Here is a 202560-nt window from a genome sequence, read left to right as displayed (position 1 = left end):
TCGAATCACACACCGTCAATGATTGAAAGGCGCCACCGCGGTGCCATGGCTGTATGAAGGGTAGGGACCTTTTCGAGCCCAAAGAGACTGCGGTCCCGGGCAGCAGGCTTGTGTTCCACCGTTCGTTAGGGTGAAAACGCGTAAGACGGTCTCTCACAGAAGGGCTGCAAGGGTCAGTAACCAACGTCCGCCGCGGATATTTTTAGAGGGAGACAGAGATGTGCCGTGAGCGGCAGGGGTTGACGAACCAACATAGTCCCGAGAACGCTAATAACTGACGCTACCCGCGTCTATCTTTAGACAAGTAATCGGGTCAATGATGTAGTGTTCGAGAGAGTGGGCCGGCAGAGATTGATTGAACCAATCACACCCATCGACGAACGCTAATAATGTAATCGCTACCTGCGTTGCACCTTTAGACAAGTAATCATGGTCAAGTGATGTAGGTGTTCGAGGATATTGGGCCAGGGAGCCCAAGAGGTGCTAGGAAGAGCACACACGATTCCAATGTTGGAATGGGGCGCGATAAGTCGTTGTGGAGGTAAGAGTAACTTAGATGAAATTCACACTAATCACGGAGTCTATTGACAAATGCGTTTATTGTCCCTGATATGTACCGCTGGAGGATTAGAAACAATTGCTGGGAAGGACGAGAGGTCGACGCGGATCAAAAATTTATGTAGTGGGATGAGAGAGGTATGACAAAGAAGTGAGTCTGAGGGAGATTGAGGTATTCGTCATATAGTGTAAGGACCAGCGGGAGATCTAATCTCAGCATTGAGGCGACATTAAATGGGGATGTACTCGATTATCTTTGGGATGATAGGCATTAGAAAGGGAGAAATGGTGGGTAGCTATCAGGTATCAGATGGTGGCTTCAGGTTATGTCCTCAAGGGGCATCAAAAATTATATGCTTGGGGAGACTCCGTGTCCTAAATTCCTTATGAGACAGATACCATCCTAGCAGCCGAAACTATATGTTGACAAGCGACAAGCCAGCCTCATTATAATATTGTTTGTGACGAGCCCCAGGCGCAAGGACGGTGGCGGAAAGGAATCGGTCAGCTTGAAACCACGGACCGATCAGCAATTGGAAATGGGTTGTATTACGTTGACAAGAGAGAAATCAAACAGCAAGAAATCAACTCATTAATCAACCCTTGAGGATCTACCACCGAAACACTCACCTGAAGTTGTTCCAGAGGATGGCGCAGGTCGGCAACCATCTCGGAAAGAAACAACCCCGATGGACGAAAATTTATTAAACAATAATTTTTTTAAAACATACTCCCCACCGCTTCCGGACCCCCAGGGGGCAACATCACATTCGTGGCGCCCAACGTGGGGCAATGGCTTTGTTGCATGCAACAGAAATCAGCAGAGTTGCACATACCCGAACCCAAAGAAAAAATTCAAGTTCGAAGACTGGAGGTTATGGAAGCAACACGTTGTATCCACTAGCTATGAAGACGGGATATAATCCAGCATCCTGAGGATTACAGTCCAGAGGAGTTGCAGTCCAGTTGCATGCAACATGCAATCAGCAGAGTTGCGCATACCAGAGCCCAGAAGAAAATAAGATCGCCGACTGGAGGAGCTGCGAAGAAGAGACACGTTGTATCCACTGGCTATGAAACCAGAATGCCATCAACAGCCCAGGGAGAGTTGCAGCCCAGTTGCATGCAATATGCAATCAGCGAGTTGCACATACCCGAACCCAAGAAAAATCAAACCGAAGACTGAACGAGCAATAGAGAAGAAACAGGTTGTACTCACTGACAGGACAGGACATCATCAAACAGTCCGAGGAAGAGGAGTTGCAGTCCAGTTGCATGCAACATGCAATCAGCAGAGTTGCGCATACCAGAGCCCAAAGAAAAATACGATCGACGAACTGGAGGAGCTACGGAGAAGAGACACGTGTATCCACTGGCTATGAAAACAGGATGTCATCAACAGCCCAGAGGAGTTGCAGCTCAGTTGCATGCAACATACAATCAGCCGAGTTGCACATATCCGAGCCCGAGAAAAACAGGATCGAAGACCGGAGGAGCTACGGAGAAGAACCACGTATCAACTGAGGTCATGGCTATGAACACAGGATATAACCCAACAGTACAGAGAAGTTGCAATCCGGTTGCACACAACATGAAAATCAGCCATGTTGCACATACAGGCCAATAAGAACGAAACCAAACGCTAGAAATCAGGAGGATACCAAGCTACATTCAAGAACACTATTCAAGGAGGTGATAGTCAAGATGTCCGAAAGTACTTCAGCTGTTTCGAGGCGTTGCAAGTTCCGTTGCATGCAACACAATTTAGCAATGGCACATACCCGAAGCCAGAAAACAGGACCGAAGACAGAAGAAATTCAAAAAATACTTCATAACATCCAAGAAGGTTGAGGTTAAGAGGACACAATTGAATCCGGCTATCGAGAAAGGTTGCAGTTCTGTTGCATGCAATCAGAAAGTTACGCATATCCAAACCCAGAAGAACGAGGTCAAAACTTGAAAATTTAAGGAGGAACATAACAATTACGGAGTTAGTGGTCAAGGAGACAGAAGCAGTCCAGCTGTTCAGAGACATTGCAATGCGGTGCATGCAACCGGACCAGCAATGTTGCACAAATCCAAATCCAGAATAACGACCGAAGACCGGAGAAGTAAAAAGAAGTATTGGCGTTGGGTCCAAGAAATCTGCGGGCAAGAAGGAAAGACGGATCCAGTCGTACGGTGGCGTTGCAGTTCTATTGCATGCAACAGCAACATGGACTCAGCAATGTTGCACAAAATCCAACTCAAGGAAAGCGAAATCTAAGACGGGTAAAATTAAGAAAAACATTGACGTTGCGTTCCAGGCATTGATAATCAAGAATGAAGAATCGTACCCAGCTGTTCAGATGCGTTTCAGTTATGTTGCACGGAACCTACAATCAACAGTGCTTCACCTAACCGAGCCAGGAAGGGAGAAAGAAGACTGAAGAAGATGAAGAACCATCATGACATCTCAAGAAGTTTGCGATCAAAGGGACAAATTTGAACCCAGTTATTCAAAGGGAACTGCAGTCACAAAATGCAACATGCAATCATCAGAGTCGCACCTATCGAGAAGCCGCCCAGAAAGAAACAAGATCGCGGTAAAGGAGATTAGAGGAGACACTGCACTACGAAGAAACAAACAAGATACTCTAGAGTTCGAGAGGACAGCATTGATCACAAGGATCCAACTCGTACATGCGCAAGCATATGTTACTGGTTTAGCCCAGATCACAACAAGATCAAGATCAAGAGTGCATGAAATGCAAGACATTTGACAATAAGTGAAATGGCAGATGAAGAAGAAGCAGTGGGAGCCATCCACCGGGAGGGAGTCCTGAGCTGCTACACAAGAAGTCCCGAATCCGCCTCAACAGTAGTCGGAAAGATCGTGGCAGTTTTTCCAAACGCGGGAGGAGGAACCTGAGAAAAGCCTGCGCCGTCGGGACGACTGGAACGCGAAGAGCAAAGCCTGCCTCCGCGAGCAACGGGAAAATCTGAGGGGAGATCAAGAGGAGCGGGAGGAAACACACCATCCATGCTACGCTAATCTTGCGGTTCCAAACTCCACAACAAAAACTGACCTGGCGTTGAGTACGGTAAAAGGGAGAAGTCTAACTGCCAGAGCAAGTCGATCAGAGCAAAGCCAAGCAATCGGACAGGAATGGCGACGTACCGGACCTCAAGACCGCAGGGGTTCAACAATACGAACAACCAAGCCAGCGAGAGAGGGACTTACTCTGAATATTTGCTACAATTACCACCACCCGCGGCACCGAGCTTTCGAATGCCTCCCGGAGATCACAGCATCATGGAAACTGACATCATCGTTCGCATGGGGATCAGCGTGACGAATGGACGCAACTTTCCTTCAACTTCCACAGGAAACAACACCAGGATCTACGGAATCTCAATCAGAGATGATCGAAGACAGCCTGAGAGAAAACAGCTAACCGGTCACGAAAGCCCACCACCTCGCTACAACATCACATCATGAGACCATGGACCGACGTATAAAGTGTTCCGTCGAAAGGAGGTCCAAGGAAACCAGCACTGATTTTTTGCGTCACTCGTCAGACATCATCAACAGCAAGCCTCCCAATCGCGGACGTGGGCTCTTCGTCCGCCTCAGGTCATGCGATAACCGTTACCTGAAAACCGCAGTAAAATTCCAGTTAGGAGTGAGTACAGAAGAATACATGACGCCTCCCCCCACGCCGAATTTCACCGTGACGTCCATCATCGGAGTTAGTTTCGTCCGAAAAAAAACAGCATCATCGTCGAGCGGTCAAAAGAAAAGCTTTGAATCTCTGTTAGCCAACAAAATCATCCTGGAGAACGGAAGGAGGCGACACCTCTAAAAGAAAGCGGCGGCCTCTACCTAACCGGTGTCGGAGAAGGAAGACCATAGGATTATTCCAGGAGGAAACATCACTCCGAGAAGTGGAGAAGTCGACCAAGCAGTAACGAAGGAATATCCAACCGAGCCTGAAGAGAAAAACCAGCCGATCAGCAACGCCATCAGCATCTGAGTCGAGACAAGCCGTGGAAAAAGTCACCCACCAGCAGAAGACTCCCCTAAACTACCCACCGCCCAAGGAGGAGACGCCGAAGACCAAATATCAAGACCACCAACTGTTACGAAGTCAAGAAGTCGTGGTGTCAGCGAACAAAACACTCAGATGTCTGGCTAAGCGGGAAAGAGGATGAAGAAAATATGGATCCGAAGATTCTGGGTACCAAGACGCTCGATTCGGATCAGAAGAAACAGCTGCAATACACATCGATGAACATCAAGAGCGCCTTCATGGACCTGAGGACGTGATGTCATTGAACCATCGAACATCGTGTTGAGCTGACCTGCAACAAACCAATTCGAAGACCGGTATAAGTCGCACTAACACCGAAAGGAATTCATGGAAACCAGAAGTTCGAGGCATGCGGGGCAGCTGAGTGAGTCGAACGAATGGGAACGCACAGAGCAGCTGGTGAAACAGGAACAGGCCGCCCAGATAACTGCAATACAGAAACAAAGGCATGGTCACCAAGGAGAGGTACGGAGAGTTGATGTGCTCCATGGAGGACGAACAACAAACCCCAGTAACACCAATCCTGCTCAACAACCATCCCAAACCCCATCCTACCCACTCCAAGGGTCATGTCCAACCGCCTTATACTTTCCTTCTTCCCCCCTTCGACCAAAGAAGCACCCTCCCCCTTCTCTTTTGTTCCAGGTACCAGAGCAAGCAACGTTACCACTGTGGCGTTGAGGCGTGCAGCTCCAGAGCACCCTTGCGGGTTACCGCCACCGGACTTCACGACAACAGCGCCCAACCATGGCAGAGCCAGATCGATCAGGGCGTTGGCAGAGGCGTTGCTCAAAGACGCCCAATGCCCTGGCGCCAACAAACCGGACTTCACGACAACAGCGCCCAACCATGGAGGGAACCAGATCGACCAAGGCGTTGGCAGAGGCGCTGCTCTAAAAGCGCCCGATGCCCTGGCGCCAACAAAGCGGACTACACGACTACGACGACCGACCCCGGCCTGGACACGAGCAACCAAGGGGGTCACGCCAGGCGGCGGTCAGGGGGAAGGCCCAAAACATCTCGTCCAAGTGGCTACCAGAGGGTCACAACGGGCCGTCGTACCAACATGGAGCGACGTATGTACCGATGCGACAATATGCGCGCGGTGTGTCATTAGGTTTTATGTAGGGGTAGATGTCCGATGGTGTGTAGTACTTAAAACAGATGTGTTGTGCTTACTCGTTACCGGGCTTGTCAGGCAACCACCTTACGAATGTTGGGGGAAAACGATTAGGACATGACCTGCTGTAATTAACTCGGGGGATGGAATACCGAAAGGGGGAAGTGTCACTAATGGGATGGTTAGGGTGTAAGCTAGGTTAGGGCAAATGGTGGCAAGGGGACTGACCTCGGGGGGATGGCGGCACCACAACCAGCTGTCGGAGGATCGAGGAGACGTTACCTATGGATTCCAGAAACAGCACCCTCGCATCGCAGGGAGGCAGAGGACGTCAACGTCCTAGCCAAGGCAGACGAAGAAGGCCAGCCGACTACCATGCAGAACAAGCCCATCCTTAATTGTGGGGGCACAATTAAAAGAAGAAGCCTGAAAATGTAACAGCTGGAAGCTGTGACATTTTTTTTCTCCGTACATCAAAAAGGACATCTCTCACACTCTATACGTAAGGACGATCGCACTGCCTGCCGCGGCGCTGAGCCGGCGTGGGGAGGGGGTCGACCAAACGATCCCCGACTCGTCGGCCGGTCACCATTAAGCGAAGATCAAAGGCTCGCCGAAGGATGGAGTACAAACACACCCATCCGGGCCGGCGCAGTGGCCGCCGACAAACGCAACGCAGCCGGAAACAGCTGCTCCCGGTGCTGGACCAGCCTCCCGACGCCTGGCGCCACGCACATCCTGCCGACGCAGCTGACAGGAAGGTGGGAGGATGTCGTTGCGGTCAGCCGTCCGGCACAGGCAGGGACCGACATCCGGCGAAAATCGAGTGTGAAAACGTCATCCGGCAGGAGACAGCTGAGACGGATGAGCCGAGCAAGTGAGGATGACGTCACGTTCCGGCGGAATGGAGGAGGAGGGCGACGGTCTCGACTCCGGATGCGAGACGGGATGTCGCCAATTTTCTGCCCCGGTCAGCGAGGCCCGGCGACGCCCGGAACCTCCGGCCCGGAAATCACAGGAGAACAAAAACTCAATGCAGAAGGAGAAGAGATTCAGACAGACCCGAGACCGACCACCGGAGGCTGACCACCAGAGACAGAACGCCTCGGGACTCGGCGCGGGACACCGCCCCGCCCGGCTTCGGCCGGAGCGGCCTCTCTGCTGATCGGATCATCACTGCACCGGACCTCAGCTGGAGTGGACAGCAATCATCAAACACTGTCAAGTGAGTCATCTCATCTGTCCGCCTCATCAAGACTGCCTCCCCGTCATGGACAATTCACCTCCCATTTACCCATCGGATGTCTCTGATCTGGATTACAAATGCCACTCCCTGGGGTCTAACCTGAGCCACCATTAGAGGGTAATGGATTTAACATCGTGGGAGTGTTATTCGGCAGGGAAGGGAGGGCAGATGGTCGCTACATTCCGCTCCCGACCGAGCAGCGCGGCAGTGGGGCGTCTGTTTGTAAAGACGGGGAGGGGCTAATGGGCCTGACTGGTCCGGCCTTGTCTATGGGATAGACAGAGGGGTTAGAGGGACAGCCGGGGCGGGTTAGTAATGGTCAGTGTAGGCTAATGGCTCACCATTACATTGGTATTGGGGTGGCACTATCTGTCGGCCATCACGCGCGCGGTCCGGCCGCAGTGGGGTGTGGGATTCGAGGGGAGGGGAACAGGTCAGGTGGTATCATTTTTGGGGCGCTGGTCACCATTGACGCGTCAAACTACGTCAGATGACGTCATGACAGTTCAATTGGCGATGTTTGTAATTAATCTTTTTTTTGCGGTGAGGGAGCTAGGATTAGGTTTAAGGCTAAGTTTGTATCGAGAATGGCGAGTTGACTATCTCGATCGCAATGCACCGTTTAGGACTTGAGCTTGACCACTGCTGTATCGCCCGTTTGTAAATATAGCGTGAAAATTTAACAATCTGTCTGGGAAAAAAAAAGAAGGGAGGGTTACTCCAGATATGTTGCTGATTCGGATTCACAGAGACCGCTAATGTAATTATCATTGAGTCGTCATCGTCGATCACACGGCCTCACGCCGGCCTCACACCACAGGTTCACCGGAGTTAAATGGGACTACGCCACGGCCGTCTGATCATCAATCAACGGAAATGCAATGATCACCCCTCACGACGCGACCATCACAGATACATTTTTTTTTTTTGAAGCTAGCAGGTCAGTATAAGTTGTTTCATAATCTAACTAGTTTGAACTCGGTAGGCCAGCGTATCAATCCATTGTCAATCTAGTGTTAATTCCAAGTCTGTCAATCGATTCTCAATTCTTACAAGTGCTATTCGAGATAAATCGACGGTCAGCGTAGGATCGCCACATTCCTGGGACAGATTCACCATTTGGATAAGGTTTGATACGAAGGCGGCCCAAGAAGTCGTGACGTGTTCAGTTACATTCGGATAAGGAGAGTAAACATAAACATCAAACATTATTCTGCTCCTTCGGCAGCTCAGCGCCAGAACAAGAACGCTGGGGGTCTGAATCGCCTTCCGGGTTGTTATTAAATCAGCATTGAGTCGTTTCGTGATTCGCGTTCATATAACCGATACAAATCTGAATCACCTTTTCAATCGTTATAAATTTATCGCTGTTCGTAACCTGTCAATCAATCCCCCTTTCTCTCCTAGCATTATCAGTACCTAACGGATATTGATGCCAGCTCCCCCTTCGAGGTATATCAAAGAATAACGTGGAAATGTTACGGTTGCTAAATTGATGCATCATTTGAGACAATGGATCATAAACATCAAGCGAGTTACCGTTCAATGTGACGTGATTATGTCAAAAATGTCACCCTGCTTGCACACGCCTAGAGTTGGTTACGGAGGGAAGCGAGAAATTACCGCAGCTCATGTCCTTCATGTAGAATAAAGAATTTGTTCTATTCAGGTCAGATTGTCCCCAGGCCACCTTACTGAACGAGATGCAGATCCTAATTAGCTGATGTTGGACCTGTGAGCTTTTCTCTAAACTGAGCGATTGTAGTCCGCGCGAAATGAAAAATGTATGACCTTGACCTTAAACATGACCTTAAACAATTAACAGGTCAATTGACGCACCAACGGTAGCACCACTAGCGCCACCTACAAGATCCATTGCCTTCGGCACAAACTCCGACAGCGCTCAGATGCAGCTGACAGTACTAGCAGTGCCGCCTAGCGTGAAATAGACCAAGCTGGTTCCCTAAACTGCCGCAAGAGGTCCCTCGTGTCGGCACGCAATTGCGTGTGACTGACTGAAATGAGTGGGTGAGTGAGAGGGCGAATGTGAATGATCATAGTGAGAGAGAGAGAGAGTGAGCGAGAGAGAGAGAGAGAGAGAGAGAGAGAGGGAGAGAGAGAGAGAGAGAGAGAGAGAGAGAGAGAGAGAGAGAGAGAGAGAGAGAGAGAGAGAGAGAGCGAGAAGGTGAGTGAGCGAGAGAGTGAGTAAGCGAGAAGGTGAGTGAGCGAGAGAGTGAGTAAGCGAGAGAGTGAGTGAGCGAGAGAGAGAGAGAGAGAGAGAGAGAGAGAGAGAGAGAGAGGGAGAGAGAGAGAGAGAAAGAGGGAGGAGGATGTCGAAGCAAAACGTTTTAATTCAGTCTTTACCAAGATCGACCCCATAAATGAAAGCTTTTGGTACGAATGAGATGCGTGACACTCTACTGCCACCTAGCCCGTGTAACCTACAACTACATCCACTAGGCGGCGCCAAAAGCGTCGATGAGTCGACGCTCGATGAGTCGATGAGTCGAGAATGGTCGCCGGTCAGGTGTGGAACAAGGTCATATCCCCGCTAAGCTCATAATTACAAGCATTTAAAAATGGTTATCATCTAACTCTCTGCGTTGGCTTAAATTACAGATATCGTATAGATTCGATGAAATATCTTTTGTTTAAAGGACTCAGAGCAATAACAAACCAAAGGTCTGAGTTTCAACTTCGTTTCAACATCTAACATATGAGGGAATCAAACAAGATAGCTTTTGATCACAGGGCACATTCTCAAATGATCTAAATAACATTTAGTGATCATTGCATTGAAATTACACTTAATTTATCGTAAACATCCGAGTAGGGTATGATACTTCATTGCAAATCAGTAGGCAAGGTGTGAATTGCTAATGTAGACCAGAGGAAGCCAAGGGCGTGGGCAGTAGATCTCACATCCAGTCCCGTCGGATTGGAGAGCGCTGGCCCAGCAAGCCCTCAGCTCAGCGGAATCGCGAACAATGCACAAACATGGACCTGCTGAGAGAAACAAATTATCTGGTAAGACAGCTGGACGAACCCCTCTTTCAACGATTGACCCACGCTGACCTCAGTAGGAAGGCGGACAAATTTGCGGGTGGTCAAAAAAGGGGGAGAAATTGACAGCAGTCACATACGACCAAAATTTTAGTAAATCTTGGTGAACAACTCTACGGTCTAATTCTGGGAGAAACAGGTTACCTTCGTCAGTCGAAACCAAACTCTACATCGCGAGTCAGGTTAACATTAGATTAGCAGACAGTTATAGGCTAAAACAGGAATGGGGAAATTAATTGTGTTATGATTGAGCGCGCATCACTAAAACTTTGACATTGCCACCCCAAGCCTAGGAGAACAGTCATCTCATGTCAAGCGTGGTGTGAAAAGCTACTGACAACTGTACTTATACGAAGTTTTGGAGGGACACGCTGAAATTTATGAATTCAGATGATAAATCAGTAACATGCAACAATTCAAGTCATATTATTCCCAGTAACATCCGTTAGTTGATCTCTTTCTATTGACATGATCTATTGAACATGGAATTTCAATGTCAATGACCATTGACCCCTCAGGTCACACTAATCTCATATCTGGCCTTGGATGCTAGCAAAACAGTTTCAGACCAGTGCGGTTTCACTTAAAAGGGATATCCTGGAATTGAAATTTATAAGGCATCATTGAACATGACAAACTTTGTCAGATGGCGGAACAGATACAACGAAGGGCTGTCTATCGGATTGTCCTCTATCCTGGACAGCTACCTTGACTGAGATTATAATAGCAGGTTTGCCAGCAAAAGTACCCACTAGGTAAATAACTCAAATTACCATTAACACTGGAGAAATGGCAATGAGCGTACTATTGATTACACCAGTCTTTGCCGAGCCACCAATTTAGTTTAAAATTTAGTTTTGGAGGGAGGCGGACAAAGCGCTGAGGACAAGCATCATTCTCCAATGGTCAGTTCCCCATTAGCTTATTGCAATTTACTGCTCCTGTCTCTGATTTGATATAGCCATTTCCCATTGCTGATGTCCCCCATTTGAATAATTGGATACCAAATTTGCCAAATCTGTATACCTTCAACACCATAGCAATCGGTAAACCGAGCTACCTTAAAATTAGAACATCACAAGTTGATTGTCCATTGCAAATTAAATAAATCATCTGGACCAGTATGTCAAAAAAAAAAAAATCTGCATTATGAAATTGATTCTAAAAATCGGTTCAGTGGCATAACATGAAATCACATGATTTGGATTGTCTTTAAACCGAAATGCCAAATTGAGACTAATCCGGCGCACTACCTTAGAGTTCCCTTGATGCAAATACTTACGACCCCAGAGAAATTTGCGACAGCGAGGCGAGGGACGCCAGACAACAATCCACATAAAAAAATATTCATGATCACAAATGATTGGGCACTACCGAGGATTGCTTCAATCTTCATTGAAACCACGGGGAACACTCAAGAGAGTCAAGTTGAAATTCCGACCAAAAAGTGGCGTGTCCAAGGTTAGACGATGAGAAGTCAGGATGAACCAACCCGCCGACGACACAATCTTATGACGTCATTACTGATCAACAAGTGTAAACACAGTCTGTTTCCTGGAATATGACGTCATTGAGTGAATATAGCAAGCTACGGCGGAGACGTTTCGGCTGATAGGCGTAAATATCGTGTAGATGAAAGGAGTAGTAGATGGTCTGAGTATTTGGCGGCGCAGATTTCTCTATCCGATGATTTTTTTTTGTTCATGTCGCGGGTAACAATTGATTCGTACCGCGCAGCGGTGCGCACATGGACTGAAGGGATTCTACGGATCAGACAGGTAAGGAGATACAGAAGGAGTGACTTTGAAGTGGTCGATAGATATTGAAACCGGAATTACATAAGGAGGAAAGATCTAAGGATGGATGCTAGCCGAAGAGGAGGTATGTTGCAACACTTTCATGTGTTTTTGACTCTGCTGATACGTCTAAGTCTACTAGGATTGGAACTGTCTCACGTTACGGAGGAAGTAAGTAAACATGTTAGGCAGATATCAGAATAAAGAACGCCATAAGACGCCCAAGCGGAGAGGTGAGTCAGAAAGAGACAGAGACAGGACGAGGGAGCACACTGCCGAAGGTGAGTGACAAATACGAAAATGATAGAGAATTGGGCGAAGGATTAATACCGCCGAGATGAGGTAAGTGATTAAGCCCATCGTTGGAAGGCCACAGCATGTATCACTCATGAAGCTAACGCGCGTGAACACACATCTGTAGGACAAACTTCCGCGACTTCGGATAAAATTGAAGGTTAGATAAGTCATGGAGTCTTTCGAATCACACCGGTCAATGATTGAAAGGCGCCACTCGCGGGTGCCATGGCTGTATGAGAGGGTAGGGACCTGTTCGAGCCCAAAGAGACTGCGGTCGCCGGGGCAGCAGGCTTGTGTCCACCGGTTCGTTAGGTGAAAACGCGTAAGACGGTCTCTCACAGAAGGGCTGCAAGGGTCAGTAACCAACGTCCGGCCGCGGATATTTTTAGTAGGGAGACAGAGATGTGCCGTGAGCGGCAGGGGTTGACGAACCAATCATAGTCACCGAGGAACGCTAATAACTGACGCTACCCGCGTCATATCTTTAGACAAGTAATCGGGGTCAATGATGTAGGTGTTCGAAGAGAGTGGGCCGGCAGAGATTGATTGAACCAATCACACCCATCGACGAACGCTAATAATGTAATCGCTACCTGCGTTGCACCTTTAGACAAGTAATCAGGGTCAAGTGATGTAGGTGTTCGAGGATATTGGGCCAGGGAGCCCAAGAGGTGCTAGGAAGAGCACACACGATTCCAATGTTGGAATGGGGCGCGATAAGTCGTTGGGAGGTAAGAGTAAGCTTAGATGAAATTCACACTAATCACGGAGTCTATTGAACAAATTGCGTTTATTGTCCCTGATATGTACCGCTGGAGGGAGTTAGAACAATTGCTGGGAAGGACTGAGAGGTCGACGCGGGATCAAAAAATTTATTGTAGTGGGATGAGAGAGGTATGACAAAGAGAGTGAGTCTGAGGGAGATTGAGGTATGCGTCATATAGTGTAAGGACCAGCGGGAGATCTAATCTCAGCATTGAGGGCGACATTAAATGGGGATGTACTCGATTATCTTTGGGATGATAGGCATTAGAAAGGGAGAGAATGGTGGGTAGCTATCAGGTATCAGATGGTGGCTTCAGGTTATGTCCTCAAGGGAGGCATCAAAAATTATATGCTTTGGGGAGACATCCGTGTCCTAAATTCCTTATGAGACAGATACCATCCTAGGCAGTGAAGACTATATGTTGACAAGCGACAAGCCAGCCTCATTATAAATATTGTTTGTGACGAGCCCCAGGCGCAAGGAACGGTGGCGGAAAGGAATCGGTCAGCTTGAAACCAACGGACCGATCAGCAATTGGAAATGGGTGTGTAATTACGTTGAACAAGAGAGAAATCAAACAGCAAGAAAATCAACTCATTAATCAACCCTTTGAGGATCTACCAGCCGAAAACACTCACCTGAAGTTGTTCCAGAGGATGGCGCAGGTCGGCAACCATCTCGGAAAGAAAAACAACCCCGATGGACGAAAATTTATTAAACAATAATTTTTTTTAAACATACTCCCCACCGCTTCCGGACCCCCAGGGGGCAACATCACAAACGCATACAAGTCCTGTTTTGTGCCAGACTGTTGCAGTAGCACTTATGAAACTCCGAAAACGATCTTCGTTCATGCCCCGAACAACATTACCCTGAGGAGATGATCGTCTGCAATAGCAAGAAGAGCTGATGCAAGTACTTTGAAATCCACTATCAAGTCGGTGATATTGTTGTAATGATCACTGTGAGGTGAGATATTTTGTGCACAAGGGCTGAGTAATGCCCAGGAGATGACCTCCATTCGCCCCCTGACCGGTCAGGGCTATACAATTTGAGTGGATGGCGGTCCGTTTGGGGTTCAGATGTCAATTGTATTTTGTTACTGTTAAACAATACATGTTATGCTGGCAGCGAATGTGTGTAACGTCGGTTTTCGAACAGAAGTTAGAACTGTAACGGCAGAGTGCTTGCTGGTCTCATCGTAAGTATTGTAACAGTATTGTAAGCATTGTCAATATTGTAAGTATTGCGAACATTGATGTATGGTAGATATCACCTCACATGATCTCGCCCTCAGATAACCCTCTCCGGTGTCCCTGTCAGTAAATGGCACCTGGATCATTACAGATAAGATAATTTGTCATAATTTATAAAGGATTGGGTGGTTTTGACTCGTTTGCTCGAGGCAGGTCGCATTTCAATATTTTTCCATAGGCTTGCAATGTAAAGGTCACGACTCTGACCTAACCTCAGGTCACAGATAAAAAAGTCTGAGATATACAAACGACACATACTGCAGGTACTGTTTTGAAGACTTAATGAGAGGAAATAACTTCGTGAAAAACTCAAGCTCTGACGTGATTGCAAACTTTTCTGAGGTGGGGTCAACAAACCCGCTCTGGTTACCTGATCTGACCTGACCCGGCCTTCTTTTGCTGAGATGTGCGCAATGAGTATTTAGGAAAAGTCAGCAAATATGAGCTGAATGTCTCGCGGCGTTTGACAATTGTACAAGAAAATCCTGAAAGGCCTTCCCCGTCCGAAATAGGGTTAATGTGTATATGAAGAGTTGCAGATGCCAAACATACCTAGATCTAAGACTGCAGTTCCCAGCGCCGCTGCAACGTTTTTAAAACAAACATACATACATATAACATACAAACATGTTTAATTGCATCTGTTTTGGATAATAGCAACTCATGGCGCCATCACCCGCGATAACTGTTAGGATTTGAAATATATTTTTATTTAGGCCATTAGTTTGGCTGTAATGTTTATTAATATTAGTTGGGCGGAGTTTGGTAGTTTTGTTCAAACCTTTCAAATGTAAGGACCTTATTGAACTCAACCCTACCCCTACACTACCCTACATACGACTGGACGCTTTCCAAGCCCACAAGCATCACGACGCCGAGATGGAATGTAACCGGGAAATCACCCTCGCCATCTGCTCTAGAGCTAATCAGTGTGGGGCGGCGTGTGGGGCGCCGCTTAGCCTATGGGGGTGCACTTTGACTTGATGGGGGTGCACCTGCACCCTTTTCATATGGAAAGTTACTTCCCTGATTACAGCTCCCCGTATTGCACCTTATCAGGGAACGGCCAGCAAACGAAGGAACTATTTCTGGATGACAGGCGAATGGGTGCTCACGCAAGGAGCGGAGCTCGGCCCCGTCCAAAGTGGCCAACAAAGCAGAGACAGAGGCAGCATCACATCTTCCATCAAAGAACTGGTTTCTGGCTTGGAAGATGAGCTCCATCTTTGCATCCGAGTCGGTGCTGTCAGGAATCAGCTGGTCTAATGGAGTGAGACGACTAGCCATCGTATCAGAGCTGCCTGGTCCTCGTAGCATTTGCACCGATTCTTCTCGATCGGACTCTGAATTCTGTCACTCCTGCGTATTACTTGAGGCATTGCTATGTAGCTAACTTTGGCACAGTTTCATTATCCATGCTTTGCAAACAGTGCCATAACAACACAGTTAATTAATCACCAAGCTTCTTTGCAAGTTCCAATCATAGAGATCTTATATACATAGAGATGACACGCCTATGTTAAAGCACTTGATTTCGTGGCGATTCAGTGGGTCTTTTTAAGCAAGGTTTTCTGCGGTGCCATTGCCCGTGACTTGCATTTTGTAAGGATTCGGTCAAGGAGATTGTGTTCACATCCGCTTATTTTTAAGTACAGCTTTTCTTTTTTGTCTAGCTGTGACGCTTTCGAGCGTTATTATTGAAATGAAATTAGGCATGTTTTAACCTTATGCTTGTATCAGGTACTACATGTATCAGTAACCCTCGCCGGCCGACGGGGGGGGGGGGGGCCGGTGCCGCACCCCCTAATAGGGTTTTTTCACGATAACTACGAACACGCCGGCGATAGAGAGCTGAAACTTGGCATACCTGATCTTTGATCCAAGCCGCATCTTGTGACACCAACCGCATTTTCAGGTCAGGTCAGGTCACTGACCTGTCAAATCGCACGCGATTTGAGTACAAAAATCAAGGGAAGTGCCAACTTGTTCCCGTAAAATATTTTGAATATTGACCTAAAAAATGAGTAATTGCTAGATAAAATAACAGCGAAATCAGTTTTCGCTTGCCAATAAAACTCACAAATATTGAAACTCCACTATTAAAGGAACATTTTAGTATATGTTATTCTTGATAAAATTTCTTTGCCACGCAATACCAGCCAGAGGCGGATCCAGCTCAGAGTTTTTTTTTTTGGGGGGGGGGGGGCAAACCATAACAATTTATCGATTCTTTCCATGCCTCGTCCATAGGCGTAATGTTAAAATTATGCCGTTTGGGAGGGGCAAATGCCCACATTTGCCCCCCCCTGGATCCGCCACTGATACCAGCGCAAAATAAGGAGACACTGAAAAAACGACCAATCACTCCGATTTACCAAAAGTAAATACATAGAAAATATAGGTATGTCTCAACTGCGCCAAATATTCAGACAGTTATATACCTACATGTGACGTCATGATTAGTCCGACCAATCAGAAGCAAGTTGTTTTCAGTCACAAATAATCAATTTCTGAGCTAACTAGTCATTTTTTAATGATTTAAATTGAATCATGAAAAATTCTCAGCTTTCTTATTTTACCAAAACATACAGAGTGTGGAGATAGGTCCCAACCCTATTGCCCCTACATCATGTGGTTTACTGGCGCATATCTCGAAAAGTTGCAGGGAAAAGCAGCAAAGCACCTATATGGAACAAAAAATAAGTAATCAGAGGCTAGTATAAAATGTTCATTTTCAGCCGCTCGAAAGGACGTTTTATAAAAGTCTATTTAAAAATAAAATTTAGATATGATTTTTATTTAGGTCTTGGCTGCTGCTGCTTGCAAAAAGCTAGCTTATCTTGCAGAAAAGCGATGCAATATGTAAGAATGTTGTTGGCACAGTGAACAACAGTACCATGAACTAGTCTGAAAGAAAATTGCGTTCAAAACAACAGCTGGTCAACTAATAAATATCCACTAAACATTATATTAGCATTAAAATCGGCAAATGTGGTGCCCACTAGCGAGTCTAAATAGTCTTGTGTTTGGTGACAACTGACCACCTCAATTTAAACCTTAGGACAAAAATGGCATCAGAATCGTGTATTCTATGATCAATTTTTCGCAGCCTAGCGTGCTAGCCGGTGCGAAGTTCTGTTCGATGGCACTGTCACCTAGCGGGGGAAGGAAAAGTTCAACTGTAATCAGAGGACGCTTCGGTCGAGCACAGCGGTGAAATAGTCGATCCGATAGGCAAAACCGAGTAGGACAACCATCAGGAATGCGACGCGAATGCGACTGACCGGTGAGCGGGGCCGTGTTTCTCGGCACGCCACTACAGCGCGCTACAGCGTTGCGGGATTTTTTTTTTCTCAAATATCATTTTATTATTATTTCGCCACCACATCACACATGCACCCACACACAGTAACAAGAAGCACAATGCACATCACAATGGCACCCAGCAACATCTCTCATAAAACATATACACCCATTACGTAAGCCGCATCTTGGATCATCAATACGCAATAAAGCGGTGCCAGCCGTAATAAGGCGCGAAATATACGCTGTAAGTCGTCACGTCGTCATCATAGGGCAAGGACGCGGTAAGACGCGAATAACCGCAGGTGATCGGATAGAGATACCGTAAGTCACGATTATACGCCGGTTATCGGGGGACGATACCGTAAGACGCGAATTATACGCTGTAAGTCGTCACTTAGTCGTTATAGGGCAAGGACGCTGTAAGACGCGAGTTATACGCCGTAAGTCGTCGGTAGATGCAGTAAGACGCGAGATAATACGTAGTAAGACGTGCTTTGTGATCCCAAATGTAGACCATCGATGAGTAGAAAGGGCCCATTAGGCGAAACGTGTAGAATTAATTGATGTGTTTCGATTAACTCCGATAGGCAGAGTGGAAGTTCAAAGGTTCCAAGGGTACTCCAGAGCCGAGGTAATTTAGGACGTAGGATCGACTGCAGGGATAGGAAAAGGGGGAGGGAAGCGAGACGTCGCAGTTTGGTAATACGGACAAGTTTGAGTCAGATGAGTGAAAGTGTGTGAGACTGGATGAGTGTCTGCGGGAGCAATTGCGCTTAGGTTAATCAGTTCGACCACCTAGCACCCTTTTATTATTCTCAGGGATGGACCATGCCCGAGGGATCCAGAACAAACGCTTAACTGCCCCCCTGTGTTTTTTTTGTGGCGGTGAAACCCAATGATGCAGTGCCTGTGTGTTCGCCAAAGACTGACTTGCCTCAAATGGCCTCGCTAAATGCACTCCTCACCGAGGGCGGACGGCAGAGGTCAAAGTCCGCACAGAGCCGACCTGCTACCGGGGCGAACCAAACAGAGCCCAGGACGAATGAGGAGAGAGGCCCCCCTACATAGTAATTGGGTTGTGCGAGCCAGCGACAGTGATCTGAGGAAGCGAGACTGTTCCCCTGGGACGATTGCCCTGTCGGGACGGTCCAGCCGTCTCCCAAACAGTCACCCGAAGAGGATTATGTGTCCTGGAATGGATCCGACATCAACTACTGGTTGACTGGTGGGGTGACCTCCAGTCCAGAGAGGGAAGCATGAAGACTAGGGGCGATGCGGATTGGTTTTTCTTGAGGATAGCGAAGAAGGAAGGAATCTATGTAGCATCCTTGAACCTTCTTTATACTGAATGTATCTCAAGCTGTTAAATCTCCTAAGCGTTTTTTCTCGACATCGTCACGGTGTCATTAACAAAAATATGAAATCCGGGGGATAAATTAAATATAGAAATTGTGGCCAACAGAACATTACCAGTTGCGTTCAACATACTCGTAAGCATGTTCACACACCCAGCTTACATATGAGCCATGTAATAATTATTTTTGATAGACATGCTGAAGTTATGAAATCATCTGAAGAGTTAATAAAGTTCCACGATACGGATCTAATATCTTGCTATGCATTATGACCATTTCTGGTCAGGTCATGTCTTTGAACATAGGCCAAATTTTTCAAATGACCTTTAAAGATCAACTTTTGATTCATTCGAAGCGTTTTGATAAGAGGAACACGAGGCTGGTAAAATTAATTTCATGCAAGTTTTAAGCTAAAAACTTTTAAGTATTTGTGGAAAAGCAATTGGTTTTCTCATAATACCGATGGTGGCAGTTGTTATTTACTTTACTTTTTATTTACTTTACTTTACATTTTTTTTACAGTTGTTGTTAATTACATGCTAAGCCGTTAACCTTAATTAAATCTGACAATATTATTCAGACATAGCGGTAAACGAGCTGCTTGTTGTGTTAGGTTAGGCTCTTTCGGTCAATTTCAGAGTGGGAAGGATGACAGGAATTAGGGGGAGACAGGGGGCCTGGGCGGGAGTCCTGGACCTCATGCTCCGCTGGGGCCGAGCCCATCACGTGGGTTGGATTGCCCTGACACATGGATAGCCCTGGGCGGTGTTTCACGGCCCCGCGCTGCAGCACGTTGCGCTGCGCTGCTGCATTGTTGCGGCGGTTGATATGAATTCGGCTCCACGCTAGCGTTGCGAGCTTCCGAGTCTGTTGATGTTTCCATGGAAATTGGAAACCCAATGCACCGGTGCGCGCAACGCACCCTGTCTAAGCAAAATTTTACCATCGATGACCTCTAGTGACATGACCTCTGGCTGTGACCCGATCCAAAATTGGCTGAAGTATTTTTTCTTTTTGCTTCTTTTGACGCTACTTCGAATACCAGTTAAATGCCCAAAGCTGAGTTAAAAGAATGATGCTCAATCCCCATTTCCCCTCCAACAGGGCGTGAGAGTCTAGGCATTCCTGTGGGGCACGGGCTAACAATGACTATCTCATAATCATTGTGGCCATGAACATCTACTGCCATTCTTTAACACCGGTTTCGCTGCGCTGAGCGGTGGCCGTCCCGTTTGTTGGATTCTACAGCTGGCTGGCGGAAAGCGTTACCGGCCGCCCGTCCACCGCCCGCGGGCCGGACCGAGCGGTCCCGCTGACCCTACCTGACCTGAGCCCGGCGCGATATGGGACAGGCAGACGGGGGTTCGGCTCAGCGAATGCAGCGCCCACTGGTGCTGGGGACTTTTTTAATAGACCTACTGTACAATGGAACAACCAATCATGCGGACTGTTCTGTCTGAACAAGGTGTATGTCAAAGCGATAGCGCGAGAGTAACAGCGCATGAAAAATGAAATGTGTTACATTCATGAAAAAGCATAGAAATGTAGAACTTTTGGAAAGGAATTTGAAATTTGGCTCAAAACTTGGTTCATTATGGTATTGTAATTGTTTTGGCTCGACGAATGAATGAAATGTTTGCTTGCATTTCCGTTTTTTCTTGATTGGAAAGATCCGGCACTTTTGTGTTGCAGACACAACACGGACCATTCACTTAAATGTTTTGGGAAATCTTTTGCCTTATTTCATTCATTACGGTGTGCTTCGTAAGCTAGCAAGCCTGTCTCAAATAGCCCCACCGATTTTCGGTATATCTGTTTTCACGTCATACAAAAACTTTCTTTCAAAATTTTACTGTCGTTGACTTTAAAATAGTCCTTGATGATGATCCTGTCATTTTGAAAGTTTAGGTTCACATCATATTATGATAACCTTAGCATAAAGTGATGCAATTTTATAACCTACCGAAATGAAGTGTTCTACGAAAAAGGATAAGGTTGAATATAAAGGACATGTAACAGTCTTTGCAAAACTATTTTTTGCGACAGTGATCAAAATTTAATTTCCAGTTGTATGGCGTTTAAAAAATTATCTCTAGCGTGACCGATTTTCTTCACTTTCTTTGCAACTAAACCTGTCTCAAATAGCCCCACCCTATGGGGCTATTTGAGACAGGCTTTAGCTAAACAAATAGCCTTAAGCATTATTACTAGCTGAACCAAAATGCACCTATGTATATGAAAGAGTTCACAGAGAACTACATTTTTGCAATTTACATGCTATAAGAAATATGAACGGTCTTAAAGGGAGAGGTCAAAAACTGATCGCTGTATCACTATAGCACTTCGTCACTATCGCTAGCCATGGCAGGCATTGAGGCTTTAGGAGGTGAGGTCGCTGGACGTGACCTGATGACCTGACCTGGAGTGGCCTTGAGCTAAATTTTTCATAGCATGCGCGAAAAAAGTATGATGAGATGTGCCAAAAGGCAAAAGAAAGGAATGGCACATTTCTAATACTGTTTATAAAAGTGCCGTTTGGCTTGTCGTTGTGTTACCCTCGACGATTCCCGGATGAAAAGTCAAAACGTTAAAAGTAAACGGATAAAAAGTCAAAGGACATTAAGTCAACAGACAGAAAGTCAACATCGCAAGAAGTCAAAGGACAAAATGTCAAATGAACAAAAAGTCAACCTGCCAAAAAGTCAACACGCTAAAAGTCAACACGCATAAAGTCAACACGCAAAATGTCAACGCGCAAAAAGTCAACACGCAAAAAGTCAAGACGCTAAAAGTCAACACGCCTAAAGGCTAAAAGTCAACACGCTAAAAGTCAACACGCGAAAGGTCAACATGCTAAAAGTCGTTTTAAAGTCATTTTTCCCAGGAAATTAGTTATGTATGGTCACTTTTCGGATTATTCTCTGGGATAATAATATCTAACTCACAAGTCCATATATTTCGGATGATATTGCTCACCCTTGGTCACTGGACAAAATAAAAACAATTACATGTATGAAAAACCACACACCAAAATTATTCCCTAGACGGGTGACATTTTATTTTTAAGTATAGGTATACACATTTTTAAGTATAGGTAGTAGGTATCCATAGGTATATGTAGAACTTAGAAGATTGGTTGCACTACTTGTTATGTAGAGGAACATGCAAGCTAAAAGACCGTGTCAGTTTTTTGGCAAGTGATATATTTTTTGAAAAATGTCACCCGTCTAGGGAATAATTTTGGTGTGTGGTTTTTCATACATGTAATTGTTTTTATTTTGTCCAGTGACCAAGGGTGAGCAATATCATCCGAAATATATGGACTTGTGAGTTAGATATTATTATCCCAGAGAATAATCCGAAAAGTGACCATACATGCTAAAAGTCAACACGCTAAAAGTCAACTTGCTTAAAAGTCAACACGCTAAAAAAAAACACAAAAAGTCAACAAGCAAAAAGTTAATAGGTGCGCGAAAAAATGATGCGCAAAATGTAGTCAACAGCAAAAAGTAGTCTTTAACAGCAGTCGTTAACTAAGTCGGTACAAGTACGCCGCAGCCCGCGTCTCCTCCGGTCGGCGACTGACCCGCGCCGGGCCACCTGATCCCCGGCCGCCGCCCGCTGGGCGCCGGCTGCACCGCATAGTGCGTCTCGGCGCGTCCCCGTGCGTGCCCCGACACTACCGATAAGAACGCTCCTACCTATTTTAACTTTGCTTTAAAAAGTATATTGGGAATGTGAACTTATCTATATAAAGTTGGCGTACTGTGCCTGCTGATGGCGGGGGGGGGGGGGGGGGCAGTTCCGATAAGGAGACGTAGGGCGGAGGCGAAGATGAAGGAGAGGGACAGTAACTGGTGGCCACAATGCGCTATACATACTTGTCACCTCTCTTTGGACGTCACAGCTCCGAGGTCCTAAAAATTGTGTTTTTAGCAATTGCATCTCGATAACTTAATTGACCTATACATTTCGATGAAAATTGGTCACCTTAATTGTATGCAGTCCGTGAATATTAACAGGTTGTTGTCTGTTGATGCTGATGTGAGCGTTCCTTTCAAGGCAGGACAATCCGACAATCACACAATTGCCTCTCGTTCCAACTTCCACCTATCTAAAAGAAACGACGCGCTTTACTATTGTACCAATTGTACCATACAATACGCTTGAACTATAATAAAAGTGTGAAATCGCTAATAGAACACGTGACGGAATCAATTGATGAGAAACGTCTCCCTACACAATATAGGAAATTTGAACAAGCGAACCTTTCGTATCGATAACATTCCGGGTTACTATATTTGTTGAAATAATTGCAGTAAACTGCGCCTGGGACAGCCAGTTGTCTCGAAGGATCATGTAACGCTGCCTCATGACAACCTTACGATGCGAGCGAGCTCCCACCTCACCTAGCACGTGTCAACGGATGTGTGTCAGATTTCAGCCAAGCATGCCCGTGTGACCAGCTGAGTCGCGGTTGCGGGCCATGGGAATCCCCATCAGTTGCGCAATGGAGGCAGTCTCGCTTCAATGTCCAATGATGCATGCTTGTGCAGCATCCTGCTTAATTGTGTAGAGCTGTTTGTTAACCCGCGCGGGGCTGGGGTCTCCAGCCGAACGCGCGGGGCTGGGGGGGGGGGGTAAATTTTACCCCCCCCCCCCCTGTTATCTCCCGAACTAATGGTCCGATTTGGAAAATTCGAACGCCAATCGAAAGATCTCATCACGAACAACTAAAAACATGTACTTAATTTTAAGTTTGAGGTCAAGGTCAAGGTCAGGTCAAGGGTACAAATTGAAAGTTTCTACAGTATCGGCCTTGCACCGTAGTTGCCGAAGAATGGAGTCATGGACTGAGACTGATTGCCCAAAACGTGTTTTTAGGCTACCAAGACAATGTTCGTTGCATACAATATCATTCAGAGGTCAAGGTCAAGGTCAGGTCAGGTCAGGTCAGGTCACCAAAAACAAAATATAGAAAAGGGCATGTGCGACACATGTTTTATGGGTCATTTTACTCATAGAATTCAATAGGCACACTCAATAAGTGATATGGACCACCTCTGGATGAATTTCAGGTCGAGGTCAGGTCAAGGTCAGGTCAAGTGAGGTCAAATTTTGAAGTTGGTTGTTAAGGCCTAAAAAGGTGTCTATCTGATGCAGCTTTTCACGGCGAATCGAATGGTGCTATTTTTGTTTCCGTACGAGGTCTAGAACTTCCAAAAAAAATTATTTTTCAATTTTTTTTGTGTGTCGTGACGTCATAAAATTTGGAATAACTCCCACATTCTTGAACCGATTCTTCTAAAAATTGGTATGTAGGTGCACATAAACCACTTCTCTGACATATATTCCGGTTTTTTCGATACACTCAAAATTTTGGATTTAATAACTATTTTCCCAAAAAAGTCAGTTTATTGAAAAAATTTGGGCCAAAATCCAAAATTTTCAAAAAACTGAGATAGCCATTTGATAGACAAAGTAGAAAGGCGTATAACCTTTTTTGTTACGTCTTGATTCCTTTAAAAATGAAGATGTTAGCGGCGTTTGAAATTTTGCCGTTTTTTAGGCGAAAATGGCGAACATGACGTCACTAAAACGTCAATTTCTCAAAAATTTTCCGACGGATTTCGCTCAAATTTTCAGGGAAGGTGTCAAATTGATGCAAGAAAAGGTACTGAAGCGCCGCCGTTTTTGAGATATTGCCAAAATTCGCGAGGGGGGTAAAATTTACCCCCCCCCCCCCCCAGCCCCGCGCGGGTTAATGTTATCTCATGTATGTAATGACTGGTGATCCAGGTGTCATTGACTTTGTCTCTTTGACTTGTCCTTTTGAATTTTTGGATTTTGGCTTTATTTCCTTTGGATTTTTCGTAATTTGACTTTATGTCCTGTTGACTTTTCGTCTTTTGACCTTTGTCCTCTTCACTTTTTGTCCTTTTGACTTTTTGGACTTTGACTTTATGTGACTTTTTGACCTTTTGACTTTTTATTTTGACTTCATGCCCGGTTGACTTGTTGTTTTTTTACTTTTTGTCCTTTTGACTTTCTGTCCTTTTGGTTTCTTGGATTTTGAATTTATGTCCTGTTCACTTTTTGTCTTTCGACTTTTGTCCTTTTTACTTTTTGGCAATTTGACTTTTTGCCGTTTTTACTTTTTGTCTTTTGACCTTATGTCCATTTGACTTTTTGTCTTTTGACTTCTATGCTAGTTGACTTTTTGTTCATTGACTTTTTGGCAAGTTCACTTTTTATCTTTTGACGTTTTATCCTTTTTGACTTTTTGACTTTTGACTTTCCTCTTTGTTGACCTTTTACCTGTTGACTTTTAAGATTTTTGACTTCTTGCTTTTGACGTAATGTCTGTTGACTAATCATCCTTTTACCTTTTATCATTTGACTTTTTGTCCGGAACCCTGGCTAGACACCCGCCGATCACTGCCAGTCGAGTAGGGTGGAAATGAGCAGCAGCAGGACACGGCCGTGGCCACTGAGTGGCCGCACGGTGCCGGGCCTGTGTGAGTGACGTGTCTCGGGTGGCGGTGTCGGCAGGCGGCCGGGAGCTCGTCCGTTCAGTACCTGGTCTCGTCGCTGGCCGTTCAGACCGCCGACGGCAAGCTGCACCCGCTGAGTCTGGCAGCGTCGGCTCCGGCGCCGGCGTCAGCGGCGGCGGCCGTCACCACACCGGCCACCATTCTGGTGACGTCATCGTCGGCCAGCGCCGGCCCGCGGCCGGCGCGGTAAGCAGCACGACCACTACCGATATCCAGCTCCCAGAGTCAGGGGCGGATCCAGGAGTTTTTGCAAAAAAAAAAACTGAGGGGGGAGCATGTCAACGTACCCCAGCACGGCGCGGGTTTCACGACTCTCGATTTTGACGACGGTTTGACGCCACTTCGTATGAAGCGCCCCCGGATTGCCAGGTCGCCCCTATTTTGAGTTGCCGCCCCCTCCCCCTCCCGTCCCCCCCCCCCAGCACGGCGCGGGTTAACCCTCGCATGTGTGCGGTGTTTGCCAGCTTCTAATGTGTAGGGGGGGGGGGGGGTCGGTTGGACCCCCCCTTGCCGTTTGGCCCCTGATCGAGCTAGAGCTTCGCGGAAAAAACGAGCGTGTTGCCCGTGACGAGAGGAAGCCGATGATACACAATTTTAAGGTCCTAGGTCATTGGTTGACCTTCCAGGTCAGGTCAATGACCCAAAGTCGGGAAAATCGGGACCTGTTAGAAAGTCGTAAAGTGTGGCTGCTAAGGGGTTTTTCGGGGTGCTGATCACGAATATCGTGTTAGTTTTGATCACAGATGATGTCCTTAAGCATTTACACCAGGTCGGGTCAGGTCAGGTCAGGTCAACCAGTAGGCGTCGTGACGGGTATTCGTAGTACGTGTCAACAGCCTCTGACAGCTTCGTAACATGTTACGAAGGCACCAAAACTACTTCGTAAATGTTCAAATGGTTGCTAAATTCGAATTCAGCTCCAAAAACTTGCCTAGAAACATGTACAGCTCGAAAAAGTGAACCGAGGTCACCCGAGGTCACCAAAGGTCAATGACCTGACCTGACCTTCAGGTGACCTTGACACCCACCCTAATGCATGGAAGCAACATCAAATCACATGTTTGAACGTTTGAAACCACGAAAAGCTTGCAAACGCGCGGCTAATGCGAGCCGACATACGCCGTCGCAGAATCGCGATTCCGGCCAAACATGGTCTCGGAAAAGAGGTCACAGGTCAAAGGTCATTTGGGTCAGGGTCATGAAATTTTCAGGGTAGGTGTAAAATTGATCAATGTGAGGGTACTGAAAGTTTCGTTGCGATCGGCCGCTTTTTACGCGAGTTATTCGCGAAAAACTATGGGGGGGTCCATCCGACCCCCCCTACACATGTGAGGGTTAAAAGAGCTATCGAATGCGCTTTTCCGCGGCGCTGTAGCTCTATTGGTTCCCGAGATAGCCGTCGGGAGTTGAAAATCGTTGAAATCGACAAAATTTGACCTTTAATGAACTCGGGTGACCTGACCTTTGTCCTGACCTTAAAATGACCGAGTGTTTTCCTCCTTATTTTTGACGCTCTTTGGATTGCCGCTTACCGCGTGTCGCTACGTGGCCCCGGAGCCGAGTTAGGCGGAGGGGCGTGAAACGCCCCCCCCCCCCCCAGCACTCGACGGAAAGCTCATGCCACCAACACGGCGCGGGTTAATTGTTATGTTAGCTAGTCCCTGTGGCCCGTTGTAAGTTGTTGAGTCGTGGACCTCATCTTGAAGGAATAGGCCTAACATTTTCATAGCAAACGTTAAAAAAAAATGTTTAATAGGTTATGCAAAAAATAGCATCTTTTGATGAAATATTTGCGAAACCCTCAACATCATCCCCATTAGTGCCGAGCTCCCGACGACGACCATAAATACGTCCCCATCCCGTCAGCGTGGGTTTATCCAGGGGGGCGACACGGCTATTCGCGCAATGTATTAATTTATGGGCCGCGCGGGGCCTCGCGATGACGCGGCTGGAGGCAACTGCTCAGCGCGCTAGGATACTTCTGGCGGGGCGGGGCGCTGAACGGTGTGCAATGAATGGGTTATGGTCGGGCCGACAGAGATGAGGTATTGAATTTGAATTGACATCAGCAATCGGGTGGGGAAGGAGAACGTTCCTAATCGAGCTTGGGTTGGGGAAAGCCGAAAATATCGCGATCGGCTCATAGCTCAGACAGGGCCGGGTGCCGTACCATGTGTTGTATACATATTTAGGCGGGCAGACAGAGATGAGTTATTGGATTTAAATTCACCTTACCATTGGTTTCTGGTGGGGTTTGAAAATGGTTTTAGTCAAGCTCGGAGTGGGGCAACCCACTGGCGGATCCAGGGGAAGGCATTTGGGGCAAATGTCTTCCCCCACATTGGCAGCGCCCGAAATCGCTTTTCGAGAATCAAAGAAAACTTCACAACTTTTCTGAGGAAATGCTGGTTAATCACACTGCACAGCAGTGCGCAAGGAATCGAAATCAGAGGTTTTTTTAATTAATTCCAAGAAATCTTTTTGGGGTAAGCCTCCGCAGTGTCCAAGACCGCTTCCTGGATCCGCCAGTTGTGGATAAGTCACGGTCGATACCGAGCTTCGGCGGGACCAGGCGCTGTATACGTTGTTCTTTCAATGAAGAGGTGGACAGACACCTAGCCCCACATCCTACTGCTATGCCCGTGCTTCTGTGGGTGAAGCACTAAAGCATCACGGAATCCCACAGGACCTGCGAGTCGACGAGGTGGGCCGCTTTGGCCGCCGGGTACTGCAGCTCCCTGGAGTTGCCTGGGACCGATGGCATAACAACAGCTCCGGCGGTGCCCCTATGGGCCGTAGTAATTAGCGAATTCCTGTAATGTAGAGATCATATCCTCAATAATCTCCATTACCATTTTATATTCCTAAACAGTATGACAGAACAATTATGCTTGCCTACGTTCAGGCATTACCTCTGATGGTCATACGTCCAGTACGACATGTGTTGTCTGTCAAACAACAATCGACGACGGGATCTCTTCTCATTATCTCTTAAGCCATCGGTTGTCAATTCACCCACCCCGTTTCCCTAAAAATAGACGGTCAGATTCGGCCTGGGTCCTTACGACCCCTCTAGATTCGCCAGAGACGGGATCGGATCGCCGTTATTGCACCCGTCTTAGTGTCTTTAATACTATGACAGCTTCGACCACGGACTTCGGACGGGGTGATCGTTCCACGAATGTACGAACCATCCAAGCCTAGAGTGCATCGAGGTTTAAAAGAATGCAGTCTGTAGATCAATAAACATAACAATGGTGGTATACAACCACATTAAAATATCTCCCCGGCTCCCGCAACGTTCCAACGCCCCTCCGTTATGCATTCGCCTTGTGTGTCCGCCGAGCCGGCTTGCCTCCAATGACGTCATCGGCCGGCCGGCGGCGTTCAAGGTCAAACGGCTGGTGTCCTTACCTGGAGTTCTATAGCCTTGGGTTTATCATAAGGATGCTAAGATTGAAGTTCCAATCCGAAGCTGAAATCATGGAAAGCAAATTTACATTTTACACGCGAAACAAGCTGACAACTAAATATTTCCTCTCTCGCTCCATCTCACTGTTTTGCCCATTACCCTCTTTCTCATTTTACCCTCTCTGGTTTTCCTTTTCTGTCTCTCTTTTCTCTCCTCTCGTCCTTATCCCTCCCCTCCACTCTCTCTCTCTCTCTCTCTCTCTCTCTCTCTCTCTCTCTCTCTCTCTCTCTCTCTCTCTCTCTCTCTCTCTCTCCTCTCTCTCTCTCTCTCTCTCTCTCTCTCTCTCTCTCTCTCTCTCTCTCTCTCTCTCTCTCTCTCTCTCTCTCTCTCTCTCTCTCTCTCTCTCTCTCTCTCTCTCTCTCTCTCTCTCTCTCTCCCTCCTCCCTGTCTGACTCTTCCTCCCCTGTCTCTCCCTGTCTCTCTCTTACTCTTTCTCTCTCTTTCTCTCTCTCCCTCTCTGTCTCTCCTCTCTCTCTCCCTCTCTCTCTCTTTGTCTGTCTCTCTTTCTCTCTCTCTTTCTCTCTCTTTCTCTCTCCCTCTCTCTCTCTCTCTCTCTCTCTCTCTCTCTTTCCTCACAATACTCTCGACTGCCACAGCGTTGTAGGACTTGTTTCAGACAGGTCCTGGCGCTCCCCGCTCCGCAGGCCCCAGCCCACACGGCCCAACCGCTCAAACACCCTCCGGCGGGTGACCTCTGACCTCGGCGACCTGACCCCAGCCGACCGATCGCGTCCCTCTCCCACGCCTCCGCCCCGCTTCCCCCACTACAGCTGCGTAGTAATTGTAGCGTGTGCAAAGGTCACATGACATTATTTACTTCTGCGGTTTGTTCGGCTGAGAAGAGATGGCACTAGTGGTCTGTGGATCAGAGGCGGGGCTAGGTTCTACGACTTCTTGGGGCACACTTAAGGGCAGAAAAGAGGTTTTTTGGCTCCCCATCCCAAAGTGCTTCGAAAATACAAAAACAACTTAGATACTCGAAAATCGGAGGACCAAACGGATCGTTTGACGTATCTTGCTCGACTGAGAATTGATCGGTCTTCAAACTACTGAACAAAAACGAGGTGATTAGTAGCAAGTGCTGGTGACTGTACCTACCAGGCTGCGTTGGATCCAGATGCTCCAACCCTGCATGCCACGCACAGCTTTCTATCGCGATGGATCGATACAGCCTCTCATCCCAGTTGTTCCAGTGAGCGCCTTCACTTTGAATACAATGTTACAAACACTCCTTAGATATATAATCTCAACCACCCTTCCACAATAATCTGAATCGCCACTAACACCAGTCGAAACACAACAAAGCGGTGGCACACGAGGCCAAAGAACACGACGTATTTTGCTCTGTCACACGTACCACGGTATCCATACCCATTTGTTGCTTTAACATGGTGTGACACGAGAAATATGCGAGTTTTTGCGTACTCCAGCTCAGAATACAAATAATAGCGCAGATAAGACAGTACCAATGTGTTCTGTCAGCAGCATAAGATGCTAGCGTTTCTGGGTAGCCAATAAACGGCAAGCATTTCAAAAGCGTATGTGCGTGTGACAGTTTAAGAGCTGCAGAATTTGAAGACCAGCACCTGATAGACAAGCAGAAGGTAATGCAATTTGGGAGTTTTTTCTCTCTGAACCACTACAGACTGCTCTCTTCTGTCACATATCCTGATATGCAAGTATGTCACTTTTTGCACCTCTGATTACGTCATTTGTGGGATAATTGACCATGACAACTCGGCCGTCCCAGCATGGTGACCCTGAGCGCACCAGCCAAGTTGCCACGCCAGTCCCGAGTTAACCCGCGCATCACTTATAGAACCCCCTCCCGTTTTTCGGCAATATCTTCTAAACCCTTTGACGGATCAGCACGAAACTTGCGGTACTCTCAGCGTCATCAATTTGACACCTTGTGTTTAAATTTCAACTTTATAGCTACCATAGTTTGGCCGGAAATGACGTCAGAGTGACGTCATGTCGGCCGATTTTGATGCAATATATGGCATTACGGCAACGTTCTCAAGAGCTCAGTTTTAAAGTGACCATCCCACCTTAACATTAGTTTTGAGTTGAGATAGCCAAATTGGTGGCCATGGCCTGCAAATACCGGTTTGGACACTCACAACATCGAAAAATGCTTTAATTCGGAGATATAGAATTTCAAACTTGCAGTTTTCGGATTCTAAGGGGCTAATGCAATGGAATACCCCCTTAGAATTTGTGACGTCAGCGGTGATCTAACGATTTTAAAACCTTATGCTTACATCTTTGTGAAGCAGTGGTGGTATATGCTATTTGCGCGCAACATCTGCCGCAAACGCCGCACTTCCAAAATGAAGTCGCTAGGAACAGCGGAGATCTCAAAAAAGTAAACAAAAGTAAAAGTCTCATATCTTGAAAACTGGTGAATATTTTTCGGTGAAATTTGGTAGATATTCGTTTTTGCTCTTTGTGAACCGAGTGACATCAATTTCATGCCAATTCATTAACTTTTTTTGAAGGTGGGAGGGTCCCTTTAACCCTATTATTAGTGGGGGGGGGGGGGCGATTCGGCCCCCACCTGTAGTTTTCTTGCTCTCGACGGAATATGACTTAAGGTAGGGGAGTTTCTAGCTTGCGCAGAGGTGTCTCCACTTCTAGGATGTATTTCTCGGGGGTAGTTTTGGCCCAGATTTCACTGTTTCGACATTTGCCGCTAAGCAGCGACTTACTCAGGTTTATACCTACTGGTGACCAGTGGCACCACCCGTCATATGTATGCGCCTAAAGACTATATGACGTCATTTTACAATGAAAATATTGGAATAGGCGGATCCAGGTACCTGAGAAAAGGGGGGTAATATCAATCTACTGCCCCCTGTCTTAGCGTGCCTGAATCCGCCTATGCGTAACGAAAACGTGTGTTTTGTGCTCACGTTCCATATTTTACATGATATATGACACATTATGTCATAAGACACATGATATGCCAAGACAAAAACTCAAAACATCATCCCAAGTTAGCTTCCCTGAATCCGCCTATGATTTTTTGAAATATCCAAAAGTACCGGAATATATATGAAGGCCCAGTTCATGAAGAAGGGTTCCCTGAAGTTTCATCAATATCGGTCAAAAAGAAAGAAGTTATAGCATACGTGTGTTTGCTATAACTTCCAGAGAAAAGAGGAAGATGAGACTTCCAGAGAAAGAGGAAGATGAGGATGTCTTGCGACATTTTCACCGTACTGCGTGCAGTCGCCTGCCAGATGGGCATTATGAAACACGCGGGCCCTGGAAGGAAGAGGAGCAGAAACAGCTACCAGTTAACGAACGCCACGCACTCACCCAGCTGGAAACTTGCCAAGCATCCCGCAAAGGAAACAAGCGACTGAAAGAATACGACGAGACAATCCAAGATTACATTGAGCTGGGCCACGCTGAGAAGGCCCCTGATGTACCGGACGGGGCCGTTCGCATACTACCGCATCACACCGTGTACAAGGAACCTGCGAGACTTCCAGAGCGCCAAGCGAACTAACGAAGCGAGTGTCGTCGATATGGTCCTCATCGAGGGCGACCGGTCCCGGAACAGGCTGCTGTGGAAAACCGGTATCTTCACACACTACACCCGGGCCGAGACGGGAGAGCACGGGCGGCGGCTCTGCGCACAGTAGATTTACACCTGAAGTACACTAAATTTTCGAGGTGCAAAACCTACCGCTAAAACCCGCGAGACCGTACAATCTAGGTTCAATCTAGGATCGTTTTCCACCCCAGTCATTTTCTTTTTCCCCTGGTTCCACACATTCCGTATCAAAACTAAGGCTTCAAAAATACAACGCTCGCGATTTGAAGCATGACTAAAGGAAATCGGTCTTCCATTTTATAATCTGCAATACCCTCCCCCGGGTGACCTGCAGCGCTCTCAACTATTTGATTCTGCACAGGTTAAGTCTCTGAACGGGGCACTGCAGGTCACAATCTAAATCTGCTGTGCGCAGAGCCGCCGCCCGTGCTCTCCCGTCTCGGCCCGGGTGTAGTGCTGTGAAGATACCGGTTTTCCACAGCAGCCTGTTCCGGGACCGGTCGCCCTCGATGAGGACCATATCGACGACACTCGCTTCGGTAGTTCGCTTGGCGCTCTGGAAGTCTCGCAGGTTCCTTGTACGCGGTGTGATCATGCGGTAGTATGCGAACGGCCCCGTCCGGTACATCAGGGGCCTTCTCAGCGTGGCCCAGCTCAATGTAATCTTGAATTGTCTCGTCGTATTCTTTCAGTCGCTTGTTTCCTTTGCGGGATGCTTGGCAAGTTTCCAGCTGGGTGAGTGCGTGGCGTTCGTTAACTGGTAGCTGTTTCTGCTCCTCTTCCTTCCAGGGCCCGCGTGTTTCATAATGCCCATCTGGTAGGTGGACTGCACGCAGTACGGTGAAAATGTCGCAAGACATCCTCATCTTCCTCTTTCTCTGGAAGTCTCATCTTCCTCTTTTCTCTGGAAGTTATAGCAAACACACGTATGCTATAACTTCTTTCTTTTTTGACCGATATTGATGAAACTTCAGGGAATCCTTCTTCATGAACTGGGCCTTCATATATATTCCGGTATTTTGGATATTTCAAAAATTCATAGGCGGATTCAGGGAAGCTAACTTGGGATGATGGTTTGAGTTTTTGTCATGGCATAGGTGGCCTATCATGTGTCTTATGACATGATGTGTCATATATCATGTAAAATATGCAACGTGAGCACAAAACACACGTTTTCGTTACGCATAGGCGGATTCAGGCACGCTAAGACGGGGGGCAGTACATTGATATTACCCACCCCCTTTCTCAGGTACCTGGATCCGCCTATTCCAATATTTTCATTGTAAAATGACGTCATATAGTCTTTAGGCGCATACATATGACGGGTGGTGCCACTGGTCACCAGCATAAACCTAAGTAAGTCGCTGCTTAGCGGCAAATGTCGAAACAGTGAAATCTGGGCCAAAACTACCCCCGAGAAATTCATTCTGGAGACACCTCTGCGCAAGCTAGAAACTTCCCTAGCTTAAGTCGTTTTCCTTCGAGAGCAAAAAAAAAAAAACTACAGGTGGGGGCCGATCCGGCCCCCCGCCAGTAATAGGGGGGGGGGGGGCATTCCACGATAGATCGTACCACTTTTTTCCAAGTTGACACCCTCATCTCTCGGAATTTGACGAGAATTGGTCTCAGGGGTAATCAGGGGCTCTGAATCCACCTGTAACAATTTTAGGCTTATCAGATAAGTATTTTTTTGAGTTATGGTGTATAACATTTTTTGGATCTTGCTTTGCAGCGCTAAGTTTGGCGGGCTGTAACACTAAGACGGATTATTCAAATGCCAAATGTTATATAACATTGAACTTGCAATGAAACAGAGATTAATATGTATTTTTGAAATTTCGAAAAATATGCTATTTTTGATATATGACATATCGAGTTTTCTTTCATTTGTATTTTTTGGACTTTGGGACCAAATTTTTTTGAATTTTTATTTCTTTAAAAAAATATTTGGCTCATTGTTAAGAAGCATGCAAAAAATTAGGAAGGTGTTCTTTCTATAAATGTATTTATTTTACGTCACGATAACGGTTTCGAATAGTGATTTCGGGAGGGCAGCTTACAAATGGCGTGGTAAAGCTGCCTAGTGACATCACGGGTTACTGAAATTTCAATTCAAGTCTGAGTCATCTGAAAAAAGTGAAAAGAGTGAAAAGTGATTCAACCCTCTTTCCTATAAGCGCGAGGGTGAAAAAGGTTGTTTGGTTCTGACATTGTTTTGGACGCCAATGACCATAGCTGTCCGAGATGAAAGTTACAGGACGCATACATGGTGTCCTCCAGAGGTCTCACAACTTGTATATCTGGGAATTTTTCAAGGTTACATGAGGTCAGGTCGGTCACGTGACATCACTGTTATAAATCAATGGGGAAATATAAAAACTGTTATTTTGGCGCCGAGAATGATCTAAAACTATCCCACGTAAATGGTATCGTGATTTCATGCACTCCTTGCAAAGTCCAATGCTTTACTTTTGCATTGTTAACCTTGCGTGACGTCATTTATGACGTCACTAGGGTCGTACGAGTTTTTCGTCAATAACTCCCGATCAAATCGAGCTAGAGAGTCGGGAAAGCCACCAATGGACTCGGGACGACCTTCCGAATCGAATGCTATGCCATATGATACCCTTTGCCCAGCTTCGTGACCTGAGGGGCTCTGACCTGACCTTGACCCGAGGTCAACTACTTTAAGTTGACCTCACCCTAGCAAAAAGTATACCATTCGATGCACCTGAGCTAGGCGAACACAATGATGCCAAAATCGCGGCTCTGCGGCCATTTTTTGCGAAGTTATTTATTAAAAACCGAACCCGTAACTTCAGTCACGTGACCTGACCTCAGACGCTACCGGTTAACCTGAGACCTTAAAATTGGGTACCAATCACTGCGACTTGTAACGGCACACACGCTTGTTTTTTCCGCGAGGCTCTAGCTCTATTAGAAGCGAAACCGCGTGCTGGGGTCGTATCAACCCCTCCGAAGCCCATTTTGTTTGCGGGAAAATGAGGATTTTATAGAAAGAACACCTTTCTAATTTTTTGCATGTTGATTTGCAATGACATGAAGATTATTTTGAAAAAATAAAAATGTGAAAAATTTTGGTCCCAAAAGTCATTAGAGATAAATGAAAAAAGATTAAGGTTTTTGCTCAAAAATGAAATTTTTTCTTTGGAATTTCTTAATAGTAATATTAATTTTAGATTCATTGCAAGCTTAGTGTTGTTTACTTTTTGTTGGTTGCTTAACCCGTTCTTGAGTTATAGGCCATCAAACTCACCGTTACATACCGAAGTTAAAAAAATGTAATGCAATATAACTCAAAAAGTTTTGATCTGAGAAGTCTGATATTTTGCCAGGCGTCTTTGGGGCCTATGATTACCCCTAGGACCGATTTTCATTAAAATCTGAGAGATGAGGGTGACGGGCCTGGTACGATCTATCGTGGAATGCCCCAGGGTTAACCCGCGCACCGACGGGGGTCTGCGCCAACTTCGCACCGACGGAGGGGGGGGGGGCGGATGACCGCCCCCCCCCCCCCGAGATCTCGAGAACGAAGCAAGATAGCGACAAGCGGTAAACGGCATCGGATACGCACGGTCAAGATCTACAATTTTTACTAAGGTCATTTTCAGGTCAGGTCAAAGATGACGTCACAGGGGTCGAAAAAGTCAAAATGGCGGCGCTGGATATGGAGTTTTTCTCGAATAACTTTCGAATTAGTCAAGATAGGAACAAACTAAGGGCAGCATCGTGATTCTCTCGTCAATCCGCATCGAATGATATATATGTTGACCTCGAAGGGTCAAGGTCAAAGATTGACCTCAGGTCACGTGACCTCGAGGTCATCATGTATATCATTCGATGCGTCTTGACGAGCTGAACACAATGAGACCATCCACGCGTCTGTATCTTGTTCCTGTACGGAGTTATTGGCCAAAAACCTTTGGTGACCTTTGATGACGTCACATGACCTCACAGCTGCCCAGCAGCAAAACAGACCTCAAGGTAGTGAAGGTTGATCGTATATGAAGTCATGTATGGTATATGGGGCCATTCCGACCCGTTTTAGTGGTAAAAACAGGGAGTTGATTTTTCCCCCATTGACTTATAATGGGGAGGTCGCGAAATTGACCTGACCTTAGGTCACCGATATCGAAATTCCGAGATATACAAATTGTAGTTACTAATGCCCTAATAACATCCTGCGACTTTCAAAGGCCTCCGACATCTACTGTAGCTCTGGCACGGTGACAAAGTTGCAAAAAAGTGACTTGAGGTTGGGTCATTCAAAGTGACCTGGTGACCTGACCTTGAAAGGTAGGAGGTTCAAACTTGCACACCATGTGTAAAATTGATGAGGGAATAGGCATACCAAATTTCGCGGCGCTACGCGGCGCGGTTTTTACGCTATTCGCGAAAAACCTCAGGGGGGGCGGATATCCGCCCCCCCCCCGTCGGTGCGCGGGTTAAAGGGACCCTCCCACCTTCAAAAAAGTTAATGAATTGGCATGAAAGTGATGTCGCTCGGTTCAGAAAGGGCAAAAACGAATATCTACCAAATTTCACCGAAACATAGTCGCCGGTTTTCAAGGTGAGGTGACTTTTACTTTTGTTTACCTTTTTGGGATCTCCGCTGTTCCTAGCGACTTCATTTTGGAAGTGCGGCGTTTGCGGCAGATGTTGCGCGCAAATAGCATATACCACCACTGCTTCACAAAGATGTTAGTATAAGGTTTTAAAATCGTTAGATCACCGCTGACGTCACAAATTCTAAGGGGGCATTCCATTGCATTAGCCCCTTAGGCTGGGGGGATCCATGTGATCGCAAGGCACCTCGCAGTTGCGATCAAACGTAAGTTGAATCGGAACAGATATTGGAGGGATCCATCACGTCGTAGGCTAAGTAGATACGCAAGTTGTATCGCAAATGGTGAAGATACGAACTAACTTTACGAATCTTCTCGGTCGATCGGAAGGCCGATCGTAGCGAAGCTTTACCTCTTTCTCAAGAGAAAAATATTCGAAATTTTCAAAATTTTCACAAAACCGAAATATATGTTAAACAAATATGGTTGATGAACACGTGTGCAAAATTTGAAGTCGATTTCTTCAAAAATGGCTGCGCTAGAGCGTTTTAAATTTACACGTTGAAAACGGTCACTTTCACGTCATTTTTGTAATTATTTTTTTTTTTCAATTTTGAAATTTAAAAAATGTTTTGGGCAATTTTTCGCGTTAATTGCGAAAATCTGACCAAAACATGTATCGCACCATCAATGATCCGATACGCCATCAGAGGCCGCGCCGCGGACAGGTGGGCGCGGCGATACCTGGGCCGCGTGGGGGTTACACTGGTGTTCGGGAAGGGCTATGTCAACGCGAGGCAGGCCGCGGGGGAGCCGGTTGCGGCGCCGGTCCGTATTTGTCGGCGCCTAGCAGTGCAGCGGTGCGTTTATGGCAGAGGGAGGGGAAGCGGTGTAGTGTCGGCAAGGCCACACACAGGAGAGGGCACACGGACCTCCCCCCCATTCGAGTTGGGGCCCCTAATCTTTAGACCGCCGAAGACCATGTAAAATGAACTGAAATAATGATTAAAAAGACCGGGAGGGCCCATCTCGTTCCCCAGCAGGCCCATACGAGTCCATAAATGCCCAGTAGCGCAGCCAGGGGTATTGTGGTGAAGTTTCAATGGCCCTCAAAAGACCTCAAAGGGCCCACAGATGGGTTCACCGGGTCCTCAGATGGTCTCGAAGGGCCCTCGGTTAGCGTCAAATGGCCCTCATCTGGTGTCAAAGGGCCCTCAGATGGCCAAATGAAGGGCCACAAGATGGCCTCAAAGGGCCCTCAGATGGGTTCAAAGGGCTCTCAGCCAACGTTAAACCTACCTCAGAAGACCTTAAAGGGCGTCAAAGGGCCCTAAACCTGCGTCAGAGGGCCCTGAGCTCGCGTCAAACGACCCTCCGAAGGCCTTAAAGAGTCCTTAGCTTGTGTCAGAGGGCCCCCAGCTGGTGTCAGTGAGCCCTCCTCAGCTGGCGCCAAAAGTCCATCTGAAGGCCTCAAACGGTCGTCAGCTGGAGTACAACGGTCCTCAGATGCCTCAAGGAGCCCTTATAAGGTCTCAAAGGGCCCTCATTTGGCCTCAAAAGGCCCTCTGCTAGCGTTAACCGGACTTCAGAAGGCCTTAAAGGGCCCTTATCTGGTGTCAGAGGGCCCCCAGCTAGTGTCAGAGGGCCCTCAGTTGGCGCAAAATGGTCATCAGAAGGCCTCAAACGGTCCGTAACTGGAGTCCAACCGCAACGGTCCTCAGGTGGCGTCAAGCGGCCCTCAAAAAGCCTTAAAGGCCGCTTAGAAGGCAGCAAAGGGCCCTCATATGACCCCAAAGGGTCCTCTGCTGGCGTCAAACGGACCTCAGAAGGTCTCAAAGGGCGTCAAAGGGCCCTGTGCTCGTGTCAAATATAAAAGCGCCCTTAGCTGGTGTCAGGAGGCCCCCAGTTGGTGTCAGCATGCCCTCAGCTGGTGTCAGAGAGCCCTCAGTTGGCATCTACTGGCCATCAGAAGGCCCCGAACGGTCCTCAGATGGCGTCCAACGGTCCTCAGCTGACGTTAAGAGGCCCTCAAAAAGGCCTCAAAGACCCCTCGGCTGCTGAAGAGGCCCTTAGCCTCAAAGGAAACTCAAGAGACGTTAAACGGCCCTAAAAAGGCTTGAAAGGGCCCTCTGCTGGTGGCAAAGGGCTCGCATATGACATCAATAACAGCTTTGTCAAAAACGGACCTGAGAGACCTTGCCGGTCCCTGGTTATCAGGGACTCCTATCTCTTGCAGTAACCTGAGTGGCCCACGTTTACTGAGGGGCCCCTGGTTATTGAAGGAGTCCCTGGTTACTGGAAGGACCCCTGGTTATCAGAGGGTTCCCTGGTCACCTGGTGGGTCCCTGATCAATTGAAACCTCTCGATCATCTGAGCGCCCCCTGAGTGCCTTGGTCTTGGCGTTGGCGTACAGTTTAAAGTCGTCGGCACACTGCGGCCTCCTCTTTCTCAACAAGTCCCTCTATTTCTTCTGCAGCGAGGGCGATTTCGTCAAAATACTCCTCCATCGCGAAGCCTCGTGCGCAGACGCAGTCTTCGGGGCGCTCGCTGCGCCAACTCTTGACGCCAACTGACGGGCTCCAAATGGAACAGATGGACTCCGAAACGAACGTGGGAATGCCGACACATGATCCCTCCAAATTTACAGAGGAGGAGATGTCCCTGACAGCCCATTTGCAATAGGGGTCACTTTTACACTATAGACGTATGGGGAATTCGACCTTATCGACATGGTACTACGAGGTCAGCTGATCTGCTTGGCATTTAAATCGTAGTAAAACTGGCATTTAAACGCTGCGAAACAACTTACGTACAACGTAGCTCCGATTTGCCGCTCTTTCTTTTTCATCCCTCCGATTTTCTTCCGATCAAGAGAAGTTTCGTACCGAGAGAAGTTTCGCAGCCACGTCCGATATAACTTACGATAGCACGGATCCCCCCAGCTTAGAATCCGAAAACTGCTAGTTTGAAATTCCATATCTCCGAATTATAGCATTTTTCGATGTTGTGAGTGCCCAAACCGGTATTTGCAGGCCACGGCCACCAATTTGGCTATCTAAACTCAAAACTAATGTTAAGGTGGGATGATCACTTTAAAACTGAGCTCTTGAGAACGTTTGCCGTAATTCCATATTTTGCATCAAAATCGGCCGACATGACGTTACTCTGACGTCATTTCCGGCCAAACTATGGTAGCTATAAAGTTGAAATTTTAGCACAAGGTGTCAAATGGATGACGCTGAGAGCCTGAGAGTAACCGCAGGTTGTTTGAAAAGACAAACACTATTCGTTAGAATTGTGTTTTTCTTACCGCAAGTTTCGTGCTGATCCGTCAAAGGGTTTAGAAGATAACTATTGCCGAAAAACGGGAGGGGGGCTCTGTAAGTGCCACCCCCCCCCCCCCCAGTCATGCGCGGTGTTGTGGCCATCTAACTGTGATTTGCCAGGAATTGAATCAGCAAAATTCATGCTTAAAATCTTCCTTTGTATTCAGCTGACTCATCGTTCAGCGGCTCATCGACCAGTTCTCTTGACATATCGTCAGCCAATCGGTTACTGCGAAAGTAACATGCAATTACCAAATCTGATATATGCACGGACATGTTTGGGTGGGGGAAAGCATCCATTAGATCCAATGCCTGACCTTCACAAAACACATAGAAAGTTTCTACATGACTGATAGTCTGATAGTGACATTTCATGACATACGAGGGTAACTAAACATGACATCAGTGCAATACAGTCACTCACCAAATCTTGCCCGTCAATTTGGCCACAAAAATGTCGACAAAAAAGGACCCAGCTCGGTCTCTCAAAACTGTGCCACGCCGTGTCGATCAGCTGTCGCCCAGGTGATCCAGCTGACCTAGTGGTGGCGGCCTTTTCGTGACACATCAGCACGCAACAACAATTACAAACAAGCAAACTTAACCCGCGCCCGGCTGGGGGTCCTGGATTTCCACGCCCTGCTGGGGGGGCGTTTGAACACCCCTCCTTGTAACTCGGCTCCTGGGCCACGTAGCGATACGCGGAAGGCGGCGTTCGAAAGAGCGTCAAAAATAATGACGAAATCACTTCGGTCAATTTTTGGTCAGGTCAAAGGTCAGGTCACCAGAGGTCATTGAAGGCAAAATTTCGCCGATTTCCACGTCGAATGTCGAAAATTTCCAAGAAGCCAACGCATAACTCGAGAACCAATAGAGCTACAGCGCCGCGGAAAAGCGCATTCGATAGCCCTATTAAAGCCCTTTCTGAATAATTCTCTCAGATTTGACCTAACGTCAACGGTTTTGCCTGCAGGGGGCAAAAACTGCAAAAATAGCAGATTTTTTCGGAAACAGTTTTTCTGCAATAACTTTTGACCCAAGCCTTGTACGAGCTTACTTTTACCGGCATTGTGTTCCTCTCGTCAAGACGCATCGAATGAACTATAAGTTGACCTTGAAAGGTCAACTTGAAAATTTGACCTCAGGTCAAGGTCATGACCTGACCGGAAAGGGTCATGTTGCATATCAGTCGATCCGTATCGTCGAGCTGAACACATCTAAGGCGTTTTCATCGCTCTAGCATGCCTCTATCAAAAGTTATTTGCGAAAAACTGTTAGATACCATTTGTGACCTAAGATGACCTCAGGGCATAAACAAGGGTCACGGACACCATTTTCATGTTCAGTGTGTCTAAACCACTTGTAATTCGGTGTTTGGGAGTGTTTATAATGTCTTTCGTCCATGTAGTGTATTGCACCACCCACGCGATATATACAGTCCGGTTTAAAGGAAGAACTCAAAACGCGCACGGCACAGACCGTCACCATCCGTGACCACCGTCGCCAACCGACTGCCCCGCCGGCCGGCCTACGGACACGTCACTCGCCCTCAGCGCCACCCCCACAACCTGCAGTTAACAGAACTGCCGCTAGGTGACACTGGCACACTCGTACGGTACGGAACGAAAGAGGGACACCAGTCCGTAACAGAACACCACATTCTTCCCCCCTGGAAAAAGTTAGAGTCTATTTGGCGCACGTCTCGTACGCTGGGACCTCCTCACCGGCTGCGTCCCGGAGTTCACTCTCGCGCCCGGCTGGAGAGCAGGTTCGACCGCCACCAGCCCGGCACCGCTCGCTGCTTCGCGCGGCGACAGCAGTACGCCAGCGTCTTGTTGCTCTGCCTGCCGCTCCGTCGCCGGAGGTGGTGACGCCTCCCGCTCCCGAACGTCCTCTGCGTCTTCCGGTGACACAGCCACGCCGTCCTCCGCGGGACCCCGGCTGGCCTCGGTGTGCCGCCGGTCGACCCCCAGTGATACAGCCTGTCCGTCCTCCAGTGGCACGCCGTCCTCCGCGTGCCGCCAGTCGTCGGCCTCCAGCCGCTCCCCGCGGCGAGGCACAGACGTCGGAGACACCGCACTCCGCTGACCAGCCCCCGGCTGGCCGCTCTGATCCACGTGCAGCTCAGCCTGAGACTGCTGCGGCGCCCGAGCTGTCGTCAGCCGCTCTGCGTGGATTCGGGAGCCGTCATCTAGCCTGTAGCTGACTGGTCCCAGGCGAGACTCCACCCGTCTCGGCTCGGAGTACCGTGGCCGTCCCTTCTTGGGACGCGGCACCAGCCGGCACCGGACCCAGTCGCCGACCTGGAACCGTGGTGTCTCAGCTGCACGCCGCTCGTCAGCGTACCTCTTCTGCTTCTTCTGCCTCTTCTGCACTCTGTCTCGCAGCTCACGATCTTGCGGTTCTTCCGTGGGAAGAGCCGCCGCGTGCAGACGTGTCCTCAGCTTCCGTCCGTGCAGAAGCTCGGCTGGACTCAGCCCCGTCGTGGCGTGAGGCGTGCTCCTGTACGTCTGCAGAAACTTCTGCAGATAACACGCTCGATCTTCGCCGCTCCGGTCCGCCGCCTGGAGAGCACTTTTCACTGTGCGATTCGCACGCTCCACCGCACCTGACCCGGCAGGGTGGTACGGCGTGACCCGGATGTGGCGCGTGCCGACACTCCTCAGGTAGTCTGCGAACGCTGTTGAGGTGAAGTGTGTCCCGTTGTCGGACACCAGCTCCTTCGGGTAACCTTCTCGAGATGCTAGCGTCTCCAGAAACTGCACCACCGCCTCCGTGCTGGGTTCTGTGCAGAAGCCGACTTCTATCCATTTGGAAAAGTAGTCTACCAGCACTACCGCGTATCGGTGCTGGCGGCGCACTTCCATTGGGCCGATAAAATCCACGCCCACCTTTTCCCATGCCGCTCCTGGCAGCGGCACAGGGTGTAGCGGCGCACTGCGAGTCCGAGCCGACTTGTCCACGTCAGCACACACGTCGCAGTTTCTAACCGCCTCTTCTATGTCCGTGTCCATCTTGGGCCACCAGTAGATGTCACGAGCCCGCTGCTTAGTTCGGACGATCCCTTGATGTCCTTCGTGGGCCAGGGACACCATCCTCGTCCGCAGCGCCGCCGGCACGATCACCCGCTGACCGCGGACGACCAGGTCTCCCACTAGGCTGAGCTCCTCTCGGCAGTTGTAGAAGGGCTGCAGCTCTGCCGGGCAGTCGCGGCGCCGTCGCGGCCACCGCCGTGGGATCTGCTGCACCAGCTGGCACATCACTGGGTCAGTCTGTGTCGCTTCCAGCAGCTCGTCCCGCTGCACTGCTCCGAGCTGGGCAGTCACCGCCGCCCTCACGGCGTACGGTAGAGGTCTCAGCCGCAGCTGTACTGGGTTGGCCTCCGTCTTCAGTTTCACGCTGTGCACGAGCCCAGTGAGACTCGGCAGCTCCTCTGGCATCTGCTCCTGGATAGCACACACAGTCGCCCCGTGAATCACGGACAACTTCAGCTTCTCCTGCAGATCTCTGCCCAGCAGGGGCACGCCAGCGTCTACCACGTACAGTGAAACTTGGGAGCTGTTGCCGTTCTCTGCCTGCACTGTCACCTGCACCACCCCCTGCACCAGCAGCGATGACCCTCCGTAGGCCTCCAGGCGCACTGCAGTGGGCAGGAGGGGCAGATGGCGGAACTGCTTCCTGTAGACGGACAACGGTAGGATGCTCACGGCCGAGCCAGTGTCAGCCAGCATCCGCAGTGGCTGCTGGCCCACCCGCAGCTCGGTCCACAGGTTCTTCCGGTCGTCATCCGTCACGGCCAGCACTTCAACAGTCCTCACTGGCTTCCTCTTGGTCTGCTTCGTCTTCTGAGGTGGTTCCTTGCAGAATCTGGCGTAGTGGCCCTTCTGCTGGCAGTTGTGACACCTTCTCCAACGAGCTGGACAGCAGGGATCAGCAGCCCGGTGGGGACCGCCACAGCTGGAGCACGGCGAGACCCCCTTCCTGGGAGCAGTCACTGCGGCTATCTCCAGCTGAGCCGGGGAAGAGGTTGGTGCCCGCGTAGCTCCACCTCCACCCACCAGCCGCTGTCGCTCAGCAGCCACCTCCAGCTCCTCAGCCACCTCGAGGATGCGCGACACAGTCAGAGCTGGCTCCCGACACAGCCGCTCTCTCAACCTGTCATCCCTGCAGCCCTCGATGAACTGCTCACAGATCAGCTGCTCCTGGAGTTCGCCGAAGGCGCATCTGGAACTCAGGTCCTGCAGCTCAGTAAGGTACACCGCTGGAGACCTGTCCAGCTGGTAACACCGCCGGAACAGCATTCTCTCCGAATGAGTCGCTCGTGTCTCCGGAAACAGCCGCTGAAACACTGCAGAGATCGCAGCCACCGGGTCGACTGCTGCAGTCGGTTGTCCTTCCTCCTTGACACCAGCTTCCTCCTGCGCCGGAATCGCCGCCTCCTGCGCTCCCGGTGCCACGCCCTGCGCCGGTTTCGCCGCCGCGAAATAGAGACGCCGCGCCTCCTGTCCCACACAGTGTAATAGGAGGGCCTCTCGTCGCTGCACAGTCCACTCGTCCCAACCACTCGCCACGGCGAAAATCCTGAACTCGCCCAGCCACTGGGACCAGGGCGTGGTCGGCCGTCCTGGCGCCACTAGAAATAGCGCTGGCGCACGCAAACAGTCCATCGCGGCGATCACTGTTATCACTTAGCGCAGAAGGATCTCATCCTTGTCGCCACTGTAGTGTATTGCACCACCCACGCGATATATACAGTCCGGTTTAAAGGAAGAACTCAAAACGCGCACGGCACAGACCGTCACCATCCGTGACCACCGTCGCCAACCGACTGCCCCGCCGGCCGGCCTACGGATACGTCACTCGCCCTCAGCGCCACCCCCACAACCTGCAGTTAACAGAACTGCCGCTAGGTGACACTGGCACACTCGTACGGTACGGAACGAAAGAGGGACACCAGTCCGTAACAGAACACCACAGTCCAAAAGAGGCGCATTTCAATTTTCTCCCATTGACTTATAATGGGGAGGTCGCAAAATTGACCTGACCTTAGGTCATCGATAGCAAAATTCTGAGGTATACATTTTGTACATGCTATTGCTCTTAGCAATCGCTTAAAGTTTCAAAACGATCGGTCACTCCGTGTAGCTATGACAGACATTGAAACTTTTTATGAGGTGAGGTCACTTCAAGTGACCTGGTGACCTGACCTTGAATGACCTTGGTCTGAAATTTTCACAACATGTGTAGAATTGATGTATGATAAGGTGTACCAAAAACGGCGGCGCTCCGCGCCGCCGTTTTTGAGATATTCCCGAAAAACCACAGGGGGGGTGGGTGTTCAAACACCCCCCCCCCCAGCAGGGCGCGGGTTAAATCGCATTTGCATCAAATTCGAAAAACTCGTAGAGCAATTGGCTAGAGCAAATAGTTGGTTGAAGATGATACAAAAACGGTAAGGAAAATGGGATAAGACCGAAGAGAGATTCAGCTCTAACGCATAACTGAGGTAAGGCGTACTTCTGTTTCGTAGACGTCTGCATAGATGGCGCAGGTGACGAGCGCCTGAAGTTAGGCTGTCCCGCAATAACCGAACTTGTATCGCCGTCAACAGATGGCGGTAGTTGTACACGCCCGACGCAATACTGTGTGCAGGGGTTCAGCTCTAACACGCGGGTAACTCGGGACTGGCGGGGCAACTTGGCCGGTGCGCTCAGGGACGGCCGAGTTGTCATGGTCAATTATCCCACAAATGACGTAAATTCAGAGGTGCAAAAGTGACATGCTTGCATACCAGGATATGTGACAGAAGAAAGCAGTCTGTAGTTCTTCTGAATGCTTGAGACGAGGTGTTAGTATCACTGATGTTAGTTGTCGGACTCTCGTCCCCGTCTTGAGTTGAGATGTTAGTTTCACAACGTTTCGGCCAGTTACGACGGGCTATCCGGCGAATGCACCTGATTTGACCAAATCTGCACCTAATTTCTTTTACAGCAAATATCTTCATTTTATGAATTTATTTCAGTGTTTTAATCGATGATGCTCTCTGATAATATGACAAAGCAGGCATATAAGAAATTAGTGCAACCCTAGCTGATAGCTGCTAAGAGACACACTGAACCTGATTTGACCAAATATGCACCTAATCTGTACCAGATGTGCACCAAATGTGTACCAGATGGCCGTCGTGAAAACGGCTAATATCAACCATCCTTCCACAATAATTTGAATCGCCACTAACACCAGTCGAAACACAACAAAGCAGTGGCACACGAGGCCAAAGAACACGATGTATTTTGCTCTGTCACACGTACCACGGTATCCATACCCATTTGCTGCTTTAACATGGTGTGACACGAGAAGTATGCGAGTTTTTGCGTACTCCAGCTCAGAATACAAATAATAGCGCAGCTAAGACAGTACCAAAAAGCCCCAATTAACTAACAAAAAAAAAAGACAGTACCAATGTGTTCTGTCAGCATCATAAGATGCTAGTATGTGCGTGTGACAATTTTAGAGCTGCAGAATTTGAAGACCAGCACCTGATAGACAAGCAGTAGGTATTAGGTAATGCAATTTGGGAGTTTTTTTCTCTCTGAAGCACTACAGACTGCTTTCACTGATGTTAGTTGTCGGACTTTCGTCCCCGTCTTGAGTTGAGATGTTAGTTTCACAACGTTTCGGCCAGTTACTTCTCCGGCCGTCGTCAGGTGTTCTTTGGCCCTTAGAAGGACCTGGATGTTGGTAGCGCTGCGCCGTACGCGTCATACCGTTCGAAAGTTCCTGTAGTCAGCGGGAATCGAACTCGGGTTTCCCCGGTGATAGTCCACGAGTGAGAACCGTGGACTATCACTGAGGAAACCCGAGTTCGATTCCCGCTGACTACAGGAACTTTCGAACGGTATGACGCGTACGGCGCAGCGCCACCAACATCCAGGTCCTTCTAAGAACCAAAGAACACCTGACGACGGCCGGAGACGTGAAAACGGCTATTATACCGGGTGCCCCCCCAAAAAAAAACGTTCCGAACTTCGGAGGCCTATATCTTAAATTTGAGTGCAAATAACGGACTCAAAATTCTCATCAAGTTTGCGTCACTTCTTTGTGCATTGGTATGCCAAATTATAACACTCTATCATCATTTTCAAGCCAGCAATCTTATATTGAATTAAGTAAGACGTTTTTGCTTTTTTTGCCGATGTTGGACGGTAGTGATGATTAACGTACCATGCTAGGAAAAAATAGAAAAATGGAACACACGTGAATGAAACCAGCACGTGTGTTATTTTAAATGTTTTTGTCCCACTAATGTGCCGAATATTCAAATACTGAGCCAAAATGGTGTTAATGGATGCCATTCGTTTCAATACTGAGTCCTGTTTCGAGCAGGAGTGGCGCGGTACATGGGTTACTGCTGATCGCCATCCCTTCAAGAAGATCAAACAGCAAATCGACCGAATAAGGAAAAAACTAGAGAGAATGTGCCACCCTAAGGCCTGAACCATCAGTGAGGCTAGTTGCCAGTAGCAGTCACGGCTCCAGGCCGTGGTGCCGAAATGGAAGTGGCCCGTTCACTCACTTTTTTTAGTAAACATCTGAGCATAAAAGTAATTTTTACATGGCATGCTAGAAACACGAACCATTTCAAAGGTAGTTGCCCGAATAACATAAAAATAATACAATTTGCTGAAAATATATGCCGCATTGACTATTGGAAGTTTCAATGTTGTGTATTTATCGTTTTCTGAGAAATGTTGATTTAAAGTTGGGAACGTTTTTTCTGGGCCACCCGGTATACCTAAGGAGTGTTTGTAACATTGTATTCAAAGTGAAGGCGCTCACTGGAACAACTGGGATGAGAGGCTGTATCGATCCATCGCGATAGAAAGCTGTGCGTGGCATGCAGGGTTGGGTCATCTGGATCCAACGCAGCCTGGTAGGTATGTACCTACTAGTGGTGTCAATCGGTTACCAAAATATCGGTATACCGATACCGAACCAATACCGATTCGGTATTCGGTATTATATACCAAAAGCATTTGGTATTTTGTCGGTATTATGAAAATCAACTACTGCCATAAAAGATTTGAAAGCATTTTTGATAAACCTTATGAACGCAAATTTGATTTGCTAAATGACACTGGATGAAGAAAAATGGCAATCATGACACATTTCTCCCAAATGCATGATGTCCTAACAAATGGGCAAACACATTAATTGTAATGGGGCATTCCACGATAGATCGACCAAAGCCGTACACCCTCATATGTTATTTTTTTGCTTAAAATTGGTGTAATGGGTTGTGATGGCTCAGTGACTGGCGCCCCTCTGTCCAGTGTTGGCGCTCCTCCAGTCGATAGCGGCGCGCTTCTAGTTGATGGCGAAGCCCCTCTGTGCAGTATTGGCGCTCCTCTGGTGATAGTGGCGCCCTCCTAGACGATATGGTGGGCCGGTGGCGCCCCTTTGTCCAGTATTGGCGCCCCTCCAATCGATAGCGTCGCGCTCCTAGATGATGGTGGGTGGCGCCCCTCTGTCCAGTATGTCAGTTATGTTCGTTCCGCACGTGTACGAACATAACTGACACATTCAAGTTTCAGATATGTGGCGCCCTCCTTGTTGTTGGCGCCCTCCTTGATTGGCGCCCTCTCGTCCAATGCCCTGGTCCTTCGCAAATTCCTGGGTACGCCACTGGTCCTCCCCGGTGCATGTGGCGCGTGCCAACCCCTGCACCGCACACCATTCGATAGCCCGTTCGATTCTCTACACGATGCTGTTTTCCCCGTACCGGTCGGGCCCACGGTTACCGAGATATTGCACCGGGACCGGACCCGTGTCGGGCAAGTTTTCGCCCGTTTTTGCCAGCCGATTAATACATGTAAAGTCAATGACGCGAATTTGCACTTTTTGGGCACGCGCCACGCGCTCGCTATCGATCCGATTGAGCTGAGACCCATCAAAGGCACGTTGTCCATCCTTGTTCTATGAGTTGCGCAAACTTCAGCGCGGTAGGTGCAACGGTGTGACCTGTAACCCGCGCTACGTAGCACCATGTCGCGACCTTCGTAATAGACAGAAACTACGTCACCACAAATAGTAATATAGATACGCACTAGGGTTACCCGCGTGCTCCGCAACGCGAAGGGGGGATTTTTTTTGACCCGTGGGTATTGGGTTGGTCTGTGTCGATTTGGTTGGTAGATATCCATTTCGTTCGATTGCTTTTTGACGGCCAAGCATTTTGTAAGAAAACAAAAAGATACATCGCATCGAGGTGCCCGTGTCGTATTATCATGCGTTCTACTTTAGAATGATTCGAAAACTGGCGTGAAGTCTTTTGAGGGCCATCGATGAATTTCGCTAAAAATGACAATGTAATGGTTTGGAACATTTACATTTTTAACGATACTGTTGCTAATCATGCAAAAATGAAAAGTGAATATTGGACAGAATTGAATGCTCTATCCAATGGTACCATATTCAATTGCCAAAGGTATCAGGTTATGCAGCAAACCCCGTGTGATTAATAAAGTGGCACAAAATTGACAAACACCATTTTCTCCTGTGATTTGCACCACCTTGATTTGGATTAATCAGCTTTTCACAATTTTTATATGAGAGGCGGTACCTTTCTCTTGCAAATAGGCGTTGATTCAACTCGCTCCATTTAACGGTCACCTAAAGATAAAATTAATTCCAAAATCCCTCAAAAACCGCAATTTTTCAAATAAAAGTGCCCTCTCCGATGCACGTGGCGCGTGCTATCCTCTGCATTGCACACCATTCAATAGCCCGTTCAATTCTGTACACGATGCTGTTTTCCCCGTGCCGGTCGGACCCCTGGTCACCAAGATATTGCACGTGAACTGGACCCGTGTCGGCCAAAATTAGCCGTTTTCGCCCGATTTCGCACGCCGATTTATACATGTAAAGTCTATGACGCGAATTTGCACTTTTTGAGCACGCGCCACGCGCTCCCTATCAATCCGATCGAGCTGAGACACCTCAAAGGCACGTTGCGCATCCTTGATCTATAAGTTGTGCAAATTTCACCGGGCTAGGTGCAACGGTCTGGCCTGTAGTCCACGCAAAGCAACACCAAGTTGGGACCTCGGTAACGGACAGACGCACCCTCCTCAAATAGTAATATAGATAGTCCGTTTTTCTTAAGTTTGCCCCTCACTGTAAACGTCTCTTTGAACACAGCACGAGAATTGCACGCTGAATTACTGAGAAAACTGGTTAGCGAACATTGTATTGTAGATATGAATAATATTTTCAAAAATAAGTTTTGAACACCGACGATTTAACGTTATGTTAAAGGGACCCTCCCACCCTCAAAAAAGTTAATGAATTGGCATAAAAGTGATGTAGCGTGAATCACAAAGAGCGAAAATGAACAGCTACCAAATTTTACCGGAAAATATTCACCCGTTTTCGAGATATAAGACTTTTATTTTTGTTTACTTTTTGGGAAATCCGCTGTTTCTGTGACGTCACATAAAGGTTTTCTTTACGTCGGCATTTGGAAGCAATAGTTTGGTATCAAAGTGCGACAAATATTGCGCGAATGATGCGTTTATCTTATCAAGGTCAATATATGATGGCCAATAAAGGATTCCAGGACAATTCTTATGGCATTTCTTCGTATCGCAATTCTTCGTCTGCAAATCTTCGCCAGGGCATTTATTCGTACCTATCGCATTACTTTGTCTCGCACCAGGGTATATGAAAATCGGCTCGCATTTCTTCTTCAACGCAAATATGTGCAAGAGTAAGCATTGAGGGACAAATAAATGCACCGACGAAGATTTGTAGACGAAGAAATGCGGACGAAAAATTGTGCTACGAAGAAATGTCATGCGAGGATTCGTTCGGGTACCATGACATTTATGTGATTTCAATTTTCAAAGTCAAGGTTCACAGCTGATCTGCTAAATCAAGCCAAGAATCCAAACTATCAAAAAACTATAAATATTTGTTTGTCTGTCACAGAGGTCTCAAGCAATATAAGGTTGACATATGTTGAATCAAAAATCTACTGCCACAACTCACATCTCCTGCCTTAGTTTATCATTGTTGTTTTAACTTGCTTTCAAGAGAAACAGAAGCCAGTATCTGATATCACTTCAGATGATTGTTTCAAGATCTGAGTTCAAATGGAAATAAAAGCAAGATCAAGATGAAACAGGGATTATTGCTGTTAAAGTAGTTTGGCCATGATACAACAAGCACATAAATCATTAGCCAAATCAAATACTGGTTGGTTTGTCAAGATGTTTGTTGTCTGTCGTCTGTCGAGCTGCTATGAACACTGAACGCTCTCACTCTTACTTTAAAGAGAGTAGTTTAAGTTGAATGGTAGTGAGCTGTAATTAGACAAAGCAGCTATTCAGTGCTCACATCAAGCCAGGCTAGGAAATGGCATCAACTGTGGTGGGAGGAAGCAGGTTCGGCAGCCCTATGTTGTAAACTTCTGTTATGTCTTGTGTTTGATCAACTGATGTTTTCTGCTCTGTTTTGTGCAGTGATAGTAGCAGGTAACTGCATGCTTGTCAAATTATGTGAATAAACGAATTCATAACATTGCATTTTTCTCTCCATGCAAGGAACAAGTAAGATGTTGTAGAAAATGTAATAGAGGGCTGCATTGCTGATTTTGCACTTTATCAGAGCTTTATTTAGAATTGCTTTCCTGAAAGCTACACACAGGCCACAGTGCTGAAATTCACAATGTCATAGCTTTTGGCAGAAAAAAGAAAAGACCTACCTAGGTAAAATTGGCTGAAAGTATGGCAGAGCAGGTCTTGATGCGTATGCCCATCCGTGTGCTTGCCGAAGCCGAACTGACTGCAACACATTTAACTCTGACCCACCATGGTGGCTGGCATATCCTGAACTTTCACCACTCTAAACAAGACAACTTTCAGCCCTCAGCATTGTATTAAAACACTGTACAAAACACTCAAAATTTGTTTCAGTGCCATCCACGGACAACATCAGTCGCCATTCACCAGGCCAGTAAAAACAGAATAGATAATAGCTTCAAACCCATGTAGTCAGAGTTACTAGGTCTGCACCTCAAAACAAAATCCAGGTGACATTCACCACGCCAGTAAAAAACAGGTACTTAGGTAACGTAACAGCTTCAAATCTGGTAACATGTTGGTCGGACTTTACACTACCATATTTACATGGAATAATATGATACCAAACAATAGTGCAACCATTCTGGACAACAAAAGTGTATGATAAAATTAATTTAGAATACTCTGGCAGCATGATTTACGAGCACAGGCAGGTGTTACCTACCAGCCTTCTCAATGCTCGTAAAACCAACATTGTAGTTTTGATTTTACCTTACATGATAACACACTTAGCTGCAATGGCACATTTAATCTAATACTGTGAAAAGACCAGTTATAACCACTTCACAAGCACAATTGCACCTCATGCCGACATCCTTTTCCAAAGACAGTCAGCAGCGTCTTTCGTCAAAACTGGAAGATAAATCCCCTTTCAACTGTTAACATCAAAAATATTTCTTCATGGTGTGACTGTGATCTCCATATGGAAACCTTGCAGGAAAAGAATTAATGTCAATTGTCAGCTCTTCAAATTTCTTTGGACTTTAACTTGCAGTACCATATCCAGTTTGCTTTGATATTTTGTTTTTTATTCCATGTTGAAGTTGAACACCAAGCTCCAGATATAGCAGGCAGCTTGATCATCTTCGGCCTTGGTATAATATCAGTCCAAGTTCCAGTGGTGGGTATCTTCTAATATTCAAATTAAAATGAAAAGCAATAGGCTTCCTCAGCGCCGACGACGGATTTCACGTTGATAAAAAAGGGAGCTCAAGGTCAGCAAAACTCGGGTTCAAGGAATGGCTGGCGTTGAAATGACTGCTGACGTCATCAAAAAACCGCTAATGGTTAAGAGATAGGGACTAAGCTGGTCCCACCCTGCAAGTAAAGGGAAGAAATTTCTTGAACACCATAAAGCTGCGGGGGTTGCGACCAGGATAAATGGTGGTTTCTGATCCTGGCCGCAAACTTGGCTATCTCAACTCAAAACTAATGTTAAGGTGGGATGGTCCCTTTAAGCGCCGTGCAATTTATTTATTAGTTCAGACATAATTCCTGAGAAGTCTATCCCTGTGGGGCTGTAGGTATTGGCAGATACGATTTACGAGTCTGTGAAATAGTAAATAAATTTGATGAAATTGATCGTCTGTGAAATCTGGTTAAATCAGTGTGCGCCAACCAGTTTTTTCAGTAATACAACTAGCAATTCTCGTGCTTTGTTCAAAAAGACGTTTACAGTGAGGGGCAAACTTAAAAAAAACGAACTATACATATCTGGACTGGACACGAAATTTCGCCGATTAACGTAAGGGTACCAATGGAGTTTTATGTGTTAAATTTGATTGCCTTTCATAATGGATATATTATCATGAACAGGTCGCATATTTGATCCCATCCCATGGTTATAACCGCGTGAACTTCGCCCTGCTTACTGATGCTCATTTGGCAGCTTAGAGGTCGGTGGAGAGAGTGCTGCGCGTGCTACGTGATGGTCTGCTATAGTCATCATTTTGGCGCTTCTGCCATCTTCGTTGACAAGGAAACTCGCAGATAGTGGTTGCTTGTTTATGATAATTCGCACATCACAATGAATCGTAATACAATGAATGCAAGCCACAATTATCACAGAAATTGATCACAATGATACACTATTGGAACTGTGACGCTCCTGCGATGTCACTCTTCCAGCTCCAGAAACTAACAGGACAAGACACGGAGAACTGGCGGCGGGCGTATATACGTTTGACCCGGGTCGCGCTGAGCCATACTGTGCCGGCGCACAAATGTAACGTACATACTGGCCACTAGATGGCACTGTGAGTCAGCGCCTGAAGGCATACTGTGCCGGTGCACAAAGGTAACTTAAATATCGGCCACTAGATAACGCTGTCAGTCAGCGCCTGCAGATGCAGTGGAGCCGAGCTGGTCCTAAGTCTTCTTACTCCCACTTAACTTGCGGCGCTTCTGGTCTTCCCTAGAGCATCTCTCCTTACTGGTACTGGCGCCGGGGTCTGTGGAACGCTTCCATTTTCCGTGTAGACGGCTGTTGGCGTCCTTGACCATGTTGCTGGCGAACAAATTGAATAGGGAGCCTGCCATACGCGATACTACAGTTGCAAGACAGTGGCCTCCTTCACAGCTGATGTCTGAGACAGTCACGTTCTCGGCCGATGTGATGACTTCACTCACCACATTCACGAAGACTGCTCGCGGCAGGTTGCTGCCGAACAGACGCTGCCTGCTGCTCTGCTCTTTGACGAGAGTCCTCCAAACTACTGGGCAGACATCGCCATCGCTGGACTCGGCGATTGTGTCGAGGAGCGTCGCGGCTGCCGACAGACGAGCAGCAACTGTCACAGTGACACTCTTCAGACGTGCAATCACGTTCAGCACTTCTGACACTGATGAAAACGCTCCAGGCACGCAGCAGATATCAGAGACTGTCTTGACCGAAACATCAGTTCCTTGGCAGTGCAGCTTGAAGCGAAGGTCGTCGTATATGGTGATGTTGTGGGTTATAACGGGCATGCCAGCCGGTTCTCTAACTTCCTCTTTTCTTATGCTGATCACTGTCACGTCTTCACCGTTGACTTCGGCCACCCTGAAAAAGAAAATTCATTAGACGATATTCAAGCATCTATTTGCCGACACTGCAACCGCCCACCACAATATGTTGTATCTTTTGCGCACTTAGCAAATCACATTTCTTTTGTTTTACGTATTCGATTGTATTTCAACATATTTGTTTTTATATAATTAATTATTGTAGAATGGTAATTACTATTTGTGAATATTTCAGTAAGGTAGGTACCTTTGTTGTATGATCAGAAGACTTATTCCGCATATGTAGGTACTTATTTTTCAGTAGTATCATTTTTTCAAGACGTTGCAACGAAACAGTTACCTACATCAAATATGTAATTGGTGGGTTAAATCGTATTAATCTATCCGTCACTCCCGTTAAGTACCTATTCAACATAGTTGGGCATAACATCATTATCATTTATCATACCTAAAAAATTAAATACATATTACAAAACACTATAGGCGTAGGAACAGGGGGGGGGGGCAGGGGGCCATGCCCCCCACTTTGCGGCCAAGTTTTCATGCTGCATTATTTAATGTTGCTCAAAATACAAAAATATAGGCAGCAAACGATTCAGCAAGACGAGAGGAGTTCAAAACTGCCCTCAAATTTTTCTTAGGGGGGTTGGGGTTCCCACAAACTGAGATCGAAGTGTCCCTGACCGGGGTCTGCCCCCCCCCCCACTTTTCGTGACGTTCCTACGCCTATGCAAAACATCAATTCCATTGATAAACATACCTGAAGCCCACGGGCAGGTGCTCCTTTTTTAGTTTCTGACAGAGATCAGCAAGGTTCTGTATCTGGTCGTCAGCGAAGAATGCCTGTGTCCGGTTTTCGGCCTCTTGTTCCTGTCGGAGTCGTCGTGCCGATGGGTCTGCAAATTTCGTCAGACGAGGTGTTGAGCGGCCTGTTACGAGTTCCACAAACGGCACAGCATCTTTCTTCAGAAGTCGCCGTTTCCGATCCTTGCCGCGTCTGTTAGCACCCACACGAAAATCATGAGGACGGAAATGCTTTTCGCATATGCCACAGTTGACCCCGTTCAGGTTTTCCACGTTCCGTCCAATGGCTTCAGCCCATTTTCTCTTGCATTATTTCCGGGGAATCGAAAAACGCTAAATCGTGGGGTAAGCTTATTGTTTTCCCTGTCCCATATCGTCGGCTTGTGTCCTGAACGACAGTTAGCAACTGCACAATATCTTGGCATTGTTGAACAGCTTCCATACTGTATACAACCACAAGTTATGAATTCATTGTGTTGTGGAACGATTGTACAGAAAGGGGAAATCACAAAAAATAATATTACAAAGATCCACATTAAACCAACTTGGTATTAAGATGTATAAACTACAATTCCGACAAAGCTCAACGAAAACAATATGTTGAAATTTGGAATGTTTGAGATTCTATAAGTAAAATACTCATTAATACATACTTTACGGTGCGTTCACTGGAGATTACCCGTGCGTTAATTCGAAGGTAGCCGTGCACCAATTTAAATTGGTGCACGCGCGTGCAGTGATGACTTTCTCAACTGAAGTTTTTTGGAAAGGTCATTGACTTTATTCTAAGAATTCCCATAAAAGGCCCTTTTAGTGTCATGGACTAAGTTTAATTTTAATTCAAATTCGCACCGTTAAGCATGTATTAATTAGTTTAACACATGGTTTCCGTGCATAAATGGTGTTAACGCACTCGTGGATGGAATGGAGCACTTGTGCGTTAATGCACTCGTTTCACTCGTGCATTAACACACTCGTGCTCCAATCCATCCACGTCGTGCGTTAAAACCATTTACACACGGGAAACCATGTGTTAATATATATTATTGCAGCACGTGATAAATGCAATTAACATCCGTCATCCACCGCCTGCAGTACCCTTATGGTAGTCGGCCGAAATTCGTGTCCAGTCCAGATATGTAGTAGTCTATGCTTTGAATTATGCTAAAGCATTCACGAATGAAAGGTTCAGGGGCAAAAATTTATGCGTCTGCCGTGTACTGTTCCCATTTAACATTGAGCGCGTGGTAAACATTTTGTGAACCTCGAATTTTCAAATAAAAACATGATGAATCGGAAGTTGCTGAAGGGCAAAAGCCTTTCCAATACGCATTTGGCCTAATTTACAATTAAAATTTTAACACTTCTCTAATCTTATTAATAATTTATTTGTTCTTTTTCATAAAAAAATAACTTAAAGCGTTGAGAACCGAGGTAATTTCTATCTACCGTGCCTTAATTAACTTACCAGCAACATCAATCTATCTACGCCCTACGGTGGCAAGGGAGACTGAAAGAAGCGTAAGATGGATTCTAAACAATTCTTTTGTGATATACTGAAGGGCAAAGTGCAGAGAAACGCATACAAGTCCTGTTTTGTGCCAGACTGTTGCAGTAGCACTTATGAAACTCCGAAAACGATCTTCGTTCATGTCCCGAACAACATTACCCTGAGGAGATGATCGTCTGCAATAGTAAGAAGAGCTGATGCAAGTACTTTGAAATCCACTATCAAGTCGGTACTGATATTGTTTTAATGATCACTGTGAGGTGAGATATTTTGTGCAAGGGCTGAGTGTAATGCCCAGGAGATGACCTCCATTCGCCCCCTGACCGGTCAGGGCTATAAAATTTGAGTGGATGGCGGTCCGTTTGGGGTTCAGATGTCAATTGTATTTTGTTGCTGTCAAACAATACATGTTATGATGGCAGCGAATGTGTGTAACGTCGGTTTTCGAACAGAAGTTAGAACTGCAACGGCAGGGTGCTTGCTGGTCTCATCGTAAGTATTGTAACAGTATTGTAAGCATTGTCAATATTGTAAGTATTGCGAGCATTGATGTATGGAAGATATCACCTCACATGATCTCGCCCTCAGATAACCCTCTCCGGTGTCCCTGTCAGTAAATGACACCTGGATCATTACAGATAAGATAATTTGTCATAATTTATAAAGGATTGGGTGGTTTTGACTCGTTTACTCGAGGCAGGTCGCATTTCAATATTTTTTCCATACACTGTAAAAAATATTGACGAGCTATGTGTCAAAACAAGGGTCTCGAAACAGTCACCAGGTTGTCAATGCTTCCGGTACCTACCACTTGACTAGTTACCGCTTAGTTAGCTTACAGGCTGAGAACTATCCAGATCGTTATGATCCGGTATTGTAATGATACCCTAGGTGTACCTTTGTTTTGAAGTGCTGAATTAACTATCAAGGTTGTTTGACGTTTGTTTTCGCCTCAATCCGAAACGAGGAAGACCCTCATCAAATTATTAGGTGAAAGCCAGCCTCAGGATGATTAAAATACTAGGGGTAGTTTTGTCATAGTAATCTGTGAAGGGTGAGTAACAAGCCGTAGCAATGCACTCGTCACTAAACCAGCCTGAGATTATTCGCCAGGTAGCTGCTGCGTTTCCCTACTTGCTGAATCACGTTTGCAACTTTCCATTTCCAGACACTTTTTACGGCAAATAAATTGTTGGGTTATTTGGAAGGTGAATGACAATTTTATTTCTATAAGTCAATACATTTGTATTTCCGATTGCCCTAAAACTTTTTTTTTAATCGTTTGCGGTAGGTTTTTATTGTTCACAATAAAGTTGCGCACCTGTGAATCCTTCACTTAATGCGTTCCCGGCTTCCCGGCGCCAGTGGCGCTGTGCCGTGCCGCGTTCGGTCGGGGGTGCGCGCGTCTGTGAAGTGCGAGTGTTTATCACTGGGCAAACCTGTATCGTTTCCATTTGTGCAGTGTCTAGTTATGAAGAATTGCTTGCCGATATATGACCTGCAGTGATCGACGTTCTGATTCAATAACTTGCCATAAGCCATTATTCTCAACCAAATCGCGCGGAGACGTTTGCAAAGTTGTCGAGGGGGGGGGGGGGGAACAAGAGCGATTTTAAATGAATGCAGTGCAATAGGACTTAGGTTTAATTTTCCGAAAGTTGTGGAGCCGCCCCCAGTGTCCGGCCTGGCCAACTCTCTCAAGAACCGACAGCTAACGGAACACTGAAGTTTCACTACGACGATTTCCGCCAAAGTTATGAAGAAAAGGCAAGTGCAAGAAGTACAAAACTTCTCTTGGTAATCAAAACTTAGGTTTGGCAAATTCCAAACCCTAAGTCACTACAACTGTGGATATAAATAAGCTGGTTATTGACGGCCAAGCTCTGGCCAATCTGAGGTTCAGACCTATCATCAAGTTCATTTTGTCTTAGTACTTATTGGATCCAATTATTCCGTGACCTGACATGACCCAGTGATAGGTAGTGGTTGTTGTACGGGTAGTGGTAGTGGTAGTGGTAGAAGGTAGTGGTAGGGGTAGGTGTAGTGGTAGTGGTAGTGGTAGGGGTAGTGGTAGTGGTAGGGGTAGGGGTAGTGGTAGGGGTAGTGGTAGGGGTAGGGGTAGTAGTAGGGGTAGTAGTAGGGGTAGTAGTAGGGGTAGTAGTAGGGGTAGTAGTAGGGGTAGTAGTAGGGGTAGTGGTAGGGGTAGTGGTAGGGGTAGGAGTATGGGTAGTAGTAGTGGTAACTGGTAGGGGTAGGGGTAGTGGTAGTGGTAGTGGTAGGGGTAGGGGTAGTAGTAGGGGTAGTGGTAGGAGTAGTGGTAGGGGTAGTGGTAGAGGTAGGGGTAGTGGTAGGGGTAGTGGTAGTGGTAGGGGTAGGGGTAGTGGTGGAGGCAAAAGTAGAACAGTGGCCCGGGCTGATCCCATCGGACGAGAGGTGACCTATGTGACCTGGCCCGACCCAAAGTGACCGGGGCTGACCCCTTTGACCCGTCTTGACCCCGTATCAGCCAAATTTCATCCAACAAAGCCTTGAGAACAGTTCTTTTTTAAATTCTCTTCACATTGCCGTCCATATCTATGCTTCCAGACGACACATCGATTTGAATCGAACACCATTCGAGAGCAAATTGACTGGTGCCGGATTTTATGACCACGCAGCAAAGCAAGTGGCGCAGCCGCTTGTCATCAGTATCTTACTATTTGAACAGGATCCATCTGTCTGTTTGTTTGTCTGTCCGCCACGCCGTGTAGTGGGTTCAATTCCACTCGCCTACAGGGCAGACGGTATATCGTAGGGGGCTGAAATTTGCACACCTTCTAGGTGACAGAGCGGGTCAGCGCCTTTTCTAGGTTTCCACTCGCTGGGGTGCACGGTTCGCGCGTGGGGCGCGCTGGAAGAACGCCAATGAAATTTTGATCGGTTCGTAGATCTTCATTGAGAGCCGGGGTCGACAAACTTTGTGGACTAAATGCATGCCGATCGTTGGCGGGTGCCTCGCATTGGCGGATCGGCAAGTTATTAATTTGAATGAAAAGTGGCGAAAAAATGTGTTGATTTTCGTTCAATGGAAACAGTTGATGATACAAGTATAAAAATGCACCGCGTTTGCCGCAATGCGTCACATTGGTCACAGGGCGTCATTTTTGCCGCAAATCGCAGAGTTTTGTCAAATATGGTCCGATATGGGTGCAATTTGGTGCAAAGATGCATGCTCAATCACCGGGTGAAAATGCGCCGCGTTTGTCGCAATGCGCTACATATGCCACAAAGCGCCATTTTCGACAAATACGATCAAGCGTAATGGAATGGCACGAATAGGAGCAGGGCCGGGAACACAAGTCTGATATTTTAGTACTGATTGGATCCAATTATTCTGTGACCTGACATGACCCAGCGGTGTTGGTAGGGGTAGGGGTAGGGGTAGTGGTAGGGGTAGTGGTAGGGGTAGTGTAATGGTAGGGGTAGGGGTAGGGGTAGGGGTAGTGGTAAGAGTAGTAGGAGGGGTAGGGGTAGTGGTAGGGGTAGTAGTAGGGGTAGTGGTAGGGGTAGTGATAGGGGTAGTGGTAGGGGTAGGAGTATGGGTAGCAGTAGTGGTAGGGGTAGGGGTAGATGTAGTGGTAGGGGTAGGGGTAGGGGTAGGGGTAGTGGTAGTGGTAGTGGTAGTGGTAGGGGTGGTGGTAGGGGTAGGGGCAGGGGTAGGGGTAGTGGTAGTGGTAGTGGTAGGGGTAGTGGTGGAGGCAAAAGCAGAACCCGGGCTGATCCCATCGGACGAGAGGTGACCTTTTGTGACCTGGCCTCACCCAAAGTGACCGGGGCTGACCCCTTTGACCCGTCTTCACCCCCTATCAGCCAAATTTCATCCAACAAGGGCCTCAGAACAGTTCTTTTTAAAATTCTCTTCACATTTCCGTCCATGTCTATGCTTCTAGACGACACATCGATTTGAATCGAACACTATTCGAAAGCAAGTTGGCTGGTGCCGCAATTTTTTCCCACCACGCAGCAAAGCAAGTGGCGCAGCCGCTTGTCTATCTTACTATTTAAACAGAATCCGTCTGTCTGTCTGTGTGTCCGTACGTCGTGTAGTTAGTTCAATTAACCTCGCCTACAGGACAGACGGTACGGCGTAGGGGGTTGAAATTTGCACACCTTATAGGTGACAGAGCGGGTCAGCGCCTTTTCTAGGTTCCGACTCGCTGGGGTACACGGTTTGCGCGTGGGGCGCGCTGGAAGAACGCCAATGAAATTTTGATCGGTTCGTAGATCTTCATTGAGAGCCGGGGTCGACAAACTTTGTGAACTAAATGCATGCCGATCGGTGGCGGGTGCCTTCTTTCTCTCTCGGCCTTGCCACTCTGACCTTCTTTCTGGCTCTCCCTAGCTTTCCTCCCACCGGACGTCACATGAGCCGGTATAACGTAGCTATTTGTTTTAGTCGCTAGCCTTGGGCCGGTCTTGAATAGCCGGTGGTAAAGTGACGTAAAACGGAAGATCTGGCTCATTGCCAGCTATTAGCTTCCCCTCCCCGGTATGCCTTAGTGCAACCGGGGCCCGATTTCACCAAGTGAATATTTATATATTCCATTACGGCGGCGTACATATTCACTTTTGGCATATTAGGACATATTCAGTCTCACCAAACTTCGTACTGGGATACTTATTCAAGTCAAAGTATGACTGCATAAGTACGTCGTTTTTTTTGGCATACTATTACATTTGAGGTACTTACCTCTGATACGCCGATCTGCTTTTTCAACAGCTGTTTGCCGAGTTTGCTGGCATTGAAAGTATGCTACTTTTTGTGGCATACTTTGAGAAACAGCTTGGCATACATCATTTTTTTGTATGATAATGCTACAAATTTAATGACTTCGTCGATGCAACGTATGATAAAAACATGCCACTGGCTACGCAAAAGTTTTAGAGGTCACACTGGTTATTTCTTGCTGGATATATAGGGTATCGTGTGTCAGGGCTTATATTGAAATTAAACCCCAGAACAGCTATTTTTATAAGGCTTATCTCATCGTGGCATCACTGCGATTAAAATCACCCCATCATGCAGAAACACAACAGGGAATTCCTTTTTCCATTCGCATTCCCGATTACATTGAGTTTTCCACTTAAAAAACCGACAGTTCACATTGTATTTTGATAACACAAAAGGCCAAAAACGTTTCAAATCTTTCTCACCGTGATTATTACACCGTGCTCTTTATACAGCGTTTTACCGAAGAGGAAGTAACTAGCTGGCGAGGGCGAGAGGAAGAACTGAAGTCCAGTCCAGCAACGCCTTGATTGACATGCCCAGCATGTTGCATGATGCATTACAAGTCACAATGCTTCATTACATTCGTTTTCATCGCCCACTTTTACTATTTCTTTGCAGTACCGATATGCTGTCCAATGTCCATATTTCTCTTGTGTTGTGGCCAAATGATTCAATTTATCACCGGCTTCCCGCTTCCGTTCAGGTTCAGTCTGCCGAATGATTCCGAAATATTCTCCATATTTGAAGTCGTCGGTAGACCCTTCGATTATTTAAAAACTTAATTCAAGTAATATTTCAGATAATTTGTCGGCTAGTCTGCCGTGCTCCTTGCTATCATCAGTGATCGGTAGTTAGGTAGGTGCCTCAAGTAATGCCATTTCTTGTTCGGCTTTATTTATATTTGCTCTGAACCACTCCAGAATTCATATATTCATATATATTCATGCGACACAATCACAGTTGCCAAAGAATGGCCTTGGTGATGTTTGCTAAAACGCATGACGATGACGATGACCAGCATCCATCCATCGAACAGTCATACGCAATCACATTCAGGTTGCTCTCTCATTTCTAACAAGACAATCGCACGCGTTCGTTCCATGCACATTTTGACATTTTTACAATGATAGGCACACAGTACACAGAGCATAAGTTATGTAATGTGAAAATAGTCGACATACAATTGATTTCAAGCATTTGTCGTTCGCAAGGGGACTACTATTGTTAATAAAAACTAATTGTTATTTTCTTCTAAGACATATTTTTGGAAAGCTGCGGCACTTTCTGCTTCTATGAGCCTCGCAGGCAAGTTGTTCCAGTCACGGATAGTTCGAGGAAAATATGAGTTGTGATAGGACAAAAGTCGTGATTGAAGTCGTCTAACCTTTTTGCTGTGATCATTTCTTCCTATGTAATCGGGTTGTATGAGGATGCCACTGACATCTAATCAGCTAAAGCCACTGTATAATTTAAACATCAAGCATAATCTAGCAGCTCGGCGTCGGGCCTCTAGATTTTTCCAGCCAATATCAGACAACATCCTGCTAACACTACTATCCCTTGAATAATCATCTAAAACAAATCTTACATCACGTCTTTGTATCATTTCTAGTTCATGCTTCGTTCCCTCTGCACTTGGATCCCAGACACAGCTTGAATATTCTAACAGTGGCCTGACTAAGGTCAAATAGACGCTTTCCTTAACAGTCTGCGGGCAGCCTCTAAAATTTCTTTTGACAAATCTCAACATTTGATTTCCTTTACTTGTAACATATTGTATATGTTTTTGCCAACTACATGTACTCGAAAGGTGAACACCTAAGTACTTATATTCTTTAACTACCTGGACTTCTAAACAATTTAGATAATATTTTGGTGTTTTTGCACATTTTTGTCTGGACATTCGCATTATAGCACACTTTTTAACATTAATAGTCATATTCCAGTTTTTGCACCATCGTGACAATTCATCTAAATCTGTCTGTAAGGTGTAGCTTGATATCTGATCACTTCTGACCTCCGTGTACAGGACTACGTCATCTGCCATACATTCTTACCTTGCATTTCATTATGTCAGGGAGGTCGTTAATATACAAAAGAAACAAAATTGGGCCCAAGACGCTGCCCTGCGGGACTCCAGATGTAACAGGTAATTCATCTGAGTATGAATTTTCCACAATGACTTTTTGAGATCTATTGGTAAGAAAAGCCTGTATCCATCCTATTACTTTCTCATCTAAGCTGTACATTTTGAGTTTGTTTATGAGATGCTTATGTGGCACCTTATCGAAAGCCTTGCTAAAGTCAATGAAAACAAGATCTATACTGTTTCTTTTATCAATTGAAGACATGGTGTCTTGGCAAAGCATTATCAACTGAGACTCGCAAGACAAATGTTTTCTAAATCCATGCTGACTCTCTGAAAAGAGGTTTAAGTCTTCTAGGTAGGTTACAATTGAGGATCCTAATATTCTTTCCATCATCTTGCAGCAAATGCATGTTAGCGAAATAGGACGATAGTTTTCTGCTTGGTTTGCATTACCCCCTTTAAAAACGGGATGAACCAGAGCTTGACGCCAGTCATTTGGTATATGGGGCGTTCCACGACAAATCGACAAATAGAAAATTAAATTTGCACCCTCATATTTTATTCTTCGATGAAAACTGGTGTAAGGGGTTGTGATGGGCGGGGAAGCCAGCTGTGGCAAGGATTTTTTTCTACGAACAACGGTTTCCGAGATATAGCCTCGGGCAATTCCTGGAGTTCGCGCCGCAGCCCTATGTTTGGCGGCCTATAACTCAGAAACTATTGGTTTTTTACGATAAAAACTTTATATGGTTCAACACACAATCAACCAACAAACATTTTGGCTATATCGGATTTTCAATTTTTGAAAATTTTGATCACGTGACCTTTTGTACTATTTTTCGAAGAGTGACCTTGATATTTTCCCCACTGAAAGTTGCAATTTTGTCTGATGACGATTAAAGCCCTATCAATTTTCATTCATATGCGATAATAAAAAAAGTGGTTATCGCCCTTCGCTGACCTCAGGTCAGGTCATTTTTATGACCTGTCCATTATTACGAGCGGGAGCGACAGCGAGATCTCGAGAATAAAGCAAGATAGCGACAAGCGGTAAACGGTAAAGGGTACACACGGATAAGGTCTATAATTTTTACAGAGGTCATTTTCAGGTCAGGTCAAAGATGACGTCACAGGAGCTAAAAGGAAGTCAAAATAGCGGCACTATAAGTATACATATATATGAAGTTTTTCTCGAATAACTTTCAAAGCATCCCAGCTAGGAACAAACTAATAGCACCATCGTGATCCTCTCGTCGATCCGCATCGAAACATATGTATGTTGACCTCGAAAGGTCGAAAGGTCAAAAGTTGACCTTAGATCACGTGACCTAAGGTCAACTTTTGACCTTTCGACCTTTCGAGGTCAACATGCATATGTTTCGATGCGGATCGACGAGAGGATCACGATGGTGCTATTAGTTTGTTCCTAGCTGGGATGTCTTGAAAGTTATTCGAGAAAAACTTCATATATATGTATAGTGCCGCTATTTTGACTTCCTTTTAGCTCCTGTGACGTCATCTTTGACCTGACCTGAATATGACCTCGGTAAAAATTATAGACCTTAACCGTGTGTACCCTTTACCGTTTACCGCTTGTCGCTATCTTGCTTTATTCTCGAGATCTCGGTGTCGCTCCCGCTCGTAATAATGGACAGGTCATAAAAATGACCTGACCTGAGGTCAACGCAGGGCGATAACCACTTTTTTTACTATCGCATATGAATGACAATTAATAAGGCTTTAATCGTCATCAGACAAAATTGCAACTTTCAGTGGGGAAAATATCAAAGTCACTCTTCGAAAAATAGGACAAAAGGTCACGTGATCAAAATTTTCAAAAATTGAAAATCCGATATAGCCAAAATTTTTGTTGGTTGATTGTGAGTTGAACCATATAAGATTTTTATCGTAAAAAGACAATAGTTTCTGAGTTATAGGCCGCCAAACATAGGGCTGCAGCGCGAACTCCAGGAATTGCCCGAGGCTATATCTCGGAAACCGTTGTTCGAAGAAAAAAATCCTTGACACAGCTGGCTTCCCCGCCCATCACAACCCATTAGACCAATTTTAAGCAAAAAATAAAATGTGAGGGTGCAGGGCAGTTGTCGATTTGTCGTGGAACGCCCCATATCTCCTATATTTAGAGACTGTTTAAATATAAATGTTAGGAACATAGCAGCTACCTTAGCACAGCGTTTAACCCTCGCCCGTAAACGGCGATCTGCCACCTTCGCCCATGCAGGGGGGGGGGGTTGGTGCGACCCCCCCTTGGCGTTTGAAAACGGAGCGTCGTAGAGCTTAGCGGAAAAGACCAACGGATTGCTCTCGCCGAGATCTCGCGATTGGTGGTATATTTTTTGGTCCTAGGTCAACATTTGACCTACTTTTGACCGGTCAAAGGTCAAATTTTCGGAAAAATAGACTTTTTCAACTTTCCGCGGCGATTGCGGCAAAACGGTGGGAGATATCGACTTGAAACCTTCACTATCGTGTTCCTTGATCAATTCTCTGTCGTTTGGTATGTATTTCGTTTCCCTAGCTCTAAAAATGGCGCGTTGGGAGCGCCGGAAGTCGGCAAGGTCACAGTCGGCGGCAGAAATTCGAAAAATCAAAATTTAAATTTTTGAAATCTGATTGTATTTTTGGATTTGGAAGGTCCATTTGCTCCCTATAGAAGCTAATATTGCTGCATATTCCCATTGAGGTGACAAGAATTAGCAAAATAGTGGTTCGGGCGCTTTTCAAAAATAGTACCGGACGCTGGTCTGAATACTATACTAAAGCGCGATCAGAGTTCTTCGCGGCCAGGAGGCCTGCCAAGGACATGTAGAAGGACCTGAGGTCGTACGCCATCAGCAGCACTAAGACCAGCACAAGTGACATCAACCTGGACGCAGCGTCAGCAGACCAATTCAACAAGTACTTCGCGGGAGTCGGCCGCCGCATCGCGGAGGAGCTGGCCGCGCTGCCGGGCGACCCTGCGCCGCCGCGGCCACCGGCTGTCGTCAGCGCTGGATTCCGCGTGCGGCCGATCACGCTGCCGGAGCTCGGCCTCGCCCTGCGCCGGATGTCGAACTCTGCAGCTGTGGGATGTGACGGCGTCTCTCTTAACATCATCCGGCGATGTTTTGCCGTTTTAGCACCTCACATTTTACATGTTGTGAACATGTCCATCGTGACAGGGCTGGTCCCGGCGGACTGGAAGCGCGCGAATGTAGTACCCATTTACAAATCTGGAGACGCAGCACAGCCTAGCAATTTTAGACCAATTAGCGTTCTAAGTGTGGTAGGAAAACTGGCCAAAAAAGTTGTGAGTTTACAGCTATTGGACTACCTGAGTGTCACCCATGCGATGTCGCCCAACCAGTATGCCTACCGCCCGGGCCACTCAACAGAGGACGCTGTCGTGGACGTTGTCAGCGCCATCTCAGACAACCGAGACAGAGGGCACGTGACTGTCATCACCTCATGCGACTTGTCCAAGGCATTTGACTGTGTGGACCGTCAGGCGCTTCTCAGGAAGCTGGAATGGTATGGGGTGTCGTCACACTGGTTCATCGACTATTTTAGCGGTAGGATGCAATGTGTCAGAGGCAGCTCGATGGAGCATGTAGATTTCGGCGTGATCCAGGGTAGCATTTTAGGACTGATCATGTTCAACGTGCTAACAAATGATCTGTATGCTCACCTCTCTGACCAGTGCAAGGCGGTGTCGTATGCTGACGACACCGTCATCCTGCACAGTGCGCCTCCATCAGATGAGGCACTGACAGCGCTCAAAGCCAATGTGGAAGGCGATTTGGCCAGCCTCGCCACCTGGTTCAAAAACAACGGGCTCAAAGTCAACCCGAGCAAAACTGAAATGTCATTATTTGGAACACTTCCGGTCACCAAAAAAGCTTCAAATTTCAGTGTGAACTTCGGAAACGTCTCTTTGACACCAGCAGGACAGATTCGATTTTTGGGAGTCTTGCTTGATCAAAATCTGACCATGGAGAAGCATGTAGCTGCGGTCGTGCGGCGCTGCTTCGGCATATTGGTCACCTTGAAAAAGCTGAGTCAAACTCTGCCAAAAGCAACCCTCAAAACACTCGTACAGGCGCTCGTCTTCCCTCATCTGGTGTATTGCTTACCGGCCTGGGCTCCCCCCACGGTAGCGATGCGCCAACGTATCGACAGGGTCATAAGCTTCGCCGCCCGGGTTGTGTCCGGAAAACGCAAACACGACCACATCTCGGAAACGCGCCGGCAGCTCGGCTGGCTGTCATTTGAGCAGGTGGTTCGAGAGAGGGATTGTCTCCTCGTTCACCGACTGCTGAACAGTGAACAGGCCCCCGCAACCCTCAAATCACTGGTCCAGCATCGGGCTGACGTCTCAGAGCGAGAGACCCGCGCGTCAGGCAGCGCAGTCCTCCACACTCGCCGCTGTAGGCTGGAAGCAACTCGCCGTTCCGTGCCGGTCCGGCCGATCCGGGAGTGGAACGAGCTCCCTGCTGAGCTGCGCCGTGTGACGGGCAGGAGGGCGTTCACGAGCGGTGTCACGGCCTTCCTCGTCTCTCCGCCGTAGACGGCGAGCTGCCACTCGTGCCAACACTTATATTTTTATCTGTCTAGCGCTGAGCGATGCCTTTAATCTTTATAGCTTTTACCTGGATCCCGATGCATTTTAACACTAGTGTTTTTGACAGTGTGCACTCATTTGCTTTTCTCGTGACCATTGACCATGTCTGTGGATGATTGTGAAAATGTATGACTCTGTGGGAGTAAGAGCCAACTGCATGTTGGAACCCACAACGATCCGCAATACATACATACATACATACATACATACATACATACATACTTACTCGGTGTACTTTTCCAAAGTACACCAAGAATATATTCACTTGGTGAAATCGGGCCCGGGATGCAAAATTAAAAAAAAAAGTGGGTGCCTCGCATTGGCGGATGGTGAAATTTATTTTGATAAATGGTGGCGAAAGAATGTGTTGATTTTCGTTCAAATGGGAACAGTTTGTGATACGAGTTTACAAATGCACCGCGTTTGCCGCAAGGCGTCACATTGGTTACAAGGCGTCATTTTTGCCGCAAATCGCACAGTTTTGTCAAATATGGTCCGATAAGGGTACAATTTGGTGCCAGGATGCATGCTAAACCAACAGGCTCAGATGCGCCGCGTTTGCCGGAATGCGCAGCAATTATCTCAAGGCGTCATTTTTGCCGCAAATCGCACAGTTTTGTCAAATATGGTCCGATATGGATGCAATTTGGCGCAAAGATGCATGCTCAATCACCGGGTGAAAATGCACCGCGTTTGCCGTAACACGCCACATTTGTCACAAAGGCCATTTCCGACAAAATCGATTAACCCTCGCCGGCCGAGGGGGGGGAGCGGGTGCCGCCCCCCCCCATAGGATTTTTTTCGCGATAGCTCCGAACACGCTGGCGATAGAGAGCTGAAACTTGGCATACCTGACCTTTGATCCAAGCCGGATCTTTTGACACCAACCGCATTTTTGGGTCAGGTCAGGTCACTGACCTATGACGTCATAAGTGAACCTCTGCACGGTCTTCAGATGTCGCAACTTCGCAACGCCCTCACTGCCAGAGGAGATGTCACAGGGAAATGAATCTTGCAGGATCTAGTATCCATTATGAGTCCCACAACTTGTATATCTCGGATTTTTCCTAAAGGTCATATGAGGTCAGGTCATTTTCGTGACCTCGCCATTATAAGTCAATGGGGAAAAATGAAAACTGCTATTCTGGCGCCGGGAACGATCTCCAACTATCTCAAGCACACAGAATCGTGATTTGATGCACTCCTTGCAAGGTTAGATGCGTCACTTTTGCAATTTTGACCTTGCGTGACGTCATTTATGACGTCATCAAGGTCATATTAGTTTTTCGTCAATAACTCTTGATCAAATTGAGCTAGCGAGTCGGGAAAGCCACCAATGGACTCAGGAAGACCTGCCGAATCGAATGATATGCGACATGACCTCTTTCGATCAACTTCGTGACCTGGGGGTGCTGACCTGACCTTGACCTGAGGTCAACACCCCAAGTTGACCTGACCCGGACAAAAAGTATATCATTCGACGCGCCTGAGCGAGACGAACACGATGCTGATGTTAGTTGTCGGACTTTCGTCCCCGTCTTGAGTTGAGATGTTAGTTTCACAACGTTTCGGCCAGTTACTTCTCCGGCCGTCGTCAGGTGTTCTTTGGCCCTTAGAAGGACCTGGATGTTGGTGGCGTTGCGCCGTACGCGTCATACCGTTCGAAAGCTCCTGTAGTCAGCGGGAATCGAGCTCGTGTTTCCCCGGTGATAGTCCATGGTTCTAACCACTCCACTATCGAGGCAGACATCGTTATGGAGCTGGAAACTTGGTGTCATTTATCCCCCAGATGTTTTTGTGATTTCCTTAGTAGTGGGAGCCATATTGGGCTGATGTCAACGCTTGGCTTGCTGATGGGGTTGCTAGCCAGCGCCATGTGTGCGGCTTCCTTGATTTTTCTGATTTTCCAGTGTGGCTCCTTGTCGATGATGGTGGTATCATCCCAAGCAGGTCTGTGATCTCCTTCAGACCATGCATGCTCCGCCACACCGGATTTCAGTGTTTCGCCTCGGATGGTGGCCTTCCTGTGTTCTTCGAGCCTGACCGCCAGTGGGCGGCCAGTCTCGCCCTTGTATGACCTGCCGCAGCTGCACGGGATGTCGTGTATGCAGTTCTTTGTTTTCTCCTTTCTTTGACCGCCAACCACCAAGGAGAAAACAAAGAACTGCATATACGACATCCCGTGCAGCTGCGGCAGGTCATACAAGGGCGAGACTGGCCGCCCACTGGCGGTCAGGCTCGAAGAACACAGGAAGGCCACCATCCGAGGCGAAACACTGAAATCCGGTGTGGCGGAGCATGCATGGTCTGAAGGAGATCACAGACCTGCTTGGGATGATACCACCATCATCGACAAGGAGCCACACTGGAAAATCAGAAAAATCAAGGAAGCCGCACACATGGCGCTGGCTAGCAACCCCATCAGCAAGCCAAGCGTTGACATCAGCCCAATATGGCTCCCACTACTAAGGAAATCACAAAAACATCTGGGGGATAAATGACACCAAGTTTCCAGCTCCATAACGATGTCTGCCTCGATAGTGGAGTGGTTAGAACCATGGACTATCACCGGGGAAACACGAGCTCGATTCCCGCTGACTACAGGAGCTTTCGAACGGTATGACGCGTACGGCGCAACGCCACCAACATCCAGGTCCTTCTAAGGGCCAAAGAACACCTGACGACGGCCGGAGAAGTAACTGGCCGAAACGTTGTGAAACTAACATCTCAACTCAAGACGGGGACGAAAGTCCGACAACTAACATCAGTGATACTAACACCTCGTCTCAAGCATTCAGAAGAACACGATGCTGCTAAAATCGGCGCTCTGCGGCCGTTTTTTGCGAAGTTATTCATCAAAAACTGAACCGTACCTTGGGGCACTTGACCTGACCTCAGAGGTCACCGGTTGACCTAGGACCTTAAAATCGGGTACCAATCTCTGCGTCTCGTAACGGCGCACACGCTCGTTTTTTCTGCGACGCGCTAGCTCCACCAGGGGCGAAACGGCGAGGGGGGGTCGTACCCGCCCCCCCCCCCCACCTCGGCCGGCGCGTATGTAGAAAACCAATAGGTCCGGCGAGGGTTAAGGGTATTGGAATGGCACAAATAGGAGCGGGGCTAGAAGATCTTTTAAAGTCTATTTTAAAAAAAAATTATTGGATCCAATTATTATGTCACCTTACATGACCCAGTGGTAGGTAGTGGTAGTGGTAGGGGTAGGGGTAGTGGTAGTGGTAGATGCAGTGGTAGGTGTAGGGGTAGGGGTAGGGGTAGTGGTAGGGGCAGTGGTAGGGGTAGTGGTAGGGGTAGTGGTAGGGGTAGTGGTAGGGGTAGTGGTAGAGGAAGGGGTAGTGGTGGAGGCAAAAGTTGAACAGTGGCCCGGGCTGATCCCATCGGACGAGAGGTGACCTTTGTGAGCTGGCCTCACCCAAAGTGACCGGGGCTGACCCCTTTGACCCGTCTTGACCCCGTATCAGCCAAATTTCATCCAACAAAGGTCTCAGAACAGTTCTTCTTAAATTCTCTTCACATTTCCGTCCATATCCATGCTTCTAGACGACACATCGATAATCGATTTGAATCGAACACCATTCGAAAGCAAATTGGCTGGTGCCGCAATTTTTTTCCTACCACGCAGCAAAGCAAGTGGCGCAGCCGCTTGTCTATATTACTATTTGAGGAGGGTGCATCTGTCCGTTACCGAGGTCCCGACTTGGTGGTGCTTTGCGTGGACTACAGGCCAGACCGTGGCACCTAGCGCGGTGAAGCTTGCACAACTTATAGATCAAGGATGCGCGACGTGCCTTTGAGAGGTCGCAGCTCGATCGGATTGATAGGGAGCGCGTAGCGCGTGCTCAAAAAGTGCAAAGTCGCGTCATAGACTTTACATGTATAAATCGGCGTGCGAAATCGGGCGAAAACGGCTAATTTTGGCCGACACGGGTCCAGTCCCTGTGCAATATCTTTGTGACCAGGGGTCCGACCGGCACGGGGAAAACAGCATCGTGTCGATAATTAAATGGGCAATTGAATGGTGTGCGATACAGAGGATAGCACGCGCCACGTGCACCGGGGAGGGCACTTTTATTTGGAAAATTGACGTTTTGGACGGATTTGGGAATTTATATTATTTTCAGGTGACCGTCAGACGGAGCGAGTTGAAATAACGCCTATTGGCAAGAGAAATGTACCGCCTCTCGTGGAAAAATTGTGAAAAGCTGATTGCTCCAAATTAACCTTCCAGGCGGTGGGGGGGCATTTTTTGCCCCCCCCCTTCTTTAGTTTTTTCAATATATCTCGAGAACCGCTGCGCCGATCGTCACCAAATTTTCAGTACCCTCCCGGGAGCAGCTAGTGCACATGGTGACCAATTTTTTTTTTTCCAACGGCTATGATAGGTTGGCCGCTAATGACGTCAGAGTGACGTCATTTTTGCCATTTTCGACCCAAAAAAAGGTTTCGCGGGAAGAGCTGTCAGGCCTACAGCTTTAGAGATACATAAAAACGTTTCAGACGTAAAAGGTGTGGAATCAAGAGGGCTACAAAACTCTTGGGCTACAAAACTGCTTTTTCCGTTTTTCGAGTTTTTTATTTTGACCCCGATAATAAAAAAATAGATTTTTTGAATATAATAGCCAAAAATTCAAAAAAAGTTACTTTCGAACAAACCGGAATATATGTGATAGTCCCTACCGCCTTCTATCTACATACCAAATTTGAGATCGATACCTCTTTTTTGGCCAAGTTATAGCGAAATAGTTGTTCAAAATTGATGACGTCAAATTTTCAAACTCAATTTTTTTAGCAATTCTATACCTCGTAGCGCAAAACAAAGACCTCCATTAGACTCCCGTGATGAGCTGCATCGAATCGATACCCATTTTATGCAAAAATATCAACTTTGAAATTTGACATTTTTTTACCTGACCTTGACCTGACCTCCACCAGAAAGTGACCTAAACCGTACCTGATGGTCTTATAACCAACACCATTGAGTTGGAAATTAAAAACTGGCCATAAAACATGCATCGCATAACCTTAGTAAAGTTGGGCTCATGTGGTGACCCTTGGTGATCTTTGGTGACCTGACCTGTGACCTGACCTGGTATGACCAGTGACCTCTAATTGCAACATATGTACTAGACAACTGACGCCTTATCGCTGATTTTCGACAAAATGCGTTTTACTCGGTGGTATAGCGCTTTCCCTAGAAGCCCCGTGAACGGTGAAACATTTTATCTTTGACCTGACCTGTGACGTCATCGGTGACCCAGAGGTCAATGAAATTTGGTTTTCCTTGACAAATTTGACAGGGCTATCGAACGCCGTTTGAATTTTCCGGATCCGTCCAGTAGTTTCGGAGATACGGGGGGGGGGGGGCAAAAAATGCCCCCCCCCCCACCGCGCGGAAGGTGGCTGGGAGGCCCACCGCCTGCCGGGTTAAGGGGTACAAACCAAGATTACTAGAACATAAGGTTGGACAAATTGTGACGTCACTGGTGCTTGGAATATTTTTTCTAGTATCCCACTAGACAGGCCTAGTTGAAACTAAATTTGAAGGGAGGGCAATCCATTGCCAAGTATCTGATTTTGTGAAAATAATTGTTGGAAATGTAAAGTAAGGCACCATGGACTTGTTTTCAATGGGAACAGAGGATATAAAAAGAAAAATAAATGTTTTACGATACTACTAACTCAGATAATTTGGTACAAATTCATAGACGTATAAATAAACTGGACTGGCAATTCGAAGGGACCTCCATGGAAGATAGTGGCGCCGACAAAGTGGCGCCAAAAATCTGTGCTGTGAAACGTTGTAAAGCAAATAAATTTGTAAATATTTTTAAATGGATGATCGGATCGAGGTGATGGTGATGCCGTTTGACGCGCCATTTCTGGAGGCAGGTGATGGTATAGGTCCCGGGTCACTTTCTGTCACGTGGCGCGTGTGACTTGCCGACAAACACATTGAGAACAAAAACCTTTTATCGACGCTTTAAGCCAATCCAAGGGAGGTCCAGGTGCCAAATTTGTAGGTCACATGTCCCGGTACCAAACCACTAACATATGGAATGATCGGCACCGAGAGATAGGTACATGTTGCACATGCTCGGGGCGAAAAACATGTTTTGATGAGGCATTCTCCGATGTTCGAAAACTTTGACCTAAGCACCTAAAACTCGGCACAATGGCACAACATGGACAAACGCTTGAAGGCGTTGTACGAATAGGTGTACTGAGGTGCACGGTCCACATGCTTCGCACGTGGAAACCTTTTGATATTACACTTCGTGCTACGCATACTGCGGAACGATATATTTATATTTCCGAAGCTAAGCATCGTAGCGACACGTGCAAGGTGGCGTTGGAAAAGTTTCACCGAGGCGCATCAGAAGTAGGTATGCCCTAAAATTCCGAATTTGAGGCAACGTGGTCAAGGTCAGATAAAATTGACCGGAAAAGGTCAATTAAACCCTCGCCGTTTGACCACTGATTGAGCTAGAGCTTCGCATAAAAAAGAGCGTGTGCCCGTGACGGGAGCAAGCCGATGCTACCCAATTTTCATATCCTAGCTCATCGGTTGACCTGTCAGGTCAGGTCAATGACCCAAAAGTCGGGAAAATCGGGACCTGTTAGAACGTCGTAAAATGTGGTTGCTATGAGGTTTTTTTCGCGGTGCTGATCACGAATATCATGTTAGTTTTGATCACAGATGATGTCTTCATGCATTTAGGCCAGGTCAGGTCATGTCAGGTGAAGGTCACTCAGCAGGGGTCCAGCCGGGTATTCATTGTAGGTGTCAACCGCCAATGACAGCTTCGTAACATGTTACGAAGGCACCAAAACTACATCGAAGCTGTTGAAAGAACTGCTAAATTCGAAATCAGCTCCAAAAACTAGCCTAACATGTAAAACTCGAAAAAGTGAACCGAGGTCATCAAAGGTCAATAACCTGACCTGACCTTCAGGCGACCTTGACACCCACAATAATGCATGGAACCAATATCATTTCACGTGTTTAAATGTTTGAAACCACAAAAACACTGCAATCGCGCTGATACTAGCTGTACGCAGAATCGCGATTCCAGCCAAACATGGTCTCGAGGGATAGGTTACAGGTCAAAGGTTAATTTGATCAGGGTCATGATTTTTAGGGTAGATTTAAAATTAATCACCTTGAGGGTACTGAAAGTTTTGTCGCGATCGGCGACTTTTTACGCGAATTAGGTATTCGCGAAAAACGGAGGGGAGGGGGTCCGGTCGACCCCCCCCTATAAGCGCGTGGGTTAAGAATTTGACCTCGGGTCAAGGTCACAGAAAAGGTCATGTTGGATGTCATTCGATTTGTATTGCTGAGCTGAACACATTAATGGTCATTTCAGCTCTCTAGCATATTGCTATCTAAAATTATGTACGAGTATTGTCTTGTAGTATTGTCAAAAAATGTTGGAGACGTTTCATGACCTGAAATGACCTCAGGAGCATAAACAGGTATTAGAAACATTTTTCGGTTCAGTGTGTCATGATCACCTGTGTTTCTTGATGTTTGAGGGTGTTTTAAGCCAAAAGAAAAGCATTTCAGTTTGTTCCTTTTGATTTACGTATAATGGAGAGGTCACAAAATTGACCTGACCTTAGGTCACCGATATCCAAATTCTGAGAGAAACAAATTGTTGGTACTGATTTCCCCATGCAATACCTACCAACCTACCTACCCTGAGTTTCAAGCTACTGGAATGTATAATGTAGGAATGAGTGAATCTCACAAAGTTCTTAGATACATGGTCACTTCACTTTGCCTGGTGACCTGAGATGACCATAAGTGACCTGGGGTCAGACATTTTTGCACACGTTACGAATTTGATGTATCGTAAGCTTTACTAAGTATGGATTTTATCAGGATTTATTTATTATCACAAGTTAATTTCACAACATAACATTCATAAATTTCATTTCTTTGTTGCTGACGAAGTTAGCTGACGATCGTTTGTTGAAGGTGCAAAGTCTTCACTTTCGGTTGCTAGGGACGCTCGGTTGCTAGGAATGGCGTCATCAGTAGCAAAATGCCGATGCCAGATGAAGATTTGGTGGGGGCTGGTACAAACCACGGGAGAAAATGGGGTTTGTCAATTTTGTGCCACTTTATAAATCACACGGGTTTTGCTCCATGATCTGATATCTCTGGCAATTAAAAATGGCACCCTTGGAAAGAGCATTCAATTCTGTCCAAAGTTCAATCTTCATTTTTGCATGATGATCAACAGAATTCTTAAAAATGTAAATGTTCCAAACCATTACATTGTCATTTTTAGCGAAATTCATCGATGGCCCTCAAAAGACTTCACGCCAGTTTTCGAATCATTCTAAGTAGAACGCATGCTAATACGACACGGGCACCTCGATGCGATGTAGGGGAGACCCGGGAGGTATGGGCCCCCTGGAGGTACCTATGGGCCATCGCAGTTTTGAAGAAGTGTTGCGTATTTTTACACATTTGACGGCGTTAACTGGTAGCAGCCAATCCGTTATACAACCCACGTGATTTTCAAAATCTTTCTCAACCTTCTTTGCTTATGAGCGGTGATAAAGCGTATTTGCCCTCTTCGACTAAAATACGGTACATACAGAAAATTCCTGATAAATTTGAACCAGGTTCGTTTCATGATGTCAGACCATCGCTAACATAAAGTTTAAAGCATGGAAATTATGACTGGATAGACAATTTGAAGCTTTCTTGCAAGATTATGAGCTGAGACGCTACGCACATTCTGGCGTCCTAACCGGGAGGTTCGGGCCACCCACCCTGTTGATCCTAAATAAATAAAAAGATGCTTTCATTGAATGTCCCCGTCAATAAGTTTTGTTTTTGTCGCGCAAGGTCGAAAATTGAACTTCAAATATCATTCGAACAGAAAAATATTATTGATCTTATTTCATGGTACATGATTGAGTTTACCAAAATACCTATGGATCCAAGTGACCTCCATGAAGTAAGCTATTGGCCGCTTATGCGGTTCCTGGGCTCTAAGAGAGATCAAGGTAGATACCAGCTACGAGTATTATTCTCATTGTCGAGAAAAGAATATGAAATATGGCAACGGCCCATACCTCCCGGACCATGGCCCATACCTCCCGGTGTATTTTGATGGATCGGAAAAGCACATGATTTATTGAAAGTTATCTCGAGACAAAATAGTTGATCCCAGATGCCTAATATCAGGCACACGTTGCAGGCGAAAGGCAATTTCACGTACACAGAGTGAAAACCGGGTCTAGCGACTACCCACTGGAAGAAAATTGCCTTTTCACAAAACCGGCCCATACCTCCCGGGTCTCCCCTATCTTTTTTGTTTTATTACAAAATGCTTGGCAATCGAACGAAATGGATACTAACCAAATCGACACAGACCAACCCAATACCCACGGGTCAAAAGTAACCCTTCTTTGCGTTGCGGAGCACGCGGGTAACCCTAGTTTAACCTAAAAACTTCATGACTCTGACCCAACTGACCTTTGACCTGTGGCATATTTCTCGAGACCATGTTTGGCCGGAATCGCGATTCGACGCATGCCAGCCCACATTATCCGCGGTTTCCAGTCTTTTTTGTGGTTTTAAACGTTCAAATAGATGTTGGTGCCATGCATTATGGTGGGTGTCAAGATCACGTGAAGGTTAAGTCAAGTTCATTGACCTTTGATGACCTTGGTTCACTTTTTCGAGTTTTACTTGTTTCTAGGGTAGTTTTTGGTGCTGATTTCGAGTTAAGCAACCATTTGAATATTTACGAAGTAGTTCTGGTGCCTTCGTACTATGCTACGAAGCTCACTGAGAGAAAAGTTGACTCCGTACCAGCTTTGATTCTGGGTTGATGCGTCGACAGCTCCTTATTTCTTCACCGTGACCACAGCAAAAACTTGTTGCAAGCTTTCATTATTCTTCCCAAGGCTATTGTGAGAATTTTGTCAGAGTCGCCCCTGCCTATTTCCGTGCTCTCCTTATACTCCTGCCGGATGCTTATTCTTTCAATGTGCTAATGTAACTCTGGCTGAACTCTTCCTACCTGGACAACTCTTCTTAAGTCCTTTGGGCTTTGGGTATTCACCAGAAGAGTCTTTAAGGAACTCTGACAGCATATGGTAGCCATTTTGTAGAGTGCGTTTGTCCGCCATATTTGTTTATTTGCAGTTGTGGGCGAGCGCGCGCGGTGAGCTGTTGCGGGGAAGGATCGGGGTTGTGAAAACCCGTGCAAGTTTGCGTTTATATATTTTCTGTCTGGTCAAAGCGTGTTATTATTGTAATTGTATAGTGTATTGTTTTATTGTATTGTGACTTACTTCCCTGTAATTGAATGAAAAGCATGCATGTGCGATGGCGTTTCCTTCAGGTGAGGGGCGTTCTTCCACCTTGAAGAGATTCGTGGAAAGGGGGACGTCTTGTTTTGGTTCGTATGTACGATACATGCTTTGATGCGGGTGGTCGACGGGAGAACGTTTTTTTCTGGAATTACATGGATAGAGAGAACAACTTTTGTTTTGTATGCCTTTTATGTGGGTTCACGTGTGCTCAGCTAAAGTTGTTCACATTATATTCAAATGAAAATGTTTAGATGTTTTCGTCTGGTGGTGAGCCATCTGAAATATTTACCAGGGTATATTGAATTAGGGGGTAGGACCAAGTTTAGTAGGCATGATCTCAGCAATTATCGTGTTTTATATGGCGGTTTTCATTATCACAATATTATTTTTGATATAATGAAGTTTGTATATCTCGGTTTTACGAAAAATAGTAGGGCAACAAAGATAAATTTCGCGAAAAAATAATTTTAGTTGGAAACATCCATTCTGCTATGCAAAATTCAGTATGAAGCCCAGTATGGTGACCGTCTAGTGTGCTTCCAAGGCTGAGTACCTGATATCAACAAGAGTTGTTTACTATTTTGCCTTACGTTGCTAGGTGGTGCTAGGGAGCTAAGGATAGTTTGCGCGATCATTTGCACTTATTTTTCCTCATTATATCGACATGTTGCTGTTTCTGAGACCTAACTCATGCTAAGAAAAAAGCAGTTTTCTTAAAATGTGTATTTAACTGCCGTAGCATTAACACAGCTCTGCAATTCTGCTTAAATATCTGCAAAATCCTGACTTCCCGGAAAATTGTTGGTGGTGATGGGGATCCAGCCCGTCGATGAAAAGTAAGTCAATATTCAAAGGCTTCAAAACGTTATTTCTTGTTGTTCTGTGAAATAGCAATGCAAAGACCGATGATAGTGCCAGTGTAGAGCATTCCAATGAAGCATTGCAATTAGTAGTAAGGTTATTATCACCTAAGATATCTTTAATCAAATATTAGAACTCTGCCATTGTCTTGCTGTAGAACAGGGTTACTTTCAATCTCTTGGGAACACGATTTGCCGGTCTCAGATCGAAAAACACTTCAGAAAGCGGTAATAGACAATGAAATTTCCCACCTGATAGCATCTCGGGTTTTTATATATCCTGTCTAAAATTTTCATAAATCAGACGTAAAAATGGCCAATTTCGTCAGATTACGAATTTTTGCCATTGGGTCTAATGTAAAGCATGGCTACTTTCAGTCTCTTGGGAACACGATTTCCGTACCTCAGATTGAAAAACACTTCAAAAGTCGCAGATAGTAGACGATTTAATCTACAAGATAGCATCTCGCTTTTTTGTGTATCTGGTCATGTATATACATAAAATCCTCTCAAATATAGTCAATTTAGCATTAAAGTCTATGGATTTAGAAGAATTTTCATATCCGACTAGATTTGGGCTACCATGTCTGTTGACCGGGGGCCGATTTACGTGAATCGGTTTGAATGTGAAGAATTTTAGAAGAGTTTTACGAGTGTTTTTGTGGATAATTTTGTTAGAATAACAGAGTATTTTAGAAGCACAGGTAAGAGTATGATGGATCGGTGCAGAGTTTTGAAAGAATTCTGCAAGAACTTAGAGGAGTATTGAAAGAGTGTTCAGAATTATACAGTGTTTTTGAAGAACATTGAAAGGGTTATGTTAGAGTAAGGAGAATATTTGTGGAGTCATAATAGAGTCACAGAGGAATTTTAGATGATTTTATCCGAGTTTGGTGTCGAAGAAGAGTTGCATCGAGAATCAAAAATGACAACTCTCCCCAATGTGCTGGGAAGAGTCAACTTTTCCCTCAGTGGTGACATTTCAGTAGTAATGTCACCTACTACTGACATTCAGTAGTAGGTGACAACTAGTGATGTCAATAACGGAAAATCGTGAAACCGATACCAAACCAAATACCAACAATACCAATGGGAAAATACCGAAACCGAACCGACTTGGGAATATGAGGAAAAATACCAACTTTTTATAACCTAACTCTCAGCCTCTTTTACATTAGTGAGGATTCATAATACCAACAAAATACCAAATGCATTCGCCATGAAATACCAAATGCCGAGTTGGTATCGGTCTGGTATCGGTATACCAAAAAGTCGGTATCCGATTGACATCTCGACAACTACCTACTATGGATAGTCGGCAGGACGCCTACTGGTTGATATGACCTGACCTGACCAGACCTGGCCTAAATGCATAAAGACATCGTCTGTGATCAAAACTAACATGAAATTCGTGATCAGCACCCCAAAACACCCCGTAACACCCTAACTTTACGAAGTTTACGAGGTCTCGATTTCCTAACTTAAGTTGGGTCATTAAACTGACTTGGAAAGTCAACTAATGACCTTGGACTTTTAAATTGGATATATTCGGCCTCATCTCGTCATAGGCAGCACGCTTGATTTTTTCCGCGAAGCTCTAGCTTGATCAGGGGCCAAACGGCTGAGCCGGGGGTCCAATTGAACCCCCTATACTATGCTGATTATGCACATTTACAGGTAACATTCTCACCAGAGCACACCAGCCAACATCTCTGTGCACAATCTGGCTACAATACTACCTATGGTTTGCCCTCTACGAATAAAGACGTGCTAGATCGGGAAAATCCCTGCACTGTGCATTGGAGGGAGAGATTGTGACTCAAGCTGGATGAATTCCTTTGTTGAGTTTCTAGAATCCGAAGGGAAAGCGGGAAATGCCTACGACTATTTAATGAAGTTAACGGTGATGATAAGGTGCGAAAAACGTTTTGACTTTATAAAATTTGATTAAATGACCAGGGAATAAGTTTTATTACTCGCGGTCAATTAAAAACGGCGCTAACATTTTAACAGTGTGAATAGCGGTGCGCGATTCAAAGTGTAGTACACCTTTCGTACTTTGAGCGGCGATAGCGGGAAAACGGTGTGGAGCTTCGAGGATCGGTCTTCAGTTCCCGGACCAGAAAGGTGGGGCCTATGCAATATCAAATTTCATCAAAATGATGAAACTGTCCCTTTAAAGGGACTATCCCACCTTTAACATGGGGTTTGAGTTGAGATAGCCAAGTTTGCGGCGAGGTTCAGAAACCACTATCTATCTAGGTTGCAACCCCCGCGGCCTCTTGGTGTTGAAGAAATTCGTTCCCTTCATTTGAAAATGGGCCTTGCGAAAGGCCCTATCTTCAACATGGAGCGACCGTTAGTGTGACGTCACCTCGTTTAATCATTCTGATTTAAATGGGTTTGTTCGTTGAAAAATCGCTTAAAACTTGGTCCGAACTTTGTTGTGGTGCCTACAGAGTAAAAAGAATCAGCTTTATGACAGTAATGTGGCCTGGGGAAGGAGGTAATTTTGGGCTGTGACGTCACATATTTGAAAGTTTGTGTTTGGAATATGGGAAGCCTAAGATGTTAAATGAAAAATAAATGCCAGAACCGTGTTCCTGGTCATCCAATCTATAAAGTCGGGCACAATTTAACTGGTTTTAACAACATTTTAGAAGGTGGGATAGTTCCTTTGATGGCGCGATAGGCGTGCCGGCGCCCCGGGTCGATACGGGCCGTCGGATGGGTGGCGGCCGCCGCTGAGCTCCGAATGGGCCGACCTGAGGCTCGGCGGCGTGGACGCAGCGCCACCAGCCGACCGCTGTTTTTGTGTAGATGCCGTGTGTGGCGCCTGCCGCTGGTGAATGGGGCTCTGGAGAGCCGCCCGCCGGCGGACCAGCTGATTTTTGACGTGGTACGCTAAACGCGCTCCTGAAGGTCATTTGACGTACATTGTCTGACAGGGCGGTGTAGCTGCGGGGGCCGGAGACAGAGAGAGAGAGAGAGAGAGAGAGAGAGAGAGAGAGAGAGAGAGAGAGAGAGAGAGAGAGAGAGAGAGAGAGAGAGAGAGAGAGAGAGAGAGAGAGGGTGTCTGGCAGTGGCGGATCCAGCTCAGTTTTTTTTTTGGGGGGGGCAATCCATAACAATTTATCGATTCTTTCCATGCCTCGTCCATAGGCGTTATGTTAAAATTATGCCGTTTGGGAGGGGGAAATGCCCATTTTGCCCCCCCCCCCCTGGATCCGCCACTGGTGTCTGGGCGGTTTGGCGGGCGCCGTGGACACAGCGGCGAGCATGGCGCGGTCGATGTCAGCGGCGGCCCGGGTGCCGCTGTCAGAGACTGTACAGCAGCTGGCGGAATGGGGTCCGGCCGCCCGACTACGCTGGTGCCTCACTCGTGTGCCTGGGAGAGACTGCGGCTGGGTGACGGTTGAGCGGTTGAGTGGCCGTGTACCAGCGATGTGAGGTCAGCGGCGCGGCGTGCTACTGCTCGGCTCTGTCTTCTGTAAGTGACACTGTCGCGGCCCTTTCCGGCATAGACAGTTGGACCGCCGCCGTGCCGCTACCAGATAGACTCTTCCCCCCTCTGTCGCCCCTCTCTGTCCTCTGTCCTAGGCCTCTATCCTAGACCCCTCTCCCCCTCGATCGTCTCTTCTTCCTCCTTTTCATTGCTGTTTTCTCCATGCATCCTCCGGTCACTTGTCCGACCTTATCGTGGCCGCACGGCAGGGACCCTGCGCCTCCCCCCTGTCGCGGGAGTCCCGTAGTGGACCCCCAATGCTTCAACCAGGGACGTAGCCAAGGTGGGGGAGGCACGGGGCCATGGGGCCCCTGAAGGCGAAAACTTAGATTAAATTAAATAAAAAAAAAGAAAATAAATATAAACAGCTGCACCACACCCCCAAAAATAGTGGGCCAAATCCGATAACTTTTCCTTTTTTTGAAGGGGTACGACACTAGGTCGCAGCCTGTGGCCCCTCCCTGAGCAAAATCGGCTATGAGCCTGTCGATTTCCGTAATCAGCCTAACGTATGCATAAAGGTGTGCAATTGCATCTCTGGGTTGGACCCCCATATCCTGAGACCGTAGCTTAGCACCTGGCGCCCACGGGCTCCCTTTGTTGCTATCTCGATTTTGATGAATATTATTCTTTTGGCTAAAGTTTCACTTACGTTGAATCATGATATGCGACCAGGCCACCGGGTTTTGTATTTTTCTGTGTCGCGATTGTGTGGCTGCAGAAGTTATTCTATTTGATAGCTCTGGCGGTTCGCGCCTCGCCCTGTTCCGGCTGCTCGGCCCTGCGTCCCTGAGGCTGTGGCCGCGGCTCTCGCTCAGCGGGGGCCATGCCATTGTAGTTCGCAGCGGCTGAGTCACGTGACCTGCCGGGCCGCCGCCGCGCCGCCAGAATGGCCGCGCCGGCCGATATCAGCTGACGCCGGCGCCAAGGCCGCCGGCTGGCTCCGGCGCATGCGCACCGAATCGAGGTGTGACCGGCGATTGACTATGGCGACGGCAGGGCGCTACGGTCGGCGGCGATTGACTATGGGTATGGCGACGCTCTTGTCTCGACGGACGCGGTACTCACATGTACTGCCCATTGTCTAATGCTTTGCGTTAGAGAGCCGAGGACTCCGCCCGCCATCGACTTTTGGTTAGATGGGGGGGGGGGGCACTTTGCCCATCGCCCATCACCCAGTGATGTACACAAGGGGTAGCACGGGGCCATGCCCCCCCCCCCCCCGAGTGTCGAAGGCGCGAGGGGTCCCTGCGGTCCAGGGATATTTCTGGTGGATTTAGCACGCCGAGGGCGTGCTTGGTCCGGGTGCCTTAATTCCAATACTACGAGTATGTAGACAGTAGACAGAACGTCTTTTACTCGAAAAAATTGATATCTAAGAGGGATTCTGTCATAGTGACGCGCCCACAGCGCCCCTTCTTAACTGAGGGCCACTGCACAGGTTACCTGAGGGACCCCCTGATCATCTGAGGGGACTTGACCACCTGAGGGGTCTTCTGGTCAGCTGAGGGGCCCCTGACCACCTGAGGGGCCTCCTGGTCACCTGAGAGGCCCCCTGGTTACCTGAGGGGCCCCTTGGTCACTTCAACTTAAGGGGCCTCTGGTCACCTGAGGGGCCCCCTAATTACCTCACTGGTCACCTGAGGGGCCCCTAGTTACTGAGCGGCCCCCTAGTTACTGAGCGGCCCCTGGCCATCTGAGGTCTCCCTGGTCACCTGAGGGCCCCTGCTTACCTCTGTGGTCACCTTAGGGGCCCCTGATCATCTGAGGGGCTCCTGGTCGCCTCCAGGGGCCCCCTGGTCACCTGAGGGGCTGCCTGGTCAGCTAAGGTGCCCCTGGCTGGCTATCTGAGGGGCCCTAGTCATTTGAGGGGCTCCTGGTTACCTGAAGGGCCTCTTGGTCACTCGCCTGAGGGACCTCCTGGTCACATGAGGGGCCACCTGGTCACACGAGGGGACGAGGGCCCTTTATCCCGCGAGTTGCTGGGGGGGGGGCGTTAAACGCCCCCACTTTTTTCGCCGGGCCATAGCATAAAAATGGCGCGCCGCAGGCGCGCCAAATTTTGGGTACCTGTAAGGAATTGATTGAAGTTTATTGTGACAAAGTTTTTAAAAATCGGTGGGAAAATTTTTGAGATATCGAGGTTTTAGTGACGTCATTATTTCTAAGTTTTCGACCAAAAACGGCATATGTTCAAAAAATCATATAAAATCACAGAATAGACATACAGACATACCGTAAAAGCCATTAGAATGCCAATACCATGAACAATCAAATGGCTATCTTCGATTATTGATTATCGTTCCGCATTTTCCAAAATCTTGAACTGAATCTTGACAATTTCTCGTGACTACTTCACGACCATGATACATGAATTTCTTAAATTGAACTTTTTGAGCCAAACACGTACACATATGATAAAATGAATGTCACCATCGTGTTCTACGGCCCAAATTACCCATAAAACATGCGTCATAGGCTGCGAATAACAGTTTTGGTTTTCGGGGATATGTGCCTACCCGGTTGACCTGACCTTGACCCTGACCTATGCTTGACTGACCCCTACATGGAGCTGACACTCTTGTAGGCCTTATATGATGGATTGTGCACCGTTTTGACAGAGTTTATGACGAGAGGCGCCCATTGCGAAGTCCTGAAGTCCATGCTACTGAAAGCCCGATTTCAGGTGTTTGACCTGACCTTGACCCGACCTGTGACCTCAAAATTCAACTTTAAAGTACTCATCTGAAGCGTCTCGTCGCGTTCTTTCGTTTGCCGCCTCGTGCGTTTCGCTGCGCCTATTGGTTCTCGAGTTATCGGCTGGGGGCGTTTAACGCCCCCCCCCCCCAGCAAACGGTGGGTGGCGAAATACCCCAGCAACTGCCGGGTTATAGTTACCCGAGGTGCCCCTGACATAACTGGCCCCTGTTTATAAGAGGGTCCCCTGGTCACCTAGGTCCTAGTGGGATCTGGTCAGTTGAAAGTCCCCTGGTCACCTGAGACCAGTGGCGTAGCCAGAAATCAGCGAAAGGGGGGGGCATGGTGCTCGAGGGGGCGACTTTTTCCCTGGAGAGGGGCGCCATTGTCAGCTAGTGAAAGGGGCGTCAGTCTAAAATGTAACGTCATGTTCATGCATGATTTACTAGGTGCTGCTAAATACGAGTACAAAAACCAGGTTTCGCTGATTTTTCGTAAATCCAATTAATCCAATTTGCAGCCCAGTGTTTTTATCAAAACACCTTGATCTTGGTGAATATTTAGCACGAGATAGGAAACGATCTCAGGCTTCGGACATTTTATTCCCAAAATACGCATCCATGATAATTCGAAACGGTAAAATATACGTTGCTCTATAGACACAATCTTTATAATATGCAATATATATATATATATATATATATATATATATATATATATATATATATATATATATATATATATATTGTTGTCGACACCATCGGCGATATAGCTCGGTACGCTACAAAGGATAAAAGATTGATAAATGGAAATAAATGTATTGGGCATTAGAATAGAAGAGACATATGGACAGTAGACAGATGCAGTCTGTAGTTTGTTGAGAGATCGTAGATCAGTAGTTTAGTTGTAGGTTCCTGTAAAATACACAAATAACAGGCCCTTTTACACCGGTGTGCGCCATAAATCGTCTCATTCATTTCGGTATCAGCAGTATCTGACATATCTATGGGCATATATCCAAACTAAATACTTTTGAACCTCACACCGGAGTTAATTAGTGCATATCAACAACCAACGAAGCGACAAGTAGCATTTCATGTCCAAAATATCCAAATAACCTACCAAGGTGTCTTCCTTCGCCGGGTTTCGTGTCGAATTGCGCACAAGGCCGGTCAGCTGGTGACACGCAAAAATAACAAGTATGGGCAGACGAAACCGGCCGACAATAAACAAATTTAAATACGCCTTTTACCAAATGCAATCGGTCACACTTGGAGAAAACGTATCAAATAATTTCACTACGATATTCCAATGTGAAATACTAATCGAGATAGTATAAATCACTCATTTAACGCAGCTTGGTTGTAATGCAGTTCCCAAAACGACCGCGCACCCGCGGTGGCAGCACCTTACGGTGACAGCCGAGAACAATGCTGCCATCTATGCTACAAGCGGTCCCGATGCGATTCAGGACCATCACATCCTCCCCCCGGTGACGCAACGTCACCTGAGTGATCGCACACGGTACACACGCGTCAGTGATCGCGCACGGTACACATCCCAGTCTCGCTGCCACTGCAGCTGTCGACTGTTGTCCACGACTCAGCCGGCAGCCAGGGAGACCAGTCGACTCGCTGCAGCCGACCTTCCCGTGTCTGGCTCAGCAGACAGTACCACGCGCCGTGGCCGAAGCACCAGCCGCCGCAACCGGCAGCTCGCCGCAGTTCCAGAGACGCCGCCAGGGTCAGACTTAACACCCGCACCGCCTCCAGCCTGATATGCACAGTCAGCGTCATCACTAAGTCACTATTCTGAGAGCGACCTAAATCGGCAGTGGCCGACTCCGTGCCCACGGCCACCCCGCAGGCGACACAGGCACAGCAGACAGCAGCTCGCCGGGGCCGCCCCGTGCCGGCGGCCACTCCACAGGCAGACCAGTTCGCCGCAGCTGACCTCGCGCCGGCGGCGACTCCGCAGGCGACGCACACAGCAGCTCGCCGCGACCGACTCCGCCAGGTCGCCAGCCCCGCCGTTGGAGGCATGCCGGCTCCTGCAGTCCACCAGATCGTCGTCCAGGACTGCTGCATCCAGAAGTCGTCCCTCTCCAGTTCAGGAAGGGTTAGGAACGACATCCTAGGAGGAACAAAGACAGAATAACAGGAAGTTAAGGAAAATAGACATTAGGATAGATACGATTCATGTGCACACGATGTCAGCGATCAGCAGTCATCACCATACTCACTCAGCTTCCTCTAACAGACACACTTTGCTGACGGGGCGGTGGTAAGTGCCTCCCCCCGCTGCCTTCAGCTCAACCGATCGGACGGTGCCGTCTGAGCCCGGCAACACTCGAACAACTCGGGCTAGAGGCCAGAATCCTCTCGGCGAATCGCTCTCAACCATCAGGACGACGTCACCTTCTTGCAGATTTCTTGTTTTGCGGAGCCACTTCTGACGGCTCGTCAGGGTTGGGACATACTCCCGCCGCCACCGCTTCCAGAACAGGTCAGCCAGAACTTGTGACTGCCGCCAACGCCGTCTGCTGCTCAACTCGCAGGGCTGGAAGACTCCGGGCGAGATGTTGACGATTGAACACCCCAGTAGAAGATGGTTCGGTGTCAGTGGTTCTACGTCAGTGCCATCAGGGCTAACATATGTAAGAGGCCGTCCGTTGACCATGGCCTCGACTTCAAGTAGCGCAGTGTGAAGCACTTCGTCGCTCACACATTGCGATCCGATCGTCACCTTCAGGGCTCTCTTGACGCTACCGACCAGTCTTTCCCAGGCGCCGCCCATGTGACTTGCTCCGGGAGGCATAAACGTCCACTTGATGTGATCTTGGCTCAGATGATCCGAAATGCGAGCCTGATTAAACTCCTGCAGCGATTCCCGGAGCTCACGCTCTCCTCCTACCAGGTTCGTTCCGTTGTCGGAAAACAGGGCATCTGGCTTTCCTCGACGCGCGGAAAACCTCCTCAGGGCCATTATAAAACTGTCAGTATCTAGAGTGTTTGCGATCTCTAGACGCACCGCGCGCGTTGAAAGGCAGGTAAACAAGACACCGTACCGCTTCTCGGTCTTTCTGAACTTTTTCACCATCATCGGTCCGAAATAGTCAACACCGACTGTGCTGAAGGCTCTTGAAGTGTTGAACCTTCCGACTGGCAGGTCAGCCATCCTCGGGACTTCCGGACGTGCTCTTCTGTTTCTGCATACGGTGCACTGGTGCAAGATTCTTCGGACGGTTGACCGAGCCTTGGTGAACCAGTAAGCTCTTCGTACTTCTGTCAGAGTCCTTTCTTGACCCGAGTGCAGGACCTTTGAGTGGTTGTACGTCACGATCAGGCGTGTGACATCATCTCTGGCCGGGAGGATCGCTGGATGACGCGTCGAATAGGGCACTGGAGCCTTGCTGAGGCGCCCGCCGACGCGCAGCACGCCATCACCGTCCAGGAAAGGCGACATCTGAGTCAGTCTTCCCTCAGACCCCGCTGGGTTGCCGTTCCGGAGAGCGGCTACTTCTGTGGTGAAGCTCCGCGCCTGACAGTCTAAGACGATCTTCTTTTCAGCCTCCTGAATCTCGTCTGCTGACAGCGGCCCCTGGCGCTTCCAGTCAGCTTTAGTCGGGCAGTTTGATGCGATGAAGTTCGTCACGAATCGTAGCATCCACGCTACAACTCTTCGGTAGCGCGTCCATGAAGAGAATTTCCCTGCGTCAGGAAGCACAGTCACTTCGAGCTCTGGCTTCGTCGTGAGAACTTGCTTTGTTCTTACTTCTGGGTCGTCCGCCGATACAGCTTTGCACGGTGGGTTCTCAGGCCAGTGCTTTTCGTCCTTCAGCAGGAAGTCGGGACCATCCTTCCAGTGCGAGTCTGCGGAAAGATCCGTGGCAGAGGCTCCCCTGGAGCAGACGTCAGCTGCATTCGAGCTGGACGGGACGTGCCTCCACTGATCTGGACGAGACAGCTCTCGGATTTCGGCCACCCGATTGGCCACAAAGGTGTGGAATCTACGGCTGTCATTCCTCACATACTGCAACACAACAGTACTGTCCGTCCAGAACAGAACTCGCTCCACCTTGACGCTCAGCTCCTTCAGGATCATGTTGGCCAATCTGACTCCCAATACCGCTGCTTGTAGCTCGAGCCTGACAATGGAGATTTGCTTGAGAGGCGCCACTCTCGTCTTTGACATGGCCAGGGAGCAGATACTGGGGCGATCGGGCATTATCGTCTTGACGTACGCCACTGCTCCGAACGCCTGCTGAGAGGCGTCACAGAATATGTGCAGCTCTCTGGTACAGTCCGCGCTGATCTCTGTGCCTGAGAAACACCGCGGGACGGTCATCAGTTCCGTGGAAGGGAGCTCACTCAGCCACTTCTTCCAGATCCGCGACTCCTCCTCTCCCAGCTGATCGTCCCAGCTGTAGTTACCTGCCCAGAGGCGCTGGATCAGGATCTTGGCCTGCAGAGAGAATGGCGATAGCAGCCCCAGGGGGTCGTAGAGACGAGCGACTCCCCGAACTACTCCACGTTTCGTCTCTGGTACGTGTGGGTCGATGCTTCTCACTCCCAGCGTGTCTTCGGCCGTGTTCCATGTGCAGCCCAGCACACTCTGAGTCGTGCCAGCTTGAGCTCGCTCTTCCTGTTTGATCTGTTCCATGACTCGTTTCGAGTTCGTCGTCCACTTCGTTAGCTTGAACCCGCCTTTTCTCAGGAGTTCTGTCATTTCCGTCTGCATCTCGACAGCTTTATCTTCAGTTTCTGTAGCATGCACGAAGTCGTCCATGTAGAAACTGTTCAATGCTGCCTCTTTAGCTGTTTGTCCTGCTGCAGTGCTGCTGCTGCAGTCTCTGGCCGTCTGCTGCAGGACGAAACTGGCCGACGCTGGACTGCTTTTGGCTCCGAAGATTGCAACTTCCATAGTGTAACACTCTGGGTTCTTCGTCACGTCCAGGTCTCTCCAGAGGTACCGCAGGGCCGCCTGGTCTCGCTGTATGATCCTGACCTGGTGGTACATGGCTTCAATGTCAGCAGTCAGGGCTACTGGTTCTTCTCTGAGTCTTAAGAGGATGCCTGGAAGGTTCTTCAAGAGGTTGGGTCCCGTGAGAAGCATGTCATTCAGCGACACGCCTTCACACGTTGCGGCAGCGTCAAATACTACCCTCAGTTTCCCCGGCTTCCTTGGGTTCGTCACACCGTGGTGAGGGAGGTACCAGGTCCTGGGATGCGATTCTTGCTCCTCTTCAGTCTCCAGCTTGCGTGCAAACCCGAGCTCAACGTATCCGTCCATGACCTTCTTGTACGCCTCGGCTTTCTGTGGTTTCCGCAGTAGGCTCTTCTCCAGTGAATGCAGGCGGCTGACGGCTACTGCTCTGTTGTCTGGCAGGTGTACCTCATCGCTCTTCCAAAGGAGCCCCGTCTCATAACGATTGTCCAGTCTACGTGTGGTGTTTTTCATGACTTCCACTGCTCTGATGTCTTCGGGAGATTTGGCGTCATCGCCTTCAAACTTGCACCCGAAGGACTCAGTGGTCCACCACTGCTGCAGCATTTTCGACATCTCGTCTTCGTCTGGTGACTTCCTGCTGATCAGCATCACCTGCCTCTTCCGCTCAGGAATAAATCCCTTCACTGAACCGGCCAGAGTCCACCCGAAGGCAGTTCTGATCGCCACCGGTTGGGCCTTCTTTCCCTGCTTCACTTCGAGTTGTAGCAGAGCTTCGAGGACATTCGCTCCTAGAAGAAGCTCCACCGTCTTACCGGAACAGTCTGGCAGATCGAGATCTTGCACGTGTTTCCAGTCAGGCATCTTGTGGGGGATCTCAGGTACTGTGACGTTGATTTTCTTTACGGAAAATGCCTCAGGAACTACCACACTTGAGCCATCGCCGAATGACGCTTTCAATTCGAGCTTCAGCTTCACTGAGGTCTGAAGGGGTCCGCATCCCTCGACGCTCTGCAGGCGGAGGGTTTGCCGCTCTCCATGAAGACCCAGTTCGGTCACCACATCTTCGGACACCAACGAGGTCTGCGAACCCGGATCCAACAGGGCACAAACCTGTTTGGACTCGCCGTTACTGCCGAGGATGGTGACCGGCACCACTTGCAGCAGTGTCGTGACATCATCGGTTTTCAGAGACGCTGCAGCGACTACGCGCTCACGGCTGGTCCGTCTGCCGACCCGCTTGCTGCCGTGGAGTGTTGCGTGGTGCCTCATCGTGCAGTTGTCGATTCCGCATGGCTTTGCTGAACGACAACGCCGCACGCCGTGCCCCGTCTGCAGGCAGTAGAAGCAGCGCCCGACTTCGGCGATCCAACGCGCTCTCTCGTCAACTGCCTTCTGCAAGAATAAAGGGCAGTCAGTCACCTCATGCCGTTCCTTACAGCATGGACAGTTTCCTGTTGTCCGTGCGTCGGTGACCAGAGTGCTCCTCTGCTGGGCAGTCTTCTGCATTGGCTTCAGCTTGTTTTCTTTCGGAGTCCTCCTTGGCTGTGACACAGCCGCATAGTTGACTGCTACCCGCACCTTCTTCTGAAGCCAGACATCTAGGTCGATGAGGTTGGGTCTCTGGGTCAGATCGAGGACGTGCGCTCCCCATTCGTGCTTTAACTCCGGAGGAAGCTTCTGTACTACCCTTCTGAGATTTTCATAGCTTCTGAGATCTCCCTCATAGCCAAAGTTCTTGAATATGACTACGGCACAGTGGATTGATGAATGGAGCTTTTCCAGTAACACAGGATCCAGGTGGGATGGGTTAGGGCAGGAGAAGATATTCTGGAGGTGGGCGTGCACGATGTCCTCCTGCTGACCGAACCTCTCTTCCAGCGTCTTCAGGGCCTCCTCGTACAACCTCCCATCGAACAGCATCCCACTGATGGCCTGCTCGGCCACACCTGTTACGGCGGCCTGCAGGTGCACCATCTTCTCAGTTGGAGTCAGGGACGGTTGGTTGTGTACCATTGTTCGGAAGAGAGCTGACCACTTTGGCCATTCAGCTGGCTCACCTCCAAACTTTGGCAGGTTCAGGCGAGGGAGACTCTGACGCACAGCCTCAGCATGCAGTCCAGACTGGAAAGCGCCCGTGCCACCACTGCCCTGGGCCCGGTGAGCAGTAGTGGTGCCGGCGCTGGGTCCCTGCTCCACTTGGGTCCCTGGCACACCACCACCAACCTGGGCCTGGTGAACAGCAGCGGTGCCGGTGCTGGGTCCCTGCGCTTGGGTCCCTGGCATACCACCACCGCTCCTGAAGACCTGAAGAGCTGTAGTGCCAGTGGCTTCTTCATTTTCTTCATTTTCGGCTTCACCGAAATCCTCACGTCTGTCCCAGTTGAGTGAGTCTTCCTTCAACAGCTTTGCACGCAACTCTGCTGCAGCCTGAGCATCTTCAGCTTCCTGTAACTTCAGCATTCGTTGCAGCTGCTGGTCCTCTTCCTCGGTCTTGAGTCGTCTCTGCAGTTGCTGCAGTTCCAGTTTCTTCACCATGGCATCCACCTCTGCTACTCGTGAGGCTGCCGAAGATGACTCAGAATGATGTGACTGTCCGGACACTTCAGATGCCGGGTCGTCTTTTCTGTCCTTCAGATACCCTTCTATTCTACTGACTGCCTCCTCATGTTGCCGATCAGCTTCTGCTTGATATGCCTTCACCTGTTCCAGCTCATCTTCTGACGTCAGCATGGATGCAATATTATCAGATGCCTCTTCCACTTGCTGAAGTGCTTTGTCCAGCTCCGAGATGATGGAAATCAGGTGGGTCCGGCTACCTCTGTTGTCTATCAGAACATAGGCCCTTCTCCTTGTCCTGGTCAAGTTTGCCAAACATCTCCCCCGCTTCTGCTTCAACTGTGCAATTGACTGAGGCATCGTGTGTACAGGACTCAGTTCAATCATGAATCAGGGAGTGCAGAATGGTCAGGTATGATCAGGCATATGGGCAAAACAATCACGTCAAGGTAATAGGCACAGGTGGTTAAAATACAAAGCAGGCACAGTCGGGTAAATCATGGGTGAATCAAGACAGGTCAGTTGGGCATCACTTATGAGAACATAGGTATCTCCATTAACTTTGAGGTCATTACAGCACTTTGGAGCTCAAAGGATACCTTGGAACTGTTGTCGACACCATCGGCGATATAGCTCGGTACGCTACAAAGGATAAAAGATTGATAAATGGAAATAAATGTATTGGGCATTAGAATAGAAGAGACATATGGACAGTAGACAGATGCAGTCTGTAGTTTGTTGAGAGATCGTAGATCAGTAGTTTAGTTGTAGGTTCCTGTAAAATACACAAATAACAGGCCCTTTTACACCGGTGTGCGCCATAAATCGTCTCATTCATTTCGGTATCAGCAGTAGGGTAGCCTGGGGCAAGACGCCCCAGATAATTTATTTTGCTACATAAATTTTGTCCCACATCACCTGGAAGGCCAAATTTGTGCTCAATGCGTTCTTTGGACATTTTACTTTGAATTGCACCCCTCAAATTCATTCACTTATGATCGGACTCCAAGCTAGGAAGTGATTTGTGAAGCAACTGCAAATGGGGCATTTTGCCCCAACCCCAGGGCAAAACGCCCCACGGCCTGGGGCAAGTAGCCCCATACTTTAGATTAAAGATTTAACATGGTAGTTGGCTAAATCTTATGTGAGAGGTCCGTTAGACCTCTGGAGGCACGGCACTTAAGTTAGCACATTCCATCCTGTCAGGTGTTCAGCTATGACACTATTGTATGAGCAGGTTTTTCACCTACCTCATAAGACCAAATAATAAATTATTGCAATGCGAATGTTAACAAAATACTTCTTTTGCCATCCAGTTGCTGAGAAAAATACACATAAAGGCATAGAAACTTACTGTTCGCCAGCTACCGAACATTAGAAAGTGGGTAGCCCGAACAATACATGAGGTAAAACGCCCCAGGGGCTTTTTGCCCCGCGACCCACTGAGGCGTTTTACCCCATCCCGTAGTTCGGTCAGAGACCAACGCTTTGCACTCCAGCAAGACATAATTTAATACGAACCAACCCGGCATGATAAGCGTTAGACAATAGTTGTTCAAAATACATAAAAGTCGTTAACCTGATGTGGACCATAAGAGAACGCCATGATACGTAATCTGACAACAAAACATAAAAATCACTCCAAAAACACATTTTTGGCTATATCTCCCGAAAGAGTCATCACAATTTCTTTCCAGTCTGCCCATATAATGATCATATAGTGCACGTTTTATAGAAGAGATGATGTTTCCCCAGAACTCTGCCAGCTCCGAGAAACATCGGTGAGGCGTTTTACCTCGGCGGGGCGACTTGCCCCGGTCTACCCTATCTGACATATCTATGGGCATATATCCAAACTAAATACTTTTGAACCTCACACCGGAGTTAATTAGTGCATATCAACAACCAACGAAGCGACAAGTAGCATTTCATGTCCAAAATATCCAAATAACCTACCAAGGTGTCTTCCTTCGCCGGGTTTCGTGTCGAATTGCGCACAAGGCCGGTCAGCTGGTGACACGCAAAAATAACAAGTATGGGCAGACGAAACCGGCCGACAATAAACAAATTTAAATACGCCTTTTACCAAATGCAATCGGTCACACTTGGAGAAAACGTATCAAATAATTTCACTACGATATTCCAATGTGAAATACTAATCGAGATAGTATAAATCACTCATTTAACGCAGCTTGGTTGTAATGCAGTTCCCAAAACGACCGCGCACCCGCGGTGGCAGCACCTTACGGTGACAGCCGAGAACAATGCTGCCATCTATGCTACAAGCGGTCCCGATGCGATTCAGGACCATCACACACATATATATATATATATATATATATATATATATATATATATATATATATATATATATATATATATATATATATATATATATATATATATATATATATATATATATATATATATATATATATATATATATATATATATATATATATATATATATATATATATATATATATATATATATATATATGTGTGTGTGTGTGTGTGTGTGTGTGTGTGTGTGTGTGTGTGTGTGTGTGTTGCGTACTGCAACGGGAAAAGTTTTCATTAGCCAGCCAAACAATGTTTATTTTCGTATCATAAACAAAGTGACTCGACTCTGACACACAATGAAAATAGTTTTTCCCCTGACCTCAAAAATCGACGAAAATGTACAAAGGGTGACTGCGAAAAATTAAAATTAATCACGCGACAAATAAGGTGACCTCCGGGCCAAGAGAAATGAAATGACTTTGATCGGCACTTTCAGGTAAACAAAATAAAACGAGCAAATAATAATAAATCGGCAACATCCTGGCCTCTCTGAAACAGCCAGGGTTTCAGATACCTGCAGACGATTTTCACAGAGACACAACGCACCATTTGAAAAGCCACTCGCATGATCAGAAGCGCCTAGTCCCGTCGTGGGATGACACTAAGTATAACGAGTTTCCGCACAGGACGATGCAGAACTCCGTGCTTCGTGCGCACCTCAGCTGAGCGCACAATGCCATCAGCACCACTGTGCACCTTCACCACGACACCCTTCGGCCAAAGTCCGCGTGGGTGTCGATTGTCCGCGATGATGACGATTTCATCGACCTGTACATTCGCGTGATGCTGTCTCCATTTGGGTCTTCGCGCGAGCGTCGGCAGGTAGTCTTTGACCCATCGCTGCCAAAAGGCATCTGATAGCTGCTGCGCGTGCTCCCATCGCTTCCTCAGGTCCACGTGTTCATCCTGCTTTCCTGCTGGGTAGCTTGGAGTCGCCCTTCCTATCAAGAAGTGGAATGGTGTGAGCGGGTCATCATCATCAGGGTCCACGGGAACGTGGAACAGAGGTGTCGAGTTGAGAATTTTCTCGACTTCGCAGAACAGCGTGAGTAGAACTTCATAGCGAGGCTTGTGCTCTTTCAAGATCGCCGCCAGCGTCTCCTTCACGGTCCTCACTCTTCTTTCCCAGACACCTCCGGCCTCAGGATCTGACGGAGGGGAAAACTTCCATTCGATTTTATCCACTCCTAACTTCTGTCGGAGCTCGTCTTGATCCAGCTCCTGGAGAACGCGTCTCAGTTCTTTTTCCGCGGCGCGCAGATTTCTTCCGTTGTCTGACCAGAGTTCGCGAACATTGCCTCGTCTGGCCTGGAACCTGGATATCGCCATCAACGCGGCCTGAGTGTCCAGGCTGTCGGTGAGCTCCAGATGAACCGCTTTGGTCGCCAGACATCGAAAGATGACGCCCCAGAGCTTGACATCTGAGCGGCCTCTCTTTGACCAGATGGGTCCAAAGAAGTCGACTCCTGTGGCGTAGAAGGCGCCTCGCAGCATCGTGACCCGAGATGCCGGAAGTGGCGCCATCTGGGCAGAATGAGGCTGAGCCTTCCGCACTCTGCAGGCCTGACATCTCCTGACCACCGTTCGGATAGCTTGCCGTGCCTGCGGCACCCAGCAGTGCTGCCGTAGCTCCGTCAGGACAGCTTCATGGGCTCGGTGCCCCATCCGTTCGTGTAGATGCTGAATATACAGCTCGACGTAGCGGTGGCCTCGGAGCATAATGGGCGGCTGTCGGGCGGTTGGGCTCAGCTCCGGTGATCGTTTGATCCGGCTGTCTAGGCAGATTATGCCACCAACCAGCACGGGCGATAAGCCAGCGATCTTGCTCTTTGATCTCACTGCTCGGCCCGCTTTCAGGTCCTTCAGCTCACTCGCCAACTGCTCGTGTTGTACCGTCTTGATCCAAGCTCTTTCAGCCTCTTCTATCTCACAGGGTGTGAACTCGCCTGTAACGCCGTCTCTGTGCCGGAGCAGCCACCTTCGAATGGTAGCCATAGTGCGCACTGCCACCAGCCAGCGTGAACAGCGGCTCAGGTCGGGCCGTGCGGCGGACGGATCCAGTTCTGGCTGAACGGTGGTCGCCAGAACCGACTTGGTTTCAGGATCATTGGCCAAAACTTCGTGTTCTTTAACGTCTGAAGTTGGCCAGTTGTGTTCCTCCTCTCGGAGAAACTTTGGGCCACTGACCCACGGCCTGGCAGGCTTCAGATCCGCCAGGTCTTGTCCTCTGGACGCGCCGTCTGCCGCATTCAGCTCAGTAGGCACGTACCGCCAGTCCTCCGGCCTCGTGACGTCACGATCTTCTGCCACTCGATTGGCAACAAAAACGTGGTAGCGTCGTGCAGAGGACTGTATCCAGGCGAGGACGTTCTTTGAGTCGGACCAGCAGGTTGTCGACTCGATCTCAACACGTGCTTCTCTCCTCAGAGTGGCGATCATTCGAGTCCCAAGAACCGCAGCTTGCAGTTCAAGCCTCGGAATGGTCAGCTTCTTTGCTGGCGCTACTCGTGTCTTAGCGCCTACAAAGCTGACGTTGATCTCGCCGTCTTCTGCTCTCCATCTGTAGTAGAGTACAGCTGCGAAACCTTTCTCGCTCGCGTCGCAAAACATGTGCAGCTCTACTGTGCTGACACACATGTTGTTGAACAGGTGTCTTGGAAGGCGCAGATCATGAATCCGCCTCAGCTCTTCCGTCCACTTCTGCCACTCTGCTGTCAACTCCTCTGGAACTCCTTCATCCCAGCTGATGCCTTGTTGCCAGAGTTGCTGCAGCAGAAGTTTCCCTCGTAGCAGCCAACCCGAGAGGTAGCCGATGGGATCGAATACCGACATCCCGGTGGACATGACTGTCCGCTTGGTCACGATTTCTGGTGGAACATGCTCTCGGTACGTTAGCTTGTCCAGGCTTGACTTCCACACGATTCCCAGAGCTCGGTGGTCGTCTGTCTTCCCCACACTGAGATCATTTTCACTGCGCTGCTCCGGCTTCAGCATATTGAGCACTTCTGAGGAATTCGACCCTCAGGGGCCCAGCTCGAAGCCTCCTCGTCGGAGTGTCACGGTCAGCTTCTTGATCAGCTGTTCAGCTTCAGCTTCTGTCGCTGCTCCACTCAGTATGTCATCGACATAGCTTTCTTCATGCACCGCTCTGACCACCAGCGGGCTGCCGTCGCCGAAATCAGTTGCTGTGCGCCTGTAGCAGTAGCTTGCGATGCTCGGTGAGCACGCTGCGCCGAAGATCAGCACGGGCGACTCAAAAACGTCAAAGTCACCGTCACGGGGATCGTCTCGCCAGAGAAATCTGAGACTGGGCCGGTCCCGCTTGTCAACACTGATCTGGCTAAACATGGCGACTATATCTGACGTCAGAGCGATCCGTTTCTCACGCCAGCGAGTCAGGACGCCAATCAGCGAATTGATGTTCTGTGGTCCTTGCATGAGACTGTCGTTGAGACTCCTTCCGTGGCTCTTTGCAGCCGCGTCCAATACCAAACGTACTTTGTTCGGCTTGTTAGGATTTGTGACAGCCATGAGGGGTAGATACCAGACGTTGTCTGGCTCGTATGAAGCTTCCGTGGCGGTCAGCTTAGGAAATGACCTTCTGAGATCATCTTCGTCATCCTTTCTCTTGTCATTTCACCCAGGCTCGGCTCAGCTCCCAGGCGCTCGGACTTTTCCATCTGTTTTTCAAAAGCCTTTGCTCTCTTCTGAGCCATCTGTCTGCTGGGTGGGAATGGCTCGTCACGATCTCGCCGCAGCAGCGGGGCCACCCAGCGCGTGCCGTCGTGGTACACCTCGCTGTTCAGGATGTTGTCCGCTTTTCTGTCCTCTGGGCTGAAAGGCGTGTCAAAGTCGTACTTGCAGCCGAACTGCTCCGTACTCCACATGTCTTCTGTGTGGAGAAAGTTAACCTCTGGTGGATGTTTCACGGTGTCATGTCTCATGACCACTCTTCCTGTCACGGTCCATCCCAGGAGTGTTCGCTGCAGAAGCGGACCGTTCTTCGAGCTCGTCCTGCGCACTTCACGTGCGGCAATCAGTGCCGCCTGGTCGAGACCGATCAGGATCTTCGGAGCCTCGTTCAGCTCTGGTAAATTCAGCTCTTGAAGCTCCGGGTATAGTGTCTTCAGCCGTTTGTCGCTAACAGCTGGAGGCGACAGGGCTAAATCACGGACACATGTGACGGTTTTCAGTTTGAATTTATGGCCGTTCTCGGGATTTTCAATGCGCAGGTCGACTGTCATCGTCTCCACTGTTTTCACCTCAGTGACCGTCTTCATGTCCATGAGTCCTTCCGGTCCTGAAAGCTGAAGCTCGTCAGCCAGTGACCTGTCCATAAGCGTCACCGAGCTTCCTTCGTCTAGGAAGGCTCGGCACCGGCGTCTTCCCTCAGGCGTCACTATATTGATGACGCAGGTCTTCATCATGACACAGGACGCCGCGGCACCCTGAGTGACGCCAATCACCTCAGGTGATGACGCTGCGCCATGAAGCATTCTGTGATGAAGCTCACAGCACCCGTCAATGCCACAAGCTCGTTTTCTGTGGCACGAACCGGTCGAATGTGTCTTCTTGGACAGACATCGCAGACAGCCACGTCGTTCAGTGACCCAGCGATGGCGCTCGTCCACTCCCAGAGCCTTGAACTCTGGACAACGCTGAATGTAGTGCGACTCATCGCAGTAGTAGCATTTCAGCTGTTCGGTGTTTGTGCATGTCGTCTGACGAGGGCGTGACGTCATCCGGTTCTTGTCCGTTTCTGTCCGTTTTTGATTCGGCAGACTTCGACTCTTGCTGGCGAGCGGCTGATAACCAGCGCCGCTGCAGAAACGCCGGTCCTTGATGTGTCCTTTCAGGAAGGCAGCGAATAAATCACAGGTCAGCAAGCCTCCCTCGGTCTTAATGCGGCCGTAGGCTCCCCATTCGGCTCGACTGTCCCGAGGCAGCTTGCTCGTCAGGGCTTGAATCACCTGCAGGTTGTTCAGCTCATTAGACTGGCCCACGTGTCTGATGATTGCTATCGCATTAGATATCTCGGTCGAAAACCGCTCTAGTGCATCGACATCACCTTCCCTCACTGGTGGACTGTCCAAGAGTTTCCTCACCATTTGGTTAACAATGATTTGAGGATCTCCGAAACGCTCCTTCAGGATCGTCCATACGTCATCAAAGGAGCCACCAGTAAGCAGGGCTCCGTGAACTGTGTGGAAGGCGTCTCCTTTTAACCTCTCTTTTAGATGTCGCAGGATCTGTGTCTCAGAATAGTGAAGCTGTAGCGCCTCCTTCACCTGTGCTTAGAAGAACGGGAACTCTTCGTACTTCCCATCAAACGTGGTGAAGTCCAGCTTCACTGCTTCTTGCAGGTACAGTCGCGTCGGTGGCGGGCCTAGCTCAGGTCCTGGTATCGGTAAACTGTCATGTCGTTCGGTATTGGTCTGTATGAAGTCGTGATCCGCGTCGTGTTCGCGGGCGGACGCTACAGACGTCACAGACGAGTCGCCGTCGCTCGGCGCCCGAGACAGCCGAGCGCGACACAACTGAATACGGTGTCTTTCCTTCGCTCTGTTGAGCTCCAACTTGGCATCTCTAATTACTCGTTCAAGGCGCTCCTCTTCGTCGATCTGCTCTTGAAACATCGACGCATCGCTCACACTCGCTACGCTCTCTTCATTGGTTGCCACCTCGGAGATCGTTCGCCAGCTTCGACTGCTGCGCGGCAGAGGAGTAGGTGGTCGATAACCAGGCTCCAAACTGCGCCGAGGTGCCGGTGTTGGCCTTTCATTTACGCTGTAACTCATCGTTTACGTTATATGTGATACGCATTGAAAGAACCAACTCATTGATGCTAGTGCGCAAGCGAGTTTCGAATATAAAATTAGACAAGCATTACGTTAATCCTACGTTAATGCTGGCAATCGAGAAGCAATTAACTATTTTCATAAATTGTTGCGTACTGCAACGGGAAAAGTTTTCATTAGCCAGCCAAACAATGTTTATTTTCGTATCATAAACAAAGTGACTCGACACTGACACACAATGAAAATAGTTTTTCCTCTGACCTCAAAAATCGACGAAAATGTACAAAGGGTGACTGCGAAAAATTAAAATTAATCACGCGACAAATAAGGTGACCTCCGGGTCAAGAGAAATGAAATGACTTTGATCGGCACTTTCAGGTAAACAAAATAAAACGAGCAAATAATAATAAATATATATATATATATATATATATATATATATATATATATATATATATATATATATATATATATATATATATATATATATATATATATATATATATATATATATATATATATATATATATATATATATATATATATATATATATATATATATATATATATATATATATATATATATATATATATATATATATATATATATATATATATATATATATATATATATATATATATATATATATATATTAGGGTGTATCGTCGAATTTTGATTTTTTTTAATCGTCTTCACTACTAAATTTTATTGGTCCCTGGCATGTTTGAAGCCGTAGGATACCAATCAAAAAAATCTGGGACGAAAACCTAGCCTGCTGCGAGCGGTTGAACGGAGGCCTGTCGGGGCGGCGCCAGGCGTTGAAGTCTCCCCGTTAGTTACGCGCACACTAGCACCACGCGGCGGCTGGCGCCGTGCCGCCGCGTTCCCGGTCAGCCGTGTTTTAGCGTTCACTGACGGGTCGAAGTGATTATTCTAAGCTTTCCTAAGAAGCTTTCTGCCCCGCAGCTCATTATTGAGCAAGAATATCGCACAAACTGCATAGAACATTGACATGCAGGTTGTCGGCACATATGGAGAAGGGGATGTTTTGGTTAATGCCTCCTTTAATAGGAAGAGATTGTGGAAGAACAACACATTTCTCTTGGAAATTACTCCTCCTTCTTCCTACGTGCCTGCTTTAGTAATCGAAGTACCCCTATTGACTCTACGTTCTTGATTCGGCTGTCCATTTTATGCATGGAATTCCGCTATATTATATTTTCTCGCTCAATGTCCCCTGAGCTATACCTATTGAGGCGTCACGGGACAGCAATGCTCAGCACACAACTGCAGAGAAAAAGTCAATGTGGTCATGCGTTTTGTATGCCAAAATGTGTGAGCCTTGGCGTGTACCAGCAGCCGTTGTCACCATTGTAATTTTCACGACTTTATCTTTATAATGATGCAATTGCCCACTTCCCAGTTCCCAGACTGGGTTTGGAGATATAGTTTTACAGAAACATTTAGGAATGTCTGTAATGTAAGTTAAAAGCTAATACCGAAAGGAATCCACATATTTTCGATTTCCTGTTTGCTGTATTGCTTAGTAAATGCCAGACGTCATGATGGCATGGTTGCGATTGATGGTATGCCGGATGGCCAGGGTACGAACTCATGGTAAGTCAGCTTGGCCGGCAGGCATCAACAGGCACAATAGTCTTACACTGATATCGTCACCCTCAGTTATTCGTCACCATTCAGCAGCAGGCCCAGAGCTTCGGGCCTTGAACCGTAAGGCACAGGTGTAGGAGCAAGACATTGCGCCGATTCGAAGGGCTGGAAGGGCAGCATCGCGGGGGCTGGAATGCGCCTGAGCGGCTGAGACCATCCCATTGGGACGGGGGTGTTCTGGGTGCACTCAGCCGCTCATACTGGGAAATGCATCCAATGGAGCTCTCCATTCGAATGATTAGGGTGACCTTTAGTCTAGAACAAGGAAGGATGACTGTTGGCTGGTCCCGAGGATAGATACAAAGGACAGGTAATGACATCATATAATGAATCGAAGACGGCACCGGCCCGATCCTCTGATAGAGGCTCATCAACACGTATCTCGTTGTGGACCATTTCGTTTTCCTCCACCGTGGTTTTTGCACCGACCTCAACGGGTTGGAAGATTACGATGTTCAGAAACCATTAAGGTCGTAATTGTATATTCGTTGAGTTAGGTTAGCCTTTCCATTCCATGAAGACTACTTTATAATTATTGGATGATAGGATGAGGTTTTCACTGTGTTGAACCTGTCCTACCTGCTCAGTGAACGAATATACAACGAATATACAATTACGATCTTAACCCGCGCCCTGCTGGGGGGGGTGTTTGAACACCCCCCCTTGTGGTTTTTCGCGAATATCTCAAAAACGGCGGCGCGGAGCGCCGCCGTTTTTGGTACACCTTATCATACATCAATTCTACACCTGTTGTGAAAATTTCAGACCAAGGTCACTCAAGGTCAGGTCACCAGGTCACTTGAAGTGACCTCACCTCATAAAAAGTTTCAATGTCTGTCATAGCTACACCGAGTGACCGATCGCTTTGAAACTTTCAGCGATTGCTAAGAGCAATAGCATGTACAAAATGTATATCTCAGAATTTTGATATCGATGACCTAAGGTCAGGTCAATTTTGCGACCTCCCCATTATAAGTCAATGGGAGAAAATTGAAATGCGCCTCTTTTGGACGAAAGACATTATAAACACTCCCAAACACTGAATTACAAGTGGTTTAGACACACTGAACATGAAAATAGTGTCCGTGACCCCTGTTTATGCCCTGAGGTCATCTTAGGTCACGAATGGTATCTAACAGTTTTTCGCAAATAACTTTTGATAGAGGCATGCTAGAGCGATGAAAACGCCTTAGATGTGTTCAGCTCGACGATACGGATCGACCGATATGCAACATGACCCTTTCCGGTCAGGTCATGACCTTGACCTGAGGTCAAATTTTCAAGTTGACCTTTCAAGGTCAAGTTATAGTTCATTCGATGCGTCTTGACGAGAGGAACACGATGCCGGTAAAAGAAAGCTCGTACAAGGTTTGTGTCAAAAGTTATTGCAGAAAAACTGTTTTCAAAAAAATCGGCTATTTTTGCAGTTTTTGCCCCCTGCAGGCAAAACCGTTGACGCTAGGTCAAATCTGAGAAAATTACTCAGAAAGCGCGTTAATAGAGCTATCGAATGCGCTTTTCCGCGGCGCTGTAGCTCTATTGGTTCCCGAGTTATGCGTTGGCTTCTTGGAAATTGTCGACATTCGACCTGGAAATCGGCGAAATTTTGCCTTCAATGACCTCTGGTGACCTGACCTTTGACCTGACCAAAAAATTGACCGAAGTGATTTCCTCATTATTTTTGACGCTCTTTCGAACGCCGCCTTCCGCGTATCACTACGTGGCCCAGGAGCCGAGTTAGAAGGGGGGGTGTTCAAACACCCCCCCCCCCCAGCAGGGCGTGGAAATCCAGGACCCCCAGCCGGGCGCGGGTTAATGGTTTCTGAACATCGTTACCTTTCAACCCGTTCAGGTCGGTGCAAAAACTACGGTGGAGGAAAACGAAATGGTCCACAACGAGATACGTGTTGATGAACCTCTATCAGAGGATCGGACCGGGGCCGTCTTCGATTCATTATATGATGTCATTACCTGTCCTTTGTATCTATCCTCGGGACCAGCCAACAGTCATCCTTCCTTGTTCTAGACTAAAGGTCACCCTAATCATTCGAATGGAGAGCTCCATTGGATGCATTTCCCAGTATGAGCGGCTGAGTGCACTCAGAACACCCCCGTCCCAATGGGATGGTCTCAGCCGCTCAGGCGCATTCCAGCCCCCGCGATGCTGCCCTTCCAGCCCTTCGAATCGGCGCAATGTCTTGCTCATACACCTGTACCTTACGGTTCAAAGCCCGAAGCTCTGGGCTTGTTGTTGAATGGTGACGAATAACTGAGAGTGACGATATCAGTGTAAGACTATTGTGCCTGTTGATGCCTGCCGGCCAAGCTGACTTACCGTGAGTTCGTACCCTGGCCATCCGGCATACCATCAATCGCAACCATGCCATCATGACGTCTGGCATTTAATAAGCAATACAGCAAACAGGAAATCGAAAATATGTGGATTCCTTTCGGTATTCGCTTTAACTTACATTACAGACATTCCCAAATGTTTCTGTAAAACTATAATATCTCCAAACCCAGTCTGGGAACTAGGAAGTGGGAAATTGCATCCTTATAAAGATAAAGTCGTGAAAATTACAATGGTGACAACGGCTGCTGGTACACGCCAAGGCTCACACATTTTGGCATACAAAACGCATGGCCACATTGACTTTTTCTCTGCGGTTGTGTGCTGAGCATTGCTGTCCCGTGACGCCTCAATATAGCTCAAGGGACATTGAGCGAGAAAATATAATATAGCGGAATTCCATGCATAAAATCCACAGCCGAATCAAGAACGTAGAGTCAATAGGGGTACTTCGATTACTAAAGCAGGCACGTAGGAAGAAGGAGGATGAGTAATTTCCAAAAATGTGTTGGTCTTCCACAATCTCTTCCTATTAAAGGAGGCATTAACCAAAACATCCCCTTCTCCATATGTGCCGACAACCTGCATGTCAATGTTCTATGCAGTTTGTGCGATATTCTTGCTCAATAATGAGCTGCGGGGCAGAAAGCTTCCTAGGAAAGCTTAGAATAATCACCTCGACTCGTCAGTGAACGCTAAAACACGGCTGACCGGGAACGCGGCGGCACGGCGCCAGCCGCCGCGTGGTGCTAGTGTGCGCGTAACTAACGGGGAGACTTCAACGCCTGGCGCCGCCCCGACAGGCCTCCGTTCAACCGCTCGCAGCAGGCTAGGTTTTCGTCCCAGATTTTTTTTATTGGTATCCTACGGCTTCAAACATGCCAGGGACCAATAAAATTTAGTAGTGAAGACGATTAAAAAAAATCAAAATTCGACGATACACCCTAATATATATATATATATATATATATATATATATATATATATATATATATATATATATATATATATATATATATATATATATATATATATATATATATATATATATATATATATATATATATATATATATATATATATATATATATATATATATAATGTATATATTATATCGACACCTTTTTTTAAACCCCACATTTGTCCTCCCGTGAAGTTCAGACAAGTTGTTTAGAAACCTTCAAAAAAGATACAGTCACTCGATTTTTCTCAAGTTTTTCTGTCTTGGCAGATCAAGCAATGCCAGAGCAAGCTTACGAACACACAAATTTGATCAGGATCGGACGATTGAACACTTCTAAAAAGAGATCTTTCGTGCTTCCCGGAAATTCACCGGAGAACAGATGTGGGGTTTTAAAAAAAGGTGTCGATATATACCGTGAACGGGGGTGACTTTGCCTTGCTGGGTGACTTTGCCATGCTTCTCAAAAAATGCTTTAGGCTGATCTCCAGTGATATTTTACGAAGAATGTAATAATTTCTTATGCACAAATGAAAGATAATTGATGGGCCTTCCAACATTACCAGCACAGAGATAAATTAGCACTAAATACCTAACTGGGCTCCGTTTTATTTGAGTTATTGAAATGGTCAAATTTGAAGAGGTCTGAACTTTTTATTATCTAACCATGTTCTAGACCAACTGCGATGCTGAAACTTGGTATGGTTGATCATGACAAGGCTGTTAAGTTAGCATATCCAACAAAACTGGCATTTGTCACTTCATTTAGCTAACATTGTTGGTGGCGATTCTTCCAAGTGAATTGCAGGCCACATGGGGTGACTTTGCCACCATGTTATCAATGCAAAAAATGAATTGCTTATCCGATGCAATGTTTTTGCATGTCAATACTCAGTACCAGACCCGTCAGACTGGCCTTCTTCAAAACCACAGAGTCAGGACATGCTCTGGTGCACGGATGTTAGCACACTGTAGCAGCGCATTCAACCAGCTGCCTCCTGACTTACGGTGTCTTAGCGGAAACGCCTTCAAGCGTAACCTTAAGAAGCTACTGCTCATTGAGGCTTGGCCAGATGATTGAAAGGTGAAGGTATGCGGTGTTTTATATATGTATGAGTGTTGGTTGACTGTCTTGGCGAGTGATTTACATCTCATTCATTTTATTTTTATCTTATGTGTCTTATGCATTGTAATTGACTCGGGTGCGTAAAAAACATCTTATACCTGGTGGATGTGCCTCCAAATATATTACGATTACGATTACGATTACGATGCAATTCAAAATAAGTTTTAAATGTAGCATCATTCTGATCTTCAAACTGTTTTTAAAACGCAAAAGTTTATATGTTGAACATTAACACAGGAATGCACAGTGGGAGTAAAGAAAGGCAAAAATTGCCCAAATAAAAAAATGGATGAAGCTGGGCCCAACTTTTTAGCACAGCCATGATCATCTACAACTCCTGAGTTTGGCGGTAAGACTGGCTGAATAAATCTCAAATCTGTATCATTTTATAGATCAAAATGCTGATAATAAGGGTGTCGGTATGTTCCCGCAAGAACGTCCTCTTTTTGTTCCTCTTAATGCCGCTGGAAAAAAGCGGCAAGGTCCTAGAGTACCGGTACAATAAAGTCTGTGCTTGTTTATCTATTCTGAACCATTTTTCAGTTTCTATTTACTATCTGAGGCCTGTTTCACTAAAAACTTGCGATTACAAGTGTTTGAACTTTACAATTCATAAGTATTTTTGCAAACTATGTAAAATCGGATTTCACTAAACTTCATCACCAGCGGCACCTCCGATAAAAAGAGTTTGCAAAAAAACTTGTAAACAGTAAAAATGTTTTTAATCAAGAACTACAACATGTTACAGATATTGCTTCTTTTTATCAAATTATGTCTAGTATTCATGTCAAAAAAATGCATGAATAAATTATAAATAGTGATGCTGTTTCTAAATGGTATAAATGATAGTTAAAGATATCTTATTATTGAAAGAAAACAGCACGCAAAACATTTGACAGCAGAAGACTGTTGAATACAATTATGGCGCGCGAATGACAAAACATGACGATATTTATTTATTGCTCGTAGCTGGTTCGTAGGAATTGTGCTAAGTAAAAAAGAGCATATAATGACTCAGCATATCATATTTGTTTTAAATTATTGATTGCTTTCCATCATTGAACAAAAAGTAATAAAATTCCGAACGTAAGAGCCACTGGAATTTCGGGTTTGTAAGTACAACATTTTCTTTCAAGTTTTTGGTCTTCGTGAAACAGAAAGTTTGCGATTTCGATGTTTCTTACAAACTTTTTTCTTGTAAAAAAAAGTTGGTAAATTTTAAACTCAAAATTCATGCTCGGAGGTTTCGTGAAATCCAAATTTCAAATGTTGGTAAATATTTCTTTTAAACTCAAGTTTTTTCTTTGTAATTACACACTTTATTTGTTAGTGAAACAGGCCTCAAATCTCAATTATTTTCAACAAATATAATGTATTATAAAAAAGTAAGGCATATCTCCTTTTTTGTACATCGTTTAAGAGCAAAAAACCTCAAATAGCTTTATTTTTCCTATTAAACAATTAAGGATGGTTGCCCTTCCTCATACAATGGAACAAAAATGCTTGAAAAGTATTTGTTAGCGTTACAAAAACATTACTTGGCATAGTTACAAAGTCACCCCTACGATAATACTAATAGCAAAACCCAAAGAGCTAATCTTCATCCGTGTTTTGAACATAGAGTCATCCCAATAAGTTAACAAGTTAAAAGAATACAAGCGTCTAAAGTTGAAAACATGGCAAAGTCACCCCCGTTTACGGTATATATCTATATATGTATTATACATATACATATAAATATATATATATATATATATATATATATATATATATATATATATATATATATATATATATATATATATATATATATATATATATATATATATATATATATATATATATATATATATATATATATATATATATATATACAGGGTCTTTCATAATGAATGTTATTTTTAAAACGCGAAGTTGAATGTGTTCGTAAATAATTAAACCATAAATTTTGTATTTGCCTTATTGCAAATTTCTTGGAATTTCTGTAGATGTAATTAAAACTGCCACACTTCACCAAACTTCCCTTTTGTGCGGACATGAAATGCCTCCCCCTATAACCAGGGGGAGGCACTCGCCTTGGCCGTATATGGGCCAGAATGTCTAACGATTTCCGCCATGTTGTGTATACCAAAGTCTTGAGAAGTTGATCACTGCAATCAAACTGCAAGCATGAAGCAGCAGCACTTTTGAGTAGTGTACCTCTCACTAAACTGCACCTCTGCTACCGTACATGCAATTTATATTTCTGGTATACACAACATGGCGGAAATCGATAGACAAAAACAAGTCACCAATGCTCCTTCCAGTATATATTAGAGTTCAGTGCCTATAACACGGGTCAGCTCTTTTTTTCACGTAGGCGTTTTGGATGGTCGTGGGAAACGGCTCACTGAAGCGCACGGCTGTCCACCGTAAGATTCGGGGACACTTTTAAAAGAAGCACAATGTCCGCTCTAAAATGATCACAGGCTTGTGAACAGATTCCAGCATGTCACAGTTGATTGCAAGGAACAAAACGCACGAAAGGTCATGTTTTGGGCTGCCGTGGTGGACGGGCGTGTCTTCGTCCACTGGTTCGCTTCTGGCTCATCAGTGACCGAGCCAGCTTATCTGAGGCTGCTCCATAGGCGTAGGAACAGGGGGGCCGGGGGGCCATGGCCCCCCACTTTCGGAGGTGGGGGGGCCAGCAATGTTAACTGCCCCCCCCCCACTTTTTGCTGACTTAAGTGTCTGTCTGTACCTACCACCCGGTACCCTAAACACCAGAACTTGACAACTATTCAGCTTGCCCTTTAGTGAAGATTCCCTTTTGTTTCTACAGCGTTATTGACCGCAATTTCCTTCACTAAATGAAGAAAACCATATCAGAGACAAGACTGTGAGTCCTGGTGCCGCAGCATTTTGTTGATAACGATGCGTGGGACAGAGAGCACTGAAAAGGTATAAGACAATACTAGCACGGTGCAGGAGAATGCGCATACAAACGACCAACGCTTGACCAGATCTGCTTGGGGCATAGTTCGTCAAAGGCGTACTAGCTGGGGGCCAGGGTGACCGTGCCCCCGCCTCGGTTCAAACAGGCTGGGGGCCAGCAATGTCTGTATCTGCCCCTCCATTTGCCCCCCCCCCCCAAACAAACAATGGGCCCCCATGGGCGTATGGGGCTCTGGCACTTATTCGATTGCCACGAGGCTCAAGAATCCAACCCCAGCTATTAACAGCTCCCAAACCAGTCTTTGAGGGTCCTACACTGATCTCGGAGGGCCCTTCAGTGGCGGTCAAGCGCCCACATTGACCACTGAGAACCCACATTGACCTCTGAGGGTCCTCCACTGGCATTTGAGGGCCCCTAAACCGGCCTCAAGGGCCCAGCCGGCGTCTGAGGGCCTCACATCGGCCTCTGGTGGCCTCATTTCTGTCTCTGGGGTCCCAAGACTAACCTTTAGGTGCCTCTGAGGGCCCCGCACTGAATTCTGGAGACCCGATGCCGGCCTCTAAGGGTCCGCATCGGCCTCTGAGGGTCCATCTTGGCCTTAGGGGTCCAAAGCCGGCCCACGCCGGTCTGTTACGGCCCCACACTGACCTCTAAGGGCCCATGCTGGCCTGTAAGGACCCACATTAGCCTCTGTGGTCCTTGCACTGGATTCTGAAGACTGATGCTGGCCTCAGAGGCCCATCTTGGTTTTTGAGGGCCTTCTGCTGGCCTCTGGGGTCCAACGCCGGCCCATGTCGGCATTTTAGGGTCCCATACTGACCTCTGAGGGCCCATGCTGGCCTGTAGGGACCCACATTAGCCTCTGATGGCCCAAGTCGGCATCTAAAGGTCTCAAACTGCTCTTTGCAGGCCCTGTACTGGGGTCTCTGATGGCCTTAACCCTCGCCGGCCGGGGGGGGGGGGTGCCGCCCCTCCATAGTTTTTTTGCGATAGCTCCGAACACGCCGGCGATAGAGAGCTGAAGCTTGGCATACCTGACCTTTGAATCAAGCCGGATCTTTTGACACCAACCGCATTTTCGGGTCAGATCAGGTCACTGACCTATGAGGTCATAAGTGAACCTCTGCACGGCCTTCAGATGTCGCAACTTCGCAACGCCCTTGCTGCCAGAGGAGATTTCACAGGGAAATGAACCTTGCAGGACCTAGTATCCATTAGGAGTCTCACAAGTTGTAGGTCTCGGATTTTCCTATAGGTCATATGAGGTCAGGTCATTTTCGTGACCTCACCATTAGGTATAAGTCAATGGGGATATACTGAAAACTTTTTCTGGCGCCGGGAACGATCTCCAACTATCTCAAGCACACCGAATCGTGAATTCATGCACTCCTTGCAAGGTTTGATCAGTCACTTTTGCAATGTTGACCTTGCGCGACGTCATTTATGACGTTATAAGGGTCATATTAGTTTTTCGTCAATAACTACCGATCAAATTGTGCTAGCGAGTCGGGAAAGCCACCAATGGACTCAGGAAGACCTTCCGAATCGAATGGTATGAGCCATGACCTCATTCGACCAATTTCGTGACCTGGGGGCGCTGACCTGACCGTGACCCGAGGTCAACACCCTAAGTTTACCTCACCCAAACAAAAAGCATATCATTCGACGCGCCTGAGAGAGGCGAACACGATGCTGGCAAAATCGCGGCTCTGCGGCCGTTTTTTGCGAAACTGTTCACCAAAAAACGGAACCGTGCCTTGAGGCACTTGACTTGACCTCAGGTCACCGGTTGACCTAGGACCTTAAAATCGGGTATCGATCTCTGCCTCTCGTAACGGCGCACACGCTCGTTTTTCCGCGACGCGCTATCTCCACCTGGGGCGAAATGGCGAGAGGGGTCGTACCTGCTCCCCGCCCCCTCGGCCGGCGCGTATGTAGAAAACTTATAGGTACGGGCCGGCGAGGGTTAAACTGGCCTCTGAGGGCCCAGACCGGCCTCTAAAAGTCCCACACTGGCCTCTGACAGTCAATCAGCCCAGTTGCAGTGGTCGCTAATATAAAATCTCTTAAAAACGTTACAGACCTGGCTGAGCTTAGCTGGGCCGTTCATGCTGATTTTTATAGGTAGGTATATTGAAAAGACTCGCTTTACACATTTCACGCTTGCTCGTAATAAAAAAGTTGCTGGATGCCTATGGAATTTGCATGGATGCCAACGGCTTCCATGAACACTCAGAGCTTAAGAACTCGAACTCGAAGAACGGGGGGGGGCCGTACCCGCCCCCCCCCCCCCCCCTCGGCCGGCGCGTATGTAGAAAACCAATAGGTCCGGCGAGGGTTAAGTAAACCTCTGCACGGTTGTCGGTTATAAAATGATGCAAATCCGCAATGCACTTAGTGTCAAGCATAATGGAGAAATATGGAAACTGTTAATTTGGCGTCGGAAATGATCTAAAATTACACCTCAAGCACTTCAAATCGTGACTTCATACATTCTTGGCAAGGTCTAATGCTTCACTTTTGCATTGTTCACCTTGCGTGACGTCAGTTATGACGTCACTAGGGTGATAGGAGTGCTTCTTCAATAACTCCCGATCAAAATGAGCTAGCCAGTCGGGACTATATATTACTGACCGGGCCGACGAAATTATTTGGAAACGAGGTTTGCAAAATTGACGGAGGCCCGAGTGCGGAGCACGAGGGCCGGAGTCAAATTTTGCAAGCCGAGTTTCCAAATAATTTCGTACGGCTGAGGTCAGTAAGATTTTTCCTACATGCCGCATAGCTAAGTAGTTTCGACAGGTTTTGGTGACACTTTTATACAATTGTTTTGTCCATAATTTCCTAACAGTGATTGCGCTACTGCTGTGGAAGGAAATTGGTAGAAGAAACTGCATCAAAATACCTTACTTCAAAAAGAATCGCGTCTAAAAATATCAACTCAGAATGGCACAAAAACTGGATATCCAAGGAACATTATGCATGAATAATTTGCCACGACATAAGAACAAGAAAAAGGTATAATATTCCTAGTAATTAAACGTGAATTTTCCAGTGCTCTTGCAAGAATCTTTTCTTTATTTATGTAATCGTACTTTGTTGATGCCTTATGGGGCTAAACTTTCGTGAAATACATTATATTTTCCATATTTTACGTGTTTGTTTCGAGGCAAGGACTACAACTGTCAAATAATAACGCAAAAACTTAGGCCCAAGGTATCAGTGGACATATCAAACGAAGATAAGACAACAAGCGATAACGGATTTCGACTAATAGGCGAATATCTTACCATAATTTCGGCTTTGTAACACATACAAAATATTTCAAAGCCCTTGATAAGCAGAGCAGATATTTTTTTTACCAAAAAATGTTAGTTTTCTAATTTTACGCGGCAAACATCATGCAATAATGATGTCAATTATACATTCCCTGTCAATTATACCTCTGGGCTAATGCGATAAACTGTAGTTTAGAGGTCATCGCCCTGGGCAGTAAACCCGGGCAGTAAACTTTTGTTTCCTGCCCGGCCTATCAAATAACATGGCATTTTGACACCGACGGTTTCTTGGTCATAGTTTTACTGCCCGGCTCGTGCTGTGCTTAAGACATACCCCGGCATGTAGGAAAGCCATCTTTGGACTTTGCAAGCTTGCCGAATCAAATGTTATGCAACATGTCCTCCTTTCAACAGCTTCGTGACCTGTGTTGCCCTAAAATGACATTGGCCTCAGGTAAACATTCTAAATTGCTTCACCTAAACAAAAAAGCATATAAATCGACGCGTCTGAGAACAGAAAACACGATTGTATCGAAATGACGATAATGCGACCATTTTTGCGAAGCTATTTACCAAAAACCGATTGAATGCTTTGGGGCCCTTGACCTGCCCTAAGAGGTCAATGATATTTTAACCCTCGCCCATGTAGGGGGGGGTTGGTGCAACCCCCCCCCCCCTGAGGTTTTTCGGAAATAGTGCGAAAACGGCGGCGCGCAGCGCCGCCAAATTTTGGGTACCTTATGGGGCAAACCTTGCGCATCTTTTGATAAAAAAATTTGACCGGGTCATGTCAGGTCACGGAGTTATGACGTCACAAAGGGAACAGCCTCCGGCCGGATTTTCACAAACTGAGTGCCAACGCCTGAGGTTTCCTGCCGGTGGTACGGACATCGGTTGATGGATCGTGATGAAACTTCCCATGATGTTGGGGCAAGTATTGGCTATCATATGGTATAAGAAACTTGACCGGGTCAGGTCAGGTCACGGAGCTATGACGTCACAAGAGGAACAGCGTCCGGTACTATTTTTGAAAAGCGCCCGAACCACTATTTTGCTAATTCTTGTCACCTCAATGGGAATATGCAGCAATATTAGCTTCTATAGGGAGCAAATGGACCTTCCAAATCCAAAAATACAATCAGATTTCAAAAATTTAAATTTTGATTTTTCGAATTTCTGCCGCCGACTGTGACCTTGCCGAGTTCCGGCGCTCCCAACGCGCCATTTTTAGAGCTAGGGAAACGAAATACATACCAAACGATAGAGAATTGATCAAGGAACACGATAGTGAAGGTTTTAAGTCGATATCTCCCACCGTTTTGCCGCAATCGCCGCGGAAAGTTGAAAAAAGTCTATTTTTCCGAAAATTTGACTTTTGACCGGTCAAAAGTAGGTCAAATGTTGACCTAGGACCAAAAAAATATACCACCAATCGCGAGATCTCGGCGAGAGCAATCCGTTGGTCTTTTCCGCTAAGCTCTACGACGCTCCGTTTTCAAACGCCAAGGGGGGGGGGGGTCGCACCAACCCCCCCCCCTGCATGGGCGAAGGTGGCAGATCGCTGTTTACGGGCGAGGGTTAAAATGGGGTACCAGTCGCTGCGTCACGTAACGAAGCAAGCGCTCGTTTTTTTCCGCGAGGCTCTAGCAGCTAGCTCAATTATAGTCCATGAGCTAAACATGGGGTTGGGGGATCGCTCCCTTCTCACTCACTATTTGGCCGGGATAGTGTTTGCAATTATTGTTAAAATCTAGCATTTTCAGATTTCAAATAACCCATTTTTCTCGCCCAAGTCTTTCAATTCAAGGTCATAACACCAGGTCACGTCAAGTGACCTTACCTCAAGGAAAGTTCCTGTGCTCATCATATCTAAATACACCGACTAACCGATCGCTTTACAACTTTCAGCGATTTCAATGGGCAACACTATATGTATTTGAAACGTTTACTTTGCAAGTTTGACATTGTTGACAGAAAGGCCGGGTCAATTTTGAGATCGCTCAAGTCAATGTGAGAAAATTGAACTGCGCTTTTTTGGACGGAATGCATAATAAACACTCTGAAAACATGTGGTGCTTGATGAGATACAATACTGAATGAGAAAATTGTTTGTTTTGTTGAGAGCCATCTTTTTCAGTCTGAAAAGGCCCTTGCAGAGCTATGACATAACTATGCTCTGGTGTAGTAATTGGGTTGTGCGAGCCAGCGACAGTGATCTGCGGAAGCGAGACTGTTCCCGTGGGACGATTGCCCTGTCGAGCGTCGGGACGGTCCAGCCGTCTCCCAAACGGTCACCCAAAGAGGAGTATGTGTCCTGGAATGGATCCGACATCAACTACAGGTTGGCTGGTGGGGTGACCTCCAGTCCAGAGAGGGAAGCATGAAGACTAGGGGCGATGCGGATTGTTTTTTTCCTGAGGATAGCGAGGACGGAAGGGATCTAGCACCCTTGACCCTTCCTTATACTGAATGTATCTCAGGCTGTTAAATCTCCTAAGTGTTTTTTTCTCGACATCGTCAAGGTGTCATTAATAAAAATATGAAATCCGGGAGAATAAATTAAATATAGAAATTGTGGCCAACAGAACATTATCAGTTGCGTTAAACATACTAGTGAGCATGATCACACACCCAGCTTATATATGAGCCATGTCATAATTATTTTTGATAGACATGCTTAAGTTATGAAATCATCTAAAGTGTTCGTAAAGTTCCACGATACGAATCTAATATCCTGCTATGCATCATGACCATTTCTGGTCAGGTCATGTCTTTGAACATAGGCCAAATTTTTCAAATGACCTTTAAAGATCAACTTTTGATTCATTCGAAGCGTTTTTTAATAAGAGGAACACGAGGCTGGTAAAATTAATTTCAAGCAAGTTTTAAGCTAAAAACTTTTAAGTGTTTGTGGAAAAGCAATTGGTTTTCTCATAATACCGATGGTGGCAGTTGCTGTTATTTACGTGCTAAGCCGTTCGCCTTTATTAAATCTGACAATATTATTCAGACATAGCGGTAAACGAGCTGATTGCTGTGTTAGGTTAGGCTCGGTCGATTTCAGAGTGGGAAGGATGACAGGAATTAGGGGGAGACAGGGGGCCTGGGCGGGAGTCCTGGACCTCATGCTCCGCTGGGGCCGAGCCCATCACGTGGGTTGGATTGCCCCAGTGGCGGTCGCAGGGGGGGGGGGGCATCAGGGCCATGCCCCCCCAAAAGGCAAATCAGGGGGGCCATCATATCATTTGGCCCCCCCAAACAACCGATGGGCCCCCATGGCCGTACGGGGCCCTGGCCCGTACTCGATTGTCACGAGGCTCGAGAAACCCACGCCAGCCATTAACAGCTCCCATACCAGTCTTTGAGGGTCCTACACTGACCTCTGAGGGTCCTTCAGTGGCGGTCAAGCGTCCACATTGACCGCTGAGGACCCACATTGACCTCTGAGGGCCCTCCACTGGCCTTTGAGGGCCCCTAAACCGGCCTCAGGGGCCCAACCGGCCTCTGGTGGCCTCATTTCTGTCTCTCGAGTCCCAAGACTAACCTTTAAGTGTCTCTGAGGGCCCCGCACTGGATTCTGAAGACCCGATGTCGGCCTCTGAGAGCCCGCATCGGCCTCTGGGGCCCATCTTGGCCGTTGAGGGCCCTCCGCTGGTCTCTGGGGTCCAACGCCGGCCCATGCCGGCCTTTTAGGGCCCCACACTGACCTCTAAGGGCCCATGCTGGTCTGTAAGGACCCACATTAGCCTCTAAGGGCCCCCCGCACTGGATTCTGAAGACCCAATGCCGGCCGCTCAGGGCCCGCATCGGCGTCTGAGGGCCCATCTTGGCCTTTGAGGGCCCTCCACTGGCCTCTGGGGTCCAACGCCGGTCCATGCCGGTCTTTAAGGGCCCCACATTGACCTGAGGGCCCATGCTGGCCTGTAAGGACACACATTAGCCTCTATGGGCCCCGCACTGGAATCTGAAGACCCGATGCCGGCCTCTGAGGGTCAGCATCGGCTTCTGAGGGCCCATATTGGCCTTTGAGGGCCTTCTGTTGGCCTCTGAAGTCCAACGCCGGCCCATGCCGATCTTTCAGGGCCCTACACTGACTTCTGAGGGCCCGTGCTGTCCTGTAAGGACCCACCTTAGCCTCTGAGGGCCCCACACGGGCTTCTGAAGACCTGATGCCGGCCTCTAAGGGCCCGCATCGGCCTCTGAGGGCCCATCTTCTTGGCCTTTGAGGGCCCTCTACTGGTCTTTGGGGTCCAACGCCGGCCCATGTCGGTCTTTTATGGCCCCACGCTAACCTCTGAGGGCTCTATGCTGGCCTGTAAAGACCCACATTAGATTAGCCTCTGAGTGCCCAATTCGGTCTTTGATTGTCTCAAACTGCCCTTTAGAGGCCCTGTACTGGTCTCTGAGGGCCCTAAACTGGCCCCTAAGGGCCCAAACCAGCCTCTTAAGGTCCCACACCGGCCTCTGATGGTCCTATTTCTGTCTCTGGGACCCAAACTGACCCTTATGTGCCTCTGAGGGCCCCGTACTGGCTTCTGAAGGATCGATGCCGGTTTCTGAGGACCCATAACGGTCTTTAAGCGCCTCATACCGACACCTGAGGCCCCACGCTAGCCTCTGAGGGGGCCCCAAACTGGCCTATGAGGTCTCTACACCGGCCACTGATGGCCCTATTATGTTCTCTGGGGGCTCAAGCCTTACCTTTGGACGTCACGCACTTGCCTCTGAAGGCCCACATTAGCCTCTGGGGCCCTACCTGGGGCCTTTGAGGCCCTTCGCTGACCCTTGGATCCAACACCGGCCTCTGGGGGTCTGACACCGTACTATAAGGGCCCCATTGCAGCATCTAGGCGATAGGTATCGCCGAAGCGCTATCGATGGGCCCATAAGTGTAGGAACCATGGGTGCAGTGGGCGCAGTTGCACCAACAATAATTCTGCATAGGGTGCAGACAATGTATTCTGCATCCACAATAATCTGGAACAAACCCCCTTTTCTCAGCAACACTACTTTCCATGCAGCACGACAAATTTAGGATATTTTGCCCACTATCCATCTTTCGAAGCATTTGCTACTGTAATGGTCTTCAAAACTTACATTTGTGCTCAAGTACCTAAAAAACGAAAATGAAACGGAACACGTGTGATTGAACAGTGAACAGATACCGATGACCCACTGTCAAAAGTGTAGCACGATGATCTCCGAAAATGGCAAAGTTAGCCGTCTTTACTTTTGCGGTAGTCTATTCACATTTGCGTGAGTTATTGACATTATCAATGCTTTAAAATACACTTATCGGTACCTTTTCGGCATGGAACATCAAAGCTCGCAATGAGCCTCCGCTCGGGTGCCGCTCCCTACCCCCCCCCCCCCCCGCTTCACCGGCCATGGCCTGGATTTCTGCACCCGTGCACTACGCCCGTGGGCCCCTTTAAGCTAGCACCGGGCCCCCCGGGTCAGCGCAGGGGCCCCTTTGCCAAGTTGGCCCCCCCAAACTCCAAGTCTGCGACCGCCCCTGGATTGCCCTGACACATGGATAGCCCTGGGCGGTGTTTCACGGCCCCGCGTTGCAGCACGCTGCGCTGCGCTGCGCTGCTGCATTGTTGCGGCGGTTGATATGAATTCGGCTCCACGCTAGCGTTGCGAGCTCCCGAGTCTGTTGATGTTTCCATGGAAACTGGAAACCCAATGCACCGGTGCGCGCAACGCACCCTGTCCAAGCAAAATTTTACCACCGATGACCTCTGGTGACATGACCTCTGGCTCTGACCCGATCTAAAATTGGCTGAAGTATATTTCTTCTTCTTTTTGCGACTTTTGACGCTACTTCGAATGCCACTTAAATGCCCAAAGCTGAGTTATAAGAATGATGCTCAATCCCCATTTTCCCTCCAACAGGGCGTGCATAGGCATTCCTGTGGGGCACGGGCTAACAATGACTTTCTCATAATCATTGTGGCCATGAACATCTACTGCCATTCTTCAACACCGGTTTTGCTGCGCTGAGCGGCGGCCGTCCCGTGTGTTGGATTCTACAGCTCTGGCTGGCAGAAAGCGTTACCGGCCGCCCGTCCACCGCCCGCGGGCCGGACCGAGCGGTCCCGCTGACCCTATCTGACCTGAGCCCGGCGCGATATGGGACAGGCAGACGGGGGTTCGGCTCAGCGGAGGCAGCGCCCACTGGTGCTGGGGACTTTTTTAATAGACCTACTGTACATATGCCTGTTCGGGCTGCAGGTATAGTGGGGGCAGTGCGCTGCGGATGTAGTGCTGGGCTGTGACGTGGAGGTACAGGTCTTGCGGGTTTTAACCCTCGCCCGTATTGGTGTTTTTCCAGCCGCGAACGTATAAGGGGGGGGGGGGGTCCGTTGGACCCCCCTTGCCGTTTCGCCCCTGATCGAGCTAGAGCTTCGGGGAAAAAACGAGCGTGTTGCCCGTGACGAGAGGAAGCCGATGATACCTAATTTTAAGGTCCTAGGTCATTGGTTGACCTTGCAGGTCAGGCCAATGACCCAAAAGTCGGGAAAATCGGGACCTGTTAGAACGTCGTAAAGTGTGGCTGCTACGGGGTTTTTCGGGGTGCTGATCACGAATATCATGTTAGTTTTGATCACAGATGATGTCTTCATGGATTTAGTCCAGGTCGGGTCAGGTCAGGTCAGGTCAACCAGTAGGGGTCCTGCCGGGTATTCCTAGTAGGTGTCAACCGCCTCTGACAGCTTCGCAACATGTTACGAAGGCACCAAAACTACTTCGTAAATGTTCAAATGGTTGATAAATTCGAATTTAGCTGCAAAAACTGGCCTAGAAACATGTAAAACTCGAAAAAGTGAACCGAGGTCATCAAAGGTCAATGACCTGACCTGACCTTCAGGTGACCTTGACACCCACCCTAACGCATGGGGGCAACATCATATCACATGTTTGAACGCTTGAAACCACGAAAAGACTGCAAACGCGCGGCTAATGCGAGCCGACATACGCCGAATCGCGATTCCGGCCAAACATGGTCTCGAAAAGTAGGTCACAGGTCAAAGGTCATTGGGGTCAGGGTCATGAAATTTTCAGAGTAGGTGTAAAATTGATTAACGCGAGGGTACTGAAAGTTTCGTCGCGATCGGCCGCTTTTTACGCGAGTTATTCGCGAAAAACCATGGGGGGGGGTCCGTTCGACCCCCCCCCCCCTATACGGGCGAGGGTTAAGGGTAGGTTTTACCTTTCCGGCTATATCTTTTTCGTCTTCAGCTTTGTAGGCTTGAAGATGTGACCGATTTATTTGTATAGCTCCCTACCATGATCATGGAAAAAGGTTTAACCGTATGCCGGATATTTTCGGAGAAATTTAAAGAAAACCTCAAAATCCGCCGTTTGGGGCATTCTGACCGCGGCTTCCCTGCAGTCGCCTATGACTACAGTGGCGCCACCCAACGGGTAGGACGCTGAAACACAGAGGCATGAATGAACCCAGCGCGTGGTAAACGGTGAATGGAAGCGGGACTCAGCAGAGGCTATCACTGCGGCCCGCGCGCAGGGCGTCCTTGGACAACGGCCGAGCCCTCGGGCGGTGAGGCCAGAGGTCACGAGAGCCCGGCGCTGTTTAGCGTGAAGGGAGGGGTGAGGCGCTCGCCGCCAGCATTGTAGCTCGGCCGGTGACGGTGTGGCATGTCTATGAAAGCAGGGGTTGGGAAGAGCTGGAACAGGGTGATAGGTGTAGGCATATAATATAATGGAAGTGTGCTGAGGCCAGTGTTACCAACAGAAAAATAGCCGGCTGCCAGTATTTTTTTAAAGTCTCCCTCAAGGTCAACTAATAACCCCTAAATATATAATAAGTAATGATTGGAAAAGGTAACCGCCAAGGGCAAAATATTCCGGCAGCCGGCGATTTTGCTGTCGGTAAAACTGGCCTCAGATCAACTAAAAATACCTTTTGCTTATTAAAATGATCTATCATTAAGAAATAATCCACAATAATTTATTGAGAAAGAAACAATGAATTGTATTTTTCCGATGTTACCGTTTTTATAATAATTATTATTTGCACTTGAAAGGACGGTCGAACGAACCCCTCCCCTCATTTTCTCGAACAACTCGCCATAAGTGGCGGATCGCCACGTATGTCTATATTTTGTATACAACAAAAAAAAAAATCGTAGCTGCCATAGATCAGCATAGATCGGCCGAAAATGGGAGGTTTACAAACTGATGTCAATTGTGATTTTTTTTCACCATAAGTTTTCCAAAAAGTCGAGCTATTGATCTGATAATTGGCATATCGATGGACCGCGCCCCGTAGGGCTATCGGCGGACCCTACCACCCGTGGGGTGGGGGTGGGGGGTGGGGCGTTTCGCCCCGCCCCCAAGATCTCGGAAAGTTACCGGCCGATTTTCAAAATTTAAACGACGTTGGATAGCCGGCCAGGGCTGCAGAGTCGGAGTCGGAGTCGGAGTCGGAGTCGGTCGGAGTCGATAGTTTTAACCGGAATCGGAGTCGGAGTCGGAGTCGCCAAAATCTTACCGACTCCGACTCCGGGGTCGAAGTTAATTTGGCATAGCTCAAAGTCATGTCTTACACATGTTTGCTTGGAAATATTATGCTCGTTGATGTTCCCAAACCAGACTTTGTCGAAGCTAAGGCAAGGTTTCTGTTTTGGACGATCATTTTCAGCGAAAAACCAGGAGACCGGCTGTGCTAGAAACTGCTTATGGTACTGAATGCTATTTTTAGAGTATCTATTGAACTGCGATGTAAGGCCATGGAACGCGCGAATGATTGTCTCAGGCAAGATCACCGCCTATGAGTTAGATCCGCTGCGCTCGTTTCACGTTGGAGAGGACACTGTTCGAAACGTGTTGACTAGCATCGACCCGCTTAAGGCGTGTGGCCCAGATAACGTCAGTGCTCGAGTGATACGAGAATGTGCGGCTGAGCTGGCGATGCCCGTCACCCTACTCTGTAAACTGTCACTGGAACAGGGAACTTTCCCGCGAGCCTGGAAATGTGCAAACATCGTTCCAGTTCACAAGAAGGAATCCAAAGCGTGTCCCAGCAACTACCGTTCGGTGTCACTTTTACCACTTTTGGAAAAGTATTGGAGCGGATCGTCTTTAACGAGCTTTTTGCACATGTGAAACCGGTCGTGTCTGAACGGCAGCATGGTTTCATGCCTGGCCGTTCATGTTCTACCAATCTTTGTACGCTATTGCACGCAGCCTGGACCAACATCTCTGCCGGATCACAAACAGACGTTATATATACAGACTATAGTTCGGCCTTTCAATCTGTCAACCATAGTTTACTGATTCACAAGCTCAAATCATCGTATCAAATTTCAGACAAAGCTTTAAATTGGATTTCCTCATACCTGTCTGAAAGAAAGCAGAGAGTGGTGGTTCAGGGGAAGTGTTCAGACTGGGTAAATGTGAGCTCAGGAACTCCAGAAGGCGGTCTACTTTCACCTCTGCTCTTTGCTTGTTTTATAAACGATCTACCCGATGTGATTGAGACCGATGTCCTTATGTTTGCGGATGATGTAAAACTGTACAGTAGAGTTGATAGTCTGACGGACGCGCACTTCTTGCAGACTCAGCTGGACTCCCTTTGCTCGTGGTCGGATATGTGGAAACTGACTCTGAACCCGGACAAGTGTAAGGTTCTGAGTCTGACACTGAGGCGCAATCCTGTAATGGCAGCTTACGCGATGGGAGATGTAATGCTTGAGCGCGTTACAGTGATTCGAGATTTGGGTGTATTTTAGACCAGAAGCTCACGTTTGGCGAGCATGTAGACCGCACTGTTCGGAAGGCCAACATGGCTCTGGGACTACTCATGCGCACGTACGCGACAGGAAAGCGCGGTCGATCTTTCAGTTTGGCGAACCATCGTGCCATCATGTCAACTTACTTTGCAAATGTCCGTTCAATTCTGGAATATTGCAGCGTGGTGTGGGCTGGAACGGCTCAAACACATATGAAAAGGATCGAACGTGTCCAGGAAAAGTTTCTAGTTTGGCTCTGTGCCCGCTGCCGTGTAGATGCAGCAGTTTCCTTGGACTATGGTGAACTCGTCACATACTTTAAGGTCAACACCATTACTGCCCGACATAAGCAGCATGATATCATGTTTATACGAAATGTCCACAGGCACCGGATAGACTCGCAGTTTTTGGTAGAGAAGTTCCCCATCGCTGTACCCTCCCGCCAACTACGCACTCAGGCCTTGTTCGCTGTGTCATTTGCAAGAGTTGAAACGGTTCGTTCTTGCGCCTTCAACCGCATACCAAAGGCATGCAACGCTTTTCTTGATGTAAACAGAGATGTGGATGTATGGGGGAGCGGCGCAATGGAATTCAGAACTAGAGTGAAACGGCATGTGATGGGAGTCTGACAGATGACTGAATTCTCGTAACCGTGTCTTTCAAGGTGGTATCAGTCATCAGATTTTACTGTGTTTGCGGTTGTATTATTTTCTGTGTTGTGTTATGTGTATGTCTATTTATTGAGTTTTATGAAATGACTGCACCTGTTACTGGGTATGCTGCCCGTTGGTGTTGAATTGAAATAAAGAATAAAGAATAAAGAAATATAAAAAGACCTCCGACATGAACCTTTCTATCATGATATGGACTTAAAGGGAAATGCCCGGAGTCGGAGCTGGAGTCGGAGTCGGAGTCGGAGTCGATTTTTGAAGCCGGAGTATGTTCGGAATATTTTTCTCTATCTTCTTTTCCCGCCAAACTATCGTTTCCCGCCAAACCTTTTTTTGTTGAAAATGGCAGAACATGACGTCAGATTTGCGGCCAACTTATCATAGCCTCTGGATAAATTTTTGGTCACAATTAATGTGTAAAATCGATAACCGGAGGGGCCCTGAAAGTTTGGTGACGATATCTATTATCTACAGTCGTTTAGGAGATAGGTATATACGGAAAAGGACAAGGGGGCGTTCCCCCTACGGGGCGCGGGCTAGCTTCTATAACATCAAGATTTTCTGGAAGTTTAGACAACTTTCGGTTATTTTTGGAAAATAATATTATGATTGCTGAAATAATATACTTTAATGATAGGTATACATCGTATTGTGTTACACATTTTTATCTATGTTCAAAACTGTAGGCGTGGCAGCTATTCCCGCAAAAGTTCTCTTTTTTTGTCGAAAATTGCAGACCCATGACGTTATTCTGATGTCGTTTTTGGCCAACCTATCATACCTACTCTTTGGAAAAAGACGGCCCCGCATGGTGTAAAATTGATGCCCAGAGGGTCGCTGAAAGTTTGGTGACGACTGACGATATCTACAATACTTAGGAAGACATGGATTGAAAAAGGGAGAAAGGTCGTTTCGGACCCCTCTCCCCCTAAAAGTCGAAGGCGAAGGCATATTTATCTCCTAGCATATGGTTTTATGCTTCTTCACCCGACTCATATGGATTTGGCTTTAAAAATAACAAAGATAACAACAAATAACATTGGTGTAACTAGAACCCAAATGCCTATCTTTTAAAAATGATGTCAAAAATCCATACAATATTTTCTGCGGTAAGCTTTGTGTCTGGTAGTTTTGGAACTATAGTGCGGCAGAAAATAAAACTGTAGTGTGACACGATGTCCGGCCTCATCAGGCCACGGATAATTAGCAGAAACGTCCCCAAGAAATAACAGCCGGTTACCAACAGCCGTCTGCCGGCCCCATTGGTAACCGGCTAATACTATTCGCGACCTTGGATCGGCACGCTGTCGGCTCACCCCGCCCGCTGGCTACGGGCGACCTTGACCACTCAACACCGATTGGCCAACGGACGGGGTCGTGCGCTGGTCCTAGCACGTGGAGAGGACGGGGCACAGCACCGCACATTGTATGCGACCTCTGACCTATCCCTGTCTCCTGACCGCATGACGGGTCGCCGGCCCAGGCGGTAGAAACCGGTTCTGGCCTCTACACACGCTGCCACCCTAGCCCTCCCCTCCCCCACGCTACTACGTGATGTAGTACACGCTCGTGCGTAACTGGGCGGAGCAAAGGGTCGCCGATACAAGGGCGGAACTACACCTTTTTGCGTTGTTCGATGGCCAATCGTCATAACCATTTCGGCATCAGTTTGGACAAGCGTCATTCAGAATAACCCATCGGCGGTGTGCATCACTGTTTGACGGTCGGCAAAACAGGCTGGACTCCATTTAACCATTCTGCATAACTCTTTGTCATTGAGCACAATGTTCGTCATGGGCAAAACACTTTGTCAGATTGTCATAATGCTTCGACATTTCACAAAATGGTTAGTCGATGTGCAAAATTCATCGGTACTGTGCGTAAACAATGACTGTTTATTTAAAACTTTCGTCAATGATCAAAATGTCAATGATGTAGTGCTTATCTAGCCATATTCAATGTTTAACGTTAATCACGCATTCAGGGATGAGGCTTATGACAGTTCCAGCGCAATTTGCAACCAATTAACCATTGAATTCCGAAAAAGGCAGTTATACCATAGCTACAAGGAGACTGCCGGCGCCATACCGAGTAGGCATGTAGACTCTTGAGCGTCGGACTCCTAAACGCTTCGATACAAACCACGAAGTCGGCCGTCATTATCGCGTCACTGCCCGTGCGATGTCATGGGACAACGCTTCGGGCGGCCGCGCCGGTCGGACTCGCGAGGGAATGGCTGACAGATGGCAAGCCGGGCCCTGCCGGACACCTTGGTTTTTGGGGCGGGGCTGACTTATCCAGCCTGTTGCCTGTTCCTTGGTGTTTGAGGCGGGGTTAATTTATCCAGCCTGTTGCTCTGTTGCCTGTCCATTTTTCAATCAGCCGATAACATGTCAGCTACGGCCTACGTCCATCTACATTGTACCTATGGCGCTCATGAACGCTACCGATTTTTATGTAGATCAATGGTCTACAAGTTTCGCCACCTATGCCTCACACTGCACTGTATAAACGCGGTCATATTTATACTTCTCTGTAAAGGGGCGATCTGTTTTTAGTTTTGACGAAATGTTATGAGGAATGCCGAAATTAGCATGGGGATGTTTTGGTGAACGACGAAGGGATATTAACGAATGACGAAGCATTTATCCAAATCGTCAAAGGTTTTGCCGGAACTCAATCAGTTATGGCGAATAGCGAAGGTAATACCAACTGACGAGCTGTGGAGTGGGATCAGCATTCCGTTTTGCCCATATGCTGAAGGTTTTGCCAGAATGCCTCTCACTGGCGCCACCTATGTGCTGATCGGACGAATGGGTTTTGCTGATTGGCAATGGCCATCGAACAACGCAAAAAGGTGTAGTTGCCCTCCCGCCCGCCGAGCGACCTACCGCTAAAACCCGCGAGACCTGTACTATTGCTTCCAAATTAAAGGTAGTGTGCCAGCTTTCCTGGACCGTATGGAGTTAATGGTCCAGATAAGGAGAACCGGATTTTTAGAACTTATCCATACCTTCAAAACTCATGGAAACGTCTTAAATTCTTCAAATTTTGAGTACCCCAGTGCGAAATTCGCCCCGACGGGTTGTCGGTCGTACCCCAACCACATTTCACACCACTATGAACAATAAATGCACACACTGAAATCGCTATTACCGATATGCTCATCCAATCAAGTTTCGATAAACCCGTTCATCATCATCTCCTGCGGTTTCGAACACGCCTGTTAGGTGGCTTCTGATGCTCGTTGAGGTCGGAATTTCCAAATACGCGTGGTGCGTCGGGCCGCGCGCTCTGACTTCGGCCAAGAAAAATGCGTCAGCTGATCATTGTCACTTCTGCCACTTGCGTGTGGTGAAATGGGGTCATAACTTACAAGACGGCTTTTTCATATCAATTATTTTACATAAAATCATATTTCAAACCATAAATAATGTTCGACAGCCAAATAAAAGAAACAATACCAATACGGGCTTACAGTTTAAGGCTCGACATTGTGTTGTCTACGATTAGACAGCTGATAACTCATTCCCGTACGTCGTATGGTCGTAACACTATAATGACCTTTGCTTATTGTCACAAGTGCGCCGCATTCGCGATTGTTGCCCGACGCCTGTTTGCAGGTGAGCCCACTACAGTTGTTATACATACCTTTAAAGGTAGTGTGCCACCTTTGAAAGATTTCCCATTTTATTTTTCCTAGGATAAGAAGCTTCTGTTTTTACCTAATATCGCAAAAAAAATCAAAAATGGGCCTGGAATAGTGCCTTTTTCGCCTAAAAGTTTTTCGGTTTTTAGATATGTATAACAACTGTAGTGGGCTCACCTGCAAACAGGCGTCGGGCAACAATCGCGAATGCGGCGCACTTGTGACAATAAGCAAAGGTCATTATAGTGTTACGACCATACGACGTACGGGAATGAGTTATCAGCTGTCTAATCGTAGACAACACAATGTCGAGCCTTAAACTGTAAGCCCGTATTGGTATTGTTTCTTTTATTTGGCTGTCGAACATTATTTATGGTTTGAAATATGATTTTATGTAAAATAATTGATATGAAAAAGCCGTCTTATAAGTTATGACCCCATTTCACCACACGCAAGTGGCAGAAGTGACAATGATCAGCTGACGCATTTTTCTTGGCCGAAGTCAGAGCGCGCGGCCCGACGCACCACGCGTATTTGGAAATTCCGACCTCAACGAGCATCAGAAGCCACCTAACAGGCGTGTTCGAAACCGCAGGAGATGATGATGAACGGGTTTATCGAAACTTGATTGGATGAGCATATCGGTAATAGCGATTTCAGTGTGTGCATTTATTGTTCATAGTGGTGTGAAATGTGGTTGGGGTACGACCGACAACCCGTCGGGGCGAATTTCGCACTGGGGTACTCAAAATTTGAAGAATTTAAGACGTTTCCATGAGTTTTGAAGGTATGGATAAGTTCTAAAAATCCGGTTCTCCTTATCTGGGCCATTAACTCCATACGGTCCAAGAAAGCTGGCACACTACCTTTAAGCTTGATTCGCGCCTGGCTCTAGTACTGCATTGAATACCTACCCTCCCGAACCCCTCCCGTATCGCCAGGGTAGCTGTCCCGGTGAGGTGCGTGTCAGACTGAAGCAGTGCGTGGACCTTGTGACTGTCAGTCCGCGCCTGGGGCAGGGACACGGGAATGACCTGTGATAATGGCGGGCACGTGAGCGTGACGCATAGCTGGGTCACATTCTATCCAATCAGGGATGATGAGAGCGCCACAGTGCAGGGGTCAGGCCGATGATTGGGTGGGGGAGCGCTGGATGGGCGTGTTACGGGTGAGAAAATATTTGACACGCTTGGCAACTTGAGTGCTACACGGACTTATACCTACGCTAAACCTTTTCACATTTTCTGAAGCAGGGAATCAATTTATGTCCTAGACGTCGCTGGCCGAGGAGAGTGCCTTCTCAGACATTATTTTTCCAATTGCACGAAGCAAACAAACAGTCGTTTTTTTTAAGATTTTCGAGCTTTTTCGAATGCCGCTTACACGTGTCGCATACGTGGGCGTGGCCTGCAGGAGCCGAGTTAGTGGGGGGGGGGGGGAGGGAGGTGGTTGGCGCCGAGCACCTGCTTGGCGCAGGTTAACAATTATCTGAAAATGTTTATAATATATGTTCAGATTATATTGACATTATTGTTTTAAATCATACTGTGCTTATGATTATTACACGCAATATTGAAACTAGCGCAGTCAAAGCACCCCGCAGTAGAGCAGAAAACATTATCAGACATCGTGCAGGCCCAGGCCGGCGTCAGATCACTGCCCTCGCCTCACAGCGACTTCTGTTTCGGCCGCTGGTCTCGCCCGCCGGCCATATGTGCCCTTGACCTTTGACCTACGATGCGTGTCCTGGCTGAATTCCGTACTGGAGCGAAGTGAGGATCAAGCTTAATTTGGAAGCAATAATACATACATAGGCGGCGGAACGGGGAGGGCACCGGGGCACCGTGCCCCCTTTGATTTTGGCATTTTAAAGGGAGATAATGAGCTTTCTTTTTTCTTAAATAAAAATTACTCGACATCTATACTATTTCTACTGTAGTTTCTATAAAATATGAAAATTTTCTAGCACATTTTCGTATGTGAAAAAGGTTTTTTATTTTTGCAAAAAAGAAGCAGTACTTGCAGTACTTGTAACACCCACCGAAATGCGTTGTCCTTCTCTATAAAAAAAAGTCGCAGTATATGGCGCTTTTGTTTCAAACAGCGACGCTTGGGTTTTTGTTTATGTTATCGCCTTGTCGTTGCTTGGTTGTAAGGATTCTAATTTGAATTAGAGTTAATTCGGTTTAGAATTAATTAGATTCTAATTCGGGGGTACATAGTGCCTACTCTTCTTTGTTTCCAAGTATTATTTTGCGCCACAAATGAATGGCATGCGCCAGAAACGCAGCCAAATCTTGCGATTGCGACTACGAAATTCATTATTTTGGCCTCAGAGCCTGAAGCGAAAAATACAAGCATATTTATTTCAAAAAAGACTTCAGGTTTGTCGAACGGTGTTATGAGAATTTTGATAACAGTACTGCATAAGTTTTTCAGTGATGCCGCAAAAGTGTTGTATCTATCTTCTTTTATTGTGCAGTCGGCGGGACCGATTCAAAATTGAGTCGTTGCTACTAAAATAGCAGCATATGGCGACAGATGATGAACAGGAAAAATAGTTGCGTAAATTTAGACATAAACCACCCCCAAACCATGAATATCTTTTGAAGGCACTATAGACGACCATTAACTAACTAGATGTGATGAAGATCAAATGTAATGAATACGCTCATTTTACAAAATTACATGCAAGTACCAAAAAGTGATGTAAGTACTTATTCAACGGTCATTTTCAGCGCTCCCCGCTAACGTGACTTCAAGTTGAGATATTTGCGGCAAGGTACCGAATTGAGCAAAATGGTTTTAATTTACATTATAACTTGTTGTGTTTTGTCAGAAAATGGTCCTAACTCAGATTTTGTGGAAAAAAGGTCATAATCTCCCTTTAACATTAGCCCTATGGACGTTGCATGGAAAGAATGGGACCAAAAGTCGGCAGTGCCCCCCATGAAGGTGTTCCGCCGCTACCTGAGGTAGCGTCCGATGGGGGTAGGCGGCAGTGCACGGGCGGACCGGTGCAGGAGACCCGTCTGACCTTGCGGGCGGAGGTATGTAGCGGCGCGGTCGGCCGCCGCGCCGGCGGGCTGACCGACAGACGGCGCTGGCGTCGGCCGGCCGCCGCCGGCCGCCGGCAGTCGTTGTGCCGCGGCCGGTGGTGCCGCGCCCAGCTGACGCCTAGCCCGTCCCTAATGCTGTGCTGGCGGCTCTGACTGGTATTTGATCTCCGCAGGGCCGTTCATGTGATTCGACAGCTACCAGTGCATAGTAATGCCCAAGCAGAAGAAGAGAGCGTCCGCATCGCCGAAGGCGCGTGGTAAGCGGCGCCTTGAGGAGCCCAGTGCGGCGCCGAGCTCAGTATCAGCCGACACCGAGCCAGACAGCAAACGCACCGGGAAGCTGGCCAAGGTGATGGGCCGCGAGCCGGCGCCGTCTACCAGCAGCGGCGGCGGCGCGGCGGCGGCACCCCAGCCGGCTCCGCCGCCTAACGAGTGCGGCGGCAGTGGCAGCGTGGACGGCTCCGCAAATGGCGGCCGCGTCACTCCAGCGGGGAGTGGCGCTCCACCCGCCCCTGCCCCCGCCCCAGCCGCTCCGGTGCCAACTGAGTCCAGTCAACCGGTCCACGACGTGCGCAAGCTGCCCAAGAAGCGCAAGTTCAACCCGGCGGAGCTGGAGGGTATGCAGCAGGACGGCGCGGCGACCGAGCGGCCGGCAGCGTGGGAGCGGCCGCCGCTGACGGCGTCACAGGCCACGTCGCCGCCACCGCGGCCGGCCGCCGTGACTGTGTACGCTCAGTCGGCGCCGCCGCTGTCTCTGGTGACGCACGTGCCGGTCTCGCGGACCAGCCCGCTGCCAACCGGAGCACCGCTGATTGCCACGGCGCAGGCGAGCCACTCGCCGCCGCCACCGCCGCTCACCACTTCCAGCTGCGTGTTACTGTCCAAGGGCCGAGAGCCGGCAGAGGGCGCCGGCCGGCCGCCGGCTGCCCACCTGCCGGCCGTGGACTCTGAGCCGTCCGGCTACCGCGGCGAGGACCTGCGGCCGGGCGCGCGCCGCGCCGCCGAGCTGCAGCTCTCGCCGCTGCTGCCGCCGGCGCCGCTGCTGCCCGTGCAGATCCACATCCCTGACCAGCCACCGTACGGACTGCGCATGGAGCGGCCGGCGGCGCGGCCGGCCGAGGAGCAGCGCCGACTGGATGAAACACGCCGCATCCTGGAGATATCGCGCGGCATCGCGGTGCGCGCCGCCGAGCCCCGCCGGCCGCAAACGGTGCCGCTGCCGCTGCTTAACAGCAGCCACGAACCGAAACTGGTGCGCGATGCCCGCGACCTAAAGCCGTCAATGTTCAGTCCTGGCGAGAGCCGGCCGGCGAGGCCGATGCCAACTCTGGCCGAATGGCGCGGACACCGCGTGCTAGCCAAACGTGAGACCTACTACCTTCCGGGCGTCATCAAGGGCGTGTACCGCACGTGCGACGTCAGTGTGCTGTTTGACGGGCACCAGCAGCCATTCATCTACTCGAACGTGTCCGAGCCGGGCCGCTGTGACGTCATCAGCGACGCGGCGCCTCTGTCGTCGCAGGTGAGCAGCGGCCTGCGCGTGGCCGTGCGCGTCGACGCCGATAAGATGGTGTTTGTGGAGGGCACTGTGGTGGCCGCCAACCGGCCGGCACACCTCTTCAAGATCAAGGTGCTGTCGCAGGAGGGGCCGCTGGAGCGATGGTACGCGCGGCCGGCCGTGCGCCTCTTGCAGCCGCCCTGGTTCGAGGAGCTCGATGAGCCGGCACCGCTGGGAGGCCCGCCTGCCACTCAGGTGACGCCGCCGGGTACCACACCAGTGACGCCCATCTCGGGACAGTCGGCTTCGACGGCGCCGTCGTCTGGCAGCGACGACCTGCGCCGACAGGCGTACACCGAGTACGACAGCGAGGATGATCTGAAGAGAGAGGACATCAACTTCGGACCGGACGGTGAGTGCGCAGCTGGCCGCTGCCGGAGGACTGGGTGAAAGCTGGCGGCGTTGAGCGGGTGGGCGCTGCGGCTGTCCGGGCGACAGCGCCGCTCCGACCCAAGCGAGCCGCACCCAACCTGCCTACCGCAGCCCGGCACATCCATCGCCTTAGGATTGCTTGTGAAATACGTTTATAGTAAGGGAGAGTGGGGCAAAACGGCCACCTTAACCCTATTCCTGGCGGGGGGGGGCCTCAGGAGCCCCCCCCCTGAGGTTTTTTGGTTATTTCTCCCAAACGCTTTGAGCTAGGAAGCTCAAATTTTCTGACTTTTACTAAAAGGCTTTTACGCAACATTTCTGAAAATTTTGAGTTGATCTGACCTCAGGTCAGGTCACCAGAGGCGGTTTGGTGACCCTACCTCAGAAAAGTTTGCAATCACGCCAGAGCTAGAGTTTTTGACCGACCAATTTCTTCTCTTCAGGCTTTAGTTAGGGTACCAGTATGTGCAATTTGTATATCTCAGAATTTTCATATCTGTGACCTGAGGTCAGGCCAGACTCGTGACCTTTACATTGCAAGCCTATGGGAAAATATTGAAACGCCTCCTGCTTCGTGTAAACGAGTCAAAACCACCCAATTCTTTCAGTATTATGGAAGATTATCTCATCGGTGATGATCCTGGTGCCGCTAATTGACAGGGGCACCGGCAAAGGTCATCTGAGGTCATGTGACGTCATAAATCGTTTTTCTGTAAATAAATCACGACATGATGGTGCTAAAGACTTGTAAGTGGTACCAAACTGCTCGCCTGGTCAAGGCGCGTCGTTTGGTATGCAGCATGACCATACCCCACAACCTCATTGATGAATGACCTGACCTTGACCTCAGGTCAAATTTCAAATTGACCTGTGAAGGTCGTCACATACTTATTTCGCATCGCCTCGGCGAGAGCAACAAAAAATTTATTGGTTTTATGTCTCTATGTTTCTTAGTTTAAAAGTTATATAGATAACTAATTCCAAAACATTTTATCGTTGATGACCTCTGGTGACCTCAATATTGACCTGACCTGAAAATGTTTTATGTAAAAGTTGTAGATCTTTAAACGACCTATCAAACGCCGTTCGCCGTTTGTCGCTGCGATGTGTAGTTTTTGAGATCTGAAGGGGGGCCGAATCGGCCCCCCCGCCAGTTTCTTGTCCCGGCGGAGCCCGCCAGGAATAGGGTTAACGCTTCTTACGATGCCGACATAGGCGCGGGAGCCGGGGGGGGGGGGGCAGTGGGGGCAGCTTGCCCCCCCCCCCCAACTCTGGGGCCGTGGGGGCGGTGCCCCCACAGTTTTGAGACGGAATACCACACTTTTTTTGCAAATGTTTTATTTTTTGTTGAAAAAGCCGAGGGGTGAAAAATAAGTGGCTTAAAACCGGTGAGAAAACTAGATTTGGGGGTACCCTAGGTTGATCTCTATTATGGTGTGCCCCCCCCCCCCAGTCGGAAAGTAGTTCCCGCGCCCCTGGATGCCGACGCTCGATTTTTAAACATAAAAAGATTATTTGTATACCAATGTGATCGCTATTGAATTGCCTTTTATTTCAAATGCGTTTAATTTCCAAAGCCGTTCACATATGGGAGATATTGGCAAAACTTGAAACCTATGCATTATGGCCACTTTGTCCCATACCTTGGGGCAAAGCAGCCACTGCACCGGTGACTTCTGATGTCCCGATTTGAGACACAGAATAGTTTGCTTCATGTACGACTAGGGTATTTGATGAATGCATGACGACACATTTCAATATCAATAGCCGTGTTGTTCAGATGGAAACAATTTATGGCCAATGCAGAGCTGGCCACTTTTCCCCCTCCACTTTGCCCCGCGCAGACCGCCCGATACTTCTCGTCTTTTTGCCATTCCAACTCATCTATTAGAGGGGCATAAGGCATTAAAACTGGTAAAAGACATATACAATAACCACACAATGCATGAACGAGAGCGCTTAACTAAAATTCAAAACCGTTGTGAAATCAAACAACATTTAAAGATAGTAAACAAAAAGTTGATAGTCTGGCAAAATGCTTTTCCGCATATCACAGAACAATGGCGATGGGCTGGAAACCCTGGTCTGGCTAATTCGAACGACCGCGAAGATAAGTGCAGTTCACAACCATAAATTGGAGCTGACGCCAGCTGTAGAGGTATAAAACGATGGGTGGCCGCTTTGCCCCGGGTGGCCGCTTTGGCCCACTCCTGTCGACAGTCATTTGTCCACTACCCATAACCCGCGAGTTGCTGGGGGGGGGGGGCGTTAAACGCCCCCACTTTTTTCGCCGGGCCATAGCATAAAAACGGCGCGCCGCAGGCGCGCCAAATTTTGGGTACCTGTAGGGAATTGATCGAAGTTTATTGTGACAAAGTTTCAAAAAAATTGGTCGGAAAATTTTTGAGATATCGAGGTTTTGGTTACGTCATGATTTCTGAGTTTTCGACCAAAAACGGCATATGTTAAAAAAAAATATATATATATATATTATATATATATATATATATATATATATATATATATATATATATATATATATATATATATATATATATATATATATATATATATATATATATATATATATATATATATATATATATATATATGCCGTAAACGCCATTAGACTCCCAATACCATGAACAATCAAATGGCTATCTTCGATCATTGATAATTATTGACGGCATTTTCCAAAATCTTGAACTGAATCTGGGCAATTTCTCGTGACTACTTCACGACCATGATACATGCATTTCTTAAATTGAACTTTTTGAGCCAAACACGTACACATATGATAAAATGAATGTCACCATCGTGTTCTACGCCCCAAATTACCCATAAAACATGTGTCACAGGCTGCGAATATCAGTTTTGATTTTCGGGGATATTTGCCTACCCGGTTGACCTGACCTTGACCCTGACCTATGCTTGACTGACCCCTACATGGAGCTGACACTATTTTAGGCCTTATATGACGGATTGTGCACCGTTTTGACAGAGTTAATGACGAGAGGCGCCCATTGCGAAGTCCTGAAGTCCATGCTACTGAAAGCCCGATTTCAGGTGTTTGACCTGACCTTGACCCGACCTGTGACCTCAAAATTCAACTTTAAAGTACTCATCTGAAGCGTCTCGTCGCGTTCTTTCGTTTGCCGCCTCGTTCGTTTCGCTGCGCCTATTGGTTCTCGAGTTATCGGCTGGGGGCGTTTAACGCCCCCCCCCCAGCAAACGGTGGGTGGCGAAATACCCCAGCAACTGCCGGGTTAATATTGGTACCTATCTGTCTAGTTGAGGTATATTTGCCTTTGGGTCTACAGCGCTGGGATATGTCTATCTGGCACTCCTGTGAGCTGCAAAGATAAGCATTTCTTATCTCTGCATCCCTCTGAGATGTGAAGATAAGGTCTCGAGGATTCATAGCCCAAAATCATGAGTTCAAGTAAAGATGGGTCAATAACCGAACCGAACCATTTTTAATGGTTGTTTGGGCATGAAGCTTGTGAGATTAAAAAATCTAAATTTATTTTTACATAGAAGAATACATTTTGATATAATCTTTAAACAATTAAGAATAAACTTAAACATAAAAAGATATAGGATTCTTCATGGCTCACTCGTGGAAGATTGGGTATCTTTTATCGAAAGATCTATTGGCCAAAGACACGAAGATAAATCGTAAGGAACCGCTCGTGACAAGAACAGTTGGAAGAGTTGAGCCAGGGGTAGCCAGTAACAGTTGGTAGCATTAGGCCAAATGGGCGCCCAAAAACTACTACCCTACCCCATAGGGCAGTGGTCGGCAGGTCATTCGGGGTCGTGCCCCCTTTTTGGGCGTCAGGCAGGGCCATTACCCCCACCTACCAGACCCCATTGCTGACACAACCAAGTTTACTGAAATTCCATACCGTCCTGGAACTCTTTGGGTCCAGGGTATTTGTGCATTTCCAATGCATCAAATTTAAAACATGACACTTCCTCCACAAAACATTTAATACCTATATCCCAGTAGCGGCGGAACACCTTCAATTAAGGGGGGGGGGGGGGCACTGCCGACATTTGGTCCCATTCTTTCCATGCAACGCCCATAGGGCTAATGTTAAAATGCAAAAATCAAAGGGTGCACGGTGCCCCGGTGCCCTCCCGTTCCGCCGCCTATGCTATATCCTATTTAACCCTTGTACGTATAGGGGCGGCGGGTGGTTTTTCGTTAAAAGCTCACGTAAAAGGCATTGGATCACGATCAAATTGTACCCTCGAGCCCATCATTTTTTTTTTACCAGCCCGGAAAATATCATGACCTGAGACCAGTTTTACCAACAGAAAAATAACCGCCTGCCGGAATTTTTGCCTCAAGACCGCTTCACATACGCGATGGGCTCGTAAGCGGATAGGGCTTTACCGTTTACGCTCCATATGTGAAACGATCTTTAGGCAAAAAATTCCGGCTGGCGGCTATTTTTCTGTTGGTAAAACTGGCCTCTGGACCCATAATGACCGTTGGCTTATGAGCTTTTTCTGGAGATCATCTTGAGCCATAAAATCTCACTTCAAGAAGTTATAGCGGGTCCCGATTTTCTCGACACTTGCCATTGCCCTCTTGAATGAGACGGAATGACCAAAGACCTTAAAAATGGGCAGCAGCGGCTTCCTATTGTCACGGGTAGCACGCTCGTCTTTTTTATGCACAGCTCCATCTCAGAGTCCGAGAGGCCGCGGGGGTCCGATCGACTCCTCCCCCTTACGTTAGCGGCTGTTGAAACGCCAACAGACGGGCGACGGTTAGAAGTTGCGGCTGCTTTTGTACGACTGTACGAAGGGGTGAGATGGTGAGGCGAGCAGGTACGTGAAAATTGGTATCTAATCAATGTGTGCTGTGCCTTTGGCCTACAGGCTAATCTTTGAACCCTGGGATGCAACAGTCACGATGGCTCCATCACTGGAGCTACAAACTCCAAAAAGATAGGCTTTCTCAGAATCCCTCATTACCCCCACCGAAAGGGCTCCATTACCCCCAAAGGGGGCATGCCCCACCATTTGCCGACCCCTGCCATAGGGTTTCCATGTTAAATCGACCTTAGTCTGAATTGTTGTGAGCACTGTTTTGAGAGACATAGACATACTTAAAAATATAATTAAAAAATTAACCGTACTCTCATAATTAAAATCAAAAATCTTAAAAAAGGCCAGATAATCTCGAGGAGCTTTCGGCTAACGCCTTTTTCAACTCTCTCTATTTTTTTCTTTTTGGTGCAAACACTTTGAAATTCAAATTTATAGCAGCTGCAGTTAGGCACAGGCACTTCTACAAAGGGTTACAGAATATTTATAATGCGTAGGCCACAAAACACAAAGTCGTATTTAATACATTGACTAGAGGGACAGCATAACGCGCAGCGTAATAAATCAGTTTTCATTACAATCGGCCCAGTAGCGGGCGAGTAATTGCAAGAATAAATTTGGCGTCTCCTCCTGGCCGGCGGTACCCTGTTCCGGTATTCATTGCCAAAGGTCAGTGACCTTCCGGCTCTGATTTCACCCAGTTTTGCAGCGAAGAAACTGAGCCTAAGGCACGAGCCGTCTGCTCGGCGCCGGCCGCGGCCCAAAATCCCGCAAAGATGCGCCCGCCACGTGCAAACCGGCGAGCGCACCCCCACCAAAATTTAATACGACAAACAGATGCACGCGTCCGACTTACGTCGAAAATTTCACCCCCGTAGCCCGCACCGTTTTGGAGCAATAGCCCGCCAAGCGTGACGGACGCGTCACATACATACATACGGACATTTTGATTTTTATATATGTAAACTAGGTGTCCAGCATTACGCGCAGCGTAATCCAGAGTATATAGAACGCGTAATCAATCATTTTTCACTAAAATCGGCCCGGTAGCGGCCGAGTTATGGCCAGAATAAATGTAGCGTCTCCTGGCCGGCGGTGCTCTGTTCAGGTATTCATTGCCAAAGGTCAGTGACCTGCCGGCTCTGATTTCCCTCAGTTTTGAAAGCGAAGAAACTGAGCCTACGGCACGTGCTCACTGCTCGGCGCCGGCCGCGGCCCAAAATCCCACAAAGATGCGCCCGCCACGTGCACACCGCTGCACGCACCCCCTCCAAAATTTAATACAACAAACAGATGCACGCGTCCGACTTAAGTCGAAAATTTCACCCCCGTAGCCCGCACCGTTCCGGAGCAATAGCCCGCCAAGCGTGACGGACGCGTCTCATACATACGGACATTTTGATTTTTATATAAGTGAACTAGAGGGACAGCATTACGCGCAGCGTAATAAATCAATTTTCATTAAAATCGGCCCAGTAGCGGCCGAGTTATGGCCAGAATAAATTTGGCGTCTCCTCCTGGCCGGCGGTGCTCTGTTCCGGTATTCATTGCCAAAGGTCAACGACCTCCGACTCTGTTTTCCCTCATTTTCGCAGCGAACAATCTGAGCCTAGGGCGCGTGCCGTCTGCTCGGCGCCGGCCGCGGCCCAAAATGCTGCAAAGATGCGCCCGCCACGTGCACACCGCTGCACGCACCCCCTCCAAAATTTAATACGACAAACAGATGCACGCGTCCGACTTACGTTCAAACTTTCACCCCCGTAGCCCGCACCGTTCCGGAGCAATAGCCCGCCAAGCGTGACTGACGCGTTACATACATACATACATACATACATACATACGTACAGACATTTTGATTTTTATATATGTGAATAATCAGAATAATATGTCAGGCACCTATAATCGCACTAGAATCACATTCATAGTGTGAATGTGATTAGCATTAAATACATCACACATATAAATCACAAACATAATAATCGCTATGGTGGTGGCAAATCATGTCTACAGTAAATAAATGCATGTTTCCGGGACAGACCTTCCGAGTTTTCTACAAGTTTTACCATGCCTAGAAATTTTACGAAAAAAAAACATACACCAAAAGCCTCGAATACTTATGGCGACACCCACACACATACACATTCCCATACACCCGCGCGCGCGAGCTGTCGCAGCTCGCCAGTCGCCACTCAGTCAGACTCAAGTGGTAGCTCAAGTGCGAATCAAAGGCCAGGAGGAGGTCTGAGTGTTCAGGGTTGGTTTTAGATCTCGAATGTAAATGGATTCCCAGATCTTTCGGTCTGGGCCGTCTTTTGACACGTGAAGAATTTGAATGGAGACGTTGCTGCTGTTAAGTTGAATATCAGGATGTTTAGTTTGATGGAGTCTTGTTTTAAGTTTTTGGCATCTCAAATGTGCTCGTTATACCTGAGTCTGACTGAGCGGCGAGTCTCGCCTACATAAAATGACTCGTCGTCACGGCATAGTCCACAGTCCATCCGGTAAATGACGTTTTTGGTGTGGCATTTTCCCCGTAGCCCCGCCTCACAGCATTGACACCGCCTCCCTCCCCCCGGGCAGGATACAGGGAGGAAAGCAGAGCGTACTAGCCTTTGGCGTAGATTGGGGCCACCTTTCCATGCCACCCGTACGTTAAGCCCGCTGGTTTTCAAGATGCCCTCCGTCTTCCGACAGAGGTCATCGTCGACAAACGGGAGAGCCAGGTACTAGTGGTGCCAATTTCATGAAATTTCAATTCCAATTCCGATCCAATTCCAAGAAATTGCCAAGTAAATTTCCAATTTTGTCCAAAGCGGGGGCTATTCCAATTTTTAACGATTTTTGCATTTTTTGCGTAAATTTTAAAAGTGTTTAAAAGCGTTTTAAAGGCCTCCGTTTTAAAATTTTAAATTTTAAAGGCCTTGTGTTCCGATTAATTTCCAAAAAATGTTAAGAATTCCGTCCAAATTCCAAATTGGAATTGGACAAAAATTGGAATTCCAAGAAAAGAAATTCCGATTGGCACCAATACCAGGTACACAGGCTCAGTTTGGGAAGTTTTCGGTCTCTTTGTACCTCTATCCCTTAAAGGTAGTGTGCCACCTTTGAAAGATTTCCCATTTTATTTTTCCTAGGATAAGAAGCTTCTGTTTTTACATAATATCGCAAAAAAATCAAAAATGGGCCTGGAATAGTGCCTTTTTCGCCTAAAAGTTTTTCGGTTTTTAGATATGTATAACAACTGTAGTGGGCTCACCTGCAAACAGGCGTCGGGCAACAATCGCGAATGCGGCGCACTTGTGACAATAAGCAAAGGTCATTATAGTGTTACGACCATACGACGTACGGGAATGAGTTATCAGCTGTCTAATCGTAGACAACACAATGTCGAGCCTTAAACTGTAAGCCCGTATTGGTATTGTTTCTTTTATTTGGCTGTCGAACATTATTTATGGTTTGAAATATGATTTTATGTTAAATAATTGATATGAAAAAGCCGTCTTATAAGTTATGACCCCATTTCACCACACGCAAGTGGCAGAAATGACAATGATCAGCTGACGCATTTTTCTTGGCCGAAGTCAGAGCGCGCGGCCCGACGCACCACGCGTATTTGGAAATTCCGACCTCGACGAGCATCAGAAGCCACCTAACAGGCGTGTTCGAAACCGCAGGAGATGATGATGAACGGGTTTATCGAAACTTGATTGGATGAGCATATCGGTAATAGCGATTTCAGTGTGTGCATTTATTGTTCATAGTGGTGTGAAATGTGGTTGGGGTACGACCGACAACCCGTCGGGGCGAATTTCGCACTGGGGTACTCAAAATTTGAAGAATTTAAGACGTTTCCATGAGTTTTGAAGGTATGGATAAGTTCTAAAAATCCGGTTCTCCTTATCTGGGCCATTAACTCCATACGGTCCAAGAAAGCTGGCACACTACCTTTAATACCTCTCGTTTTACTCGAGTCACCAAATGGGGTGGGTATCCGTTGGTTAGAAACAAGTTTTCAATCACTTTTAAGCTTCGTACTCTGGGGAGGCCATGGGAGAGGAGACTCTGACTGCCCTAAGCATCTGTGATCTTAAGGTGTTTTTTAGTGGTGCCAATTTCATGAAATTTCAATTCCAATTCCGATCCAATTCCAAGAAATTGCCAAGTAAATTTCCAATTTTGTCCAAAGCGGGGGCTATTCCAATTTTTAACGATTTTTGCATTTTTTGCGTAAATTTTAAAAGTGTTTAAAAGCGTTTTAAAGGCCTCCGTTTTAAAATTTTAAATTTTAAAGGCCTTGTGTTCCGATTAATTTCCAAAAAATGTTAAGAATTCCGTCCAAATTCCAAATTGGAATTGGACAAAAATTGGAATTCCAAGAAAAGAAATTCCGATTGGCACCAATAGTGTTTTTCTTCGTTTTCATCGGGAGGGCTGACTCAAAATGTATGATCACTGGTGATGCGGTCGGCTTAACATAGAGCTCGCTGGTGTAGGCCCCAGTCTCTGAAATCGTTATTTTGGTGTCTAAAAATGACAGGACGCCAGCATCAGCTGTGTGCTCAAGAGTTAACTTGATGGACGGGTGGATGCTGTTCAGGAATGAGAAGTATTCAAGGAGTGCTTCTTTGCCATGTGTCCACACTCCAAATGCATCGTCTATACTAGTGATGTCAATTACAGAAAATCGGAATACCGATACCAAACCAAATACCAACTAAAACCGTGGGGAAATACCGAAACCGAACCAACTTTGAAAGATGAGGGAAATACCAACTTTTTACCAATTTCTTAGCCTCTTATACATTAGTAAGGGTTCATAATACCAACAAAATACCAAACACATTAGGATTGAAATACCAAATACCAAGTTGGTATCGGTTTGGTATCGGTATACCAAAAAGTTGGTATCCGATTGACATCTCTGGTATATACATATCGCATGTAAAGGGATGGCTGAAGACGTGGGGATGCTAAGAAAAGGGGTCTCCAGGGCGTGCATGAAAACAATGGCTAGAGGCGGGGCCACCCTACCCATGGCGATTCCCTCAGTCTGTCTAAAAAAGCGAACAAAATTGTTGGTCAGACAATGTGAGAGAAGGTCGCGGATACTTTCTAAATCGAGTCCAAAAGTGTGAATATTACCTGCGTGGTGCTCAACTAAGCGAATGGTCGCATCGATCGCTTCATGAATGGGAATGTTTCCGTACTAGTTTACAACATCCACGCTAAACAAAATCGTACCTTGGTCCCCTTGGTCAAAACCTGTAGGATAACGATCAGACAGCTTTTTCAAGAACTGATCTGTGTTCTTTAAGTGGGCTGGCACATGTAAGAGTTGGTTGACGATTTTTTTCTAAGAACCATGACAGTTTGTCCAAAGGATCACCGCAAGCCAACACGATCGGCCGGAGGGGTATTTCTGGCTTGTGATCCTTCGGCAAACCATAGAGTTCCGCCGTTCTAGAACAATGAGGAACGATTGCCCTGACGATCTTATCCTCGACCTTACCGCTCATCGACCTATGCATGGCGCGTTTGGTGGTGGCTTCTAGCCGAGGGGTGGGATTGCGCTCCACTGGCTGGGTCGATGTGATAGATTCTATCTACGAGTGTAATCTGTGGAGCTCATCAAAACCAAGCCTTTACTTTTATCTGAGGGCTTGACTTCAACACTCTGGTCCTTGGCAAGCTGGCTTAAGGCTTCTATTTGATCGCGGCTATGATTAGGTGTAGTTTTGTTGTGGTTCTTGTAGGTGGCTAGTATCTTTTTCTTTACCTGCTTTAGTGAGCTTTCTAACTCTCTTGGCCCGACAGGCGCTTGTCCACAGTCGTTGTCTGGGAAACGTGGCCGCAGCGTTTGGGTTTGAGGCCGGCTCTGCTGCATTGGATTGGATCTCGCTGAATCTGTTGAACAGTGTCAGACGGTTGATGATCTTGTTCCTGTTGGCTGTCACGATGCGGTTGTTGGTGCTGTGGCTGGACGCGTGATTGCTGTAGTTGTTGCTCTTCTGGCTGCTGCTGTTGTTGCCTCCGTTGGTCTGGCTGCTGCCGTTGTTGTCCCAGCTGCTGCTGCTGAAGTTGCTGCTGCTGCTGCCGTTGATCCAGGTTCTGGTTTGTCTGGTTTGTTACTTGGTTTTGCTGTTGCAGCTGAGAGTTGCGTTTCATATCTATATGCGTTTTCCAGCGAAGAGAATATGCGGCTCGCTCCATACCGGATTCTACTTCTTTAAGGAGATTGTTGTTTACTCTACGTGTGAGGGCGAACTGTGGGCCACGATTCAACAGCTCAGGTAGGTTCGCTGGCAGCTGAATATGAGAAAGGTTCTTAAAAGACGCTGTCTCTTGTCCTTCGGCTGACTGCACATCAGCTGTCTTTCCTAAGTCAGATGTCTGCTCTGGAACGCTTGATTCATGCCTCCCTAAATACGGTGAGCCGTTCTCATCATCGTTGGTGGGATGACCCCGGTCTGTGAAGGCTAAGCCGATGTGGCGGTTATCCCGTCCACCCCTTGAGGCGTTTTTTCAGTCTTACGAGCTTGTCGGTGTGTCTTCGCCTGTTTTCTTCGCAGAAGCTCTCAAAAAGGCGACTGCATTGAGATTGCAGCCAAGGCCAGAGTCGTGAGTTGACTTGTAAAGCATCTTGTTCTGACCGCTTCTTTTCTCTTTGCAGATAAGCTTGCTTACGGAACGACTCCTGGATTGCTTCGTTCAGCATGTCCTTTGCAAACTTTCTTTTTCTTGCCTCGAATGCATTGCTTCTGGTTGATATGGCAGATGTACCTTTTAGGATGTTTTGGATGAATTTCGGGAACACTTGTGCCTTCCTACATTTTACTAAAAACGATATTCTTCCAGCGTTGTTTGCAACTTTTGGAACTAGAAGAAGAACTTTGATCAGTGCATTTTTATGGTTAACGTTGGCTTCATTAGTCTGATTTGTTGTGAGCACTGTTTTGAGAGACATAGACATACTTAAAAATATAATAAAAAAGTAACCGTACTCTCATAATTAAAATCAAAAATCTTAAAAAAGGCCAGATACTCTCGAGGAGCTTTCGGCTTACGCCTTCTTCAACTCGCTCTATTTTATTTTTCTTTTTGGTGAAAATAAAAATAAAATAGAGACATTTAGACATTTCTTATTAAATAGACATTTATAACTTACTCTTTAGAATAGGATACTCTATTTTTTCTTTATTAAAAAAATATCACCTACCATGTAACTCATCCAGGTAAAATGGGCGCTTTCCGCGTCGTTGGTGTACCTGTTGTTCTATATACCCTGAGTTGAGCGAGCGTCATTTGAGCGAATGACATTTGAGGGACAAATTTTCAGCGATTGTCCATTTAAGCGACTGAGTCTTTTGAGCGAATGACAATTCGGCGAAATCAATTACAGCGATGATCAACTAAAGCGAGCACCAGAATTGGCGAAACCAGTGTTTGAGCGAATATATTGTAATCAATGAAGGACCATTTGATTAAATGCAGTTACGACAGCAAAACCCAACTGAGTGAGCATCAATTTTTAACGCTTCCCCCCGGAATTATTTCCCTATTTGTCAAATAAATGAATGTCAGCGTCCTAAGTAGTAATTTCTTCCGTCACATCCTGTGCTTAACAGTTTCAAACAGCTTGGTGAACTTCTTTTTGAAGTTATTGCACCATGACTAAACGCATTACGTGGACACGTGGCTCAGGCTGCCAACGAGGGGTGGAGGGGAAAGGAGGCAGGCTGTATTTCTTGAATTGTTGAATGTCAGAGATAGGACGACGGAGGGAATGTCAAGGACCAGTAATAAGCTGGAAGGATGGCACCTGGAGATCCGGGTAAAGTTCCAGAGACCGCACCCAAATGCGTATTTACAAATTGCAACCGAGCTCCGCCGTGGGGTAAGGTGGGCAGGGGTTTTCGCCTTCAAACTGAAAAAGACAACGAAACTGACGGGAAAACAGCCAGTTCACCACCTTTGGCCTAACGCCAGGTCGCTTCCACTGGTCAAAGAAAGATGAGGGTAAGGTGGTCTGGTTGGATGGGTATTGGGTAGCCGTTCGAGCTGTATTGTCCTTTGAACCGTCACAAATCGGCCATGTATGGGCGGCTAGTAGCTCGAACTTGCTGGCCTTCGCCGCCGTCAAACATCCGGGCAATATCCAGATCTGGAGCATGTTCAGCTGCTTAGCGATGCTTCAATAGGACATAGTGTCACAGAATACCGCCACCAACGTCAAGCATTACCGGAGCAACATACTGGCCAATGAATGGTTGGAGGCGCTCAACCAGACGGCATAGGAGGGCTCGGTTTCTGAACGCGCACTGATGCTTGGTTCAAGCAACGCTGTATTCATGAGGGGCGGCGCGCTACCTAAAAGTCCCTAAAAGAACGGGAAGTGATGCCGATAGAACCTTCAATCATTCTGGACTAACAGCTTATGACTTGGAAAAAGTTGCGATCCCCATTCAATCGAAAACCTGTGGGCTCTTGTTCAGCAGGAGGTGTCTGAAGAGCCCCCCGCCACAAGCACCGCCCAACCGCAGGCACAGGTTTAGACGGCGTTGGTCTGCATCAAAGCCAGTGTGCTGGAGAATCCAGTGGCTGAAATGCTCCAGAACATTGGCCACTGTGTTTTTATGAGAGGTGGCTACATGCTCAGCTAAAAGGAAACGTATGGCCGTTAGTGCAGCTGGATGGCCACCATTTTTTTTTTGTGGATCGACGCCTGGGCTGGCAGAAAAATTAAGTTGCCTTCTCGCGCCAATGCTGGGCCCCAGTCATGACTTTTTTGCCATCACGGCGTCCGGCGGCGGCGACCGCGGGCCTCCGTCCGCTGGCCGACAGCATCGATCGTGGCCGGACCCTGGTCCCCGAGTCGGCCGCCAGAGGCGCTGCCGTCCATTGGACGCCACTTCGGCAGACTGTTCACCACCGCGCGTAAATCCATTGACTGGCGTGACCTTGAGCGTCGCGCTGGCGTACTCCGGCCATCAGCTGACCGCGCGGCGGTAGCGGCCACCCCACCCCCTTTGTTCAGCCGACCCACGGACCGGTGGATTGCAGAAATTAGACGATGAGAGCAGTAGCGGCGGAATACCTTCAATTAAGGGGGGGGGGGGCACTGCCGACTTTTGGTCCCATTCTTTCCTTGCAACGCCCATAGGGCTAATGTTAAAATGCTAAGATCAAAGCGGGGCACGGTGCCCCGGTGCCCTCCCCGTTCCGCCGCCTATGGGTCTAAGAGCCGAGAGAAGGGCATTATCAATTAACCCTTTCAGTGGTAGGCTCCTCGGTTCTGCGGCACCTTAGCGAGCGTCATTTGAGCGAGCGTCATTTGAGTGAGCGTCATTTGAGCGAGCGTCGTTTGAGCGACACATTTTCAGTGATTGTCAATTTAAGCGACTGAGTCTTTTGAGCGTGTGACAATTTGGCAAAATCAATTACGGCGATAATAAACTTAAGCGAGCACCAGAATCAGCGAAACCAATTTGAGCGAATGTACAGGTCTCGCGGGTTTTAAGGGTAGGTTTTGCCTTTCCGGCTATATCTTTTTCGTCTTCACCTTTGTAGGCTTGAAGATGTGACCGATTTATTTGTATAGCTCCCTACCATGATCATGGAAAAAGGTTTAACCGTATGCCGGATATTTTCGGAGAAATTTAAAGAAAACCTCAAAATCCGCCGTTTGGGGCATTCTGACCGCGGCTTCCCTGCAGACTGCAGTCGCCTATGACTACAGTGGCGCCACCCAACGGGTAGGACGCTGAAACGCAGAGACATGAATGAACCCAGCGCGTAGTAAACGGTGAATGGAAGCGGGACTCAGCAGAGGCTATCACTGCGGCCCGCGCGCAGGGCGTCCTTGGACAACGGCCGAGCCCTCGGGCGGTGAGGCCAGAGGTCACGAGAGCCCGGCGCTGTTTAGCGTGTAGGGAGGGGTGAGGCGCTCGCCGCCAGCATTGTAGCTCGGCCGGTGTGGCATGTCTATGAAAGCAGGGGTTGGGAAGAGCTGGAACAGGGTGATAGGTGTAGGCATATAATAGAATGGAAGTGTGCTGAGGCTAGTGTTACCAACAGAAAAATACAGACGACGAAGATATAGCCTGAAGTACACTAAATTTTCTAGGTGCAAAACCTACCGCTAAGACCCGCGAGACCTGTACCTCCTCTGGTGAGGGCGTATATGAAGCAAAAGAAAAAAGGATGAAAAAGAGAAGACAAATGATATGAAGGAAACAAAACAGTGAAGCAACAGGAATCTTCTCACATAGGTCCCTGACACCTCAATCCACTCCCCACCCCCCGCAAACCTGCAATCCGGTTTTTCAATCACACTTACTGTGCTTACTATGTCCGTGCACAAAGTTGCGAATGTCTCCCCCGAACCGGCGCCGCACCCCGGCGGTCGGCGTGGTCTCCATCTGGGGCCGGCGCATCGGCCCGCTGGCAGACAGCGTCACGCCGACGTTACTTCCCTCTCCAGAGTCGCCCTCGCTGCTTTCGGTCGCGGCTACAGCGTGGTCGACGGGCGCCGATCCCGCCGGAGTCGCTCCCGGGTATCCGCCGCCTTCCGGTTGACCCCGGCCCGGGCCGCGCACGGGCCCGTGATTGGGCGAACGACCCCCGTGGAGTGCGTCGCCGCCCGCCACCGGTCCAGACTGCTCAGGCCGGGTGCCGTCTCCCGTTCCAACAGGCTCCGGAGCTGGAGACTGCTGTCCGCAGTCGACATGGAGCGGGGTCGGAGACGATCCCGTTCCCGCGCGACCTGCGTCCGTCGCGCCTTCTGCACTGAGAGGAGAGATTGCGCCATCATTGATGTTCATGGGTGGCGCTGCAGTATGCTGCGTCGATCCCCTGCCGTGGCGACTGGTGCGTCGGTGATCCGGCTGGCCGCTCCGCGCGGTCCGTTCAGGCAGATACTGCACCACCCGCTCTACAGCAGCCTCTGAGCGGATCGGACAGGGTCGGTCTCGATGGTCAATCACAGCACAGTCCCCTCTTTTGTGAACACTGTGCTCACTGGCTTGCTTCTTTTCAGGTGAAGCATTGCATTGAAAATGCGCTGTCTTGCAGGCGTAAGGTATTCCTTGATGTATATGTTGCAGGCACTTTAGAAAATCAGTCATTTTGTAAAATGTCTAGGCATTTTACAAAAAGACGGCTGTTTGAAAAATGACTGATCACTGAACGCAACCAGGCTTTTTTCAAAATGGCTAGCCATTTTACAAAATGACTATAGGCATTTTGCAAAATGCCTGACCAGCATGGAACGTAGATCCCACTACAGATACTATGGCCAACAGTTTTTGGACGTCTTCCTATACCCATATAGGTACGTACGTGTTCAGCCTGTAGCTGATCGATTTGAAGCTCTGTGATGACGACAATGCTGAGTAACGACCAGGTTGAGTTGCAGACTCGGCTGTGGCATAAAGCATTGTTTAGTTAACGCTGTAAAAACTCCCAAGTACATCTACGCCGTTCATGTTCTGCCTGAAACTAGACCTAACAAAACCAGCCGGAGACCGGCCCTAGTCAATAGGCAGGCCCGGTTGATGTATGTACAATTACATGTATGTAAACGAATGAGTGTAGTCTTTGTTTGTTGTGTCTTTGTTTGACAGCTTTGAGTACCTACTTGCATGGTCCCAGTTAAAAATATCAAGCTCCACATCGGGAGAATCATCAGGTCGCTTGGCGTAGGACGAGAGCGTTGGTTTCAGAAGACACTAACGCCTAAGTGTGTGGGATCGAATCCTCGCAGTCGCGACCTCTAATGGTTCTACAGATACAGGCCGGCATAGGGCCAGTCGTTTGTTGACGCTCCAGATCGATCATTTTAAATCCAGCAGCGTCGCTGACGTGGGGGTTGGAAATGTCGCGGGCCTGCACTTCTCAAAATAGAGAGAGGTAGGTATGGACTTTCCACTGCTGGACTCCTCTGGTCATAATGCTGGACTCCTCGGTCCACCTACACGCTACCAAAACGTATATAATTAGGTACTCGTATCTACAACACGCTGCTCAGTCATTTTGTAAAATGGCTAGGTATTTTGTAAAATGCCTAGGCATTTTGCAAAATGACTGGAGAGTCATGCCTAGGCTTTTTGCAAAAAGCCTGGAAAATCAGGCATTTTGCAAAATGCCTAGGCATTTTACAAAATGACTGATTTTCTTAAGTGCCTGCAACATATAGACCACTTCCTCTCAGTCTTGTCTTGTTTCGGACAAGGAAGTAGCGTGCAGATCCAGCGGTCACGGTGTTAAACCGTACTCTGAGCTGTCGCTGCTCACGGTGTATCTCACCAACTTCATTTTCATCCAGTTCATATCCCATGTGCTTCTCTAGCACGTTCCTCAGGAGTTGCCTCTCATTACTGTTGCGGCCAGCGTTCATTGCTTGAGTAACTGCCGGCCCGCTGAAGAGGAGCCAAGCGTGACGCTCTCTTTGCAGCATGTCATCCACTTGTTCCTCCACAGCTGATAGACGTTTGGCACACTGGAACAGCTCGACCTCTGCTCGCTGCGCTCGCAAGTCGCAGCTCCGCCTCGCTAAGACGCTTAGCTAGAGTCTCGTTAGCGGTCAGGGCGAAGCTGAGGGAGCTTTCCAGGGCCGTCATTCTCTCATCGGTATAGCGGCGGATTTCTTCCGCTAATGATTTGCTTTTGCGCGTATTTTCCGATCTAATGAACTCCTTTAGTTCAGACATTTCTCTTTCAGCTCTGACTTCGTATCTCTGACTGCACGAACTCTCTTCCTCTTCGGTTTCCATTTCGGATGTGCGTGGATTTTTACCGTCATCCTTTTGCAATGGACTGTTGTTTTTCCGCTTTTGCCTACCCATCTTGCTCGGTACTTGTGCTTTCAGAGACTACTGACAGATAGCGCCACCGTCGCTCTAACCTGTCGTGACCCAGCTGTTTATACTCGGATGAGACAAAAGCAGCGCACACGGTGGGTAACTTTGATATCTTTTTTGGCAGGTTGCACTTTATAGAAGGCGCAAAAGATGAGCTTTTTCAAAACCCGGTACCTTTCACAATGTCGCTCACCATGTTTTCCTTCTGCTCCACTCAGTCTTTCCACCTCAAACACCGATTTTCACTCGGAGCTCCAGGCCCCCACCTTTCACAGCGCAGTCAGCTGACCAATCCCTGCCGGAATTTTTTGCCTTAAGACCGCTTCACATATTGAGCGTAAACGCGATGGGCACGTAAGCGGATAGGGCTTTACCGTTTACGTTCCGTATGTGAAGCAGTCTTAACCCTATTCCTGGCGGGCTCCGCCGGGACAAGAAACTGGCGGGGGGGGGCCCCCTCAGATCTCAAAAACTACACATCGCAGCGACAAACGGTAAACGGCATCGGATACGCACGGTCAAGATCTACAATTTTTACTAAGGTCATTTTCAGGTCAGGTCAAAGATGACGTCACAGGGGTCGAAAAAGTCAAAATGGCGGCGCTAGATATGGAGAGTTTTTCTCGAATAACTTTCGAATTAGTCAAGATAGGAACAAACTAAGGGCATCATCGTGATCCTCTCGTCAATCCGCATCGAATGATATATATGTTGACCTCCAAAGGTCAAGGTCAAAGGTTGACCTCAGGTCACGTGACCTCGAGGTCATCATGTATATCATTCGATGCGTCTTGACGAGCTGAACACAATGAGACCATCCACGCGTCTGTATCTTGTTCCTGTACGGAGTTATTGGCCAAAAACCTTTGGTGACCTTTGATGACGTCACATGACCTCACAGCTGCCCAACAGCAAAACAGACCTCAAGGTAGTGAAGGTTGATCGTATATGAAGTCATGTATGGTATATGGGGCCATTCCGACCCGTTTTAGTGGTAAAAACAGGGAGTTGATTTTTCCCCCATTGACTTATAATGGGGAGGTCGCAAAACTGACCTGACCTTAGGTCACCGATATCAAAATTACGAGATATACAAATTGCACATACTGGTACCCTAACTAAAGCCTGAAGAGAAGAAATTGATCGGTCAAAAACTCTAGCTCTGGCGTGATTGCAAACTTTTCTGGGGTAGGGTCACCAAACCGCCTCTGGTGACCTGATCTGAGGTCAGATCAACTCAAAATTTTCAGACATGCTGCGTAGAAGCCTTTTAGGAAAAGTCAGAAAATTTGAGCTTCCTAGCTCAACGCGTTTGGGAGAAATAGCCAAAAAACCTCAGGGGGGGGGGGCTCCTGAGGCCCCCCGCCAGGAATAGGGTTAAGACAAAAAAAAAATCCGGCAGGCGGCTATTTTTCTGTTGGTTAAAGTGGCCTCTGACCTTAGGACACAGAAATAAAAGAACGGAGAAACATATTTTATACATACTAGCCGTATTCACGACGGTCTATCCGGCGAGTGCACCTGATTTGACCAAATCTGCACCTAATATCTTTTACAGTAAATATCTTCATTTTATAAATTTATTTCAGTGTTTTAATCGATGATGCTTTCTGATAATATGACAAAGCAGGCATATAAGCAATTAGTGCAACCCTAGCTGATAGCTGCTAAGAGACACACTGAACCTGATTTGACCAAATCTGCACCTGATCTTGTACCAGATGTGCACCAAATGTGTACCAGATGGCCGTCGTGAAAACGGCTACTGACCCAAATCAAACACTGAAAGTTTCAAAGTGATCCCTCAGTCGGTGTAGCTACAGCGAGCCTTCGTACTTTTTCTGAGGTAAGGTCACTTGATGTGACCTGGGCCTCGTTTCATAAAAGGAATTACTTACGGCGTTCCGTCAATTATGCCAGATTTGGCGTATTTGATGCCAATTCGGTTTCATAAAGCCGGAGACCGGAGTAATTCACGCCATCGAAATTACGGAGCTTCATTTACGGCAAATTCTCGATTCCGGACCAATTGATGCCATTTGAGTTTCATAAAACGACGTAATTAACGCCAAATATTTTATCAAGTTCTTGATATGAGTGGTGTAAACTACGCACAAAAATGTTGCGTGAATTTGAATTAATGTGAAGATTCGAAGCTAATTTTTAATATAGTTTATAATGTTGAGCCCGGTGAGGAAGAAAGAACAGCCCAAATGAGAAAAAGAAACTGCAAATCTTCTGTACCAGTCGCTTTTTGTGGCCACTATCGGAATTTTGTTTATTCGCCGCGCCGCGACATTTTCGTAGTTAGGCACTTCTGCTTAGCTGGCTTTCTGCTGTTTTCAATATATTGATTTAATAAAGGATGGCCATCAATATCAATTTTGTTTTTTATAAATAACTAGAGGGACAGCATTACGCGCAGCGTAAAGAAGGACAACATTACGTGCAGCGTAATAAATCAAGTTTCAATAAAATCGGCCCAGTAGCGGCCGAGTTATTGCCAGAATAAATTTGGCGACTCTTCTTGGCCGGCGGTGCTCTGTTCCGGTATTCATTGCCAAAGGTCAGTGACCTTCCGGCTCTGATTTCTCTCAGTTTTGAAAGCGAAGAAACAGAGCCTACGGCACGTGCCGTCTGCTCGGCGCCGGCCGCGACCCAAAATGCTGCAAAGATGCGCCCGCCACGTGCAAACCGCCGAGCGCACCCCCACCAAAATTTAATACGACAAACAGATGCACGCGTCCGACTTGCGTCGAAAATTTCACCTCCGTAGCCCGCACCGTTCCGGAGCAATAGCCCGCCAACGGGCGCCAAGCGTGACTGACGCGTTACGTACAGACATTTTGATTTTTATATATGTAACTAGAGGGACAGCATTACGCGCAGCGTAAAGAGGGACAGCATTACGCGCGGCGTAACAAATCAATTTTGATTAAAATCGGCCCAGTAGCGGCCGAGTTATGGCCAGAATAAAGTTGGCGTCTCCTCTTGGCCGGCGGTGCTCTGTTCCGGTATTCATTGCCAAAGGTCAGTGACCTTCCGGCTCTGATTTCGCTCAGTTTTGCAAGCGAAGAAACTGAGCCTAAGGCGCGTGCCGTCTGATCGGCGCCGGCCGCGGCTCAAAATTCCGTAAAGATGCGCCCGCCACGTGCACACCGCTGCACGCACCCCCTCGAAAAGTTGATACGACAAACAGATGCACGCGTCCGAATTACGTTCAAAATTCCACCCCCGCAGCTCACACCGTTCTGGAGCAATAGCCCGCCAAGCGTGACTGACACGTTTCATACAGACATTTTGATTTTTATATATGTAACTATTTTTAAGGTTAAAATTCAACATTAACTGTTTATAATTTCTCGTAAAAAATAAGTGTTGACATGAAATTGTAATTTGTAGGACGCTTGATAAATTACAGCAACTACGCAAATGTGCTTAGTTACGGAGGTGTAAACAATTCCAGTTGTGGCTTTGTGAAACCGCTTCATTTGCGCTCCGTTGTTTGAAAGGGTGTGAATTACGGAAAGGTGTAAAACACGGCAGAGCTTTATGAAACGAGGCCCTGGTGACCTGACCTTGAATGGCTGGGGTCTGAAATTTTCGCAACATGTGCGGAAAAGATGTAAAACAGGTGTACAAAAAACGGCGATATTCGCGAAAAACCTGAGGGGGTGTAAAAACGCACCCTTCCCCCCCCCCTCCCCAGCACGGCGCGGGATAAGTATCGGATATGAAATAAAAAATGTGAAATTATTTTTATGTGAATTTTTCTAACGTCATGTATTATTCTGGGAAAGCATCATAAATCAAAATTCTCCAATTTTTGACGCCACAGTCGGGGGACTGGTACTCGACCCTAGGTCCGGTTCGCTGGCGACAGCCCTGCTCGGTTGTGACCGTGACAGCTGAGCCGCGTCTGTACGTGTGTCGCAGGTCTGGCGCCGGTGGACCGCGCCCTCAGCCTGACTCCCGGCTCGCAGGGCGCCTCTGTTCAGGTGAAGCGGGCTAGCATGAACTCGCGCGGCTCGTGCTCCAGTCTGCTAGATCACGGCGGCCTGGGCACGCCCCGCTCGCAGGCGGCCACTCCCAGGTGAGGTCGACGCGCCGTGGCCGGCGGCCGTCCGGCTGCCGGCGCTTCTCGCACCATGTGGGCGCCCGCGGTACGGGCTCGGCGCCGGAGCGCCCATGGAACAGGCTGGCCGGAAAGGGCAGCCGGGCAGGCCGCATGCACGCTGGAGCGCTGTGCGTGACCCGCCGCAGGCGCTCTTTTTTAGTCACCGCAGTGTGACGCTCGGATGTACCGTAGTATGCAGCTCGTGTGTAAGTAGGTAGTAGGTACCGTAGTATGGCGCTTAGGTGCGCTGAGGCCAGTTTTACCAACAGAAAAACAGCCGTCTGCCGGAATTTTTTGCCCAAAGACCGCTTCACATACATACGGAGCGTAAACGCGCTGGGCACGTAAGCGGATAGAGCTTTACCGTTTACGCTATGTGAAGCGGTCTCTAGGCAAAAAATTCCGGCAGGCGGCTATTTTTCTATTGGTAAAACTGGCCTCTGTTTTATGGGGCCGTACTCTTTTTGCTGCAGTAAATGCTGCGTTGGTCGTGGACAATGATTCTGACCGTTCACACCGCACACGCATGTCGTCTATCCGAATATTCCATGCGTGGATATGTGCACCAGCGCGACTTGACTGAGCGGTGACCCCACTGACCTGTGACCCGTGACCCGTGACCCCACTGACCCGTGACCCGTGCGCGTCGTCGCCAGGTCGAACGCGGCCACACCGCACAAATATAACAAAGGCGACGTGGTGTCCACGCCCAATGGCATCCGGAAAAAGTTCAACGGGAAGCAGTGGCGTCGACTGTGCAGCAAGGAGGGCTGCAACAAGGAGTCGCAGCGCCGCGGCTTCTGCAGTCGCCACCTGAGCATGAAGGGCAAGGGTCTGCGCACCACGCCCAGCCTGACGTATTCTGGCGGGTGAGTGGACGTGTACTGGTACGTATGTACACCGTACGGATGTGCTACCACTGCAGGCGTCGGACGGTCTGCCGCAAATGGCGTCATGGTGACGTCATGTTCGGGCGATTCTAATGCAAAATAAATAGGAGAAACTAAATTGACTACCCTAATTTCACCAATTTACAGGCATTTTATTTGAACCTGTGGTATTTCAGCACAAACATATTTCAACTGCTAGAGTCGTATTTTTGCATCGTTTAGACTTTAGAGGGACATTTCCTATAATATGTCTTGCCAAATGTAGTATAAAACTGACATGCACGTTTGCCTGTTTTAGTTATTTACTATAACCTACATTTACTATCTAAACAGAATCCGTTTGTTTGTTTGTTTGTTTGTTTGTTTGTTTGTTTGTTTGTTTGTTTGTTTGTTTGTTTGTCCGTACGCCGTGTAGTGGGTTCAATTTGTCAAGCCTACAGGGCAGACGGTACGGCGTAGGAGGTTGAAATTTGCATACCTTATAGGTGACAGAGCGGGTCAGCGCCTTTTCTAGGTTTCGACTCGCTGGGGTGCACGGTCGACACGTGGCGCGCGCCGGAAGAACGTCAATGAAGTTTTGATCGGTTCTTAGATCTTCATTGAAAGCCGGGGTCGACGAACTTTGTGGACTAAATGCATGCCGATCGGCGGCGGGTGCCTCGCATTGGCGGATAGGCAAGTTGTTGATTTTGATAAATGGTGGCGAAAGAATGTGTTGACTTTCACTCAATGGGAACAGTTTATTATACAAGCATAAAAATGCACTGAGTTTGCCGCAATGCGCCACAGTTATCTCAGGGCGTCATTTTTGCCGCAACTCGCACAATTTTGTCAAAAATGGTCCGATACGGGTACAATTTGGTGCCAGGATGCAGCTTAAACAACAGGTACAGATGCGCCACAGTTGTTACCATGCGCCATTTACGACAACTATGATTAAGCGTAATGGAATGGCACGAATAGGAGCAGGGCAAGGAACACTTTTAAAAGTATGATTTTTAGTACTTATTGGATCCAATTAGTCTGTGACCTGACATGACCCAGTGGTAGTGGTAGGGGTAGTTACGAGCGAGCGAGCGCAGCGAGCGAAGCGAAGTCATTTCAATATAACGGAAAAATCTCAGTATGAGCGGCCCGGCCCGGCCCGGCCCAGCCCGGCCTGTAACGCTTTTGAGAGGCTTATATCTCAGCAACCGCTGGACCGATTGGCCTGCGGTCTTTTTTGCTGGGTAGCCCCATCCCTTCTACCCCGTAATTGACTACTTTTGATACATCTCAGTGACCGTCGTGGCACGTGCCACGTGAAAAGTCAAGGGTGTTCAAGCGGTTTTGCAAAAGTTATGATTTTGAGAGGCCCATATCTCTGCAGCGGCTTGAGCGATTGTCTTGCGGTAATTTTTATAGGGTAGCTGGCAGCTGCATCCCTTCTACCAAAGGTCGGATACTCTTGATCTATGTGAGTGACCCCCACTGCACGTGCAAAATACAAAAAGAAGAGGTGCCAAATTTGTTCCCATTTCAGTAACTCGGTAATTACTGGGGCGATTTCGCTGAACCTTGGCATACAGGTAGGCACCCACCAGGCAATGCATTCCCATGTGTTGCGGTTAGGGTGCTACTGCACGTGCGCACGTGCAGGGGGCGTTTCCAGATCTCGAGAACGGCTGGGCCGATTGCGCTCAAATTTGGTATACGGTTGGGGACCGGTTAGTAGGGTGCCGTGCAAAAGTCATTTTGGACCCCTTTTGCACGTGCGCACGTGCAGAATGCCGCTTCCAGATCTCAGGAACGGCTGGGCCGATTGCGTTCAAATTTGGCACACCGCTAGCGACCGGTTAGAAGGGTGCTTTGCACAAGCCCGTTGGAAGTACCCTCTTACCCCTCCGCACGTGCAGGGCTCACTATCTCGCTCGCTCGTTCTTCGCCCAAAAGGCGTTTTACTGGTTACGAGCGAGCGAGCGCAGCGAGCGAAGTGAGTCTTTTCAATATAACGGGAAAATCTCAGTATGAGCGGCCCGGCCCGGCCCGGCCCGGCCCGGCCCGGCCCGGCCTGTAACGCTTTTGAGAGGCTTATATCTCAGCAACCGCTGGACCGATTGACCTGCGGTCTTTTTTGCTGGGTAGCCCCATCCCTTCTACCCCGTAATTGACTACTTTTGATACAACTCAGTGACCGTCGTGGCACGTGCCACGTGAAAAGTCAAGGGTGTTCAAGCTGTTTTGCAAAAGTAGTAATTTTGAGAGGCTCATATCTCAGCAGCCGCTTGGGCAATTGACTTGCGGTAATTTTTGTAGGACAGCAGCATCCCTTCTACCAAAAATAGGATACTCTCGATGCATGTGGGTCACCCCCAGTGCACGTGCAAAATACAACAATAAGAGGTGTCAAATTTGTTCCCATTTTAATAACTCGGTAATTACTGGGGCGATTTCGCTGAAACTTGGCATACAGGTAGGCACCCACCAGGCAATGCATTCCCATGTGTTGCGGTTAAGGTGCTACTGCACGTGCGCACGTGCAGGGGGCGCTTCCAGATCTCGAGAACGGCTGGGCCGATTGCGCTCAAATTTGGTACACGGTTGGGGACCAGTTAGTAGGGTGCCGTGCAAAAGTCAGTTTGGACCCCGTTTGCACGTGCGCACGTGCAGAATGCCGCTTCCAGATCTCAGGAACGGCTGGGCCGATTGCGTTCAAATTTGGTACACCGCTAGAGACCGGTTAGAAGGGTGCTTTGCGCAAGCCCGTTGGAAGTACCCTCTCGCCCTTCCGCACGTGCAGGGCTCACAATCTCGCTCGCTCGTTCTTCGCCCAAAAGGCGTTTTACTGGTAATATAGATAACGGAAAAATCTCAGTATGAGCGGCCCGGCCCGGCCCGGCCCGGCCTGTAACGCTTTTGAGAGGCTTATATCTCAGCAACCGCTGGACCGATTGGCCTGCGATCTTTTTTGTTGGGTAGCCCCATCCCTTCTACCCCGTAATTGACTACTTTTGATACATCTCAGTGACCGTCGTGGCACGTGCCACGTGAAAAGTCAAGGGTGTTCAAGCTGTTTTGCAAAAGAAGTGATTTTGAGAGGCTCATATCTCAGCAGCCGCTTGGGCGATTGACTTGCGGTAATTTTTATAGGGTAGCAGCATCCCTTCTACCCAAAATAGGATACTCTCGATGCATGTGGGTCACCCCCAGTGCACGTGCAAAATACAACAATAAGAGGTGCCAAATTTGTTCCCATTTCAGTAACTCGGTAATTACTGGGGCGATTTCGCTGAAACTTGGCATACAGGTAGGCACCCACCAGGCAATGCATTCTCATGTGTTGCGGTTAGGGTGCTACTGCACATGCGCACGTGCAGGGGGCGTTTCCAGATCTCGAGAACGGCTGGGCCGATTGCGCTCAAATTTGGTACACGGTTGGGGACCAGTTAGTAGGGTGCCGTGCAAAAGTCATTTTGGGCCCCGTTTGCACGTGCGCACGTGCAGAATGCCGCTTCCAGATCTCAGGAACGGCTGGACCGATTGCGTTCAAATTTGGCACACCGCTAGCGACCAGTTAGAAGGGTGCTTTGCGCATGCCCGTTGGAAGCACCCTCTCGCCCTTCTGCACGTGCAGGGCTCACTATCTCGCTCGCTCGTCCTTCGCCCAAAAGGCGTTTTACTGGTAGTAGGGGTAGTGGTAGGGGTAGGGGTAGGGGTAGTGTTAGGGGTAAGGGTAGGGGTATGAGTAGGGGTAGTGGTAGTGGTAGGGGTAGAGGTAGTGGTAGGGGTAGGGGTAGGGGTAAGGGTAGTGGTAGTGGTAGGGGTAGTGGTAGGGGTAGTGGTAGTTTAAGTGGTAGTGGTAGGGGGTAGTGGTGGAGGCAAACGTAAAAGTGTGGCCCAGGCTGATCCCATCTGACAGGAGGTGACCTATGTGACCTGGCCTGACCCAATGTGACCGGGGCTGACCCCCTTGACCCGTCTTGACCCCGTATCACCCAAGTTTCACCCAACAAAGCCCTCAGAACAGTTTTTTTCAAAATGTTCTCTTCACATTTCCGTTCATATCTCTGCTTCTAGACGACACATCGACGTAAATCAAACACCATTCGAAAGCAAATTGGCTGGCGCCGCAATTTGTTTCCTACCACGCAGCAAAGCAAGTGGCGCAGCCGCCCATCTGACTTACTAAAGCAACAGAATCCGTCTGTGTGTGAGTGCGTGTGTGTGTGTCCGCCACGCCGTGTAGTGGGTTCAATTTGTTACGGCTACAGGGCAGACGGAACGGGGTAGGAGGTTGAAATTTGCACACCTTCTAGGTGGCAGAACGGGTCAGCGCCTTGTCTAGGTTTCCACTCGCTGGGATGCACGGTTGGCACGTGGCGCGCGCTGGAAGAACGCCGATGAAATTTTGATCGGTTCTTAGTTCTTCATTGAGAGCCGGGTCGACGACCTTTGTGAACTAAATGCATGCCGATCGGCGGCGGGTGCCTCGCATTGGCGGATAGGCAAGTTATTGATTTTGATAAATAGTGGCCCAGGAATGTATTGATTTTCGTTCAATGGGAACAGTTTGTGATACAAGTTAACAAATGCACAGCGTTTGCCACAATGCGTCACATTTGTCTGAGGGCGTCATTTTTTGCCGTAAATCGCACAGTGTTGTCAAATATGGTCCCATATGGGTGCAATTTGGTGCAAAAACGCATGCTAAATCACCCGGTGAAAATACACCGCGTTTGCCGCAATGCGCCACATTTGTCACAAAGCGCCATTTCCGACAAAATCGATTAAGGGTAATGGAATTGCACGAATAGGAGCAGTGCTAGAAGCACTTTAAAATATGATTTTTTAAAAATACTTATTGCCGGATCCAATTATTCTGTGACCTGGCATGACCCAGTGGTAGGTAGTGGTAGGTAGTAGGTAGTGGTAGGGGTAGTGGTAGTGGTAGGAGGTAGGGGTAGGGGAAGGGGTAGTGGTAGTGGTAGTGGTAGGAGTAGTGGTAGGAGTAGGTGTAGTTGTAGGGGAAGTAGTAGTGGTAGGGGTAGTGGTAGGGGTAGTAGTAGGGTGGTAGTAGGGGTAGTGGTAGGGGTAGTGGTAGGGGTAGGAGTATGGGTAGTAGTAGTGATAGGAGTAGGGGTAGTGGTAGTGGTAGATGCAGTGGTAGGAGTAGTGGTAGGGGTAGGGGTAGTGGTAACTGGTAGGAGTAGGGGTAGGGGTAGTGGTGGAGGCAAAAGTAGAAGTGTGGCCCGGGCTGATCCCATCTTACCAGGAGGTGACCTATGTGACCTAGCCTGACCCAAAGTGACCGGGGCTGACCCCCTTGACGCGTCTTGACCCCGTATCACCCAAATTGTATCCAACCAAGCCCTCAGAACAGTCCTTTTTTAAATTCTGTTCACATTTCCGTTCATATCTATGCTTCTAGACGACACATCGATTTGAATCGAACACCATTCGAAAGCAAATTGGCTGGTGCCGCAATTTAACATTTCTGCAGCGGAAGATACGGCGATTTGAAAATTCGCAAATAAATAGAAGATCATGTGTAACTGTCCTGAAAAGTTATCGGTAACATAACAGTGAGTATCCAGAGTGCTGTGCGATAGTTTTTTCCAAGATTGTTTGGTTGAATTACAATTACAAATAAATTGATTGGTAAGACTGCGCTGTTCCGCCCGCGGCCGCGGCGGCCATGGCGAGCGACGCGCTGGGGAGGGGGGGGGGCTGAAAGAGGGATTTCAATATGTTTGTGCGATTAGGAGCTGAATGGTGGTTATAATTATCTGTTAATTATTTAATCAAGTTCAAAGTGACCAATTGGGCGCTTTCTACACCGGAAAGCAATTTATTTGCTCATATAACTGGCGGCATTGTGCGGTGGTAAGGAGGCCAAAAGTTGCTTGCAAAAAGGCGTGGGCTAGTGACCAGTGGCGGATCCAGGGGGGGGGGGGGGGCTGCGGGGGCTGGCAGCCCCCACCCAAGGAAAACTGGCGCCACTGCGCCGAAGGCGCAGTGGCGCCAATTTTCAATTCGCAACTCATCGGAGTGCCGCATACTAGGACTAGGATGCAAAAATCAGTCGAATAACGTCGTTTCAGTACGCTCCGCACCGATATTTCCAATCGTGTGGTGTCACTGTACATACTGATCCTGGGCGCCTCTTGTCAGGGCCACTGGGCGCCAATATTTCAGCGCCAATACGATGCGACTATGGCGCCCATCCGGGGCGTGGCGCCCAATTATGACCTGCAGCCCCTCCCCAGTGAAAATCCTGGATCCGCCACTGCTAGTGACGTCACGTAACGCTGTGCAGCCGCCGCGCCGGTGCCCAATCAGGTGCTGGATTTTGTTCCTCCAGTGACGTCTTCTATTGTATAGAACGTACATAGAATTTGATAGGCAATGATTAGCCGGGTGTTTTAACATTACAGTGAGGGCAACCTGGACTTATTTTATGGGGAGCAATGTCACTTTCACTGATGGAAAACGTTGAAAGTTTATTCTGAAATGGTTTTAAGGGTAGGTTCAGTATGTTTCATAAAAAAGTGAAAATTTCTCGTGGTGTACCTGACATGCGGCACACGTTTGGCCTGGGTGTTTGAATTTTGATGTCGTTCCAATATTTCGTCGTAGATATCAACCCAAACTTTTTCTATATCATATATCATGTGTGGTGTGCAGTTCAACATTTTAAGGGCAGGATCAGTATGTTTCATCATTATATTTTGAAACTATCCTTGCGTAGCCGACGGTCGGAACTCATTTTGCCTGGGCGATCAAAATTTGATGTCGGTGCGGAACCCGTTTTGCCAGGGTGATCAAAATTTGATGTCCTTACAGTATTTTTTTGGTAGAAATCAACCCAAACTTTTATGTGGAGGTCATATGTGATGTGCAGACAACATTTTTTGGGGTAGTTTCAGTATTTACAATTACTTTACAAGTAATTTTAAGTATTTTTACCAAGTAGGTACCAAGTACCAGGTTCTTTTGTAGATCAGGTCGGTTAGGCCACGTCAGGTTAGGTCATGTCAGTTTAGGTAAGGTGGGGTATGATCTCAACAGTTTGACTTGGACCGACCCAGCGTGACCTGTAGGTGGCCTGACCCTTTGTGACCTGAGTTGACCCCAGACTTGACTTTAGTATCGTGACCTGAGGTGACCCAGCGTGACCTAAACGACCCCTGTGACCTGGCATGACCTCTGAGCTGACCCCAGACTTGACCTGACCCATCGTGACTTGGAGTGACCTATTGTGACCTAAGCGACCCCTGTGACCTTGCATGACCCGAGACCGGACCTGACCCATCGTGACCTGGCATGACCTATCGTGACCTAAGCTACCCCTGTGACCTGGCATGACCTATCGTGACCTGACCTGACCTATCGTGACCTTAATCGACCTGACTTGACCCAGCATGACCACCTAAGCGACCCCTGTGACCTATCCTGACCTATCGTGACCTGACCTGACCTATCGTGACCTCAAGTGACCTGACCCAGAGTGACCTTATTTGACCCCTGTGACCTGAACTAAGCCCATTTTGACCCCTTCATCGTCTTTATGCGTATATCTAGAGTTCTAGATGTCACAATAACTCGAAATTAACATCACTCGAGTTTCAATTTTTTCGCCAGCCATTTATCACTTCCATGCGTAGCGATAGCAAGCAAAGCCACTATAGTTCGTTTTTTTTTTAAGTTTGCCGCTCACTGTAAACGTCTTTTTGAACACAGCACGAGAATGGGGTTGGGAACTCGATTTTTTAAGAATGCATGAAAATGATCAAACTATTTTCACAGAATTTATGGTGCATACCATTGCCTCATAAAATCAATATGCTGAGAGAAATGGGGGAAGAAAGATAGGAAACTTGTTTTGAAAAGTTCTTGAAAAAAGATGCTCTTGATGCTGTTACGTCACATGTCACCTTCTGCGGTTGACAAATAATGGCGCATCTGGCGCACCACAGATTACATGTTATATCAATGGGTGAAAGATGTTGTTTGTTTCATTCTGCCATTCGCGCTGTTTTTAACTTTAAATTATGCTAAAACATTTACGGATGAAATGTTCAGTGTCAAAAATTGATGTGTCTGCCGTGTACTATATTCCCACTTAACATTGAGCGCGTGATAAACATTTTATGTAGCTCGAATTTTCAAATGATAAAGATGATGAATCGGAGGATGCTGAAAAGCGAAAGCTCATTCCAATATTTGGACTACTTTACGATTAAAATGTTTACATTCCTGTCATCTTATTGATCATTTATTTGTTTTTTTTTTATGAAAATAACTTAAGGCGTTGAGAACCGAGGATAATTTCTATCTACCGTGCCTTAACTTACCTACCAGCAACATCAATCTATCTACGCCCTACGGTGGCAAGGGAGACTGTGAAAGAAGCGTAAGATGGATTCTAAACAATTCTTTTGTGATATACTGAAGGGCAAAGTGCAGAGAAGAGCGTACAAGTCCTGTTTTGTGCCAGGCTGTTGCAGTAGCACTTATGAAACTCCGAAAACGATCTTCGTTCATGTCCCGAACAACATTACCCTGAGGAGATGATCGTCTGCAATAGCAGGAAGAGCTGATGCAAGTACTTTGAAATCCACTATCAAGTCGGTGCTATTGTTGTAATGATCACTGTGAGGTGAGATATTTTGTGCAAGGGCTGAGTGTAATGCCCAGGAGATGACCTCCATTCGCCCCCTGACCGGTCAGGGTTATAAAATTTGAGTGGATGGCGGTCCGTTTGGGGTTCAGATGTCAATTGTATTTTGTTACTGTCAAACAATACATGTTATGCTGGCAGCGAATGTGTGTAACGTCGGTTTTCGAAACAGAAGTTAGAACTGTAACGGCAGAGTGCTTGCTGGTCTCATCGTAAGTATTGTAAGTGTTGTAAGCAAAAGCATTGTCAATATTATAAGTATTGTGAGCATTGATGTATGGTAGATATCACCTCACATGATCTCGGCTCAGATAACCCTCCCCGGTGTCCCTGTCAGTAAATGGCACCTGGATCATTACAGATAAGATATTTTGTCATAATTCTTAAAGAATTGGGTGGTTTTGACTCGTTTACTCGAGGTGCAGGTCGCATTTCAATACTTTTCCATAGGCTTGCAATGTAAAGGTCACGACTCTAACCTAACCTCAGGTCACAGATAAAAAATTCTGAGATATACAAACAACACATACTGCAGGTACTGTTTTGAAGACTTGATGAGAGGAAATAACTTCGTGAAAAACTCAAGCTCTGACGTGTTTGCAAACTTTTCTGAGGTGGGGTCAACAAACTCGCTCTGGTTACCTGACCTGACCTGACCCGGCATTTTTTTTTTTTTTGCTGAGATGTGCGCAATGAGCATTTAGGAAAAGTCACCAAATATGAGCTGAATGTCTCGCGGCGTTTGGCAATTGTACAAGAAAATCCTGAAAGGCCTCCCCGTCCGAAATAGGGTTAATGTGTATATGAAGAGTTGCATTGCAGATGCCAAACATACCCAGATCTAAGACTGCAGTTCCCAGCGCCGCTGCAACGTTTTTAAAACAAACATACATAGGACATACAAACATGTTTATTTGCATCTGTTTTGGATAATAGCAACTCATGGCGCCATCACCCGCGATAACTGTTAGGATTTGAGATATATTTTTATTTAGGGCATTAGTTTGGCTGTTATATTTATTAATATTAGTTGGGCGGAGTTTGGTAGTTTTTTATTTAACTTGTGGTACGTTGTGCTGATTGCGGGTTGTTCAAACCTTTCAAATGTAAGGACCTTATTGAACTCAACCCTACCGCTACACTACCCTACATACGACTGGACGCTTTCCAAGCCCACAAGCATCACGACGCCGAGATGGAATGTAGCCGGGAAATCACCCTCGCCATCTGCTCTAGAGCTAATCGTGTGGGGCGGCGTGTGGGGCGCCGCTTAGCCTATGGGGGTGCACTTCTAGTGGATGGGGGACGGGGGTGCACCTGCACCCCTTTCATATGGAAAGTTACTTCCCTGATTACAGCTCCCCGTATTGCACCTAATCAGGGAACGGCCAGCAAACGAAGGAACTATTTCTGGATGACAGGCGAATAACCGCTCACGCAAGGAGCGGAGCTCCACCCCGTCCAAAGTGGCCAACAAAGCAGAGACAGAGGCAGCATCACATCTTCCATCAAAGAACTGGTTTCTGGCTTGGAAGATGAGCTCCATCTTTGCATCCGAGTCGGTGCTGTCAGGAATCAGCTGGTCTAATGGAGTGAGAGTAGTGAGACGACTAGCTATTGTATCAGAGCTGCCTGGTCTTCGTAGCATTTGCACCGATTCTTCTCGATCGGACTCTGAATTCTGTCCCTCCTGCGTAATGCAGACCAGTTTGTGAAGAAACGTGATGACCTTTGCATGTTTATTTCGGGAAACGAACCAGACTTCATCTTACTTAATGAAGTCATACCTAAAGCCCAACTCCACCCAATATCCCCAGCCCTTTTGTCTGTACCTGGCTACGTCATGTATCTGAACTTTGACCCCTCGGAAACCAAGCTGGGCTCAAGTGGTATTAGAGGGGTCTGCATTTATGCCAAATCATCACTCCGGGTATCTGAAGTTGTTTTTAAGGATTCAACATTCAGAGAGCAGCTTTGGATAGAAATGCCGCTGGCTAGCTCTGATGTCCTTCTACTTGGCTGTATTTATCGAAGCCCCTCTGGTTCTGCCGAAGAAGATCTAAACAAGATTGGATCTCTATTCAAGCAGGCTACCAGCTCTAGATATACACATGTAATTATTGCAGGCGATTTCAATCTGCCGCAGATCAACTGGCAAGTGGGTCTTTCCTCAGCCCCTCCCTCGCACTGTTCACATGGGTTTGCTGACCTGTTGAACGATGCATTTCTCTACCAGCATGTTGACAAGCCTACCAGATTTAGGCTCGGTGAAACACCCCACACGCTTGATTTAATCTTGTCATCTGAAGAGGCCATGGTTAAGAACTTGGAATATCTGCCTGGCTTGGGGACAAGCGACCACATCATGCTCCAGTTCCAAGTGGCATGCTACTGTCCTCCCACTGAGTCTTTGGAGCGCCACCTCAGTTTCAACAAGGGTAACTTCACACTGCTCAACCAATTAATGTCTGAAGTAGAGTGGCCATCAAGTACGTCTCTAGATACGCACGCCATGTACGATTTTATCAAGGCCAAACTCTTGGAACACTCTACCACTTGCATACCCTTTACCAAGTCAAAACGGAAAAACAAGAATATCTACATTAATGACGAAGCCATTCGGTTAAAGAAGCAAAAACGGACACTGTGGCTGCAGTACATGCAAACCAGAGACACGATCGACTATGCCCGATTCTGTCGTGCGCGCAACAAGCTCCGAACACTCACTCGGAACCTGCGGGCGAATTTCGAGAGACATCTGGCGACGAATCTACGAACGAACGCTAAAGGGTTCTGGCGGTATGCAGGCACTCGACTACGGACCAAGACTAGAGTGGAGGACTTGAAAGCAGAGGACGGAACGATGATTCGTGGGGATCGTGATAAGGCTAACCTGCTCAATCACTTCTTCCACAGCGTGTTCACGACCGAGGACCCCGTTCTGCCGGCACCACCACCTGTTTACCCTGGACCCCCACTGACCAACATTGATATCAGCACTGGTGCGGTCAGGGAGAAACTGCTGAACCTAAAGATAGACAGCTCTCAGGGACCGGACGGACTGCATCCTCGCATCCTGCGGGAAACGGCACTGGTTATGGCAGAACCATGGGCGCGCCTCTTCCGTTCTTCATTGAACAACTCCACCTTACCAAGCGACTGGCGCAGGGATGAGATCGTCCCCATTTTTAAGAAGGGAGTGAAGGACAGCCCTGCAAATTACCGACCAGTGACATTGACGGCCGTGCCATGCAAGGTCCTTGAATCATTGGTTCGTGACCAGATGATGACGTTCCTCATCGATACTGATCAGCTGAGCAACCTGCAACATGGCTTCAGACAGAAGAGGTCGTGTTCTACGCAGCTCCTTGAAACTGTTGAAGATTGGACCCGTGCTCTGGAGGAAGGAGACCCGGTGGATGCCCTGTACTTGGACTTTAGTAAGGCGTTCAATTCGGTACCCCACCAGCGCCTACTGTTGAAGCTCCAATCTTGTGGTATTGGGGGTCGCCTACTCGAGTGGATCAGGGCATTCCTTACTGACCGACAGCAGCGCGTGACAATTAATGGTACAAAGTCGGACTGGGTTTCAGTTACCAGCGGCGTACCACAGGGGACGGTTCTAGGTCCCTTGTTGTTCCTGGTCTTTGTTAATGACTTGCCGGCCTGTGTCTCATCAGGGCTTAAGCTATTCGCAGACGACACAAAACTCTATAGAAGTGTCGGTCAGGCTGCGGATACTGTAACCTTGCAGAGAGACCTCGACGCTCTGCTGAGATGGTCCGAAAACTGGCAGCTTCCCTTCAACCAGTCGAAGTGCAAGTCCCTGCACCTGGGTCTTCGAAACGCCAATCATATATACCACATGGGAGACACCCAGTTAGAACAGACTTTGGTGGAAAAGGACCTGGGAGTCAAGATAGACAGCCAGCTCAAGTTTCGGGAACAGGCCGCTGCTGTCATAGCCAGAGCGTCGCACATCCTGACTGTCATCCGACGATCTTTCGGAGTCATTGACGAGATTACACTTCCAATGCTCTACCGGACTATGGTTCGCCCCCACCTTGAGTACGCCAACGTGGTGTGGGGACCTTTCAACCGAGAAGATCAGAAGCGCATTGAGCGTGTACAGCGGAGAGCCACGAGACTGGTTGCCAGCATCCGCCACTTGCCATACGAGGAGAGACTTCGGAGCCTGGACTTGCCATCGCTCTACTATCGGCGCCGACGGGGCGACATGATCTCGGTCTACCAGGTGCTTCGACGGGGAGTGGATGTTGACCCATCCCAATTCTTTACCGCGGCAACAACGACCAGAACTCGGGGACACGAGTGGAAACTGTCCAAACCAAGAGCTGTCTCCAGGGTGCGGCGGAACGCCTTCAGCATACGAGTCCTAAACGACTGGAACTCTCTGCCCCCTGCTGTGGTCGATGCGCCCTCTGTCAACAGTTTCAAGGCCAGGCTTGACAAACACTGGGCTCACGCCAAGTACACCTTACACTTCAACGACTGATGCAGTGACACACTGACACATAGCTCGTCACGTCCGGATCCAAGAGGCCGTAAGGCCTTCCTAAATTCCGCATACTATAAGTATAAGTAAGTATAAGTATTACTTGAGGCATTGCTATGTAGGTAGCTAAGTCTTTGGCAGAGTTTCATTATCCATGCTTTGCAAACAGTGCCATAACAACACAGTTAATTAATCACCAAGCTTCTTTGCAAGTTCCAATACAGTTGAATCGCACGCGATTTGAATGCAAAAATCAAGAAAACTGCCAACTTGTTCCCGTAAAATATTTTGAATATTGACCTAAAAAAAATGAGTAATTTCCAGACAAAATAACAGCGAAATCAGTTTTCGCTTGCCAATAAAACTCAGATATTGAAGCTCCATTATTAAAGGAACATTTTAATATATGCCATTCTTGATAAAACTTCTTAGCCACGCAATACCAGCGCAAAATAAAGAGACACTGAAAACACGACCAATCACTCCGATTTACCATAGGAAAATACATAGAAAATGTATGTCTCAACTGCGCCAAATATACAGACAGTTATATACCTACATGTGACGTCATGATTAGCCCGACCAATCAGAAGCAAGTTGTTTTCAGCCACAAATAATTAATTTCTGAACTAACTAGGCATTTTTTTAACAAAGTGATTTTAAATTAAATCATTAAAAATTCTGAGCTTTTTTATTTTACCAAAACATACAGAGCATGCAGATAGGTCCCAACCCTATTGCTGGCTGAATAGGGTTGGGACCTATCTGCATGCTCTGTATGTTTTGGTAAAATAAAAAAGCTCAGAATTTTTAATGATTTAATTTAAAATCACTTTGTTAAAAAAATGCCTAGTTAGTTCAGAAATTAATTATTTGTGGCTGAAAACAACTTGCTTCTGATTGGTCGGGCTAATCATGACGTCACATGTAGGTATATAACTGTCTGTATATTTGGCGCAGTTGAGACATACATTTTCTATGTATTTTCCTATGGTAAATCGGAGTGATTGGTCGTGTTTTCAGTGTCTCTTTATTTTGCGCTGGTATTGCGTGGCTAAGAAGTTTTATCAAGAATGGCATATACTGAAATGTTCCTTTAATAATGGAGCTTCAATATCTGTGAGTTTTATTGGCAAGCGAAAACTGATTTCGCTGTTATTTTATCTGGAAATTACTCATTTTTTAGGTCAATATTCAAAATATTTTACGAGAACAAGTTGGCACTTTTCTTGATTTTTGCACTCAAATCGCGTGCGATTCAACTGTATTGGAACTTGCAAAGAAGCTTGGTGATTAATTAACTGTGTTGTTATGGCACTGTTTGCAAAGCATGGATAACGAAACTCTGCCAAAGACTTAGCTACATAGCAATGCCTCAAGTAATACGCAGGAGGGACAGAATTCAGAGTCCGATCGAGAAGAATCGGTGCAAATGCTACGAAGACCAGGCATATCTGACAGCACTGACTCGGATGCAAAGATGGAGCTCATCTTCCAAGCCAGAAACCAGTTCTTTGATGGAAGATGTGATGCTGCCTCTGTCTCTGCTTTGTTGGCCACTTTGGACGGGGCGGAGCTCCGCTCCTTGCGTGACCGGTTATTCGCCTGTCATCCTATGTATCCTATGTATCCTATGTACATGTTTGTATGTCCTATGTATGTTTGTTTTAAAAACGTTGCAGCGGCGCTGGGAACTGCAGTCTTAGATCTGGGTATGTTTGGCATCTGCAACTCTTCATATACACATTAACCCTATTTCGGACGGGGAGACCTTTCAGGATTTTCTTGTACAATTGCCAAACGCCGCGAGACATTCAGCTCATATTTGGTGACTTTTCCTAAATGCTCATTGCGCACATCCCAGCAAAAAAAAAAAAAATGCCGGGTCAGGTCAGGTCAGGTAACCAGAGCGGGTTTGTTGACCCCACCTCAGAAAAGTTTGCAAACACGTCAGAGCTTGAGTTTTTCACGAAGTTATTTCCTCTCATCAAGTCTTCAAAACAGTACCTGCAGTATGTGTCGTTTGTATATCTCAGAATTTTTTATCTGTGACCTGAGGTTAGGTCAGAGTCGTGACCTTTACATTGCAAGCCTATGGAAAAGTATTGAAATGCGACCTGCACCTCGAGTAAACGAGTCAAAACCACCCAATTCTTTAAGAATTATGACAAATTATCTTATCTGTAATGATCCAAGTGCCATTTACTGACAGGGACACCGGAGAGGGTTATCTGAGCCGAGATCATGTGAGGTGATATCTACCATACATCAATGCTCACAATACTTACAATATTGACAATGCTTTTGCTTACAACACTTACAATACTTACGATGAGACCAGCAAGCACTCTGCCGTTACAGTTCTAACTTCTGCTTCGAAAAACGACGTTACACACATTCGCTGCCAGCATAACATGTATTGTTTGACAGTAACAAAATACAATTGACATCTGAACCCCAAACGGACCGCCATCCACTCAAATTTTATAACCCTGACCGGTCAGGGGGCGAATGGAGGTCATTTCCTGGGCATTACACTCAGCCCTTGCACAAAATATCTCACCTCACAGTGATCATTACAACAATAGCACCGACTTGATAGTGGATTTCAAAGTACTTGCATCAGCTCTTCCTGCTATTGCAGACGATCATCTCCTCAGGGTAATGTTGTTCGGGACATGAACGAAGATCGTTTTCGGAGTTTCATAAGTGCTACTGCAACAGCCTGGCACAAAACAGGACTTGTACGTTCTTCTCTGCACTTTGCCCTTCAGTATATCACAAAAGAATTGTTTAGAATCCATCTTACGCTTCTTTCACAGTCTCCCTTGCCACCGTAGGGCGTAGATAGATTGCTGTTGCTGGTAAGTTAAGGCACGGTAGATAGAAATTACCTCGGTTCTCAACGCCTTAAGTTATTTTCATAAAAAAGAACAAATAAATGATCAAAAAGATGACAGGAATGTAAACATTTTAATCGTAAAGTAGTCCAAATATTGGAATGAGCTTTTGCTTTTCAGCATCCTCCGATTCATCATCTTTATCATTTGAAAATTCGAGGTACATAAAATGTTTATCACGCGCTCATGTTAAGTGGGAATATAGTACACGGCAGACATATCAATTTTTGACACTGAACATTTCATCCGTAAATGTTTTAGCATAATTTAAAGCTAAAAACAGCGCGAATGTCAGAGTGAAGCAAACAACATCTTTCACCCATTGATATAACATGTAATCTGTGGTGCGCCAGATGCGCCATTATTTGTCAACCGCAGAATGTGACATGTGACGTAACAGCATCAAGAGCATCTTTTTTCAAGAACTTTTCAAAACAAGTTTCCTATCTTTCTTCCCCCATTTCTCTCAGCTTATTGATTTTATGAGGCAATGGTATGCACCATAAATTCTGTGAAAATAGTTTGATCATTTTCATGCATTCTTAAAAAATCGAGTTCCCAACCCCATTACTGAGAAAACTGGTTGGCGCACATTGTATTGGAGATATGAATAATATTTTCAAAATAAGTTTTGAACACCGACGATGTAACGTTAATGTTAAAGGAAGACTGCCACCTTCAAAAAGTTTTCTCAGATCGGCCTATGATTTATTCCCTGGACAAAACAAAATTTTAGAATTCACCTGACAAAGTATCATCACGTGAATCGCGAAAAAAATTGTCGATTATCATACATTATTTATCAATCGGTTAATGTCTAGCGACAATGTTTACACATCAATAGACTTCAAGGTCATAAGATTATTACATTTTATTTGAAAAAGTAAGGTATTTTATGATTTACTAATATATGATTTCATAAGAAATTGGCCATGTTTAATTTATTTTGCATTTAAGTTCGTAAAACATTTAAAAATCATGGCTCATTTGGAATGGGTCTGGCCCATGTTAAACCCCATTTCCCACACTTTTTTGGAAAAAATGAACTACTGAATATATAAGTTTAACTTTTATTTTGACACTCCAAAATTCTTCTCTGATCTCGAAACAATCAAAGTTTTGACATATATTTACCAAAAGATAAGAAAATTCATGTTTCAAAGTTATCGATAAATAGTAGAGATGTCGGTTTTCTTGGACTAAAAAAATGGCATCAAACTGAACTTTGGTCTCCGATTTCTCGCAAACGGGTTCGAATTTCGGAAAACCGACTTCAGTCTGGGACATAGGTGGCTCAGCTCTAGTGAAAACCGTTTTGTGGAAAAAAGGTGGCAGTCTACCTTTAAACGCCGTGCAATTTATTAATTAGTTCAGACATAATTCCTGAGAAGTCGTCTATCACTGTGGAACTCTAGGTATGGGCAAATACGAGCTTTGAGTCTGTGAAATAGTAAACAAATTTGATTAAATTGATCGTCTGTGAATTCTGGTGAAATTAATGTGCGCCAACCAGTTTTCTCAGTAATTCAGCTACCAATTCTCGTGCTATGTTCAAAAAGACGTTTACAGTGAGGGGCAAACTTAAAAAGACGAACTATAGTCTATACAAGCGGCTGCGCCTCTTGCTTTGCTGCGTGGTAGGAAAAAAATTGCGTCACCAGCCAATTTGCTTTCGAATGGTGTTCGATTCAAATCGATGTGTCGTCTAGAAGCATAGATATGGACGGAAATGTGAAGAGAATTTAAAAAAGGACTGTTCTGAGGCCTTTGTTGGATGAAATTTGGCTGATACGGGGTCAAGACGGGTCAAAGGGGTCAGCCCCGGTCACTTTGGGTGAGGCCAGGTCACAAAGGTCACCTCTCGTCCGATGGGATCAGCCCGGGCCACTGTTCAACTTTTGCCTCCACCACTACCCCTTCCCCTACCACTACCTCCACCACTACCCCTACCCCTACCCCTACCACTGCCCCTAACACTACCCCTACCCCTACCCCTACCCCTACCACTGCATCTACCACTACCACTACCCCTACCACTACCACTACCACTACTACTACCCATACTCTTACCCCTACCACTACTCCTACAACTACCCCTACCACTACCCCTACTACTACCCCTACTACTACCCCTACTACTACCCCTACTACTACCCCTACCACTACTACTACCCCTACCACTACCCCTACCCCTACCCCTGCTACTACTCCTACCACTACCCCTACCCCTACCCCTACTACTCCTACCACTACCCCTACCCCTACCACTACCCCTACCCTTACCCCTACCTCGTACCACTACCACTACCCCTACCCCTTCCAATACCGCTGGGTCATGTCAGGTCACATAATAATTGGATCCAATAAATATTTTTTTAAAAAATCAGACATTAAAAGTGCTCCTAGCCCTGCTGATAATCGTGCCATTCCATTACGCTTAATCGTATTTGTCGGAAATGACAAATTGTGACAAATGTGGCGCATTGCGACAAACGCGGCGCATCTGAACCTGTCGTTTGAGCATGCATCCTGGCACCAAATTGTACCATTATCGGACCATATTCGACAAAGCTGTGCGATTTGCGGCAAAAAAAGGCGCCTTGTGACCAATGTGACGCCTTGCGGCAAACGTGGTGCATTTTTATACTTGTATCACAAACTGCTCCCATTGAAAGAAAATCAACACATTCTCTCGCCACTTTTTATTCAAATTAAAAACTTGCCCATCCGCCAATGCGAGGCACCCGCCACCGATCGGCATGCATTTAGTCGACAAAGTTTGTCGACCCCGGCTCCCAATGAAGATCTACGAACCGATCAAAATTTCATTGGCGTTCTTCCGGCGCGCGCCACGTGCCAACCGTGCACCCCAGCGAGTCGGAACCTAGAAAAGGCGCTAACCCGCTCTGTCACCTAAAAGGTATGCAAATTTCAACCTCCTACGGCATACCGTCTGCCCTGTAGGCGAAGTTAATTGAACCCACTACACGGCGTGGCGGACACACACACACACACACACACAGACAGACGGATTCTGTTGGAATAGTAAGTTAAAAATCAATTGTACCCACTACACGGCGTGGCGGACACACACACACACACACTCACAGACAGACGGATTCTGTTGGAATAGTAAGTTAGACAAGCGGCTGCGCCACTTGCTTTGAGGCGTGGTAGGAAAAAATTGCGGCACCAGCCAATTTGCATTGGAATGGTGTTCGATTCAAATCGATGTGGCGTCTAGAAGTATAGATATGGACAGAAATGTGAAGAGTTTTGACTCTTCGAAAAACCGGAATATTTGTGATAGAACAAATGATTTTGACCTACTCTAGCAAGTTTTAGCGAGATATTGTAAAAATGGCCAAGTTTTAAGCATTATAGCAAAAATTGCACTATTATAAATTTTTCAAATCAATTTTTCATTACGTATTTGACCTCGTACACCAATATAAATAGCACCATCGTGTTCCTGAGCTCAAACTGCATTTGATGGACAGTTTTTTGTTGTTGCCAAACTTCAACTATAAGATTTGACCTTTTTGACCTGAAAGTGGCCTGACCAAGCTAAATTCAACTCAAAATGACCTCGAATGACATAAACAACATCGAATTATTCGAAATCTATGGCCTAAATGGGCCATAAAACATGTGTCACGTGACCGACACATGATGTAAGATTTCCGTGACCTGTGATGACCTGATCCTAACCTGAAAATCAAAGTATTTTCTGGCATTTGGATTGCTGCCCTAGTAACCGGTTCTGGTGCTAGCCTTCGAGCCTTTTTCTTTTCCTTTGAATCATTAAAGGAATGTCGTTGCGTTTTGGCTCCATGGCCTGCACCTCAATGCTGATGTTCATGTCACCATCTTCTTAAAGGACTTGTCGAGAAAGAAATCACACTAGCTGCTCGCTCTTCGTAGGCATTAGCTATTTTGATCCACCAGCTATTTTGACGCTAGCGATTTTATCACTAGCTGGATAACGACAACTCAAGAAACTCAAGATTACCAAACGATCATCATCATCATCAACGATAATCAATACACAAAACGATATTTATTTTTAAATTACTTTTAAATACACAAAGCTTTCGGTCACATACGACCTTGATCACTGTGTTTCACAATGTTTCACAATTACACTATACAAACCAGACTTGTGCCAAGATCCCAAAAAGATCCGAGATCCAGGATCTGCCACATCCAAGATCCGAGATCTTGAGGGATCTTGGATCCAGCACTTCAGGTTTTGCCGAGGGATCTTGGGGATCCAGGACTCTGGTCATCATTTTGTGGAGGAATCCTGGGGATCTCGGATCCTGGCTTTTTGATTTTGTCGAGGGATCTTTGGGATCTTGGATCCTGGTTTTGGATTTGTCGAGGGATCCTGGCGATCTTCGATCTTGTTTTTTAACAGGAATATTTTACACATGAGTCTACCATGATTGAATGCCTACTAAAGCTATCTATTGCCAGCAAATTCAAATCTCCTGAGGATGAATATCTAGCTAGGAAAGCCAATGTGCAAAACATTAGCATGTACAACTGTTGAACTCACTTTATACTGGTAGGAGGACATACTCTAATAACTGAGGTGCTCAAGGCTTCAAAGTATATATCAGCATAAACACAACTTAGACTTTGTGGGCCGTACTATTAACTGGATTATTTGCCAGTTGACGTCGTATGGTGGCGTTAGCAGAGCTTGTTATATATCAATGATAGATATAAAGTTTGGTCAGTATCAGTTTGGCATTGGTTTCGAAAATTTCTTAAATGTACATCACAAACATGTAGGTACACAAAACATTTCTGAGATTTACATCACTAGCATGTACAATGTACAATGTACATACATGTCCATTGAGTGCTTCTCCAGGGCTAGAACTGAGTAAGTTGCAGTCTGCTGTTGCAAATCACAGATAAATCATCCTAAAATTATGATTGCGCGTTGGATCTTGGGGATCTTGGATCCTACAATTTTGATATTGCGTGGGATCTTGGGGATCTTGGATCCTGGAAGTCTGATCTTGCGCGGGATCTTGTGGATCTTGGACCCTGAAATTTTGATTTTGCGCGGGATCCTGGGGATCTTAGATTTTGCAATCTGATTTTGTGTGGGATCTTGGAGATCTTGGATCCTGAAATTCTGAAATTATGTGGGATCTTGCGGATCTTGGATCTTGATTTTTGGTCGAGGCACAAGTCTGATACAAACTTCGCAAAAATGATACAAAAAGCGTCTAAAATTCTTAATGAAAGCGCATGAAAATTTCCTAGTCTACCGCCAGTTTTGCTGCCCAGGATGATAATGAAATGAACCCACCTCTCGAGTTGAATGTGTCCTGGGTGATGATGTGAGCGGCTTCTAACGTTTTTCGTATCTTCTTTTTTATATTTCTTTCTAAGATACGAAAAAGAAGATACGAAAAACGTTAGAAGCCGCTCACATCAACACCCAGGACACATTCAACTCGAGAAGTGGGTTCATTTCATTATCATCCTGGACAGCAAAACTGGCGGTAGGCTAGGATATTTTCATGCGCTTCACATTAATAATCTTAGACGGTTTTTGTCGGTTTTTGTACCCTGGGTTTTTGTATCATTTTTGCGAAGTTTGTATAATTGTGAAACATTGTGAAACACAGTGATCAAGGTCGTATGTGACCGAAAGCTTTGTGTATTTAAAAGTACTTTAAAATAAATATCGTTTGGTAATCTTGAGTTTCTTGAGTTGTCGTTATCCAACTGTCATGGATACTTTACATTTATCACTAGCTGTTTTGAAGCACTAGCTATTTTGCTTCACTAGCTATTTTGACGCTAGCGATTTTGTCACTAGCTGTTTTGAGGCACTAGCTGTTTTGTACTAGCTCAAAAGTCACTAGCTGAACTGTCGCTAGCTGTTTTGACGTGAACCGCTTGAGGGCGTCTGTGCGGTGGCCCAAGCGGTGGCCACGAAGCCGAAGTGTTGTCTGTCGCCGACTGGGTAGGTCATCTGACGCCGACCTGTGCCCCCAGCGTGAAGCAGGAGGAATGGGGTGATGACGGCAGTGGCGAGTCGCTGCCAACCACCTCGCCGAGCTACTCGTCATTGCCGGACGCCAGGATGGAGGAGGCGGCCAACCTGCTCGGTACGTACCCCCGCACCTCTTCACGCGCTCCCTGATGGCCATACTGTATTACCATCTAGCTGACATGGACACTGCACACATCATCGATGCTTTTCACAGGTGATCATAAATTAATGTTAATCAGAATAATAAAATCGCTTGATGAGTGGTGCCTTGAGTTGCATCGTTGGAGCGCCCAATGCCCGAATTTTCGGAGAAATATGTGTAAGGTTTGGGGAGGCCGGCCGGGCCGAATCGTCCATTCTGCGCTGAGGGCTGGCCGCCGCCGGCCAGGTGTGCCGACCGCCGAGCGCGTCTCCCTGGCCAACTGACCGCTGAGCGGGGTTCGTTGCAGTCTCGCTGGGGAACTCGCGGTCCACCACGCCGGCGCCGCTGGTGGCCTCCAACCCGGCGTCGCCGGTGGCGTCGGGTGCGGGCGCGGCGCAGCACCACTTCCGGCCAATCCGGCACGGGCCGGCGGCTGGCCGGTGGCCGACCAGTCCGCACCGGGCGGCCGCCCTGCCGGCCGGCCAGTACCGCTCCCAGCTCATCAGGTACGGCGCGGCGCCCGACTGTCGCTCCCCCGGCTGCACTGGTATTGATGACTGTTGGACACCGTGCAACATTGCTTTAGTTGTTAAGAGCGAGCGAGCGCAGCGAAGTCTTCAATATAACGGAAAAATCTCAGTATGAGCGGCCCGGCCTGTAACGCTTTTGAGAGGCTTATATCTCAGCAACCGCTGGACCGATTGGCCTGCGGTCTTTTTTGCTGGGTAGCGCCATCCCTTCTACCCCGTAATTGACTGCTTTTGATACATCTCAGTGACCGTCGTGGCACGTGCCACATGAAACGTCAAGGGTGTCCAAGCTGTTTTGCAAAATTAGTGATTTTGAAAGGCTCATCTTAGCAGCCGCTTGGGCGATTGTCTTGCGGTAATTTTTGTAGGGTAGCTGCATCCCTTCTACCAAAGGTCGGATACTCTTGATCTATGTGAGTGACCCCCACGGCACGTGCAAAATGCAATAAGAAAAGGTGCCAAATTTGTTCCCATTTCAATATCTCGGTAACTACTGGGCCGATTGCGCTGAAAGTTGGTATGTAGGTAGGCACCCACTAGGCAATGCATTTGCATGTGCCACAGTTGGGGTGCTACTGCACGTGCGCACGTGCAGGGGGCGCTTCCAGATCTCGAGAATGGTTGGGCCGATTGCGCGGTTGGTACACGGTTGGGGACCGGCTAGTAGGGTGCCATGCAAAAGACAGTTTGGACCCCGTTTGCAGGTGCGCACGAGCAGAATGCCGCTTCCAGATCTCAGGAACGGCTGGGCCGATTGCGTTCAAATTTGGCACACCGCTAGCTACCAGTTAGAAGGGTGCTTTGCACAAGCCCGTTGGAAGTACCCTCTCGCCCTTCCGCACGTGGGCTCACCATCTCGCTCGCTCGTTCTTCGCCCAAAAGGCGTTTTACTGGTTCCTTTATTTGACATGCAGCGGTAAAAGAGAGCACCAAAAAATATGATTTTGGTCAATGAACAGCATATGCTCATTTACACTCACTGTGGCTTAGACCGTCATTAGTACCTACCTACACAAGACCGTAACTCTTAGAACGACTGGCTATGTAGTCAGAGGGCTAAAATCAGTGATCGAAGCTTTCACATTAGGACCATTTAGTTTTCAATGAGTCGTCTTATTTAACAAAAGAAATGACTGATCCCAGGATGTGAACAATGAATATCGATGCAATCTGGGTAGGAGGGGCATTAACCTTCGCCCCAGTGCACAATGGGACCGGAGCGGAAATTAGCGCGACATCGGTACTTTTTCGTGTTTTGTGCCCGCTTTTCACATGTAAGTGATGATAGAATCATACAAATGGTAGTCTGTGTACTTTTGAAGCAATTTCTGATAAATTTAATTAATCAATCATCAGTAATTTAATTAAGTTAATTAGTGAAATAATACGTTGACCTGCGCTGACCTCGACTCGGTTCGGTCACGTGATAAGATAGCAACACCTGTCCGGTCAGGTCATGACGGCATGGGAAATTCCGATAAGCAAATAATGTAGCCACCAAAACCATGATGGGAATCTGATGGCCTACATGACTATGTAACAAATTAAGTACGGGTCAAAAAATTGTATCAGACAGACACTTCGAAAGCAGTTACGGATATGTCCGGATAAAACTTAGATATAGTTGGCACTTGGCAGCCTTGTACAACTCCTGAGGTTCTGTTACTCACAGCTTCCGGCCGGCTCGCGGTAACCGCGCACGGCCAGCGCCGGCGACCTGAAGTAAAAAAAAACCCTTGTTTTCGCTGTGGCAGGCTGAGGCAGCTGAACTATACATTTTCTGAAAGGCAATTGATTGGTAAATACCATAAAGATAAAAGAAGAGTGGGACCCAGCGGGACTTTTTATATCGACACTCCAGAATATTTATAACAGCAAAATTAACTTACGATTTGAAAAGCATCTAAGAAAACTTAACATTTGAAGCGTATTTATATATTCCGCTAAAAGTTTTTCTTTCCATCCCCATGGTCTAAACTATCAGGCTAGACCCCGAAAAATATTGATAAAGCCGTCTAATATATATTTTTTCTTGCCAACATTAGCTGCTTCTTTTCTCCGTACGAAAACGGGTCTACGATGCTTGTCACGGAACTTTGCGTTTGGGCTGATGTGGCGTGGACGCTGTACACCATGGACAAAAAATGTTTGCAGATTCGTGGTCCATGGACATCTATATTACTATTTGAGGAGGGTGCGTCTGTCCGTTACCGAGGTCCCGACTTGGTGGTGCTTTGCGTGGACTACAGGCCAGACCGTTGCACCTAGCCCGGTGAAATTTGCACAACTTATAGATCAAGGATGCGCGACGTGCCTTTGAGGGGTCTCAGCTCGATCGGATTGATAGGGAGCGCGTGGCGCGTGCTCAAAAAGTGCAATTTCGCGTCATAGACTTTACATGTATAAATCGTCGTGCGAAATCGGGCGAAAACGGCTGATTTTGGCCGACACGGGTCCAGTTCCCGTGCAATATCTTGGTGACCAGGGGTCCGACCGGCACGGGGAAAACAGCATCGTGTACAGAATTGAACGGGCTATTGAATGGTGTGCAATGCAGAGGATAGCACGCGCCACGTGCACTGGAGAGGGCACTTTTATTTGAAAAATTGCGGTTTTTGAGGGATTTTGGAATTAATTTTATCTTTAGGTGACCGTTAAATGGAGCGAGTTGAATCAACGCCTATTTGCAAGAGAAAGGTACCGCCTCTCATATACAAATTGTGAAAAGCTGATTGATCCAAATCAAGGTGGTGCAAATCACAGGAGAAAATGGTGTTTGTCAATTTTGTGCCACTTTATTAATCACACGGGGTTTGCTGCATAACCTGATACCTTTGGCAATTGAATATGGTACCAATGGATAGAGCATTCAATTCTGTCCAATATTCACCCTTCATGTTTGCATGATGAGCAACAGTATTCTTAAAAATGTAAATGTTCCAAACCATTACATTGTCATTTTTAGCGAAATTCAGCGATGGCCCTCAAAAGACTTCACGTCAGTTTTCGAATCATTCTTAAGTAGAACGCATGATAATACGACACGGGCACCTCGATGCGATGTATTTTTTTTGTTTTATTACAAAATGCTTGGCCGTCGAAAAGCAATCGAACGAAATGGATGCCAACCAAATCGACACAGACCAACCCAATACCCACGGGTCAAAAATAACCCTTCTTCGCGTTGCGGAGCACGCGGGTAACCCTAGTTTCTGAACTATGTGACACAGTTCAACTAAATTTGGGAAAGGTCGGCAAATCCACCAATGTCGCGCTAATTCCGGCTGCGGTCCCATCTTGCAGTGTGGGGGGGGGGGTCATATGCTACCACCCTGTCGCGTTTTTTTTTTTGTGCGTGAATAAAAAACCGCAGCGCCCGCTTGGAGTAGCTTTCTGTACATCAATTTTGGACAATGTGTGAAATTGTTGACCCCAGGTCATGTCAGGTCAGGTCACCAGGTCAAGTTAACTGACCAAGCCTAAAAAAGTTTGTAATCATGTCCAGCCTGCAGTGTTTGTCATAGATGTTTTAAACTTGGTGGATTGCATGATGTTATGGGCGCCTATAATTTGTATATCTCGGATTTTTTTAACCGTGGCCTAAGGTCAGGCTAGTGGCGTGACCTTACCCTTATAAGTCAATGGAGAAAAATGAAAATGCCTCTAGATCCGTGTGTACGCATAGGAACAGTCCAAATATTTAAGAATTACAATGATTTGGACCACCCGTGACGACCAAGGTGTCTTTTTTTGCTGATAGCCTCTAGAAAGGTCATCCGAGGTCATTTGAGGCTACAAACAGATTTTTGCCAATAACTCTCGCTTGGAAAGAGATAGGACGCTGGGGATGGCCTCATTGTGTTCGGCTTGTTGAGACGCATCGACTGATATGCAACATGACCTTTTCCGGTCAGGTCATGACCTTGACCTGAGGTCAAATTTTCAAGTTGACCTTTCAAGGTCAAATTATAGTTCATTCAACGCGTCTCGGCGAGAGGAACACGACTCTGGAAATATAAATGTCGTGGCGTTTTTTAGTCGAAAGTTATTGTCGAAAAACACTTTTCGTAAAAATAGGGGAGAGTGGGGTAATTTGGCCGGTGGTGTAAATTGGCCGCCCCCACCTGTACGACGTCTTATAAAAGTGAGTGAAATAACTCTAGTCTCTATTAATTTGTCATGGGTAGAAATAACTGGAGGACAAATGTCAAAACTTTGCTCCTCGTAGTTTTATTCAAAATTAATAAAACGTTAATTTCATTAGAAAATGGTAACTTTTACTTCTGTTTACAAAGTTGTATAACATGTAGTATTTGGGCTAAAAACGAATTCAGACATTATAGCGCCATTCTTGGGGGTGTTCAGCGGTTCCAAGAGCAATTTTATCTAATTCGGTAAAGCCGTGATGACTTTATAGACATACATTTTCAGAATGGCAAAATGGGGTAATTTGGCCGGGACTAGCGGGGCAACTTGGCCACTATGCTGGGACGGCCGAGATTTCATGGTCAATTGTACCATAAATGACATGATTCATGACCAACTTTGACTACTTTGATGCCTTACTTCCGATTGGTCAACTGTAAGAGCATGTGACGTCATCAAAGGTTGCCAAACGTTTTTTTGCTAATAACTCCTTACATAAAAATGGTACAGCCGCACAAATGGTCTCATTCTGTTCAGCTTGCCAAGGCGCATCGAATGATATGCATGATGACCTTGAAATCACGTGACCTTGAGGTAAACCCTCGCCGGCCGAGGGGGGGGGGGCGGGTACCGCCCCCCATAGGTTTTTTTTCGCGATAGTTTCGAACACGCTGGCGATAGAGAGCTGAAACTTGGCATACCTGACCTTTGATCCAAGCCGGATCTTATGACACCAACCGCATTTTTGGATCAGGTCAGGTCACTGACCTATGACGTCATAAGTGAACCTCTGCACGGTCTTCAGATGTCGCAACTTCGCAACGCCCTCACTGCCAGAGGAGATGTCACAGGAAAATGAAACTTGCAGGATCTAGTATCCATTATGAGTCTCACAACTTGTATATCTCGGATTTTTCCTAAAGGTCATATGAGGTCAGGTCATTTTCGTGACCTCACCATTATAATTCAATGGGGAGAAATGAAAACTGCTATTCTGGCGCCGGGAACGATCTCCAACCATCTCAAGCACACAGAATCGTGATTTGATGCACTCCTTGCAAGGTTAGATGCGTCACTTTTGCAATGTTGACCTTGCGTGACGTCATTTATGACGTCATCAAGGTCATATTAGTTTTTCGTCAATAACTCTTGATCAAATTGAGCTAGCGAGTCGGGAAAGCCACCAATGGACTCAGGAAGACCTGCCGAATCGAATGATATGCGACATGACCTCTTTCGACCAACTTCGTGACCTGGGGTGCTGACCTGACCTTGACCTGAGGTCAACACCCCAAGTTGACCTGACCCGAACAAAAAGTATATCATTCGACGCGCCTGAGCGAGGCGAACACGATGCTGCCAAAATCGCGGCTCTGCGACCGTTTTTTGCGAAGTTATTCACCAAAAACTGAACCGTACCTTGGGGCACTTGACACCTGACCTCAGAGGTCACCGGTTGACCTAGGACCTTAAAATCGGGTACCAATCTCTGCGTCTCGTAACGGCGCACACGCTCGTTTTTTCCGCGACGCGCTAGCTCCACCAGGGGCGAAACGGCGAGAGGGGGTCGTACCCCCCCTCGGCCGGCGCGTATGTACATAGAAAACCAATAGGTCCGGCGAGGGTTAAGCGACCTGATGCAACGTGACCTGAGGTCAACCTTTGACCTTGACTTCTCAAGGTCAACACATATATCTTTCGATGCGGACTGACGAGAGAATTACGATGGTACTCGAAGTTTAGGCCTAGCTTGATTACTTCAAAAGTTATTCGTAAAAAAACTGTGATCGCATCTAGAGCCGCTAATTTGGCTATTTTGACCCCTGTGACCCCTGAGCCAACCTCCAAAATGCGGCAAATGCGTCATAGGACACACGTCATTGCTGAATCTGAAGCTGACTCGCAATATAACAGAAAATCCCGACCGCAAACTAACACCGGCCAAATTGCCCCACACCCCCGGCCAAATAACCCTGCTAGAAGGGCAATTTGGCCGCCTTGCAGACCTTTGTAATACGTCACAATTTCAATATAAGTAATTACTCTATCATTTCAAGTTCACTGTCCAGTAAAGTAAAATGAATGCGACACCTGCCAGCGTTGAGAAAATGCAGAAATGTGTCGTCAATTTTAAGTTATATCGTTTTCTAAAAAAAAAAAACGGCCAAATTACCCCACTCTCCCCTAGGTATTTTTGGAGTATTTGCCCTCTGGAGGCTAAACCATTGACCTGAGGTCAATTTCGATGATCACCTTATCAAAAGAAGAGTTCAAAAACTTTTTCAGTTCCCCTTCCTTTGACCTTGAATTTGACCTTGAAGGTCAAGGTTAAGGGGAGAATGGGTTCGATTTTCGTGATCCTCATGGTCCAATTGACCTTGGACGAGGCTTTGGCTAAAATCGGTGCTCGTTGTGGAAAAGTCGCTGGTGACGTAGCATTTTTAAAGTTCTCCGTCCTTTGACCTTGAATTTGACCTTGAACTTTGAACATGATGAAAATGGTTTTCGATATGCGGCTAGATTTTTGCACGCGTTACATTTTGGTGCCGAAATTGTGAAGATCGGACAACATTTAGTGGCACTTTTTGTTCCCCGTCATTTGACCTTGGATTTGACCTTGAAGTTTGACCTTGATGAAAATGGTTTTCGATTTGCGGCTAGAACTTTGCACGCGCTACATTTTGGTGCCAAAATTGTGAAGATCGGACAATATTTAGTGGCACTTTTTCAGTTCCCCGTCATTTGACCTTGAATTGGACCTTGAACTTTGACCTTGATGAAAATGGTTTTCGATGTGCGGCTAGAACTTTGCACGCGCTACATTTTGGTGCCAAAATTTAAAAAATTCGGACAATATTTAATGGCACCTTTTCAGTTCCCCGTCCTTTGACCTTGAATTTGACCTTGAAGTTTGACCTTGATGAAAATGGTTTTCGATGTGCGGCTAGAACTTTGCACGTGCTACATTTTGGTGCCAAAATTTTGAAAATCGGACAATATTTAGTGGCACTTTTTTAGTTCTCCGTCCTTTGACCTTGAATTTGACCTTGAAGTTTGACCTTGATGAAAATGGTTTTCGATGTGCGGCTAGAATATTGCACGCGCTACATTTTGGTGCCAAAATTTTGAAAATCGGACTATATTTAGTGGCACTTTTTCAGTTCCCCGTCCTTTGACCTTGAATTTAACCTTGAAGTTTGAGCTTGATGAAAATAGTTTTCGATGTGCGGCTAGAACTTTGCACGCGCTACATTTTGGTGCCAAAATTTTGAAAATCGGACAATATTTATTGGCACTTTTCAGTTTCCCGTCCTTTGACCTTGAATTTGACCTTGAATTTGATAAAAATGAAATTTGATCTTGATAAAAATGGTTTTCGATGTGCGGCTAGAACTTTGCACGTGCTACATTTTGGTGCCCAAATTTTGAAAATCGGACAATATTTAGTGGCACTTTTTGAGTTTTCCGTCCTTTGACCTTGAATTTGACCTTGAAGTTTGACCTTGATGAAAATGGTTTTCGATGTGCGGCTAGAACTTTGGACGCGCTACATTTTGGTGCCAAAGTTTTGAAAATCGGACAATATTTAGTGGCACTTTTCCAGTTCCCCGTCCTTTAACCTTGAATTTGACCTTGAAGTTTAATCTTGATGAAAATGGTTTTCGATGTGCGGCTAGAACTTTGCACGCGCTACATTTTGGTGCCAAAATTTTGATAATCGGACAATATTTAGTGGCACTTTCTGAGTTCCCCGTCCTTTGACCTTGAATTTGACCTTGAAGGTCAAGGTTTAGGGGATAATGGGTTCGATTTTCGTGATCATCATGGTCTAATTGACCTTGGACGAGGTTTTGGCAAAAATCGGTGCTCGTCGCTGGAAAAGTCGCTGGCGACGTCGCCATCTTCACGGACATGAAACATTGTGCAAAACCTCACAAACATAATATTGCACTGCACAGTATTTCCCCAGAAAACCTCACAACTTTCCCACAACAATCACGAAAATGTACCTTATCTCAACTGCCAAGTATCAAAATTATTGTACCATACCATAATAATATAATAACGCTCGAAAATAATATTCATCGCCTTAACCCTCGACCTGGCGGGGGTCGATGTGACCCCCCTAAGGTTTTTCGAAGATAGCGTAAAAACGGCGGCGCACAGCGCCGCCAAATTTGGCACAGCCTATGGGGCAACTTTTTTACATATGACCTGAAAATTTCAGGTCCAGATGACCTTGGGTCAGGTCACCAGGTTAGAAAAACCGGTACAAGGTCATGGTCAAATTTCAATTTTCTTTTTGCACCTGTCCAACTCACAGTTTTTTTTTTTTACCATTAACTGGCATATATATTTCAATGAATCCATCGTTCTTTGACCCTGAACTTCCCTTGTCGGGCCCGAAAGGGTCGAACAAAAAGAAGTATACTGGTTATAATAACACGGAACAAAAATGATAGACGAACGCGCCTCGGCCAAATCACCGTCATCAGCGTCTAAAAGGAGAACTCACAGTTTCTGACTGATTTCCTTCAAACTTTCAGGATGTGCTAAGTTCACCGAGCTGTATAACATATACTTTGGGTTTTTTGAGGTCACTGACCTGAGGTCAGTTAGAGGTCATTACGTCGTAATGACCTCTACCCCTCTGCTCCCCCGGTTTCTGACGTCACGCGTCAGCTGTTAGCTGACCGCGCCCGAGCGCTGCGCCTTTGGGGTCACCGATCTGACGGGTACCGGGAGGCGAACCGCCTGGCTTCGCGCCGCTTTCAGAGCGGACAAACGGCGCCACATAGGACACCGTGTGTCTGAGCGGGGACGTGGGTCCATCTGGCGTTGCGCAGCTGATGTTGTGGGCAGTAAGAAGGCTGCTTCTTCCGTACCCCCTGCTGTGTCTGCAGAATCCATGAATGATTTCTTCGTTCACTGTCGGCCCCCGTATCGCTGCCGAGCTCGCGGCGCAGGGCACGCCTCCTTCACTCTCCCAGAGGCTGCCCAGAGTGGGCGCTTGTGCATTTCACCTTCATCCCATCACAATCAGTTCATTACATAGCATCATAAGTTCAATGAAAAACTCCCCTTCTCGCGGATCCGACGGACTGTGCATTCGGGTTTTCAAGCTGGCCTTCAACTCCATCTCCCATGTCCTTCTACATCTCGTCAACACCTGCCTCATCTCCAACATCATCCCGGAATCCTGGAAACACGCCCTTGTCCATCCTATCCACAAGTCCGGAGATCCCGCAGATCCTTCCAACTACCGTCCCATATCCATCATCCCCGTCATCGCCAAGATCGTGGAGCGGGCGGTCCAGCGCCAGCTTCACCATTACCTCTCCTCCAATCATCTCCTTTCCCCAACCCAACATGGCTTTCGCCCAGGACACTCTACCGAGACGGCCCTCACGTGCATTACTGACAGTATTCTATCTGCTACGGATTCTGGCCAAATTTCCATTCTCTGTCTGATTGATCTCAGCAAATGTTTCGATGTTATTTGTCATGCAAAATTGGTAGAAAAACTTCAGCTGTTGGGTGTCGACGTGTCCTGGTTTCAAAATTATCTTTCTGGCCACAAGCAGAGTGTAAGCCTCACTTCCTCTGATGGACGAACTAAAATCTCTCCCCCACTGCCTATCAACCAGGGTGTCTTTCAAGGATCTAGTCTCGGCCCAATCCTCTTCTGCGCGTTCGCCAACGACCTGAGTTTGTATGTCTCTGACGCACTTGTCGTCCAATACGCCGACGACACTCAGGTCTTGGTTTCTGGCCCAAAATCTGCGTTACCAGCGCTTGCATCGCGCATGGAACGTGCTCTGTCCTCTCTTGGCGACTACTTCCATTCAAATGGCTTGAAAGTTAACGTAAGCAAGTTCGAGCTCATTACATTCGGCTCCAGACAAAATTTGCGTAGTATCTCACCAATCAAAATTACGTACAAGGACACGTGTCTGACGCCCAGCCCTGAAGTCAAAAATCTTGGCGTGGTCTTCGACCAACACTTGTCATGGGACGCGCACGTGAGGACCGTCTCGCGAAGGTGCTGCGGCATCCTCACCGCCCTATCCCATATCCGCCACTTCCTCCCCCCTGACACTCTCCCTGAGATAGTCACCGCCCTGGCCGTCTCGCACGTTCGCTACTGCCTGCCCGTGTACGGCAACGGCAGCGCTGGCAACCTCACAGCCATTCAAAGGCTTCTCAACTTCGCGGCCCGTGTGATCGCGGGTAAACGAAAATTTGACCGGGTGTCGGACGTGCGGGACAGGCTGGGGTGGCTCGACTCATCTCAGCTTTTCCAATACCAATCTCTCTGCCTCCTAGACAAAATCCTATCCTCAGGCCAGCCCGAGTGCATCGCCCGTCAAATCTGCTCCAACCGTGACCGTCCCGACCACGTCCGCACCACCAGGCAGGACGAGCTCCTACACATCCCATCCATCCGTTCTGAGGCGGGTCGTCGCCGGTTTGTCTATCGCTCACCACACCTCATGAACCGGCTTACCGGTATCAGTACGAAGTTTGAGAGGTCCGCGGTTCAGGCGTGCCCTGAGGGCCCATTTGTCCTCTGTCCGGGACCCATAAATCGTGAACGGGAAGCTGCGGTGGTGATGTCGTGCATGGTTTCATGTTTTATACGCTTTTTTAATGTGCTTCTGGTTTCATGTTTATTTTTAGCGCGTTTAGGGAGCGAGTGTGTCTTTTATCCTGCACTTTGTGATCCATGTTTTATTGACGAGAAGGCCGTAATAGCCACTTGTTTAGTGGATGACTTTCAATAAAGTACTAAAAAAAAAATGTTAAGCCTATGGGAAAATACTAAATTCGGAAAATACTGGAGATATTCGCTTCGTTCTATCACTTTTGTGCTTTGAAACCACAGTACTTAACAGCAGGTCACTTGGTGCTTCTTTGTTTGGTGTATTTATCCATGGGTCAGGTCAAATGAGGTCAACTGAGGTCAAATGACGTTTTTGCCAATAACTTGGCACATAATGACGCTAGAGCTTAAAAATGGTAGCATTGTGTTCCTGGTGATCAGCCGAATCGAATGATATGCGATATGATGTAATTTGGTTAACTTGAACTTAATTTATAAATTTAAGTTTATTTAAAATCTAAGAAAAACTTGAAGTACACTTAAGCAAGCTAAAAAGTATATCATTCGACGCCCCTTGACGTGCTAAGTTCACTGGTGCTTTTCTTTTTGCACTGCCGTACTGATCGAAATCACTGCCGTAGAAGTACACACATTTTGTGACGCGAGTACAGACGGATTTTCTGCGGTCGTGTACTACAAGCGGACGTCCAACTCTCAAGTCTTCGCTACATTTGTCACAGCACGGTCCAGACTCGCGCCGCTGAAGACGCTGTCCGTCCCTCGCCTAGAACTCCCGGCAGCCGTCTTGGCGACAAGACTAGTCTGCTCGCTCCGGAAGGAAAGTCGCCTCGACTGGACGGCTGTGACCCATTGGTCCGACTCCAAAAACGTTTTGGCGTGGATCAAAGCGCAAGATAGACGATACCATGTCTTTGTGAGCAACGGGACGGCCGAAATTCTCGACAGGTCGTCGGCCAAGCAGTGGCGCTACGTACCGACAGCGCTGAATCCAGCTGATGGTGGCTCGAGGGGTCACCGGCTGCGTGACCTGCATCAAGACGGGTTTTGGGCGACAGGTCCCGATTTCCTGCGTGAGACACGTGACACGTGGCCAGAGGAACTGAACTCATCACCTCAAGATATTCTGCAAGATGATCCGGAGACCAAGCTTGTATTCACGGTTGATGCCGCTCAGTCCCCAGTTCCAGATATCAGACTTGCAATGCCAGATCTGTCAAGATTCTCAAAGTGGAGTTCGGACAATCTCGGTGATCCTGAGATGGAGAAATCGTGCAAAAAGACAAAATGGAACCAAAGCTACAGCAGAAGATGGCCAGTCCGTGGAAGTCGAAGCTGAAGCCCTGCTGATGAAAACGTGGGTCGACAACCAGATAACAAATTTGTGTTGTACGCGCTCTATTCGTTCTGTATGGGACTTCGCCGCCCCACCCCACACCACGCTACAATACTCCAGTATGGACCTCACATTAGCACAATATGTAGCGATCAAAGCCGTTCGGTTAAATTTGACCTTTCGTCCAGACTGAAAAGAACGTATCATCACACCGAGTGCCCTGTTGGCTTTGGGGACAATGCTATCGACATGCAACTGAAACGTGAGCTTACTATCAAATGACGCCAAGATCTCTGATGAATTCTACATGTTCTAGAGCCCTGTCATGGATACAATACACACTCTTCATGGGCGCACGCCGCAGAGAGATGGTAAATGATCGACATTTATCAGCGTTTAATTGCAGGCGCCACGTCGCCGACCAGTGTTCCAGTCGCTTGAGGTCAGCACGCAGGCTATCAACATCACTGGCAGATCCTACACAGTGGAATAGCTTGACATCATCAGCGTAGAGCAAACAATTTGTGGATATGTGCAGCGGTAAATCATTTACAAACTTATTTGTTTATTTGTTTAACATATTTTTTGGTGTTGTGAAAATTTTGAAAATTTCTTTTATTTTTCTCTTGAGAAAGAGGTTAAACTTCGCTACGAACGGCCTTCCGATCGACCGAGAAGATTCGTAAAGTTAGTTCGTATCTTCACCATTTGCGATACAACTTGCGTACCTACTTAGACTACGATGTGATGGATCCCTCCAAAATCTGTTCCGATTCAACTTACGTTTGATCGCAACTGCGAGGTGCCTTGCGATCACATGGATCCCTTACTAAACAACTATTGCTGCATAATCTGGGGTTTCACATATCCATCTTATCTTCACAAAATGGAAGTATTACAAAAACGAGCAGTTCGAATGATAGTAAACGAACATCGTCTTGCACATACTATGCCCATATTTCGTAAGCTCAATGTACTTAAAGTAAATGCACTAGCTAGACAACAACTATGTTCATGTATCGAAAAGTTGCTTCACATTTACCATCACAACTTAACCATTTGTTTACTACAGTAGATCAGGACAATATAAGAACAAGAAATCGACAACATTTTCACGAATCCTTCTCTGCAAAACGTTATCGTGCTCAAATAGCATCATGGATAGGACCGCGTGTCTGGAATAAGACACCCAAATTCTCCTTAACAACCATTAATCAGATATCTAAATCTCAGCTGAAAAGATGCGTAAAAGCATACTTCATACAAAGCATGTAAGCTTGGAAGTCTCGCTATCCTTTCACTGCAATTTGATCTCAAGTGCATTTGCCTCACAACTGCACTTAGATACAAGTAAATCACGTTTCATCTAAACCAGTATAACGTCTTTTGGGGCGACTAACGGAGCGAGCGAGAGGGTGGACCTTGCACGTGCGAAATTTCGAGGGGGTACCTCCAGCTGACTTGTGCACGGCACCATACTAACCGGTCTCTAGCGATGTGCCAAATTTGGGCGTCAATCGGTCCAGCCGTTCTCGAGATTTGGAAGCGGCACCCTGCACGTGCGCACGTGCAAAATGGGTCCCAACTGACTTTAGCACGGCACCCTACTAACCGGTCCCTAGCTGTGTACCAAATTTGAGCGCAATCGGTCGAGCCGTTCTCGAGATCTGGTAACGACCCCTGCACGTGCGCACGTGCAGCAGCACCCCAACTCTGGCACATGGATATGCAGTGCCTATTGGGTGCCTACCTACATGCCAACTTTAAGCGCAATCGGCCAAGTAGTTACCGAGATATTGCAAAAATTACAAAACTGACACCTCTTCGTTTTGCACGTGGCACTTGCATAAGGGGTCACCCACATGCATCGGGAATAGTCCAATACTAGGGTTACCCGCGTGCTCCGCAACGCGAAGCGGGGATTTTTTGACCCGTGGGTATTGGGCTGGTCTGTGTCGATTTGGTTGGTAGATATCCATGATATCCATTTCGTTCGATTGCTTTTTGACGGCCAAGCATTTTGTAAGAAAACAAAAAGATACATCGCATCGAGGTGCCCGTGTCGTATTATCATGCGTTCTACTTTAGAATGATTCGAAAACTGGCGTGAAGTCTTTTGAGGGCCATCGATGAATTTCGCTAAAAATGACAATGTAATGGTTTGGAACATTTACATTTTTAAGGATACTGTTGCTAATCATGCAAAAATGAAGAGTGAATATTGGACAGAATTGATTGCTCTATCCAATGGTACCATATTCAATTGCCAAAGGTATCAGGTTATGCAGCAAACCCCGTGTGATTAATAAAGTGGCACAAAATTGACAAACACCATTTTCTCCTGTGATTTGCACCACCTTGATTTGGATCAATCAGCTTTTCACAATTTTTATATGAGAGGCGGTACCTTTCTCTTGCAAATAGGCGTTGATTCAACTCGCTCCATTTAACGGTCACCTAAAAATAAAATTAATTCCAAAATTCCTCAAAACCGCAATTTTTCAAATAAAAGTGCCCTCTCCGGTGCACGTGGCGCGTGCTATCCTCTGCATTGCACACCATTCAATAGCCCGTTCAATTCTGTACACGATGCTGTTTTCCCCGTGCCGGTCGGACCCCTGGTCACCAAGATATTGCACGGGAACTGGACCCGTGTCGGCCAAAATTAGCCGTTTTCGCCCGATTTCGCACGCCGATTTATACATGTAAAGTCTATGACGCGAATTTGCACTTTTTGAGCACGCGCCACGCGCTCCCTATCAATCCGATCGAGCTGAGACCCCTCAATGGCACGTCGCGCATCCTTGCTCTATGAGTTGTGCAAATTTCACCGGGCTAGGTGCAACGGTCTGGCCTGTAGTCCACGCAAAGCACCACCAAGTCGGGACCTCGGTAACGGACAGACGCACCCTCCTCAAATAGTAATATAGACTTGACAGAAGGAATGAAACTACCCTACAAAAATTACCGCGTGTAAATCGGTCAAGTGATTGCTGAGATATAAGCCTCGCAAAAGCGTCCGCACGGCCGGCCGCTCATACTCAGAAATTTCCGTTAACCCGCGCCCTGCTGGGGGGGTGTTTGAACACCCCCCCTTGTGGTTTTTCGCGAATATCTCAAAAACGGCGGCGCTCCGGTACACCTTATCATACATCAATTCTACACATGTTGTGAAAATTTCAGACCAAGGTCATTCAAGGTCAGGTCACCAGGTCACTTGAAGTGACCTCACCTCATAAAAACTTTCAATGTCTGTCATAGCTACACCGAGTGACCGATCGCTTTGAAACTTTCAGCGATTGCTGAGAGCAATAGCATGTACAAAATGTATATCTCAGAATTTTGATATCGATGACCTAAGGTCAGGTCAATTTTGCGACCTCCCCATTATAAGTCAATGGGAGAAAATTGAAATGCGCCTCTTTTGGATGAAAGACATTATAAACACTCCCAAACACCGAATTACAAGTGGTTTAGACACACTGAACTTGAAAATGGTGTCCGTGACCCTTGTTTATGCCCTGAGGTCATCTTAGGTCACGAATGGTATCTAACAGTTTTTCGCAAATAACTTTTGATAGAGGCATGCTAGAGCGATGAAAATGCCTTAGATGTGTTCAGCTCGACGATACGGATCGACTGATATGCAACATGACCCTTTCCGGTCAGGTCATGACCTTGACCTGAGGTCAAATTTTCAAGTTGACCTTTCAAGGTCAAGTCATAGTTCATTCGATGCGTCTTGACGAGAGGAACACGATGCCGGTAAAAGTAAGCTCGTACAAGGCTTGGGTCAAAAGTTATTGCAGAAAAACTGTTTTCGAAAAAATCGGCTATTTTTGCAGTTTTTGCCCCCTGCAGGCAAAACCGTTGACGTTAGGTCAAATCTGAGAGAATTACTCAGAAAGGGCGTTAATAGGGCTATCGAATGCGCTTTTCCGCGGCGCTGTAGCTCTATTGGTTCCCGAGTTATGCGTTGGCTTCTTGGAAATTTTCGACATTCGACCTGGAAATCGGCGAAATTTTGCCTTCAATGACCTCTGGTGACCTGACCTTTGACCTGACCAAAAAATTGACCGAAGTGATTTTGTCATTATTTTTGACGCTCTTTCGAACGCCGCCTTCCGCGTATTGCTACGTGGCCCAGGAGCCCAGTTACAAGGGGGGGGGGTGTTCAAACACCCCCCCCCCCCCAGCAGGGCGTGGAAATCCAGGACCCCCAGCAGGGCGCGGGTTAATCTAAGGAAAGACTCCGCTCGCTTCGCTCGCTTCGTAATTATTCTCATCATCGTCACCATGAATACCTTTGGCGCTGGAGCAAAGAGCCTGACCAGCAACAAGCTTCGCTTATCTGGAAAGGCTTTTCTGCCCTCAGCATTGACCGGCCGAATTTTGACCAGAGTGAATCCCCACGGATGTTTGCATGACATGTGAATGAGTGATTTTTTCTACCCTAGATGAATGCATGCGCTTCTGAGTGAAAGTTGCTTTCGGTATCGCAGTAGAGAACAGTCATCTGTCTGATTTCATCGACTTACCGCCACACAGAGGTCATTTGCGTACCGTGCCGCGTCAACCTGGAACCGACTCCCACCTGCGGCTCGCACCACCACGTCCGTGGTAACTTTCAAAGCTGCTGTGAACTCTTTATGAACATTTTATCATCATATTGTGTGTTTTTAAAGTGTATTTCTACGGCGCTTTTAGGCTTACCATTTGTGTTTAATCCCTCATGTTTTTAAAATCTCGTTTAATGTCAGATCGTTTTAGCCACTTATATTCCTACCAAATATTATTTGTGCGTGTGTGGTAATGTATGACGGAAAGCCTGAATAGCCACCTGGAAGGTTTTTAAATACACTGATACTGATACTGATACTGATTTCAGCAGTAGCTACTTTAGCATTCTGTTCTTGTCTCCATCAAAACCCGCTACCCCTTCTCTCGTTTGCTTTTTAAAATTTTATTTCCTTTCTTAGCAGAGAGTGCCGCGACTTATCTGTTTATTTTGTCTGGTGTTAACGTAAGGTTCTGCTTGTCGCTGGGTTTGAGGGTGGGGGCACTGGTCACCTGATCATGGGTGGCGGAGTAGTTCGAAAAAGCACAATGGTGCCTGTTCCACGCCTCTTTCTCTATTTGATCAAAAGATACAGTCAAAAAAGGAAAATTACTGTCGTGTGTTCAACGGGTGACCTCGGATGACCTTTCAGCGGGTCACTGATGCAAAGCTGCACCAGTGCTAACAATAATAGCCTAGCTCAACATGATTCAAAAGTATTTGAACGGGTAAAATGCGTTTCGGTGGTAGCCGATATTTCTGCAATTGACTTACAAAGGGCACGTCACAAAAATGACCTGACCTGAGGTCAACGCAGTCCGAAAGCCACTTGTTTTATTATCGCAAATGAATGACAATTGGTAATTCTTTAATCGTCATCAGACCAAATTGCAACTTTTAGTGAGGAAAATATCAAGGTCACTTCAAAAAATAGGTCAAGAGGTCATGTGACCAAAATTTCAAAAATTGAAAATCCGAGATAGTCAAAATGTTCTTTGGGTGATTGCGAGTTGAACGATATAGAGTTGTCCTCAAAGAAAACCAATAGGTTCTGAGTTATAAGTCGCCGAACATGGGGCTGCAGCTTGACCTCTAGGAATTGCCCGAGGCTATATCTCGGAAACCATTGTTCGAAGAAAAAAATTCCTTGTCACAGCTGGCTTCCCCGCCCATCACAACCCATTACGCCAATTTTAAGCAAAAAAAAGGATAACATGAGGGTGTACGGCTTTGGTCGATCTATCGTGGAATGCCCCGACTGTTTGTGACTGTCTGATACTGTGTGTGACTCTCCGTGGCTGTGTGTGACTCTCCGTGATTGGGAGTGTCGGTGACTGTCTGACTGAGTGTGTGACGCTCGCCGCGCGGCCCTGCTGACAGGCCGGAGCTGGTGCGGCCGGACGCGCCTGCCGCCGCCGCCATTGAGCACTCCGTGCTGGCACCGATCAACGGACCACCCGCCTGCTCAACAGTCATACAGGCCAGACAGGCGACGGTACGAGCACCTTCGGGCCGGGCCCCAGTCAACTTTGTGCTTCTGTTTTATAGTTATGTTACAGGGAGTTTGAGAAATCCGTGAGTTTGCAAACTCCATAAGGAGTTTGCAAACTCCCCGACCCGTCAGTGAGTTTGCAAACTCACTAGGGAATTTCCAAAGTCACTAGAGAGTTTGCAAACTCACTGACCGGTCAGGGAGTTTGAGAACTTTCAGAGCGATTGGGACAAATAAAAACAAGTGTGTAAGATGAGGGTGGCCAATGGCCATGCCGTCCGTGATGTTAAAACAAAGGCAGCTAGTGGTACGGCGTACATAACCGTCGCACGCTGACAGAAAGCTTATGCTTAGATCCTAAATTTGTTTACGAGAAAAACATACTGCTCGCGGCTATGTAGGTACAGGGGAGGTTCGGAGCAATGTTTTCCAGTCGTAGCTGGCTGCCAGCAGCGCCGGCTCGCGATGACATGTCTATTTTATTCTATTATATGCAGTTTTTTATTTTTGGGGTCAAATTCCAAAATATTAACATTGCCAAGGCTACAATAACAAATCAGTATAGTAGCCTTGGTAATTCTACACATTTTATGTTTGAACACTTTTCTGTATCATCAAAGCTATAGGCCTGACAGCTCTTCCCGCGAACCTTTTTTGTTGGGTCGAAAACGGCAGAACATGACGTTACTCGGCCGTCATTTGCTGCTAACCTATCATAGCCTTTGAAAAAAGTGGTCACGATGTGTACCTAAAAGTTATACCCGGGAGGGTACTGAAAGTTTGGTGACAGTCGGCGCAGCGGTTCTGGAGATATATAGAAAAAACTTAGGGGGGGGGGGGGGCAAAAAAATGTCCGCCCCCACCTCCTGGAAGGTTAAGGCATTTCTTCACGTTGCGAGTGCCGAAACCGGTGATTGTGAGCTAGGGACCCCAATTTAGCTGTATCAATCCAAATCTAATGTTAAGGTGGAATGGTCACTTTAATGAGAGGGAAATGTAACGATAGAGACATCGCTCGTCGGTCTCCGGAAACAGGCTTCCGGATATGGCCGCATTTGGCAGGGTGTGCGCCATTATTTTGTGTTAATGCGCCATGGTCGAAATGTATAAAGCGGGATTCGGCCATGGCGCGCGCGCGATGTGGCTGTCGACTGGCGTTGGCCGATGGAGCTGCGTGGTGTGAATAAATAAACCTGAAAAACAGAAGAAAACTGCATTTGAAGAAAAACAACATAAACATTTACGTGGAGAGTGCAGTATGAGCAAACAGTGCAACCTAAGCTGAAAACTATTTAGAATCAACTTTGAATCTAATTTCACCAAATAGCGCCAAATGTGACCAAATGTGTGCCAGATAACCTTCGTAAAAATGGCTCATGATGATTTTATTTGCGGAAGTGACATTCAAACCGTCTATTGTTCACCAGTCTATTGACCCCGTGTGTAACCATTTGGCTCAGGATGGTCAGGCGCAGCGGCTGGTGCAGATCAGCAGGGTGGTGGTGGAACACTCGGCGGCCGGTGGCGCGCAACAGCCGGCCGCGCTACTGCAGCGGGCGCTCACTGCCCCGGTGGCCGCCCCAGCCTCGTGCGGTGTGGACCTCAGCACAGGCCGCGCGCCGCCGCCGCCGCCGCCGCCGCCGCCGCCGCCGCCACCACCAGCGGTGCCCTCTCAGTCGCACCAGCAGGCTCAGCGTGCCGTACAGCACCAGCAGCAGCCGGCACCGCCCTGTCAGCTCTCGGCCGACCGGAGCACACAGCAAGTCAACGGCTCGTCGACAAAGCCCGCCCCAGCGGAGGGGAGCAGCGAGTGGCGCGGTGAGTGGCCAGTTTTTGGTTATGGATACTCTGGACACGCGTTCGTTCCTTTAGAGGAAACCTTAATCGGTCAAATAAGAATATCGCAGAGCTGTAGGATAAGAGAAGCTATTTGTTTCCATTGTTCGAAAGATCAACCCTCGTACTTATGCACGGAGAAAATTTAAAACACTGCTAACGGTGTAAGTGGTTAAACTGCATACCCACGGGTGTTTTTGAAAGGTGTCAGATAACACTTATATGAGCGTCAAGATACACCATTGTACTATCCCTAAGGGTGTCCAGTTTCTGTACTGTGGTGTCATACACCCCAGACAAGGGTGCGTTTCGACTCCCCTCAGACACCCTATTTACACTTATAATGGTGTCACCAAGATAACACCCGTAGGGATACTGGGGGGAATAATCGCTTGGGTGTGTGTTAAACTGCATTCCCACGGGTGTAATTTAAAGGTGTCACAACACAACGCTTATAACGGTGTCACCAAGTTGACACCCATAGGGATACTGGGGGGAATAATCGCCTGGGTGTGTGTTAAACTGCATACCCACAGGTGTAATTTAAAGGTGTCACAGCGCTGCTTACACTTATAACGGTGTCACCAAGTTGACACCCACAGGGAGCCCACGGGCTCCCTGTGGGTGTCAACTTGGTGACACTTGGTGACACTTAAACGCGTCGGGATGGCCCAATATACCATCAATGACTTCAGATACGATCAGCCTTGACTACCTTGAGGCCTTATTTGCTCTTGGACAACTGTAAGGTCATGTGACGTCATCAAGGGTCACCAAAGGTCTTTTGCTAATAACTCATCACAGGAGCAAGATACAGCCGCGCGGATGGTCTCATCGTGTTCAGCTCGTCAAGGCGCATCGAATGGTTTGCATGATGACCTTGAGGTCACGTGAACCGAGTTCAACCTTTGACCTTGACCTTTCGAGTTCAACACATACATATACCAGTAAAACGCTCTTTAAAACGCACTCACGCACTCACGGCACTCACGGCACCGTTGCCGGCACTGCGCTGTGGGTGGACACGCGCGGTGCAGTAGCTCCATGGTGTGCGGCTCACCGGAGGGATTACCAGTCTCCGACCGGACAGTCCAGGCGGGAAGTGCGGTGTCCTCCATCATGACCGCCGTCCCCGTCTCCGCGGAGTGCCGCACGGCGGCGACGCGGCGGCGTCGGATCTTGAGCTGGTGGACACTGGGCTCCTGCCACAGCTACCAGCTTCAGCCCTTCAGTATCCTGTCATCAGCAAACTCCAGCAGAGCCCCAATGCAACTGGGAAAATAAAATTCATGCTGTTATGTCAAATCATGCAAAACATTTCCTTGCACAGGATTCTCTGTACCAGTTCATTAGTTTCAAGGTCATTAGTACCAGTTCGTTTCAAGCCTTGAAAAGGCTTGAAAAAGACATTTTGTCGAAACACATGTGTAGCCAATTCAAAAGAATATAATTCAAAATAGTTCCCATTGTTTATCCTATTTCAATACTATTCATTTGTATATCGTGCGGTATGTTCAGTATCATGATTTATACTTGTCGCTGAGATCAGCATTTCAATAACAAATAATTTCTAGTGCTTTTCCAGGTGGCGCCTGGTGTTGTGTGCTGCGGCCACTGCTAACGCAGCGGCCCGTTCTCCTTTGGTAGGCGCTCCGACGGACGTCTCCGGCGGTAGCCACGTGTTCGCCTGGCACGCGCTGATCCCGTTCCTGAAGCCAGCCGAGCCGGTGGAGGGTGGTGGCAGCGGCGCGGCCGGCACCGAGCCGCCGGCGCCGGCGCCGCGCTCCCCAGACGGCCGGAGCGGCGCCGGCCGCCGCTCGGCCGGCAGCCGGCCCTCAGGTCAACAGGTCAGTCGGCCCACCGTTTACCGCACCCACCGCGGCAGCCAGCTCAGGTGCAACCATGGGCCTGTAGGAATCGGATGACCACTCTCTCGGATGGCTATGCTCTTCCCGCTGGCTCATCCGAGGATGCGGGCCTCGAGCAAAGGCCAGTTTTACCTACAGAAAAAATAGCCGCCTGCCGGATTTTTTTGCCTAAAGGCCGTTTTACATATGCGATCCTACGCAAAAGCCCTATCCGCTTACGTGCCCATCGCGTTGACGCTCCGTATGTGAAGCGGTCTTTGGTCAAGAACTTCCGGCAGCGGCTACTTCCGCTACTTCTTTGTTGGTAAAACTGGACTCCAAGGCCCTATATACCAGGTAGGGTCGTCCGGCGATTCTACCTGATCGTGACGTCAGCTCGTGACGTCATCTGGGGGCAAGTCTTGAAGTCCCGTTTAAGTCCTATGCAAATGGGCGATTTTTGAAGCGCTGTAGAACAAACTCTGCTAAAGCTAGCACAAAACTAAGTGCATCATCGGAAAGCCTAGACATTTTTCTTCGAATTATCTAAGAAGCGTTTTTCACTAAACCCATTAGTTTTTCCAAAAATGCGTAAAAAAGAAAAAAAGCCCTCAGAAGCCAGCAAGGGACACTCAGAAGCTGGCGTAGGGCCTTTATGGAGAACTTAGTGTGGCTACTCAGGGGCCCATGGGATGTCCTTACGAGCCCTGTGGGGCACTTCTGAGTCGAAATACGACCAGAAATATGATCAGTAAACCCTCAACGGCCAGTTGGCGCCACCGGGCCCCTCGTGCCCGTGTGGGGGACCTTCGGGACCTGTTTAGGCCCTCAGAGGCGCCGGTGAGGGCTATCAGTCGCCATTACGGGGCCCTCAAAGAAATTGGTGTGGGACCGTCACAGAAGGGTGTGCCCTGGGGCCCCTAGAGCTGGCCCCTAATGGACCGGTAAGGCCCCTCAGGCTGGTTAGGACGCTCTGGCCGGTAAGGGCCCTGAGGCCGGTAAGGGCTCTTAGAGACCGCCGAGCCCCCCCCCCCCCCCACCCCCACCCCACCCCCGCTTTCGACGCCCATGGTCAGATCCCATTGCAATTGAACTCACTTGAATGAAGTGAACTATTGAAGAGTGTGCCTATCATTTATCAATCCGGTGCGTAGTAGCAAAGTCATTCTGCTAGCAGCGGGCTGACCACCCATCTTACGCATGTATATCTACCGCATAAAGTACCAATATCTCGAACACCAGAGCTGTGGCGTGTTCTCTGCGTCTGCCCCTAATAACGTGTAGTCAGTTGACTGCTGATTATTGTTCGTATTTCACAAAGCGCAAGAATTTGACACACAACAGCGACACTGCAAATGCCCTCAAGTACTCACCTCTCACCTCGACGATCACTTTGACATGTTTTGCAACATAAATATTTTTATTCCGTTCTTCTTGTTCCATTGTGTTTCATCATTATTATTGTTGCTAAATACATTAAGTACTTCTCGTTTAGCAAGCGGCGCCATGATTTTTAAGTGCGTAGCACTTTTGCGCCAATTGCCTACTTTATTTGTTATATTCATCTGTTTGTTATTGAATAAATGGTCTCTCTCTCTCTCTCCCTCTCCTCTCTCTCTCCTCTCCTCTCTCTCTCTCTCTCTCTCTCCTCTCCTCTCCTCTCTCCTCTCTCCTCCTCTCTCTCTTCCTCTCTCTCCTCTCTCTCTCTCACTCTCTCACTCTCTCACTCTCTCACTCTCTCACTCTCTCACTCTCTCACTCTCTCACTCTCTCACTCTCTCACTCTCTCACTCTCTCACTCTCTCACTCTCTCACTCTCTCACTCTCTCACTCTCTCACTCTCTCACTCTCTCACTCTCTCACTCTCTCACTCTCTCACTCTCTCACTCTCTCACTCTCTCACCTCTCCTCTCTCACTCCTCCTCTCTCACTCTCTCACTCTCTCACTCCTCCCTCCACTCTCCCCTCACTCTCTCACTCTCTCTCACCCTCCCTCTCACTCTCTCACTCT

General features: G+C 47.5%; 4 protein-coding genes and 1 long non-coding RNA gene across 6 annotated transcripts; 1 reads left to right on the top strand and 4 right to left on the bottom strand.

Moving 5' to 3' along the window:
- Nucleotides 1–53963: 53963 nt before the first annotated feature.
- LOC122371260 lies at nt 53964–56090 on the bottom strand. The gene is made up of 2 exons (XM_043347434.1): nt 55746–56090; nt 53964–55022 (listed from the first exon to the last, which is right to left on the bottom strand). Exon 2 carries the CDS (start codon nt 54947–54949, stop codon nt 54350–54352), a length of 600 nt encoding a protein of 199 aa, XP_043203369.1. The 5' UTR covers nt 54950–55022; nt 55746–56090; the 3' UTR covers nt 53964–54349.
- A 27284-nt stretch (nt 56091–83374) lies between these two features.
- On the top strand, nt 83375–201433 carry LOC122371258 (protein capicua homolog). The gene is made up of 9 exons (XM_043347433.1): nt 83375–83489; nt 131481–133217; nt 154873–155029; nt 155710–155922; nt 178043–178155; nt 178490–178688; nt 196755–196869; nt 198327–198684; nt 200350–201433. Exons 2-9 carry the CDS (start codon nt 131519–131521, stop codon nt 200625–200627), a joined length of 3132 nt encoding a protein of 1043 aa, XP_043203368.1. The 5' UTR covers nt 83375–83489; nt 131481–131518; the 3' UTR covers nt 200628–201433.
- LOC122371257 lies at nt 87004–94193 on the bottom strand. Of its 2 annotated transcripts, none has more exons than XR_006254700.1 (2): nt 87324–94193; nt 87004–87115 (listed from the first exon to the last, which is right to left on the bottom strand). XR_006254700.1 is itself a non-coding variant. In XM_043347432.1 (2 exons), exons 1-2 carry the CDS (start codon nt 94092–94094, stop codon nt 88440–88442), a joined length of 5571 nt encoding a protein of 1856 aa, XP_043203367.1. In that variant the 5' UTR covers nt 94095–94193; the 3' UTR covers nt 87004–88439. The 2 variants fall into 2 exon arrangements, 1 of the variants encoding a protein (XP_043203367.1); XM_043347432.1 differs by having other exon boundaries at nt 87004–88523; nt 88608–94193.
- On the bottom strand, nt 87004–96015 carry LOC122371259. The gene is made up of 2 exons (XR_006254701.1): nt 95664–96015; nt 87004–88334 (listed from the first exon to the last, which is right to left on the bottom strand). It is a non-coding gene; the product is annotated as an uncharacterized LOC122371259 (long non-coding RNA).
- On the bottom strand, nt 96630–99044 carry LOC122371261. Its single transcript, XM_043347435.1, has one exon. It carries the CDS (start codon nt 99042–99044, stop codon nt 96630–96632), a length of 2415 nt encoding a protein of 804 aa, XP_043203370.1.
- Nucleotides 201434–202560: the final 1127 nt, after the last annotated feature.

Source organism: Amphibalanus amphitrite, unplaced genomic scaffold, assembly GCF_019059575.1.
Source record: "Amphibalanus amphitrite isolate SeventyFive unplaced genomic scaffold, NRLGWU_Aamphi_draft 001223F_arrow, whole genome shotgun sequence".
In the NCBI taxonomy this organism is placed as follows: domain Eukaryota; kingdom Metazoa; phylum Arthropoda; class Thecostraca; order Balanomorpha; family Balanidae; genus Amphibalanus; species Amphibalanus amphitrite.
Note: the sequence above shows the minus strand (reverse complement) of the source record. Positions and strands in the feature narration are given on the sequence as shown.

What these genes read in the sequence shown, in the direction of transcription:
- LOC122371260 (XM_043347434.1), bottom strand. Translation starts at nt 54,949, where the DNA reads ATGCCCGTTATAACCCACAACATCACCATATACGACGACCTTCGCTTC.
- LOC122371258 (XM_043347433.1), top strand. Translation starts at nt 131,519, where the DNA reads ATGCCCAAGCAGAAGAAGAGAGCGTCCGCATCGCCGAAGGCGCGTGGT. An exon ending in CATCAACTTCGGACCGGACG is followed by an intron (nt 133,218 to 154,872) that starts GTGAGTGCGCAG and finishes CGTGTGTCGCAG; the next exon opens with GTCTGGCGCCGGTGGACCGC. An exon ending in AGCCTGACGTATTCTGGCGG is followed by an intron (nt 155,923 to 178,042) that starts GTGAGTGGACGT and finishes CTGTGCCCCCAG; the next exon opens with CGTGAAGCAGGAGGAATGGG.
- LOC122371261 (XM_043347435.1), bottom strand. Translation starts at nt 99,044, where the DNA reads ATGCTGAAGCCGGAGCAGCGCAGTGAAAATGATCTCAGTGTGGGGAAG.
- LOC122371257 (XM_043347432.1), bottom strand. Translation starts at nt 94,094, where the DNA reads ATGATTGAACTGAGTCCTGTACACACGATGCCTCAGTCAATTGCACAG. An exon ending in TGCAAGAAGGTGACGTCGTC is followed by an intron (nt 88,524 to 88,607) that starts CTGATGGTTGAG and finishes GACGGCACCGTC; the next exon opens with CGATCGGTTGAGCTGAAGGC.